Source organism: Amblyomma maculatum, chromosome 6, assembly GCF_055883805.1.
Source record: "Amblyomma maculatum isolate TAMU_Amacu chromosome 6, ASM5588380v1, whole genome shotgun sequence".
Classification (NCBI taxonomy): domain Eukaryota; kingdom Metazoa; phylum Arthropoda; class Arachnida; order Ixodida; family Ixodidae; genus Amblyomma; species Amblyomma maculatum.
The window spans coordinates 169,717,976-169,987,615 of record NC_139349.1 but is presented as its reverse complement, the minus strand read 5'-3'; the positions used below and the strand labels follow the sequence as shown (position 1 = coordinate 169,987,615).

General features: G+C 46.7%; 4 protein-coding genes and 1 pseudogene across 8 annotated transcripts; 3 read left to right on the top strand and 2 right to left on the bottom strand.

Moving 5' to 3' along the window:
- The first annotated feature begins 8,805 nt into the window (after positions 1-8,805).
- Positions 8,806-15,491, top strand: LOC146187386 (uncharacterized; annotated as a pseudogene).
- Positions 15,492-103,092: 87,601 nt separating this feature from the next.
- LOC146187385 (F-box/WD repeat-containing protein 8-like) lies at positions 103,093-189,816 on the bottom strand. The gene is made up of 11 exons (XM_084607665.1): positions 189,181-189,816; positions 185,926-186,030; positions 181,000-181,164; positions 167,378-167,466; positions 151,352-151,494; positions 148,121-148,311; positions 142,038-142,256; positions 130,832-130,959; positions 120,788-120,961; positions 118,077-118,184; positions 103,093-103,306 (listed from the first exon to the last, which is right to left on the bottom strand). Exons 1-11 carry the CDS (start codon positions 189,622-189,624, stop codon positions 103,156-103,158), a joined length of 1,917 nt encoding a protein of 638 aa, XP_084463791.1. The 5' UTR covers positions 189,625-189,816; the 3' UTR covers positions 103,093-103,155.
- Positions 189,817-203,530: 13,714 nt separating this feature from the next.
- Hibch (3-hydroxyisobutyryl-CoA hydrolase) lies at positions 203,531-231,469 on the top strand. Its single transcript, XM_084607664.1, has 11 exons — positions 203,531-203,837; positions 204,589-204,628; positions 205,024-205,158; positions 208,574-208,742; positions 209,205-209,257; positions 210,878-210,956; positions 218,513-218,658; positions 220,394-220,480; positions 228,011-228,166; positions 228,641-228,779; positions 229,618-231,469. Exons 1-11 carry the CDS (start codon positions 203,788-203,790, stop codon positions 229,734-229,736), a joined length of 1,173 nt encoding a protein of 390 aa, XP_084463790.1. The 5' UTR covers positions 203,531-203,787; the 3' UTR covers positions 229,737-231,469.
- Positions 231,470-248,315: 16,846 nt separating this feature from the next.
- LOC146187383 (transmembrane and ubiquitin-like domain-containing protein 2) lies at positions 248,316-254,386 on the bottom strand. 2 transcript variants are annotated; one of them, XM_084607659.1, is made up of 4 exons: positions 254,172-254,386; positions 253,812-253,963; positions 252,410-252,891; positions 248,316-249,275 (listed from the first exon to the last, which is right to left on the bottom strand). In XM_084607659.1, exons 2-4 carry the CDS (start codon positions 253,956-253,958, stop codon positions 248,855-248,857), a joined length of 1,050 nt encoding a protein of 349 aa, XP_084463785.1. In that variant the 5' UTR covers positions 253,959-253,963; positions 254,172-254,386; the 3' UTR covers positions 248,316-248,854. The 2 variants fall into 2 exon arrangements, with proteins under 2 accessions (XP_084463785.1, XP_084463786.1); XM_084607660.1 differs by lacking the exon at positions 254,172-254,386 and having other exon boundaries at positions 252,410-252,888; positions 253,812-253,958.
- Positions 253,917-262,862, top strand: LOC146187382 (protein NCBP2AS2 homolog). 4 transcript variants are annotated; one of them, XR_014708233.1, is made up of 6 exons: positions 253,917-254,052; positions 254,752-254,785; positions 254,889-254,961; positions 255,675-255,793; positions 256,394-256,578; positions 262,719-262,862. XR_014708233.1 is itself a non-coding variant. In XM_084607662.1 (5 exons), exons 1-5 carry the CDS (start codon positions 254,015-254,017, stop codon positions 262,755-262,757), a joined length of 303 nt encoding a protein of 100 aa, XP_084463788.1. In that variant the 5' UTR covers positions 253,917-254,014; the 3' UTR covers positions 262,758-262,862. The 4 variants fall into 4 exon arrangements, 2 of the variants coding, with proteins under 2 accessions (XP_084463788.1, XP_084463789.1); XR_014708234.1 differs by lacking the exon at positions 253,917-254,052 and adding an exon at positions 254,441-254,593; XM_084607662.1 differs by lacking the exon at positions 256,394-256,578.
- Positions 262,863-269,640: the final 6,778 nt, after the last annotated feature.

Sequence of the window (269,640 nt, the reverse complement as noted above, 5' to 3'; positions counted from 1 at the left end):
TTCACAAAAAACGGCAGCTCAAATGGAAACGAAAAAGATGCTCACAATACCCAAGCCCTGAATTAAAAACCTCCATATGTCGTATGAGCCAAGAGTTAAAGCGACTCATCAAAGAAAGTAAAAATACCTTTTACAGTCAGACTCTCACCAGATTTCTTACTGAAGCGCCCAGTAAGTTCTGGCGATATATAAATGGCGGCGGTAAATCTCACCATTCTAATGAAGAAGAGAGCCCCCAGAGGGCTGAAAGATTTAATTCATTTTTTGCATCTGTTTTAACTGAAGATGACGGCGAATCACCGCTTTTTGAGCCTCCAGGTTGCCCTCCTATACCCGATTTAGAAATAAGTGAAGAAGGAGTTCTGAAACTCCTTTTGAATATCAACACAAAAAAGAACTCAGGACCGGACGGTATCCCGAATGAATTCTTATATAGATATGCAGAGTGGAATTCTAAATTTCTTACCAAAATCTTTCAATCGTCTATCGACAGTAGTTGTGTTCCCGTTGCCTGGAAATGTGCGAAAATAGTGCCTGTGCATAAAAATGGTCCCACTTCTAACGTTGAAAATTATAGACCCATTTCCCTCATTAGCACGTGTTCCAAGTTACTCGAACATATTATGTACGCTCACTTATCAACTTTTCTTGAGAGTAACAATCACCTATTTGTAAACCAGCATGGCTTCCGCAAGGGGCTTTCTACCATCACACAACTCACGGAAACTGTACATGATCTTTCCCAGTCAATTAATTCCCGCATGCAAACGGACATCGTAATTTTGGACTTTGCAAAGGCGTTTGATAAGGTTTCGCACCCTAAACTATTACTAAAAAATCAGTGTCATATTTAAAAATGAAACTATAACTATGTGGTTCAGGTCATATCTTTCGTCTAGAGTACAGTATGTTCAGGTTCAAGAGTATAAATCCAACATCATGCCAGTCGATTCCGGTGTTCCCCAGGGCAGCGTTCTGGGCCCTCTCTTGTTTTTGATCTTCATCAACGACTTGCCTGTTGGTTTGAGCGTTCCAGTTAGACTGTATGCAGATGACTGCATCATTTATAAACAAATTAATACTCCAGAAGATCAGGCAGAACTCAATCAAAACTTGCAGAAAATGCATGAATGTGTAAGGTGTGGCAGATGGTATTAAATTCAAACAAAACAGTTTTTATGACCATTACAAGAAAGAAAACTGTCCTTGATTACAGTTACAGCATTAATGGTAGATTACTAACTAGAGTAATTTTAAATACCTTGGAGTAACACTCACATCTGACTTACGCTGGAATGCTGGAATTCACACATAGATAATGTATGTACTAAGGCTTCCAAGGCACTCTGGAGCTTGAGACGCAATATGTGCAGTGCAACTCCTGAAATAAAAAGTCTGGTTTTCAAAAGCCTAGTTAGGCCTATCCTCGAATATGCAAAAGTTGTCTGGGACCCGTACACTGCTTCCAACTGTTCTAAGCTGGAAAGCATCCAGCGTCCCGGAGCAATGTTTATATTCAATAGGTATCGTTATTCTGATTCTCCACCTTCTTTGTGTAAATCTGTTGATTTGCAAACATTAGAACCAAATGCGACAGACTCAAGTTTCTTTTCCAGATCGCTAACCACTACTTGAAAATCGATCAAACAAAATACTTTGAAATTAAAACAGGAGAAACATCACGCCATCGTCACAGTTTGTGCATCCCAATGCCGCCTGTCAGAAATGATTGCTTTAAATTTAGTTTTTTCCCGAGAGCCATTAAGGAATGGAATATGTTACCAAACTCCGTTGTCACGTCACCATCACTTAGCGAATTTTTAGATAAAGTGCACAATGTTTTATGTTCTGCTTGATTTCTATGACAATGTTTTTGTTTTTTTCAAGTGGCAAACACAATTATGTATGAAATTTAGTGTTGATCTCAGTGTTTGATGTGTTCTTTTTCTGTTTCAAGTTTGATATCCACTCCTGTGATAGCCCGCCCAGGGCTGACAGTATGAATAAATGAAACGAATGAATGAAATGTGTCACTCCGATCGTCTCCTTTGGACAATAGGCATTCCTCACTTGACAACAGCGCCTCTCGACGGGAAGGGTGAACAGTTGAACAAAAGCACTTCCGGCTATTTCTCACAGGGCGACGTTTCTTTGTATTTTTCTTGACGTTCCCTTGACAGGGCCAACTTGGCAGTTGTAGGATCACGACAAAGCAAAGCATGCTCACACAAAAAGATTCTTGTCAACACGCTCACTTAGAGGAGGAGGAGGAAAAAACTTTATTTAAAAAAATGTAAACACTTCCAGGAGGACCACTTAGTCCAGGAGCCCTCTGGCTGTTCCTTCTAGCTTAGCCCGCTCGACCAGCCGTAACTGATCTGCAGGTTGTGCGGCTAGAAGGGCAGCCTCCCAGGAGGAGGGGGTGGGGTGTTTGACGGGAGGAACGCGGATGAGATGTGGGCATTCCCATAAGTAATGGTAGAGGGTGGATGGCGTGGCGTTGCATGTGGTGCAGTATGGTGGGAAGTCCGTGGGGTGAAATATGGGGTGGGGCTCACTTAGAGCCCTTGCACCAACAGCACATATCAATACGATGCCCACAGGCGCACAATATTGTGCGCAAGCGCGGACCATGCACGGTCACAACAGCTGTCTGTATCGGTAGCATGTTGTTTTCGAGTCGCTTCCTGCATCGCTGCTTTAGAAATAAATCAATTATTTGTGTAATATCAATATTGCATGAAGAAAACTGGGCATGTTTATTCTCACGCGTTTTTGGACCACCTAGCCTTTTCAAGCATATTTGGTCTCTCATGCTTTCAGTTTTGTTATTTGGAAATTTTTTTTCTACATTACAGATATTAGGCAGCCTATAGCCTGGTAAATAGGCTATACACGTGGACAGTATTGTTGTATTGGACAGTATTCCCAATTGTTTACAGCCCCACTCCCAAGCACGGGCTGCAGTAGCAAGCAGGGAAACCTCAACAGCAGTAAGTTGCAGAACACATTGGTTGCCTCGCCATGCATGTTATGTCTTAGGTGATTAGTACAGAAGTGTTTTAATTAATACGTGAGGTATCACAGTTTTTGTTTGCCTTGTAACAAAACATATGTCTCACACAAAATAAACAATCATATTTTTGTTCGTTCTGTACTGCTGATAGTTGCTTCATGGCTCGAGGAAAATAATGCAAGTCCCAACGCTTGAATGTCCATATGTGCTGGTATTCCCCTGCTTTCCTACACATGGCTCACACATGGGATGCAATGATCAGAACATATTACGGAGTTTGCTATAGCGTTTGTAAGAAATTATGGCATTGCTTGTTCTCCGCTATTTATATTGTCAGGTATAAGTTCTCTTTGTAGGAGCTTTTCTTTGCCCTGCCTGTAAGAGGAATTCATGAGCATGCATATGAGATAACAGTAGCAGCATTAGCATATGTTGCTCTTCCTCAGTAACCCAAAACAATTCAACAGGCCATAAGCTCTCAGCTTTTAGATGACAACATCTGCTTTTCTCTAGGAGCCAGTTCGACCAAACACATGCTCTGCTGCAAGACGCACTGTGCCAATGCACACTGACCTGTTTCCTGAAGCACGTACTACACACATCAGTATGTGTCTTTGGTAAGTATGGGCAATGCAAAAGACTCGAGGAGTTAATAAAATTTAGAATTGCTATCTGGATGTGGTAATGAGTCCAGAAAATTTTGGCAGCCACGCAGGTCAACTTAAACACGAAGCTTTTGGTTGTGGTGAGGACCCAGACCGACCTACCTCCACCCCTGCCTACACCACTGTCTCCCATACCACCCAGCTTTAGGGCACAGGGTTCCTCAACACCACAGCCACTGTCTCCTACACCGGACTCTGCAGAGGACAGCTTCGATTGGGAGGCAAGTGAACAGGATCCAGCTGCAGAGTGTGACACCACGTACATGCCATCATTTGACACAACCTTTGGCAGGTTTGTGAAATGTATCATTACATATAGTGCATACATCTGAATATGCTCTTTAAGGTGACTGTGTGGTTACATGGTTTGACACTGCCCCCGATGAAATTGAACTGAATAGGGTACCGGCCTCAGTGGCTGCATTTCAGTGGAGGCATAGTGGTGAAGACATTTTTGTGCTATGCGATGTTGATGCAAGCTAAAGAACCGCAGGTCGCCAAAATTATTCTTGAGCCCTGCACTACGACACCTTTCTTTCATTGGTTTTTGCCACTCCCTTGACTCACGCTACAATTAGGCCGTCGACCGAGATTGAGACCACTCTGCCTTTCCCTTCCTCGTAACTAATTGTGACGATTATTAACGATCACAGTTGTATACTGCATGCAGCTTTGCAAAACCTACTACCACTACCTGAATATATCTTATCATGATTTGATGTTATTTATGACCTTGACTGCATCCCTCACTTTTAGATTTGCAATATATGCAAGTGACTACGAATGTTTCTATTTCAAAGATTATTAGAGTGGATTAACTGTGAAATCCTCAAAACAGAGCAAAGTAGTAACAGAGGCACGTTTTCATTTTCCAAGACAATAATTTCAGACGAGTGCATGAGAATTCGAGTGCAGTAGAATGCTATTTATTTCAGTGGGCTTGGCAGCACGGGCGCGATGACATCGCCTCACCGCACACCGATGTTTTTTGTGCAGCTACTTGCCCTGGCCTTCTAATCCTGCGGAGCAGACAACTGCTCTATTGGAGGTGATCCTGTACTCGGAGCGTACCTGCTGAACGACCTGGCTGGACCACGGTAATGCGATCAGGATTCCTTGACTTCCATGCATGGTTCAACATCCGCCCACCGGTTGCTTCTACCACAGCGATGCCCGACTGCTGACATCCCTGCGGCCCCCTCCCTACTGCGCATTCTCAGGTCATGGCCATGCACTTCCGGATTGTCGTCTCTACGTCACAAGCCCTACATAAATCACCGCGACATCGCCACCGCTTTCAGTGGGCTTGGCAGCGCAGGCGCGATGACATCGCCTCACCGCACACCGATGTTTTTTTCGCAGGTAACAAACCGTTGTTCCTTATTTCTAAGCGCACGCACTACCGCGGTCTTTTAGTGCTGCCAGGCCCACATGCAGCGTATGTCATTGTTGGTAACTGTGTACGTGTCAATCAAGCACTTCTGCAACTGTCTGGAGATGTTGAGCTAAACCCAGGACCCCCCATTACTCGTGCCTCTGCTAGCGATGACCAATCTGCTTTATTAGACGCCCTGAATGAACTGAAAACCGGGCAGGCAAAGCTATTAGATGAGGTCAGAAATATTCGTGAAAAGCAATTCGAAAATAATAAAACGCTACAAGATATAAAAGAAAGATTAACCAAAATTGAAGAATACTAATCCCTTACGTTAATTAAAGCAGATGTAGAAAGTGTTCAGACGCTCGCAGAGGCAAACGCTTGTCAGATTGAGCTTTTAACTGCCCGAGCAAACGACGCCGAAGATGGGGCGCGGAGAAACAACCTGGTGTTATACAGGGTGGACGATGAGTGCGATGAAAGTTGGTCGAGTTCTGAGGAAAAGGTAATCGCCTTCACCAAAGAACATTTGAAACTTTCTATTAAAGCGAGTGACATAGAGCGTGCCCATAGGCTTGGGCGCTTTGCCCCCCAGTAAACCCAGACCAATTGTAGTGAAGTTTGCCCATTTTAAGGACAAACAAACGCTACTTGCAACTAGCAGAGAAAACAAGCATCCTAATATTAATGTAGCCCAAGACTTTTATCCAGCCACCCGCTTAACCCGGAAAAACTTGATCGCATTCCAAAAGAAACAAAACTTTCGCTGTACTCTTCGCCACAATATACTAGATGCCGGAAAGGACACATACGTTTACGATCCGGTCAGCAAACAAGTTGTTCTTCGTTCTCCATAGCAATTGGCGCATGCCAATCATGACGACCAAATGAAATCCATCTTCTTCCTTTCCACTAACACAAGGAGCGTGCTGCCGAAACGGGATATCCTTGCTAACCTTATTGATTCATCACATTCTAATGTCATAGCACTAACTGAGACATGGCTGCATTCATCTATAGATGATTCAGAATTGTTTCTCTCACACCCTGACTTCCAAGTTTTTCGTGCCGACCACGACAGCAGACGCGGCGGCGGTGTTCTTATCGCTACTCATCATGATTTGAATTGCTACCGAATAACCATTCATAATTCTTTAGAGATCGTGTTCGTTTGCTGCAGAGCTGCACACCCCCATATCATGCTTGGCGCATGCTATGCCCACCTGATCACGACAGCTCGTTCGTGTCCCAATTCCATGACGCACTTCACTCTGTACGATCCTTGCATCCGCGTTCCCCAATCATTATATTTGGCGATTTTAACTTCCCTGGTATTAGTTGGCCTGACATCACCCTCACCATTTCGAAGGATAATACTGAAAGCGACTTTATTGACACGTGCCTAACATTTTCGCTATCTCAGATCGTTGACTCAGCAACTAGGCATTCCCGTCATTCAGCTAACATCCTGGATCTCGTGCTTACAACTCATCCCGATAGAATTCTTCCTCTGTGTGTACCTAGACGAAGTTAGCGATCATACAGTAATCCATGGAATATTCCTAACCAAACTTAACCGGGCAGCCAAAACCAACAAGAAACTCACATTATACGACAACGGTAACTATCGAGATTTCAATGAAGAACTAACAAGGTTTTGGGAATTTCTATTTGTTGATTTTTATGTGCGATCCGTAGAGCAAAACCGGTCAATGTTTAAATCTAAAATGCATGAATTAATCAATACCTATATTCCAACCATAAGCATCAGCGAGCGTAGTTCCTCCCGCTGGTTTAATTCTACACTTAGGCGTCTTAAGAACAAGAAGAATCGACAATTATGTGCAGCCAGACACACCAACAGTCCACAAGCATGGCAGAAATACCGAGATACATCCAAACTATATAACTCAGAGGTTACTAAATCTAAACGGTCTTTTTTTATGAATCCATCCTGCCTGACTTAATTCGCACTAATCCAAAGCAATTCTGGAATGTAATTAATCCCAAAGATAACGATAAGCCTTTGTCATTAATGTCTAAGGATGGACAGCTTGTCCCCAATAACAAGGTAGCGAAAATACTCAATCTAACCTTTTCCTCCGTTTTTACAAGAGAGCCAGACGATAATCTTCCACTTGTTTCCTCGTATAATCATCACATCATGCCAGATACCACATTTGCATCCCATGGAGTCTTGAAACTAATCGAATCTTTAAAATTGACGTCATCAGCTGGCATCGACGGCATCAATGCTTAAGTGCTAAAAAAAAACACAAAGAAAATCACCAGTATTATTTTGTCCCATATTTTTCAGCAGTCATTGTAATCCGGCATCGTCCCTCATGATTGGAAAGTGGGTAAGATTGTTCCAGTTCCTAAGCCAGGTTCTACTAACTACCGGCCAATATCACTAACCAGCGTCTGTTCGAAAATAATGGAACACATTATTTACTTGCATATCACAAGTTTTCTTATATCTGTCAAGTTCTTTCACCATAACCAGCACGGATTTCACAAAGGACTTTCATGCGAAACCCAACTCGCACTATTTCTTCACGATATAAGTATTAACGTAGACCTTAACATACCGGTTGACGCCCTCTTCATCGACTTCGAGAGGGCTTTTGACAAAGTCCCTCACAAACCGGTACTGCTGAAACTTTCGCAACTAAACCTTAACCCGCTCGTCTTCAACTGGATTCAGGACTTTCTCACTAACCGTCAGCAATTTGTAGAGGCCAACCATACAACTTCTACGCCATCTAACGTACTCTCTGGTGTGCCGCAAGGCACAGTCCTCAACCCTCTCCTTTGCGTAATTTGCATCAATGACTTACCTAATAATTCTTCATCAAAACTTCGGCTGACGATTGTGTGATTTACCGTTCTATTAACAGCTCTGGAGATAACGATATTCTTCCGTTCGATTTACAAATTTTGGAAGGGGGTGTCATAGATGGCTTATGGCCTTCAACACTAACAAAACTGCGCTTGTTTCTTTTCACAGACGACAGAATTACCCTACCCCAAATTATCTTCTGAACGGTTCCAGTGTCTCATCCCTCAACTGCATTAAATATCTTGGTGTTGATATCTCGGGTACCCTTAATTGATCCAGACACATTGCGTGCTTATTTAACAATGCTAATAGAACTCTCGGCTATCTTCGTCGTAATTTAACCGCTGGTGTAGCCAGGCGTAAATTACGACGAAAATAGCCGAGAGAGGCTTAAACATTAATTCGGCCAAAATTAGAGTATGCATCTGCCATCTGGGACCCCGCTCAACTTAACATAACTAAATCTATTGAACTTGCCCAAAACCGCGCTGTTCGATTCATCTACTCAAATTACTTGTACTCCACCAGTGTTACTTGTCTAAAAAATAATGCATGCTTACCTAACCTCCAGCAACGCCGTATTGTTGCAAGACTTTGTACTATAAAATGTTTCACAATTTTTCTTATAACTGTTCTATTCAGCCTGCTCATCGTTCTTCAGCCCGCACAAGCCACCATAAGGCCGTTTACCCTCCACCTGCTTGCACCGTCACCCATCTTCACTCCTTCGTTGTTCAAACAGCTCGTGACTGGAACAATCTTCCCACAAGTGCCATCCTTCATACAAGCCCGGACCATTTCAAGAAAGCCATAGTGACATTGTTTTATTAACACCAGGTTGTTTGCCCACCTCTCATGTAGAGACCAAGGGCCCTTGAGGTATCCGAAATAAATAAATAAAGAAATGTCCCTAGAAAGTGAACGGAAGTTCATTGTCTTCGAGAGGTGCTTGCGGGAGCTGGTGGGCACATGTTGCACCTGCTGCCAGCCATGCCGCAGCGAGCACACTGTCGTTGGCACGCTGCTCAGAGTGCGCATGGCATGTCCACAAGGGCATGAGCGTACGTGGAACTGCCAGCGGCTTGTGGGTGGAAATGCAGCTGGAAACCTTCTAGTAGCTGCGGGCATCCTGTTTTCGGGGTGTCCAGTGGCTGCATCACTACGCTGCTTCAGACTGATGAGAATCGAGACTATCAGCTAGCGCACCTTCTACAAATACCAGCGTGGCTGCTTGTTGCCTGCTGTAAACGAGGTATGGCTGCATGCTTCTTTATGGGCGTGCTCTAAACAGCTTTAAAGCTTTGCGTTTCTAACCAGTTTTAACAAAGAAAGACAACACATGAAACTGGTGGATCGCTCTGCAGTAATGTTTGTCTTAGTTGAGCAAATCTGAATATTTGTTGCGTTGCAGGAATGCGGCACAATTTTATTTTTCAAAATTCTTTACATTGCAACATCGCAGAAGCTAATGATTTATGGATGCACGGCTCCATTGCATAAAGCAGCAAGTGAGCCCAGAGTATAGTGGACGATTGTTTGCATCCGAAGACAATGTTGTAGTGCTGATTACAGAATTATGGTTCAGACACTGCACAATATTTTGACATTACTGCTGTGCCACTGTCACTTTTATGATGCATCAAAAACATGTCTTCAGTGTCAGCAGTCATGGAGGTAGCATTTAATTGATGTATGGAAGACTCATATACAAAGGTGTAGGAAGAGGCCTGGAGGGAGTGTGCAGCTATCATATTCCTGTCCTTTGTTGTGCTGCTATTCCATTGCATGTTTACACAAGATTCACATGGTTGCATTGGGAAGAATGGGTGATAAATATAAATTTGAGACCCATGCTTGGCGTTATTTACATCTGCCCATTCTATCTTTACTCACCAGCACACTGGATGTAGCCACGACTGTAAAGTACTAAAATATGAACCCTTACTCGATAAAATATTGTTCCCATGCATTTATAACGAGTAACCTGCTTAATAATTGAAGAAGGTTATTGAGTGTTTGTTGTCTTGCCCGCAGCTGTTTCAGGAGCGGCAGGCTACGCTGGCCGTCGAAATGAAAGGATCGCAACTCGACCTTGCTGGTGACAGTCCGTGTCATTCGTCAGGATACTGCGCTTTACCTCACTTACAGCCTGATGGCCGTGCAAGTTGGCAAGATTGTCCGCACTGAGCAAGTTGTGGTTAAAAAGGTGTGTTCTTATTACTGATGGATATAACACAATGGAATGGAATAGTCACACAGCTCTACTCGAGGGGTGAGCATCCACCTTGCGGGCAGGATGCTTGTCGGGGTAAATCCCAGGGGGGTCCAGTTTTCCACTAGCAAAGGAAAAAAGGAACGGTGCCGAGAAACAACAATATGTGAGAAAATATTGCATTTAATTCAGCTGAAACGTCAGCAGTCATACAGGTAGAGTGCAACTGTTGTATAGAAGAAGCATATAATATGAAAACATCTAAAGTAATGTTGAAAAGCCTCGGAAGCAAATAGCAGTTAACTGGAGGCAGCAAAGTAATGGAACTAGAAAGAGCAGCGTCTCAGTCCTATTGATCAGGGCTACTAGAAATTATTGAGGAAATAAAAAGTAGCTGTTATGACCCTGGGAGGCTCTCTCGTTACGTACACCACATTACTGATATCTCTTAAAAAGGTGAAATCATAAAGGGAGAATGGACATCAGTTCAGTCGTTCAGTCGTGCCCGGCTCTTCGTGGCCCTATGGACCATATCACGCCACGCTTTCCGGTCTCTCACTATCTTCCTAAAATCATATTAATTCATCTTCATGGACATGGGCAGGGCATATAATGTGGAGAACAGAGGACACTCTTAAAATAGTGAAGAGTATTCTAAAGGAAGGCAAATGCATCATGAACAAGAGAGTCAGATGAGGTTAGAAAATTTGCACAGGGATGGGTTAATTGGAGGGAGGCTATAGAGGCCATTGGGCTGCAGTGAACACTGTTAGGCTGATGACGCAATGAATAAAAAGGAGCAGCTACAACAATCAGCCCACGGTAATTTTTTTCCCTTTTGCAGTCTGAAGCAGTGCCAAACAGCGTGGCCATGGAAAAAGAAGGGTTGAGGAAGTGCCTTGAGGGACTTGAAAATGCAGGCGTCACCATACGTTCCTTGACAACAGGTAATACTCCAGGCTTCTATACTTCACCATGACATCAGTCAGTTGGAACTTAGGTGGAAACAGTGTATAGAAAAAGCAGTATATTCTATCCAATTGCACTCGTCACATCTTAAAGAACAGCACTTGGTTAAGGGTGAGATGATATCTGCTAGTATGCTGTTGTTACATGTTCATTCCAATACTAAGCATGTGGCATGGGGGTCACTTATCATCCCAATTAATTAGCCATGTCTTTGGAGTTGTAATTAAGGCATAATGGCAGCATCACACTCAGAGTAGTTAGAAATAGACCTTATAGAAAACCGGAGATGGTGTAAATTCAGGTAAACCTGGATGTAACGAAATCAAGAAAGGTTAGCGGCTTTTAGCTCACTTCGCTAACCACTTTTTATGAAACTAAAAAGGACCGTGCAGAATAGAAAGCAAGATCATGAACGAATGCAGATTAGGTAGCATATCAAATGTTTACTGCAAACTGTCGTTACATTCAGTTGTAAACATGTGAGAGCCTTTTCTCATGGAGAGTGCCTTCACCTACGCAGATCTTCAACTAAAGCATGATGCTACGTGTGGAATTAGGAGAGCGGTGGAAGCAGGGAGGTTGAAAGCCACCTTCCTGGCATTTGTGTTCTTTTAAAAAGGAAAGAGAACTCTCAGGATGGCTACAGGCTACAAGTAAATGTAAGCGTTCAAGTATTAGTTGTGGTATGTATGGAAGAAATCAATTTTTGAGCGACATGCCTTACCAAGCTGCCAAAGTTCGGCAGGGAACTCATCGCAGCCAAGGGCCGCAGCTCTCGACAAACTTAAAACTAACCCTTTCCAACCCAGTGACTCCATTTCCTATCTCCAAAACTAAAGTGTATCAGGATATATGGAAGAAACTCGAAACATGTCATGACCACATGATTCAGAAAATTTTCATTTATCTCAGCACTAGTTAATGGATAGTTAGGACGCGAGTTGATCTCACGGCAAGGTCGATCACTGCAACAGCACCATTACGAAACAGGAGAATGACTGCATGGTCCACCTTTATGCGGAAAATGGAATGAAAATAGGGGCCATGGCCAAGAAGAACCGTAGAAAAGGTTACATGGCCAAGCTCGGTTGACGAGACAATCATAGTGGGTCAGTGGACGACTGCGGCAGAAACGAGCAATTAGGCTGTAGGCGTCAGTGGGTGCTGCATTGACGGAGTTCATCTGGGACGTCAAAGGGAGCACGGCGGGAGCCTCTTGAGGAACCATAATGTCAGCAGGCACAGATAGTGGACACCATGCAGACGGCTCGAACCGCAGCAGCTCCTTGAAAAATGTTTGCCGGACCGTCGATGACAAGTCTGTGAAGCTATTTTCAATGCCAGCCACAGTTGGAACATTGACTAGGCACCGAAATTTTGGCATTATGCTACGAGTCTTCAGTGTCTCCAAAGTGCCATTCAAGCTTGTAAAATGATGAGACACTCAGGCAGGTTTGACAGGGCAGGTTAACACAGCCAGCGGGCAGCAGCACACGCACCACAAGACAAGGTCCAACGGAATGTGCACACCTCGATTTCCTGTTCTTTTTACTGGCTCTCATTGACTCATCTCAGTAACAATATAAAGGAATTCATTACATGGAGGTTCATTAGATCTATGTTTAACTGGGAGCATTTTTACAAACACAACCCCGCCGGGGTGGCGCAGTGGTTATGGTGCTCCACTACTCTCCCCAAGAATGCAGGATCGAATCCCGGCCGCAGCGGCCGCTTTTTAATGCAGGCGAAAAGCAAAGCAGTTATGTGATGTGCGATCTCAGCGCACGCTAATGAGCACCAAGCGGTCGATATTTCCTGCGTCTGCCACTATGACATCTCTCATAGCCCGAGTCGCTTTGGGATGTTAAGCCCCAGAAACCAAATCAAACCTCTTCTGCTTTGCCTTCGTGTTTAGCTGGTTCCCCCGACGAACGTCCTTCTGAGTAGTCACGGTGCCTTGCTTGTTCTTTTTTCATTTTCGACCGGTATCCCGGTGTCAGGCGCTTCTACAGAGAACAGCCAGGAATAAGCCACAGATTTGACGTATGCCATGTTGCCAAAGGTTAGTAATTAGCATCCCATCGTTTTTACTATTCCAAGAGGACTATTTCAGACTTTGCAAAAAGGACACTTTTCAAAATTTTCTAGGCCTCAGGAAAAAACTGTGGGCCTGCAGTCGGAAGAACTCCAGCATTGAACGGTGGATCGGCGACATCATCAACCACTCGTACTGGGTGGCCGTTATGGGCCTTGGGAATGGAGATTTTGTGGTGAGCATGTGTCTGAGCATGCTCAACCACATCTGCAACAAACATGCCGGTCATGAGAGACCTTACAAGGAATGTGTGCACGGCCCTCTCCAAAACCGAAACTGGATGAGATCAAGTAAGAGCTGGTATTGAACGCCGTTTCTTGAATGCTTATTCAATATTGCATCCTAGACTGCAGTAATAAAGTTTTAATTTGTCTCGAAATGATTTTTTTTCAAGACTCAAAGGCCTTCTAGCGGTTGAAGGAAATTGTAGGCTCCCCTTTGCTGCTGCGCGACATTCGTCAATTGTCTCCGGATGTCCAGACGTTTTCGACGGAATCGTTCCACAGCCTGCTGATCCAGTTTGCTCCCAAGGCTAATGCTTTCTCCCAAGAAGGGATGCAAGCAAGGTATGTTATTTTTAGCTCGTCGAATAGAACAGCAAGCTAGGCAGTTTGGCCGGTCTCCATAACATAGGCCATACAGGTCTATGTTTCAGCGTAAGGTTCCGATAACATCTGAATTCTCGGAAAAAGAAATCAAAAGAATCTCGCTGAAAACACAGTTATCTGTTCAAAAAGAGATGTTGCTTAGTCAAAATGATCCCTGCACCCGACAAGTTGCATATGTGTTGTGTTTTATGACGCTAGGCGACTAGGGCCCTCACGCGCAAAACTCAAGGTGTTTGTTTAGCAGGTTTACGTCTTTAAAAATAATCGAAAACAGAAAATATTTCGACAATGGTGTTCTCTCCTAGCAAGAGGCTTGGATGAAGTGGGATGTGTTCACTATTGAACCACATAAGATGTCTCTTCTCGATTTCCTCAAATTTCAAGCAGAATATTAAAATGTGGTTTACTGTCAGCTGTTAACCGCATGTCTCACATTGATATTTTTCTTGTCCGAAAAGTATGATGGTTTAGTTTTGGGGTTTAACGCCCCACAGCGACTCAGACTGTGAGAGACGCCGTAGGGGAGGACTCTGGAAATTTCGACCACCTGAAATTTCGTGCACTGACATCGCCCAGGATACGGGCGCCTAGCCGAAAGTGGCCGCAGAGGCCGGGATTCGATCCTGCATTCTTGGCCGCAGTAGTCGAGCGCTCTAACCACTTCGCCACCCCAGCGGGGCCAGAGTATAAGTTGCGTATGAGATTAAGATGTCTAATGCCGAGGCGATTTAGGACAATTAAAAAAGCGCTCTTTATGACCAGACGACTTCCATTCTTGAACAATAGACTTGACGAAGTGTAGTTTGTTGTTTGTTTCGCTGTCCCATGAAGCCTGCCATTCAGCTCTCAGTTTACTCTATATGAATTTCATACGGTATTTACGAGGCATGTAGATGTAATTTGTTACAGTGTTGTTACAGTAGCCGTGTTAGGCAGCCATCTATGGCCTTAGAAGCTATTTAATGCCAGACAACAATCCGCGTCAGTAATCCATGTGTGCTTTAGGCGTTTGCAACAATGAGAAGTGTGTTGGAAAGGACAATGCAAATATGGGTGTGCTTGAGTTTTGGACATACATTCATGAGTGTCTTCGTAGTGAAATGCAGCTGTAAGCTCAGTGGTGTCACTGGTCCTATGTTTTTAGTAGCACTGGCTTAAAAAATGTGGAATGCAAGCAAATGACCTGACCGCTTCTCTTGATTCAGGACTCCGCTGGCTGTAATGCACTTGAACGAAAATTCTGTGAGGGAGCAAGCGGAGACGGCGGACGGTGAGCAGCGCTGGAAAGTAAAGACCTCAAAAACAAGGAAGGGCCACTTCTTTGTCGGTCCACTAAAGAGGAGCCAACATACAGTAAGCAAACAATGCATGACTCAACAGGCACCGGTAGCATCGCAATTAAAGAAGGAATTTTTTTAATTATGTCTTCGTTACAGGGGTTACTAGGTTTGCCATTATACCAGTGGACTTGCTAGGTATGGGTTAATGCAAATTAGTGTGTTGTTGAATTGTTACCAACTTGAAGAGTATTATGCGCAATGTCGTGTTTTCAAATAGTATCTACTTTTTTGCCTTTTCCTGTAGACTACGTCGGCATCCTGTTGAAAGATGTGGTGGACAGGTGCGAAGGCTCCTCCTACAAAGTTTCAGAAAGAATACGCCGCTAAATTTGAACCACATGACCAGCCATTATGATCGGCCAACGAAGGAACAACTCATTGATATCCGACACTTGGTTTTCCAAGCCTACTCCGCCCCCTCTTCCAATGCTTGCCCTACCATCAATCGCTACTTTTCAACCCTTGCAAAACTCGACCCTTGACTCTCGAGAAACTCCACAAAAGGACTGTTCACATCAGCAAGGCGGAGCGTCACAGCAATTGTCGGCATCCATACCTGCCGATACTACTGTGACACATGCAGGCCACAGAGTCAAGCGTGTGGTTAGGCTCGACCTCTAAAAGAAGGGAGAGGATGTGACAGTGAATCAGCAGCTGTGCGCCATAACCACTGAGTCGCCACAGCCACGGGAGACCCTAAGCGACTACACTGCGTCACTGAACAAATTGGCTGATGACTGCAATTTCGCAACCTTTTAAAGCGCATGTTGTGCCAGTAGATTGCGAGCGGCGTCAACCATGTAACCATGAAAACTCTGCTGTTGAAAAAAACGAATCTGACTTTCGAAACTGTGACATGGCAGTAATCAAGCCGCATGGAATTCCCAAAGCAGAACTTTTTGAGAGGCTGACGAGTGTAAGGAGTCATTTTAGTTTTACAGTTTATTGAAATAAAATGATTGATTGAAATGATTGATCGAAAAATGCTACCAGCATGTGCCCCTTGATAAAAATGGCCAAACGTTCATCACGAACACTCTGAGAGGTTTGTGACATAGCAACCAATCACCATGACTAGCTTCTATGACCATCAAAGAGTGATAACTTGTGCCCGTTTTACATGTGTATGATACCCAACGCCACCTACATACATGTAACCTAACTCAGACTCTCGACCAGCCCATGTGTGTGTGTTAGAACGCGGCAACGGAATCAACGTCAACAACGTGCGCACATGCACCCAGCTTAAATAAAGTTCACTTTTATAATCTCAAGGCATAACATGCCGTCATAAGAGAGCCAGAAGTAACAAGAGCAGGAGCCATTAGCACCGCAACACCTGTGACTGCCATGGCAAGTCTCTTTTTACAACCGCCCCCGCTGTTCACGCCTGGCGACAACCCAATAACTGAATGGGAAGAATGGCACGAAGCCTTTTTGATCAACAAACCCGCCGTACAATATTCAGCTAACTGTGACGCCGCAAGAAAAGCACTTCTTCATGTCTTGGGACCGTCAACACGACATATCCAGAAAACGCTTCCGGACACGGCAAAATAGTTTACACTGGTTTTTGTAATATGTCTTATGGCAAGCTTGCGTAAAAAAAAAAGAAGATTCCATGAAGGTTGACATCAAGCAATTTCATAAATTATATACGCTGTGCAAGAAACAGTGCGGTAGCCGGGTCTAACTATCGACGAATTCGTCACCATGTTGAAACTACAGGCACGCAAGAGCGACTTCGCACAGCAAGAGAGCCGCATGATCGCGGACCATATCATTGTACGGATCAGGTACGATGCCCTACAGGAACGACTTTTCAGAGCCCAAACTGATTGTGGAGAAAATAATTTCAGTAGCCTGCAAAGCCGCTGATATCTCAAAACAGCATGTGCGTGATCTACGCGATAAGCAGAGAGAGGCTACTGTGGATCGTTTATCGCGCAGCTACGCTGACAACACGAGACAACAAGCACGTCCGCATTGTACCATCTCACATCGCATGCAGCAACAATCTGGAAACTCTGCACAGCCTTCTCGTCGCACATGCTCAAGATGTGCCACTAATCATCCACGAATGAACTGTCCAGCATATGGTAGCTGCTGCTACTCTTGTGGCAAGTTTGGTCACTTTGCTGCTTAATGTCGTCAGAAAGTGCGTGCGCGTGCCTCAAGAAATGCAGTGTCGTCATTGGATATCCAACCAGACTCCTCTTTGAACATTCATCCAGTGTGCCTTGGCATGTTGATTGTGCACAGACTTCATGGAGCAGCACAATGGACAGAAGCAGTCCACATCAATGGGTTGGATGTTGTTTTCAAGCTCCACACAGGAGATGATAAAAAAAAACTAAAGCTTACCTCTTCCAATGTGAAGGTCTCAACGTATGATGGCATAGAAGTGCTAATACTCAGTGAGCGCAAAATGGAATCACTTGTGAAAGGCAAGGTCCATACTCTGACATGCCATGTCACCGACAAACAAGTTTTTCAGTCCTAGGGGCATCTGCATGCCAAGTCTTACAGCTGATCGCTCGTCTGAATGGTGTGCATTTAAGCCGTAGCAAGCCGGATGCTCTTGGCAAGAAAGGCTCACCACTGTGCAGCACGCTGCTCATTTTTAGACTCATACTCTGATTTTTTTAGGGCATTGATCAACTACCAGGTGTGGCCAGCATCACCCCAACAGATTCCCCTTGCCATCCAAGACAAGGTAAAGCATGAATTTGATGACTTGGAAACAAAAGGCATTATACAAAATACCAGTACCAACAGATTGGGTGCTTCCACTCGTCATTGTCATGAAAAAGGATGGCATCTTGCGATTGTGTTTACACCCCGGGCAGTTAAATGACTCAATCAAATGCGAGCACTACCACATACCAAAGCAGGATGAGCTGCTTGTTAACCTGAGCAAATGCACTGTGCTTACAGTGCTCGACGCTAAGTCAGCCTTCTGGCAGTTAACCCTCGATATGCACAGCTCTAAGCTGTGTACATTCATGACACCTTAGGGACGGTACGGGTTTTTTCTAATTCGCTTTGTGCGCCAGAGTTATTTCCGCGAGCATATCCTCTCAGGAATTGAGAATGTGTGATCCTACTTTGATGACATACTTATTGCGTCCAGGAACATTGAAGAAGACAATGTAAGGCTTCGTGAAGTGCTAGAGGTAGCATGACAGCGTAATTTGAAGCTGAATGCATCAAATACAAAGGTTGCTCTTCCAAGCATTGCCTACCTGGGACGCTTAACGCCAAATGGCTTGAAGCCAGACCCAGCTAAATCCCAGGCTATTGCTTCTATGAAGGCACCAACTACCAAAGAACAGCTACTCAGGTTTCTAGGCATGTTTAAAACGTTTAGCAGTTTGTTCCTTCTGCATAATAGAAAACCGCACAGCTCAGAGCCCTTCTGAAGAATGCTGCAGCATAGTACTGGGACGCAAACATAGGCAGAAGTTTTGACCAACCTCAACAGAGTTATCAAAGAGGCATCCGTTCTCAAGTACTTGAATTCAAGAGAGCCAGTCATCGTCTTTGCTCATGCTAGTGCATACGGACTAGGTGTAGTGCTGCTACAAAACGAACAACCAGTTGCATATACCTCTGCATCACTGACATCAACACAAAGAAACTACGCACAGACAAAGAACTTCTTGCATTAGTGTTTGCTTGTGAACACTTTCACTTGTATACATATGGCCGAACCGCGACTGTGCACACTGACTACAAACCACTGATTGGTCTCTACAAAAGACTGATGCAATCACTCCACGACTGCAACGTCTACTTATGCGCCTTCAGAGGTACAACATTCATCTTGTGCATGTGCCAGGCAAGCACCTTACTGTCACAGGCACCCTTTCGCATGCCCCACACGCATCTCTCCACGCTGACACATCAGATTTGGAAGAGTGTAGAGTGGCGAGTTTGATCACTTCTTAAACTACAAGCGGCAAGAGCTCCATGTCGCACATGAAAAAGACCCCATTCTTCAGACAGTTGCCCAGTATGTTCAGAATGGGTGGCCAAGGTATCAGAGTGTTGAAGCATATTCTAGATTATATTCTCATTACCAAGATGAGCTCCATCTATCAGATGGTATTCTGTATTGTAGAAAACACCCTGTCATTCCGACATCCTTTCAGCAAGATACTCTGAAACGACTTCGCACAGCACACCAAGGCATTATTGAAAAGAAAACAAATCACATGCAACTTCCTACTGGCCTACAATCAACAAAGACGTTGAAAAAATGGTCGCCAGTTGCGAGCTCTGTCAACAACACCGTCATGGAGACGAACATACGAGGCCACTCTTCTCTGGCTTACAGGTCAACAAGTCTATGTTCGTCGAAACAACAAATGGGAGCCTGGAAATGTGGTCCAAGTTGGCCCACAACCACGATCGTATGTGATCAAGTCCAGAGATGAAGGACGTTTCAGGAGAAGCTGGTTCCATATTATGCCAGGCATTTGGCAGTGAAGTTGCACAACACCCGAGGACTGCTACTCCGTTCCCTCCAGTAATCTGCATCCCCAGCAGTGCCATACCAACGTGTCCCATTAAGTTGTCACAACACGGTGGGAAGGCGAATCGTTCCTCCAGCGAGTGGGCACGGTGGGCCTGGCGAGAGCATGGCGTTAATCAAGCCCTTCTTTTACTTTGATGAATGCAATAAAAAGCTGCGCTAATAAGACACGGACGAAGGAAAGGCAGGACGAACACAAACGCAGACTGACAACTTTATTTCGTGAAGAAAACCAAGGCATATATACGCGATCTCCGCTACTATCTAATCACAAAAAACAGCAAGCGAAGAAGTGACGCGCACTAAATCAACACGAAATATCAAATTCTGCTGCAGAGATGATGACCTTAACTAGGGCCGGCCCACTAAGTAAACCAAGACCAAGAAATCTTCCAGTCTAACGGATTATCAGAACAACCATCAAATGGTAATGCACGAATACAACACAGTGATGCAAGACAAAACCCATAGTACATCAGAACACCATCTTCAGGCTGGACAACGATATATGGTATAAAAACCAGGTCACACAACCAGCTTATACAAGCCTCGCCAGAAACAATAAATACAGTAAAAAAGGCACCAAGTCAGGCTAAAACCAATTGTCTAACATTAAAACCAACCACAACAAAAAAAGTCGCTAAGCTATGACATTCGACCAACACGCAACCCACAACGCAGACACATGAAAGAAGGCCAAAGCAGAGCCTATACATCACCTCCCAAATACTAAAATGCTTTTTCCGACAACGAAATAGAGGGCTTGCTGACGCAAAAGCTTGTGGTGCTGATGTAGAAGGTTTCAATTACTAGGCGCTCCCATTTGTCTTTCGACCTGGCCAGAAACTTCGTCCTCTCAAAGTAAGGCACGCATTCCCGTTTGTTTTCTTTCTTGTAGTCAGCCTAGTGCTCGGCCAAAAACCCTCTTTCATTTTTCTCCACATTCGACTTGTGCTCTCTTGCTCTTTCATTAAAGCATCTGCCGGTTTGGCCTATGTAAACTTTTCCACAACTTAGGGGAATGCGGTAAACTACTCCAGAAGCACATTCTGTGAATTTCCTTTGATGTTTGATAGTTTAGGGAGGCTTCTTATTCTCTTTCATCATCGCACAGACCTTCGAGAGTTTGCAAGGTGCGGAGAAAATGATGTTGACGCCGACTTTCTTCGCAATTCTCTTGACATTGTACGAAAATTTATGAAAATACCGGATTACGTGTATCTTCACTGACTGCTCTTCTTCATTACTTTTGCTGTCAGACTTCATTTTCTGCAGTAATTTCTCGCACACGCTCGCAATGATATCCGAAGGATATCCAGCAGCTCGCAAACGCTGACGCTGATGCTGAAAACTTTCTTCACCCATATGGACGCATGAATTTTCCAGGCGTGCGTCCTGCCTTTCCTTCGTCCGTGTCTTATTATCGCAGCTTTTTATTGCATTGAACTATGAACCAACTAGCCCGACAAATTTTACTCAAGCATCTTTTACTTTGTACAGCGTTTCTTTCTATGCCTATCTGGAACGTCGATGCAATGCTCCTGCGCCGGTGACCCATCGTGCTTATATGAACCAACTTCCTTGCACGTGCCAACAATACAGCCTGACATTTTTTTTTTTCGAAGAGTTTGCCACAAGGCATAAGGTTGGAAAGGGGAACGGGATGCAGGGGATAGAAAGTTAAAAGAAGGAGTGAAGTCCAGTTGCGCTTATGTATTCGAGAAGGTTGGTAGTATAGCGATTGTCCATTGTCCATTTCTCATAATCACTATCGCGATTCCACCGCAGGCCCACCTTCATGATTATCCGTTGCCTAATGTGAGTCGTTGATGGACACGTCCACGCACAAGTGACAAGTGATGGTGCACGTGACCCACTTTGGTCAGAGCAGATCCTGCCCAAGATATGTGCATTCTCCTCAGTTCAGCAGCCAGCATGGCCCAGGACTATGCAACTATCACACAGTGCCTGCTTAGTAGCCTGTATAAGAGCCATCAACAAATTTCGAGCTGTCAGCTGGTTGCCTGTGATTACATCACAGCTTAGCGGGAGAGCGAACTCGAAGAAACCTTATGCACCAAAGATGACGACACTGGGGGAAATGGAGAGGAAAAAAGGGGGGAAAATCCTGGTCTGTCCTTAATCAATAAAACAGGGCTTGACACCTGCAGTACATCTTATTCATACACACACGGCGGGCAACCCACTGCTGTTTGCTCATATCCTCCTGGCATAAAATTTTGATTTAATGTCAATGACGTAAGTACAGGTTGTGCTCTGTGCATGCTATGGCCTTATTTCAGAGGCCGAGTGTAAGGGACCGGCGGGCACAACGGATTAGTGCGGGCCTCGATGGAACGCTGTGGCGAACACCTAACAACGGCACTGCAGTTGTCACGACTGGCGCGTCGGGACAGGACCGCTCTGTTCTTTTCTTTCCTTTTCTTTTCTTTTTGCACCGGGTTGAGCGCGCTGTCTCGACCTCGCGGGGACAGGTGAGACGCTCATTCAATGTAAGCGTCCAATGGAAGGACGTGACTCTAGGAGTTTTGCCTTTCCTTTTTTTATGAGAGGATTTAGTCCTCTTAAAGTTGAAGAGTGCGCTGGACGTCGGAACGAAACAAATCAGGTTGATGTTGGTTGTGATTGGTCGTTGCGGAAATTAGGGCTGGACCTAAGGGGGTTAAAACCGAGCCCGAGAGCATGGTCCAGCGTTCCGGGCTAGGTTTTCATGCTCTGCATCGTCGGCTATGCCCAGGTGTGAATATTTCCCCTTTTACCGGTTTCAACCTGTATCTCTGCTGTAAATGTATGTATAGGCTCGAGGCATTGCAGATGAAGCTATGTGATGTTAAGAAGATAGTGAGAGACCGGAAAGCGTGGCGTGACATGGTCCATAGGGTCACGAAGAGTCGGACACGACTGAACGCCTGAACTGAACTGAAATATTTGCTATGTGTATAAAATTCAGTTTTCTTCTCGTCAACTCCTACACTCAAGTCTTCGCTCATAGCGTCTCTGCAGAGTGAATTACGTGAGTGAATTAAGGACTCCGCTCACAAGTTTGTGAGCGTGACGTCAAATTTACGGAGCCATGACACAGCCTTGAGACGTCAAGCGTGACGAAGTACGAAATTGTCCAATTACCAGTGACCTTTAGCATGGCTCTGCCCTGGTAGTTCCGAATCCTCGGCAAACGCTGTTGCCACAGTGTGGCACAAAACCGACCAGGCACCGTCTCCTAACTTTTTGTCACACGACGAAAATAATACGCAATAAATAAAACATGCAAATGTTTATTTTGATAAGATAATTTTTTTAATATTGAATAACATTAGGCTCAAGTTGAGCCGCTCTTAGTTTTGTAATTATACTTGCTGTTAGGTAACATTGATTGCCGTGAAGGCGCGCCGGCGGCGTCAAGGCGTGCACATGGCGGCCTGCAAGACAACAGCTGATTCCCCGACACGGTGCTGTTTTTTTTAGCATCGTCTGAAATTGAAGCACTGTGCTGGTGCCGTAAGCATGCTAAATATCTAATAGATAGTAAGCGAAGCTCAGGGCCTACTGCGATAAAATTGTATGGAGCGCTTGACACGGAAATGGACAAAGACAATTTGTGGAGGTGTTTCCGGTGGGCGCTTACTAGTGTCGATGAGAAAAGTGCTCAAAGTGCAGCGTGGAGCCATGTGATCTATGGTTCTATTAAACGCAAGACGAGCATGAAGCACGTAGCGTAGGTAAAAATGAAGTTCTGTGGCTGCAAGATCATCTGTTTGTACGTAGCTGGGTAGTTAGGAAAGAACATGACCATAGGGATGCTTCCACCCCTGCCGGGATTGAACCCGAAGCCTTTATTCACTGCAGAACCACCCTGACAGGTCTTTCGATGTAGCGTTCATTGTAATGTGCGCTGTATATTTTTTTTTCAGAGTTATCCATGACTAGGTTGCCTTGCTTTTGAGTGATACCTCCTGCCCACACACCATTTGCTTGATGCATCTGTGATGTTTTTGCACCAGTTTGTATACCTATGGGATTTTATATTTATGCTCCAATCATTGTGAGCACTAAAACTTGTGTCATGTTTCTGCACTGTAAAATGCCATACTTTTTTCCTGCTTCTAAAATGTGCCAAATTTATGAATACTGTGCAAGCCTGTTATCACTAAGCAACCATTCCTTTGTCTCTTGCCTCTGTGTTGCACTGTTTTATGCACAATACTTTCGTTTCTTGCTTCTGAAGTGTGCCAGACCTGCGATGAGTACTGTGTCTCCTCTGTGTAGTACAATTGTGCAGCACGTGTTAATAACTGCTGATGCTATTGAAGGCACTTGGTTTCTCTGCTACACGTTCAAGCGTGTGAAATGCTGCAGCAAAATAAAGGTGCGCACTGAATACACATGCTTCTAAAGAAAACACCTTCTGTGAGACTTCCCCATTCCGATAAGCATCGCAATTGCTGCCTCGTTGTGAAACACTTTATTTATGTACTCAAACACATGCACACACACCAACATGCACGGTTGCAAGTAACAGTGATACGGGGTGTACGAAGACCGATTTGGCTGTACAGATGAGGCGTTGCAACGCTTGTTTCGAGAAGATGCATCTTTACCACAACAGGTTTCTTGGCACAGACATGAAACGAGAAGAAACTGCACTTGACTGCCTGTAATGAGGTGGTCAGCTACGTGTGGTATATCACGGCCGACTGCTGTGTTAGGATTGACGCTGCAGCTGTGGCTGCACCATGTGCCAGCCTCTGGTGGCAGGTCTTGTGGAACAGGCTCACATGATTCTGTAGGGCTTTTGCCTAGAGGTATGCACGGCACCAGTGATCCCACTTCCAGTGATCCCACTTCCAAGTGACCAGTACACAGATGAGGGCCTTTCTTGTCCATGCCAGCAGCACTCTCCTCGTCTGTAGATAGGAAGACATCTAAAAAGTTATGCAACATTGCACATGCTACACGCTCTGGCTGATAGAGGAGCGTCTTGTATTTTTGCAAGCTCTGGAAGCGGCTGTTTAGCACGCCGATGCAGTCATCCATCACTAACCTTGTGGAGGTGTATGCCTAGTTGCATAACCCTTATGGAGAGGCCGGGCTGGGATTCTATGGCACTGGCAGCCATATCACTAACAGGTGCCAATCTCACCAGCCTAACTGAAAATAACACGCTATTAAGCATATTCTTCGTTGTCGACCTCAACAGCGTCATAAACTTTAACACCCTTACTGAAACAATGGAACAGTGACATCAAGTAGCGCATTGCCAGGTTTTGCTGACGACGACATTCATAGGCGTGCAGACTATGCATGATTGGACGTTTCAGCAACACTTTAAGGACCGCCTTGCACTTCATAGCGGTATAAACGATGCCCCATTCCTACTCAATATAGGCATAAAAAAACTCATTCCCATCTTCGTTTCTTACGTAGGCGTTTCAACTATGTGCTGCGTGTCTTATGTTTCAGCTTAAAGCGCAAGAACGCAATTACACGCGCGGCATGTGGAGCCTACTATAACTAATCTTGCAAAGAGCAGCGCGGCTCATTGTTGTGAATTAGAAGTCTCGCAGCAAGCCTGCCTCGAGAAGAATGCCGCCAGAAGAAAGCATCATGCCACGATCCCAGGCAGGGAGGTTCAAGGCTCAAATCACGATGGCATCTCATATCTAAAAACAGGGACACCACAAAGCTACTCGTAGACGCCCGATGTGCTGTCGACAAACCCGAATACGCCGGGTATGCTGCCGTGACGAAGGAAGCCTTTCTTCACCGCAGACCTAGCTACATGCCGCACATGCTTTTGAACTGTAGGCTGAGCGAGGCCGATGTTCGCCTCGTTGCCAGTAGCGGCTTGAAAGCCACTAGCAGTTCGGAAAAAGCGCAGTGCACACATTATCTGCCGCCGCACAGACATCGCACTGGCCGCACACATCTATCTCAGTTCATCGTCGCATCGCAGTGACTGTACTATATCGTTCTCATGTAGCAACATGCGTCGATCGCCCGGCACGTCACACAGTCTTCGTACACCGTCCTTCGCCGATGATCGCGTCGGGGCACCGCCTCTACCGCCTAACGAGAACGCCAGCCGCCGCACAGATCGTCGCAATTTTCCCTTTATGGACGCTCACAACCAAGTTGTGAGCGGCTCGCGTCGCTCACAACCCCCGCTCACAATTGGCCCGTAGCCAACGTCATCACTTCAAGTGTGTTCATGACGTAAAGGGCAGACGTCGATGACGTAAAGAAAGGCCACTCGCGCCGTGTCGCCGCTGGCCAATAGGAAGATTGTGAGTGTAATTGTGAGTGCGAGCCGTCCATAATTCCGCCCCTGGACTTTGCGTGTTGTGATGAACAGTGATTTCTAGTGCTTGTTGACGCACATGCTAAGTGGGTGGAACTGTTTGTGATAAGCTCGACGACCAGTGAAAAGACTGTGGAAAAAGTGCGTGGGGTGTTTTCCGCGAGTGGGTTACTAGAAAGGGTAGTGACCGACAACGGCCCGCAGTTTTCTTCGGCATATTTTCAGATACTCTTGACCAGCAACATAATGTTAGGCACAGTAAATCTCCTTCTTATCCTGCTTCAAATGGCAGTATGGAGGGCTGTGTGCAAACAGTGAAAAGAGACCTCTGCAAGCAGATCCTGGGCGAACACCGGAAAGGGAAGAATTTCTATGCAGCGCCGTATTGATCAGTTTTTCTTCAGATACAGGAACACCCCAACGGGGACCACGGAGGAATCACCAGCGCAGATTCCTGTCGCGGTCGCCTCGAACCCGACTGAACCTGCTGCACCCTGACATGGCGCAAAGAATAAGAAGCAAATTGGAACATATAAAGCAGTCTGCAAACCGAACCCGCGGATCCTGAAGAGAGTTCGAGGAGGGTAACCGCGTCCTGGTAAAGGGAACTCCGGCCTCGAGAAATTGACATCGAAGATGAAGAAGATAACTGCCCCCACCTATGGGCCAATCCCCCACTGTGGGTATGTGCCATTATAACGAGGGAGAAGCTGAATTTCATGTCCCGGGTTGATGGCTCCGGGCCATCAACCTTCCTTCATCTAACCCTAAAATCTGAACATGATGGGACAACCTCAGTGTAAGCGTTCCCCCTTATCTAAATTGGCCTCCCCATCACAGTAACTCAACGGAACTGCCGAGAGCTATGGTCTCGCACTAGCGGGCCGACTTTCACGCATACACCCGCCGTGATGGCCCTGCAGGAGCCAGGAAGGGGCGCCGCCATAACAAACTATACGACGTTTCAGTAGGACCCCTCGTCTTGTCTATGCATTCATAAAAATTACACAGCAAATGTGGTTGACTTAAACTTCCAACTTGGCTATTCCCATGTAATGGTGACTCTCCTCCCTTGCGCAAACAGGACCCACCGCTGCGCAATCTAAATGTCTACTGCAACACAATTTGCCGAATGTATCATTCTTGGACCTTTTCAGCCGTGCTCTAAAAGCTGCGGGCCGGGACCCCCTCTTGATTGTGGGCGATTTCAACGCCCCCAGTTGAGTCTGGAGGTACCGCCGTGAAGAGACACCCGTTCGAATGCCCCTACGACAGTGTCGAACCTTAGACTTGAAGGGAGCCTTCGACAACGTTCATGATGTAATACTCATCTTTCACAAGCCGGCTGCGGACGCAACGCGTTCTGATACATTCGGCAATTTTTGACAGATCGCGAATCCTACATTAAAATCCAGGGCACCGAACATAGCCCGTTACAACTTGGAACCACAGGACCACCACAGGGCGCAGAGTTGTCTCCTCTCTTAATCAATCTGGCTGTGATGCACCTGCCGGCCCAGTTGGATGCTGTTGCTGGTATGCAGCATACCCTGTATGCCGATGACATCACCCTGTGGGGCACGCAAAGTTCCCGTAGATATTGAAGCCAACCTGCAACAAGCGGCAACCATAGTGGACCGTTATGCTCGCCGCTGCGGCCTTCAATGCTCCTCTCAAAAATCTGAGTTTGTACACATACGCCCCTCACCAAAGTGTACGGAAAAATTGAGCTCTCTTTGGAGACAGGACCAATTCCTGAACACACAGAAGTCCGGGTACTGAGGCTCTTCATTCATATCAACATAGATGGTGTGGGGATTCTCTACGGGGCTGCGGCTCCGCTCTAAGAACTGAGGCCACACCGCTAGCTCTGACCACAGAAGTGGCCTTGAAGAACGACACACCGAGGCAAACTTAGCCAGCGGGCCAAGTTGTTTATTGGGAACGCCCAATGTTCTTCCTCGGTGTCATAGCAGCATCCGCGCGCTACGGCGTCGCGGCGTCGTCTCTCGGTGCTGCTGCTGTCCGCCCAGATGAGAGGGGAGGAGGAAGTAGGGGCCGTTCTCTCACCCCCGCCCTCTCCGCCACAGCGCCAGGGGAAGGAGGCCAAGAGGGGAAAGATGAGGGCTCCCCGAGAGAAAGAGAGGGTGTTCGCCGCGTCGTGCAGGCGATGAAAATGTTGCATTCCCACACCCTTCCTCCCTTACTCATGACCCCCACCTGGGCGCCGTTTTCCGCTTTGAAGTTTGAAGATGCACGGCTGATCCCTCAGCAGGTCCATGCCGCAGGACAGGCGGCCAAAGCAGGGATGGCCACCCCCGCGTCGGGCTGGCCCCGCCGCTGCCGTCACGGGGACGAAGTCCGCTGGCCCGCCATCCGGTCGCGGACCACCGGCACGCCCGCAGGGCGCTGATCGCCTACGACCGTGCCGACTCCCCGCAGGTCATCAATCAGGGCAGCAGGATCCATGCCTCCGCGTACAGGAACCACTCCGGCCTGCATATCTACACGGGCCGGGTTCTTCTCCAATTCGAGCTCGGATGCGAGCTGCTCCATCAACGAGCTCGAATTTGAGCTTTTTTTTTTTCGGGGACCACTGTATGCCTGCACAGCCATTGGACTGGTAGACTAAACATCACCTTCGCCGCTCCCCGCCGCCTGAATGCAGACAGCGTAGCCCATGCGCCCGGAGTGCCGGTCTCATAAATAAGGCCAGTCGGCGGGCTAGGTCCCTCTGAACGTGCTCAGCACAGGCTTCGCGTACAGGAACAGTGCCGGCTTGTGTATCAACACGTGCCGGATAACTTCACATGAGACCCCTCGTGCCCTTGCGGTTGACATTAGGCGATTGCGTCTACCTTCCGCACTGTATCAGCGCGGAAAGGACTGCCTTCCCTTAAATCCGCTCGCGCGAACTCGCTCTTCTGGCGTTTGTCCGTCGTCAGCTCAAGCTGCACAGGCAGCCGACGCCGCCGGCGCTGCTCTGCGTGCGTGACCTCTACGCTCGGAGCACTCCCCCTTCTTTTAGGGATGTCGCTGACGGAGGGTGATGTAACGATGCCCACGGAGTAGCTGTGCGCGTGATCTCACATGCGCAGCATTTGACAATCCTTCAGCGATTTCGCTGGCTGTAGGTGCTACATGGCCGCTGCTTGAGTGATTGCACTTGCGCGGCATTTTTCCCGTTGTCACAGCGACTGCGCTGGATTCGGGTTTTGCAGCGGTGCCCGTAGAGACCACTCTCGGGATCGCTTGCCTACGCGCTGTTATGCGCATGCAGGGTCCGCTTCTGCAGCTACTTTCAAGGAAGTACTGTTGGCATGAGTCCGTCGATTCCGCCCGACCTCGGGCCTTTCAGCTTGCAGCCGCGAAACAATCTCAGCAACCTGAAACGGTCCCACCCATCTGGGCGCTCGACTCGTCGCGATCTCGCGTTCACGTCGCTGAGTGCGTAAGCATAGCTAGCCATCGGACTTGCAATGTTCTTACCGCGGCTGCGGTTCGCCTTTCCATTGGCATTGGCCGTAATCTCACGCAATCACATTGCGTAGTCGTCGACATTGGTATCGACCTTTGCGTTCATGCGCAGAGCTAAGGAAATGGCGTGCCAGTGCACATTCCGGTAGTTATGCGATTGCGCATATTCACCCTAGAGCGGCTCTATATTCCGATATCGGCGCTAGCTCCTTTGCGAATAACGGCTTTTCTGCCCTCATCTGAGGCGTCACTGCCTAGCACGTATGTAGCAAAGCTTAATCATAGATCAGCAGGATGTCTCCAACTCACTCGTAGCAAACCCAGCTACACTAGAGTTAACTAACGCCAACCAAAGTACAAGTAGCTTCCCAGCGCAATTTGGCCTGAATCGTCGCGGGGTTCTGTCTCTTCAATAAGGCTAGCGACCCTCTTACGACAAAAATAAAAAAATATGAGCCTTCATACTAACCCCTGACAGCTCTTGACTGCTGAACGCAAGCTCGAGTGGGTGTCCCCACTCTTACGAGATGCGCGTGCACAGGAGGTTTCCGCAACGGCGCTCCCCGATGCAACCTCCTTCCGCAAATATGGTGTACCACGGCTCCTAGTGACATCGCACAGGCGACTAGGTAATTCACGCTCCCTTTCCGAACGGCATTTGGCTGCTCGTGAACTGACCTGCCGAATGCGAGTGACCTCACCGCATATCCATGCGATGCCGCTCCAGTCAACTTGGCTCTCGACTTTCCTGAGCCGGTGAACTTTGAACCTGTGCTCGGCGCGCTTCGGCAGCGCTCTCACCCGCATTCTCCGCCGTACAGACAGCGCGGTTTTAATCCAACGAGCAAAACGGACTTACCGCATCGGCGGTTCTGGGCGGAGGTAGGCAAATTGACACATGTCGTGAGCTGGACCAACGGGCCGGCTTTCCCGAGCGGGTGTAAGGGGATAGCGCAGGCAACTGGCAGTAGCTTGACGAGTAGCTCAGGATCTCCTTCAGAATGCCTCGTTCGGCGGACCACACCTGCGATTTCACTGGAGGCGTATCGCAATAGCGGTTACAAGCCCTTGCCATCGGGCTAGGCTTCGCATACCAGCCAGGATCGCCCAGCCGACTTCGGACGACTTACTGCGTGGAATTCCACCATTCGTCGTGAGCTAGCCTCCCCAACTGGACTGCCAGTGGGGCCCCACGTTTGTGCGCCATTTTGTGGGGATTCTCTACCGGGCTGCGGCTCCGCTCTGAGAACCGAGGCCACACCGCTAGCTCTGACCACAGCCGTGGCCGTGAAGAACGACACACCGAGGCAAACTTAGCCAGCGGGCCAAGTTGTTTATTGGGAACGCCCAATGTTCTTCCTCGGTGTCATAGCAGCATCCGCGCGCTACGGCGTCGCGACGTCGTCTCTCGGGGCTGCTGCTGTCCGCCGAGATGAGAAGGGAGGAGGAAGGAGGGGCCGTTCTCTCACCCCCGCCCTCTGCACCACAGAGCCAGGGGAAGGAGGCCAAGAGGGGAAAGATGAGGGCTCCCCGAGAGAAAGAGAGGATGTTCGCCGCGTCGTGCAGGCGAGGGAAATGTTGCATTCCCACAATGGTCGAACACTACCTTGGCGAAACTCCATAAGGTGGGGGACCAGGTGGGCTGCATGGTCCCCGGGTTTCTAACAAACGTGAGGGGTTGCAGTGCAAAGACGCCTTGCGGCTGTGCATGCATTCTTGATCAGTCGAATCCTATATTCGACTCCTTACCTCCACCTTCGGAAACAAGACGAGGATGCACTCGAAGTCAACCTGCGCAAATTTTTTAAAAGAGCCCTCGATCTCCACGTAAACACCTCCAACCAGTGCCTAAGCTGGGCCTTGGCATGGTGAATACATTCCGAGAGATCCGAGAGGCTCACTTAACCAACCAATACACACGTCTTTCTAAGACACTGTCGGGTCGCCGCCTCCTTGCCCGAGAACACATCCAACATACCACCCTTATATAAGAGCGTGTACGTCTGCCTTTCGAGTGGAGATGCGCCCTCCACGTACGCCCTCTTCCTAAAAACATGACATGTGAAGACCACAATGGCCGGCGCCTGGCGCGGGCGGAAGCCCTAGGTCGCCATTATGTGTCAAAACCCGACATTTATTACGTGAAAGCCCCCCTCAACCCCCCCCCCCCACCCTTGGGAGATGGTACACGGCCTCATTAGTCCACCAGTAAAAAATTAAAACGGAGAGTTGAGCTAGTTGGTACATGTTTAAGGAATAACACCGCGGAGACGAAGGACAAGGAAGACAACACAGCGCATGTATGGTCTTCTTCTTTGTCCTTCGTCTCCGTGCTGTTATTCCTTAAACAATCAAAAACTCTTAACGGGCTTACATTTGGCACCCGCGACTTAACTCACGCGGAAGAGGTTGCCATTGCGTGGCAGCTACCCACACTGATTCCAAAATAATTATCTCCGACTGGCGAGGAGCCTGTCGGAACGTCGAGCAAGGCTGGGCTCCATACTTAGCCTACTGACTACTTCAAAATTGCACCTATACCGAGGACCCCGCTCACCGGAAAATAGTATGGGCTCCGGCTAGGATATCCTGTAAATTTGAACTTTCCATGTGATGTCTTACTGACATTTGTTCTCAGTGTTCTGAACGCCCAAAATGAATGTTCTGGGCATCAAATATGCGTGCAGCCTGAACATCCCATCGAACTTAAGCAGTTGCTTCATGCACATATAAAAAAATGAACTGACGAGCTAAACTTCTTTTGTAATTTTTTATTTAACGCAGCTCAGTTCTTTTGCTTGGTCCCTTTGCTTGCTCCATTTGTTTCATTCACCACTTGCAGTGAGCTGCGAAAATAGAAAAAAACACAAACTCACGACAAGTAAACCATGACTTATTCTAGAAAAAGAAAAAGAGGAAAATTGCTAAATATTAATAATAATAATAATAATAATAATAATAATAAACAGCCGAAACAATCCATTCCCTTCCACCATGTTCTCCTTGCCTGAATGACTGCGCACCAGCTTTTTTAATGGAGTAAACTAAAACCAATTCACTGCAGTTGGACAAGTGTTTACTGCGTCCACCGTTGCCTACTCTCCTTTCACGCGCAAAAAAAAACGCATCGTCAGTTGCACGCAAAAAAAAATCCAACAAACATTGTATTTGGAGACAGCCGAGCCAAGCGGTCGTGGGTTCAGCCACGGAGCTGCGGCGCGTAATTCCGTCTCCTCAACGGTAGGGTTCCTCTTCCTCCTCACTGGTTCTCTCTCAGCAGGTTAAACAGCGATTGTTACCCAGAGATGTCTGTGAACGCAACCTAAAGCTAACATACACTCACTGAAGGCAGGGGATGGTTACGCTGAAGGTATTTAATTGTGTCAGCGTTGTCATGCTGTTACTTCATGGCTCTGTTCACGGCTGGTTTTGCGGCTGTTAAGAAATAAAAACCACATAATGCGACCTAAAGGGGAACACACCCCAGGCGAGTTATTAGTAGCTTATTTTAACGTTGTGATTTAAAAATAAACCAGAAAAAAAAGTTGCAGGACTTAAAAGGAGTTGCATCTACAGGACTCGAACCGATGTTTTATTCGCTCAGTGGGCAGGTAAGTAGCGTTAATCCATTGCGCCGCTGAAGCAACGAATGGTGCATGCTTTGAATGCGCATTTCTTCATTTTTACAATATTTCCGCTATCTGTCGCCAGGTAACGCAGCTCAGAGGACCCTACCGGATTCAAGATAACGAGGGAAATTGTCTTAAGGGCGACAACGCAGTGAACTACATTACATTAGTTATATCCGAGTCAGTTAAGAGCGGCGATAGGGTAATCTCCGCAAATCAAGAAGCAACACAAGATAGCAGAATACAAAGCAGCTTAGAACTGACCAATCTAAACTAGAAAAAGGCAGAAAAAAATATTCCTAAATACACATCTACAGGAATAGATGGAATTTTGATCAAGCTGATTAATGAACTTGGTCCAAGAAGTAAGGAAACGTTGTTGAAAATTTTGGAAACAGTCATAACGAATAAGAAAATTCCGGATAGCTGGCGGCAGAGTAAAATGAATTTGATTTATAAAGGGAAAGGAGAAAGGATGTACATAAAATCCTACAGGCCGATTACCATAACATCTGTTAGGTACAGGTCGGCCATGCAGGCGGGGAAATTAAAGGTGCATGCATGGGTAGAAAGTAACAAGATACTCGGAGAACTTCAGAACGGCTTTAGAAATGGTAGGCGTTTAGATGATAGCCTGTTCGTGCTTACCCAATGCATCGAAATATCTAGAGTGGAAAATAGACCTTTGTATTTGGCCTTCCCGGACATAAACGGGGCGTACGACAACATAAACAGGGAACTCCTGTGGAACATATTAAAAGACGAGGGTATCGGTTATAACAGAGTTCCTACAGGAAATATACCGGGATAACAAAGTAGAAATTACGTGGGGAGGTATAAGAAGTACGGAAGCTGTCCAGGTATTCAAAAGATTAAGGCAAGGTTGTCCTCTATCACCGCTCCTGTTCATGCTTTATATTGTTACGACGTTTATTTAAACAGATGCTAGGATGCGCTGGAGATTAGCACACCACAGCGGATAGACCCAGCTTCCTCGTCCTCTTCTGCTTACACCGCCAAAACCTCATCTTCCTTCAATAAGGACCGCGGGAAGTGCGTGACCCTGCCCCCTTTGCAGACGATGCCCGCCGGGCGAGGCAAGGTTTGTCACGTTGATAGAAGGGCTTCATGCGGGCCACGTGGACTACTTGAGTCTTCCGAGAACGACGCCCTTGGGTGGTCAGGTGAGAGACTACAAAGTTTACTGCGCTGAGGCGTTCCAGTACAACGAAAGGGCCAGTATAGTGGTGCAACAGTTTCTGACACAAGCCGCGCTTACGCAACGGCGTCCAAAGCCACACCAAGTCACCAGGGGCATAATTACATCTTGATGACGCTTGTCGTAGAGTTGCTTGTAGCGCTCCTGGGAGGCTAGTGTGAGAAGTCTAGCGAGTCGACGAGCTTCTTCAGCCAAAGAGAGAGTATGCGCAAGTGAAGTTTCAGCAGGGAGTGAGAAAGGCAGAAACGTGTCCAAAGTGCTTCGTGGAGGTCGTGCATAAAGAAGAAAAAACGGACTGTAGCCTGTCGTTTCGTGCTTAGCAGTGTTAAATGCGCATGTCATAAACGGAAGGACTTAATCCCAGTTTTTGTGGCGGCAGTCGACATACATTGCGACCATATTGCTAAACGTCCGATTGGTGCGTTCGGTAAGACCGTAAGGAGTTGAACGGCAAAAATGGGATGAGCAGAGGCGAAGAAGTTCTACAACTTCTGCCGTAAACTGCCGGCCACGATCGCTTATTAACACACGAGGAGGCCCATGTCGAAGAATTATGGACCGTAGGAGGAACGCCGAGACATCAGAAGCAGTGGCTGACGGTATAGCAGCAGTCTCACAGTACCGCGTAAGGTAGTCTACGCACAATATGACCCAGCGGTTTCCGTTGGAGGAACGGGGAAACGGTCCTAGAAGATCAATTCCCGCCTGTTCGAATGGGGTTCGTGGTGGCGTTATAGGCTGAAAATGACCCGGCGGTGAGCAGGTTGGGTGCATGAAACGCTGGCACTGTAGGGAGCTAGCCACATAACATTGAGTAGTTTGACGAATCTTCGGCCAATAAAAACGTTCCTTAGTCCTCTGCAATGTTCTCGCGAAACCCAAGTGTCCACCTGTGGCATCGTCGTGCGTTACCCGAAGAGCCTGACACCTAAGACTTGTAGGAACTACCAGAAGCCGCGCACCTGCTGACGAGTAGTTCTTCCTGTATAGTACACCGTCACGAATGCAGAATGAGGTCGTAAGGTTCCGGGAACTTGATGCATCAAAAAGCGGCGCCAACTCGTTGTCGTTCCGCTGCGCAGTCTTGAATTCACCAACATCAAGGAAACTTGTAGAGATAGCAGCTATATATTCATCCAAGACCTCAATGTCGCAATCAGTAGTTTCAAGTGGCAACCGTGACAGGCAGTCAGCATCACCGTGCTTACGACCAATCTTAAAAGACACAGTAAAATTGAATTTTTGAAGGCGCAAAGCCCGCCGCGCAAGGCGTCCACAGGGGTCACGAAGGTTTACAAGCCAATAAAGGAATGATGGTCCGTCACAATTTTAAATGCACATCCATAAAGATATGACCTAACCCGTTGAACACCGAATACAACAGCTAAGCATTCCTGTTCAGGTACTGTGTAATTACGCTCAGCCTTGCTCAAAGAACGGCTTGCATATGCAATGACATGTTCATTCTCATTGTGGCGCTGTATGGGCACAGCACCAACTCCAACTGCGCTGGCGTCAGCGTGAAGTTCTGTTGGAGCTGATGGACAGAAGTGGCGTAGTACTGGTCCGATGTCAAAATAAATTTTAACTGACTAAAGGCGGAGTCACAATCGGCAGTCCACTTGAAAGGCACATCTTATTGCAGAAGACAAGTAAGGATATATGCTAGGTCAGCAAACTTCGGAACAAAACGCCGAAAATAGGAGCAAAGCCCCAAAAAACTCCTGAGCTGTTTTAACGATTTCGGCGGTTTAAAACAAGTGACAGCTTCGATCTTTTTCGGATCAGGCATGATTCCATTCTTGTCTATGAGATGTCCAAGTACCACAGTCTGGCGTTCTCCAAGACGACATTTCTTGGAATTGAGTACCAGACCAGCTTTCTCAATACACTCCAAGACAATCTCTAATCGACTGTTGTGTTCATGAAAAATAGTCCCGAATATCACTACATCGTCCAAATAACACATACAAATGTGCCACTTCAGTCCGCGCAAAACTGTATCCATGAATCTTTCGAACGTGGCAGGAGCGTTACATAATCCAAACGGCATCACATTAAATTAATACAGCCCGTTTGGGGTGATGATACCGTCTTTTCTTTATCTTCTGGGTGCATGGGGATTTGCCAATAGCCTGATCGCAGGTCAACTGAGGAAAAATAGGAGGCGGAATGTAAGCAATCAATGGCGTCATCAATACGTGGCAGGGGATAGACGTCCCTCTTGGTAACAGTATTCAGCCGTCGATAATCAACACAAAATCGCCATGTGCCCTCTTTCTTTTTGGCTAGAATCACATGGGCAGCCCACGGACTAGACGATTCCTGAATGATGCCTGTCACAAAAGTGGCAGCATTTATATTTGATAATATTGCAATTAATCATATGCAGTATTCTAGAAGAGTTGATTGAGATATTTCAGTGTATTCAGTGCACCTCTCGCCTCCAAGCACTCCGGGCTCCCCGAACCGCCGCCGCATCGCACCACGAAGACTTCGCCCCAGTGCTTCGGAAGGACCATCGCCTTCGAGAGCTCCCCATCTGCGTCGTCTTTGTGAGTGGAGTGCCGCCGCGCTCGTCGGACAATATACCCGTTTTCTAGTTTCTTCTGAACTTTTTCTACACTCGTCTTATCTTGTTTTAAACGTCTCTGTTCAATTTGCATGTATCTTGATAGTGAGAATTCTGACTGATGTATTTGTAATTGCTAGTTTTTTCATGTATGCTTTCTTTACTGTTTTGCTTTAAATGTCTGTAAATGCTTGCGTCGTATAATCCTGTGTATAATACTGAGAATATATAGTTGTTTTTCCATCATTGACTTCGTGGCTCTGTTCTCATTCGCAACGCTGAACATAACCGGCTAACGCGGCGTGTCAAAGTTCCAACTACCTTTGCCTCGGTTCGAGAAGGTGTCTCGCACCCCTTCCGGAGCCGTGACAAATTCTGGCGTCCGCGACAGGACTTTGACGTAACAAGTAAGTGTTGTGGAAGGAGACCGAGCCTCGAATCATGAAGTGATCTCGAAGGGTGACGGTTGAGAAGTTTGCATTGCTGATAGATAGTTTTCGGTTTTTTGGTAGTTCTTATGCACTTGAGACATGGATCTAGAGAAATTAGTATCCATAGGTGGACAGTTAGGTCTCTCAGGAGTGGAACTGAGAAAATGGATAGAGGATGAGCAAGCTTGGCAGAGGGAGGAAAGGTCTCTCGCTAGACATACCGCGGAACAGGAACGCGCGGCAGCAAAAGAGGCAGGTGAACTCGAAGCCAGGCTTCTTCAGCTAAGATTAGAGCTTCGACAGGCGGGAGATGAGTCCGTACTAAGGGCTGATGGTCGCGACGTAGTAGCGTAACCCACTTTCCGACTTAATCCCAGCAGGTTGCTTGTTTCCTTTGACGAGAGCAAGGACGATCTAGATGCCTATATCACACGGTTTGAGGGCATAGCCCGTAGCCAGAAGTGGCCTGAAGATCAATGGGCGACGGCATTAAGCACATGCCTAAGCGGTGAGGCGTTGAACGTTTTCGGGCGACTCATGCCGGAAGACGCCTCCGATTACAAGAAGGTGAAGGCGGCACTCTTGAAGCGTTTCAGGTTTGCAGTCGAGGGTTTCCGTGAAAAATTCCGGGGTGGCAAACCAGCCGACGGCGAGACAGCCGCATAATACGCAGCGCGTCTAAGCCGCTGCGTATCCTTAGACCGCTGGGTGGAGCTGTCCGAAATCCCCCTAGAGTACAAGTCGCTTCGTGAGCTGTTTATTAAGGAGCAATTTCTGAGCAGTTGTCACACCAGCATGTCGTTGTACTTAAAAGAACGGAACGCAGAAAAATTGCAAGACATGATCAACCTCGCTGAGCATTTCCTGGACGCGCAAGGCGGTGTCAACTTAGCGAGGGGAAGGAAAGAAAGCCGGGAGGAAGCGAACAAAGCAGGAGGCGCCGGAAGGAAGGCCGTCGAGAGGGGAGCGTTGAGATGTTATCTCTGCGGCCGGGGGGGAGGGGGGGGACATAATGCCGCGCACTGCCGCAGCAGCGACTCTGCCAACCATATCCCCCACTGCTTTAAATGTGGCCGAAGAGGGCACAAAGCGAATTTGTGTCGGCAAGGGGCGCCTGACAAAACCCAGGCAGCCTGCGCGTATTCCCCTCCCAGGGAAACAGAAGAAAAAATTTGCGACGGCTACATTGAGCTGAAGAATGGTAGCCGTATTCAAGTTGTGCGCGGTGCGAACGGCGGGACAGAAGTCTTTGGTGGGAACGTTACCCGTAGTTGCCGGAAGTTTGGATGGGAAGACAATTACAGTGTTGCGTGACACCGGTTGCAACACCGCGATTATCCGTAGAAATTTGGTAGCTGATGACCAGCTAACAGGGACGAGTAATCCCGTATACCTCGTCGACGGAACAGTCAAGAGGCTCCCAGAAGCGCAAGTGCAGGTCCAGACCCCGTATTACAGCGGAAATCTCGCAGCACTGTGCATGCAGGATCCAATATACGACCTGGTCCTGGGTAATATAGAAGGTGCCAGGGCTCCTGATGATCCCGTTGAAGTGGTCGAAAGGACCACTTTGGAAACGGATCTGGTCGCTGAAGCCACCGCTGCCGTAGTGACTCGCACTCAGGCCGCAATGGGGCCTCAGAAGTTCCAGAGATTTTGCACTCCGGACTCTAAAAGACAGTTAGGGGACGGAGAAAGCTATGCGGCCGATCAAGAAAATGATCTATTATTGCAATCGTGTTTCACTCAAATCGGGAAGAATTTAAAGTGTCGGGATGGTGAAAGCAGCATCTTGTTCAAGAAGGAAGGTGGTCTTTTGTACCGATGCTACACGCAGAAAGATGGACGGCAGGTGCGACAGCTAGTTGCTCCCGAACGGCACCGAGAAACGGTGCTCAAGACGGCGCATGACGGCGTAATGGCAGGACACCTGAGGGCAAAGAAAACAAAAGAGCGGATTTTAGAAGAGTTTTTTCGGCCTGGCATCACGGCGGATGTTAAGAGATTTGTGGCATCATGCGATGTCTGCCAGCGTACCACACCGAAGGGGAGAGTGCCACGCGTGCTCCTGGGAAAGGCTCCAGTCATTGACATCCCCTTCAATCGGGTTTCCGTTGGCATCGTCGGTCCAATCTACCCCCCGTCTAAACCGGGCAACTCAGCTTGTTTTTTTTTTATGTGTTACTTATTGTATAGTGCATGTCCATGCGCTGTATCGGCCTGCGTGCCACGTTTTGCTTGTTTTTAGAATATTATCGCATAATATTCTGAAAGTTGGGGGCCGTGTCACAAAAGTGGCAGCATTTATATTTGATAATATTGCAATTAATCATATGCAGTATTCTAGAAGAGTTGATTGAGATATTTCAGTGTATTCAGTGCACCTCTCGCCTCCAAGCACTCCGGGCTCCCCGAACCGCCGCCGCATCGCACCACGAAGACTTCGCCCCAGGGCTCCGGAAGGACCATCGCCTTCGAGAGCTCCCCATCTGCGTCGTCTTTGTAGGTGGAGTGCCGCCGCGCTCGTCGGACAATATGCCCGTTTTCTAGTTTCTTCTGAACTTTTTCTACACTCGTCTTATCTTGTTTTAAACGTCTGTGTTCAATTTGCATGTATCTTGATAGTGAGAATTCTGACTGATGTATTTGTAATTGCTAGTTTTTTCATGTACGCTATCTTTACTGCTTTGCTTTAAATGTCTGTAAATGCTTGCGTCGTATAACCCTGTATATACTACTGAGAATATATAGTTGTTTTTCCATCATTGACTTCGTTGCTCTGTTCTCATTCGCAACGCTGAACATAACCGGCTAACGCTGGGTGTCAAAGTTCCAACTACCTTTGCCTCGGTTCGAGAAGGTATCTCGCACCCCTTCTGGAGCCGTAACAATGCCCTTATGCAGCATGTCACGAATTTGTTCTTCGATTGTTTGGCGCTCTGACGGGGATACACGATAAGGCTTCTGACGGATTAGATCAGCAGTCACAGTATTGATTCGGTGCTGAGTACGGGAAATGGGAATCCGTCGTGGCGAGTCCTTAGAAAAATCGAAAGCCACAGTATGTTTCGCCAGAACTTCCACTAAACTATGACGGTCACTTGTTGGCAGGGATTTGTTAATCATAGCAAGACATTTCGTCTCATTTTCTTCAGCCCATGCGGTAGGCTGGGACACTGCCTTAAAAGTGTCTTGGTCAAAGTTGGCAAGTTTTAAACCACATGGTAATACAACAGGTTCGTTAGAGCAGTTAGTCGTCCACAAAGAAAAATGGTCATTCCTGACTGAGATGACGCAGAGAGGAATCAGAATACTTTTCTTCGCGCAGTAGAGGGTGAGGGGTTCACCCACAGCGTGTAACACATCACTGGCAAAGCTTGAACTAACATTTTGTATAAACTCTGCTGACATCGCAGGAATAACTATGTCGTCCGAAACCGAAAGCATGCTAGGATTGGTCTGCGAATTTTCACGTAAAGCAGATTCAATTCGAGTGCTCACAGAAATGTCTCCATTGCGAAAGTCTAGAGTAGCCCCATATTGTTCCAGAAAATCGAGTCCAAGAATTACGTCATGCGCTGATCGAGCAAGTACAGCGAATTCAGTTCGGAATGTGTGGCCGGCGATAACCAGATTCACGAAACAGACTCCAAGTGGGTTAAGCGGTTCGCCACACACACCACACAATGTTGTCGCACTATCCCAAGCAAACATAATTTTACGACCAAGGCAGTTTCTAAAATCGAGACTAATAATAGAAATGGTTGCACCTGTGTCCAACAACGCCAGGGCACGTACACCGTCCGTAAACCCTTCAACTCGGTTCCTTAACATCGAAACAGGCAGAGGCATGGGTAAGCTAGAATCATTTGCGACCTAACCTCCATCGGCCGCACTCACTAGTTTCCCGGAGGTGGCGACCGTCGTCGGGGAGAAGGGAAGCGTCATAGGCACCGAGATGGTGCTGTCAGGCTACGGTCAGAATTCGGTGATTCGTTTCAGTTCAGCCCCATCCTGCGGTCTTGTCGGCTAGCTGTTGCTCTGTACTCATTCCGGCCAGGTGTTGTTCTATATGAATCATCATTGTCAGCCGGAAACCTTGTACGGGAGTTCACCCACTGTCGGCGATACTACTGGTACGGACGGCGGTTGCGGCAAAAACGCGAAATGTGGCCGATCATTCCACAGGCATAACACACTGGCGGCTCACGTTCATTCGATGAATAAGGCTCATCGTCGCTTGGATTAACCGCTTCATGCACTGGATGTTGTCGACGAGGAGGACGAGTGTGCTCGCTGTTGTAGGCGTTGATGGTGAGATGCTATGTTCGGGCGATGAGCAGCAGAGCATCGGGTGTCTGAAGGAGACGTAACAGAGGGAGCATAACAGGTAGAATATGGGCTATTGTCTGACGAAGAGGTGCCACTCTAGACGGGTCTGACGAGGCCCTCAATATCTTGATGCCTCCGAAGCTCTTCGCGGACGATCTGGCGAATTGTATCTGCCAGGCTTGTCGTTTAAGACACATCCACACTGTCGACAGTTGTCACATTAGGCAACCGACCAAACTTCGGAATGATACGGCGTCGCTTCAAACATTCAAACGTGCGGCAGTGTCGTGTTACATCAGCGGTGGCATTCAAATCGTCCTTGCAGATAAGGAAGTTGTATACGTCTTGCGCTAATCCTTTGAGGAGATGACCCACTCTGTCTTCCTCAGTCATCCGAGCATCAACAATTCTGCACAGCTTGAGGACTTCTTGTGCAGGTCTCCCCCGGTTCTTGCGCTCATTGAGCCAGAGTCTGTTCGGCGCTCTTTTTTCGAGCATCGGCATCGCCAAATGCCTCTCTAATTTCTTCTATAAAGTGATCCCAGGTGGTAAGGGATGTTTAATGATTGTGAAGCCATGTTAGCGCAGTTTCTTCAACAAAATATACCGCATTCGCCAACTTGGTATTCGCATCACAGCGGTTCTATTTGCTCACCCGATTCTAGTGGGTGAGCCAGTGGTCCACGTATGCCCCACGCTTGCCATAGAAGTGCCGGCGTTCTCGATAAGGCTGTGCGGTTGTCGGTTGAGCTGCTGACGTGAGCTGCGTTGAACCATTTACTGCGCCATCTCCGTCCGTAGAGGGGGGGGGGGGGGGGGGGTAGCCCAGCAATTCTTCTGCTTCGGCGAAGTAGGAGAGGTTCCGTGGTGATCTCTTGCCTTGTCAGATGGAAGGAAGGATGCACTGGGTGCGATCCTCCTGTGAGGGTACAGACCTCAACCTGCGACCATCATCATCCTACGGCTACCCCAGGCAAGGCCCCCCGCACCATAAGGTTTGGGGTTTTTTTTTGTTTCGGGGAGCGGGCTTTTCCCAGCCAAGGGGCTCATGCAATCCGGCCTGTTCCCACCGGGGCGGGGTCGCAGTGCATATGCACCACGTCCGCACCACCCCGGTGGGTCGAAGCCTGACGCGAGCAAGTCTTCTAATATCTCACTTCGAGTTTTCCGTTTTCTTCTTTGAAGATCACCATGGGGTGTCCCCATTCTTCAAAAAACTTCTTTCTCCCTAAGTGGCGTCTCTCTCTCTCTAGGTGGAACCATAGTTCTTTTCTGATTTTGGCCTTCACTTCATGTAGGCTCGGAGTCTTGTTCGAGTAGGCCGCTTTGCAGCGGGCCAACCACACCTGATAGTTGACCTCTGCCAGTGTCAAGACAAACTGTTTGCGCCCTTCCTTTGGAAGCGGGTTGAAGTAGCGCACGGTGGGGTATGGGATCCCGGGGAGGCCGAACATATCTCTCAGACGCTCTAGGAGTGCTGCGGGAATTAGGCAGTCAAGAAAGATGTGCTCCGCTGTCTCTCGGGCCAAGCAGAAGGGACACAGGTCAATCATTCCTGACGTCGCAGGGACGAAGGCACGCCTTCTGATAGGTAAGATGCCTCTTGCGAACCTCCACATCAGGGAGGCTCGGCGTGCATCGAGGAAGTGGGCTGTAATGTACTGCCAACTGGGTCTTTCTGCACATAGCATGTAGCTTGATAGGCGGGCAGGGAGCGGAGGGGTTATCATATTGATAATATCTTTCAGGTGCATGGTTCGTGGGTCAACGTCAGACGAGTTTTCTTTCAGGTACTCTAAGTCTGTGGCTGCGGTTCGGTAAAATGGAAGGGGCGACCCTGCATGCGGGGTGTTGTGGTGTAGGGCCTTCTCAGTGAATGTTCGCAGCCGTGTCGACAGATAGTACGAAGCCATAGTTTTTGTTAGCGGCATGTCGCATTCGACGGCTCTGAATGTCCATTTGATGTGCAGAGCCCTTGCGAGAATATCCAGATCGGGCAGCCCCAGGCCACCTTTGAATCTGGGCAGGCAGACAATGGCTCGTTTTACCTTATCGGGGGCTCCCTGCCACAAAAAGCGGTATATGTGTTTCTGGAGCTGTTTTTTCTTGTCTGGGGGGATGTCAAGAATGCTGGCCACAAAGCTGAGGGTAGAAATCAGCATTGTCTTGATGATGGTGGCCTGCGCAGTCAGGGGACATTTTAGAGCACCAAGGTTGTGGGTTTTGATGCTTAGTTGCTCTTCAACCCTATTCCAATTTCTAGGCGCTGGCCCAGCCGAATCGAAGAAATATCCGAGGATTCGTGTCTCGCGAGTAACAGAGATCGGTTGGATAGTGGTAGGGGAGGGGGTCGCGTTCAAGGCCATAACAGTGGATTTTTTGTGATTGAGGCGAGCCCCACTCGCTTGGCAGTACTCCGTAGTTAATTCAAGTAGTCTCTCCAGTGATGTTGTGTCTGGCACCACCACAGAAACGTCATCCGCGTAGGCGAACACTGGAGTGCAGGGAGGGCCAGCTGGCAAAGGTGTTTTGTGGATGCCGCCATCTCTAACAATCTTTTGCAGGAGGGGTTCAATCGCTATGACATAGAGCAACGGGGAGAGGGGGCAACCTTGACGGACACCCCTTTCCACGGGGAATGGCATTGAGATGCGCCCCTGTACAATGACTGCTGCTTGTGGTGCGGCATAAAGCGCCTTGCACATATTTATGTACTGTACAGGAATGCGCGCGAGCTCAAGTGTCCTAAACAGGTACTTGTGACTCAGGCGGTCGAATGCCTTCTCTTGGTCCAGGGAGCAAAGAAAGCCATTGATGCTGCGTGATTCCATCCATGTCAAAAGGTCTCTCAGAGCCATGCCGTGGAGTTCTACCGAACGGCCTGGGACACAGCAAGCCTGTTGCGGGCCTACTATTGACGATAGAGCAGGCGTCAGGCGTAAGGAGAGACATTTGGCAATTGCCTTGTAGTCCGTATTTAGAAGGGTTATTGGCCTCCAAGCTTTAAGGTCACTGCTCCTGGAAGTGTCCTTGCACAGGAGTGTGATGAGGCCTTCGTTCATACTTGGAGTTAGTTCCCCTCGCTCTAGGGCGTCGTTTGCTAAGTTGGTGAAAGCGGTCTTTAGCGACGGCCAAAACTTTATGTAAAAAGCTGGCGGGAGTCCATCCATACCCGGACTTCTGTTTGGCTTCATCTGTTTTAGGGCTGTGTGTAGTTCTTCAGACGACAGCCATGTGTCGTCTAGGTTAGGTGCGTCAGTTGCTACCTCCAGCTGGAACGATGTGGGGGTGCAGGGCTCAGCAGCATAAAGTTCAATGTAGAAATCGCGTGCTAAACTCAATACCTGCTCAGGGTTCGTAACAATTTGGCCGGTGAGTGGATCTTCGACTGCAGAGAGGGTTTCGTTCTTTCTGGCAAGGCGACGGCGTAGCAGATGACGCCAACACCATGCCTCGGTTTCCCATCGTTCAGCGCGTGCTGTTGCGCGAAGTCTGTCCCAGCGCCGATTTAGAAGACGATGGAACTCCTTACGCAGGGTGGCCAACGCCGCGGGGATGCTTGGTCCCTGAGAAAATGGGGTCGATAGCGCGATGATGGCATCCGAGACTATTCGGATTTCTTCTCTCTCTTCCCGCGCCATCTTCTTCCCCCACTCTTGGAGGCAAATCTTGAGGGAGGTTTTCATATTATCCCAGCTTTGAGCATCCATGTTAGGGGAGACATAACGCTTTATAACTTTGACGACTTCCTGCTGGACACGCTCGTCATCCAGAAGTCGCGTGTTTAATTTCCAGCAACCCTTTTCTCGTGGAGAAATATCAGCCGCACACAAGCGCGTGATAAGCAGCTTGTGGTCACTTAGCGCATTGGGGAATACCCACACAGAGTGCAGGGAATCAGCTACACTAGCAGAGACATAGACGCGGTCAATACGGCTTTCGAGACCACGACCAGACCAGGTCATGCCGGCGCGACCAGGTTGGAGAGCGCGCCAAGCATCGGTTAAGTCTAACTCCTCCACCAGATCACGCAAGGCCTGTGCGCCATTGTAGTCTCGTCTAAGCCGCCGCGGTGTACCCCGAAGAGAGCGGCGGTCTTCTTTGAAGAGGACACAGTTAAAATCGCCCAATATCACTATTTTGGCTGGGCCAATAAATCTCTCTTCTAGCCCCTCAAAAAATTCTCGCTGTCCAAAACGGCATGGGGCATATACATTAATGATGCGCATGCCATTGTTAAGGTCAATCGAGACAAAGCGTCCTGCGTTGTCCCTATCATGGCGTAAGACTGACAGGCCGGCGTCTCTTAGGAAGATGAGCGCAACTCCCCCTGAACCCTTCCTTCCGAAACTCCAATAGGATTTTGTGCTGAAACGGAGGTCAAAATTTTCAATTTGTTCTTGCCGGTGAATATAAGTTTCTTGAAGTGCGAGGATGTCGATCTTTTTGGCGCGGGCTATGTCTATTGTTTCAGCTTGTTTCGCTGCTTTAGTAAAGCCGCGAATGTTTAGCGTTGCGAGAACGACGGAAAAGGCCAGGATGTAGCTAAAGGAAGGAAAGGGGGGAAAGCGCGACCACCTCATGAGGAGGGAGCGGTGTCATGCGCAGTGGGAGAAGCGGAAGGTGACTCCGCTGTGGAATCGGCGTCGTAGATGTCCGAGATGTCCGAGTAGCAATCACAATTCGTTGTGTTGCAAATGTGACAGCGATGTTGGCTCGGCATTTCTGTTTCAGTGTCAGAGCTGCTCTCGCTTATTGGTGGAGAGTTTTTCAGAAACGCACGCTTCGTCAACGGCGCGTCGGCGGAAGATTCCGATGATGTTGATGGCGCTGATTTTTTGGTTTTCTTCTTTTTGGGACTCCGCTTGCGTTTGGGGCGCACTGTGGTCGTATCCATGTCCTTCTCTTCATCTTCTTCAGTTTCAACCGATCGGTCTTGTTTTGCGGCAGCGGCGCCGGCTGCACACTCTTGTTCCTCTACCGTGGCGGCCACTGAGGGCACCTGGCAGTGTCCAGTTTCAGTTTTCTTTTCGGGGATCTGTTCGGGCGCTGTAGAGGGTGCGGCAATGTCCGTAACCGCTTTCCCGGCAGCGGACGTTGGGGGCACCTCGTGGTCTTCATAGACAACTTCTGCTTGTTTTTCTTCTAAATCTTCAGATGGCGCGGCCGCAGCCGTCGCCTCCTTGCTATCTTCCTCGGTGACGGCGTTTGTAGACGCATCACCCTGCGTCTCGGTTTCTTTCGGGTTCTCAGGAGTTGCCAGCACGAGTGCTGGTGCGGGCTGCTCCCAATAATCGGCTGGCTGTTCATTCACGTCTTCATTCCCTAACACAGACGCAAATGTCCTCCTCTTACATGCCTTTACAGCGTGGTCCTCACCACACTTAGGGCACACGGCATCGCACACTTCATGCCCATACGCGCCGCAACGCTCGCACTGTGGCGTGTTGCAACTCGCGCCCATGTGGCCTTCATATCCGCACTTGCGGCATACCCTCTTGACTCCTTCATACTCGCACTGGATGGTTGTATCAATCACATCCAGGAAGTTCGGAATCTCAGACTTCATCTCTATCTTTATGCCGTGGAGCTCGGCAGTGAAAATGATAGCGTTGTACGATCACTGACGGTTTAGACGCATAATGATTGGTCAGCAACTGGATACTGTCGGTGAGGGTAACGTCACTTGGCTGTCGGGGTGCCTGTAAGCGACGAAGCAGTGAATACGTCGGCTTTCCGCATGAGCTGAGAAACACAGCACGCTTCTTGTCCTCCGGGATGCTGTTGGCGATGAAGTGCTGTTCAAGAATCTCCACGTACTCCTCCCATTCCGGTCCTTGCCGGCCCATATCTCCCTGTACCGCCTCATTTGTGATTTTGCCGTGGGCACCTAGAGCTAATTGCCCAACGGCTCTCTGATTTATTTCTAATGTCGACTGTACCTCTGATTTTAGGCACAAAACCGCATTTCCGAAAGTAAGCCCGGGCACCATAATTCCTTTCCAAATAGCCCTCAAAACCACATACCTGTTGTATCCCCACAGTGCTGTATGCTTCATTATCCCGGCATTTCTTCGCCCTTTGGCATTGCTCATGCTTTCCAACGTATGCCAATCCTTCGTTTACCCATACCCCGAGATATTTATATTCTGCTACTTTGGGTATTTCATGGCCTTGTATTTTAGGACCCTGATCATTTGAGCCGTTGAAAATCATCAGACCCGACTTAACTGCGCTAAAACGGAAACCCAGAGCTTCCCCTTCATCTTCGCAATACTTAACTAGAGTTTGCAATTCTTCCAGACTCTCAGCTAGCAGCACAATATCGTCTGCATACATCAAACCGGGGAGGTGCTGCTCCACCTACTTTCCATCTAAAGGATATGACAGGTTAAAACCTAGGTTACTTTCTTCTATCCTGCGTTCCAGGTTTATCATATTGTCACGCACTTCCCGCGGTCCTTATTGAAGGAAGATGAGGTTTTGGCGATATAAGCAGAAGAGGACGAGGAAGCTGGGTCGTTCCGCTGCGGTGTGCAAATCTCCAGCGCATCCTAACATCTGTGTAAATAAACGTCGTAACAAGTGTGGTGGTGATCTCTAGCCCGCAAACTCCACCACACTTGTTACGACGTTTATTTACACAGATGTTGGGATGCGCTGGAGATTTGCACACCGCAGCGGAACGACCCAGCTTCCTCGTCCTCTTCTGCTTATATCGCCAAAACCTCATCTTCCTTCAATAAGGACCGCGGGAAGTGCGTGACAATATGATAAACCTGGAACGCAGGATAGAAGAAAGTAACCTAGGTTTTAACCTGTCATATCCATTAGGTGGAAAGTAGGTGGAGCAGCACCTTTCCCGGTTTGATGTATGCAGACGATATTGTGCTGCTAGCTGAGAGTCTGGAAGAATTGCAAACTCTAGTTAAGTATTGCGAAGATGAAGGGGAAGCTCTGGGTTTCCGTTTTAGCGCAGTTAAGTCGGGTCTGATGATTTTCAACGGCTCAAATGATCAGGGTCCTAAAATACAAGGCCATGAAATACCCAAAGTAGCAGAATATAAATATCTCGGGGTATGGGTAAACGAAGGATTGGCATACGTTGGAAAGCATGAGCAATGCCAAAGGGCGAAGAAATGCCGGGATAATGAAGCATACAGCATTGTGGGGATACAACAGGTATGTGGTTTTGAGGGGTATTTGGAAAGGAATTATGGTGCCCGGGCTTACTTTCGGAAATGCGGTTTTGTGCCTAAAATCAGAGGTACAGTCGACATTAGAAATAAATCAGAGAGCCGTTGGGCAATTAGCTCTAGGTGCCCACGGCAAAATCACAAATGAGGCGGTACAGGGAGATATGGGCCGGCAAGGACCGGAATGGGAGGAGTACGTGGAGATTCTTGAACAGCACTTCATCGCCAACAGCATCCCGGAGGACAAGAAGCGTGCTGTGTTTCTCAGCTCATGCGGAAAGCCGACGTATTCACTGCTTCGTCGCTTACAGGCACCCCGACAGCCAAGTGACGTTACCCTCACCGACAGTATCCAGTTGCTGACCAATCATTATGCGTCTAAACCGTCAGTGATCGTACAACGCTATCATTTTCACTGCCGAGCTCCACGGGACGGAGAACCACCAAAGGAGTTCGTTGCCGAACTGCGTAAGTAGGCAGATTTGTGTGATTTTTGAGGGGAACAGGAGAACAACTTGGGGGACCGGATCATGCATGGTATTCGGGATGATGCGTTGCGACGACAACTGCTGAAGAGTCCGAGCTGACGCTGGACCGCGCGGTCAAAATCATCACTAGCATGGAAGCTGCCGTTTCGGGCGCCAAAATGATGACCGGGCAGACTGAGGAGGTGAACGCTCACCGCGTGTTGAAAGGCGGCGAGGCGGACAGTGATTTTCACTGCAGCGGCTGAAGGCACCACGAGCGTTCGTGCAGGTTCAGGAATTTACGGTGTTTTGCTTCCCAGAAGAAAGGTCACGTAGCAAAAAAAAATGCACGGGCGGACAGGAACCTGGGACAAGTCTGCAAGGCGCGGAACAGAACAGGCAGCAAGGACCAGGACCGGCCAGGTATCGACCTCGCCGCGGGTGGTGGCCGTAGACCCGGTAGATACGCCACCCGAAGACGAGAACGGAGAAACGGACGTCGGTAACCTGTGGTTACCGGAGAGCAGACCAGCAAACACCGCCGTCAGGCCACAGCCAGACAGTGGGAACGTCCTCGAGCCAAGCGTCCCACCTGTTTACGCTACGGTTAGCGCCAATGGTCCGTTGATACGCATGGAAGTCGACACAGGAGCAGTCTACTCGGTGATAGACGAGGCGGAATTCACGAGACGTTTTCCGATGATGGCTATGGAGAAGCCGGATCTCAAGTTAAGAGGCTACTTTGGGCACCAGTCAGTGGTCACGGGGAAAGCGTCAGTGCTTGCAAAGTTTGGTGTAAAGGTTGCACAACTGCCATTGTTCATCGTCAGAGGTGGTTCACGGGCCGTATTAGGCAGAAACTGGCAAATGCTTTTGGCATGCCCCTTGAGAACCTGCTCAGCGTTAACACAGTCAACGATATACAGGACTGGATAGGTCGCTTCCCTAATGTGTTCGCCGAAGGTCTCGGACAGTTTTCAGGAGTGAAAGCAAAGATAAGAGTACCCGAGGATGCGCTGCCACGGTCCTTCAGGCCATGGCTCTTTGTCCTGCAAGACATAGTGACGTTTGCAGAGAGAAGATGTTATCAAACCAGTGCGGGCATCAGAATGGGCGGCACCGCTGGTGCCCGTTTTGAAGAGGGACGGGAAAGTTAGGCTGTGAAGAGAGTCCAAGGTCACAGTGAACCGAGCAGACGATATTGAGACATATCCAGTGCCAAGGGTCGAGAAAATCTGGGCGCGGTTGTCAGGAAGCATGTAGTTTTCGAAGTTGGACCTTCAAGACGCATACCAGTAAGTGGAGCTGGACGAGGATTCTAAGAATGCGACAATAATACCCAGCAGGGACTATTTCAGTACAACCGACTGCCATTTGGAGTGGCATCAGCACCGGCAATTTTCCATCGCGAAATGGAGAATTTGCATCGCGGTTGCCTAAAGACTGTCATGTAATTCGATGACATACTAGTTGCTGGCGTGTCGGCAGGGGACCACCGTAAGAATGTGGAGAAAGTGTTGAAACGACTACGTGATGCAGGGTTAAAGCTGAAACCCCAGAAATGTGTATTCGCCGCAGCTAGCGCAGCGTACCCGGGATATCTCATCGACAAGGTTGGTCTGCATCCAGCACCAGAGAAAGTTGAAGCCATTGTTCGCTTACCGGCACCGACTGGAACGCGTGAGTTGCAGAGCTTCCTGTGTCTTCTTAATTTTACAAGAGGTTCCTACCACAGTTGTCAACAGTACTGCACCCCGTGCACCAATTGCTTAAGAACGGAGCCCCATGGCACTGGGGACCTGAACAGGAAGCAGCATTTGTACAAATCAAGCAGTTGCGGGTATCAGCAAGAGTGTTGGTTTATTACGACCCAAGGTTGCTCTTGTTGCTGTGTTGCGATGCGTCGCCGTATGACATTGGAGTTGTACTAGCACATCGGCTGCCACCCGGAGAGAAGGCTTTGTTTTTCGGAAACTAACAGCTGCTGAGAAGAATTACAGTCAGTTGGAATAAGAAGCACTGGCAGTTATTTTTGGCTTGTTAAACTTCCGTCAGTTTGTGTGGGGAAGGCCATTTGAAATTATCACCGACCACAAGCCATTATTGGGACTGTTTGGTCATGAGAACCGAATTCCACTTCAAAGCTCACCGAGAGTGTTGCGTTTGGCCCTGATGCTGAGTGGATATAACTACCGGCTGTGCTTGATACCAGGGGCGAGCTTGGAAAATGCTGATGATTTGAGTCGCCTGCCATTCGCTGAGGCGCCACCAGAGGAGCCCAGGATCCAGGACGTCTTCATGATGGAAGGTGCATACCCACATGTCCTGTCAGCTTCGGCAGTGAAGGCAGCAACTGACCGTGACCCCGTGTTGGCCCCCATGCGTAGTGTGTTGTGGTCAGGAGGGCACTTTACACCCGGACAGGATTTTGGCCATTTGCAAATCGAATAGAGTTCTCGGTGATGGAAGGCTGTGTGCTACAGGGAAATTGAATGGTAGTACGTAAGTCGCTACGGGCAGCTGTGCTGGGTCTGCTGCATAAGTGTTATCCGGGTGTTAAAAAATGAAGTTAGTGGCCCGCAGTCACGTGTGGTGGCAAGGGATTGATAAGGACATCACTGCGAAAGTGGGCCGGTGCACTGTTTGCCATGTGCATCGTAACCCTCCCAAGGCTGCAACTGCCACCATGGCCATTCCCGGAGCGGGCGTGGTCCCGGTTACACGTAGATTTTGGGGGACCTTTTCACGGCGTGTACTTGGTACTTGTGGACGAATACTCGATGTGGGTAGAAGTGGTTCGGGTACCGTCGCCATCGGCAGAGGCCACAATTGCATGCCTACGCACTATCTTCGCCAGCCATGGATTACCTGATGTCATGGCGAGCGACAATGGTCCAGCATTCGCAAGCGCGCTGTACAAGTCATTCTTGGCTAGGAATGGTGTGTCCGGCCTATCCTGCTTCCACCATACCATCCTGCGTTAAAGAGGGCCGAAGAGCGGGTTGTGCTAACCATAACGGACAAGCTAAAGGTGCAACGAGGGGATTTTGAGTGCTGAGTGGCGAGGATTTTGCTGACATAACGAACGGCACCTCATGCCCTCACCGGTCGTTCCCCTGCTGAACTGCTCGTGGGTCGGCGGCTGAAGACCCATGTGAAAATATTTGACTGGTTTTCAGCTGGTTCCAGCTGGAACCAGTTCAACTGGGTTATGGAACAAATCTCAGCTGGAGCCAGTTGCCAGAGGGTTCCAACTGGGACCACTTGACAACTGTTTTCAGCTGGCAACTGGTCCCAGCTGGAACCAGTTGCCAAGTGGTTCCAGTTGCAACAAGTTCGCTTCTAGTCCCCATTACTACAGCGACATTCCTTATCTCTCCGGTCGCCAGTTGCAGCTTTTGTTTTTAGCTTCTTATACTGGGTCTGTACGTAATGGTTAACATCACGTACAGACCCAGTAGCTACCTGATGCCGTTGAACACCTCTGGCAACGCACTCCCCTCACCAGAACAGGAGTTGGCCACCCTGGTGCAGTAATTGGCCGCAACCTCCTATGATAAGCTCCATAAAACTCCGGCCCTTAGTCACCAGCGGCTGCGGAACAACTGACCACGGCAGCGGTGAGACCGGTCACGCAGCAGGGGGTGCTAGAAGCACTAGAACCTATGAAAAGGGGGAAATCAGCTGGAGAGGATCAGATAACTACAGATTTGCTGAAGGACGAGGGGCATATCGTGCTAGAAAAACTGGCCAAACTGTATACGCAGTGCCTGGTGTCATCGACGGTACAGGAACCATGGAAGAATGCAAACATTATCCTCATTCACAAGAAAGGGGACTCTAAGGACCTTAAAAATTACAGACCAATCAGCTTACTGTCTGTTACGTATAAGGTATTTACTAAGGTAATTGCTAATAGAATCAGGACAACCTTTGACTGCAATCAAGCAAACGATCAAGCAGGGTTTCGGAAACGCTACTCTACTATCTATCTTATCCATACCATCAATCAGGTGATAGAAAAATGCTCGGAATATAACCAGCCCTTATACATAGCATTCATTGATTACGAAAAAGCATTTGACTCAGTTGAAACCTCGGCGATGATGCAGGCATTGCGAAATCAGGGGGTAGACGAGCCGTACGTGAAAGTGCTGGAAGATATATATAGTGGCTGCACAGCAACCATTGTTCTGCATAAGGAAAGTAACAAAATTCCTATAAAGAAAGGTGTTAGGCAAGGAGACACAATCTCCCCAGTACTATTCACAGCTTGTTTCGTCTACCCCCTGATTTCGCAATGCCTGCATCACCGCCGAGGTTTCAGCTGAGTCAAATGCTTTTTCGTAATCAATGAATGCTATGTATAAGGGCTGGTTATATTCCGAGCATTTTTCTATCACCTGATTGATGGTATGGATATGATCGATAGTAGAGTACCGTTTCCGAAACCCTGCTTGGTCCTTTGCTTGATTGCAGTCTAAGGTTGTCCTGATTCTATTAGCAATTACCTTAAATACCTTATACCTAACATACAGTAAGCTGATTGGTCAGTAATTTTTAAGGTCCTTAGAGTCCCCTTACTTGTGAATGAGGATAATGTTTGCATTCTTCCATGGTTCCGGTACCGTCGATGACACCAGGCACTGCGTATACAGTGTGGCCAGTTTTTCTAGCACGATATCCCCCTCGTCCTTCAGCAGATCTGTAGTTATCTGATCCTCTCCAGCTGATTTCCCCCCTTTCATAGTTTCTAGTGCTTTCTTGACCTCGTCCTTCGTCACTGGTAGAACGTCTGACTGTTTTTCCCTACCGCCAATCTCATTACTCTCAATAACTATATAGCGGGTAATATAGATGAATTCTATAGTATTAATGAGAGGGTTGCAGGCATCGTAATTAGGCTTAATAGGCGGTATAAACTGAAGGTTGTACAGGCCTATGCACCTACATGTAGTTATGATGACCAGGCAGTTGAAAGCTTCATTGAAGATGTAGAATCGGCAATGCGAAAAGTAAAGACGCAGTATACTGTACTAATGGGCGACCTCAATGCCAAGGTAGGGAAAAAACAGGCAGGAGACCAGGCAGTACGTGACTATGGCATTGGTTCTAGGAATAGCAGTGGGGAGTTACTAGTTGAGTTTTCAGAGCGCAATAACTTAAGAATCATGAATTCCTCCTTCAGCAAACGGAAGAACAGGAAATGGACATGGAAAAGTCCTAACGGGGAGACTAAAAACGAAAGCGACTTTATAATGTGTTCAACCCCCGCCATTATTCAAGATGTAGATGTAATCGGGAAAGTGTGATGCAGTGACCACAGGATGGTGAGGTGCCGAATTAGCCTAAATCTGAAGAAGGAACGCAACAGATTAGTGAGAAAGAAACCCATCAACGAATTAGCAGTGAGGGGGAGGGCAGAGGAGTTCAGGATCTCGCTACAGAATAGGTATTCAGCTCTAACTGAGGATGGCGACATTACCCTTGAGGCAAGGAACAATAATTTCAGAGATATCATTACTGAGTGCGCGGCAGAAGTAGGCGGTAGGATAGTTAGACAGGATACCCGTAGGCTGTCTAAGGAGACGAAAGATTTGATTAAGAAACGCCAGACTATGAAAGCTTCCAATCCAACAGACCAGATCGAATTGGCCGAGATATCTAAGCTAATCAATAAGCGCAAGTTGGCCGATATAAGGAAGTATAACATGGAGAAAATTGATCATGCTGTAAAGAACGAGGGAAGCCTTAAAGCGGTAAAGAAGAAATAGGGCATAGGCAAAAACCAGATGGATGCGATAAGGTACAAGGCGGGCAATGTCATCACTAATATGGAAAAGATAGTCAAAGTAGCCGAGGAGTTCTATACAGATCTCTACAGTAGCCAAAGTAGTCAGGACCGTAATGAGATTTGCTGTAGGGAAAAACAGCCAGACGTTCCACCAGTGACGAAGGACGAGGTCAAGAAAGCACTAGAAACTATGAAAATGGGGAAATCAGCTGGAGAGGATCAGATAACTACAGATTTGCTGAAGGACGAGGGGGATATCGTGCTAGAAAAACTGGCCACCCTGTATACGCAGCGCCTAGTGTCATCGACGGTACCGGAACCATGGAAGAATGCAAACATTATCCTCATTCACAAGAAAGGGGACTCTAAGGACCTTAAAAATTACAGACCAATCAGCTTACTGTATGTTAGGTATAAGGTATTTACTAAGGTAATTGCTAATATAATCAGGAGAACATTAGACTGCAATCAAGCAAAGGATCAAGCAGGGTTTTGGAAACGGTACTCTACTATCAATCATATCCATACCATCAATCAGGTGATAGAAAAATGCTCGGAATATAACCAGCCCTTATACATAGCATACATTGATTACGAAAAAGCATTTGACTCAGTTGAAACCTCTGCGGTGATGCAGGCATTGCGAAATCAGGGGGTAGACGAGCCGTACGTGAAAGTGCTGGAAGATATATATAGTGGCTGCACAGCAACCATAGTTCTGCATAAAGAAAGTAACAAAATTCCCATAAAGAAAGGTGTTAGGCAAAGAGACACAATCTCCCCAGTACTATTCACAGCTTGTTTAGAGGAAGTATTCAGAGACTTGGAATGGGAGCGGTAAGGGATAAGGGTAGATGGAGAATACCTCAGTAATCTGCGATTTGCTGATGACATTGCCTTGCTAAGCAACTCGGGGGATGAACTGCAAATAATGATTGATGACCTAGAGAGGAAAAGTAGAAAGGCAGGCTTGAAAATCAATATGCAGAAGACTAAGGTAATGTTCAACAGCCAAGGGAGGGAACAGGAGTTTACATTAGGTAGCGAAATACCGGAAATAGTAGGCGAATATGTCTACTTAGGACAGGTGGTAACCGCAGATCCGGACCATGAAAAGGAAATAACAAGAAGAATTAGATTGGGATGGAACGCGTTTGGCAAGCACTCGCAGGTTATGACTAGCAGCTTACCGGTATCGCCCAAGAGGAAAGTATACAACTGTTGCATCTTGTTGAGTGCATTCTTGTTCGAACTTCCGAGGAAGCGTGTGTGTCGTGCACGTAGGCAGCTAGCGTTTTGTGCGATGCAAGAAAGCGGCACAGCCAGAAAGCAGGGCGCGTGCGATTATCTTGCATGCTGCGGCTCGTCTGTGCCGTGCGAGCAGTCAATGCATTTGATCCCGCTGGTAAGCGCCGAGCAATGTTCACAGTCTTCACCCATTCTGCCACTGCCAGTTGTGACAGGCTTAAAGATTCCTTGTGGCTCGACCACGCGCTGGGGCAGTGATTGGGAGTGAGGGAACGTTGACTATTGATTCAAGAGACTTTGAGCACGGAGTGGACAGTCATACCTGTGCTAGACATGCGTAATGTGTGAACTTCTGCTCTTTCTGCTTGATCGTGATGTGTTTATTGCTTGATTTGCTGTTGTGTATGCCAAGCTGTGTCGCCTTATATGGGGTAGGATTTAGTTACCGTTTGCGACTGTGCACACGAAGTATTGTCGTTCAGGGCGCGTACGCCTCTGCACGGAGTGTTGCACTGTTGTTTTGCATGCTGCGTTTGTCCCTGTTTTGTTTATTGCACGCCACACCACAATGTCCCCCCCCCCTTCTCTGTTAGAGGAGTTTTATGTTGAGCGTTGTACGCGCATTATTCTCGATGGGGAGGAGTTAAGTTTGCGGGCTTCGCCCAGAATCGAAGTGTTCATCGCGGGTACACTGTCTGGGGGGGATTCTGAGGGGGCGACCAAGGTCAAGGGGCAGCTTGGCGCTGGCTGATTTATGACGGTCGCGCAGGCGGCCGCTTTTCAGAAGTGATGCCAGAACACATGGCAGCGGGCGACTCTGCCGGCTCTGTCCGTCCCGTGCCGCGAGGGAGGCAGGGCAGTGCAGTTAGAAAGCACAGCGTAAGCGCAGTGGTTGTGGGTTCGGCGCTAACTGTTATGTCTCCCGGTTGGAGTGGAGAGGGCTCGGAGGTCATAAATCCCGAAATTCGGCGTAACACGGGCCTGGGGAGAACGCGCTGCAGAGTGAGCCGCTGTTGATATGTCTTCCCGGGAAGACGCCTAAACGTCCCTTTAGATCCGCCGCCTGCGCCCAACCGCAAGGGCAGCGATCGGAATGTTTGGGCCTGAAGTTTGCGCGTGTGTGTTTTCGGAAGCATAACAGTCGACGCCGTTCGCCTTTGCGACTGCTTGGCGCCTCTTACGCGGGAGGATTTTGGAGAGGGAGTAAATCGCATATGTATCTGTTTGTGCGCGCAACCACTCGCCGCTAGTGCGTGGTTTCATCATCATCATCATCATCAGCAGCCTGACTATACCCACTGCAGGGCGAAGGCCTCTCCCATATTTCTCCACTTAGCCCGGTTCTGTGCTAGCTGCATTCCCTTGACCCCTGCGAACTTCTTAGCCTCATCCGCACACCTAACTTTCTGCCGCCCCCTGCTACGCTTTCCTTCCCTTCGAATCCAGTTTGTTACCCTAAGCGACCATCGGTTATCCCCTCTTCGCACTACATGTCCAGCCCATACCCATTTCTTCTTCTTAATTTCCACTAAAATGTCGGTAATCTGAGCTATTTCTCTGACCCACCCTGCACGCTTCCTATCTCTATCTATGTTACCCCTACCATTTTTCGCTCCATAGCCCTCTGGGTTGTCCTCAACTTAAGTAGACCTCTCTTGGTTAGCCTCCACGTTTCAGCCCCACAGGTGAGTACAGGTAAGATGCAACTGTTGCATACTTTCCTCTTGGGCGATACCGGTAAGCTGCTAGTCATAACCTGCGAGTGCTTGCCAAACGCGTTCCATCCCAATCTTATTCTTCTTGTTATTTCCTTTTCATGGTCCGGATCTGCGGTTACTACCTGTCCTAAGTAGACATATTCGCCTACTATTTCCAGTATTTCGCTACCTAATGTAAACTGCTGTTCCTTCCCTTGGCTGTTGAACATTACCTTAGTCTTCTGCGCATTGATTTTCAAGCCTACCTTTCTACTTTTCCTCTCTAGGTCATCAATCATTATTTGCAGTTCATCCCCCAAGTTGCTTAGCAAGGCAATGTCATCACCAAATCGCAGATTACTGAGGTATTCTCCATCTACCCTTATCCGTAACTGCTCCCATTCCAAGTTTCTGAATACTTCCTCTAAACAAGCTGTGAATAGTACTGGGGAGATTGTGTCTCCTTGCCTAACACCTTTCTTTATGGAAATTTTGTTACTTTCTTTATGCAGAAATATGGTTGCTGTGCAGCCACTATATATATCTTCAAGCACATTCACGTACGGCTCGTCTACCCCCTGATTTCGCAATGCCTGCATCACCGCCGAGGTTTCAACTGAGTCAAATGCTTTTTCGTAATCAATGAATGCTATGTATAAGGGCTGGTTATATTCCGAGCATTTTTCTATCACCTGATTGATGGTATGGATATGATCGATAGTAGGGTACCGTTTCCGGAACCCTGCTTGATCCTTTGCTTGATTTCAGTCTAAGGTTGTCCTGATTCTATTAGCAATTACCTTAGTAAATACCTTATACCTAACATACAGTAAGCTGATTGGTCTGTAATTTTTAAGGTCCTTAGAGTCCCCTTTCTTGTGAATCAGGATAATGTTTGCATTCTTCCATTGTTCCGGTACCGTCGATGACACCAGGCACTGCGTATACAGGGTGGCCAGTTTTTCTAGCACGATATCCCCCTCGTCCTTCAGCAGATCTGTAGTTATCTGATCCTCTCCAGCTGATTTCCCCCTTTTCATAGTTTCTAGTGCTTTCTTGACCTCGTCCTTCGTCACTGGTGGAACGTCTGACTGTTTTTCCCTACCGCCAATCTCATTACTGTCAATAACTATATAGCGGGTAATATAGATGAATTCTATAGTATTAATGAGAGGGTCGCAGGCATCGTAATTAGGCTTAATAAGCGGTATAAACTGAAGGTTGTACAGGCCTGTGCACCTACATGTAGTTATGATGACCAGGCAGTTGAAAGCTTCATTGAAGATGTAGAATCGGCAATGCGAAAAGTAAAGACGCAGTATACTGTACTAATGGGCGACCTCAATGCCAAGGTAGGGAAAAAACAGGCAGGAGACCAGGCAGTACGTGACTATGGCATTGGTTCTAGGAATAGCAGGGGGGAGTTACTAGTTGGGTTTGCAGAGCGCAATAACTTAAGAATCATGAATACCTCCTTCAGCAAACGGAGGAACCGGAAATGGACATGTAAAAGTCTTAACGGGGAGACTAAAAACGAAAGCGACTTCATAATGTGTTCAACCCCCGCCATTATTCAAGATGTAGAGGTAATCGGGAAAGTGTGATGCAGTGACCACAGGATGGTGAGGTGCCGAATTAGCCTTAATCTGAAGAAGGAACGCAACAGATTAGTGAGAAAGAAACCCATCAACGAATTAGCAGTGAGGGGGAGGGCAGAGGAGTTCAGGATCTCGCTACAGAATAGGTATTCAGCTCTAACTGAGGATGGCGCCATTACCCTAGAGGCAAGGAACAATAATTTCAGCGATATCATTAATGAGTGTGCGGTAGAAGTAGGCGGTAGGATAGTTAGAGAGGATACCAGTAGGCTGTCTAAGGAGACGAAAGATTTGATTAAGAAACGCCAGAGTATGAATGCTTCCACTCCAACAGACCACATCGAATTGGCCGAGATATCTAAGCTAATCAATAAGCACAAGGTGGCCGATATAAGGAAGTATAACATGGAGAAAATTGACCATGCTGTAAAGAACGAGGGAAGCCTTAAAGCGGTAAAGAAGAAATTGGGCATAGGCTAAAACCAGATGGATGCGATAAGGTATAAGGCGGGCAATGTCATCACTAATATGGAAAAGATAGTCAAAGTAGCTGAGGAGTTCTATACAGATCTCTACAGTAGCCAAAGTAGTCAGGACCGTAATGAGATTTGCGGTAGGGAAAAACAGCCAGACGTTCCTCCAGTGACGAAGGAAGAGGTCAAGAAAGCACTAGAAACTATGAAAAGGAGGAAATCAGCTGGAGAGGATCAGATAACTACAGATTTGCTGAAGGACGAGGGGGATATCGTGCTAGAAAAACTGGCCACCCTGTATACGCAGCGCCTAGTGTCATCGACGGTACCGGAACCATGGAAGAATGCAAACATTATCCTCATTCACAAGAAAGGGGACTCTAAGGACCTTAAAAATTACAGACCAATCAGCTTACTGTATGTTAGGTATAAGGTATTTACTAAGGTAATCGCTAATAGAATCAGGCAACCTTAGACTGCAATCAAGCAAAGGATCAAGCAGGGTTTCGGAAACGGTACTCTACTATCTATCTTATCCATACAATCAATCAGGTGATAGAAAAATGCTCGGAATATAACCAGCCCTTATACATAGCATTCATTGATTACGAAAAAGCATTTGACTCAGTTGAAACCTCGGCGATGATGCAGGCATTGCGAAATCGGGGGGTAGACGAGCCGTACGTGAAAGTGCTGGAAAATATATATGGTGGCTGCACAGCAACCATACTTCTGCATAAAGAAAGTAAGAAAATTCCCATAAAGAAAAGTGTTAGGCAAGGAGACACAATCTCCCCAGTACTATTCACAGCTTGTTTAGAGGAAGTATTCAGAGACTTGGCATGGGAGCAGCTAGGGATAAGGGTAGATGGAGAATACCTCAGTAATCTGCGATTTGCTGATGACATTGCCTTGCTAAGCAACTCGGGGGATGAACTGCAAATAATGATTGATGACCTAGAGAGGAAAAGTAGAAAGGTAGGCTTGAAAATCAATATGCAGAAGACTAAGGTAATGTTCAACAGCCAAGGGAAGGAACAGCAGTTTACATTAGGTAGCGAAATACCGGAAATAGTAGGCGAATATGTCTACTTAGGACACGTAGTAACCGCAGATCCGGACCATGAAAAGGAAATAAGAAGAATTAGATTGGGATGGAACGCGTTTGGCAAGCACTCGCAGTTTTTAACTAGCAGCTTACCGGTATCGCCCAAGAGGAAAGTATACAACAGTTGCATCTTGTTGAGTGCATTCTTGTTCGAACTTCCGAGGAAGCGTGTGTGTCGTGCACGTAGGCAGCTAGCGTTTTGTGCTATGCAAGAAAGCGGCACAGCCAGAAAGCAGGGTGCGTGCGATTATCTTGCATGCTGCGGCTCGTCTGTGCCGTGCGAGCAGTCAAGGCATTTGATCCCGGTGGTAAGCGCCGAGCAATGTTCACAGTCTTCACCCATTCTGCCACTGCCAGTTGTGACAGGCTTAAAGATTCCTTGTGGCTCGACCACGCGCTGGGGCAGTGATTGGGAGTGAGGGAACGTTGACTATTGATTCAAGAGACTTTAAGCACGGAGTGGACAGTCATACCTGTGCGGGACATGTGTATTGTGCCATCTTATGCTCTTTGTGCTTCATCATGATGTGTTTATTGCTTGATTTGGTGTTGTGTATGCCAAGCTGTGTCGCCTTATATGGGGTAGGATTTAGTTACCGTTTGCGACTGTGCACACGAAGTATTGTCGTTCAGGGCGCGTACGCCTCTGCACGGAATGTTGCACTGTTGTTTTGCATGCTGCGTTTGTTCCTGTTTTGTTTATTGCACGCCACACCACAATATCCCCCCCCCCTTCTCTGTTAGAGGAGTTTTATGTTGAGCGTTGTACGCGCAGTATTCTCGATGGGGAGGAGTTAAGTTTGCGGGCTTCGCCCAGAATCGAAGTTTTCATCGCGGGTACACTGTCTCGGGGGCGACCAAGGTCAAGGGGCAGCTTGGCGCTGGCTGATTTATGACGGTCGCGCAGGCGGCCGCTTTTCAGAAGTGATGCCAGAACACATGGCAGCGGGCGACTCTGCCGGCTCTGTCCGTCCCGTGCCGCGAGGGAGGCAGGGCAGTGCAGTTAGAAAGCACAGCGTAAGCGCAGTGGTTGTGGGTTCGGCGCTAACTGTTATGTCTCCCGGTTGGAGTGGAGAGGGCGCGGAGGTCATAAATCCCGAAATGCGGCGTAACACGGGCCTGGGGAGAACGCGCTGCAGAGGGAGCCGCTGTTGACATGTCTTCCCGCGAAGACGCCTAAACGTCCCTTTAGATCCGCCGCCTGCGCCCAACCGCAAGGGCAGCGATCGGAATGTTTGGGCCTGAAGTTTGCGCGTGTGTGTTTTCTGAAGCATAACAGTCGATGCCGTTCGCCTTTGCGACTGCTTGGCGCCTCTTACGCGGGAGGATTTTGGAGAGGGAGTAAATCGCATATGTATCTGTTTGTGCGCGCAACCACTCGCCGCTAGTGCGTGGTTCCATCATCATCATCATCATCATCATCATCATCATCAGCCTGACTATACCCACTGCAGGGCGAAGGCCTCTCCCATATTTCTCCACTTAGCCCGGTTCTGTGCTAGCTGCATCCCCTTGACCCCTGCGAACTTCTTAACCTCATCCGCACACCTAACTTTCTCCCGCCCCCTGCTACGCTTTCCTTCCCTTCGAATCCAGTTTGTTACCCTAAGCGACCATCGGTTATCCCCTCTTCGCACTACATGTCCAGCCCATACCCATTTCTTCTTCTTAATTTCCACTAAAATGTCGGTAATCTGAGCTATTTCTCTGACCACCCTGCACGCTTCCTATCTCTATCTATGTTACCCCTACCATTTTTCGCTCCATAGCCCTCTGGGTTGTCCTCAACTTAAGTAGACCTCTCTTGGTTAGCCTCCACGTTTCAGCCCCATAGGTGAGTACAGGTAAGATGCAACTGTTGCATACTTTCCTCTTGGGCGATACCGGTAAGCTGCTAGTCATAACCTGCGAGTGCTTGCCAAACGCGTTCCATCCCAATCTTATTCTTCTTGTTATTTCCTTTTCATGGTCCGGATCTGCGGTTACTACCTGTCCTAAGTAGACATATTCGCCTACTATTTCCAGTATTTCGCTACCTAATGTAAACTGCTGTTCCTTCCCTTGGCTGTTGAACATTACCTTAGTCTTCTGCCTATTGATTTTCAAGCCTACCTTTCTACTTTTCCTCTCTAGGTCAGCAACCATTCTTTGCAGTTCATCCCCCGAGTTGCTTAGCAAGGCAATGTCATCAGCAAATTGCAGATTACTGAGGTATTCTCCATCTACCCTTACCCCTAACTGCTCCCATTCCAAGTCTCTGAATACTTCCTCTAAGCAAGCTGTGAATAGTACTGGGGAGATTGTGTCTCCTTGCCTAACACCTTTCTTTATGGGAATTTTGTTACTTTCTTTATGCAGAACTATGGTTGCTGTGCAGCCACTATATATATCTTCCAGCACTTTCACGTACGGCTCGTCTACCCCCTGATTTCACAATGCCTGCATCACCGCCGAGGTTTCAACTGAGTCAAATGCTTTTTCGTAATCAATGAATGCTATGTATAAGGGCTGGTTATATTCCGAGCATTTTTCTATCACCTGATTGATGGTATGGATATGATCGATAGTAGAGTACCGTTTCCGAAACCCTGCTTGATCCTTTGCTTGATTGCAGTCTAAGGTTGTCCTGATTCTATTAGAAATTACCTTAGTAAATACCTTATACCTAACATACAGTAAGCTGATTGGTCTGTAATTTTTAAGGTCCTTAGAGTCCCCTTTCTTGTGAATGAGGATAATGTTTGCATTCTTCCATGGTTCCGGTACCGTCGATGACACCAGGCACTGCGTATACAGGGGGGCCAGTTATTCTAGCACGATATCCCCCTCGTCCTTCAGCAGATATGTAGTTATGTGATCCTCTCCAGCTTATTTCGACCTTTTCATAGTTTCTAGTGCTTTCTTGACCTCGTCCTTCGTCACTGGTGGAACGTCTGACTGTTTTTCCCTACCGCCAATCTCATTACTGTCAATAACTATATAGCGGGTAATATAGATGAATTCTATAGTATTAATGAGAGGGTCGCAGGCATCGTAATTAGGCTTAATAAGCGGTATAAACTGAAGGTTGTACAGGCCTGTGCACCTACATGTAGTTATGATGACCAGGCAGTTGAAAGCTTCATTGAAGATGTAGAATCGGCAATGCGAAAAGTAAAGACGCAGTATACTGTACTAATGGGCGACCTCAATGCCAAGGTAGGGAAAAAACAGGCAGGAGACCAGGCAGTACCTGACTATGGCATTGGTTCTAGGAATAGCAGGGGGGAGTTACTAGTTGAGTTTGCAGAGCGCAATAACTTAAGAATCATGAATACCTCCTTCAGCAAACGGAAGAACCGGAAATGGACATGGAAAAGTCCTAACGGGGAGACTAAAATCGAAAGCGACTTCATAATGTGTTCAACCCCCGCCATTATTCAAGATGTAGAGGTAATCGGGAAAGTGTGATGCAGTGACCACAAGATTGTGAGGTGCCGAATTAGCCTAAATCTGAAGAAGGAACGCAACAGATTAGTAAGAAAGAAACCCATCAACTAATTAGCGGTGAAGGGGAGGGCAGAATTGTTCAGGATCTCGCTACAGAATAGGTATTCAGCTCTAACTGAGGATGGCGACATTACCCTAGAGGCAATGAACAATAATTTCAGAGATATCATTACTGAGTGCGCGGTAGAAGTAGGCGGTAGGATAGTTAGAGAGGATACCAGTAGGCTGTCTAAGGAGACGAAAGATTTGATTAAGAAACGCCAGAGTGTGAAAGCTTCCAATCCAACAGACCAGATCGAATTGGCCGAGATCTCTAAGCTAATCAATAAGCGCAAGGTGGCCGATATAAGGAAGTATAACATGGAGAACATTGACCATGCTGTACAGAACGGGGGAAGCCTTAAAGCGGTAAAGAAGAAATTGGGCATAGGCAAAAACCAGATGGATGCGATAAGGTACAAGGCAGGCAATGTCATCACTAATATGGAAAAGATAGTCAAAGTAGCCGAGGAGTTCTATACAGATCTCTACAGTAGCCAAAGTAGTCAGGACCGTAATGAGATTCGCGGTAGGGAAAAACAGCCAGACGTTCCACCAGTGACAAAGGACGAGGTCAAGAAAGCACTAGAAACTATGAAAAGAGGGAAATCAGCTGGAGAGGATCACATAACTACAGATTTGCTGAAGGACGGGGGGGATATCGTGCTAGAAAAACTGGCCACCCTGTATACGCAGTGCCTAGTGTCATCGACTGTACCGGAACCATGGAAGAACGCAAGCATTATCTTAATTCATAAGAAAGGCGACGCTAAGGACTTGAAAAATTACAGACCAGTCAGCTTACTGTCTGTTGCGTATAAGGTACTTACTAAGGTTATCGCTAATAGAATCAGGACAACCTTAGACTGCAATCAAAGAAAGGATCAGGCAGGGTTTCGGAAACGGTACTCTGCTATCGATCTTATCCATACCATCAATCAGGTGATAGAAAAATGCTCGGAATATATCCAGCCCTTATACATAGCATTCATTGATTACGAAAAAGCATTTGACTCAGTTGAAACCTCGGCGGTGATGCAGGCATTGCGAAATCAGTGGGTAGACGAGCCGCACGTGAAAGTGCTGGAAGATATATATAGTGGCTGCACAGCAACCATAGTTCTGCATAAAGAAAGTAACAAAATTCCCATAAAGAAAGGTGTTAGGCAAGGAGACACAATCTCCCCAGTACTATTCACAGCTTGTTTAGAGGTAGTATTCAGAGACTTGGAATGGGAGCAGTTAGGGATAAGGGTAGATGGAGAATACCTCAGTAATCTGCGATTTGCTGATGACATTGTCTTGCTAAGCAACTCGGGGGATGAACTGCAAATAATGATTGATGACCTAGAGAGGAAAAGTAGACAGGTAGGCTTGAAAATCAATATGCAGAAGACTAAGGTAATGTTCAACAGCCTAGGGAAGGAACAGCAGTTTACATTAGGTAGCGAAATACTGGAAGTAGTAGGCGAATATGTCTACTTAGGACAGGTAGTAATCGATGATCCGGACCACGAAAAGAAGTAACAAGAAGAATAAGATTGGGATGGAGCACATTTGGCAAGCACTCGCAGATTATGACTAGCAGCTTACCGGTATCGCTCAAGAGGAAAGTAAACAAGATTTGCATCTTGCCTGTACTCACCTATGGGGCTGAGACGTGGAGGCTAACCAAGAGAGTTCTACATAAGTTGAGGACAACCCAGAGAGCTATGGAACGAAAAATGGTAGGGGTAACATTAAGAGATAGAAAGCGTGCAGAGTGGGTCAGAGAAATAACTCAAGTTACCGACATTCTAGTAGAAATTAAGAAGAAATGGACATGGGCAGGACATGTAGTGCGAAGAGAGGATAATCGATGGTCGCTGAGGGTAACAAACTGGATTCCAAGGGAAGGAAAGCGTAGCAGGGGGTGGCAGAAAGTTAGGTGGGCGGATGAGATTAAGAAGTACGCAGGGGTTAAGTGGATGCAGCTAGCACAGAACCGGGTTAAGTGGAGAAATATGGGAGAGGCCTTCGCCCTGCAGTGGGTATAATCAGGCTGATGATGATGATGATGAATCTCATTACGGTCCTGACTACTTTTTCTACTGTAGAGATCTGTATAGAACTCCTCGGCTACTTTGACTATCTTGTCCATATTAGTGATGACGTTGCCCGCCTTGCCCCTTATCGCATACATCTGGTTTTTGCCTATGCCCAATTTCTTCTTTACCGCTTTAAGGCTTTCCCCGTTTTTTACAGCATGCTCAATTTTCTCCATGGTATACTTCCTTATATCGGCCACCTTGCACTTATTGATTAGCTTTGATATCTCGGCCAATTCGATCTGGTCTGTTGGATTGGAAGCTTTCATACTCTGGCGTTTCTTAATCAAATCTTTCGTCTCCTTAGACAGCTTACCTGTATCCTCTCTAACTATCCTACCGCCTACTTCTATCGCGCACTCAGTAATGATATCTCTCAAATTATTGTTCCTTGCCTCTAGGGTAATGTGGCCATCATCCTCAGTAAGAGCAGAATACCTATTCTGTAGCGAGATCTTGAACTCTTCTGCCCTCCCCCTCGCCGCTAATTCGTTGAGGGTTTCTTTCTTACTAATCTGTTGCGTTCCTTCTTCAGATTTAGACTAATTCGGGACCTCACCATCCTGTGGTCACTGCATCGCACTTTCCCGATTACCTCTACATCTTGCATAATGGCGGGGGTTGAACACATCATGAAGTCGATTTCATTTTTAGTCTCTCCGTTAGGACTTTTCCATATCCATTTCCGGTTTTTCCGTTTGCTGAAGAAGGTATTCATGATTCGTAAGTTATTGCGCTCTGCAAACTCAACTAGTAACTCCCCCCCTGCTATTGCTAGAACCAATGCCATAGTCACCTACTGCCTTGTCTCCCTCTGCTTTTTCCCTACCTTGGCATTGAAATCGCCCATTAGTACAGTATACTGCGTCTTTACTTTTCGCATTGCCGATTCTACATCTTCATAGAAGCTTTCAACTGCCTGGTCATCATGACTACGTGTAGGTGTATAGGCCTGTACAACCTTCAGTTTATACCGCTTATTCAGCCTAATTACGATACCTGCAACCCTCTCATTAATACTATAGAATTCATCTATATTACCCGCTGTATACTTATTGACAAGGAAACCTACTTCTAGTTGTCGCCTCTCTGGTAAACCTCGACAACACAGTACATGTCCATCCTTCAGTATGACTCATTCGGCCTCTTAACCTCACTAAGCCCTATCACATTCCATTTCATGCCCTCTAGTTCCTCTAGAACAGCACTGCTAAACTAGCTTCACTAGCTAGGGTTCTAGCATTAAACGTTGCCAGGGTCAGTTTCCAATGGCGGCCTGTCAGCGGAGCCAGTCATGCCGTTGTCAGATAGGAAGGGGACTTGGCACCCGAGGGTGCCGCGTCCCAGGATCGCACATAATCCATCAGCCCATCATCATTCATCCGACGCCCCCGGCAAGGCCCCCTCCCCCTCCAAGAATGGGGGGGAGAGTTTTTTGTTTTGGGGCGAAGGTCCTACCCGGACAAGGGCCGCAACGCGCCAGGAAGGCGGTTACGGTCACGGGGCATCTGCCCCCTCCTCTGACGAGGAGCTCAGTTCCACGCAGTCGCATTGGCCTGGAAAGGCCCCACCACATAACACACATGGCGCAACAATCACGCCTTCGGTCGCGTACAGCGGCGACGGAGATCGTTCATTGCGCCGCTTCGCCTGAGTGGCAGCTCCCGATGTAGCCGAGCTGCTTGCGGAAGGGGTTCGGTGTCGAATGCGCGGCAGCGGTCTGCCTCGTTTCCTCCGGGTGACGGGAGTAAACTCGTCGTCATCGGACTGGACGAGGCTGCCGCTTGTCTGGCTCTCCAGTTGATCGGCTGCCTGCTGCGTAACGGCCACGTGCTCCAAACTCTCGGCCAATGGTGGCGCTTGCTGGTCGATGGAATCAGCAGGGCCGCTGTGAGCGTGGTCGCTCCGAGGAGCGAGGCGGTTCTGCACGGCCTGCGAGGACAGTTCGGACGCGGTAAGAGAAACGTCACTCACCGCGACTGGGGTGTCAGTTGTCTCCTCGTAGTCCTCGGTGCCTTCCGGCGGTTGTTCAGAGGACAACGCGTCGGTCGGCTCTTTGGCAGCAGGCTGGGTAGGTTGTGGCACAGCTGCGGCTGCAGCGGCCACTACCATGGCGTGTTTGGCCACGGACGCGAACGTCCTAGCACCACACTTGATCAGCGCGTGATCCGCGCCGCACTGGGGGCAGGGGAGGGTGCACGAAGCGTGGCCGAAGGCCCCGCAGCGCGCGCACAAGGGGACATCGCACGCAGCGCGCACGTGGCCACTAGCGCCGCAGCGCCGGCAAACACGTGCGACCCCCTCGTACTCGCACTGCAGGGTGAATTCGGCCACCTGCAGGAAGTTCGGCAGCGGTCGTCGCAAGTCCATCCTCACGCGGCGGTTGCCGCTCGGTATTCCCTCGAACTCCGGCACGAACTCGGTGGTGATGGACTCCACCGGTCCGTACCGCTCCAAGGCCTCTCGCAGCTCTCTCACGTCGAGGTCGTTGGGAAAGCCAAACACGCGCACGGTTGTGCTCAGCTTACCGCGGTACGCGAAGCGTACAGCGGTTCCCTTCACAGTGATGACTGGGTCCGCAAGAAAGGCTTGGACCACCTTCTTGTTCTTGAGACAAATCTCGAATCGTCCAGCCTGAAAGTCCTGGACGCCTCCAATTTCAGCTCTCGTAAATCGCTTTACCAACTCTTTGCAGATGTCGGTGCTGTTTACCCCCTTCGGCACGCGGCCGAAGAAGGTAAACGGACGCAACCTAGGCTGCGGCGGCGCCATCGCAACGACTTAGCTAGACAGCTAGCGCAATGCCTAACCCCTCCTAAGCCTTCACGGCTTTTCCGGACGGCTGAGGCGGCATGATGCGTTCTACGAGACCAACTGCGCCCCTGCTGCGTCACCGGTCTGACCGCTGCCGTGGTCAGTTGTTCCGCAGCCGCTGGTGACTGAGGGCCGGGGTTTTATGGAGCTTATCATAGGAGGTTGCGGCCAATTACTGCACCAGGGTGGCCAACTCCTGTTCTGGTGAGGGAGTGCGTTGCCAGAGGTGTTCACCGGCATCGGGTCGTACCCCAAACCGGTTTATGCAATTCCATCGACACGCAGTTTTTTATTTTTTTTCATCCGGTGGAGAATTGCGCGGCACCGGGATTTGAGCCCCGGTCCTCTTGCATGCGACGCGGATGTTCTACCGTTACGCCACCGCTGCACTTGCTAACTGCGTTCTAGGTTATCTTAGGCGAACACTACGACTCGCTCCCACTCACGTAAAACTGTCCGCTTATTTAGCCTTAGTCCGCCCCAAACTAGAATATGCTTGATCGATCTGGGACCCTACACCAATCTAACCTTACAAAAACACTCGAATCCGACCAATAAAGAGCAGTAAGATTTGCCTTTCCAGTCTATTCATATCACAAAAGTGTTCCATCACTAAAAGACAAAGCTAACCTTGCAAACTTAGAATCCCGCAGTAAAACCACCAGGCTCTGTCTTTTCCACAAATTTTATCACTCACCCCTGCGGAATGCCGTTATCACCCCTGCGCATCGCCACTCAGCCTGGATCAACCATTAACAAGCCGCCCAACCCCCTCATGCTTTCTACGTCATCTCATCTAAAGTCATTTTTTGTTTGGCAGCAAAAGATTGGAACTGTTTGCCTGCGGAAGCTGTGACTGAACTCGACAAGCGCGCTTCAAATCATTCATTGAAAATATAACTTGATGTAAGCACACCCTCATGTAATGTCTCTCGTGGGCCTTTGAGATACCAATAAATAAATACATAAATATGCAATTGATAAAGGTCTCGCAAGCAACCAATAATATTTTTTGTTTTGTTCGGCGACAGTCCGCTACTGGGGAAAGCAAAAAGGAATTGACCTGGAACAGACAGTGGCTGCTGTGCCCAGGATCCTGTCCGAACAAATTCAAGATTTGCGCAGAATGATGAAGCACCAATAAATGATTCGAAACAAATAATGAAGTGGCATGTATTTGCTTTAATTATTTGTCATATCCATGCAATTTCATTATGTGGCTTACCGTGATATTAACCATTAGGTACAGACCCAGCATAAGAAGCTAAAAATAAAAGCTGCAACTGGCGACCGGAGACATAAGGAATGTCGCTGTATTAATGGGGACTAGAAGCGAACTAGTTGCAACTGGTTCCAGCTGGGACCAGTTGCCAGCTGGAAACAGTTGTCAAGTGGTCCCAGTTGGAACCCGCTGCCAACTGGTTCCAGCTGGAACCAGCTGAAAACCAGTCAAATATTTTCACCTGGGTCTTCAGCCGCCGACCCACGAGCAGTTCAGCAGGGGAACGACCAGTGAGGGCATGAGGTGTCGTTCGGTATGTCAGCAAAATCCTCGCCACTCAGCACTCAAAATCCCCTCGTTGCACCTTGAGCTTGTCCGTTATGGTTAGCACAACCCGCTCTGCGGCCCTATTTAACGCAGGATGGTATGGTGGAATCAGGACAGGCCGGACACGCCATTCCTAGCCAAGAATGACTTGTACTGCGCGCTTGCGAATGCTGGACCATTGTCGCTCGCCATGACATCAGGTAATCCATGGCTGGCGAAGATAGTGCGTAGGCATGCAATTGTGGCCTCTGCCGATGGCGACGGTACCCGAACCACATCTACCCACTTCGAGTATTCGTCCACAAGTACCAAGTACGCGCCGTGAAAAGGTCCCCCAAAATCTACGTGTAACCGGGACCACGCCCGCTCCGGGAATGGCCATGGTGCCAGTTGCAGTGCCTTGGGAGGGTTACGATGCACCTGGCAAACAGTGCACCGGTCCATTTTCGCAGTGATGTCCTTATCAATCCCTGGCCACCACACGTGACTGCGGGCCACTAACTTCATTGTTTAACACCCGGATGGCACTCATGCAGCAGATCCAGCACAGCTGCCCGTAGCGACTTACGTACTACCACCCAATTTCCCTGTAGCACACAGCCTTCCATCACCGAGAACTCCATTCAATTTGCAAATGGCCAAAATCCTCTCCGGGTGGCAAGTGCCCTCCTGACCACAACACACTACGCATGGGGGCCAACATGGGGTCACGGTCAGTTGCTGCCTTCACTGCCGAAGCTGACAGGACATGTGGGTATGCACCTTCCATCATGAAGACGTCCTGGATCCTGGGCTCCTCTGGTGGCGCCTCAGCGAATGGCAGGCGACTCAAATCATCAGCATTTTCCAAGCTCGCCCCTGGTATCAAGCACAGCCGGTAGTTATATCCACTCAGCATCAGGGCCAAACGCAACACTCTCGGTGAGCTTTGAAGTGGAATTCGGTTCTCATGACCAAACAGTCCCAATAATGGCTTGTGGTCGGTGATAATTTCAAATGGCCTTCCCCACACAAACTGACGGAAGTTTAACAAGCCAAAAATAACTGCCAGTGCTTCTTATTCCAACTGACTGTAATTCTTCTCAGCAGCTGTTAGTTTCCGAAAAACAAAGGCTTCTCTCCGGGTGGCAGCCGATGTGCTAGTACAACTCCAATGTCATACGGCGACGCATCGCAACACTGCAACAAGAGCAACCTTGGGTCGTAACAAACCACCACTCTTGCTGATCAGGTTGCTTCCTGTTCAGGTCCCCAGTGCCATGGGGCTCTGTTCTTAAGCAATTGGTGCACGGGGTGCAGTACTGTTGACAACTGTGGTAGGAACCTCCTGTAAAATTAAGAAGATGCAGGAAGCTCTGCAACTCACGCGTTCCAGTCGGTGCCGGTGCGCGAACAATGGCTTCAACATTCTCCGGTGCCGGATGTAGACCAACCTTGTCGATGACATATCCCAGGTACGCTGCGCTAGCTGCGGCGAATACACATGTCTGAGTTTTCAGCTTTAACCCTGCATCACGTAGTCGTTTCAACACTTCCTCCACATTCTTACGGTGGTCCTCTGCCGACACCTCAGCAACTAGTTCAGTTCAGGCGTTCAGTCGTGTCCGACTCTTCGTGACCCTATGGACCATGTCACGCCACGCTTTCCGGTCTCTCACTATCTTCTTAACATCACATAGCTTCATCTGCAATGCCTCGAGAATGCCATCTAACCATCGCGTTCGCTGCCTACCCCTTCTCCGGCGACCCTCAACCTTTCCCAACATCAAATCTTTCTCCAGCGACTCCTCTCTTCTCATCAGATGACCAAAGTAGCTGAGCTTTAACTTTAGAATTTGACCCTCCAATGAGCAGTCAGGGTTTATGGTCGACAATATAGACTGATTTGACCTTCTGGCAGTCCAAGGAACTCTTAAGAGTCTTCGCCAGTACCACAATTCAAACGCGTCAATTCTTCGGCGGTCAGCCTTTTTCACAGTCCAACTCTCGCATCCATACATCACAACTGGAAAGACCATAGCACGGGTTATACGGATCTTGGTTGGTAGACTAATGTATCTGCTCTTTACTAGGCGGTCAAGGATTACCATTGCTCTCTTTCCCAGAAGCAGGCGTCTCCTAATTTCATGGCTGCAGTCTCCTTCCGAGGTAATCTTGGCGCCCAAGAATAGAAAATCTGTCACAGCTTCCACTGCTTGTCCATTGATGCTCCAGGACTTGATAGGGCAAGACGCCATGATCGTCGTCTTTTTAATGTTCAGTTTAAGCCCAAACTTCTCACTCTCTTCTTGTACGCGCATCAGAAGTCTCTTGAGTTCAACTTCACTTTCTGCCATTAAAGTGGTATCATCCGCATATCTAAGGTTGTTGATACGTTTTCCAGCAATCTTCACTCCAGCTGAAGACTCGTCCAGACCGGCCTTCCTCATGATGCACTCTGCATATAGGTTAAATAGGCAGGGCGACAGTATGCAGCTTTGCCTCACCCCTTTCTCAATCGGAAACCAATCAGTAAGACCATGCCCAGTTCTGACTGTGGCCTCTTGCCCATCATAAAGGTTCCTGAGGAGACAGATGAGGTGAATTGGAACTCCCATCTCTTGGAGAGCTTGCCACAATCTGCTGTGATCTACGCAGTCAAACGCTTTCGCATAATCAATAAAGCAGAAGTAAATGGGTTTCTGGAACTCTCTTGCTTTTTCCATGATCCAGCGAAGGTTGGCAATTTGGTCTCTAGTTCCTCTGCCCTTGCGAAACCCAGCTTGCACGTCCGGAAGCTCCCGATCCACATACTGCTGCAGCCTACCTTGCAGGATTTTTAACATCACCTTGCTAGCATGCGAAATAAGCGCGATCGTGCGGTAGTTGGAACAATCTTTGGCACTGCCTTTCTTTGGAATGGGGATGTAAACTGACCTCCTCCAATCCTGTGGCCACTGCAGGGTTGTCCAAATCTTTTGACATAATGTATGCAGTGTGTTAACAGCGTCGTGGTTGAGGTTTTGAAGCAACTCAGCTGGAATACCATCAATTCCGCTAGCTTTGTTCTTATCAAGGCTGGCTAAGGCCCATTCAACTTCACTCTTCAGGATGCCCGGCTCGAGATCAGAAATCACAACCGTCCTATGTTGGGTTTGCACATCCGGGTTCTTCTTGTACAGTTCTTCTGTGTATTCCTGCCACCTCTTCTTTATCTCTGAGGCTTCAGTGAGGTCCTTGCCTCGTTTGTCCTTTATCACGCCCAGCTTAGCACAGAAGCTTCCTTTGATATCGTTGAGCAACTAGTATGTCATCGAATTACACGACAGTCTTTAGGCAACCGCGAAGCAAATTCTTCATTTCGCGATGGAAAATTGCCGGTGCTGATGCCACTACAAATGGCAGTGGGTTGTACTGAAATAGTCCCTGCTGGGTATTATTGTCGCATTCTTCTTAGAATCCTCGTCCAGCTCCACTTACTGGTATGCGTCTTGAAGGTCCAACTTCGAAAACAACACGCCTCCTGCCAGCTGCGCCCAGATTTCCTCGACCCGTGGCACTGGATATGTCTCAATATCGGCTGCTCGGTTCACTGTGACCTTGGAGTCTCCACACAGCCTAACTTTCCCGTCCCTCTTCAAAACGGGCACCAGCGGTGCCGCCCATTCTGATGCCCGCACTGGTTTGATAACATCTTCTCTCTGCAAACGTCACTATGTCTTGCAGGACAAAGAGCCATGGCCTGAAGAACCGTGGCTGTGCATCCTCGGGTTCTCTTATCTTGGCTTTCACTCCTGAAAACTGTCAGAGACCTTCGGCGAACACATTAGGGAAGCGACCTATCCAGTCCTGTATATCGTTGACTGTGTTAACGCTGAGCAGGTTCTCAAGAGGCATGCCAAAAGCATTTGCCAGTTTCTGCCTAGTACGGCCCGTGAACCACCTCTGACAACGAACAATGGCAGTTGTGCAACCTTTCCAAGCACTGACCCTTTCCCCGTGACCCCTGACTGGTATCCAAAGTAGCCTCTTAACTTGAGATCAGACTTCTTCATAGCCATCATCGAAAAACGTCTCGTGAATTCCGCCTCGTCTATCACCGAGTAGACTGCTCCTGTGTCGACTTCCATGAGTATCGACTGACCATTGGCGCTAACCTTAGCGTAAACAGGTGGGACTCTCGGCTCGAGGACGTTCCCACTCTCTGGCTGTGGCCTGACGGCGGTGTTTGCTGGTCTGGTCTCCATAACCACAGGTTACCGACGACCGTTTCTCCGTTCTCGTCTTCGGGTGGCGTATCTACCGCGTCTACGGCCATCACCCCGCGGCGAGGTCGATACCTGGCCGGTCCTGGTCCTTGCTGCCTGTTCTGTTCCGCGCCTCGCAGACTTGTCCCAGGTTCCTGTCCGCCCGTGCATTTCTTTTGCTAAATAAAACTTGAAATTTCTCCAACCAACACTTTTATTTTTTAAAAAACCCGACGTTTCGGAGCCGGCTCGGCTCCTTCTTCAGGGGTTCATGACGCTGGGCTGCGTGCAGCTATAAGTAAAGGAATGGTCGGGGGGGAGAAGAAGGTGGGGGGGGGGGGGGGAATGAGGAGGGGGTGAGATGTTTGTGAAAGAAATGAGAAGGAAGGAGGGGGGTTTAGACGAGTGAGGGTGCCGCAGGTGCAGGTGTGCTCGCTGGCGACTTTTTTCTTTTCTTCTGTGAAGTGGCCAGGAGACACATTGCACCACAGAGCCCGACAAAGCAAACGAAAAACGCTTAATGTTCAAGGAACTAACCATGAACGGCTACCCAAAAAAAAAATTTATCCGGAAAATCATTCGCCGCCAAAAACGCAACGACCAGCCCCGGGAAGAAAATAACCAGCAGCAAACAACTACATCTCAAAAGTACGTCACTGTCCCCTATGTCCGAGGCACCAGCGAAACCATCGCCCGTATTCTAAGAAAAGAGGGAATTCGAGTGGCGCACAAGCCTTCAAACACTTTGGGGAGCCTGCTACCCTTCCCCAAAGATCGACCACCAAGAGAAAGAGCCCAAGGCATTGTCTACAAAATTCCCTGCGCCGACTGTGATGCTAGCTACATTGGCGAAACAAAAACCTAAAAGAAAGAATTCGGCAACACAAGAACGATGTACGAAATTTTTCAAGAGAACGCAACCCCGTAGCTGAACATTCAGAAGATTCCGACCACAGAATAAATTTCGAAGAAACGTTCATCTTGGAGACCGAGACCAATTACCGCAAAAGACGCCTCCTCGAGTCATGGCACATACAGTCTACCGCAAATAACATCAACCGGACAATAGGCAACCTCCCTGCTGTATACTTGCAAGGTCTTCGCTCTCTCCTGGCCACTTCACAGAAGAAAAGAAAAAAGTCGCCAGCGAGCACACCTGCACCTGCGGCACCCTCACTCGTCTAAACCCCCCTCCTTCCTTCTCATTTCTTTCACACACATCTCACCCCCTCCCAATTCTCCCCCCCCCCAACCTTCTTCTCCCCCCCCCCCCCGACCATTCCTTTACTTATAGCTGCACGCAGCCCAGCGTCATGCACCCCTGAAGAAGGAGCCGAGCCGGCTCCGAAACGTCGCGTTTTTTAAAAAATAAAAGTGTTGGTTGGAGAAATTTCAAGTTTTATTTAGTTATCAACCCAACCAGACAGGCAAATCTGTCGAAATGTTTAGATTTCTTTTGCTACGTGACTTTTCTTCTGGGAAGCAAAACACCGTAAATTCTTGAACCTGCACGAACGCTCGTGGTGCCTTCAGCCGCTGCGGTGACAATCACTGTCCGCCTCGCCGCCTTTCAACACGCGGTGAACGTTCACCTCCTGAGTCTGCCCGGTCATCATTTGGCGCCCGAAATGGCAGCTTCCATGCTAGTGATGATTTTGACCGCGCGGTCCAGCGTCAGCTCGGACTCTTCAGCCGTCGTCGTCGCATTGCATCATCCCGAATACCATGCACGATCCGGTCCCCCAAATTGTTCTCGTGTTCCCCTCCAAAATCACACAAATCCGCCAACTTAAGCAGTTCGGCAACGAACTCCTTGACTGGTTATCCGTCCCGTAGAGCTCAGCAGTGAAAACAATAGCGTTGTACGATCACTGACGGTTTAGACGCATAATGATTGGTCAGCAACTGGATACTCTCGGTGAGGGTAACGTTACTTAGCTGTCGGGGTTCCAGTAAGTGACGAAGCAGTGAATACATCGGCTTTCCGCATGAGCTGAGAAACACAGCACGCTTCTTGTCCTCCGGGATGCTGTTGGCAATGAAGTGCTGTTCAAGAATCTCCACGTACTCCTCCCATTCCGGTCCTTGCCAGCCCGTATCTCCCTGTACCGCCTCATTTGTGGTTTTGCCGTGGGCAGCTAGAGCTAATTGCCCAACGGCTCTCTGATTTATTTCTAATGTCGACTGTACCTCTGATTTTAGGCACAAACCCGCATTTCCGAAAGTAAGCCCGGGCACCATAATTCCTTTCCAAATACCCCTCAAAACCACATACCTGTTGTATCCCCACAATGCTGTATGCTTCATTATCCCAGCATTTCTTCGCCCTTTGGCCTTAAGCGATTGCTCATGCTTTCAAATGTATGCCAATCCTTCGTTTACCCATACCCCGAGATATTTATATTCTGCTACTTTGGGTATTTCATGGCCTTGTATTTTAAGGCCCTGATCATTTGAGCCGTTGAAAATCATCAGACCCGACTTAACTGCGCTAAAACGGAAACCTAAAGCTTCTCCTTCATCTCCGCAATACTTAACTAGAGTTTGCAATTCTTCCAGACTCTCAGCTAGCAGCACAATATCGTCTGCGTACATCAAACCGGGGAGGTGCTGCTCCACCTCCTTTCCACCTAATGTATATGACAGGTTAAAAACTAGGTTACTTTCTTGTATCCTGCGTTCCAGGTTTATCATATTGTCACGCACTTCCCGCGGTCCTTATTGAAGGAAGATTAGGTTTTGGCGATATAAGCAGAAGATGACGAGGAAGCTGGGTGCATTCGCTGTGGTGTGCTAATCTCCAGCGCATCTTAACATCTGTGTAAATAAACGTCGTAACAAGTGTGGTGGAGTTTGTGGGCTCCAGATCACCACGGAACCTCTCCTACTTCGCCGAAGCAGAAGAATTGCTGGGCTACCCCCCCCCCCCTTCCCTACGGACGGAGGTGGCGCAGCAGATGGTTCAACGCAGCCCACGTCAGCAGCTCAACCGACCACCGCACAGCCTTATCGAGAACCCCGGCACTTTTATGGCAAGCCCGGGGCATACGTGGATGACTGGCTCACCCACTAGAATCGGGTGAGCGAATACAACCGCTGGGATGCGAATACCAAGTTAGCGAATGCGGTATATTTTGTTGAAGAAAGTGCGCTAATATGGCTTGACAATCATTAAACATCCCTTACCACCTGGGATCACTTCATAGAAGAAATCAGAGAGGAATTTGGCGATGCCGATGCTCGAAAAAAGAGCGCCGAACAGACTCTGGCTCAATGAGCGCAAGAACCGGGGGAGACCTGCACAAGAAGTCCTCAAGCTGTGCAGAATTGTTGATGCTCGGATGACTGAGGAAGACAGAGTGGGTCATCTCCTCAAAGGATTAGCGCAAGACGTATACAACTTCCTTATCTACAAGGACGATCTGAATGCCACCGCTGATGTAACACGACATTGCCGCACGTTTGAATGTTTGAAACAACGCCGTATCATTCCGAAGTTTGGTCGGTTGCCTAATGTGACAACTGTCGCCAGTGTGGATGTGTCTTAAACGACAAGCCTGGCAGATACAATTCGCCAGATCGTCCGCGAAGAGCTTCGGAGGCATCAAGATATTGAGGGCCTCGTCAGACCCGTCTACAGTGGCACCTCTTCGTCAGACAATAGCCCATATTCTACCTATTATGCTCCCTCTGTTACGTCTCCTTCAGACACCCGATGCTCTGCTGCTCATCGCCCGAACATAGCATCTCACCATCAACGCCTACAACAGCGAGCACACTCGTCCTCCTCGTCGACAACATCCAGTGCATGAAGCGGTTAATCAAAGCGACGATGAGCCTTATTCATCGAATGAACGTGAGCCGCCAGTGTGTTATGCCTGTGGAATGATTGGCCACATTTCGCGTTTTTGCCGCAACCGCCGTCCGTACCAGCAGTATCGCCGACAGTGGGTGAACTCCCGTACAAGGTTTCCGACTGACAATGATGATTCATATAGAACAACACCTGGCCGGAATGAGTACGAAGCAACAGCTAGCCGACAAGAACGCAGGATGGCGCTGAACCGAAACGAATCACCGAATTCTCACCGTAGCCTGACACCACCATCTCGGCGCCTATGACGCTCCCCTTCTCCCCGACGACGGTCACCACCTCCGGGAAACTAGTGAGTGCGGCCGATGGAGGTTAGGTCGCAAATGATTCTAGCTTACCCATGCCTCTGCCTGTTTCGATGTTAAAGAACCGAATTGAAGTGTTTACGGACGGTGTACGTGCTATGGCGTTGTTGGACACAGGTGAAACCATTTCTATTATTAGTCTCGCTTTTAGAAACTGCCTTGGTCGTAAAATTATGTTTGCTTGGGATAGTGCGACAACATTGTGCGGTGTTGGTGGCGAACCGCTTAACCCACTTGGAGTCTGTTCCGTGAATCTGGTTATCGCCGGCCACACATTCCGAACTGAATTCGCTGTACTTGCTCGATCAGCGCATGACGTAATTCTTGGACTCGATTTTCTGGAACAATATGGGGCTACTCTAGACTTTCGCAATGGAGACATTTCTGTGAGCACTCGAATTGAATCTGCTTTGCGTGAAAATTCGCAGAATAATCCTAGCATGCTTTCGGTTTCGGACGACATAGTCATTCCTGCGATGTCAGCAGAGTTTAAACAAAATGTTAGTTCAAGCTGTGCCAGTGATGTGTTACACGCTGTGGGTGAACCACTCCCCCTCAACTGCGCGAAGAAAAGTATTCTGATTCCTCGCTGCGTCATCTCAGTCATGAATGACCATTCTTCTTTGTGGACGACTAACTGCTCTAATGAACCTGTTGTATTACCACGTGGTTTAAAACTTGCCAACTTTGACAAAGACACTTTTAAGGCAGTGGTCATGCTCAGCACAGACAATTCCCAGCCTACCGCATGGGCTGAAGAAGATGAGACAAAATGTCTTGCCATAATTAACAAATCCCTGCCAACAAGTGACCGTCATAGTTTAGTGGATGTTCTGGCGAAACATACTGCGGCTTTCGATTTCTCTCGGGACTCGCCCACCACGGATTCCCATTTCCCGTACTCAGCACCGAATCAATACTGGGACTGCTGATCCAATCCGTCAGAAGCCTTATCGTGTATCCCCATCAGAGCGCCAAACAATCGAAGAACAAGTTCGTGACATGCTGCATAAGGGCATCATTCAGGAATCGTCTAGTCCGTGGGCTGCCCCTGTGATTCTAGTCAAAAAGAAAGATGGCACATGGCGATTTTGTGTTGATTATCGACGGCTGAGTACTGTTACCAAGAGGGACGTCTATCCCCTGCCACGTATTGATGACGCCATTGATTGCTTACATCCCGCCTCCTATTTTTCCTCAGTTGACCTGCGATCAGGCTATTGGCAGATCCCCATGCACCCGGAAGATAAAGAAAAGACGGCATCATCACCCCAGACGGGCTGTATGAATTTAATGTGATGCCATTTGGGTTATGTAACGCTCCAGCCACGTTCGAAAGATTCATGGATACAGTTTTGCGCGGACTGAAGTGGCACATTTGTATGTGTTATTTGGACGATGTAGTGATATTCGGGACTACTTTTCATGATCACAACAGTCGATTAGAGATTGTCTTGGAGTGTATTGAGAAAGCTGGTCTGGTACTCAATTCCAAGAAATGTCGTTTTGGAGAACGCCAGACTGTGGTACTTGGACACCTCATAGACAAGAATGGAATCATGCCTGATCCGAAAAAGATCGAAACCGCCGAAATCGTTAAAACAGCTCAGGAGTTTTTTGGGGCTTTGCTCCTATTTTCGGCGTTTTGTTGCGAAGTTTGCTGACCTAGCATATCTCCTTACTTGTCTTCTGCAATAAGATGTGCCTTTCAAGTGAACTGCCGATTGTGACTCCGCCTTTAGTCCGTTAAAATTTATTTTGACATCAGGACCAGTACTACGCCACTTCTGTCCATCAGCTCCAACAGAACTTCACGCTGACGCCAGCGCAGTTGGAGTTGGTGTTGTGCTCATACAGCGCCACAATGAGAATGAACATGTCGTTGCATATGCAAGCCGTTCTTTGAACAAGGCTGAGCGTAATTACGCAGTACCTGAACAGGAATGCTTAGCTTTTGTATTCGGTGTGCAACGGTTTAGGTCATATCTTTATGGATGTGCATTTAAAATTATGACGGACCATCATTCCTTATGTTGGCTTGTAAACCTTCGTGACCCCTGTGGACGCCTTGCGCGGCGGGCTTTGCGCCTTCAAGAATTCAATTTTGCTGTGTCTTTTAAGATTGGTCGTAAGCACGGCGATGCTGACTGCCTGTCACGGTTGCCACTTGAAACTACTGATTGCGACAATGAGGTCTTGAATGAATATATAGCTGCTATCTCTACAAGTTTCCTTGATGTTGGTGAATTCAAGACTGCGCAGCGGAACGACAACGAGTTGGCGCCGCTTTTTGGTGCAGCAAGTTCCCGGAACCCTACGACCTCATTCTGCATTCGTGACGGTGTACTATACAGGAAGAACTACTCGTCAGTAGGTGCGCGGCTTCTGGTAGTTCCTACAAGTCTTAGGTGTCAGGCTCTTCGGGTAACGCACGACGATACCACAACTGGAAACTTGGGTTTCGTGAGGACATTGCAGAGGACTAAGGAACGTTTTTATTGGCCGAAGATGCGTCAAACTACTCAACGTTATGTGGCCAGCGTTTCAAGCACCCAACCTGCTCACCGCCGGGTCATTTTCAGCCTATAACGCCACCACGAACCCCATTCGAACAGGCGGGAATTGATCTTCTAGGACCGTTTCCCCGTTCCTCCAACGGAAACCGCTGGGTCATATTGTGCGTAGACTACCTTACGCGGTACTGTGAGACTGCTGCTATACCGTCAGCCACTGCTTCTGATGTCTCGGCGTTCCTCCTACGATCCATAATTCTTCGACATGGGCCTCCTCGTGTGTTAATAAGCGATCGTGGCCGACAGTTTACGGCAGAAGTTATAGAACTTCTTCGCCTCTGCTCATCCCATTTTCGCCATTCAACTCCTTACGGTCTTACCGAACGCACCAATCGGACATTTAGCAATATGGTCGCAATGTATGTCGACTGTCGCCACAAAAACTGGGATTAAGTCCTTCCGTTTATGACATGCGCATTTAACACTGCTAAGCACGAAACGACAGGCTACAGTCCGTTTTTTCTTCTTTATGCACGACCTCCACAAAGCACTTTGGACACGTTTCTGTCTTTCTCACTCCCTGCTGAAACTTCACTTGCGCATACTCTCTCTTTGGCTGAAGAAGCTCGTCGACTCGCTAGACTTCGCACACTAGCCTCCCAGGAGCGCTACAAGCAACGCTACGACAAGCGTCATCAAGATGTAATTATGCCCCTGGTGACTTGGTGTGGCTTTGGACGCCGTTGCGTAAGCGCGGCTTGTGTCAGAAACTGTTGCACCACTATACTGGCCCTTTCGTTGTACTGGAACGCCTCAGCGCTGTAAACTTTGTAGTCTCTCGCCTGACCACCCAAGTGCGTCGTTCTCGGAAGACTCAAGTAGTCCACGTGGCCCGCATGAAGCCCTTCTATCAACGTGACAAACCTTGCCTCGCCCGGCGGCCATCGTCTGCGAAGGGGGCAGTGTCACGCACTTCCCGCGATCCTTATTGAAGGAAGATGAGGTTTTGGCGGTATAAGCAGAAGAGGACGAGGAAGCTGGGTCTATCCGCTGTGGTGTGCTAATCTCCAGCGCATCCCAGCATCTGTGTAAATAAACGTCGTAACAATATAAAGCATCAACAGCAGCGGTGATAGAGGACAACCTTGTCATAATCCTTTGCATACCTGGACAGCTTCCGTACTTCTTATCCCTTCTCATGTAATTTCTACTTTGTTATCCCGGTATATTTCCTGTAGGAACTCTTTTATCTCATAACTGATACCTTCTTCTTTTAATATTGTTACGTATATGCCACCGAAGAGGACGACGATAGAAAATAGAGTGAGAGACGACGAAGCAGAAGAAACCGTTGGGCTTGCCTGAACACCTGCTGTGTTCTGCTCTGCTGTGCTGTGAACACTTGCTCATCACCTGCTGTGGTTTCCTGTGCTAGCCTTCTGCCCCGTATCATCTTGGTGGAGGTCAATCAAGGTCCCCGTACGCACCGATTAGCCCATTTACGCTGCAAAAAGCTGGATTTGCGCAGCGGCCGCCACCTACCTGGGATCCCATCGACGCCACAAACAGCTACGATGACCTCTGAAGCAGCCCCTACCACCACGGTAACATCGCCTCAGCCAGTGGTACTCACACAAATTCGCCACCCTCCCATCTTTATAGGCGACGACCACCCAGACGTTGACGACTGGCTGGACGAATACGAGCGATGCAGCAGGAACAATCACTGGGACGCGACCATCATGCTGGCCAATCTGATTTTCTATTTGGCGGGCACTGCTCGCACGTGGTTCCAAAATCACAAGCACGAGTTGGTGACCTGGGAAATTTGCAAGCAAAAGCTTCATGACTTGTTCGGGAAGCCCATTGGACGGGCCCTCGCAGCTAAAACTGAACTTTCCTCTCGCGCCCAATCTACCACACACCGGTAAAAATACAAGACATGCTCGCGTTGTGTCGCAAGGCGAACAGCTCCATGCTGGAAAGAGAAAAGGTAGGGCACATCCTAAAGGGCATCGCAGATGACGCGTTCAACATCCTCTTCTGCATGGATTGCTCTACAGTCGAGTCGGTGCTTCAAGTTTGCCGAAGATTCGAGCAGGCTAAACAACGACGCCTGGTACATCGCTTTGAGCGCCTTTCCAACACGGCAGCTACATCATCCTGCGACGATCTGGCTCCTCTGCAACAGCCTTCCCAGTCCACTACCATGACTCGGATCGTCGGGCAAGAACTCGAAGCCTTAGCTCCTGCACCACTCCCATCTCCACTGCCCGACACCGTGGCCATGATACAGGCTGTTGTCCGCCAGGAACTTGCCAACGTCGGTCTTTCCTCCAACCCCGTACCGCCCTCGTCACCATCGCATCCTGTTCCTGTAGTGGCGGCTGCAACCACTAGCCAAGCTCCCCCACGTCGCTACGTTAGTCGCAATCCTGCAGAGTGGCGCACCTCAGAGGACAGGCCAATTTGTTTTATTTGCTGTCGAGCCGACCACACTTCATGATATTGCCGCAATCGTACCTTCCCCACCCCTCGTCCTTATTACAACGCTGACCGTCGGTACTACTACGGACCTCGATGCTTCCCTGCCCAACCTGACCAACTTCGGCCCGCATATGAGGGACCTGGAAACTTCCCTTCTCACCCAGATGAACCTCACACCGAAGCCGTCTCAAGGGTCCGTCACTCCAGCCGATCTCCATCTCCGCGGTCTCGTCGATCCCGTTCACCGGTGCCTCCTCGCAACTCCTCCCCATCATACACCGGCACCTACTCGGGAAACTAGCGAGTGCAGCACCCAGGAGTGTTCGCTGCATTACCGACCCGGACTGTCAACTCGGAACTGATCCTCGCACCCAGACGTAACTCATTGACATTTTTGTGGACGGAGTCTCAGTTTCCGCTCTGATTGACACTGGCGCCCACATTTCCGTCCTCAGTGCCTCGCTCCGTCAACGCCTCAACAAAGTCCTCACACCCACTCCCTCATCTACCGTTCGTGTTGCTGATGGCAACACAGCTTCTGTGGTTGGTATGTGTACTGCGAGAATTATCATTGCCGACCACCATATCCCTGTGCTATTTACAGTCCTCACCGGTTGCCCTCACGACGTTATGTTAGGACTCGACGTTTTAACTGCCCATTCCGCGCTCATTGACTGTTCGTCTGGACTGCTTCATCTGGACCTGCCACTCTGTCCTGACAAACAGGCCTCTGATACTTCAACGCTCCGTCTCCGCTCCTCTACATTTACTCGTCTGCCACCAGAAGCTGCAGTGTATGTGCTCATGTTGCCTTTCCACTCCGTTCCTGATGGCGACTACGTTGTTTGCCCCATAACCGACGTGACACTGGAGCGTAGGATCGCTCTCCCTCATAACATCGTGCACGTAGAAAATAACGCTTATATTCCAGTCTTGAACTTCGGCCTTTTTGTGCACGTTCTTCCTGAGGGCGTTACTCTCGCCGAACTAATCCCACTGTCTGACGTCACAGTTGCCGCTCTTTTACCTGACCCTACTGCTAAAGTGTCGACACGACCTGCATCGTCCCCACCTCCGGAGGACCGCATATCAGGAATGATTGCACCTAACTTGCGCCCTGACCGAGCTACAGCACTTACGAGTCTTCTGACTTCGTACAGCGATATTTTCGATTTTGGTGACCGCCCGTTAGGACAAACGTCCCTCGTTACACATCGTATTGATACCGGAGACACCCGGCCAATTCACAGAAGACTTTATCGAGTCGCCATTTCTGAACGACGCATCATAGGCAACCTGCAATGGAGTTTGCTGAGACATGTGGCGCCACCTGGCGGCCGACGGGATCTAATACTGAGTCGGCGCAGAAGCTGACGCCGTATATGTTGCGGCCGCTGTGTTCCTTCTGAGTTCGCGTTTTGTTATCCCAGTGAGTGTGATTTACTCATTTAGTGACTTCAGTGGTCTCATGCGATGCTTCGACTACTACGGATGTGAACAAGAATAAAAATAAGCGCAAGGGCGGCGAGAAAGACTGCCACAATCACGAAGGAAACCCAAGCGTACCGCTTGCTGGGAGAATCTGGGGAGAATAATGAGAGAAGGAGGTATTGGCTGCGAGAGAGTAATATAACTGAAATTCATTTTGTTATGGGGCCATTGGTGTACAGACGGCAAGAAGCTAAAATAAGACGATTGCCTGTGAGCGGAAGAAACGGTATAAACTTCTGACTCGGGGAGTCGCACGCTGGTTGGGGCACACTACTCAGTACGCGCTCCGCGCTGTAATATTTGGCGTGTATTGGTATATGCTGTGCAAGACCGAGTGACATACGTCCAGAAAAGCAACAAAGCCGCGCAGCCGCAGCATCGTATTCCAGCTGCATTTCAACGGAGGCGAAATAAAAAAAAAATGTTCGTGGATCTGTGAACCGGATTTCTAATGCGGTGTCTAAATTCGGAACCACAAAGCCAATATATCTTCAAAACTTCCAATTACAGGTTCCAATAAGCATACTTATCTGTAAATTAGTTCTTAAGGTGCTGAAAAAGTCGAAGTGGCGGAGTGTAGAGGCCCGTGATACTGTGTACGCTGAGAATGGAACTTCGTTCTATCGTTCCGCGCCAAATATTTCTTTCACCGACTGCTCAAGCTACTCAAGAGTCTCTTGTCCCAGACGATAGACTATTTCATCATTAGTAGCAACAGTAAAAAATTCCAACTCTTAACGACCTCCTTTACGAAAGCTTTGCCGTTGAGTGCCAGCATTACCCGCCGGCTTTCCCCAAGATTGAGGTACGGAGGTACAAAATGCATGCCAGTTGTTGTTGTTAAGAGCTTTATTTTTCCAACGGTGTAGGAGGCCCCCTACTCCCCGCCCCCGGCATGCACAGTTTTCGTTGATGACGCACGCTACAACCGCACAGTGCTTGCAATCGCCACATCCGTAGCCGGTACCGTACCATGCCTCCTGTAACTTCCACGGCACTGTCGAAAGGTGCACCACGAGCAAAAGTGTTCGTCATGGTATTAAACTACAAAGCAAAACCGTGAGGAAATTATTATGCTGCTGTAATCAAACAGCAAGAACAAAAAAAGAAAAAACGGCGATCAATCTCTCCTCAGGTTCTCTCTACACTTTCAATGTTTGGGTATGAGGTGTGAACGCAATAGGTAAATGAAAAGCTACGTTTACAACATTTTTCATTTATTTAATTATTTCTTAATTCATCATCACATATCCGACTGATGCCTTGAGAGAATAAATTTCGTTAAAAAAATATTCCGTCTACTCACGCGAAATTCAAAGCTGTGCGCATAGGTGTTCCGTCGCGAGCGGCGCGCACTTCGCGGTGACGTCGACACTGTTCACGTTTTAAACATGAGCATTCTCGAACAGGCTGTGTCCTTTCGTCAGTATTGGTTTTCGGAAGTAGCTTTGAAGACATTCAATTGCCTTAAAACCGCAGAAAATGAGAGCCGAAATGCTTCCAGCTGTACAACGCGAACGCAACCCGACCGCGCCGGCCTACTCAGATTACTCGGCGCCGCCGTTGGTGGCGCTGAACGCTGCGCTCCACTAGCGCCGCCTGGCCACTGCAGGTTGCCTATACAAGGTGAAGTGGACAAGATGTTAGAAAAAAAAACATTATAGAGCCTTCGAGCAGTCCCTGGGCGTCGCCTGTCGTGCTTGTTAAAAAGGACAATACCTGGAGATTCTGCGTTGACTACCGACACCTCAACAAAATTACAAAGAAAGACGTTTACCCGCTCCCCAGGATAGATGATGCCCTTGACTGCTTGCACGGTGCCAGCTATTTCTCTTCCATTGATCTTCGTTCTGGTTATTGGCAGATCGCAGTCGACGAACGAGACCGAGAGAAGACCGCCTTCGTCACTCCCGATGGCCTGTATCAATTCAAGGTGATGCCTTTCGGCTTGTGTAATGCGCCCGCAACATTCGAGCGCATGATGGATTCTCCTGCGCGGCTTGAAATGGGCGACGTGCTTGTGCTCTCTCGATGACGTCATTGTATTTTCTTCTACATTGAGCCATCTCCATCGTCTTGATACCATTCTTGGCGTCTTCCGAAGAGCTGGCTTTCAGCTGAACTCGAAGAAATGTAGCTTCGGCCGACGTGCACTCAAGGTGCTCGGTCACGTGGTCGACGCCAGTGGCGCTCAACCCGATCCAGACAAAATACGTGCTGTAAGTGCATTTCCTACACCCCGTTGTACCAGTGACGTGCGTAGTTTTCTTGGGCTTTGCTTGTATTTTCGGCGGTTTGTACCCAAATTTGCGGAGACGGCTCGTCCACTCACCAATCTTTTGAAGAACGACGCTCCATTTTGTTGGCACCAAGAACAATCCCAAGCCTTTTCTGCGCTCATTGCAGCCCTCACCAACCCGCCCGTCCTGGCGCACTTCAATCCTTCGGCACCAAAAGAGGTACGCACCGACGCCAGTGGTCACGGTGCCATACTCGCCCAACAGCAGATGGGTCACATTCGCGTCATTGCTTATGCCAGTCGTCTCCTTTCAGCGGCTGAGCGGAATTATTCGATCACAGAACGTGAGTGTTTAGCCCTCGTGTGGGCCATTACAAAATTTCGCCCTTACTTGTTTGGCCGTGCGTTCTCCGTCATCACCGACCACCACGCCTTATGTTGGCTTTCTACGCTGAAGCACCCTACTGGTCGCCTGGGCCGTTGGGCCCTCCGACTTCAGGAATACACTTTTTCTGTCGTCCACAAGTCTGGCCGTCTGCATGCTGACGCCGATTGCCTGTCCCGCAACCCGGTAGATCCGCCACCTGATAGCGAGTGCGACGATGACATATATGGGTTGGCCGTCTATGACCTTTCAAGCATTCGCCATGAGCAGCGCTTAGATCCCAAACTTTGCAGCATTATTAATCGCCTCAGCACTGATCACCTTGATGCTACCCTTGCTATGTTTGTGTTCCACAACGGCACCTTATACCGACGGAATATGCGACCAGATGGCGCCGAGCTTCTGCTCGTAGTCCCCGAACACCTGCGTGCCAACCTGCATGACGCACCCACAGCGGGCCATCTTGGCGTGTCGTACGTACGATAGCGTCCGCCGCCGCTTCTTTTGGCCAGGCCTCTATCGCTCTGTTCGTCGTTGCGTGGCTTCTTGTGACCGGTGTCAGCGACGGAAGAAGCCCTCGGTTATGCCTGCTGGATCGCTGCAGCCAATCGACATCCCAGTAGACCCGTTTTCCCGAGTTGGCCTTGACCTCCTCGGGCCTTTCCCACTTTCTGCGTCGGGAAATAAATGGATTGCGGTTGCCACAGATTATACTACGCGCTACGCTGTCACCCGAGCGATACCCACCAGCTGTGCAACTGACGTGGCTGCGTTTCTCCATGACGTTATCCTGCTCCATGGTGCTCCACGCCAGCTGCTCACTGACCGTGGCCGTTGCTTTCTTGCTCGAGTAGTCGACGAAATTCTTCGGTACTGCTCCATTAAGCACTATTTTACCACCGCTTACCATCCACAAACGAACGGCCTCACCGAACGCCTCAACCGCACGCTCACGGACATGCTATCAATGTATGTCTCGGATGATCATCGTGACTGGGATATCACATTGCCGTTTGTAACGTTCGCGTACAATTCCTCTCGTCACGACACAATGGGCTACTCACCGTTTTATCTTCTATACGGCCGCAACCCTCCCCTTCCGTTTGACAGCGTACTGCCTCCCACCGCTAACGCCAGTTGCTACGTTCGTGACACCATCTCCCGAGCTGACGCCGCCCGTGTTATTTGCTCGCTGCCGACTGGCCTCCTCCCACAATTCTCAAAAAAGACGCCATGATTCTCGCCACCGGGATGTCCACTACTCTCCGGGCTCTCTCGTCTTGCTCTGGACTCCCGCTCGTAAAGTTGGGCTGTGTGAGAAGCTCTTGCCACGCTAAGCAGGACCCTACCGTGTTTTACGGCCAGTCACTCCTGTGACATACGAGGTCGCCCCTGTACATCCGCCGCGACAGTCCTCTATGCCACGCACCGAGATTGTTCATGTCGCCAGAATGAAGCCGTATTACCCCTGCAGTTGTTCGTCCTATTGCGCACCGGGACTGTGCTTTTCGTGGCGGGGTAATGTTACGTATATGCCACCGAAGAGGACGACGATAGAAAATAGTGAGAGACGACGAAGCAGAAGAAACCGTTGGGCTTGCCTGAACGCCTGCTGTGTTCTGCTTTGCTGTGCTGTGAGCACTTGCTCATCACCTGCTGTGGTTTCCTGTGCTAGCCTTCTGCCCCGTATCAATATGTTCCACAGGAGTTCCCTGTTTATGTTGTCGTACGCCCCGTTTATGTCCGGGAAGGCCAAATACAAAGGTCTATTTTCCACTCTAGATATTTCGATGTATTGGGTAAGCCCGAACAGGCTATCATCTCAACGCCTACCATTTCTAAAGCCGTTCTGAAGTTCTCCGAGTATCTTGTTACTTTCTACCCATGCTTGCACCTTTAATTTCCCCGCCTGCATGGCCGACCTGTACCTAACAGATGTTATGGTAATCGGCCTGTAGGATTTTATGTGCATCCTTTCTCCTTTCCCTTTATAAATCAAATTCATTTTACTCTGCCGCCAGCTGTTCGGAATTTTCTTATTCGTTAGGACTGTTTCCAAAACTTTTAACAACGTTTCCTTACTTCTTGGACCGAGTTCATTAATCAGCTTGATCAAAATTCCATCTATTCCTGTAGATGTGTTTTAGCAATATTTTTTTCTGTCTTTTTCCAGTTTAGATTGGTCAGTTCTAAGCTGCTTTGTATTCTGCTATCTTGTGTTGCTTCTTGATTTGCGGAGATTACCCTATCGCCGCTCTTAAATGACTCTGCTATAACTAATGTAATGTAGTTCACTGCGTTGTCGCCCTTTAAACAATTTCCCTCGTTATCTTGTATCCGGTAGGGTCCTCTGAGCTGCGTTACCTGGCGACAGATAGCGGAAATATTGTAAAAATGAAGAAATGCGTATTCAAAGCATGCCCCATTCGTTGCTTCAGCGGCGCAATGGATTAACACTACTTACCTGCCCACTGAGCGAATAAAACATCGGTTCGAGTTCTGTAAATGCAACTCTTTTTAAGTCCTGCAACTTTTTTTCTGGTTTATTTTTAAATCACAACGTTAAAATAAGCTACTAAGAACTCGCCTGGGGTGTGTTCCCCTTTAGGCCGCATTATGTGGTTTTTATTTCTTATTAACCGCAAAACCAGCCGTGCACAGAGCCATGAAGTAACAGCATGACAACGCTGACACAATTCAATTACCTTCACCGTAACCATTTCCTGCCTTCAGTGAGTGTATGTTAGCTTTAGGTTGCGTTCACACACATCTCTGGGTAACAATCGCTGTTTAACCTGCTGAGAGAGAACCAGTGAGGAGGAAGAGGAACCCTACCGTTGAGGAGACGGAATTACGCGCCGCAGCTCCGTGGCTGAACCCACGACCGCTTGGCTCGGCTGTCTCCAAATACAATGTTTGTTGGATTTTTTTTTTTTTTTTGCGTGCAACTGACGATGCGTTTTTTTTTTTTTTTTTTGGCGCGTGAAAGGAGAGTAGGCAACGGTGGACGCAGTAAACACTTGTCCAACTGCAGTGAATTGGTTTTAGTTTACTCCATTAAAAAAGCTGGTGCGCACATTCAGGCAAGGAGAACATGGTTAAAGTGAGCTAGAATTGGGTAGTGGGCTCACTCCTCAGCCGGCGCCATACATTGCGATGACGCCGAATATGTCAGCAGATTCTAGTTCTGCGCGCCTCCGCAGGGGCCACCACCACCGCCTTCAATGTAGCAGCGCGCGGCACCGCGCGCTGCGCGCCGTTTGCCTTTGCCTGCCTTCCCCTTCGCTGCTGTATTCTTGCCATTGCGGAGGTTTTGTTTTGCGGTGGGCGATGTGATACGAAGAAGCCACCCCGATGACAAAACCATTGTGCTAGGCTGCCGGACATGCTTACGGGAAAGGCGCCACGAATCGAAAGATATGTGGCTCTTGGAAAATAATGGGAGCGAATGTAAATCCTCCCTAATGGATACAAATACACGATGATCTGATCACATCAATGACACGTACACCGGCCTAGTTTTTCAGTTGGGAAACAATAAGCCAGGGGAAGGGCAAGCAGGGCCAGCTAGCCGGATTGTCGACATGCTGCATCAAGGAAGCACAAAGCCAGACACGAATGTGAACAAAAAGTAGGACCAGTAGTTAGGAAACAACTTTATTCAACGCATTACTAAGCGTCAAGAATACGCTGGTATATCTGTTGACCACAGCCAGCATATTATAGCTGAAGTGCGTGATTATAGGCTAATATCACAGTACTGGGTATATGTTGCTAAATAGAGTCTAATGAAATTGAATTGCGAAGCTTGTGCTAACCGCTTACTCGGCACAAACTTCCGCGACAATGGGAACTCAGCTATTGTTAGTTCAGTTTTTGCTTCTTGAGCAAGCTCGAAAATATATGACGGCCTGTGGGGCGATCATTCATGACTTGAAAACCACTGTACTATCATGAGCAATATGAGCAAGAACACACGAGCGCGTGGCAGATAGCCTCGAAACCCACTTGGGGCGACACGGTGCGGCCGCTGTGGGAAACAGTGGAAAGGGAGCCGTGGTTCCGTTAACTGTTGTCACTCCCGCCTTACTAGCATTACTGCGAAAAGGCAGCTGACTGCAAGACACCCTGTCGGAAGTGATGAGGCATTTTTACGTTCTTCGCAGATTTGAACGTTTGCGTGTGACCGGCCATATCATGGGCCATTAAAAAAACGTCGACCAGAAAAAGCTCATTGCAGCATGCTTGCCACACACCCAGAAAGAAAAAGTAAGAAACGAAAAGGTAAACAGCGGTATCTGGCGCAGAACTACAGATACCACGGTTCACGATCTGCGCTTCAAAACCGCCTTATCATCGCTAGCGGCCGGTGCCTCGCAATCAGCTGCCGTTTCGCAGTAATGCTAGTAAGGCGGGAGTATAGTGAACTAGAATACTTTCTAGTGGCGCGAACGGAAGGAAAATGGGCGCCTCTTGCACGCCGGTCGCCACTGACCGCCGCTGGTGGCGCTGCAGTTACGTTTACTAGTACCGCGTGCGCGTCCGCAAAGGGAAGTCAAGGCTTGGCGCGCCGTGCAGTCTGCACATTTTTGCAATTTTGCCCTCGACCTTTCAGTTCTGCCTTTCATCACAGCAACTAAGACATCTCAGCTCTTCAAAAGCACCATGTGCAGTTCGAAATGGCCAGGAAAAAGACCAACTCGCACTGTTTTGCTCTGAGATGCCGAAGCTCGGCTATCCGGGTGCTTTAGTCACCTTTGTTTGCTGCTCCGAGGGACAACAAACATCGCAGAAAGTGGAAACGAAGCTTGTGAAGGCAGGAAAAGCCTCTCACAGAAACATCGACAGTGTGTGAGCATCATTTCGAGCCGCATCTCATCCTGCTGCGTGACCACGCACATATATGATCAACAGCAGAAGTGAGGATATACCGCGTGAAAAGCCATCACTGGCACCTGATGCGGTGCCTATACACTCTTGCCGGGTTGTCCGGCATATATTACCGTCAAACCCGTAAAGCCAAGGCTGGATGTGGGCAATATTGATGTTGCAGAGAGTTGTGCTCATGTACAGACTCTTGCTATCAAGCCTGTGGCACCAAACGATAGCCGACATATTTTATACCACGTGTCCAAGCTAACTTCAGCCAAGGGTTAAAAATAAACCATTTGAGATGGGCCAAAGAAACCACTTGCTGACAGCCACCTGGCGCACCAGGTCTGAACAAAAGGAAGACTTCAGGAAGCTTCGACTGTTTGTGTGATCTGGAATACTACTACTGGCTCAATAAAGCAGACAGCTGATATTAAATTAAATTCAATTCCGCATATTCATAGCATGTCCTTGGCTGGTGCATTTATTTAATCATTTATTCATCCTTCATATCATACCCTACTGATGCCCTAAGACAATAAATATCGATTAAAAAAATGGTGCAGGCAATTTTGAATTTTGCAATTCTAATTTACTAAGTATTTCTATCAAATAAATGTGATTTGCAAAGTTGGGGAGGCCCTTCTGAAACCCTCATTTCATTTATTCCCGATAAAGAAAACCTCACGTGCATAGTTTTCCCACCTCTTTAGAAAGCCCGCGAAATAATAAAAAAATATCACGTGACTGACGCATTCATGCACTACGATATTGTGGTGCTCTCAACCGTGCATGGTTTCAGTGACAGAAATTAGTGGCGGCCGTGACTCAACAGCCCAGTCTCAGTACAGGCTGATAATTTTTGTATTTCGCGGGCTTTCTTTAGAGCTTGGAAAAACGATGAGGCTTTCTTTATCGGAAATAAATGAAATGGAGGTTTTAGAAGGCGCTTTCAAATTCTGCAAACCAGTTATTGTCTAAAGGCTATAGTTTGTAATTAAAACTAATTACTAATTACTTAACTTCAAAATAAAAAAATTGCCTGGGGTGAGCCAGTTGGCTGGCAGCTAGTATACAATTGTGGTCTCTCTATATCCTACCTCAAACTAACTGTGATAAAAGCTTTATTCTTTTTATTTTTGAAAAGAAAAAGATAAGTCACATGTATTAAACTTGGCTAATTTTACTAATTTTAAGGACAACAGAGGCCTTTTGTACCCTTCAAGTGATATCAGTTTGACCTTGAGAATGTGTTTACAACCTGCTTCAGTCTAAATTCAAGCAGACAGCTTGTACTCAGTATATGCTACTGGCCAAGCAAACCTGCTAAATTGGGTGCTCTGACCACTGTCAAATTGGTGCGGCTGAAATCACTGCTTAACTACCCGCATGCACTTTTTCACAAATTAACCAGCGCAATGTCAAGCTTCAAAGCACCTGAAGATGAGCAGATGGATGACTGTTTGTTTAGTCAATATAATTTCACAAAACAACTCGTTGTTGGTGGCTTTTGTTCCATGCACTCAAATAAAATAAAACAGCAGTAGAGAAGCCTTGTGAAGTACCTAAACAAAACTGCCCTGCATTCCTCATGTATGCATTTTTGGCATATATGTTATGCATATGAGATGATGAAAGGATTTTAACACCTGGCATACAGCGGTGATTTATAACAGATATTGTTTCTGTGAACAGAGAATAATGGTAACGCCACAGAATATCGCCGGCTGATTCGTTTCAAAGCGTAGGAATTTTTTTTTTTCATGACCACTTTGTCAAAAAAAAAAAACAACAATAAATGTAACAGCCTGAAGCTGCTCCTCACTTTACCAGTTGGCAAATTTCCTAACGCTAAAATGAGCACGCTAAAATGAGCATTCCTGGTTACCAGTGGATAGCAAATAGTGCAGTGTAATATAATCATCATTATTGGCTAAAGGAAAGTTACTGCGGCGTGGTTGGAGAGATGCGAGAACCCGTACTGCGTGCGCACGATGCCTGGCCACTCTGCTACCAGTCTGCTGCTGGCAGCTGAGTTGGCTCTGTAATAAAGCGGGCTCTGCAAGGCTCAGAAAAATACCTGTCCCGTACAAATTAATGTGCTGTAATGATACAGTGCGTGATAACTCGTCCCGCATGAGCTGTAGCAGACGCTAGCGAAATAAGAGCGCTTTCACCCTAGTGCAACGGCGAAAACCCGAATATTATTGAATGAAACGCCTTCTATTATGGGTGGAGGTCCACATACGTCGACATAGGAAAAACAATCACCACTTTTACTGTATAGGCGCACAAAAGCATTGGTACTATGTCGCACTATTGCAAGAAAGCATTGAAAAGTCGACTAGAAGATGTTGCAGTGGCGCCATCTGGCGGCGTCAATGAAAAGCGGCGTGCCCGAGCGCCGTCGTTCGCGCCACTAGAAAGTATTCTAGTTCACTATAACATGGTGGAAGGGGATGGATTGTTTCGGCTATTTATTATTATTATTATTATTATTATTAATATTTAGCAATTTTCCTCTATTTCTTTTTCTAGAATCAGTCATGGTTTACTTGTCGTGAGTTTGTGATTTTTTTCTATTTTCGCAGCTCACTGCAAGTGGTGAATGAAACAAATGGAGCAAGCAAAGGGACCAAGCAAAAGAACTGAGCTGCGTTAAATAAAAAATTACAAAAGAAGTTTAGCTTGTCAGTTCATTTCTTTTTTATATGTGCATGAAGCAACTGCTTAAGTTCGATGGGATGTTCAGGCTGCACGCATATTTGATGCCCAGAACATTCATTTCGGGCGTTCAGAACACTGAGAACAGATGTCAGTAAGACATCACATGGAAAGTTCAAATTGACAGGATATCCTCTTGTCATCTTAGAGGGACTTCCCAGGACATTCTGTGGATTTCCATTCTGCGACCAAACACGTGTCCAGAGGATGTCCAGTGGACATCATGTGGGCATTTCATGGACATCATACGGATATCAGATCATCATCATCAGCCTGATTATACCCACTGCAGGGCGAAGGCCTCTCCCATATTTCTCCACTTAACCCGGTTCTGTGCTAGCTACATCCACTTGACCCCTGCGAACTTAATCTTATCCGCCCACCTAACTTTCTGCCGCCCCCTGCTACGCTTTCCTTCCCTTGGAATCCAGTTTGTTACCCTCGGCGACCATCGGTTATCCTCTCTTCGCACTACATGTCCTGCCCATGTCCATTTCTTCTTAATTTCTACTAGAATGTCGGTAACTTGAGTTATTTCTCTGGCCCACTCTCACGCTTTCTATCTCTTAATGTTACCCCTAGCATTTTTCGTTCCATAGCCCTCTGGGTTGTCCTCAACTTAAGTAGAACTCTCTTGGTTAGCCTCCACGTTTCAGCCCCATAGGTGAGTACAGGCAAGATGCAACTGTTGTATACTTTCCTCTTGAGTGATACCGGTAAGCTGCTAGTCATAATCTGTGAGTGCTTGCCAAATGCGCTCCATCCCAATCGTATTCTTCTTGTTATTTCCTTTTCGTGGTCCGGATCTGCGGTTACTACCTGTCCTAAGTAGACATATTCGCCTACTACTTCCAGTATTTCGCTACCTAATGTAAACTGCTGTTCCTTCCCGAGGCTGTTGAACATTACCTTAGTCTTCTGCATATTGATTTTCAAGCCTACCTTTCTACTTTTCCTGTCTAGGTCATCAATCATTATTTGCAGTTCATCCCCCGAGTTGCTTAGCAAGGCAATGTCATCAGCAAATCGCAGATTACTGAGGTATTCTCCATCTACCCTTATCCCTAACTGCTCCCATTCCAAGGATATCAGATATCTTCATGGAAATATTAGGTGGATTTCTAGAGGATACCACCTGGTTGTGCTGCCTCATTCCCCTCGAGACCCATATGAGCAGGAGCCCATACTATTTTCCGGTGAGCGGGGTCCTCGGTATAGGTGCAATTTTGAAGTAGTCAGTAGGTTAAGTATAGAGCCCAGCCTTGCTCGACGTTCCGACAGGCTCCTCGCCAGTCGGAGATAATTATTTTGGAATCAGTGTCGGTAGCTGCCACGCAATGGCAACCTCTTCCGCGTGAGTTAAGTCGCGGGTGCCAAATGTAAGCCCGTTAAGAGTTTTTGATTGTTTAAGGAATAACAGCACGGAGACGAAGGACAAAGAAGAAAACCATACCTGCGCTGTGTTGTCTTCCTTGTCCTTCGTCTCCGCGGTGTTATTCCTTAAACATGTACCAACTAGCTCAACTCTCCGTTTTATTTTTTTTACTGGTGGACTAATGAGGCCGTGTACCATCTCCCAAGGGGGGGGGGGGGTGGAGGCGTTCACGTAATAAATGGCGGGTTTTGACCCATATGGCGACCTAGGGCTTCCGCCCGCGCCAGGCGCCGGCCATTGTGGTCTTCACATGTCATGTTTTTAGGAAGAGGGCGTACGTGGAAGGCGCATCTTCACTCGAAAGGCAGACGTACACGCTCTTATATAAGGGTGGTATGTTGGATGTGTAGCCGGGCAAGGAGGTGGCGACCCGACAGTGTCTTAGAAAGACGTGTGTATTGGTTGGTTAAGTGAGCCTCTCGGATATCTCGGAATTTATTCACCATGCCAAGGCCCAGTAGACGCTGGTTGGAGGTGTTCACGTGGAGATCGAGGGCTCTTAAAAATTTTGCGCAGGATGACTTCGAGTGCATCCTCGTCTTGCTTCCGAAGGCGGAGGTAAGGAGTCGAATATAGGATTCGACTGGTCAAGAATACATGCACAGCCGCAAGGCGTCTTTGCACTGCAACCCCTCACGTTTGTTAGAAACCCGGGGACCATGCGGCCCACCTGGTCCCCCACCTTACGGTGTTTCGCCAAGGTAGTCCGACCATATATGTTGATATGAATGAAGAGCCTCAGTACACGGACTTTGTGTGTTCAGGAATTGGTCCTGCTCCAAAGAGAGCTCAATTTTTCCGTACACTTTGGTGAGGGGCGTATGTGTACAAACTCAGATTTTTGAGAGGAGCATTGAAGGCCGCAGCGGCGAGCATAACGGTCCACTATGGTTGCCACTTGTTGCAGGTTGGCTTCAATATCTCCGGGAACTTTGTGTGCCCCACAGGGTGATGTCATCAGCATACAGGGTATGCTGCATACCAGCAACAGCATCCAACTGGGCCGGGAGGTGCATCATAGCCAGATTGATTACGAGAGGAGACAGCACTGCGCCCTGTGGTGGCACTGGTTCCAAGTTGTAACGGGCTATGTTCGGTGTCCTGGATTTTAATGTAGGATTCGCGATCTGTCAAAAATTGCCGAATGTATCAGAACGCGTTGCGTCCGCAGCCGGCTTCTGAAAGATGAGCATTACATCATGAACGTTGTCGAAGGCTCCCTTCAAGTCTAAGGTTCGACCCTGTCGTAGGGGCATTCGAACGGGTCAATAACACATCCCATTTAAGTTGCAGCAGAACATCCTGTGCAGACCTGTGCAGGGGAAACCCGAACATGGAGCCTGCGAAGATGTGTTGATTTTCCACGAACTCGAAAAACCTGCCACGCCCCATCGTCTCCATTAGTTTGCCCGCACACGAGGTTTAAGAGGTGGGCGAAGGTTGTCCGTGTTGATGGTCGCCAGCTTTTGGAATGAAAGTGACCAGAGCAGACCAGAGCGTCCCCGAGCCAAACTGAATTGATGTAATCCAATAAGGTCTGGTAGGCCGAGTCGGGTAAGTTAGCTAGTAATTTGACTAATTTTGTCCTCACCCGGAGCTGTGCCTCGTTTCATTTTCGCCGGGGCCGCCCGCAGATCGTGGGGATGAAACGGCTGATCCAGCGTTCTCCGAACCTGCATAAGAGTGCGCCGGTCCGCGGGGGTCCTGGGTAGTGCACAAGTACTGGTCCTGCAACTTCTGCGTTAGCTGAGTTGTGTTGCCTTGAAAGCTGTGTATGGCACGTTGTAGATGTTTCTGTATGTGTCTGTGTTGAGTCGATAAGAGCGCGGAAGAGCCGCCAGGTGTTCCTGCTAGAAATCTGCCGCGCCGCCGTGTTGCGACGATGCACCCGATTGGCGTCTGCGAGCTGGGCCGCATACTCGGCTGCCTGCTGGGTGAGCTCGAAAATTCGAGCCTTAAGGTTAGGGTTATGCTTTTGTCGGCGCCACCGGCGGACAAAGCAATGCCGCACTTTCCAGAGGTGGAGGAGATGGTTATCTACGTCTGATACCGCCTCGGAAAGCTGAATTTTCGTTTCGATGGAGCGAAGGCTAGAAAGCAATTGTTCGGAGCCTTGCCAGGTATGGATGTCGCTATGTTGTAATGTTTCTTAAATTTAGACCAGTCTGGGATTCGAGCCTGTGTAGTGGGTTTTGCAAATGGTCTGGTTCGAACTGTGTTCAGTATGAGGGTTCCAGTGTTGACCCAGTCAGCGTACTGAATGTTACGGGTAAAGATTACATCCGGACACGGATTCCGAGTCACGGAGTTACCTGTGTTGTGTGGAAGGGGTGTGTGAAGAGAGGCCCAATGTAGATGCAAGCTCCGCCAACTTGCGTCCCCGTCTCTCTTCACGGCGGTACCTCCAGACTCGACTGGGGGCGTTGAAATCGCCCACAATCAAGAGGGGGTCCCGGCCCGCAGCTTTTAGAGCACGGCTGAAAAGGTCCAAGAATGATACATCCGGCAAATTGGGTGTGCAGTAGACATTTAGATTGCGCAGCGGTGGGTCCTGTTTGCGGAGGGGGAGGAGAGTCACCATTACATGGGAATAGCCAAGTTGGAAGTTCAAGTCAACCACATTTGCTGTGTAATTTTTATGAATGCATAGACAAGACGAGGGGTACTACTGAAACGTCGTATAGTTTGTTATGGCGGCGCCCCTTCCTGGCTCCTGAAGGGCCATCACGGCGGGCATATGCGTGAAAGTTGAGGAAAAGCCGAAGGTCGGCCCGCTAGTGCGAGACCATAGCCCTCGGCAGTTCCGTTGAGTTACTGTGATGGGGAGGCCAATTTAGATAAGGGGACGCCTACACTGAGGTTGTCCCACCATGTTGATTTTGGGGTTAGACGAAGGAAGGTAGATATGGCCCGGAGCCATCAACCCGGGGCATGAAATTCAGCTTCTCCCTCTTTATAATGGCACATACCCACAGTGGGGCAGTTATCTTCATCATCTTCGATGTCAATTTCTCGACGCGAAAATTTTGAGGGCCGGCCGGATACGTTTTTGAGAGGAGCATGTCCAGCGAGACGTGCGCGGGGGATTTGCAACGTCTTGAGCGATCATGGTAGGAAGGGCCTTCATGACTTTAGCAATGATACGCTCCAATGTCGTCCCTATAAGGGTTTCGAATTTGTTGTTAAAGCGGGCCTCAAGAATGGCCAAGGAGGAGTCCGAGGTCACCGGCGCCGCCGTATCGCTTTCCATGACTTCTGCTTGGGGCAAATAGGGGAGGGGGGGGGAGCAGTTTTAGCTTCAAGGGCTTCAATTTTGACAAGTAGCAAGTCGTTCTGGACCCGGAGAGAAGCTACCAGGTTATGAAGCGCTGCGTCGGCCGCCAAGCGAGCGGGAAGAGAAGGGGGTGAGAGGAGCTCGCGTTTTCATTTTTTGACTGCATATGCTCAGGCAACGCTTTCGCCTTGCTTGAGTTGGGAGTGGGCTTGCTTCTCATAAATGCTGCGCTGCTTAGTTGTACACGGACAAAGGAACTGGACAAACGCTACACGGACAAAGGAACTGGACAAACGCTGAGGTTAAGTTTGTCCAGTGACTTTGTCCGTGTACTACTAAGCAGCGCAGCATTTATGAGATGTTCCAACTAGCCCAGTCCCAAGCACTTCTTAACGGGGCTTGCTTCCCCGATTCGTCGTGTGGGGCGGTGGTGGCTCTTGGTCGCCTTTGACATCACGCCCACTTGAAGGCGCCCCTTTGAACTCAAGTTCTGATGCCACCGTGTAACATACGTATGTTACACGGTGGCATCGTAACTGTCAGTTACGATGACAGAGGTGGTCAGGCAGCACCTCAACATATATGCACATTTTCTTCATCGTTCTTCACTCTGCATCCCTCATCTCCATCATCAACCTTGTCTCCTTGTTTGTAACAGTATTAAAGAGGCATACAATGGGAGTGTTGGAACATCCTCTACATAACCTTTAAATAACCTGCATGTGAACTTCACAGTGCTTCATATGCTGCCACTGTTTGTAATGAGATTTCATTTCTTGGATCGCAGTGGGATGCACCCAACACTCATCCATGGCATGATAAACTGGTTCTAAACATCGCCAGTGTTGCTATCTCAAGCTACCATCTGAGTCTTTTTCTCCGTGCAACGGGGACAGGGCCCTTGAAGACCTGAAAAGTAAAATCAATTTTTTGAAAATGACATTTTAGAAATCTACACATCATCTGCATATCTGAATTGATTCACTTCACTTTGTGAGGTGAAAACGATCTGAGTAACTCTTACCTCTGATTGTTCTTCCTTGATTTTTCAAAACAAATTTTTGACTCTGCTAGTTCTTTTACTCTTTGCTAGAGCAGATGAAGGAATAATTCTTATAAGCATGCTCATGATTAAAGCAAATGATGTTGGAAACTGATTACTCATTTTGTGCTTGTGAATTGTTTCGTGCCCTTTAATTTAAGCTGCTCATCAACCAGTCCTCCTTCATTAAACTTCAACATGTTGAAGTTTAATGAAGGAGGACTGGTTGATGAGCAAATGAAGGAGGACTGGTTGATGAGCAGCTTAAATTAAAGGGCACGAAACATGTTGAAAGCAGCTACTACTGAATTAGGTACTCCCTGCATTGCATTTCTTGTATTTGCTGTACAGGCATATGTTAATGATAGTTTTCTGATCACATTTTCTTTTCTATTATTCTTCCAAACAAATAAGTGAAAATGCCTAATATCCTGAAAACTAATTAACCTATCAGATAAGTGATTACGTATTTGAAATCTGCACAAACGCTTATTAATAGGGCTGTGCATTTTTAATGCATTTAGTAAAAAAAAATATAAAGGTCCCAAGGGCCTTGGTTTCCCTTCAGCATAGGTGGCCATGAAACCCCAGGCCAGTGCATGTCATTTTTTGTTGTGTGCAGGTTAACATACGTGAATCCTCGTCCAATGAGTGAGGCGCAGGAGAGCACTGAATGCTGTATGTGGTGGTATAGGAAAGCGAAGCAGCAGATGGGAAGTGTGTAGTGTGCAATGTCAGTGCACATTAATGTACCCTTGGTGGTCAAAATTTCTAACGCCCTCCACTACCACATGCCACATAGCCCAAGGCTCTTTGTGGCGTTAACCTCTTTCAACCAAACTAATCAAGTGGCAGCATGACTCCACAAAAGTGGTCAGACTTCTTCGGGACCAGAAGAAAAAGCAGCAGTCATTTATTTCCAGCATGGGTCATAGTGATTAAAATCACAGCTACTGTAGGAAATATGCAAACTAGTCTGATCGAAACTCGAATTAGACTTCATTTACAGAACAGATCACTATTACTCTTAAGCATCCACAATGGTTGGCCTTTATTTACACAGCGAGCAGTACAGCTCAACAGCACCTTCAATCATCCATGATGTCATCATAAGGTACAGCCAAGCGGACATTGTAGTTGTAGCCGGCTGGTTCGTCGTAAGAAGACAGGCAAATGGAAGGAATTCCACATGTCTCCTGGTTGGCCGAAAAATCATAGATTCGTATGGACCCCCTCTGCCTTTGGGTGAAAAAAAAAATTGGAAGCAGAAGGCACGACAAATTAGTAAAATGCAACTTTTAGAGCTATGCAAAAATTCCAGCACAGTAATAGCACACTGAGAACTCATGGTTCCAGCTGCACAAGTTGCATGTATACACAAGCAATTTTAGGCATGCCAAAACTGTACTTTCAGCCTCTTCAGAAAACTTGGCTCAAAACTGTGAATCTACATATCAGCTTATGCTTCACACTCGGTAAAAGTAAGTGGCAGGCACACAGCTGGCAGCATTTCCCAACACTGCTCTGTAGACAACTGTAGGATTATCTCCAATGAAAATGACAATAAAATTGCACTGCAGCCCTTGGCCCACACTATCTCATCTGAGATAGTTTCTACACGCTTTTTTTTTTCCCTCCTGGCATATACCGTATAAACGCATGTAAGGGCTACACTTTATTTTCCTGATCTGAGGGCCAATTTTCGGGGTGCGGCCCATACACGCTAATAAAAAATTAATTTTTTTTCTAGTAAAACATGCCAATCAGTGAATGTACGGCATCTATATAGCATTCAATCATCACTCGCGGAGTCTTCTGGCTTCGAGCTGGGGCTGTGCTCTGGTGCACATTCACCCCACAAGCCCTCATTTTCAGTCCTGTCTAAACTGTTTGAAATCTCGGTCACCTTGAAGCTGCGGGATACAGTGTCCATACACATGGAGTTCCACGCGGACAAAACCCAGTCAAGCACAGTTGTGAGCAGCAATTCACGAAAGGCAATTCACAAAAAATAAAGCAAAGAGCACACAAGAGCTGCAACTATGGAATGCGACCACGCCAACCACGCTACCACTACTCACATGCTTTTGAAGTAAGTCTCAAAACAGAGCCAGGGGAGCCAGGACTAGCGATACCAATGCCAATATGAATTGCGGAAGCTCGCGGCAGAAGGAAAATATGATGATGATGACCCATGACTTCGGGCATTATCCGTGGGCGGCATCTGGAAGCTCCTGTGCGCATGCATTTTGAAGGCTGTTCCCTCGGGGGTCATGAGAAGTTTGGGAGCGGCCCTTACAAGGATATTTTTGTTTTTAAATATTTGCTTCGGGAAATGGGGGTGCGGCCCATATATGGGTGCGGCCCTTACACGCGTTTATACGACTTATCACCTGCTATTCATATCTCTATGTATTTTATTTTCTGTCACCTTTTTATTCTCGGACGATGCTGCTTGAAAGCAATCTCTCTTAACCTACACTGTCATGTTTTTTGCGTGCATGTCAGATTCTTTCTAAGGAGTGTTATTTGTTTTGGCTGTGAGGTGCTGGCTATTATGTCCTTAGTTGTTGTTTGTATATTGTCCACTGTACTTGGCTACAGTATATTGTAAATAAATCAATAAAAATGCAACAAAGAAGTTGGTACAAGAGTCTGTGCAGTGTTGTGCTCTTGCATGGTTGCTTGAGAGAAAACACAAAGGACAATGAAGAAGGTGCAACCAGTGTTGTTTTCTGGCCCTACTAATCAAGTTTCACATCTTCAGTCTTTTATATCTGTAGGGTTGATGATTACATTATGTTCATTCAACTCTGATTTTACTTCGTTCGGTATCGAGATATGCAACTTTTATTTTTACCTGGTACAGTTTTGTTATTGCTTTGTTGCAAATTCTGTTGTGTTTGCAGACTTCCACGGGCCTTAAAATAATCTAGTGGAAAATAAAATTTTCCGTTTTTATTTGTTTGTCGCAACATTCGCAAATAGTTCTGCTGTTCGTCGCCGTTGCTCTTATTGTAAGAGGAGTGAGAGCCACGTCAAGCTGCTTAAATGCAGCATTTTCACTCATCCTTCGTCCCCATGAACGCATAAAATGAGATAATATTGCAGAAGAAGGTTTAATTTACACGACAAGGACGGCGTCCAGGTCGGCGAAGAAGCGGGGCGATGAAGACCAGCATGTTGTTGTTGTTGTTGTTGTTGTTGTCCAAATAACTTATGGCACATACCCACAGAGGGGGATCGGCCAAGAATTGCGGAGCAAAGAATTTTTTTATTATTTTTTTTAAGTATACTTGCATAAAAAAAATTATTTGAGGGGTAGAGGAAAGGACACAAAACGGGAAATAAGTGAAATATAAAATGAAAAGTGGTAACACTCACGGGAGACTGACACTACAATTGTAGAACAAGTGATGTTTAAATATTTAGCTAGACAAACGATTTGAGTCCAGTAAAAAATTTTGCATGGCGGTAAAAACAGACCTGTGACTGTGCCCAAGAATGGTGGCGCCAAATGATAACAATGTCGGGCTGCTTAAACTAAGGCCAAGCTGTTGCAATGGCCTTTCCATCAACCGTTTTCTCAATCTAGTAAAGCGGCGGCAAAACAATAAAAAGTGATCTAATGTTTCTTGTTCACCGCAAAATGCGCAGACGGGAGACAGTGCCAAACCAGACCTGTAAAGATAGAAATTTAAAGGTGGGATACGGCATCGCAGCCTTGTGAGGGAAATCTCAAGTTGCCGTGAATGACATAATTTTCTATTCCAAGCATAATTTAGATGCAGGTAGTCATCAGATCTTAAAAGATGTCCATTTTTTCATATTTAATAGAACGTTTCTCCGAAACCTCGCTGCGGTGATGTACGCTATCGCCGGAAGGATAGATAATACGGGGCCATTAAGGGACTCTTTTGCCAAATTGTCAGCATATTCATTTAAAGTCACATTGCTGTGGCCTGGTACCCATACCATATGTGCAATTTTCAAATGCCTAGGGATCAGGGAGACAAAGGTTTTTAATATTGCAGAATCCACCAACGAAGAGAGAGATGAGCACAAGGATAGAGAGTCGGAAATTACAGCCACTTTAGAAAAAGAGGAGTCTAATTTTCGTACAGCGAGTACCACCGCCAGAAACTCCGCTTCAAAAATTGGGGTGAAGTCCGGAAGCCGGACAGAAAAAGACCAGTCTAAATGTGGACAATATATACCTACACCCACCTTTTCATTACTTTGAGATGCGTCAGTAGCTACTACTAAACTAGCAGAAAGGCTTCTTAAATGATCTTTTAATAATCCGTTTAGAATAACGGATGATAATTTTTTAGCATTATTCGGGAATATGTCGTCAAAGACAATTTCAATAGATGAACCGATGGTTTGTATGGGTAGAATACTAGGAAGGGAAGCATTTAAAGGGTCCAGCAAATTTTTGACCATAACAACCTGCGGGGTGTGAAATTTAGGCCAACGGACACCGAAAAAGGAGGTCGGTTGACAGCAAAAAATAGACATAGTTTGGTGAAACTCTGATTCATATATCCTTAAGTACGTCTGAACGGTTAGAATTTGTAATCTATATATCAAGGGTGGAATCCGGGCTTCAAGGTAGAGCACATTGTTGGCAACAAATTTTGGAAGTCCAAGACACAACCGAAGCGCTTCTCGCTCCAAGAGAACAAGCAGTCGAATTTTATAAGCTGCTGATCCCGAGAACAAAACTGAACCGAACTCTAAAATTGGACGCACATACATAACATAAACCATTAAAAGGACATCTCTCCGCCTTCCAGACCTGGGACGACTAATTCGGCGCAACATGCCCACGGCCCGAGCCCCTTTCGTAGCAATATGGTTAATGTGGGGCTGCCAAGAAAGATTATCATCATAAGTGACCCCTAAATACTTTAATGATTTAACCTGTGGTATTATTTGCTGCTGATACATTACAGACAGACTTACAGAATCTTTTATATTGAATACGAGGACTGTGCTTTTGTTCACATTTAATGTGAGACGCAAGCCACACAACCACTTCCCAATAGAGTTTAGGTACGTTTGCAAGTGGAGATAAAGGGATTGAATATCCGATGCAGTTGCAAAAAACGCAATATCATCCGCATATACGTAAGTGCGAACATCATGATTAACAGGTATTGAGCTGAGCAGTATGTTGAAAAGGACTGGTGAAAGGACTGCTCCTTGCGGCACTCCCCTGGCTTGCTTATATTTGCCAGAATGAACGCCATTTAATGCACAGTAAAACTCTCGGTTTTGGAGGAATTCAGATATCCAGGCTACTAAATAATGTGGAAACTGAAGAGATTTTAATTTTTGCAATAGAATGCTATGCTCAACGCTATCATAGGCTTTGGCTATATCTAGCGTTATCAAGGCAGCGTGCATTTTTTGGCGCCGCGCTAAAAGAACTCGACTCTCGAGATAAGCATGCGCATTCCAGATGGAACACTTTTGACGGAAACCAATTTGGCAAGGGCTGAGGATATTTTCTTTATTCATGAATTCCGAAATATGTATAAGTATTACTCTTTCAATTAATTTTACAATGTTTGATGTTAATGCAATTGGTCTAATATTATCAATTGACAAGGCACCGCCTTTATTCTTAAGTAAAGGAATTATTTTGGCAAGTTTCCATTCTAGGTGTATCCAAGCATGTTTGATGGAAAAATTTACTAGCTCTAATAACGTCTCAGGTGACTCGTCAAAAAGAATTTTTAACATCTTTGAAGTTACGTTATCAGGACCGGGAGCAGCGGCTGGTAATCTCATAACTATAGGAGAAAGCTCAGAAACAGAAATTTGAGGATCATAAATAACTGGTTCCATTGGCATTACAGATATCGAGCACGAAGGACGTGCAGACGAGAAACGCTTCTCCAGTCCTTTGCCAATTGTTTCAATTGTGTCTATCGCTTCATGGGGAGCCAAAATTAAGGAATGTAGATTTTGAGCTTGCGGAATCTTTTTCTGCGAGCGTAAAAAACCAAACAGAGCAGTTCGGTTGCCAGATTTAGAGAGGAAATCAAAATGCTGAGCATCATACTCGTCCTTCACTTTTGCAACTGTACGTTTATAAGTAGCTGCAATGAACTTGTAATCCTGCCAGTTTTTCGGGCACTGGTTGTGGAGAAGCTTTTTCCATGACGCCTTTGTACGTCTGTAATTTCGGGAACAATCAGCATTCCACCAAATAGCTGAAGTATTCCCCTTTGAGCTCCGTACCAAGATCTCAGACTTCTTACGGCAATCCTCAATCACCGAGCATAAGCGTTTTGATTTGTGTTCTTCATCCGTGTTATTCAATGACTCAAGATTAGAGCGTAACGTTAACTGAGTTATTATAGTTGATAAACGACTTCAACTGAGAAGTCGCTGGAGTTACAGGGCGATTAACATCAAACGCAATCAGTATGTGGTCACTAGAGGTGCCACAATCAAGTGTCGACCAATTATTAACCAAAAGACTGGGAGAGGTAAAAGTTAAATCTAACACAGATTGACTGTGTTTTCTTATGAAAGTGGCAGAACCCGAATTTCTACAGGAAAAGTTATTATTTGTTATCCAATCCCAAAGACGCTTGCCACAACTATCTGTCTTGTAGCCTCATGACACATGATGCGAATTAAAATCACCAGCCAGAAGAACTGAGTTTCGACAATTAACTAGTAGCAGATCTAGAGGTTTTGTATTTTGTACACCGCTAGGGAAATAAGCATTCACTAAGGAAAACGGACAGTGCCCTGGAATTTCAAAGTCTAGGGCCAATAACTCACAATCTATAGAAGATAGCTGGAAAGAAATCCTAGCCCTGTGACAGAATTTCGTACAGACAAATATAATTAAACCTCCTCCTTTTGATTGGTGATCTTGTCGGAATTAATGATAATTTTGTAAATAGAAATGCTTTTCGGCTGTTAGCCAAGTTTCTTGCAAAATAATTATATGTGGATTATATTGAGAAGAAATGTAAACTAAATCTGTTGAAGCTGTTAGAATTGAACGACAGTTCCACAGGATAACTTTTAGTGCCCCTATGATTGCGAAATCTGGGCAGCCGCAACTGCCTGCCCCAAAATATTATCCTTTGGCTTTGATGCATGCTGATGTTTCTTTGATTTTGGTTGGGACCGCGGAGAAGAATGGTTGGACATGGGAGACCCACACCGTTTTAGAATCCGTACATCTGATTCCACCATCTCTGCGTCATTAATGTTTCCATCGTCATCTGGAGGAGTAGCCCTGTGAGGTGAAGCAACAATAGTGCTTTCAAGCAGTTGAGAGCTTTCAGAGGGCATGTTTGCTATGAAAGGGGCTGTTCCTGATTGCAGGGCTTGTGTTAGCTGAACTGCCAGAACGTTAGAAAAACACTCTGTGACAGTAGCAACTATTCAGTCGACCATTTTAGTCACTGATGCTTCCACTGCAGTTATTATTGCCTTTGAGATTGATGCATCCAGAGGCACACCTGATCGGGCTGACACACCTGCATAACCGTGTCATCGCTCCTTAACTTCTGTTACAGCGTCACGATGCGAACAGCGTTTTCTATCTATTACTTCTATAATTTGCAGCTCCTGTTTTCGAGATGTACACTCCAAAGAGTTTGCAGCGTGGGCTCCCCCGCAAAGGCAGCATTTCTCGTTTTGTTGTGAACATGATGACGAATGATGACTATCGCCACGTTTGGAACACCGCACAGAGGACTTACAACCACGAGCACTGTGACTATATCGCCAGCAATTAGTGCTCTGCAATGGCTTAGATTCAAGAGGATCCACACGGAAGATCAATGGCCATGCTTTTATCTCTGACGGGCATGAAGTTCCCGCAAATGTGGCAATCACCGACTCTGTTGGTACCCTCATATTATTAACCTCCCGGCTGCAACGATACACCGCTACCACACCAGCCGCCGAAAGAAGGTCGAGGGTTTCAGCTGGAGTTAAAGAAGAGTCTACTCCTCGGACCAATCCTTTTGTGCATGCAAGATGAGTAGGGATAAAGCTGCTCACCTGAAGCGATCCAAATGAATTGCATTTAAGCAGATCCTTAACGCATTTCAGGTCTGGAGATCGGCACAGTATCCCGCCACGCTCAAACTGCCTCACTTCTGTGATCGAGTCATACAGGGAAGAGGCTGCCTGGAGAGCAGCTCGAACAGTCCCAGGGTTATTCATTTTAATAAATCCGCCATCCTTGGGCACCAGCGCCACAGGAATGTTTGGAACGCCAGATCGTTGGAACGCTTCCAGAGGTAGATCGTGAGGCGTAATGAAAGCCGACCAGGGGGAGCGCCCCTGGCCGGGAGACTGCGTAGACATCACTTTACAGTTACAATCTCTCTGTGAGCGTTATCAACACGGTGAAAAGCGCAAATGCGCAGGGGAAAACAGAAAAAGAGGACTAGCCACCCAGTACTTAGCCAATTCACGCCTTCTGCTCGTAGCGGTGCCCTAATACGAACAAGCCACGTAGAACAGCACAGCGCATGATCTGCGCGATAGCAATTCCACAGACTGCTTCTTCTTCGTCAGCATCCAGTGAAAGAGTCCATCTTCTTCTTTACAATATGAAATTACATTTTTATTAGCATAGTTTTTCTTTACTGTTCAAGCCCCCTGTGCTGTTATGAAACTGTAATAACAGCCTAGTTTGCAGCTCACATGTGGCTGCTACAGAGAAGTCCAGTGCCACAGTCACTTAAGCAGAATAGGAATTATGTAAACTGTGACTAATCAGTTGATTTAGCAGCAAATATGTTAGTGGCCCTCACAAGATGCTTCAACTGGAGGGGGCAGCATGAAAATGAAGTGTGGTGCTGTTGTCTTGGCATATGACAGAGGAAGCTATGGGACATGTTGTTGCTACAACAACGAGCAAGCTCTAACCCAGTTGCATTGGAAAGTTAAACAAGTGGTTCTGAGTTTTAACTACTGCTTCCACATATAAATGGTAGCCTAAGTGCAATTCAGTGAGGGGTTTCACTTCTGCATTGGCTACGGAGCCAGCCTGGAAAATCCCATGCAGCATCATGAATTATTTGCGGTCAGCATTATGGTTTTGCGCTTCAGCCAAGTTTATTTTTATTTATTCAAGTTCATGTTTGTTCAAGTGCTTATCTAAGTTTATTCAAGTTTATTCACCCCAAAATAAAAGTGCAGAGATTGTAAAAAACAAAGGCGTATTTCCATTAACAGTATGGTTAATGCATAACAAACATTTTTGTTCATGAAATTTGAGCCAGTATGGTCATTTCATACATTAAACAATCAATGGTTGGCCAAGTAAAATTTTGTGTTGGTTTAGCTGTGCTCGCTTGAAAGAGGTCACAAAGTGCCACAGAAAATATGCGAGTAGCAGGACTCATCTGCAGCGAGAAATGACAGTTGGCTTTTGATGAGCCTAGCTCGTACAAGTCCACTAGGGGATTAAGTAATGGAAGCTAAAGATCAAATTTAGCTACTGCAGTTGTACACGACCCAAAAATAGCATGGTGATTGTCCTTTAATGGAGGCTATGATATCGCAGTTAATCCCCTCGCTTCAAATTACAGATGAGAGGCAAGTTCCTCCGTGCATTGGCATTAACCACAATGTCATGGCAATCAGTCGACGCCATGGGCTGGGGGACCTCCTGTTAAAGGGGCACAGTGACGTGCGTAAGACCGTTAATTCCAGCCAACATCTAGGTTCTTTGCACCGTGCTGACGTCAGTAAAAAAAGAATCACAAAAATCGGCGCACGGAAACGAGAGTTGTTCGGTTTATAAAATTCTAAACACAAGAAAAAAAGAAACAGCACGTCTGAGCTGGTGCGAGAGGGAGCGCCTCTCCCATTTCGTTCACCCAGCGCTCGACTTGGGCGAAACCTATGAGAAACGCGGCTTTCTGCTGACGTATCGGAAGCTATCCACCATGGTTGCCATTCCAACCCAACCTGCAGCCACACTTTTTGGCAGCGTCGTTATGGTAACGACGCTTCGAAGACAGCTATGAGCACCGGCTTCTTCGTCTGCTCAAAGCTAGCCTAGCCCACCAAACGCTGCTCCAAACCATCTTTGCCATCTAAGTGTAGTGTTCACATATCGTTCAATACTGACAATAAATGTTTTCCAATACAATTGCGAGGGTGTCGACAAGGTAGACACGACGGTCAGCAAATCTGCGTCACTGTTTTGGTGTTCCGCCGGCGCTCATCGCTGCTGCTGTCACGGATCACTCGAGCGCTACTAGTGCGAAAGTTCGAGAACGAGTGCGAAAGGTGAAGACGGAGGAATGGCATGCATGAGTTAAGGCGAAGCCTACCCTGTACCTGTCCGGGTAGGGAAGCGAGCACGCTTCATGAGCAATTCCGACACAACTAGTGCCATCTGTGGAGCAGCGGCAGAAACGATCAACGTGATTTTGGCCAGTCCAGCAATTTTGCCGACTGTCGAGATCCGAACGTTGTCAGCTGCCTTGGGATTTCAGGAGCCTGTGGGAGTGACCTTTGTGCTTGTGACCGTAGAGCCTGGACAGCGAATTGGTAGACTTTTTTTTTCTTTCTCTGTTCTTTTATTTTTTTTTTTCGGCTCTGCCGTGCTAGAAGGCAGCGGTGACCCACTACGAAGGGCAAAGCCACTATCACCATTATCACAGCAAGCAGACGTTCCATCGCGCTCGTTGACAACACCACATTTAGCTGAGTTTACAGTCCCCATCTTTACAAACACTCTACGAACACGCGCGGAATTAAAACACCTTTTATTTGTTTTCTGCATAGTAACTTGAAGAACATTCGAGTGTAAAATCTAAAGTGCGTGCCCAAACAATAAATGAAGCAGCGCCCAAGCGAGATAGAAACGTCATATCCGTTAACGAACTTCGCCGTCTTGTGTCACTCACATCGGTGCCAAAACGCTGATTACTGAAGCGGATTAAAATATTAGGCGCTATGTTAGAAAGCAGAACCAGGTATGAAAGACTAAAAACTCTTTACCTCATTATCAATAATTATCTAAAAATTAATAAATCAGACTACTTTGAGATCAAAACTAATGAGACATCAAGGCATCGTCATAGTAGGTTCATTCCATTGCCGGCTATAAAAAATAATTGCTTCAAGTTTGGTTATTTCCCGTGAACTTGTAAGGACTGGAACTCTCTTCCAGATTCTGCTGTTCGATCATCATCATTATCTGAATTTGTACACCATTTAGAAAATTTCATCTATGGCACTACCACAGGGTGATGAGGTTCTATTGCTGTTGTGTAGGATGGCTGTTCCGATTTCTGTGCAATTCATTTTTGTTTTGTTTGTGTGCGTATTGAGAGACAATTTTTGATTGACTATTGATTTTCATCGTGTTGTATATTGCTCATTTTTCGTTTTGTATTTTCCACTCCTGTTACAGCCCCTTATGGTGGCTGACAGTATTAATAAATGAAATGAAATGAAATGATTTCGCCATTATGATTAGGCTTTGGGGCATCGAGAAGGTGTAAAAAACTATAGAGGCCGGCTGGAATTAGTGGTCTGGCGAACGTCACGGCGCCCCTTTAAGGGGCATTCACCACTCCGTTCTTGAATTGTGTGTGCCTGTAGCCTTCTTCATCTCAACCTCAGCTACTGCTAGGTCAGGTTAGGTAGCTGACTGAGCTGGTCTGGAAAACAAAGACCATGCCATCAGTGACAGTGCTTGCTATTGATGCTGAAATGCGAGTGCGCATACTAATGCAAAAAAAGCAATTCAGTTCCTGAAACACAATGGGCTGGTAGTTACGCCACAAGGAGGCTTCCAGGGCAAAACGTGCTGCCATTCATATTTAACCAGCCAAAGGACGAGACACAGGAAAGAAGAGGACAGGACAAGGCTAGGCTAGCAACTGAGTTTATTGAACAGAAGAAAACAACGAAGACTCCTTCCGAAAAGCACGCGCACAACCCAACCGGTGGAATGGCAGGAAATTGGCAAGAAGATGAAAAAGAAAATTCAAAGCCAATTCAAAGTCAAGGCCTAACTAACAACTTTTCTAATAGATCAAATTCCTTACAATGAAGGCTAACCGACGCCTTAGCCACACACTTGTCCTCGGCTTTAGCAATGTAATATGCTTCAACCAACTCTCTACAGAATTGATTACCATTGCTGTAAACTACACCCGTATTATTGAAATCAGGTGCACGAAGGGACGGGTCATGCTCCGACTTACACTCTCGGGATTGCACATGTAGCGCCAGATTAGAACTCGCCTTCCCTCCCAGAGAATTAGAGTGCTCCGTCAGGCGCACATTTAGACATCTGTCTGTCTGCCCGTAGTAGCACCGGCCACAATTGAGCAGAATGCGATAAAACACATTCTTTCTGCAGGTGGTGAACTTTTTCTTATGTGACACTGCACAACGAAAACTATCACGAGCTACATTGTCGAGTCCCTTTCTAACTCTGGCGCACAAGCCTCCTATCTTGTTTCTCGCTGTAAATACAACGTCAACGTCGTACCTTGCCGCCAGTTTCTTGAGTCGGTGCGAAACGCCATGGAGATAAGGTATGGCAGCCACCTTCTTTCGCCGCGTTGCCACACCAACATCAACCTGCCCCGTTTTGCTCTTCCTCGAACATGTTAAAACTCATTCTGACAGACGAGCAAGATGGACAGTTGGAAAGCCTGCCGCCAACTTCGAAATTTGTTGTGAAAATGCATCTTCAACACGGTGATGGCAAGATTTACGTAATGCGGACTTGATGCATGCGACTGCCAACCCATCCTTTACCAACCTCGAGTGGTCCGATTCAAAGCTAAGCAGAGGCTTCCCTAACCTGGGGCTGTAGCTCCAACACAAGTGATTGTCTTCAAAGCACAGGTCCAAATCCAGAAAATGTATATGGTGATCTTTAGGAAACTCATATGTAAAAGACAGGCCCTGGCCTTGCTCTTTGAACATTCGTAACACATCTTGCACCAAACTATCGAAACCATCCTTATCCAAGAAAATAAGGTAGTCATCAACCTAGCGAAACGCTACTATACCGAAGGCATCCAAACCTGGCTTCAATGCGGTGTCAACTTTAGACAGAAAAATGTCGCTGAGCACAGGAGCAACCTGCGACCCAATGCATACCCCTGACTTCTGGATGTACATGCTGCCTTGCCAACAGACGAAAGCGGCTTTTATTAATGCGTGCGGTATATCGGTTGCTAGTTTCTTGGAGCTGTTATCCTTTTACCTTAGAATGAATAAATCTGTCCCATAAAAAGTTGGAAATCAAATACTGAAATACAAAACGAAAACATGTTTCTGCTGAAGCTTAGCCAGGAAGGGCCTTCAATGCGCAGGGCATGTTTGGCAGGTGGTCCCCCAGAGCAGGAAGAGAAACACAGCTGAGCAAATGAGCAATAGAAGAGAGGGCAGAAGTGGGTACAGCGAGACCTGGCTGATGATGATCCTACGAAATAAAGTTGTTTCATTCATGAACGCGCGTATGCTACGGCGGCCGCGGACGCTAAAAAACGGCAGATCTATTTTCTTTTTTTTTTTTGCAAGAGTCGTTTATTCTTGTTGTCAGGCTGAACGTATGTGATAGCGGCTGCAGAGGTTAAAAACGGCAATTTTTTTTTTCTTTCGTAAGAGTTGTTCTTGTCAGGCTGAACGTGTGGCGCTGCGTAAGCTATGGCGACTGCGGACATTAAGAAATGGCAGTATTTGTTTGTTTTTTTTGCGAGAGTCGTGCATTCTTGCATCTATGAATCAATAAAAGCACGCGGTCGGCTGCGGTCATTCCACCGCCTTTTAGCATTGTTCGCTACAAACAGCATTTGCAGCTATCACACTAGCCAATGATTTTGTAGCAGTGGACTACGCCCGCCTCACCCCAAGTGCGGCACGATAAACCGAACCAGGCTTGTGCAATCAAGCCATCAAGCGGGTACTCTGCCAAGTTCGCTCCCTGCCACTGCAGAATCTATGAAAAGTGTAGTTAAAAGATAAACACGTCGTGACGTTATCGCTGCGCAGCATCTTGGCACACTGCCAATAAATGAGCTGTGGATGCGACGGTCAAAACAGAGGAACGCGCCACCGAACACTTTTTTTTTTTTTTTTTACAAATTCTCGGGGACAAAAATGGGGAGTGGGTTCATTATGCGAGTGGGTTGACTGCGCGCCAAATACCATATCATTTTTCAAAATCGCTAGTGGCGTCTCAAGACGATTTCTGTATATCGAATTATCAATATATCGAACTATTTCGCGATCCCCTTAAGTTCGATATATCCGGGTGCGACTGTAGTGAAGGTCACTTGTCGAGAAGAGGCACTTATGATTTATGATTTATGCACAAGCACGCAGAGGAATCAGGAAACTGTTGGACAATCAACAGCGTTGACGGGTAACGCATTCCATTCAGAAATAGTGCGCAGAAAGTTTTAAATGCGTTAGTCCTGCACAAATAATCTACAACTTTTTGGCTGTGATACGAACGCGTGGAGTGGCGGTTAGCCAGTAGAATGTATAAACATTTAATAATTCCCAGCTGACTATTATAAAGTAAATAGAACAATTTCAACCTATCCCGGTAATGCCTGAATGCAAGACTTTCAAGCTTTGCAGCCTCTAGAAGGAGTGATCGGGACGTGCAGCAGCTTTACGAGTTGAAGATGAACTTAGCTTGTTTTCTTTGTACCTTCTCCAGTTTGGTGATATTGCCACGTGATGACAAGGCAATAGGCACCGAAAAAAGAAGACACTGCGCTGAAAACTCTTCATTGGGCTGACTTGCAAAGAAACTAAGCAAGTTGGCAGCGGCGATAGCAACAATCACGCGCTCTGGTCGTCGAACTATGAATGACCGTCGCACCCATCAACGCTCAATTTAAAGGCGGCCAAAAAACATCAACATAAAGCCACAAACGGTAAATTGCACAACCAAGAACATTGCAGAAACATACGCGAGTGGCCGGAATCTTCAAGGCACATCTCGACGCATTTTACGCGACAAATAATTTCATAAAGCTTCATCTCGCGACAATGAGCACGAACAAACAAAGAATGCAGAAGTGATCCGCGTGCCAGAATCAGAGCGATAAGGCCGTATGCCGGTGGTTGCCGAAAAAAAGAACAGGTACAAATTTGAATGTCTTGTGGCAATATTGCATTGTGTATGTGGATCCCAGACAATCGCAGCATACTCTAGGATGGCTCGAAAAAATGTTTTGTAGGCCAAAAGGTACACATCATAGCTGAGTCACAGGTGTGTTAGTTGTATTGCCGTCACAAAACGGATAAATCTGAACTAAGCTTTCTTGACTGCATAACAAGAAATGCAAGGTCAGTGCCAAACCTGTTAGTGTCTTTCTCTTGCTGTTTTGGGTGTTTTTGAAGATCTAATAAACATAATCTTCAATGTAGATATCATTCTCAGTGTACACACCACACACTTGAAGATATTCAATGAAGTCGCAGAAAGAGCAAATCAGAGCCAGGAGAAGACCATTACAAAAGGTGCAGACTTTTTCAGCCAGTGTTTTAGGAAGAAAGCCTGAGCCACACATTGCTTCCTAAGCACTCTGTATACTAGAAAAACAGCTTGACCATAGAAACGACAAATCATTGCAAGTTTCACACAGTCCCCTTGCACTTGCCTATCATTTTCAACTGTCAAATTCCATAAGTGTGCAGTAAGAAGAACTATGCGCAGCACAGCCAACTATAGTTAGATAAAACTGAAGAAAAAAATGACTTTTTTTGCCTGAGAGGACCCTACTGCAGCCAGTGACACTGACCAAGTCTCATGATGTCGTGGAGATCCCCGTAGACCTGCTAGCATGACAAATGCAGGGTGTGGCAGACGGGCAGCATCACGAGAATAGGCCATTTGGTTCGAGTGCACAGTTTTGAGCAGATGCACATGTGTGAGACAAAGTGGCAAAAGAACATGCACGCTTCTTTGAACACCGGGCTGCCAGAGATTTCAAGGGTCTCAACACAGTGAGCAACGTACCTGGTGTGCACCACAATGTTGCCGTCCTCCGGGTCTGGAAAGAGTTCTTGGGGAATGTGGGCTGTGACGAGTGTGGTCGGATTTGCACGCAAATACTTCACTGGGTGCCTGGAACAGAATACCACATTTTTCCAGGGGCACAGTTGCAGCCAGGTGGTCATCGAGAACATCATGCAGACCATTGCAGGACTGTTACGCCCTCCTTCATTCATAATGCCACCAACTGTGTCACACCTGTAATCCCACTTCAAAGCAACTAAAGCAGCGTGCTGACAAAGTTGTAAAGATCTTATACTAAAAGAGAAGTTACAAGTCCATCATTTGGCTGGGACAGACAGGTGAACAATTTGGCACCAGTTTGAGTAGAAAATTGACTGCTCAGTTATCTCTTACAACGCAAACTTCCATTTTCAAAAACGACAGGCACTCCGCATATCTTGCCAATAAAATGGTAGCAGCTGAGCTGTACCCAGCCATCGCCTTTTCTGATGCCACATAAAAAGCAATCCAAGTAATCTACAACTTCTGAAGCCAATAATTTCCAACCATAAGTGGGGCAGGTTGCAGCATGTGTTAATTAAAAAATGACAAAGAACAGCATCGAAAAAGAGGATGCACAACAGAAGAACACTGTACCTTCACAGTTAAAGAGCAAAAGTAAATGATGAATGAAGTACCAAGCAAGAGACAGCAGGTTGGATTGGTGTACAAGCACTCACAAGACGAGCGCGTCCCTTCCTCTCTTTTTGTCCCTTGTAGTTTGCACTGTTTATATGATATGTTTACACATCTGTTTACATGAACATGAACATCTACCAACTCACCCAATCTAACATTTCGCTAAGTACATGTTGACCGCACTTAGAATCTGCTATGTGCAGCCTTTAATTACACCCGCTCTATCAGCCTACCTCTCCCAGTTTCGCATGGCTTTTGGAGCCAGGGAAAAAAATCTGGCGGATGCTGGCATGACAACCATTCTGCCCTGGTTTTCATTCTCTGGCTATGGCCAATTTGAGCAACAGGCCACTCGTAGCCACAGGCCCAGGCCATGATGAAGTGCACGCCCTTAGCTACATATCCATTAATCTAGGTGAGCTTGGATCAGTGTTCGTGGCCTCATAAATGTCAATTATTTCTCAAACCAAGATACTGAATGATGCCTCACTCTAGTGTGACAGCAAGCACCTGCAATGTTTTTCTTGTGCCTCTCATTCATTTCATTTTTATTTCCTCTCCTTTTCAGGCCATTACTATAGGGGGGTGGGTACAAACTTTTTGGATGTGACAGTAAATAGTCATGTGTTATGATGATAATGTTACATAGCTGTATGCTTTGCACGCAAAGTTTGCGGAACAGGTTGTTACAGTATCATTGCAAAGGCCATCCCAGTCCGCGGCAGTGCGAGGGAAGTATCAAATTACAAAGGTGACGGTTCGTGCAAGTAGACGCTGATCTGGAGTTGATGGAGAGTGCGGTAAAATATGCGCACTGATAGGACTATGTAGGACCCAGTTCATAGATGGCTGTAAAAAGCTTGTGAAATAATGAAAGGCTAGTGCTGTAATTGCATGACGAATGAATAAATCTGTCCCATAAAAAGGTGGAAATCAAATATTGAAATACAAAACCAAAACATATTTCAGCTGAAGCTTAGCCAGGAAGGGCCTTCAATGCGCAAGGCATGTTTTGCAGGTGGTCCCTCAGAGCAGGAAGAGAAACACAGCTGAGCAAATGAGCAATAGAACAGCGAGACCTGGCTGATGATGACGCCAATGTGTGGTGCGAACACAGAGGGTAGACAACAGAACAGAATACACAGAGATGGAGGCAAGGCAGAGTTGCAGGTAAAAGAAAACTCTTACCACTGCAGACGTGCAAGTAGAGGCCTCCATGCTACATGCTCGGGCAAGAAGGCAGCACGTGGGCTATGGGCAGAGCACGGTGCATGCAAATGGATGACGCAGCCATACGAAAGCTGCAACACTAATGATGATCCACGTTCCGTTCGACGGATGAGCGAAACTAAAACTGAAGCCAAAGGAGTTTCTTCCCAGTGTAGGAGCACACACACTGATAAGCTCCAATAATCCCAAAAGAGAAAAACTGCTGGGGTCAAGTCAAGTCACAGCAAGGAAACAGGGATGCTCATCCGGATGTCAGAAGAGAGAGCGGAACATGGAGAACCCATGAGGAAGCGAGACCTAACACAAAGCATGAGCACATAAAACGACCCAGTGTCAGGCCACATTAGAAGAGGGAAGTTTTGAGATGCTCTCACACATAGTCCATTTGTTCTCCTTACTCTATTTAACTGGCTGAGGAATGAAAGGGTTTATGATGACTGTAATTTGAGCTGAGCAAATGCAATAGCCTTGTCCCGACAGGTATAAATAACGCGGACGCCAGACTCTGCTGCGAGATGGTTTGATGATCCACAAATTCTTCCACACAGCAGCACATGACCAGCAGCTTGCCCTATGCATTTCCTAAAGTTATTCTGAGGTCTGCAACATGGGTCAATATTGCCACAAGACTCCAATGTGCAGAGCTTTCACCCCACAGATGACTGGGTACTCCCCCCCGACATCAACGATGCTAAGTGTGGGTGAGATGGGTGTTAGGAATTGGCTTATCAGGTGGGTGCACGAACTCACTCGTGATTGCACAGGGGGGAAGTCTGGAAAAAAGGGTAGAGTTCTCCTCTTACCTGCAGAACATCTCCCACAGCTTAGCCTTGGAGCGCAGGTCCCAGACGCAGACCAGGCCGTCCTGACCTCCGGTCACCAGGCTGTGCTCATCCATCTGCACCCGGTTCACACCAAGGCCGTGGGCACTGATGCGCACCTCGCACCGCAGGGTGCGGACGTCAAATATGCGAACACTGCAGGAAAACCCCAAAGGAAAAAGAAGACTCTGCCCACAACTGGGACTGCTTCAAAAGATCACTGCACTTTAGTGGCAGAGAGGCTACTTCCACTAAAAATCATAAACCGCAGTGGAGAGGTGGCTACAACCACTGTTCTCTCACGTTATCAACGCTATCGCGTGGTAAAACCTTGGGTGCTCCACTTTGACAAGTCGTGCTATTTAGTAAAAACAAAGCCGCGGTTTGTGTACTGGAGTTCGAACTTCACAAAATGAAATGTTGAATATTTATGTTCTCAAACTATGAATACCTCGAAAATCGCTCTTCATTTTTATGACCTCAACTTGACAAGAGTTTCATCATCATCATCATCATCATCAGCCTGACTGTACCCACTGCAGGGCGAAGGCCTCTCCCATATTTCTCCAATTAACCCGGTTTTGTGCTAGCGGCATCCACTTGACCCCTGCGAACTTCTTAACCTCATCCGCCCACCTAACTTTCTGCCGCCCCCTGCTACGCCTTCCTTCCCTTGGAATTCAGTTTGTTACGCTAAGCGACCATCGGTTATCTTCTCTTCGCACTACATGTCCTGCCCACGCCCATTTCTTCTTGATTTCCACTAGGGGCATGACACCGCCAGACACAGAATGTTCACCAATGTACTCACCTTCCAGGTCCTGACGCACTGGATCCTGGCAAGTGCGTGCCCTTCGGTCTACTGCCTGCCACCTACCGGAATCCTCTGCTTGCATGAAGCAAGCCCGCCGCCATCTACAATTTTCCTGCCCCAGAGTAACACTGCCTGTCACCCGCCACTACTAGCACACTCCTGGCTATCGACCTGGCAAACCTGGCCTTCGGCGACGTCAACTGTCACGGGACCGGAGCACAGCCTATTTAATCACTAGTAAAGAGCAGAGACATTAGTCTGCCAACCAAGATCCGTATAACCCGTGCTATGGTCTTTTCAGTTGTGATGTATGGATGCGAGAGTTGGACTGTGAAAAAGGCTGACCGCCGAAGAATTGACGCGTTTGAATTGTGGTGCTGGCGAAGACTCTTAAGAGTTCCTTGGACTGCCAGAAGATCAAATCAGTCGATATTGTCGACCATAAACCCTGACTGCTCATTGGAGGGTAAAATTCTCAAGTTAAAGCTCAGCTACTTTGGTCATCTGATGAGAAGAGAGGAGTCGCTGGAGAAAGATTTGATGTTGGGAAAGGTTGAGGGTCGCCGGAGAAGGGGTAGGCAGCGAACGCGATGGTTAGATGGCATTCTCGAGGCATTGCAGATGAAGCTATGTGATGTTAAGAAGATAGTGAGAGACCGGAAAGCGTGGCGTGACATGGTCCACAGGGTCACGAAGAGTCGGACACGACTGAACGCCTGAACTGAACTGAACCCACCAGCTACTCGGGGCATGACACCGCCAGACACAGAATGTTCACCAATGTACTCACCTTCCAGGTCCTGACGCACTGGATCCTGGCAAGTGCGTGCCCTTCGGTCTACTGCCTGCCACCTACCGGAATCCTCTGCTTGCATGAAGCAAGCCCGCCGCCATCTACAATTTTCCTGCCCCAGAGTAACACTGCCTGTCACCCGCCACTACTAGCACACTCCTGGCTATCGACCTGGCAAACCTGGCCTTCGGCGACGTCAACTGTCACGGGACCGGAGCACAGCCTATTTAATCACCAGCAACCCACCAGCTACTCGGGGCATGACACCGCCAGACACAGAATGTTCACCAATGTACTCACCTTCCAGGTTCGTTACCTCCCGTTTTGTAGAGAACTAAGAAGCGATGACAGATTCCTCGTCGCGGTGTCGTGCCCCTACGACGTGAAATGCCGCGATCTTGCCAACTTCCTTCGCCTCTGTTGTGAAGTGTATGCTTTTGATTTGCTCTGTCAATTTCTGTTATTACTCTCCGGCGATGCTGAGGAAAATCCTGGACCCCCTCTTAATGCTGATGAACTCACAGAAGCCATCACGCGGTTAGAAGCTAGCCTCGCTGTCCTTCGCGAAGATATTAAACAAATTAAATCTGCCCAAAATACACAAGAGAAGTTAATATCCGATTTGTTAAACCGCACCAATAATTCTGACACAGCTGAAAAAATCTCAGGCAATGTCGCCAACACAGACATGACACAAAAATTTGAACAGGAAATCGCAGCACTGAAGGCAGCAAATATCGACACCAATAATCGCATGCGCAGAGCAAATCTTTTGTTCTTTGGAATCGAAGATTCCTTTAATGAGCAATGGAAAGATTCCGAGGACAAAGTTCTGTCGCTCTGCGAAACAAATCTTGACCTTAAGCTCGACCCTTCGTGCATAGAGCGTGCACATCGCCTTGGTAACTTCTCATCCGGGAAAAAACGCCCAATAATCGTCAAACTCGCCCATTTTAAAACCAAAGAAAGCATACTAAGCTGTGGGCGCAAGCTCAAAGATACAGATTTTGCCATTAGAGAAGACTTCGCTCCTTCCACGCGGTTTGCATGCTCAAAACTATTGGCATTCGTCCGGCCACTGAAATGCGCGTTTAAGCTCTCCTTCGATAAACTACACGTGGGAAGCAAATGCTACTTTTACGATTCCGCATCCAACAGCGTAAAAGAGCATACCATGCCTCGCTCCACTTCGCCCATTGTTTCAACATCTGATAATACTTGTGCAAATGCAAAATGACGCCCTATCCCGCAATTCACTCCGATTGCTTTAAGCACCCGCCCGTGCTGTTTTCTAGATTTCAGTATCATTTATACCAACATACGAAGTGTAATCCCGAAGCGTGAAGACCTTCATTTTTTTATCGAAGATAGTAAACCGGACATCATTCTGCTCACCGAAACGTGGCTACACCAGGATATATACGACCACGAAATTTTCCCTTCCAGTATCAACTTAACACTGTATCGTCGTGATCGGCAGGAAAAAAGAGGAGGAGGTGTACTTTTAGCCGTCAGAAGCTCCCTATCATCATCACTCATCTTCCATGACGACAACATCGAACTATCATGGGTCTGCGTGCAATGTACAGCTATAAAAGTAGTTTTTGGTGTCTGTTACCGTCCTCCAGGAAATAATCCGTCGTTTAGCAATTCCCTTCACATATCACTGACGTTAGTTCGAACGAAATTACCCAATGCCCCTATATTTCTTTTCGGAGACTTCAACTATCCGACCATCAACTGGCCCCTGCTATCAGAACTTCATAAGTCATCGTCAAACGAAGCAAACCAGTTTCTAGACTTAGTTTTAGATTTCAACTTACATCAGGTAATAACATACCCTACACGGGGCGACAATACTCTGGATCTCTTGCTTACATCTAATCCGGATGACATCAAAAGTATAAACCTAATACCCGGCTTCAGCGACCATAGCATTCTTCATGTATGCATAGCACTGCCTATCAAAAAGCGATCTCCCACTCATAAACTAATCACTGACTACAAGAGGGCGAACTTCGAAAAAATTAACCTTGAGCTCGAAGGCTTTTATGAACACTTTAAAACTTCATACTCTGCTCATTCCGTTAATACCAACTGGGAATTATATAAAAATGTAGTGTTAAATCTGCAATCCTCATACATTCCGACCATCCTCGTAAAGAGTGATTCAAACAACCAATGGTTCAATAATCGTCTAAAACGCCTGCTTAATAAGAAAAAACGCCTCTACCGAAATGCTAAACAAGCCAACAATCTAAAATCATGGGAGCGATATCGACGTAGTGCGAATTGTTATGTGAAAGAATTAAAGGCTTCTAAAAAAATTTTTTTTTCTTCTGACCTCTGGTCAATTCTGCAGTCAAATCCAAGCAAATTCTGGCGAATTCTCTCCCCAAAAAACCACATAAACCAAATAGAACTCTTAGACACAGATGAGCAACCTATTGGAATTGATAAATGTGCGTCGGCCCTAAACAATTACTTCTCATCAGTATTTTCTACCCCTAACGCCGATATCCCCTTATTTACCGACTTATCGGTGACTCCAATGCCTGAAATACAAATCAGACCTGATGGAATAGCAAATTTGATTAAATCCCTCAAACTATCATCGTCAGCTGGCTGCGACCAAATCAGCCCCAAAATGTTAAAAAATACTATCGCAATATCAAGCAAGATACTCTACGTGTTATTCACACAGTCGCTTAGCAATGGCGAAGTCCCTCACGATTGGAAAAAAGCAAAATTAATTCCCATTTTTAAATCCGGCGATAGATCAAAAGCTAATAACTACCGACCAATTTCGCTCACAAGCATTCCGTCCAAACTCCTGGAACACGTGATAGCATCAAATCTAATCACTCACCTTGAATCGCTGAAATACTTTTATCCGCTTCAACATGGCTTTCGCAAGTTTCTGTCATGTGAAACTCAACTCGCCGAATTCACACACGACATCCTTCAGTACATGGACGACCGCTTACAAATTGACGCCATATTTCTCGACTTTTCAAAGGCATTTGACCGTGTTCCCCATAATCATCTACTAGTTAAACTTGCCTCCCTTGGAATCCCGCAGACATTACTCATCTGGATTGAGCACTTCCTGAAAGGCCGTGTACAGTTTACATCCGCCAACTGTCATAACTCATCGCTAATTGACGTAACATCAGGTGTCCCTCAGGGCGCTGGATTGTCACCGTTATTATTTCTCATATACATTAACGACCTCCCAACTAACATAAAAACAAAACTTCAACTTTTCGCGGACGACTGTGTTATTTATAACGCTATCAAAGGCCCTGAGGACACCATTAGGTTGCAAAATGACATCGCCACAGTTGTATCATGGTGTGAGCAATGGCACATGCCGCTTAACTTAAGCAAATGTCAATACATGTCTTTCTCTCGTAAGCGCAGCTCTGATAACAGCACATATCGTATCAGTTCCACTCCCGTTGCTCGAACGTCATCTTATAAATACCTTGGCGTCCACCTAACATCAACATTATCTTGGGTTACTCACATTGAAACAATATGCTCGCAGGCTTCACGCACTCTTGGTTACTTACGGAGAAATTTACAGTCAGCACCACCCCAAATCCGACAGCTCGCATTCCAGACCTATGTTCGTCTAAAACTAGAATACGCTTCATCCATCTGGCACCCTTCACAAGCATATCTCGCTAATAATCTAGAGGCCATCCAAAACCGTGCCGCGCGATTTATCATGTCACAGTACTCACGTGAAACCAGCATCACAGCACTAAAACGAACCCTTTTTCTCCCAAGCCTTCAATCATGCCGCATTATATCACGTCTCTGCCTCCTTCATTCTTTTTTTTACCATCCTCACAACTGGCACCCTCTCCTGCAACCTCCCTCAAGAATGTCCCGTCGACTTAATCACAATCACCCTTTAAAACTGATTTTTGGCCGCACTGAAGCAATGAATCACTCTTTTTTTCCAGATGCAATAGCCCAATGGAATGCTCTACCGGACGTTATTGCTTCATGCAAAGATCGTGAAATTTTCCGAGCAAAACTAACGAGTCACCTTCAGTGTTCTATTTGACAATGCACACTAGTCTGCTCTTGTATATTTTGTTAATGTTTGCTGGTTTCGTTTTCTTTCTTTTTTTTTGTTTCTTGAACTGGTGTTCATATGCTGTTATATAATGTTATTGCCCCCGCCTTATGTAATGCCCTCGGGCCTTTAAGGCTTCAATAAATGAAATGAAATGAAAAATGTCAGAAACTTGAGTAATTTCTCTGACCCAATCTGCACGCTTCCTATCTCTTATACCATTTTTCGTTCCATAGCCCTCTGCGTTGTCCTCAACTTAAGTAGAACCCTCTTGGTTAGCCTCCACGTTTCAGCCCCATAGGCGAGTACAGGTAAGATGCAACTGTTGTATACTTTCCTCTTGAGCAATACCGGTAAGCTGCTAGTCATAATCTGCGAGTGCTTGCGAAATGCGCTCCATCCCAATCTTATTCTTCTTGTTATTTCCTTTTCATGGTCCGGATCTGCGGTTACTACCTGTCCTAAGTAGACATATTCACCTACTATTTCCAGTACTTCGCTACCTAATGTAAACTGCTATTCCTTCCCGAGGCTGTTGAACGTTACCTTAGTCTTCTGCATATTGATTTTTTAAGCCTACCTTTCTGATTTTCCTGTCTAGGTCATCAATCATTATTTGCAGTTCATCCCTCAAGTTACCTAGCAAGGCAATGTCATCAGCAAATCGCAGATTACTGAGGTATTCTCTACCTACCCTTATCCCTAACAGCTCCCACTCCAAGTCTCTGAATACTTCCTCTAAGCAAGCTGTGAATAGTACTGGGGAGATCGTGTCTCCTTGCCTAACACCTTTCTTTATGGGAATTTTGTTACTTTCTTTATGCAGAATTATGGTTGCTGTGCAGCCACTATATATATCTTCCAGCACTTTCACGTACGGCTCGTCTACCCCGATTTCGCAATGCTGCATCACAGCCGAGGTTTCTACTAAGTCAAATGCTTTTTCGTAATTAATGAATGCTATGTATAGGGCTGGTTATATTCCGAGCACTTTTCTATCACCTGGTTGATGGCATGGATATGATAGTAGAGTACCATTTCCGAAAACCTGCTTGATGCTTTGCTTGATTGCAGTCTAAGGTTGTCCTGATTCTATTAGCGACTACCTTAGTAAATACCTTATATGTAACAGACAGTAAGCTGATTGGTCTGTAATTTTTAAGGTCCTTAGCGTTCCCTTTTTTTATAAATGAGGATAATGTTTGCATTCTTCCATGGTTCCGGTACCGTCGATGACACCAAGCACTGCGTATACAGGATGGCCAGTTTTTCTAGCACGATATCCCTCCCCCCCCCCCCCCCCCCCCTTCCTTCAACACATCTGTAGCCCTCTCCAGCTGATTTCCCCCTTTTCATAGTTTCTAATGCTTTCTTGACCTCGTCCTTCGTCACTGGTGGAACGTCTGACTGTTTTTCCCTACCGCAAATCTCATTACGATCCTGACAACTTTGGCCACTGTGAAGATCTGTATAGAACTCCTCGGCTACTTTGACTATCTTGTCCATATTCGCGATGACGTTGTCCGCCTTGTCCCTTAGCGCATACATCTGGTTCTTGCCTATGCCCAATTTCTTCTTTACCGCTTTAAGGCTTCCCCCATTCTTTACAGCATGCTCAATTTAATACTTCCTTATATCGGCCACCTTGCGCTTATTGATTAGCTTTGATACCTCAACCAATTCTATCTGGTCTGTTGGATTGTAAGCTTTCATACTCTCGCATTTCTCAATCAAACCTTTCATCCCTTTAGACAGCTTACCGGTATCCTAACTATCCTACCGCCTACTTCTACAGTGCACACGGTAATGATATTTCTGAAATTATTGCTCATTGCTTCTAGGGTAATGTCGCCATCCTCTGTTAGAGCTGAATATCTATTCTGTAGTGAGATCCTGAACTCTTCTGCCTTCCCCCTCATTGCTAATTCGTTGATGGGTTTCTTTCTTACTAACCTGTTGCGTTACTTCTTCAGATTTAGGCTAATTCGGGACCTCACCATCCTGTGGTCACTGCATTGCACTTTCCCGATTACCTCTACATCTTGCATAATGGTGGGGGTTGAACACATTATGAAGTCATTATGAAGTCGCCCCATTAGAACTTTTCCATGTCCATTTCCGATTCTTCTGTTTGTTGAAGAAGGTATTCATGATTCGTAAGTTATTGCGCTCTGCAAACTCAACTAGTAACTCCCCCCTGCTATTCCTAGAACCAATGCCATAGTCACCTACTGCCTGGTCTCCTGCCTGCTTTTTTCCTACCTTGGCATTGAAGTCGCCCATTAGTACAGTATACTGCGTCTTTATTTTTCACATTGCCGAGATTCTACATCTTCGTAGAAGCTTTCAACTGCCTGGTCATCATAGCTACATGTAGGTGCATAGGCCTGTATAACCTTCAGTTTATACCACTTATTAGGCCTAATTACGATGCCTGCCACACTCGCATTAATACTATAGAATTCATCTATATTGCCCGCTATATACTTATTGAACAGGAAACCTACTCCTACTTCTCGCCTCTCCGGTAAACCTCGATAACACAGTACATGCCCATCCTTCAGTACAGTGTATGCCTCATCGGCCTCCTAGCCTCACTAAGCCCTATGACATCCCATTTCATACCCTCTAGTTCCTCTAACAGCACTGCTAAACTAGCTTCACTAGCTAGGGTTCTAACGTTAAACATTGCCAGGGTCAGTTTCCAATGGCGGCCTGTCCAGCGGAGCCAGGAATTCTTAGCACCCCCTGCTGCGTCACAGGTCTGACCACCGCCGTGGTAAGTTGTTTCGCAGCCGCTGGCGACTGAGGGCCAGGGTTTTATAGAGCTTATTATGAGAGGCTGCGGCCAATTACTGCACCAGGGTGGCCAACTCCTGTTCTGGTGAGGGAGTGCGTTGCCGGAGGTGTTCACCGGCATCAGGTCGCACCCCAAACCTGTTTATGCAATTCCATCGACAGGCGGATGTTTTTTTTTTTTTTATCCAGTGGAGAATTACGCGGCACCGGAATTTGAAGCCCGGTTCTCTTGCATGCGAGGCGGATGTTCTACCACTGCGCCACCGCTGCGCCACCGCTGCACTTACGAGGGTTTACCATACTTTATTCTCAGTTCATTAAGAGATAGGAAGCTCGCAAAGTGGGTCAGAGAAATAACTCAAGTTACCGACACTCTAGTGGAAATTAAGAAGAAGAAATGGGCATGGGCAGAACATGTAGGGCGAAGAGAGGATAACCAATGGTCGCTTAGGGTAACAAACTGGATTCCAAAGGAAGGAAAGCGTAGCAGGGGGCGGCAGAAAGTTAGGTAGGCGGATGAGGTTAAGAAGTTCGCAGGGGTCAAGTGGATGCAGCTAGCACAAAACCGGGTTAATTGGAGAAATATGGGAAAGGCCTTCGCCCTGCAGTGGGTACAGTCAGGCTGGTGATGATGATGATTCCCAGTTCAGCCTGATTCATTTCTGGGCAGAAGAGGTGAAGGCCAAAAACTCACGATCTCTGAAGCAATGCATGGTAGCTTTACACTGGCTGAGCATTTTTCACTATCATTGTTCTATAGACATGATCCCACACTTTCACAAAAGGATATCTACACAGTGTTCCACCATGAAGTAGTACACAGCTCACAGTGCTTTGATTACTCTAGTTGCAAAACTCGGGATTCTAAACATAGCTACTATCATTTCTTGCAATAAATTGAAGCTGGTTAGCAGATGCGGGCGCAAGGTAGGGACGGCAAATTAAAAAAGGTCCCCGTTCACTCCCATCTTCGGAGATGATGGTAACATTTTAGTTTATCTCTAGGTTTCGTATATATTATGCATTTTAATCCATCCATCCAGCCAGGTCTTAGCACATGATGGTACAATTATCAAACAGCTCAGAGTACATAACTAGCACACAATTTATTTTGCAGTCAATTGATAGGCATTGCCGCGGCAGTAAAGAGGCAAAAAAAAAAAAAAAATACCAGCGCTGTGTTTTCGTTCCCTTTCTGTGTCTGTGTTTTGAAGTGTGCTGTTTTGCTTTCCAAGATGAGTTACCAACTAGCCCATTCCTTTACTCTTAAAGAGGGTAGTTGCTCACAGCTCCCCGACTGGTCATAGGCTGATGACCAACAAGCACAATGGTACCTTTAGATATAACTTCAGAAAAAGTGGCCATGGTGCTTCTCTTAAACTGCTTCGCCCTTAAAAATTTTGGCCCAGTCAGACACAGATTTCACTGTATTGGCCCTGTGCGCAGGGTTTCTCAACCAGTACGATCAAAGTGCTCTGCATCCAGACAGACAGCCCAGAGAGCCAAGTGGTGGCAAAGAGAGAGACACACTTCTTGTCGCAGCTTCCGGTTAGCACCAGGTTGTCTGGGCACTGGGAGATGTTGACACACAGGACGGAGCTGGTGTGGCTGGTCAGGGTTCCCAGAAGCTGTCCACTTTCGGCCAAGTACAGGGGAACCTTCAAAACAGGCAAAACACTGTAAAATGACTCCCACTGGTGCACAGTGACAGGGTTACTGCAGATTGAAATGCAGACACTCTTATCTACAATAGCACAGTGTCGCTGTGAATATACAATTCATACACCACTGCCCACAACAACGTATACACTGCTATAAATACTCCCTACAGGTGGACATACAGAGAAGACAGAGCATACTTTCACCAGCAACAGGAACTCACATTTGACTCTAGACCAAAAGCATTTAAAGGCAAAGATGAGAACTACAAGCTGGGATACCAAGAATGCAAGCTCTGCAAAAGCCACTGTGCACAGCATTCAGGGTAACAAGCGGTAGCCATAAAATCAAACACTAGGCTATCTCCTCAAGGCCAAACTCTGCACTACAGCTTGTGCAAAAATACGGTATTTTTCTGCTTTTACTTGGCTCTCTGATTTCAAAAAGCACAAAAAGAGATCTTATCTAACTTTAAAGGGTGGTGACGATGCTGAGATGTATTTTATTGCGTTAAGCATTGCATGTTGCATGTTACCATCCTTGTCAGCTTCCATTTCTGCACAATGAATCCAAGCATGCTGCTGTCACAATGCCATGTTAAGGTGCGTTAAGCTATCCTAAGATTATATATATTGCCCAGCCACTAAGGTCCCCAACTACAGTTTCCAATGACCTTTGCATGAAGCCCAACCTTGAAGTTTTTGCTGGGAAATAAAACCGAAATGAAATGCAATATGATAGCCCTTGGCTAAACTGGCTGCAATTTCTTTTTATTATTACTAGTATTACTATTATGTTTGTGCACAGTATGGTCACTGTGATGCCGAGGAGATCATCAAAATTGTAATACTATTCAATGCTTCATACTGCTCCTGAAGGTCTGGTGTTATGCTAATAGTTTTGAAACGCAGCTGCTATTTTTGACAGCAGGAACAAGGGAGCAGCCAGATCGGGTGCTGCCTTTCTGAATTGTTGGGCATCGAGTTTGAACAGAGTTCATTCCTATATGGGAAGGGGATCCAAACCGTGTGTCTCTAAGTGTTGTAAGTTTTCTGCAGGGAAAAAAAAAAAGCAAAGCAAGGGTTCAACGCTGCTGAACCGAATGTGGAGCAAAAGCATTAGGTGCGGGTGACCGAGTTTCTTCGTCTTCCACGGTGTCGTGGTGCGACGCAGACGACTTGAAAATTTAGCGCGTGTAGCTTTCGGTACAAACAAAGTGTTAAAATGAACAACAGAAGCAAGCACTGGAAGTGACCGCATTCTGCTCTAATCAGTAGTGCATGTGCCCTGCCGTTCAAACAGCATGTACCACAGTAAGGAGAGAACCAAAAAGCCACACACTATAGCCAAAAATGAGGAGAAAATGAGAACAGGTGAGGGGAAAGGGGGAACCGGCGGTCACTCTCCAATCCTACCAATGCCAAAAGGGGTTACAAGGGAAACCTCAGGGAGTTGCCTTTGTTGTTACTAGTCACTTCTGCCCTGTTTGCAAAATGATGAAGCCATCAAAATGCTTGGCTGTGGGCCACCTTGGCAAGGCCCCATTTAAAGGGTATTACATGAGGGGCGGACTTGGAATACGGCGGTTACAATAAAAAATGTCTTTCGGTGGCAGTCTTGAAATGATGAATGTCTGTTAGTGAGGCGATGTGGTCGGGAAGGTCGTTCCAATCCAGGGCAGTGGGAAGAAAAAATGACTTTTGGAATGTTGTTGTATGGGCGCACTGGGGGTAGACGGCATTGGAGTGGAGATGACGAGATGACCAATGGGCTGGACGGATGAACACATTGTCAGGTGGCAAGCTGCGGTAAAACTTATGATAAAGAGAAAGGCGAGCTAGTTTCCGGCGCAAAGCTAGATTGTGAAGTTCAAGTTTGGATTTTAGTACGGTAACACTGGTGCGATAGGAGTAATCTGAAAGAACGAAACGTGAAGCTCAATTTTGAGTAGATTTCAGTAAATTGATCAGATTAGTTCGGCAAGGACCGAATATAGCGTGAGCGTACTCAAGTTTGGGTCTGAAAAGCGAAATGTAAGCAATTAGTTTGACAGAAGGGGGAGCAGCTTCTGCTCATCCTTTTATTTTGGAGCTTCAAAATGGAATAACTTGTACACTCTTGCTTCAGTAATTATTTGGGCACTGGTGTCCTCTGTAACATCTCATGAATTCTGTTACCTACAATTTAACCCAACCAGTTTATGACTACTTTTACACTGACCCGCCGGGTTAGCACAGTGGTTAGGGCACTCAACTACTGTGCCCAAGGATGCGGGATCGAATACCAACCGCGATGGATAGTTTTCGAAGGAGACTAAAAGTGAAATGCCTGTAGATATTATCAGTGCACGTTAAAGAACCCCAGGTGGTCCAAATTTCTGGTGCCCACCAGTAGAACTTTGCCACTGACTTTTTCTTTTTCTTCTTCTTTTTCTGTCTTTCTTATTTTTCATGTCACCAGTTTTTCAATTTTCCACGACTTGACTTCCGACTGTTTCACATGTGTTGTCTTTGTGCATTTCTTTTTCCACTGTTCCGATGGCAAATGCAAGGCGTGCATGGTTCAGCAGTGCGTGTTCCGAAACAAAACTTTACAAAGTTGCCAGTAGTCATCATCCGTTATGCACCTAATCTTTCATTCTTGTGTTCCATACACTATGCAACTTCACCCTGAATATGGAAGAAAAAGCTGTGTGAACACAACAGCAAGCATAAGGTAATAATACTGGAGCTCGGATAGACAAAAGACACATAGTAAGCATAGCAGCAAACTCTTGGAGTCACACGGCAGATTCCTATAGCTCTATGAGAATGGGCGCACTACGCTGTTTCCAGAGTAAATTGATCAGAACTGCCATAATAAGGGAAGACATAGCAAAGAGTCAGGAAGGAAGAAGAAAACACATGCAGACAGACTCCGCAGCTGCTGTAGGCCAGTATGCAGCATACTTGGGGACCACGGAGAGTGGATGTAACCAGGACGCTGACAATGAGATGACGACACCTCACATCGGCTGCAGCCTTCATACTGCTACAAACATTTCTAGAACAGTAGAGTAGAGTCCATTCAGACTCTACTCTACTGTTCCACTGTGGGCGGAAACATAAAGCACTTTTTTCATGAATAATTATTTATTTACTTATTTTACCATCAGGGCCCGAGGGCATTACAGAGGGAAGTGGGGATACATAAAAGCACAAAATACACAGCAATGACAAAGAGAGAAAAAAATACAAGTATATAGAAATATCCCAAATAAAGAAGACGCTTATAACGAACCTGAGCGTCAGGCGGAATTCGTTCGTTGTATCCAGAAGTTCGTGATATGTGGGCCTCTCACAAAAGATCGACATCAATGAAAAAGAAATTTTATTCAGAAAAAAGTCGGTGATCGCTGTCTGCCTTTTAAGTGCACATCCGATGACGGCGGTTTCAAGCTTGATCAAAGCGGCGATGTGTTCGACCTACAAGGCTTTAAATATGCAAAATTTTTAAGTGCCGCAATATGGTTCACTGCCGTGCTCTCGCTTACAGGTGCTGGCTCCGATGGCTCACTGTCTTCGTTGCCCGATGATACTTCGGCGTCGCTAGATGCCCGCACTTCCTGGATGACCATCTCATCGCAAAAAGACTGCGACTTCAGCAGCGTCATCCGCAGCAACAAAATCTTGCCAATCAATATCATGACCGGAAAAGGCAGCGTCAACAATGAGTCCCCATAAGTTGTCATCAGGCTGGCTTTGTTGATTGTCTTCAATGCCCGCTTCAGTTGCGTCAGCGAAGCCGGCCTTGCAATAGCAATTCCGGATGGAGTCGGGAGTGACTTCCATCCATACTGCTTTGATCATTTCCATCGCCGAGTACAGCGACATCTGGAGAGGCACATTGGTAGCGGGACGATCAACTGCAATCAGCATCAGCTGCACAACACGGCGCCGGTAGGCCGCTTTAAATGACTGTATTTAAACAACTGCGCACTGCGCCACTGTTAGCCATGTGAGACATGGGTATAGAGGAAAGGAGTGAAGGGGAAGGGAAGGCGGGTTCAACAGCACATGATTGCATGCTATGTTGTCGATTGGTAGCAAACTTGACCGTTGCTCTGACGTTGACGGTGTCGAATAGGGTTCCGTGGCGAATGAAATGTTACTCTCGGTCCTTTTCTTCAACCTGCATGTTCACGTGGCTAGTGTGTGCTGGGCTCGGCTAGTTTTTTTTTTCTTTCCTTTTTTTCGTTTTGCCGCTTTCCTTGCCATGTCGCCACTCCTCCGTGCCTCTAGTTACACAGCTGACTTAACCATGGGTACGCTTAACCGAGGTTACCGAACTTAACCATGGTAAACCGCCAATCACGGTTCGCTGCTCTTCACAGCACGCAGCTGTTCTTGGTTAAGGTGGCCATTTCCAATTGAGCACTGCAACCGAAGCGACGCGGTGATCAGCGGAACGAAGCTGCATTTACAAATCGGAGTGTCGTCCGACGAGGCGTCAACAGCGCGGTCAAGCACCGCATGATGGCAGCACCTCCTCGACCGCCGTAAACATCTGCATTTACAAATCGGAGTGTCGTCCGACGAGGCGTCAACAGCGCGGTCAAGCACCGCATGATGGCAGCACCTCCTCGACCGCCGTAAACATCACCACGGTGGCCCCTCCTCCCACAAACCGTACGTGAATGACAGGGCGTATCGCTAGCGTCGACTGTCAGAAATAAAGCGAGTTAAAATTTGTTGTCTGAAATACTGAGCAGTATATATCAAGAATGAATCCCTCTTGAGAATCGCTGACCAGCGACAAATTGCTGGTAAGAGCAATAATCACGACACAAGCAAGTTTCTGCTCAAGCCAGCTGCCGCCGGTACATTGGGCTGAACCGCTCTGCTTGTACTAGAGCTCTGCAATTAATGCTTCGCCATAGTTAATCATATCATTCTTTTAATATGGCAGAATAGGATTCACAATAAGGTAGCTTCATGAGCAGACCGTTTACAAAAGCGTCAATCAGTTCCAAAGCGCCGACAGCGACGGCATCGAAGCGAAACTATTTAGGCCAAACAACGACTAGGGGCGCCGTCGTTAGCAGCACTAGCGTGCTCCATCGCCGCGGTAAGTGTAACGAAGCTCGGCCTGCTCGCAGCATCCAGTGTTGCAAGCGTTGCGAACTTGTGTACTTACAGGATGAAGCTAAGGCCGCGCATATATTTTTTTTTTATGTTCCGCTCAGCGACAAGCCTCGCAAATGATTCTACAGAGACAGGACGGAGCTTCAGTACGCAGTCGCTGCGCTGTCGGCCGTAACCGAAGACGTCGGGTGACACAGTAGGCAACGGCTATTCTATACGTCGGTCTTTAAACGTGATATACATAGTAGGCAAATGAGTACATTGTTGAAGCAGACCCGCTCGTACGATTCGTGCAGTCGGGCGCCGACAAGCAGCCTCCGTCAACAGACACAGCCATAACCTTGGTTAAAGGCTGAGTTACATGTACGCGAAAACTCACGCGAACGCGACAGCGGCACGCGTCGCGCGAAGCCTTTGCGCGAACAGAAATGTATGCGTCGCTTGGCTCATTGCTCGGATCTGCCGAAATAGAAAATTTCGCTCGTTCACCCAGAAGTAAACGAACGTCACTGCTGCTCATTTCGCATGCTTTCTTTATTTCGCAGTGTTGCATTGTGATTGTGCATTACCGCAGGGGTGTGCGCTTGGAAGAGGCTGCGCACACTCCTGTGAGAGCCGGGCGCCAGGCCGGGGGATGCTTGTACCCATTTTTACCTTACCTTAGATATGCGGATGATACCACTTTAATGGCAGAAAGTGAAGTGGAACTCAAGAGACTTCTGATGCGCGTACAAGAAGAGAGTGAGAAGTTTGGGCTTAAACTGAACATTAAAAAGACAAAGATCATGGCGTCTTGCCCTATCAAGTCCTGGAGCATCAATGGACAAGTGGAAACTGTGACAAATTTTCTCTTCTTGGGCTCCAAGATTACCTCGGAAGGAGACTGCAGCCATGAAATTAGGAGACGCCTGCTTCTGGGAAAGAGAGCAATGGTTAGCCTTGACCGCCTAGTAAAGAGCAGAGACATTCGTCTGCCAACCAAGATCCGTATAATTTGTGCTATGGTCTTTCCAGTTGTGATGTATGGATGCGAGAGTTGGACTGTGAAAAAGGCTGACCGCCGAAGAATTGACGCGTTTGAATTGTGGTGCTGGCGAAGACTTTTGAGAGTTCCTTGGACTGCCAGAAGATCAAATCAGTCGATATTGTCGACCATAAACCCTGACTGCTCATTGGAGGGTAAAATTCTCAAGTTAAAGCTCAGCTACTTTGGTCATCTGATGAGAAGAGAGGAGTCGCTGGAGAAAGATTTGATGTTGGGAAAGGTTGAGGGTCGCCGGAGAAGGGGTAGGCAACGAACGCAATGGTTAGATGGCATCCTCGAGGCACTGCAGATGAAGTTATGTGATGTTAGGAAGATAGTGAGAGACCGGAAAGCGTGGCGTGACATGGTCCATAGGGTCACGAAGAGTTGGACATGACTGAACGACTGAACTGAACTGATTACCGCATAAATTTTTCGCTTTGTACGAACAATGGTGAATAGCCCAGGATTCAAAGAATGTCTAATCGCAACCGAAACAAAAGAAACAAGGGGTCACGTGACTACTCGTACAGTGCAAGTTAACACACATTCAATGCAGTTTGCTGTAAATACATTTTACTTTGCCATGTTGTCACAAAATAACTTTAATTCTTGCAATCGTTATGCTGTTGTTGCATTTGGCAGTAGTTTTGCAATGTACTAAGCCCAAGGAGGTTATATATATAACCTCCTTGACCAAGCCACTATGCCAGCCGCGCAACCTACACAGAGCATCGTCGCCGTTTCGCTCGGTTCGCGCTGTCGCGTGCATGCATCTTCCCCAGTAGGCGACGGAGCAAACCATGATCACTTTTGTCGCGCCGCCTTGTCACATCCCTCACTTTTTCGCTCGCATGCGATTCCCGCTTAACGACGGAAACCGAGGTCGCCAAGCTGGGCTTGCGATTACCGCGGTTAGGTGTGTAACCACGGTTTGGTTCGCCGTGTAATGTGGGCGAACCACGGTTTCGTGTAACCGCGGTTACACTAACCGCAGTTAACCCTGTCCGTGTAACAGATAACTCGGTAAGTCGCTTGCTGCATTTGGGACGCTCCTCGTTCCTCCGGTGAGATGCCGCGAGAGATAAACTGGGAAGCCGATTGCTGCGTCTGCGCCGCCCCTCATGCCTCGGGCGAGATGCCGCGGGGGAATCGGGAATGCCGATTGCAGGGGCTTGCAGAGCACAGGATCGACAGATCTCAGCATGTGGAAAGTGGTCCGCGGCACCAAGGCGTTCGCTGTAACCGATCGGCTAGTCTCACAGATGTTTGTTATAGCCAAGACAGAGCGCCATAGCCCTAATGTATATTTTGACGGTCGCACCGGACTTGTTCGTGATAAGCGAGCGTTCGTCTTAAGTGGGACTGTAATAAGTGGGCTCGACTGTATGTTCAAAATGCAGCAGGGATACGTACAACATATTTTTAGGGAATAAAAGGCAAATATTTACATAGTTACAAACATAATAACATTCGAAGGGAGACAATAGCACACAAGACAAATCGCTTATGCTTTCCTTGGTGTCAATGCCTGTTGGTTCCCTTCATGTGCACACAAAGGGAGCCTGCAGTCACTGGCACAAAAGAAAGCAAAGGAAATTCTTTTTTTTTTTGCACAGTCGAACCCGGATATATCGAATTTCGGTTATATCGAACTCACAGAATATCCCCTTGAAAATCTCATGTAAAAGTATATAGGAAAGCCGCGTCATATATTGAACTCAATTTCACCGGTCGTTCGATATATCAAACTCCGCACCACGCACTGGAAAGTGTGCCTTTCCCAAAGACGATCGCATCACCCTCGGCCGTTTGCCGCGTGACGTTTTCAAGCTGCGCGCGGAAGTAATGAGAGGGGACAGTTCGGCTAGGGCAGCGCCGCGCCCATTCCCCAAAGGCGCGCGCATCTGCGGTTATCGTTTCCCGTGCGCCAGCACGTGACGTTTGCAAGCCATGTGCGTGAATGAACCAGAGAGAACCGGTGGGAACGAGTGGGGAAAAACACGACAGAGCAAAGCGCAAGGGTGTGCCCATTTTTTTGCCGAGCTATCTCTCTCCTTTCTCTTTCCCGTCCTTCGTTCGCAGTAGCACGCACTACGCATGCGCCAAGCCAGCTCAGCCCGTTTTCAGACAGAACGTCAGACGCTTTCCCCAGCAAGTGTTGCGAACCCTCTGCGCGCAGTGGTTGACGTGGCTATGGCGCCTGCGAAAGTTAACAAGCGGCAGATCCATCTTTTTTTTTTTTTTCCGAGAGTCGTTTATTTTTATCGTTGTGCTGTACGAGCGGCATAGCGTAAGATATGGCGTTACGAAGCGGCTTTCTTTCTTTTTTGCGGGAGTCGTTTATTCTTGCATGTATGAATTAACGAAAGCACGCGGTCAGCTGTGATCATGACACCAGCTTTTAGCATTTTTCACTTCAAACAGCATTTGCAGCTACTGTATCACGCTTTCCAATATTTTATGGCAGTGGACTACGCCCGCCCCCCAAGCGCGGCGTGATAAATCGAACCAGGCTTGCGCAATCAAGCCATCACAGGCAGCCTGCCAAGTTCGCTCCCCGCCGCCGCAGGAGCTATCAAAAGATAAACACGCCCTGAAGTTATCGTGGTGCAGCATCTTGGCATGCTGCCAATGAGCTGTGGATGAAACGACCGAAACGGACTGACGCGCGCCATCGACATGAAAGCGAAAATGCTTGCGATTTCTGCCGCCGCGGCGACACAGAAACCTTGTTTTGAGCTGCCGCGGTGGCTCGAGCGGGGAGAGGGACGCAGTGAAGCCACGCTTGGGGCGGGCGTCATGATCGCAGCAGCTGACCGCGTGCTTTTGCTGATTCATACATGCAAGAATAAACGATTAAAAAAAATAAATAAAATAAACAACCCCGCAAAAAAAAAAAAAAAAAAAACCTGCCGCTTCCTAACATCCGCAGTCACCATATCTTACGGCTACGCCGGCGTACAGCACAACTATAAGAAAGAATGACTCTCACAAAAAAAAAAAAAAAAGAAGAAGAAAAAAAAAAACAGAGCTGCCACTTTTTAACATCCGCAGGCGTGCCGCCCCACGCAGAGGGTTTGCAACACACACTAGAGAAAGCGTCCGACGTCTGTCTGAAAACGGGTTGAGCTGGCTTGGCGCATGCGTAGCGCGTGCTGAAGGAGATAGCTTGGCAAAAGAATGGGCACACCCAAGCACATGGCTTGCAAACTTCATGTGTTGGCGCGCGGGAAACGACAACTGCAGATGCGCGCGCCTTTGGGGAATGGGTGCGCCGCTGCCCAGACCAGCCGTCGCCGAGCCGTCGCCGAGCTGTCCCCTCTCATTCCTTCCGCGCGTGGCTTGAAAACATCACACGGCAAACGGTCAAGGGTGATGCGATCGTCTTTAGGAAAGGCACACTTTCCAGTGCGCGGTGCGGAGTTCGATATATCGAACAACCGGTGAAATTGAGTTCGATATATGACGTGGCTTTCCTATACTTTTACATGGGATTTTCAAGGGGATATTTCGTGAGTTCGGCATAACCAAAATTCGATATATCCGGGTTCAATATAACCGGGTTCGACTGTAAATATATATATTTACGATCCTGGCACGAAGCATATACTTTGAACTGGGCAGAAGCAATATAAGAGAAAGTCTGGTCTGAATACAACCACAGGTGGCCTGATACTGAACTCCTCAATTGTTAAGGTTGGCACTCTGCCTTGCTCCTTGTTCCGAATATGTCAGAAAAGGACTCAAGAATTCAAAGCCAAAATCGCAGGAGGTGGGGGGGAGGCATTCCACATTTCCCAAACAGCGACTAGAGTGATCATGAATCCATTTAGGCTAACAACAGCATTGCAAACGACAATTCTTCACATGATCTGCGTACATGCCAATCGTAAGCATATATTTTATTTGTGTGACAGCTGAATGAACGCTTTGTATCTGTTATAGATAGGTCCTCATCTTTTTTTGTAACTCGGGTTCACAAATGTGAGACGGAAAATAGGACACACGTTTCTCTTCCTATTTTGTGGATCTTTTCATGTTTTTTAAGTGTTGGCAGTGATACGCGATGGGCAACGTGAGCCTACATGTTATTAAAAGAAATACTGAAGCAGCCATGCAATTGGTTTCCTATGCAACAAGTACATCATATTTGCATTAAAGAAAGCAATAGGTTATGCGTAATATCATTGTAGTTATAACCATCATAAATACATTTAATGATCCATTATGAATAAAATACAAGTAGTGGTTGCAGAAACTAAAGGCAAAAGTTTCTGCACAGCAAGTGCAGAACTAGGTTCGCATTCTTAGCACTAGGAGGAGAAAGAGCAGACGTGGAAAGAGTTTAAAGCAAGAACTAACAGCGGTTAGTTATCCAAGATAAAAGCATCTAAAGCATGCACACAATGCTAGCTATTTGTACATACTATATGTGGCGAAAACTGCACAGAATTTCTTTCCAATGTTTTCAAGTGTCGTTACTGGTGATGAGAACCCCATTTCGACGAGGTGTTACCACTACACAAAACCTACAGGTAGTTGTAGTGTTATAACCTCCTGTCCATCACTACAGGGCCCGCTGATAAGTTTTATCCAAAGCAGAACAGGCAAATTCACGCTAGAGTCATAAAATAATGCTGGAAGGGCAAAACAAAACACTGAAAGCAGCATGGTGCAAAACCTGCTCAAGTGGAGTGGGTCTCTTTCCACAACCAATACCAATGCCTTTATACAAACTGATCATCTGCTAAGAGGCAGCGGAAAACAACATCGTGACTGCCAGAAATAACACAATGAAGCATAACCGTGGAGAGCAGAGACAACAGAAACTCAGAAACTGCTGCGTACAAGTACATGTGAGCCCCTTCTCTCCCTATAATGAACAGCCTCACCTAAACCAAGTGAACTGGCCGCTCCAGCTACGTACCTGGAAGACGTTGACAGCCGACCGGTCTGTGAGCCCCAGGGCAACAACCATCTCACAGGCATCCAGGCAAGTGACAGTCGCACCAATCAGATGGTGCAGGGGGAGGCCATCCGCCTGGAACTGCTCGCCCGCATGTAGGCGCACGGCATCTTCAGCTGCCGACACCACAGGTGGCCACCGTCGGCTGTGCACAGCTGGAAGCAGCACCACGTCAGACACCTGCAAGGACCAACTGTGGCTATCAGGGCGATTTCAACTCGTTAGTGCATCATCCCGTGAGTAATAGTATATGTCTACTCTTTTACTCATGAAGTTAGTGATGAGAATTTGAGCACTCCGATACTGTAAACACACCGACAATTCTGCAAGACATCTTCAATCCGTGAAGGCTGAGGAGTCACTGATGCGAGGGGAGAGATGCCGAAGTTGAAGACACGCGAGCAACACATGACTGCTCACTCCGGAGTAACACACACTTGGGAGACGTGCACAGAGACAGCAGCCACGTCTGTAACTGACACGCCCCTCTCTCACTGTCTTACTCTCTCACTGGTTGCATCTATGCGGCCACTCCGCCCTCTCAGTGTTAAGTCGCGTGATGTGGGCGTCGCCACTTTCCCTTCCTCCGAGACAGATGGAGAGAGAGAGCGGCTTCGGCTGCAGCTATGCGGCCGCTCCGCCTCCTCAACGCTGAGCCGCGTGACGCGCGCGTTGTCACCTTCTCTTTTTCCACGTCTAGTTCACGAAGAGAGTGAGCGGCTTCGGACAGACATCGGCGAAATCCGTGATTGCGGCTAGTAGTGCTACGCACTAAAAATTAATAAACCTTGTCTCCACTGGGAATCGAACCTCCATCTCGTGGATCCCCAGCCCAGCGCTTTACCAACTGCGCCATGCACCAGATCGTGTAATGCTCTTCATAATTCCCCTTGTCTACCGTGAGGATGATAGCGGGATTTCACGAGTGACAGATACTAAGCCTTTCCTTTCCTGTAAATGAATTATAGAACGCCGGTGAACTTTGATGCGTTTAATGAAATGCTGGTTGTGCTCGACAAGGGGCGTGCGTTGTATTGTCATGACAGGTCATGACATTACCAAGCGATTCATGCATATAGGAAGCTGACCCAGCCGGGCGTCCGATCTAGGCGTCCGTGCAGTGCCTTTCATTTTCCGCTTCCTCAAACGCTATACCACACAGCAAACAGAAGCAGACCCAAATGTCTAGGAGGCATTAGTACAGCAGACATCAGCGGCGTTTGAAATTGATTTACAGGATAGAAAAGGCGCAGTATCTGTCACAATTCTCCGCGGACACATGTACCACCTACCCTGTAAAAGAAGAGAGGGAGATAGAGGTGCCGTAGTGGAGAGCTACGATCGACCGCGCTATGATGGCTTTTGCATCATTGCACTTTAGTGCTCCAATGTGCCATCTAGAATTTTTTTGGATAGGGATACTGAAGTGGTGCTTATGTAACGGTCATTTTCTTTTTTTATGCTATAGGCTTCAAAAATTTCCCTGCTAAGCTGGGTCGGCAATTTTTTCAGGACAATTATGTCACGGAACATGGGCATGCAGTTACTGCAATGACAACAATGTTTTGCCAGTTCACCGGTCCCCGCCAATGATTCCACGACTGCGCGGTGCTCCTGAAGTCTAACCTTCAAGCAACGTTCACTTTGCCCTAAGTAACAATTCCAACATGTGAGGGGTATTTGATACACCACCCCTGTATTGCAGGGAACAAACCTGTTTATGCGCTTAATGCGGCACTCGTTTTTTTTTTTCCACTTCAGGGAAATTTTTGAAACCTACAGCATAAAAAAGAGAATGACCATTGCATAAGCACCAGTTCAGTATCCCCTATCCATGAAAGAATTCAACTATCAAAATGCTAACAGATAGTATGCTGATTGGTCTGTAATTTTTCAAGTCCTTAGCATCCCCTTTTTCGTATGAATTAAGATAATGTTTGCATTCTTTCATGGTTCCGGTACTATCGATGACACCAGGCATTGCGTATACAGGGTGGCCAGTTTTTCTAGGACGATATCTCCCCTGACCTTGCAAGAAATTTGCACTTATCTCATCCTCTGCAGCTGCTTTTTCCCTTTTCATAATTTCTAAAGCTTTCAACAAGAGTTGTTGTCGGACTAAATGGCTAGGATCATGTAAAGCCGTCATGGCTATGCGCAAAAAGAAAAAAACAAAAAACAGAGGCAACGACAAGACGAGCTCAAACTACTAGCAACTGGCAGTTGACCGTTCGCATGGGCAACTACTACTAGCAACTACTGCTTTGGAACATTTCCTTCCAATGCCCTTCATTTTTTTTTGCAGTGTCTTGGGCCTGTTATGCGTTACCAGCTGGCCTGCAGCCATGGTGTGTTCCTGTGTGCCAGTGATTCCTCCCAGAGTGAGCTCAGTGGATTTGCACCGGGGTGGTTTTTGTTTGAGCAAGTTGCTTGTAGGGCGCGGTGCACAACTCTGGAATTTACCAGGCTCGCTGCAATTTTGCAGAGTTCATGCTCCTATAAGATATAGGGCTCGTGCATTACTGCAGTCTATGCACATGGGTCATTCAGCTCACCGCTGTGATAAATTACCCAAGTCTGCATGACAAATGTGCATTTTTGCTGAAGCAACTTGAATGAATTTAAACTGATCCTCACAGAATTTTATTCCATTTCAAGTTAACTATATAGAGATATGTGTAAGTTCAGCAGAGGATAATTCTTTTTTCATAACTTCTCAGGTTTCATGTCTTTTCCCTCTCACTATTTTATATGTTTGTTTCTACCCTTGGCTCTAACTGGCAAGTGAAAGGAGAAATGGCAAAATATTTATGTTGTTGTTGTGCAGGGCTTTATGGCACACAGGTGGCTAAAGTCACCATATGCCAAATGCAAGAAACATTTACATAATCCACAATTAAGTGAACACAGACCCCGCTAACTGTAGCCACCAAGAACAGTAACACAGTTCTGTCAGAAAGCGGAATCTTCAAATGAACAAAAAAAATGACAGAAAGGAAACTTCTGGCCTCTCTTTAAGATATGTGGCTTTTACGCCTTCTTTTTTTCCCAGCAATGATTTTCTTCATGAAGCATGGTTTCTACTCGTGGCTAGTGTTAGCTCTACCATTTATGCTGCAACTACATGCAAGGGAGCAGGCAACATCCACGGGGTTACGCAGCTTGTTTGAGCTTGCAAGGCGCCTCTTTGCATTGGGACACGTGTTTGCGCAACAATGGACAAACTCCAATTGGAACAAGGTGGAGGATCGGTCACCCATTCCTTCCCTCTGTCACGCACAAATCTCTTCACTGCATGCCTCTGCGTGGCTTGTCAGTGGTTAGGTTACTCAAATGCTGAGCCCAAGGATGTGCGATCAATCCCCGGCCACAGCAGCCTAGTTTTGTTGGAAGTGAAATGCCCTTGCACCGTGTGATGTCAGTGCATGTTAAAAAACCCGGGGTGGTTAAAATTACCAGGAACCATTATGGCACCCCAAATAGTGAATGTTGGTTTTGGACGCTCATTCCTATGAAGCCATGCCAAGACTTCAATGTATGGGTGAGTCAATGAAAGACTGAAAGAGCGTCGATGTAATGTTCTTCCAAGTAGGCCAGGTCACCTTGTTAGGCATTGCAGACTATGTGGTTGTGGGCTGTTTTCTGAATGTTGCTTGGGTTGTGCTTAATTAAAAGCGGCAATGCTCACATGTGATCCAGTGTTGAATGCACACTGCACTAGGAAGAAATAAACGCGTCAGCACCAATACACCTTCTGGAAAAAAAAAAAGAACTCTCCTGCCTGGCAGATGAGTGGGCATGTCACTTGGACTCGCCTGTTTGCCCGCAGAAAATAAGATGGCAGCCTGCGCTCATGTTTGATCCATTTATGCTCTCATGAGTCTCACAGTCTAGTTATGCTCGTTTAGAAACTCTGAATTCATCTATACACATGAAATGCTTTAAATTTTGTGCAACACATTCTCTTCAAAGTGACGCGGCCACGTAAAGATACAGTAAACTGTAGTTGATTCCACCTTCAAGGGACCCAAAAAAACTGACGAAAAACATTTGCATCACAGTAATTTTGTCTTGTCAACCCCTACGTGATGGTTGTTTGCATTTGAGTTAGAATGACGTTTGTTCCCAAGAAGACATCTGAGTCGGCCTGGTTTGTTCATGTTGGAAAGGGGCAATGAAAACAGTGGTGATAGACGAGACAGAAAGAAGGGGCAAACAAATGCGGTGATCAGCAACCAAATGGTTTATTGCAAAAAGATGCAAGCAAAATAAAGCGGCAGGGTGAGCAAAAGACATTTGCAATTTTTTTTCTTTTCTCTCTCTTTTGTGCGTCATTGTCTGTTCAGCTGTTTTTCTTCACGTGTGCAGACCAACTAGCTCAACATTCCACCGTACAAAGATCAGACCTCACACCTGATATCAGAGGCTTTTCACATTCACGAATTTGGGAACGTGTGTCAGCTGACCATCGGTGGCATCATTCCCACAAGAGTTTGCATATCTTAATCAATGACGATCTATTTATGTAAAGATTATAATTGCATCGCAAATGTTTTTCTGTGCTTCGGCTTGCCCTGCCACTTTCATCATCATCATCAGCCTGATTATACCCACTGCAGGGCAAAGGCCTCTCCCATATTTCTCCACTTAACCCGGTTCTGTGCTAGCTGCATCCACTTGACCCCTGCGAACCCCTGCCACTTGACCCCTACTCTAATCTTTTCGCAACAAACCATGTGATTGCTAGAAAGCGCACGTGTCTGTCTCATTTATCATCGCTGTATTTGTGGTCCAACATTTATCCCTGGTGTCGTCAAGTGCTTTACTTTTTTGCACACACTGTTGTGAAAGTTGAAGAAATCTCAAAGGCCATCCTTTTCGCAGCGCAACGCAGTAACAATGCTGAGGATGCTTCATCCCAGTGCACTAGAAGCATTCTGGTGGCGCACACGAGAGACATGCACATAGGCTTTAGAACAGTGTGGTGCCACCCTAAAATAAAATAGAAGAACAGTGATGTGACAAGCAGCGTCTGAAACAACATGACTGGTCGATCAACGTGCATGATCGCAACCACGGGAAGGGTAAGGAAAGCAAAACCGAAGCTATACAACTTGCCTACAATGCAGAAATGCACAACTTCTGATTGCTGTCATGCCTGCCACAATACACACAACATATGCGAGCACCACTGCTCCATGCAATTCAAGTTTGGGCAGGACTATTCAGCAATCACTGGCTGTGTGGTCATATACCTTGATGCGAGCCCTCGTTCGAATTAATTCGTGTGAGCCCGCCCATCTCCAAATTAACGAGTGTGCGACGCCATAGACTAGAAAGTGTTGCCTGGATCTGCACTCAGAATTAATGAGGATCGAATTAAGGAGATTACATTGCAGTGCAGGTTATTTCCATATAAATGCTCGGTAAATGCAGTCAAGTAAACCTGCCATTACTTAAAAACGGAGACACTTATGCGCCTGCCCTGGATGCTGGAAAGCATTTTAACGCCCTTAATCCATCCATCGAAGCAAAGCATCGAAATTCTTGCATGTGCCCCTCCATCTGAAATACCTCCTTTCAATCATTCAGCATTTTCTTCCCGTTACCACCTGTCTCCCCAATTCCCTTCACATGCACAACCAGGACGAAAGAAGCAATTTCAGCCCTGCAATGCACAAAACCTGGGGAAAGAAAGCCATGGATTCTTAGTATTTCATCACTCAATTATAGTCCCTGCATTGCAAAAATGGAAAAAAAAAAAAAAAACTTTTGCAGGCTTAAGAGAAACATGACTGCAATTAGTGAATTATAATAATTCCTTGAATGTCTATGAACAGCAAAACTGCACATAAGTACTGAGGTGTATGAATTTCATGCTGTAACGGTCAGTTTTACCTCTCTTTGATGAAAATACATTGGAAATGGCTGGCAACGCAACAATGTAAATGAAAAGTATTGACATTTCTCAACTCTATACTGTAGATTATATGCCAGAAATTACAGGGCCAAGCCCATCAGCAAAGATAAAGAAGAAAAGTTACCTTGGTGGGCAACTGCACCGCCTGCACTTGGCCAGCGGGGTCCACCAGGGCAATGCTGGTGCCTCCCAAGGCTGCAAAGTGGTCGTCCTGCCTGGAGGCTGCCACCTTGGCTGGCCCAGGCAGCGTCATCGCCGGGCGGAAGGTGGCGGCCGACAACCACTGGCTGCCAATGCCCGCCACACACACATCACCTGAAAGAAGACATCAGCTTTTACCTAGCCTGCGTGAACCTTTTGATCCATCAGTTTTTGCACCACCACCTCATCATTAGCCGGACTATACCCACTGCAGAGCGAAGGCCTCTCCAATATTCCTTTAATTATCCCAGCCCTGTGCTAGCTGCATCCACTTGACCCCTGCGAACTTCCTAACCTCATCCGTCCACCTAACTTTCTGCCGCCCCCTGTTACGCTTTCCTTCCCATGGAATCCAGTTTGTTACCCTAAGCGACCGTCGGTTATCCTCTCTTCGCACTACATGTCCTGCCCATGCCCATTTCTTCTTCTTGATTTCCACTAGAATGTCAATAACTTGAGTTACTTCCCTGGCCCACTCAATTTTTCCTGTCTCTTAACGTTACACCTACCAGTTTTCATTTGTAGCCCTCTGCGTTGTCCTCAAATGCTTGCCCTCAGGGTTCTCCTTATGTTGAGGACGCCTTCCTGTGGACCTTGCCTCTATTTAAGATGCACTCATATGTAAGCTGTGGAGGTTGTGTAAATGACTGCACTGGTTGAAAAGCAGCAGTTGTAAGACGGCTGCACATAACTCAAGTTTCCAGCCTTGTGATCCCAAGTTGGACTGTTACGAGAACATGCTGCACTCAAGTTGGAAAAATACCCCAGCGAATCATTCTTGAAAACAATTGTATTTATTATGTACAGTACTCACGGATTGAAATAGGACACTCGGAGCGCAAGCCTTGCAGAGCCACGCAGGCAGTGTGGTAAACAACAGGCCGGCTTATTGGCGACCGGAAGGAGCAGTTCTGCTCTTTAGATGTTCTCCCCCTCGCGCTATACCACAATGCAGCACCTTGGTTCCATGAGCATCCACGGGCGGCGCTGCATGCAGCGACGGCCACGCGCTCCGAGTGTCCTATTTCAATCTGTGAGTACTGTACACCCTTGCGCAAAAGTGGAGAGACCACGCGTTTTGACAAACCTGCACATCAGCTTTTTCTGAAGGTGTACCAGTGATTTTTAGGTTAAGCATAGTGTGGCCTAACTTATATGCTTGCCATCTTGTTCAAGCATATTTGTCAGGTACATCTTTTTATACCGAAAAATAATAACTCCAGAGGGTGGCGTGGTCTCTCCACTTTTGCGCAGGGGTGTACATTTTCCCTGTGGCTAAAATCTTCTCGGAGGTACCGAAAGACTGGACTGTAAGTTGGACCGGTCAACCCCCTCATCAATTTAGCAGTTATAACATCTAAAGAACACTGCCGAATAACAAAAGTACTCAAAAACGCTGTCAGCACAATTTGTTGATGTGGCTGCAAATGAGAACATAATTCGCCTTCATTTCAAATTAAATACTGCTTTTAGATACATAACCTATCAGAAGGCACAAAGTGCACCACTGTTACTCAGAGTCATGTTAACTCAAGTCTGATGATAATTACTTCTTGTTGCCTATGTCCGATAGTAATCTTCTTTTGTACCATCCAGCTGACTCCTGATGCGGCATTTGTGAAAATGTTTGTACACCACCTCTTCTGGGAGAGATTTCTATGCCAACGACACCACAAACAGCTGGCAGTGGTGCACGGCGCATGCATTCATTGGAAAGTTTGCACACTCAACTTTTACATGAGCCACTTATTTAGCACCTTCACAATTTCACCATGTCGCAGTGCTGGTGATGGTGGAAGCTACTGATTTCAGCCACTTACTGTCCTCAGACAGTTTTTTCCACAGATGGCCAATATGTAAGACGGAAGTAGACGCTTAGATGCCATGTTTTGAAACAAAAGCTGGACCTATACCCCCGTTTTCACACTAGTCTAAAAATTGCTGCACAACCCGCATTGGCATCACATATGAGGAAAACGATTCAAATATCTTCTGAGTAGTCAATCACCTTAAGAAGCAGATTTCTTGTCAACTTATTCGTCTATTTTCATCCTGTTTATTTTGTTGTACTCCAGGAGCAAGCACATTATTTGCTTTTTTAAATTCTGAATTTATTGCATGCCATTTCCTTCCCAATCTAGACATGTCTATGGCAACTGCAATGCAAAAATTCAAAATTGAAAATTAGTATACGGAGGGGAAAAAAAAAAAAGGCTTGTTCTGCAGCATGCCAATAAAAACTGGAAGAATGTTGAAACCGGCCATCTGCCACCCTTTGTTAACTCTGCAGGCTTTCCACAAGATTCAAGAAAGAAATATATTCTAGAAAAAAAATGTTCTTGAGACAAAGTGATATTTAGTAACAGTAGTAATATGATGTATTTTGTAGAGCCTCAAATATTATCAGCACACTGAACAAGAAATAAAAAATTTTTGCTGAAAGTTGCATCCTCCCTTTAAAAAAAACAGCAACACCTCAGAAGTGGTGAACAGATCCTTGTTCCACATCCAGCAATTCAACCCCGTGCAACATTCCAGACCGACAGCCCTCTTTCTGAATTGAACCATATGGGAAAGGCATATGCTCCCTCTCTGTACATGTGTATGTGTGTGATAAAATAAATTATGGAAAAAATCACTGCTACGGCTAGGTCACCTTTCTTGCATTTGCCACCACAAACAATATGGAAAACAAGCAGTGCAGAACCAGCCTGCATTGTACTAATGGTATGCATGGCACATCATGCAGCCTGTGTGCCACCACATTTCATGGCATAAGTTTTCATAACGGCTGGGACACTCAGGCAAACACTAGCGGGGTGCTAATCATCCAGCTAGTACCTTCTTTTTTTTTTTTCCTTTGGCCAACCATGATCCAAAGCACGTCAGAAACTAAAAAAAAAGTGTTTTTAGCTGAGCAGCGCATGTTTTAAAAAAGGGGGCTAATAACTGACGCATGGAGCAGCTGAGCACCCAAGTGGCCACAAAGGAAAGCTAAGCTGCTTCCCTCTTTTAGCTGTTTGATACGCACAGGTGGGTGACTGCACTAATTAATTAGTCCCTAAATGAAATCTGCTCCACCCCAAGTATTTCCCCTTAAATTCACTTGTCAGTCACTGCATGACAATGAAACGTGGTCAAGTGAAATCCTCACCACAGGCATATCCGACTATGGCACAGCTCTTGGCCACAGCCACTGAACTGACATGGCTGTTGGAGCACACGTCCACCAATGCATCCACCAGCTGCACTCCTGAGCTGTTACGTTGCCAGAGGCGCACATCACCACTCGAGTACCTGCACAGCACACATGAGTCCTCCACTGCGGAACTGCAGTGGTTAAGGCACTTGACTACAGTGCCCAAGGATGCAGGATAGCATCCCGGCCACGGCAGCTGCTTTTCGATGGAGGTGTAAAGCAAGGCACCCGTGTGCTGTGCGATGTCAGTGCACGTTAAAGAACCCCAGGTGGTCGAAATTTCCAAAGCCCTCCACTGTGGCATCTCTCAAAGTCTGAGTCGCTTTGGGATGTTAAAACCCCCCAAGCCAAACCTCTCTCCATGTGACCGCTCAGGCTTTATAAGTGCATTCAGGTACATGCATCTAGAGTCTGTGCCCCCCTTGAATGGGTTGAGTAATGCTAACCGTCTAATAAAATCAGACATTAGAAACCAATACACTATAGCGCAGCAAAAGACGAGGACACAAGAGCGAGAGACGAACACCACGAGCGCTCGTTGTTGGAAGATAGCGCTCGTGGTGTTCGTCTCTCGCTCTTGTGTCCTCGTCTTTTGCTGCGCTATAGTGTATTGGAATCATGTACCAACAAGCCCAAAAAACCACGTTAGAAACCAGCTCATGAGCTCCAGGCAGCGCTGCTCGCAGGGCTGTGCGGCTTACGCTTCTAATTCTATGCCCATATTGGGTGTAGAAGACATGGCAATGTGTCTGTGGTAAAGTGCGCCCCTCAAGCATAGGGGTCACACAGACTGTACCTGCACTTGCTTTCTCAGGCTCTTGGGACTCGTGGGTTGCCCTTATACTCTTCCCGCATGCTTTGTTTTAATTTCGCTTTGGGAAAACTTGGGTTTGAATCAAAATTCAGCCGCCAAGAAGGGTGCATCTTGCATGCTTGTTTTGCTTGTCTGTCTGTCAGTCCATTAAGAACCAATGGAGAAACCCTTACTGGACAAAGTACACTTCTGTTCCAACCTGGACACCTCTCCCAGTATTCGCCATGAGACTGAGCAGTGTCCCGACTTGTTGACGGGGTGAGACATTGTGCTCAGTGTGGTTTGCGCGCATTTCAGCACACAAATCTGGGACAGTGTAGGCAGTACATACGGGCAGCCAAACATGTGCGGTAAAGGTTTATGTGAGGCAATCATGTGAAAAAACAAAAAATGCAAAGCAGCTCAGTGAAAAGCATAGAAGCAAGAGGAGACTTAACTGGCCCATCAGCTCGAATGAATGCCATGCAACTGGCTATCGAGACAGCAGTGATATATAAATGATTTTACACAAAACTGCATCCTGTAAACCTCTGTCCATGAATTTACCAAGCAGAGATGAGAGCGGACAATATGTACACTACGCCGCCACCACTGCCATCGCAAACGTTCGCACCAGAGGCAACGTCGGTGCCTACAACAAGGCAGTCACCAGCGCAGTCTCCTTCAGTGGAGCAGTTACCAGAGCTGCCACAAACACAGCCATCAACAGTAGTGTCAGCAACAGCAGACCCACTGCACCACTACATGCTTCTCTATGCTGAACTCAAGTGTGAGGTGGCTGAGAAGGACAACAAGCTCCGGGCACTGCGGAAGTGCAGTGACAGTATTGTAGACAGTGTGGCTCGCCTGGTGAAGACATTGCCACAAGAGAAACAGCAGGAGCTGGCTAGCTCTGTTACTTCTTTCGTGCAGCTCCGGGGCTATGGACGTAAGTAGTACTACTTTCAAGTGCTATTGTATTCTTTTACTTAGCTTAGCATTAACAAAAGTGGTTCAACATATGGATGCAAACATAGCAGGCCAAACTGCTTTGGCACTGTCCAGTCAAGTCAAGAGAAAATGCTGAGCATCCTGAGTACATATGTTTCCAAGCACCACTCGCTCTTACAGAGGTCCGCATGCCTTAATTTTACAGGAGCGAATAATTTGATCCTTCCTTGATTGGCTACAGGTCGCACTTTTGCATACTCTGGCAATGATGGTGCATTCACATTTATACAACCCATCTCGTTTGCGCCATGAAAAGAAGGCCTTTTTTGAGGTCGAGTGCGGCGGTGGCGTAGCGGTAGAACATCCACCTCGCATGCAAGAGGACCGGGGTTCAAATCCCGGTGCCACGCAATTCTCCACTGGATTAAAAAAAAAATCCGCGTGTTGATGGAATAAAATAAACAAGTTTGGGGTGCGACCTGATGCCGGTGACACCTCCGGCAATGCACTCCCTCACCAGAACAGGAGTTGGCCACCCTGGTGCAGTAATTGGCCGCAACCTCTCATGATAAGCTCCATAAAACCCCGGCCCTCAGTCACCAGCGGCTGCGGAACAACTGACCACGGCGGCGGTCAGACGTGTGACGCAGCAGGGGGTGCTTAGAACTTCTGGCTCCGCTGGACAGGCCGCCATTGGAAACTGGCCCTGGCAACGTTTAACGCTAGAACCCTAGCTAGTGAAGCTAGTTTAGCAGTGCTGTTAGAGGAACTAGAGGGTATGAAATGGGATGTCATAGGGCTTAGTGAGGTTAGGAGGCCGAATGAAGCATATACTGTACTGAAGGATGGGCATGTACTGTGTTATCGAGGCTTACCAGAGAGGCAACAACTAGGAGTAGGTTTCCTTGTCAATAAGTATATAACGGGTAATATAGATGAATTCTATAGTATTACTGAGAGGGTGGCAGTCACCGTAATTAGGCTTAATAAGCGGTATAAACTGAAGGTTGTACAGGCCTATGCACCTACATGTAGTTATGATAACCAGGCAGTTGAAAGCTTCTACGAAGATGTAGAATCGGCAATGCGAAAAGTAAAGACTCAGTATACTGCACTAATGGGCGACTTCAATGCCAAGGTAGGGAAAAGGCAGGCAGGAGACCAGGCTGTAGGTGACTATAGGATTGGTTCTAGGAATAGCAGGGGGGAGTTACTAGTTGAGTTTACAGAGCGCAATAACTTAAGAATCATGAATACCTTCTTCAGCAAACCGAAGAACCAGAAATGGACATGGAAAAGTGCTAACAGGGAGACTAAAAATGAAATTGACTTCATAATGTGTTCAAACCCCGCCATTGTGCACGATGTAGAGGTAATCGGGAAAGTGCGATGCAGTGACCACAGGATGGTGAGGTCCCAAATTAGCCTAAATCTGAAGAAGGAACGCAACAAATTAGTAAGAAAGAATCCCATCAACGAATTAGCGGTGAGGGGGAGGGCAGAAGAATTCAGGATCTCGCTACAGAATAGATATTCAGCTCTAACCGAGGATGGCGACATTACCCTAGAAGCAATGAACAATAATTTCAGAGATATCATTACTGAGTGTGCGGTAGAAATAGGCGGTAGGATAGTTAGAGAGGATACGGTAAGCTGTCTAAGGAGACGAAAGATTTGATTAAGAAACGCCAGAGTATGAAAGCTTCCAATCCAACAGACCAGATCGAATTGGCCAAGATATCAAAGCTAATCAATAAGCGCAAGGTGGCCGATATAAGAAAGTATAACATGGAGAAAATTGCGCATGCTGTAAAGAACGGGGGAATCCTTAAAACGGTAAAGAAGAAATTGGGCATAGGCAAAAACCAGATGTATGCGATGAGGGACAAGGCGGGCAACGTCATCACGAATATGGACAAGATAGTTAAAGCAGCCGAGGAGTTCTATACAGATCTGTACAGTAGCCAAAGTAGTCAGGACCATAACGAGATTAGCGGCACGGAAAAACAGTCAGACGTTCTACAAGTGACAAAGGACGAGGTCAAGAAAGCATTAGAGACTATGAAAAGGGGGAAATCGGCTGGAGAGGATCCGATAACTACAGATTTGCTAAAGGATGGGGAGGATATCGTGCTAGAAAAACTGGCCACCCTGTATACGCAGTGCCTGGTGTCATCGACGGTATTGGAACCATGGAAGAATGCAAACATTATCCTCATTCATAAAAAAGGGGACTCTAAGGACCTTAAAAATTACAGACCAATCAGCCTACTGTCTGTTACGTATAAGGTATTTACTAAGGTAATTGCTAATAGAATCAGGACAACCTTAGACTGCAATCAAGCAAAGGATCAAGCAGGGTTTCGGAAACGGTACTCTACTATCGATCATATCCATACGATCAATCAGGTGATAGAAAAATGCTCGGAATATAACCAGCCCTTATACATAGCATTCATTGATTACGAAAAAGCATTTGACTCAGTTGAAACCTCGGCGGTGATGCAGGCATTGCGAAATCAGGGGGTAGACGAGCCGTACGTGAAAGTGCTGGAAGATATATATAGTGGCTGCACAGCAACCATAGTTCTGCATAAAGAAAGTAACAAAATTCCCATAAAGAAAGGTGTTAGGCAAGGAGACACAATACACAATCTCCTCAGTACTATTCACAGCTTGCTTAGAGGAAGTATTCAGAAACTTGGAATGGGAGCAGTTAGGGATAAGGGTAGATGGAGAATACCTCAGTAATCTGCGATTTGCTGATGACATTGCCTTGCTAAGCAACTCGGGGGATGAACTGCAAATAATGATTGATGACCTAGACAGGAAAAGTAGAAAGGTAGGCTTGAAAATCAATACAGAGAAGACTAAGGTAATGTTCAACAGCCTCGGAAAGGAACAGCAGTTTACATTAGGTAGCGAAGTACTAGAAGTAGTAGGCGAATATGTCTACTTAGGACAGGTAGTAACCGCAGATCCGGACCATGAAAAGGAAATAACAAGAAGAATAAGATTGGGATGGAGCGCATTTGGCAAGCACTCACAGATTATGACTAGCAGCTTACCGGAATCGCTCAAGAGGAAAGTATACAACAGTTGCATATTACCTGTACTCACCTATGGGGCTGAAACGTGGAGGCTAACCAAGAGAGTTCTACTTAAGTTGAGGACAACCCAGAGGGCTATGGAACAAAAAATGGTAGGGGTAGCATTAAGAGATAGGATGCGTGCAGAGCGGGTCAGAGAAATAACTCAAGTTACCGACATTCTAGTGGAAATTAAGAAGAAATGGGCATGGGCAGGACATGTAGGGCGAATAGAGGATAACCAATGGTCGCTTAGGGTAACAAACTGGATTCCAAGGGAAGGAAAGCGTAGCAGGGGGCGGCAGAAAGTTAGGTGGGCGGATGAGGTTAAGAAGTTCGCAGGTGTCAAGTGGATGCAGCTAGCACAGAACCGGGTTAAGTGGAGAAATATGGGAGAGGCCTTCGCCCTGCAGTGGGTATAGTCAGGCTGATGATGATGATGATAATGATGATACCTGTGACGTTTTCTTCATCGATGGCTCATGCAAAGCAGCAGTCCTTCCAACACTGTAAGACAGGGACACAGCTCACGAGTGACAAAAAGATTTACTATTGTAGCCATTCCACTGAAAAAGATTGCATGCTATTATGGTTGCGACATGCACAACTGCATACGCTGTGCGTTTTGACAAAAATGTGACAACTCTTGCACAGAGCAAATGGTTCACATGCTCCTTTGTGGCAATTCTAGAGCACAGTACAGTTTCATGGTGTATGGATAAATTTAACTCATGATTTACCTTGGCACGACAGAGGGTTTTGAAAAAAAATCAAAAAGTGCTCATTTCACTTCACTGTCAATGTAAGGGTGTAGAATATTTACATGCTATAAATGATCTGCAGTGACAGAGACAGAATTACACCAGTTTTATAAATGACAAAAAACAACAAAGAAAGCCTCTAATTCTGGCACTAATAAATTTTAAATGTCTGCCATTTCATGGCCTAAGTTCAGGCAATTTGCATGGGCAACACTGAATTTTTCATGCCACAAACATTCCTCACATGTTGACATCTGCTCCCCACTTACAAGAATTTTGAGGTCTAAATAACAATGTCTGAGGCATATTATCAAAACACACTCATCATTTTCAGACCCTACTTCACCTATGCAAAGTGCACACAAGTGTCCTTCTAGTAATGTGTGCGACAACATGCTACTATATCATGCAAAGCTTGGACCTGGGCCAAGTTAAGGCTTTGGTTTTTCACAGCCTTAAAGAAGTTCCAAAAAATTATTTTGTTACCGCACAGAGAGGGGACTTGAAAGAATGTGATGAGACAGTTAATACAAAATGTTTGAAACACTCCTAGAACTGCCCTTTAAAACACTCCTCAAAAAGGTTTGGAAATGGTTACCAAGGTGAGTAAAGAAAGCCAGTATATTGACCGATAATGAACCGCCCATCGTTCTACTATACATAAACACTTCCGATGTAGCTTGTGCAACAACAGAGACGGTTGTGATTAAACATGGCCTTTCATCTTAACTCATGCATCAAAGCAAACCACACAAAAAAATGAGGATTACAAGCTAGGCTGACACTCTGGCCAAAAATCAAACACTCTGCGTACATTCAATCAGTAGTTTCCTTGTTCCCCAGTGTTTGCCTAGTCATGCGTCAGTCACATCTCTTTTCCATCTTATGAGCTTTGCCATTGCCGTCGCATCACTAAGCCCAAGCTCCAGCAGCAAATGTTTACAGATGCCTGCCAATAGGCTTCATGCCTGACAAGAATGTGCCATTGAAGCCTCAATCCCGACAACAATTCCAAAACAGCAAAGACTGGAACAACTTACATGCATCACCTACTATCATAACCAGCACTGACAATATTAAAACAGCCATCCAAGGTTTTAGGCTTCTATAACCTTATCATAATAACTATGTTTGTTTTGCATTAAACTGTTTGCTCTTCATTCTGCTCACGTTACCATGCGGTACTCGGGACAGTTATTTTTTTGTATGCATTATTTCTGCGCTTGCATTTTACTGATGTTTAAGAATATTGTTACCGGGAAATGCGGGACCAAAGTGATGTGCTCATTGACAAAGACAACGATCGAGGAACGCGGGCACGACGAAGCGTTGAGAAAGAGGACGACGCTGAGAGAGTGGATTCTGCACGGCTACCGAAGTCTTAGCGTCGAGTTCAGCCCATCGCAGTACCGTCACATTAAGTACATCCCCGTAACATCTTGGTGGAGGTCGCGGGTTCGACACAATCTGACGCTGGATCTCCGCAGTGGCCGTCACCTCGGAACCGTCATGATGACAACCGACGCGGCTCCATCAACCTCTGCAACACCAACTCTGCAACACCAACGCGTGTGGTTCGAAACACACAAAGCAGATATACCCTCTTGGGATGTTTGTAAACAAAAACTCCGTGACCTCTTCGGAAAACCGGTTGGCCGTCAACTCGCCGCCAAGAGGGACCTCGCCACACGTGCCCAGACATCTACCGAGCCTTATATTACCAATATACAAGACGTACTGGCCCTCTGCCGAAAAGTCGACAAAGACATGACAGAACCTGGTAAGGTGGGGCACATCCTCAAAGGCATAGCCGACGATGCCTTCAATCTTCTACTCTGTCGGGACTGCTCTACGGTTGACTCCGGTATGTAGATTTGTCGACATTTCGAGCAGGCCAAACACAAACGCATTGCACATCGCTTCAATCGGCTCCCCAACACTGCCCCTAGCTCCACGTGCAAGGATCTGCCGACCCTAAGGCAGCTGCCTTCCAACACTGAAAATGTGACCCGCATCGTGCGTCGTGAACTGGAAGCACTTGCTCCTGCTGCATCCAACCGCCCTCCTCGGACAGTAACCTAGCGACGATATCCCTCATTCAAGCCGTCGTTCGTCAAGAGGTTGCTAACTTGGGCGTCCCCTATAGCCACACCGTGGAACACCACAGTTCAAGCCCCATCCCTCCCGTGGTCGCCACCGCTACGCCCCGCAACACCTACACGCCAAGCTACCGATACCGCAATCCTGATGAGTGGCGCACGCCTGACGACAGGCCGATCTGTTTCACGTGCTCGCGTGTTGGCCACATCTCTCGCCACTGCCGCAGCCACTGGACATCACCACCTCGACGTTTTCCTTACGTTGACCGCTACTCTGATTACGGTCACCGCCGTTTCACGCCTCGTTATGAGCCACCCCGCACCGATACCACTCCGCCTCCTCCTGTGTCCAGTCGCTCTCCTTCCCCGCCAGCCCGCCGTTCCTGTTCACCTCTTCTTAGCCGCAGTTCCTCGCCGTCCTCTGCCGGCCGCTTCACGGGAAACTAGCCAATGCAGCTCCCGGAGGTGACGCTGCATTGGTACCCCGACCTGGAAATCCTCTACTGCCCATTTCTTCGCCCTGTAACCTCCTCTCCCTGCTCGTGGATGGTGTTCCCGTCTCTGCCCTCATTGACACTGGTGCCCAAGTCTCGATCATGAGCTCATCGTTTTGCCGCCGCCTCAAGAAAGTACAGACCCCCGCCGCTTCGCCCACCGTTCGTGTTGCCGATGGCAGTACTGCTGCCGTCACTGGGCTGTGCACTGCCCGAGTCACCCTTGCCGGTCATCACATCCCTGTTTTGTTCACTGTCCTCAACCAGTGCCCTCACAATGTGATCCTCGGCCTTGACTTTTTAACGGCCTACTCTGCCCTTACCGACTGCTCCAGCGGCCTTCTTCGTTTGGACCTACCTGTCTGCTCAGAACATCCTCCATCTACACCCCGCCTTCGCTCCACCGAGTTCGCTCGCCTGCCCCCTGACTCTGCTGTTTACCTACCTCTGTCACCTTTCCCGCCTGTGCCTGACGGTGACTATGTTGCTTGCCCTATCACCGAGGTCTTTCTTGACCGCAACGTCGTTCTTCCTCATCTCATCGTACGCGTCACACAGAACAGCACCTACCTTCCTATCCTGAACTTCAGTGTGTCACCCCAAGTTCTCCCCGAAGGAATATCCCTTGCTACCTTGTCCCCTCTCACAGACTGCACCATTTGTGCACTCACTCCTGGACCACATTCCAGCGTCCTTCCAACACCCGTACTCCCCACCACAATTACCGACCCTATTTCCACAATGATTGCCTCTGACCTCAGCCCCGAACACGCTCAGGACCTGCACAACCTTTTGTTATCCTTCTCCGACATTTTTGACTTTGCTGCCGGTTCTCTGGGCCAAACATCAGTTGTGACTCACCACATTGACACCGGCGATGCAAAACCTGTACATCAGAGGCCTTATCGTGTGTCCATTTCTGAGCGCCAAGTCATCCAGCAGGAGGTCGACAAGATGTTGGCCAACGATATCATCGAACCTTCGAACAGCCCTTGGGAATCTCCTGTCGTGCTCGTTAAAAAAAAAAAAGACAACAGTTGGCGCTTTTGCGTCGACTATCGACATCTGAACAAGATTACAAGGAAACATGTTTACCCGCTGCCGCGAATAGACGATGCCTTGGACTTTTTACATGGAGCCCGCTACTTTTCCTCTATCGACCTTCGTAGCGGCTACTGGCAGAGTTCTGCTGATGAACAAGACCGCGAGAAGACAGCTTTTGTCACACCCGATGGTCTTTACCAATTTAAGGTTTTGCCTTTTGGACTTTGCAACGCCCCTGCTACGTTTGAACGAATGATGGACTCTTTACTCCGCGGCTTCAAATGGACGACTTGTCTATGTTACTTGGATGACGTGATTGTCTTCTCGCCCTCGTTCGAAAGCCATCTTTGTCGCCTTTCTTCCATCTTCGCACTTTTCCACCGTGCCGGACTTCAACTGAACTCAAAGAAGTGCAGTTTTGGTCGCCGCGAACTTAAAGTGCTTGGCCATTTGGTGAATGCCACCGGCGTGCAACCCGATCCCGACAAAGTTCGCGCTGTCAGTGCTTTTCCATCTCCCCGTTCACCCCGTGATGTCCGCAGCTTTATAAGACTGTGCTCTTATTTTCGCCGGTTCGTTCCAAACTTTGCCGCTGTTGCTCGTCCTCTCACCAATCTCCTGAAGAAAGGCGTTCCTTTCTCATGGGGACCAGAGCAGGCTAACGCATTCTCCACCCTCATCGCTGTTCTCACCAATCCTAATGTGTTGGCCCATTTCAACCCGTCTGCCCCGATGGAACTTCGCACCGACGCCAGTGGCCACAGGATTGATGCCATTCTTGCACAGCGACAACACGGCCAACACTGCGTGATTGCCTATGCCAGTCGTCTCCTGTCATCAGCGGAACAGAACTATTCAATTACGGAACGGGAGTGCCTGGCTCTCGTCTGGGCCGTTGGAAAATTCAGACCCTACTTGTTTGGCCGACCATTCACTGTAATTACCGATCACCACGCCTTATGTTGGCTCTCTTCCCTCAAGGATCCTACTGGCCGCCTCGGCCGCTGGGCACTGCGCTTGCAGGAGATACCTTTTCCGTTCTATACAAATCAGGTCGGCTCCACCAGGATGCAGACTGTCTGTCCCGTTATCCCGTCGACCCCCTTTCCTCTACTGACCACGAGTCGGACCCCTGTGTCTTCTCTATATCGGACTTTTCCCACATAGCCGACGAACAGCGCTTGAACCCAACCCTCAGTTCTCTTATCGACCGCCTCCGCACACACAGCCGTGACTCTTCCCTCGCCCTGTTCTTCCTTCATGGGAATACGCTATACCGCCGCAACATGCGACCTGATGGCGCTGAGCACTTGCTGGTCATTCCCCAACACCTACGCTCTGCCGTTCTAGAACAAATGCACGACGCCCCTACAGCTGGTCATCTTGGCCTCTCACGCACATAGACCGCGTGCGCCGGCGTTTCTTCTGGCCTGGACTCTACCGCTCTGTCCAACGTTATGTAGTCGCTTGCGACCTCTGTCAACGCCAGAAGAAACCCCCTGTGCTACCACCTGGACACCTGCAGCCGATTGCTATCCCGACTGAGCCCTTTTCTCGTGTTGGCCTTGACCTCCTAGGGCCCTTCTCCGAGTCCTTGTCAAGAAACAAATGGATTGCTGTGGCCACCGATTATGCCACACGGTACGTGATCACTCGCGCCATTCCAACCAGCTGCGCCACAGACGTTGCTGACTTCCTTTTATACGATGTCATACTTCACCATGGTGCTCCCCGTCAACTACTTGCCGACCATGGCCGCTGTTTCCTTTCCCGAGTTGTTGAGGATATACTTCGTTCTTGCTCCGTTCGGCACAAGTTCACCACTGCGTGCCACCCTCAGACGAATTGCCTTACGAAGCGTATTAACCGCACACTCACCGACATGCTCGCAATGTACGTATCCGACAGTCATCGCAACTGGGATATTAGTCTGCCATTTGTCACCTTTGCATATAACTCTTCGCGTCATGACACTGCTGGGTACTCTCCATTCTATCTTCTCTTTGGAAGAGACCCCTTACTGCCCTTCGACACTTTGCTTCCTGCCGCTGGCCCCGTCACAACCTATGCCCGCGATACCATCGCTCGAGCCGACGCTGCTCGCCAGATTGCTCGTCACAATCTCACCGTCTCTCAAGAAGCTCAAAAACGCCGCTATGACGCTCACCACCATGATGTGCACTATCCTCCCGGATCTCTGGTGCTGCTCTGGCTTCCGTGCCGTCGTGTGGGGTTGTGTCAAAAACTTCTGCCCCACTACACGGGTCCTTACCGTGTACTACGCCCAGTGACTGACGTGACCTATGAGATTGCACCACTCCACCCAAAGTCACCGACTGCTACACCCACTTCCGAAATCGTACATGTCGCCCGCCTCAAGCCATATTACTCCCCTTCCACACCGCACGCCTAATAGGCACCGGGACGTTGCCTTTTGCCGAGGGGGGGTAGTGTTACCGGGAAACGCGGGACCAAAGTGATGTGCTCACTGACAAAGACAACGATAGAGGAACGCGGGCATGACGAAGCGCCGAGAAAGAGGACGACGCTGAGAGAGTGGATTCTGCACGGCTACCGAAGTCTTAGCGTCGAGTTCAGCCCATCGCAGTACCGTCACATTAAGTACATCCCCGTAACAATATTTTGTATTTTAACATCTTATATTTGTACTAACGTTCTATTGCGCGTAATTTGCCTTTGTTCTTTGCCCCTACCATCTCTTGGCTCCTGACACTAACTACAGTCGAACCCGGTTATATCGAACCCGGATATATCGAATTTTGGTTATATCGAACTCACGGAATATCCCCTTGAAAATCCCATGTAAAAGTAAAGGAAAGCCGCGTCATATATCGAACTCAATTTCGCCGGTCGTTCGATATATCGAACTCCGCACTACGCACTGGAAAGTGTGCCTTCTCCAAAGACGATCGCATCACTCTTGGCCGTTTGCCGCGTGACATTTTCAAGCCACGCGCGGAAGTAATGAGAGGGGACAGTTCTGGACAGCGCCGCGCCCATTCCCCAAAGGCGCGCGCATCTGCAGTTAATCGTTTTCCGCGCGCCAACACATGTCGTTTGCAAGCCATGTGCGTGGGTGTGCCCATTCTTTTGCCAAGCTCTCTCCTTAAGCACGCGCTACGCATGCGCCAAGCCAGCTCAGCCCGTTTTCAGACAGACGTGGGACGCTTTCTCCAGCGTGTGTGTTGCGAACCCTCTGCGCGAGCCGGCTGACGTGGTTATGGCGCCTGGGGACGTTAAGAAGCGGCAGCTCTGTTTTTTTTTCTTTTCTTTTTTTTCTTTTTTTGCGAGTCATTCTTTCTTATCGTTGTGCTGTACGCGCGACGTAGCGTAAGATATGGCGGCTACGGACGTTAAAAAGCGGCAGGCTTTTTTTTTTTTTTTTTTTGGCGGGAGCCGTTTATCTTTGCATGTATGAATCAACGGAAGCACGCCGTCATCTGCTGCGATGATGACGCCCGCCCCAAGCCCGGCGTGATAAATCGAACCAGGCTTGTGCAATCAATCCATCACGGGCACTCTGCCAAGTTCGCTCCCCGCCACCAAAGGAGCTATAAAAAGATAAACGCCCCCGACGTTGCGCAACATCTTGGCACGCTGCCAAGAAATGAGCTGTGGATGCGACGGAAATGGAGTGGCGCGCGCCATCTGCATGCAAGCGAAAACGCTCGCGATTTTCTGCCGCAGCGACACAGAAACCTTGTTTTGAGCTGCCGCGGTGGCTCGAGCGGCGAGCGGGACGCAGTTCCAACAAGTTGGAAATTTTTCGCTCTGTCGCTGCCGCTCGCCGCTGAGATCGCTCAATCGCTTGCATGTGAGCGAGCTGGCCTTAAAGCATTCTTTTTTTTTTTTTTCAAATTCTCGGGCGCAAAAGTGGAGAGAGGGTTCATTATGCGAGTGGGTTGACTACTCGGCAAATACGGTATCGTTTTTTCGCATCGTAAGTGCCGTCACAAGCCAATTTCTGTATATCGAATTATCGATATATCGAACTTTTTCACGATCCCCTTCGAGTTCGATATATCCGGGTTCGACTGTACTAACAAAGGAAGGCTGCGCATGTTTCACACCGGTCTACCAATGTGAATCTTAGTCTATACCAAGTTTCAGGCTCTGTACTCGCACAAGCAACCACATATATAAATATTTAGGCATTCATATAACTGCTAACGTTTTATGGCAGATGCATGTCAATTATATTCTGCTAACGTTTTATGGCAGATGCATGTCAATTATATTGTTAACAACACTAACTGCATGCTTGGTTATTCGCATTGTAATTTTTCTATGGCTCCATCTTCTCTAAAGCTACTACTGCACAAAGCTCTAAAGCGATCAAAATTAGAATATGCAAGCTCTGTGTGGGATCTGGGAATCGAAACTCTTACTAATCAATTAAAATCACTACAGCATCGTACCACCCGTTTCATACTCCCGCACGCACCGTTAGCGTAACTGTAATGAAAAATGCTTTGAACCTTCCTAACTGTCCTGTTACGTTCACAAAAAACTCCCGCGATAGCTAATTTTTCCCAAGATTTAATACTACAATCAATAGTTAAAAAGGGGCCTTCTTTCAGAGCCATCTTTCATGTCATCTTGCACATATCATTGCTATAAGGTATCCTAACTGTTACGTTCGCAGAAAACTCCCACGACAGCTCATTTTTCACAAGATTTAATACCACAAATAGTAGTTAAAAGGGGACCTTCCTTCAGAGCCATCTTTCATGTCATCTCGCACATATCATCGCTATAAGGTATCCTAACTTTCGCAGAAAACTCCCGCGACTGCTCATTTTTCACAAGATTTAATACCGCAAATAGTAGTTAAAAGGGGACCTTCTTTCAGAGCCATCTTTCATGTCATCTCACACGTATAATTTCTATAAAGTATCCTAACTGTTACGTTTGCAGAAAACACCCGCGATTGCTTATTTTTCACAAGATTTAACACCATAATCAGTAGTTAAAAGGGGACCTTCTTTCAGAGACATCTTTCATGCCATCTCGCACATATCATTGCTATAAGGTATCCTAACTGTTACGTTCGCAGAAAACACCCGCGATTGCTTATTTTTCACAAGATTTAATACCACAATCAGTAGTTAAAAGGGGACCTTCTTTCAGAGCCATCTTTCATGTCATCTCGCATATATCATTGCTATAAAGTATCCTAACTGCTACGTTCGTAGAAAACACCCGCGATTGCTTATTTTTCACAAGATTTAATACCATAATCAGTAGTTAAAAGAAACCTTCTTTCAGAGCCATCTTTCATGTCACCTCACACATATCATTGCTATAAGGTATCCTAACTTACGTTCACAGAAAACTCCCACGACTGCTCATTTTTCACAAGATTTAATACCACAAATAGTAGTTAAAAGGGGACCTTCTTTCAGAGCCATCTTTCATGTCATCTCGCACATATCATTGCTATAAAGTATGCTAAATGCTACGTTCGTAGAAAACACCCGCGATTGCTTATTTTTCACAAGATTTAATACCACAATCAGTAGTTAAAAGGGGACCTTCTTTCAGAGCCATCTTTCATGTCATCTCGCACATATCATTGCTATAAGGTATCCTAATTGTTACGTTCGCAGAAAACACCCGCGATTGCTTATTTTTCACAAGATTTAATACCACAATCAGTAGTTAAAACGGGACCTTCTTTCAGAGCCATCTTTCATGTCATCTCGCATATATCATTGCTATAAAATATCCTAACTGTTACGTTCGTAGAAAACACCCACGATTGCTTATTTTTCGCACAATTTAATACCACAATCAGTAGTTACAAGGGGACCTTCTTTCAGAGCCATCTTTCATGTCACCTCACACAAATCATTGCCATAAAGTATGTATTTGATAGTGCCGGACAAATACTTAGTGCACTTATAGCTAGGATAGCCAGCAATCGAAACCCACCTTAGTTGCCGATATATCTGACATGTGCTTATTTAAAACTGCCGCTGAAAACTGTGTCTTTGACTAATCTGCATTGTTATTTAATATGGTCATGTATATTTTGCAAGCCTATGCTTATTTTGTTAGTGTATATATTTTTTCTTTTGTTTTCGTACGTTACGAGTGCTTTTTATTTCACTACCTTCTGTAATGAGCCCGTGGGCCTTGAAGGTATTGTAATAAATAAATAATATATAATGTGCTGTGCACCTTGAGGGTATAATAAATAAATAAAAATAATAAAAGTGATTGGTCGGCGGGTGCACCAGGCTCTCCAGGTGGCAAAGGTGACAAGTCAGTGATAGTCCTTTGTTCTGATGTCACATGCACTGCAAGATGTCATGCACGGAGATTCGAGTCAGGTGAAAGCCCCGCACCACAGGTTGCCATGAGGCGCGAGAGTGGGAATGTTTAAAATGTTCCATAAATTATCAGCTCGCATTTAAGGTGTTTAATGCAAGCATCTTATAGTAACCAACCTGAAATGCCATTTCCAAAGCTCTCTAAATCCAAGGAATATGTGAACTGTGCAGTTGTGAATCAAAAAGTGCTGAAAAATCTAGAGATCGTGAACTGTTCTTAAAAACTGTTTCAATCTGTCTGAGCTGATCTCAGAAGCCCCAAGTTTTGACTGACTGTGTGCCACTGAACGAACTCACACCTGACTCCTCACGCGCAAAAAAGGGTTGGTTGCAGTAACCTGTTTCTCTTGTAAGTAAACCAAATGGCTGAGGCATTGCCAACACGCACACACACCCTGCAAGAATGAAGTCATCCGACGAGTCGACTGCTGCCAGCACGCCAGCTCTTGCATACTCGAGATCATAAAGCCGCCCAATGCGATTCTGAAATGGAAATGGCAAGAGAGCAGTGTGAGACATAAAATGTGAATCCACGGGGGGAAAACAGCCAATATATATTGAGCACATTTGTCACCATTCCATCGTGCTGGTGTGCACTGAATGTCACATGTGGTTTCCTTAAAACTCAAGCAGTGCTTCGGTCATGAGCCAACACTCTGAACAGTGCTTATGTAACTCAGGGGGCCAATGCCTCCTGAGCTGTCCATGTTTGCTCGTTTGCTGTACTGCATGCTACTCGTAATATTTCTACACAAAATAGGAACTACAGGAATTGACAGCACACTGACATGAATTCACAATCCATTCCATCTGGTGATTTCGAATTGTGTGTTTTCTTCCTCTGCAAACTAGAGTTCGGTCTCCGAAAATCCTCTGCTCCAACCGTGGATCAGTGACCTGGTCTGCACGGGGTTCATCCCACCTTGCCCTGTGCAGCCTGGAGAACATCTTGTGTTGGTAGCACCTACATGGTCTTGTCAACAATACATCACACTTTGTGTTCCTTCCTGTATTCTAAAGAACCACCAAGAGTGGCAATGCCTGAGTAAAGGACCTGCGGGGCATCATACCTGAGCAGGACATGTTGAAAGATGAGACTCCCCATAATGTTTCTGACAGTGCATTGCAACTTGCCTTGGAAGAGCCTTAATAACAGGCACCCACTCTGCAAAGACTGGTGGCCAGACATGGGCATCCTCACGAGGGTGAACCCTCATGAGGGCGTCCTCACCCTCACCTCGTGAGGATTTGATTCAGTGAGGTGAGGGCGAGGGAGGATCGGCGCTGAAAAAATTGTGAGGACGAGGGTGAGGGAGGGCAAAGGCGGTGAGGTGCGGGTGAGGGAGGAAAAGATACAGAGTTTGAGGGAAGAGGGCGAACCTTCCACGAAAGGCATAGTTTCTGTATAGTTAGAAAAAGCATGCGGCAACACGAAATGCACGAGTGACCACACACTTTCTCCTCCACTAGGGCTGTGTTGTATTGAAAACCAATGGAATGGGACACAGGCACTGCGCCAAAAAGAAGCAGGAATGAAAGCCACAAAGTTGCCCCGGTGCTCGTGGTGAAGAAAAGTCTAAAAACGACCCTAGGAAGCTGCAGGGAGTCACTGAGAGCGATGTCGCTGTTACCAGCCTCACGGAACACGACGGGACCGGGGAAATACACAAGAGAACCGTTTCTAACTGCTAACGTTTCTTTGCCATTCAGGCAAAAGCAGGTCCAGGAAAAAATAAGCACTTCAAAAGAGCTGGGACGCACAGTAGAAACGTTTAGCCTAAAAGGCCGAGGTGGGGTGATCTTATCTGCTGCGACCCTGCCACAGGCTTTTTTTTCCACTCCTGCAGAGTAGCTTGCAGAGTAGTCGACGAATGAGAAGTATTTCTTGACAGTGTTTCGTGACTGTCTAGTTAGCAAGATTTTACATAAAACTTTCATAGAAAGTGTAAATTACAATTTGCAACAAAACCAACTGAAAATAAACAGCAGTGAATTCATGCTGATAAGAGCTGCAATAAAATAAACTGCAGTTCAATATCCGATGCAATCTTTGTCGTGTTTGCAGAAACAGGCAGACTTTTCTTATTTCTTTTACCATTTTTTGCTTTGTGGTGAATTAGCAAAATCATCATATCGTGCATTAATATGGGCGGCACGTAATTACAATGCATTGTTTTTTCTGTAATTTCTATAACATTAGGTTTTAGTTTATCTATGTTCCTAAGATAGTTTTTTTCAGATCGGTTTTAATATCGTTGGTGAAGTAATAGCCTCTGAGCATTGAGCACAATTTTACGAAAGAGTTGATTCATTTCCAGTATCCAAAGAGTGTGTTCGCATTTCGTGTTAACCTGTTGAAGTCCTGTACCGGAGTAAGGTTCTCTTATTTTTTATTTGATTTTAACATCCGTTCTGTAGTCATAATAAGTTTAATGCATCGTAATACTCGACGATTGTGAAGCCTTATGTTATGACAGACTCACGCATTACATGGGTATGACAATGCCGAACCGAGTTCTATGAATCTTTGCCGAATGCGCTTTCGGGTTGGCTTCAGCTATGAGGTGCCAGCGCAAGGGTGCTTGCAGTTCTTAGATACATTTGTTGCTGTTCGCAAAATCAAAGCGTGCTGGTCATATGAGCCTCGCTAAAAAAGAAGGTATTTTAAACCACCAGTCAGCTTATTTTAGGTTTCCAAGTGTATTGCTAAAAAACTACCTGCATGCCGCTCTTTACAAATCGTGCCTACATGAAATAACACATAGCATAGATGTTTGGCTGCAAACACTGATCAGTGCAGGATTTCCCTGTGAGGTGGTTACCCTGTTTTAAAGGGCCTTGCTAATGGTGCTAGGGATGTAGAGGAGCACAGCTGAGCTGAAGAAGCGCAAAGTACAAGACCCGTTGCCATTCCATATTACTATCAATTCTCCCACCGCTTAAAAAACGGCTCAGAAATGTGATGTCCTTGTAGTCATCACTGCACCAAAAATATTGCCTGGTGTGCAATTTGATGCAGGGAAAACACAAGCAGGGACCCAAGCAACCACCGACGTCCGTTGTACGTCCGAGCTAGAGCCGAACGTCCTTTTCCGAAATTGTACGTTCGTCGGACATACGTACAACCTCCGGTTTCGGACATCCGTATTCATACGTCCGTCGGAGGTACAGACTACGTCCGTTTTTGTATATCCGCATGAGAGACGAGGTGTACGTCCGATGTACGTACGGACGAGTATGTTTCCAGGACATATTTCCTCGCTGACAAAATTATGTTTCAACATTCACACTTGTCTTCAATGCTCGAGGTGTGTCCTGCCTGGTCAAAAAAAAAGAAAAACATTGGGGCCAATTGGGACCTGCAAATGGTTACATCTGGACCCAATATTGGACACCACCTCTCCAATGGAGCCGTGGCCTAGTGGTTAGAGCGCCCGTCTCGGCTGCGGGAGGTGGTCAGTTCGAAACCCACCGCCGGACACCCACCGGTAAAAATGGGTACAAGCGTCCCCCGGCCTGGTGCTCGGCTTTTACAGGGGTGTGCGTTTGGGAGAAGCTCCGTAAACCCCGCTGCGCGCCCCTCCTCCGCAGTGGGCCCAAACCCAGTTAATCCAACTGGTTCCACGGAACCAGTTGGATTAACCAAATGGTTCTGCAAATACCAATTGGGCATTCCAAATAGTTGCAATTGCGTGTAAAATTCCATTCGGATTTTCCAAATGGTACTCAAAATTCCAATAGAAAATCCAATTAGGTTTGCAACTTCCATTCGGCCCCTGAGATAGCGAATTGTATTATATACCAAATGATTAGCTGGTTGGCCTAAAAAACTCTGGTACATACAGTATGGGGCGATGTCATTAATTTCTCAGCTTTCATGCCGCAATTCGTTGTATCCGTTGGTAGCGGCGGTCGTGATCTTCAATTGTTACTCTAGTTGAGCCTTAACGTATGTACTACATGTACCACCTGCGCGGCTTCGCCATCCACGATGGTCCACGACCACGTCTTGGCGAACAAAAGCGCCGGATTACCTTGCACTGTGGGTCTTTACAAAAATAGTTTTTTTGCTGTTTGAAATCCCCGCCAGTCCCCGCCGGCCGGCGGCCGTACTGTTTGATTGAAAGTTGCGTATTCCATTGCAGTGTGTGCGTGTGTGTGGGAGGGGAGGGGGGATGGTAGGTTTCGCTTGAATATCCTCACAAGAAAGGGTACCTATTTAAATAAACTAACAATATTCAGTAAAAATATAGTGTTAACTTATTACGGCCAATTTATTTCTGCGCATGAATGTTTCTGCCGTAGTTTCGTACCACGTGTTTCTGTGCCGCCATTGCCGGCTGTCGTCCTGCTATAGTCCTGCCGCCGCGGCTCGCGGCAGCAGTTTTTTAGTTCTGTGCAGGTGCACGCAACTATGCTCTAATGCCTTCACCCATCTGTGTGCGCTGCAAGGACAACGATTGCGCAGTTGTGCCAGTTCCTAGTGTGAAAGGATTACCCCCTTGGAGCAACAGTGGTTCACGACGACAACACATCAGGACGGACGACTCCGGCGAAAGCGACCGCGTTTGAAAGTGAGTACTGCGATCGAGCTTTGTGAAAATCTGCGCAGCGAAAATTGTATGAATATGTAACAGCGCAGTGAACCTACTGACACATTTCAACGCGATAGCATTAAGGAACTAGTTACACCGAAAACCAGGAGTAATCGGCGCGGTGGCGTCCGTGTATGTCTATTGAGTTGGCTCTCCCTCTCCTCTAAGCAAACTAGGAAATTGCTGGAGGTGCTATCGCGTTCCACTCTTACAATCTTGCGAAGCTTATAACCAACCTCCTTGTTTTCGTCAACCAAGGCGCTGGGTAAACAGTCGGTCTTCAAAGATTTTTTTTTTAATATGCTTGCCTTCGCAAGTGGCATGCTCTGCATTTTTCAATGCAAGTTGCAGGTTGCGAGGGCACAGTCTGCGCTGCAGTGCATTACAGTGATAAAATGCATAACTGCTCCTGTACAATGCGATAAGCGATAATCGCCGAAGCTCGCGAGCTTGAAAGTTGTGCACCACTACAAAAAAAAATCATTTCAGATAGCGAGTGGCCTTTTCTGTGCTTGAAATTATTCAAGCGCGTTATCAGCTTATTTTAATTTAGGTATGGCCTGTATGATACTGCCTTCTGAACTGTTTAGCTTATTTAGCTTTATCCTTGAAGCATTGCAGATGAATCTATGTGATATTCGAAAGATAGCGGGTGCGATATAACTGGCGTGAACTAAGGGAAAGGAGGGCAGAACTTCGCTATTTGAGACTGCTTGTAACAAGTGTTGTAGGGCAGGTACAATATGAGAAATACCCAATTTTCTTGTTATTGGCCTCCAGAAAACCTCGAGTCAAGGACTATGCTGTGCATGAGCTACAGGCGATTTACTAACCTGTTTTTTTTCTCTCTCTTTTTGCAGAAAGCTGGTTGCTTCCACTTCATCACGGAAGATGGATGTGCGCTTCAAGTTTTACGTCATATTGATGAATTAGATATTTTACAATAAAATATGCCTGTTGTACTTTAAGCTGCTTTTCTATTTTATTGCCTCGTGGGAGCGAAAAAAGCATGCATGCAGCATATATGCGAATATGCGAGAAAGATCCGGGAACGGACGTCCATTGGCCAGACAAACATGTCCATTTGGACGCCCATCGGACGGCCGACGGACGTCCACTGGCTGTTCGCGGACGTCCATCGGCCATCCGGAACATCCGAAACGGATGGCCATTGGCCGTCCGATGGATGTCGGTGGTTGCTTGGGGATGTAGCATCAAGCGCGTAGGCAGGTTCGTCCCGCGGAAGAGTGCGTTCGTTTACCGTACACGGCTGCCATATGTCAAAAGCTACATAGAACAAATTAGATGTTGCAACAAAGGCCCACTTTAGGAGCTGCACGCACGAGTAGGTGCATTGGCGGGAGGAAAAGAAAGAGGGGGGGGGGCAACTTTACGTCCATTGCCGCCACTGCATCAGAACCGAGGCGTGCGACTCTATTCCTTGAAACGACAATCTTGAAGAAGTGCAGAAAAGTATACGAAACATACTGCATTAGATGGAATTACCACTTGTGTTAGCACCTCGGTCACCTTATCTGATAACTTGAGGAGTTTAAATATCCCACACATGACAGCTTGCCAGTCTTCTTAGTTTGCCTATACTTTGCCAAGATCAGCTTCACTGTAGGGGTGGACCATGTTTATGTCGGCTTTCAACGGCTTCTTATCCAAAGCATGGTTTCCTGTGCTTGGTACGTCACGATATAAAGCAAAAAAGTGATGCTGGTTCACTGCTGCAGAAATAACGCAACCACTTAAATTAAATTTTTAACTGACACATAGTAGGGTTTATATCGAGGAAAGTTACAAAGCGTCTCTTCACACTTGGTGATAGAGATTCGCACGGGCTGGGCCCGACCCGCCATGGAGTGTTTTTTACCTATTGAGATGAACGGATGACATCGAAGTCCAGCCCTCCAGGACGCTTGGATCTTGAGTACAGGCTGTAATTTTAGCTCATGACTTTATGAGATTGTTTTAATAAGTATCCCAACAAGATAGCAAGCTGAGATGAAGTACCTGTATGCATGCTGCCAAGGCTAGAGTCGCACCAGAGAGCACCTGTCTCGCATACTGTTCAAACGTCTGCCAGGTCTGAACAAAAGGAAGGCTTCGGGGAAGAAAGCTTCGAGGGTTTGCGTGATAGGTACCTGCTCTCAAACGCTACCCTTCAGCGCCTCGCACTCACTCTAAGACTGACTCAATAAAGCAGACAGTCAGATTAAATGAAATCCAATTCTGTGCAGTCATGATATGTCCTTAGATCTCTAGCTGGCAGGTTGAAATTATGACAGCACTGCTTTTTGTACCCCTGATTCTGCTTAGCCATTTCTGTGGAGGGAAAGAGGCCTCCTCTCTTCCGCGGATTCTCCGTGTTGTTGTGCGAGCAGTTGTCGCTCCTCGTGTGACTGAGATGCCTGCTTTCAGATAGCGTCTTGTCCCTTTTTTTGCCTAATTGTGCCAAACACATGCATGCACCATGTGTGTGTAGCTAAGCAAACTAAAAACGAAGCAACGAAAGCAATGAAACTCGTACTAGGCCAGGAAGATGTTCCATTCGGCGGGCTACAGTGTTCTAGAAGGCTGTGGCCGGAACGTTGTTAGCCGGGGCGCACCTCAGCCTGCGCACACGAGAGCTTTGCGTGGCGCCGCTTCGTTTGAAGACTGACTCGGCGCTGCTGGGAGGCGACAGATGAAGCACGAAGCAAGCAAGTGTGCGTCGGGCATCGCCCCCTGTGGTAATGCGCCAACGACAGACTATACTCCCTTCACAGCGAGGCCCTGTCAATAGGAAAAGCTCTTCTGCAGGGCGGGCCCACCACGTACGCTGGTCCACAGCTGGGCTCAAGCAGCGCCTGTGGCTGGCCTTATCAGATCTCCCTGAGGCACCGGGTAGAGACATGGCTGCATGTGGCAGCAGTGCTCTTAGACAGAAGGGTACACATGCGTCCACCACCGTTCGTTCCTTTCCCACTCTCTCCGTCCAAAGGGTCTTCCTTCAGTTCAATCTCCCCCCCCCCCAAAAAAAAAACAGAAAAAAAAAAACAGCGAACGGCAGGAACGGCTGGAGAAGCTCTTCAGTTTGTGTTGCTGTGTGCTTTCGATCAGACCACTCAAGTTGTTGATGCTTATGCTAAAAACAACATTTTGGTGCGCTGTTGCAAATTATATATGCGCAAGGACGTCTGTGTACAATGTGGGCGAATAAGTTTCCATTGCGGCAGTGCCCTCGGATATTTTCAGCAAATGCGCGGTCCAAGTGAAAAGTTTGTTCACGCAGGTTCGAGGTAAGTTTCATTCTTTTGCGGCTCTTTCCTTCTCAGTGTGGGCAATCCGGTTCTCGGCTTTTGCATATGCGGGCACGTATTGTCCGAAATAAGAAGATCAGCTAGGAGATGTGGGCTTAGGCGAACCGATACAGAGTGCCGATTCCGGCAAGTTGGCGGCGCGTATGTTTTGCTTTTTTGTCCCCGTTCTAAGTGCTGTTTTTTTTTTTCATAGCGAATCTACATTTAAGCACAAAATCCAGGAAGCATAATCAAACATTACGCACGAAATGCTGGCCTGTTCACATTGCACGTCGTACTGCTCTAGTTAGCTGCTGTCTCATTCTGTTCTCGTAAAACTTCAATAGAAATAAAACAAAAACAAGTTTTGGCACTACTGAAGCGGCATTCGCAAAAATCAGAACAGAGTTACGTGTTTCACTTTGCTTTTTCTGTTTGTACCTGGAGGAAGTCTGGATGCGATCGGGGCACATTATCGATGACACCTGCGGCGCCGTGTCCAAACAACAGCATTTTTACGCGACGTCTCCCAAAGTACACTACATGCATATGTCGATCTTAACCTGTCGCGCATGGCCCCAGACTTGAATGTTATATGTCCCCCATCCCACCCCCCTCGGTGAAGCGAATAAGGGTCAGGACCCACTGACGCCCTCAAAATTTATGCTTCAGTGTGGCAGCGTTTTCCTGTTACTTGAATTAATTTTTCTGTTGCCAATATGCCATATATGTCTCATGCTTTCTCCGTCTGTGACTGGCTAAAAGTTTGTATCTCCTCGATCATGCGGTGTAGAGTATTTCGTCTACCTCCTTCAAAAATATCGAGTGTGAAATGGTGGACAGGTTTGCCCGTTAAACTATGCTAGTTGTTATTTTCCTTCCTCCTCGAAGTTTCGCCTTTGACTGACATGCCTAGGGCACTGTCCGAATTTTTCTTTGCACTTTTCACAGCTCCTGGCTTCCTCGTGCAGTGCATATCTCATTCTCAGCAGCTGTCGGAACAAGTACCAGATGGCTCTTGCCAGTGATTCGCTACAGGATGAACACAGCCACGTAACTTATTTAAATTCATTATTAGCTCCGAGAAATACGGATTGCTAAATGATCAACTCGACTTGACACCGCCGAAAACAGACGCAGAGAATAGTTTGCGCCTACTTCGACTCAGTATAATGTTGGCATAGATCGAAAATAATGAAAGAACTAGAATATTAAAACTGCTAAACATGAGGTTGAGGGTGAGGGAGGGCAAGTGAAATGAGGGTGAGGGTGAGTGAGGACCAGCAATATGTTTTAGGTGAGGGTGAGGGCGAGGGAGGGCCAGAAAAATTTTTGAACTGAGGATGAGGGCGAGGGAGGAAAGGCCAAAATGAGGGCATTCGCCCATCTCTGCTGGTGGCAGTGGTCATCTTTGACAAAACATAGCATAAGCAGCAGTTTTTGTCAAAGAGACACTTAGGACAAAGAGAAGTTGACCTGTACTGATGGAGTAAAGTGTCAATATATGAAAGTGAGTAAAATGCATGTGTTGACATAGATTTCTCGCCGCAGATCCCGCTGTACGCTGTACCTTTTAATAAGATGGTCACCTGTCCTTTTTGATGATAGCATAAAGAGTTTGGGTTGACAAGTGAAAAGGTTTCCAAACCAGATTTTCTCACCGATAAATGCTTCTCATTTGCAGCCAAAAAACCATTAGCCTTGTCAGAAAGGACCACAGAATAAATGTTCACTGGAAACAGCTCCATCCAATCTATTTTCAATTCCCCCCGAGCCCACGGAAAAATTACCCCTCAAAACACCCGACTGCATGAAAGTTTTCTTCATACAGCCATCAAACAAAGCATGGTTTGGGGAGTCTTCAAAAACTAGCAGAGTCCTTTGTATGAATGAACTCTACACTAGAATCACTAATATTTACAATGACTCCTGCATAGCATGCCGTCCCCCCCACCTGTTTCCCCCCAAAATCAAGAAAACAAAGTGTGAGATTTTCAATTATTTGTTACATAATCTGCGTATGTGGCACAGAAACCTTCACTGATTGCCAAATTACTTTCATGGAAGTTGTCATATGAATTACCACATGCGCTAACCTATATTAAAGTACACCTTCAGGGATATTTCAAAGTTATGATATTCAATAAAACCCACACTGCAGTTTCTTCCATTGTTCCTGATTACTTCTACCATGTTCGGTACCCACGTGAAATTTCATTTTGTTGCAAATAGATTTTAAAAGTCAGCTGTTTTCATCACTTAAACTGATATGCTTTCTACAAGAAACAGTGCATTTTATGTCACAAACTTTTCCTGCATGTAAATATTAATTCCAAGCTGCGGTAAAAAACAAGGAATTGAGATCTGCATCAAATAATCTCAGGCACTTCATAAAAGGACTCACATTTTCAGTGGCTGCATCAAGCAATTCAATGTGTGTACAAGTTTTTTTGTTTTTGTTTTTATAAGATTTGTGATGTCATTGCTTAGCTTAGCACCCTTCCTGGCCACAAAGTGCTTTTTGGTTTCAGTGTACTGTTCTGGTTGTTCTAAAATGGTTTAAAAGAACTTGTAGATGGGCTAGATGGTTTTCAGCTAGGAAACTTCACACAGAAAAGGGCCCTGAGATGCAGACAAATGATCTAAAATGGTTCCACCCAGCACTCTGAACAGTGTTTCACTGTGGAGGAGAGAGGTGACACTAGGGAACGTAATCCACCAGCTCAAGATGTTCAAAAACAACTCTGTAGTTGCCCCTTGAAAAGATACCAAGGATAATTACAAGTTGACCTACTGAAAGACCACCACACTCTAATCAAAACTCTTGCAAAAATGGAGCTCTTAACGGTAGTGTTGTAATCAGCGGCCGACTTTTGGGCGCTCATCCTGCACTGCCATTCACTTGTCCTTTTCAGTGCAGACATCATAAGACTGAATCGCAAATATAACGAAGAGAATGCGCTGTTGGTTCCTTCCTTGTCCTTTAGCACAGTTGTAATCTAGAGCACATCACTTACACTAATTTATTTAGACACCTCCAGGATAACAACCCTTTTTTGTCTAATGCAACATGGCACCAGGAAGGAATTTTCTTAAGATATGCAACTGATAGAGTTTGCTCATGATGTCGCTTTCTCAATTAACAATGGTAACCAGGTTGACTGCATACTTTTGGATTTTCAAAAAGTTTTTGATTCTGTCGCACATAATTTATTATTACTGAAACTGTCTACCCTCAAAGTCCCACCCTGCTCTCGTCGGTAGAAAGCAAAGCGTGGCGCAAGTTCATCAGACATTGCAGTCTATCGGGTGTTCCCCAGGGATCAGTTGTGGGCCCCTTTTTTTTTTTTTTTAATATTTATCAATGATATAGTTGATCGGGTTTCCAGTCAGGTCAGATTGTATGCTGACTACTGTTGCATTTACCATGACGTATTTGTGTAAGCGACTCCTATGAATTGCAAAGTGACCTTGACTCTGTCTTAGTATGGTTCAAAACATGAAACATGACATTAAATTTTTCAAAATGTAAATTTCTGCAATTTACAGATGAACAGCAACCTTTACCTAACCAGTACTGTCTAGATACCATTTGTTAAGAATTACAAATATTTGGGTGTTATCTTCGCAAACAACTTTTCATGGAATGACCACATAAGAAATATTGCTGCCAAAGCTAGCCGTGTGTTAATTTTTTTAAAGTGCAATTTCAAGCAGGCATCTGCTGATTTGAAGGAGACATTCTACTTGACAAACATGCGTCCCATCTTAGAATATGGCTGTGCGACTTAGGATCCGGAAACAAAAACAGTTTTTAGCAAACTTGAACAAATTCAAAAACGAGCAACAAGGTTTGTGTCCGCAAACTATAATTTCACTAAAAACTCCTCTCAGATGTGCAAAAATTTGGGGTGGCCTCTATTGCAATAGAGACGCAAATTTACCTAAGTTATTTAACAATATTTTTAGAGGCGCAACAAGTTTGTCTAAAGATTCATACATGAAAGCTCCCAGCTATATATACTCCCGGTTAGGTCATCCTTTAACGTTTCAAGAATACTAGTGCCGTATAAACGACTTTAAGAACTCATTTTTTCCTAAAACAGGAATAAATTGCCAAATAAGTTGTCTTAACCGTTTGATCTTCTTTTGAATATGGTCTTTTGTGCCTTTTGTTGAATTAATCGTTTTTGTTTTTGTGTGCTTTGTTGCTGTGCGTTTTTCGATATTTTGTATATGATTGTTTCATATTACGATATGCCATGTTCTTTAAGTCTTTCTTGCTTTCATAATTCTTTTGCTATTATTTTGCTCAGTATTGAAATGTGTTGTATTTCTTTTTTTGTAGATCTGCATGACTATGTATGCTTTGGAACTGTATCCCCCCCTGCAAAAATGCCGTCAAGGATGCTGCACGTACCTGAATAAATAAATAAATAATATGCCTTTTTAAGACTGAATCGAATGGTGAAAAGATTTTTATATCCAGTTTTATTGCCGATAAATGAGCCTTTTACTCCTGGACAAATGCCAGCACGAACAGTCACAATGTTAGCTGTGTGGAGCTGTGCTCCTTGAAGAAGGGTGCCTTTGTTTCGTTTGCTGATTGGGAAGCAGTGCCACCATTCAACACAAACTTGTTTGCATGCAAAACGTTTTTAAGACGGAAATTTAATCAAAAAAGCAACAAACATTTGGGCCTTTAGGGTATCCCATGAGTGGCTCTCGTGTGCAACTTCCCTTGCAGATGCCTGTTTGTGTACACCCCATCTCTCAGTTAAACATTATCTCACAGGTAAAATAAGCATACAGTCGTAAGCTAGCAGAATATGTGAAAGGCCACCCAATGAGTGGATGGAGCAGACTGAGATCTCAATTCCCATCAGAAAGAAGCAGTTGGCAGCTCCTGCCAACTTGCTGTCCCATGTGGTCTTCACAACCAACCAATGAGTGCCCAGCTGTGACACCTACCAACAACCACCTGCCAGGGGCATGCACCACCAATTTTCACTAAAAACGACAATGCTGGATTTTCTGTAGAATGGAGCCATCAAAATTTTCATTTTATATGCACAATGGATGAAGCATTTGACAAGAGTCCAGCCATACGCACTTAGAGGGCCACCGGAATCAGAGGGACATCGTAAGTAAAAGTAGAACCAGCGCACAAAACAGGGACAGAGGAAGAAGACAGCACTGTGGTTTGTGTCTTTCTCTTCTGTCTCTCTTTTTTGCGCTGCTTTACTTAAAATGAAGCACCAACTAAACCACACCAGGATTTTGATCAAAGGGACGTTGGCCAATATTGAGTAATGTGCTTTAATGAGAAAGAGTGGACTTTCACACTACAAATGAGGCTTTTTCCTAAAGCAGAAAAGGCCAGAAAACTTAGGCCATTCTGAAAAGCAAACTGCAATTATGTTAGGTGATCTTTCAATTGTGGACATCTGATACTGGGCCATCCTAATCCCAGAAACCATAGAGCTCTCAACATCATCACCGTCACGAGCCCGAAATGAGCGACACAAATAAAAATATCTTGCTAGGGACTCCCTATTCCTCAGCAACACGTACCTTTTTTCCATCAGGTGAACACCAGCAGTGCCCCAAAACGCCAGCCAATAAAATTTTACTATTAACGAAAATAGGATGGAGGGAATTAAACTGGTCCTGCCAGGCAGGTCTTCATATGACTAAGTTTGTCAGTCTTGCATAGCTTTATGTCGCCAGCACATATAAACATGCTGACAAAGTATCACCGTCATGCACTGCCTCTGCTACATTTATACAAAATGTTGAGCTAATTAGAAGCTGGAAACATAAGGCAGCCATGCAGACTTTTAAAACTGCAAATGTTCCACTCCGACCAAATTTACACGCCAAACACTTGTCAAGCCTTTCAATGCCTCTTTTCCACAAGCTTGCTGAACACATATCAAGTACCCTCTATGAATAACACAAGACATTGACCAAATTTCCATGAGCAATACCTGTGAAAAGTATCAACACCTGGAGCAGCCCACATACTTGGTGCAGACTGCAATTTTTCGTCTTTACCGATACTTGCACAGGGTGCATGGAGGGATTATGTGTTTGCCGGCGGTTGAACACAGGAAACAGACACACACACCCACCTTCCAGTTGTGCCTGAGGCGCGACTCCCACTGCACTTGCTCTTGCAGGTAGTGCTTCCAGTTGGTCTTCTCCACTGTGACCATCTCCTCTGCGAACCCCAGCCGGCAGCTGTGTCGGTGCCACAGCAGCTCGTCGTCTGCTATGCTCCTCCAACTGCGACTCACCTGCAGGGGGGACTCGGTGAGGGACACTGACAAATATCGCTTCTCTCATACAAGCCTATTATGCGCCTATCACATCGGTCATCTCAACCATTCGGTTTATGATTAAGCTGGCTGCCAGATTTCATTTACCATTCCATAAGGCAGCGAAATAGCGAATGAAGGCTTAGCAATGTCTCTTGTGCACAAGAGCTGCAATAGCTCTGAAAAGATAGCCCATAGGTACGCGCCTTGCTGCGTAACCACAAAGCAATTACAATTGGAAGCACACTATAATGCTTAGAGAATAAAAACCAGCCAAGGGACGAGGACGAAGGAAGACGATGTGTACATCATCTTCCTTCGTCCTCGTCCCTTGGCTGGTTTTTATTCTCTAAGACTATATACCAACTGACCCAGATTTCAACCCTCCTACTATAATGCTTACACGGGTACTAGAAGCCTGGTGACATCCAAAACACCCAACCAAGTCTCAATCGACGAGATATTCAGTGTACTCCCCAGCCACTTCATTCTGAAGCCTTCCGTGGTGGTGTGCCGCTTCAAGTTCAACAGTCGCCATGCCGGATGAATCCGTCAACAATTACACAGCATCACTGAAAAAGCTGTCCGCAAACTGTGAGTACGGCACCTCTCCGACTGAAATGCTGCTGGACATTCTTGTTTGCGACAGTAATGACGTGCCAATGCAACGGCGCCTGCTTGAAGAGCTGAATCTGACATTCAAGTTAGCAGTCAAATCCTTGTTGCGATAGAGACAGCCAGAGCAGACTCAAGCATGTTGATGCAAACCCAGGGCATGGCTGAAGCACAGCCAGTTCACACTGCAATACGAATGTAGATGAGATGATTGATAAGCTGTTGTCACTGCAAAGAGCTGCACTAGGCAACAGTATGCCAGCATGCCAAATCATGCTGCAAAGCATGCAGCAAGAGAGGACAATTAGCAGGAGTATGCCGCTCTATAAAAAATACAGACATGAAGCAAAAGAATGTGTCGAATAGGCACAACAAGCAAAGGCAACAAAAGCAGCCTAGCCTTGAAAACAGTGAGAATGTTTCTGCAACCACAGGCCTACGAGATGTGGCAAATGAACAGCGAGTAAACAGTCCCACTGTTCATAGCAGTCTTAAAAGTTGCAAGCAGATCTCTATGAACACGGGAGCCAGCATCTCTATAATGGGGGAAACCGCATTCCTAGAGCAATTTCCCATTCTCCCAGTAGAGCCTTCAGATGTAATTCTGAAAAGTTACTGCAGAAGACTTACACTCGTTAGGGGCAAAGTCACCGTGCCAGTCCAGTTAAGAAGAGAGGCTAAACTGCAATTGTTTATAGCTCCTGACGACTGTCCAACCCTTCTCGGGAGAAACTGGATCAGCGTGCTGCAACTTGATTTAAATGATGTCAGAGCTGTCGGATCCCTAACGAGTGTTGATGAACTCCTTACTCGATACAAAGATGTATTTTCAGATGAACTTTGAACAACGAAAGGCGTGTTGTCGAAGCAGATGCAGCCCTTAGGTTTTTCAAACCACGAACAATTAATTCTTTCACGCTTCAAGATAAAGTTGCAGAAGAGTTGCAAAGAATGCAATGAGAGGGAGTCATTACGCCCGTCAAGACGTCAGATTTGGCAGCCCCTACTGTTCCTGTGCTCAAGCAAGACGGCTGCATGCGCATAAGTAGCAATATCAAAGTCAACTAATTCTGCAACAGTACTGAAAAAGTACTATGTGCCAAGAGGGCAAAGCTTTCAGGAGGCCAAAAGTTCACAAGGCTATATTTGAAAGACGCTTGACGTCGACTCACAGAGGCTGGTGACAATCAACATACCTCAAGGACTTTTTCAGTACACTAGACTTCCTTTCAGAGTAGCTTCAGCGCCAGCCATTTTCCAGACAGAAATGGAAAATTTGCTTTAAGGCATGCGGCACGTCAAAGTGTACTTTGACAATATCTTAGTAACGAAACTAGAAAATGCAGATCCCTTCAAGAGCGTAGCCATGTGCTATAGCGCCTACAAGAAGCATGTCTCAAGCTCAAGCTAGAGAAATGTTCATTCTTTGCTCAAGAAGTAGAGCATCTTGGCCATGTCATAGATGCAAATGGACCGAGGCCGACATCAAAGAAGGGACAAACTGTCGTAAATGCTCTGAGCCAGAAGAACATCAAGCAATTTCAAAGCTACCTTAGACTCGTTAATTTTTACAGACGCTTTCTGCCTAACCTCTCGGCCAGCATGCTCTCTCAACAGTACTTCACCCTTTGAATGTCCTACTTACAAAAGAAAACTGCATGGAAGGGGACAAGCATAGAGAAACAAGTGTTCAGAAGAAGTAAGGACCTGTGCCTGTACTAGAACACTTCGATTCTTCCAAATTGTTCTCAGTTGCGACGCCTCACCGTACGGGATTGGAACAGTGCTTGCACATCCGAGATGAAACTGGGGCACATCCCATTGCATTGCATCGAGAATTATTAGGGTCAACTGGAAAAAGAAGCCCTTGCCATAATTTTCGGTGTCACAAAATTTCATCAGTAGCGTATTTTCCGGTTTATAAGACGCACCTTTGTATAAGATGACCCCTAATATTTAGAAACTTTTAACAAAAAAATCAGTATATAAGATGCACCTCAATGTATTCAGGTTAGGGCAACAGGACTTGACTTTATGTGCTTACTCAGTCATCGTGTGCTGTGTGCCTGAAATAAAATTTTGTTACGTGCGCGTGCGAATGATAAAAAAAAAAAAGGCAACACATGCACGAAAAAACTCTCACTGAGTGAGAGCAGAAACACTTTATTATTACTTAAAGCCTTGAAAGGCTTCATTTTGGTACGCGGTCGCCAATTTCTCAAGACAGCGCTCAGGCGTCCTATTTGTGCTCATAATCACGGCATTGATCGTCGCTGCATGCGGGCACTCTGATGTATGCAATAGCTACCAACAGTAACACATGCAATAGCCATCAAACAGTAAATCATAACTGGAAAAGAGGGTAGCTTAATCTGGCTCGTCTAGGCAACGTGGAAAGGGTGAGGAGCATGGACGTCGCCACCTTTTGGCATTCTGCCAGCGAGACGGCTATACAATTCTAGAACACTGTACATAATGACTGCAAATATTGTAACCACAGGCGTCACTACCGTTACTGTTTCATGATAAAGTTCGCCTATGAACACTGCGCAAAACAATAAAAAAATGCACATAAGATGCCCCGTTGTATAGGGTGCACTACCGAAAATTTTGTAAAAAAAAGTGCGTCTTAAACACAAGAAAATATAGTACCTATGGGGTCAAGATTTCAAAGTGATAACTGATGACAAGTCTCTTCTGGGGCTCCTCGGGCAAGACAAGCCTATTCCTGATAAATCACCCAGAATGATACTCTGGGCAATTGCCATTTGTGTACCAACCAGGCACCTGCATCAACAACGCCGACGCGCTGAGCAGTTTACCACTTCCTACGGAGCCCGTCACAGTGCCCAAGCCCGCCAATATTTTCATGATTGCAAGTGCATGTCCCCGACTTCTTTCGTATGTTATCACATCTATGTCGTGTGCTACTTACTGGTGACGAGCTGCCAAAAGGAAGCGATTGGGCGATATTCCAGAGCCAAACAAAGCTTAGCGTTCGTGAAAACTGCATTCTACGAGGAACACGCGTTGTCGTTCCCAAGCAACTGCAAGCAGAAGTTCTCGACCTACTTCATGAAACTCACCCAAGCATGGAGAAAATGAAAGCAGTTGCAAGAAGCCACGTTTGGTGGGATGAACTCAACAGTAGCCTTACAAAGAAAGTGCAACTCTGCAAAAACTGTCAAGAACATCAGAGATTAGGACGGAAAGCACAGTCAAATCTATAGCCATTTCCAAAGAAACCATGGTCGCGATTACATGTGGATTTCGGTGGTCCATTTCAAGGCCACTACATCTTTGTCTTAGTTGACGCCTAATCAAAAGGGTAGAGGTGGTTCCCGTTTGTGCACCTTCAGCGGACGCCACAATATGATGTCTGAGAAGCATTTTGCGACTCATGAAATTCCAGACATCGTTGTCTCTGACAACGGCACCGCATTCACCAGCGAGAAATATGCTGACTTCTTAAGCAAGAACGGCATTCGGCATATCCTGATCCCACCATACCATCCAGCATCCAACGGAGCAGCGAAACATGTCATGCAAACAATAAGGGGAAATTAAAAAAAAGCAGTGCCTGGAGACTTCCAGACAACTCCGACTCCTCAAAGCAGCGTCCCATGTGTTTCCCGTTACCATGAGCGTCTTCTCTACGGCACTAGAACCGGTCTGCGTAGGGAAGAAACGTGAAAAGAAAGAGCGGAATAAATGCTCTCCCCGTGTACAGCAAGGAGGGCCAGTCTGTCTCCCTCTAGCGCTGTGCGTGGCCGCTTTCTGGGCGCCTTTACCCACGCCCTTCTCAGGGCACGTTAGTGACCCACGCGTAGGTCAGCTCATACAACACCTGCAATAATTATGCCCTGAGAAGGGCGCAAGTAAAGGAGCCCAGAAAGCAGACCACACACAGTGCTAGCAGAAGACAGACTGGCCCTCCTCGCTGTACACAGGTAGAGCGTTTACTCCGCTTTTTCTCTTCCCGCTCCTTCCCCTTGCAGACCGGTTCAGGTGCTGTAAAAAAGACGCTCATAGCAACGAGAAACACATGGGACGCTATACTTGAATCATCACAGCCATCATGCATCAGACACAAATGCTTCCACCATCAGCACATAGCCACCTCACCTGTGCACATCTGCAGAGGTCCACTATGTCCAAATGTTTGAATATGTTGATGGCCACTTCACGAGGAAGACAAATGTCGAAAAATGGAATCTCATCGATCTCGTTCTGGAAAAAAAAAAAGAAAAAAGGAGAGTGAGCACGTTCACATCCACACGATTTCCTTCACCTCACGAAAGCCTGCAGGGTGGGCATGTTCACATGGAAATAGCATTAATTTGGGTTCCTGTGCCTTGGGTTTCTATGCCACCCGATAAACAGCACTAGGAGCATTACAGCAGAGCTTGAAAGGCAGTCAACAGGGTATGCTAAGGCCACTAAGTTGGGGCAGTACACGAAAGAGAGAGAGATATATAAAAAATACCTACGCTGGCCTCAAAAATGGTTCACATTAAAGGTGCAGTGGCAAATCCGGAAGAGGTCACAGTGGGATATCGAACAAATGCAAGTGAACGACACCTAGCTAGCCGAGATAATGAATAGGTAACAGACATGGAAGTAGAGCATGCAATGCAAAGAAAGCTGAGCAATGGCTGTTTAGGTAGAACTTGTCAAGCTAGTTGGTTCAAACCTTAATGCAAGGAAAGAGCTGAGCTAGAGAGCCATGGGGAAGAAGAGTCAAGACACACACAAATGCAGTCTCACTAGTGCCGCTCTGTCCTTACATCAAAGGCAAATGGAAAATGTCACGGTGAGTGTGACATTTTCCCCTTGGCAAAGAAGAGGGAGATGAGAAGAAGAAGAAGTTGAGACGTGCCTGAGTGTAGAAGAGGAAGTGTTTTCCGGTTCTTCTTACAGTTGGTAGTGTGCGCGTGTGTTGTGGATCTTCTCCTGTGTTTGTCTTTGTTTGCGCCACATATCTGAATACGATGATGCACCAACTAGCCTCTCAAGCCGTTATAGTGAGGCTGCAGCTGACACAGGACAGCGTTGGCTGGAAAATCATGGGAAAAGCTTTTTTCCAGCGGTGGGCACAGTCATACTGATGATGATTGGGAATCTCTCCTGCACGGCCAGATCATCAACTGCTGAGAACCGACAGCTACATAACCAAATCATCCCACTGGATGTTTCATACAGAGGTTGGGCCATAAAGTCAGCAGTGGGGCCCCAGATCTTCAGAAAACAGGCTATGGTGGAGCAGCCGCAGGAATAATCATAAAATGTCCTAACCCTTTGTCACTACAGTACAAAAGAGCTCATTTCCTCAATGTGGCAGTGCAAAAGTACTCTTGTGATAATGTTGGCACCAGAACAAAGCACTTCACTGATCTGCAGTTCTCTGCCATTTCTTTCTGTGCGCTATTGCTATTGGCACACTGCAGAACATATCAAGACAACATCAAGAGAAGGCATGATACAGGATGAGAACTGCTTTCCCTATTCCTCACCTGCACGGTTTTATCTCCATAATCTAGGCTGCGCAGCAACCAACCCCTGTCACAACTCTCGCATGCATGGAAATAAAACAAAGACTGGAGCAAGAAGGCAACAAAGTGAGAATCATCCTCACATTTTATACTACTGCTGTCTTTTTCTTATTCTCCAAATAAACATGGTGCAATCGAGACAGTTAGTGAAGACAGCAGGAAACAGTAAACAGAGATAAAAAGGGGACACCCCACTTCTATAAGCTGTTTTTTGCCATTGTTGTGCCATTGAATAATGGCACATATCCACAAGGGGGAGTGGCCACACACATATCTTGCAGAAATATGTAAATATGTAATAAGCTACCTGACAAGAGATTAAAATATATATATATATATATCATCATCATCATCATCAGCCTGACTATACCCACCGCAGGGCGAAGGCCTCTCCCATACTTCTCCAATCAACCAGGTTCTGTGCTAGCTGCATCCACTTGACCCCTGCGAACTTCTTAATCTCATCCGCCCACCTAACTTTCTGCCCCCCCCCCCCCCCCCCTGCATATATATATATATATATATATTTGAAAGAAAATAGACGAGGTGAAGAACACTATGCTTCTCTTGACATATATATATATATATATATATATATTGAATATTGACAGGACAAAGACCTTACTGGTCAGGAAAAAAAATACAATTCATTTCGACTCATCACAAAACTGAAGGGGAGAGATAGCAGAATCGGTACACCTAGCAGGGAATCCTACCAGAAGTGTTAATAAATTTGCACACTGCAGAGAAAACCATCCCGCTGCTAAAGCCCAGCTGAGTAGCACCAAACGAGAGTAAATTTGGAACAGTCAAAGATATACACAAATTTTTGCAAGGAATTTCAAAGAGTTTTCAGAGGGAGGCGAAACGGCAACAGGACAGGAAAAAATGATCCAGTCTCGAGTTCACTGCAGTATGAACACATGGATGAGGGAGAACAGCCACACCTGTGAACATAAAAGTTGAGGAGAGGAATCCTACATCTGGAATTTGTCAGACACACCACAAAAATAAAACTTCGTTTTCTCCACATTCCCTTTCGCTTCTTCATACTGCTGTGTATTCCAATCATGCACCATACATTTGAAGGCAGAACAATTGCATACAATCTCTAAGCTTGACAGAGTCTCTCCAAGCAGCCTGTTGTTAGTGCAACAAAATCTTAATCCTGCCGCCTTCTTTTATTTCAGTAATCCTTAACTGTTCCTGGCTGCTACATTAACTACTTGCAACTTGTTGACAGTAAAGTAAAAAACACAGGTGTGTCCATACTCCGAGTTCTTGTCATTATTGAAACCATCGCTATCTCTCTGGCCTCGAGTCATCCAATTGGTGAAAGCACCGGAACCAGATACCAGTTTTGTTGCCGCCACTTTCAGTTCTGGCGACTCCACCAGTTCTGGCGACTCCACCAAGGGAGATAACGACACTTTTGTTAATGACGCAAACTTGGAATATGGACTCTGATTTGTGCAACTGTGAAACTGTCCTTTGTACAGTCTGTCTCACCATTGTGAAAAGTATTTCCAAGACACTTTATGCTAGTCAGTATCAACAGATTCTATGGCTGGCAATGGTTTCAAAATAAAGTGCTTGTTACAACCTGGCTCGTATGTGTCCGTAGTTCTATTTCGTACAAGAGTTGCCTTTACGACTTTGCAAGGCATATCTTTGATTGCACGGCAGTGAGCCACTAGGCAAGTGTGATGCAGACTGTTCTGGCTGGCTGGCGCATAAATTCTGTGAATATCAATTTTTAAAGAAGCCCCATTGAAGTATACGACTTTGAAACTATAGTGAAGATTTGCACTTTACAAAAACCCATTACCAAATCGTTGATGAAAGTATCCACCAACGACGCACAGTCTGCAAGTGGACGCGTACAAGGCAACGCCGGCTCATTTGAGCGCTCAAGTGACAAGTCACTACTTATTGAAGCACGTTTTTTGCTTTCGAACAGGTCGTCATCAGTCAGTATTTCACCCTGAAGCAGGCGGTCAGCGATGTCGAAGGCTCTAGGCTGCTCCTGGCAGTGCAAGTTGGATTTTAACTGGACGAGACGCCGCTTTCCTGCTTGCTTCGGCCCGTGGACATCGTCCCGGGCAAGGTTCCCGGTTTCCCCACACGTGTTCCCGCGAAGCGCTTGGTCAGTTTCGCTCGCGTGAGACTTCCCGACGACGTGCCGTCTACTCTCGGTCGGGTTTTGCGCAATGTGCTGCTCGTGTTTCAGTTCGTGCAGCCAGTCCGACCTGAAGCGATCGAGTTCTGACATTGTGAGCTTAAGCTCTCAAGTGTCGTGTCCTGGAGAAGCACTTGGACCAACCGCGACAGGCCGCCACATGAATCACTTCGGCCACCGGATTAGCAGAAAAATTCTGTGATCTCAGTGTCTTTTACATGCACCGAGCTCCGCTTGCAGCAGGACAGCAATAACAAACGTAACACATCCGCACAGCTTCAAGCGCACAGCGTCGTTGGTTCGCTCGATAGTGAACTAGAATACTTTCTAGTGGCGCGAACGACGACGCTCGGGCACGCCGATTTTCATTGACGCCGCCAGATGGCGCCACTGCAACATCTACTAGTCGACTTTTCAATGCTTTCTTGCAATAGTGCGACATAGCACCGACAAGGTCAATGGCACCGATGCTTTTGTGCGCCTATTCAGTAAAAGTACTGATTTTTTCCCTATGCCGACTTATGTGGACCTCCACCCATGATAGAAGGCGTTTCAATCGACATTATTCGGGTATTCGCCGTTGCACTAGAGTGAAAGCGCTCTTATTTCGCTGGCGTCTGCTACAGCTCATGCGGGACGAGTTATCGCGCACTGTAAATCGTTACGGCACATTTATTTGTACGGGACGGGTATTTTTCTTAACCCTGCAGAACCCACTTTATTACAGATCCAACTCAACTGTCAGCAGCAGACTGCAGGTAGCAGAGTGGCCAGGCATCGTGCGGTGCACGTGGTTCTCGCATCTCTCCAACCGCGCGCCGCAGTAACTCTCCTTTGAAGGTTTGAAGGTTTATTAAAACGAAATACAAGTCAATTATAAGTGCATAAAAAAAGTTTGTACAGTAGGAGGTCCCGAAGTAAGACTGTCTGGGGGACCATCCATGAGTATAAATACACATGTGTGGCAGAGGATCTAGAAAAAGATATAATCAAATTGAAACCTATTAAAATATCGGCAATGAATAAGTTACACAATAGTAAACGGGCGTAAGTTTTCAAACAAGAAAAAAGAAAAAGAAAAAAAAAAGCAAATCAAAGGCATACATCAGGCAAAGCGCAAGAACATTATCAAAACACAAAAAATATCAGACATGGATTGGGCAATGGATGGATGCAAAGATAATAAGAACGGAAGCAGAGACAGATAAGAAGGTTCACAATGACAAACACTTTGACCGTTTGCTGTCGGAGTGGGGAACAGAAAATGTGTCCCAATGATTATATTACACTGCGCTATTCGGTATCCACTGGTAACCAGGAATGGTCATTTTAGCTTGATATCTGCTTAGCGTTAGGAAATTTGCCAACTGGTAAAGTGAGAGCTTAATTAAGGCTGTTACTTTTTTTTTTTTTTTTGCCAAAGTGGTCATGAAAAAAAAAAGAAATCCTACGCTTTGAAACGAATCATCCAGCGATATTCTGTGGCATCACCATTATTCTCTGTTCACAGCAACAATATCTGTTATAAATCATCGCTGTAAGCCAGGTGCTAATTAAAATCCTTTCATCATCTCATATGCATAACATATATATGCCAAAAATACATACATGAGGAGGGCAGAGCAATTTTGTTTCGGTACTTCACAAGGCTTCTCCACTGCTGTTTTATTTTATTTGAGTGCATGGGACAAAAGCCATCAACAATGAGTTGTTTTGTGAAATTATTGACTACACAAACAGTCCTAAGAGCATCCATCTGCTCATCTTCAGGTGCTTTGAAGCTTGACATTGCGCTGGTTAATGCATTTTGCGAAAAAGTGCATGCGGGTACTTAAGCAGTGATTTCAGCTGCACCAATTTGACAGTGGTCAGAGCACCCAAGTTAGCAGGTTTGCTTGGCCAGTAGCATATACTGAGTACAAGCTGTCTGCTTGAATTTAGACTGAAGCAGGTTGTAAACACATTCTCAAGGTCAGCCACAATCTGGTATCATTTGAAGGGTACAAAAGGCCTCTGTTGTCCTTAAATTAGTAAATTAGCCAAGTTTAATACATGTGACATCTTTTTCTTTTAAGAAAAAGATTAAAGCCTTTCTCACAGTTAGTTTGAGGTAGGATTTGAGGTAGGATAGAGAGACCACAATTGCATACAGCTGCCAGCCAACTGGCTCACCCCAGGCAAAGTTTTATTTTGAAGTTAAGTCATTAGTAATTTTTTTTTTTTAAATGACTAACTATTGTCTTTAGACAATAACTGGGTCTGCAGAATTTGAGAGCGCCTTCTAAAACCTCCATTCCATTTATTTCCGATAAAGAAAGCCTCATCGTTTTTCCAAGCTCTAAAGAAAGCCCGCGAAGTACAAAAATTATCAGCCTGTATAGCGCTGAGACTGGGCTGTTGAGTCACGGCCGCAGCTAATATTTCTGTCACTCAAACCATGCACGGTTGGAAGCACAACAATATCGTAGCGCATGAATGCGTCAGTCACGTGATTTTTTTTTTTTATTTCGCGGGCTTTCTATAGAGGTGGGAAAAACATGTGAGGTTTTCTTTATCGGGAATAAATGAAATGGGGGTTTCAGAAGGTCCTCCCCAACTTTGCAAATCACATTTATTTGAACGCAATACTTAGTAAATTAGAATTGCAAAATGAAAAATTGCCTGCACCGTTTTTTTTTTATCGATATTTATTGTCTTAGGGCATCAGTAGGTTATGATATGAAGGATATGAATAAATGATTAAATAAATGTGCCAGCTAGAGATCCAAGGATATACCATGACTACGCGGAATTGAATTTAATTTAATCTGAGCTGTCTGCTTTATTGAGCCAGTGGTAGTATTCGAGATCACGCAAACAGTCGAAGCTTTCTTCTTCCGAAGTCTTCCTTTTGTTAAGACCTGGTGCGCCAGGTGGCTGTCAGCAAGTGGTTTCTCTGGCCTTACTGAAATGGTTTATTTTTAACTCTTGGCTGAAGTTAGCTTGGACACGCGGTATAAAATATGTCGGCTATCGTTTGGTGTCACAGGATTAATGGCAAGAATCTGCACTGAGCACAACTCTCTGCAACATCAATATTGCCCACTTCCAGCCTTGGCTTCACGGGTTTGACGGTAATATATGCCGGACAACCCGGCAAGAGTGTATAGGCACCGCATCAGGTGCCAGTGATGGCTTAATTTTCATGCGGTATATCCTCACTTCTGTCGTTGATCATATATATGCGTAGTCACGCAGCAGGATGAGATGTGGCTTGAAATGATGCTCACACACTGCCAATGTTTCTGTGAGAGGCTTTTCCTGCCTTCACAAGCTTCGTTTCCACTTTGTGCGATGTTTATATTGTCCCTCGGAGCAGCAAACAAAGGTGACTGGAGCATCCGGATAGCCTTGCCTCGGCATCTCGGAGCAAAACAGTGCGAGTTGGTCTTTTTCCTGGCCATTTCGAACATCGCATGGTGCTTAGTTGCTGTGATGGAAGGCAGAACTGAAAGTTCGAGGGCAAAATCGCAAGAATGTGCAGACTGCACGGCGCGCCAAGCCTTGACTTCCCTTTGCGCATAGAGTTAATACAAAGACTCTAGCCCGCAGGGGGCACCTGTTAAAGCAGGTGTTTGTGTGTACTGTGCGACACCACGGACCCCAGCACCCATGCTTAGCCGTGCATGGCATCGCCGTGTCTAGGGAAAGGGGGATCCTGGTGGTTGAGCTGATACCGAGTGTTTGGACCTTTAAGGCCCCTCAACGGAGGCAACACACCACTTCCCACGCTTCCCATAGACGGCACCTCCAGGCTGACCCACCTGGGGGAAATCGGCAGTCGCCTTTACCTATCCCCCCCCCCCCCCCCCCCCATCTTTCGCTTTCCTATCGTCTGTCCTAAAGCTCTCCTGTCCTCTACTCTCTTCTTAGTTTTTCCTTACTTCCCGGCGGCGAGGGTTAACCTTGTGTGGAGTATACCACCCTGTGTTGCACCATATTAGGTTATAGTTAAGATGTACAGCTGGCGTGGGCAGGGTTTTCTTGCTCAAGCTCCTGTCTCGTCCCCTTGATGGACTCCATGGTGGGTGGCTGGCATCATAACCGAACAAAAATTGAATTACATGGCCTCTTTTATTTCTAAAACTGATCGCCCTCCCAGTAAGAGAGGGCGCACCGATGTGACAAACAAGTTCTTTACGAAACATGTCAACAGCTTTCGCCGCTTCCATGTCGTGCACTCGGAACACCCAGAAAAAACTGCCCGTCAGATCTCGCCATTCCTAGTGACAAAGACGCTCACAGGTGCCATAGGTCAGGGCTACAAAATTAAGAAACTACCAAATGGTGACCTCCTCCTAGAAATGCTGTATAAACATATCAGAGTGAAAAGCTAACAACCGTTACGTCGTTCGGGGACATCCCTGTCTCAATCAGCCCCCACAGGTCACTCAATACAGTTCGTGGAGTCATTTCAGATAATGATCTCAAATGACTGAGGAGGAATTACTAGAAGGACTAAGAGACCAAAATGTAACCAGTGTCTATCGAATCAAAATTAGGAGAGACAATAACGAGATTCAAACTAAACACATTGTGCTAACATTTGCACTGGGCACCCTTCCTGACTCAGTTGAAGTAGGCTACCAAAAACTCAAGCTCAGACCGTACATTCCCAACCCACGCGCCGCTGCTACAATTGCCAAAGATATGGCCACAGCTCCCAGAGCTGCCGAGGCCGCCTCACCTGCGCAAAATGTGCCCCCAACGAACATGGCACAGCTGTCACACCGAAGCAAACGTTTGCGTAAACTGTGAAGGCAATCATCCAGCCTACTCACGATCTTGCCCTACATGGAAAAAGGAAAAAGAGATTGTAACCTTGAAAGTCACGGAGAATATTACTTTCGGAGAGGCAAGAAAGCGGCTTTCGTTGGTGCAGAATCCAACTTACTCTGTGATGACGCAACAGGGCGCAGCGTCATCGCAGACCTCGGCATCTGCCCAGGTCACGTCTAGTGACCGTGGTGCAGGGCCATCCGCGCCCCCTGTGGATGTAGCTAGTGCTACTCCACTACCCCCAAAACAGGTCACGCCGACCCCCAGGTCAGCAGGCCAGGCCTTGCCCCAAGGGGCGAGGTCAAAAACAAGTGTATCCGTGCCTTCTGCACGAAGGTCCAGCACATCTGAAGATGTGATGGACACATCGCCCCCCCTCGCCTCCGCAGCAGCGGCGGCAAAGCTCTCTTGAGCGTATAAAGAAGGGACAAAGTCCCAATAACGGGTCCAAAAGACCCAACAACATAGATTTTCAACCCTATCCCCAACTAATCCGCCACCATGGCATTTCTAGTTCACTGGAATTGTCGCGGGCTTTTACACAACTGTAGTCGACACAGTCGTCAAAAACAAAACAACGGAACAGATTTATTGTCCCTTCGTATATATAACACTCGCTCGCACGGCGTACAGAACACACACTGCCCGAAAAGGGTCCGTTTCGGGGGCGGCACGGTCCACTCGGTCCCTCTCAGCACACCCTCTCCCACCAGATGTCCGGGGTCGGAAAGGCCGTAACCTGAGAGCTACTTCACAGCGCGCGCAGAGCACCAACCGTCGAGTCCGAGGCGGGACCCCGGAGAGGGTCTGCGCGAATTCCGTCCGTGGGCCGAAAGTGCGTGGCGTCTGGTCGACAACATTCGGCCATCCTTTTCTTTTCAACCGCCCTCGGTTGGAATGGGGTCTTGCGTTTTCTTTCTTTTTTTTTTTTTCTTACTCGTAGGCCGCTGGCCCTCGTCGCTTTCGGTGTCTTCTGAAGAGGAATTTCGTCGCTGGCCGCGGTTCCCAATGTGAAGCGCTTCATCCAGTCCGCCGCCACGACGCCTTCGTAGAATCGCCGGGTACGCTGTACTTCGGGGAAGTCTTGCACTTTGTATCGGTCGTTGGGAAGCGTTTCCACGACCACGTACGGTCCCCTGTACTTTGGGCACAGCTTGCGCGACTCTCCCGTTGAAACTGGCTCCCTCTCGATCAACACCATGTCGCCTGGTTGGTAGCTGGGCGCTGTCTTTCGTCGTTTGTTGAAACTCTCTCTCTCTCTGTTTCTTCTGGTCCTCAAGCTCCAGTGTGATGGCGTCATCAACTGGGTCTCCTGTCACGTTTCGTGGGTGAAAGTTGAAAAGCAGACTGAATGGCGTCGCTTTCGTAGCTCGATTTACGGTGTTGTTGATTCCCCATTGCACCTGCGTTAGGGTTTCGTCCCAGTCCTTTCCGTCGCCTCGTTTTGATAGACTGGCAATGGCGGGCGTTATCATTCGGTTGTACCTCTCGACTTGCCCGTTGGCTCTAGGCGTGCACGTTGCGTTCTTCACGTGAATTATGTCGAGCGACTTGCAGTACTTCTCGAACTGTCGGCTGGTGTAAGCGGTTCCCTGGTCGGTGATCAGTCTTCGTGCAGCCCCGAAAGTGGCAACAAGGTCCTTTGGCCTTAAGTGATTGCTCGTGCTTTCCAATGTATGCCAATCCTTCGTTTACCCATACCCCCAGATATTTATATTCTGGTAAACGTAACTGCAGCGCCACCAGCGGCGGTCAGTGGCCTTTATTCTCTTGATATTTGCGCTCAATTTGCTGGGAATGTGGTGTTGTGCTCGGCTTTCAACTACGGCAACTCGAGTAGAATTCGATGCAAGATGTTCCGAGTGCCGTCGAGTAGTGAACGGCGTAAACAGTTGGCCGTTGCGATCCGCTGGATGCCCGTCGACGGCGAGCTGCAACGAGCAATTCTCGAGTATTTTGTCGATTGCAAGGGTTGGATAGCGCTATGGAAGCTAGGAAATTTTGTGAAGTAGGTTGTTTGTTCTCGCTCGGGCGACTTTGGATATGCGCTATTTTCGCTAGCAGCGCGCGGTCATTCACACGTCTTCAAAAGGTTCGCAAATTGTGTTGTTTGGCCTCCGTCAGTACAGCGTGATATAATATTATAAGTACTGAACAATTTTCTCCCCGGCCATTTCTGCTACATGCAAGTTTCTAGAACTACGGTCAGTGCGCTATACCAATCAGCTGTCGATGGTCTCGTTGCCTGGCTATCAGCGTGTCACCGTTAGTAGCAGTAAGATTTATACAATTGTTGTGTAACATTGTTGTGCAAGCAATTATGTTATGATTTAACTCCAGATAACGAAACATGCTTTCACTAGTGAAGCAATCAGCGTGAGCTCGCAAAAATTGCGGAGAAATACAAGCATATTTTGAAAGCAACGCTTGTGCAGGCCTATGTTTATTCTTGTCTCGTGTAGAAAGAAAGACAGTTAAAGGCTGTTGCAGGGATTCAAGTTAACAGCATCTATACTCTTGGTCACAGTCATGAAATATTCACTTCAGCAGCTATTTTTCATCTTTCAGTATATATATGCCACATAGAAAAGCTGACAGCTGAGATACATGGTGCAAAACCAAATTTTTCTGTTCAGCAAAGCAGTTTCATAATGGCCTGTGATGCTAGACGTGTTCACTTGAAAATTAAATGAATACATCTACATGAGCTACTTGTGATGCAATTAAAGGTGCTGCATACACGAAGTTAATTATAGCAGCTTTTATGTCTAAGGGTAAGAAGTAAGAACCTTGCCGAGGCAATTGATTTCTATATTATGCATTTTTTTTTACAGCTTGCTATTACAGTACTTGGTCTAATTGAAGCTCATTTCTACAGCCTGTACTAGGAATTTTGTCACAATTTACTATTCCTCACTCCCAACCTTGCTTGGAGGTCATTAAATCACATGCTGTAAAAGATTTGCTGCAAGAGTTCTGCTGAAGAAAGTAATATGAAGTGTAATTAGTACGAGAACGGTTTCCCATTTCCAAGACCCCAAGCATAAAGTACACAACAGCAAAATAGTTACAGGCTCTTCCCTGCAGCTTTGATTGGAAGAATTTGGTTTCCTGATGAAATTTCTGGAGGTTTCAAAACAAAGCTTTTGTTTTAGTAATTCCCTTTTTTGAACAACATATAATGCAGCAATCAGTATTGGGAATTAAGCATATGGGAATTTCTAGCTTCCAACTTGTACGTGAATGGTGTAAAATGTCCCACACACTATATGCTTGGTTAATTTTGCTTATGAGTGGGGTTTTCTCACATGCAATGCTGCCTCGACAAGTGGGTCTCTCTGACTGCCGGAACTAGCCGACCCAGGCCCTCAACAAGCATTAGTTACAGTGGCTAGAATACATTAGTAGAGGTTTTTGGCCATATAGTCTTGGCTACATGCATGTTGGGGTATGATGCATGCAGAATGAATATAGCAGTGCTAAAAATGTAACTCATATGCATATCATGCAGTTGCATATTTTCGTAATACAAATCAAGAAATTAAATGCTTGAGAGAGATTTTTATTTCGTGATCCTCCTAATGTTTTCATTGATTGACAGCATGATGTTAACCGATACAGCGGCATTCTACCTCATACAGTTTCCAGAAGAAAAAAAAAACAAACACACATATAGGGAGCTTGCATGAAGCGATGCATGCTGGGTAATCCGCCATGATGATGTCGATGGCAGCAGGCGACGCAGCACGTCACTCAAACTAGCCTCGTCTGCATGGTCGCGTAGTGCGCGCAGACGATGCTGGCGCGATCGGACAGGCCGACTGCGGGTTCTTCACAATTCCAAAAATACGTATGCACGAGTGCGCGAAGGCAAAGGATCCCACTATCGTCGCCGACGCAAATGGCTCGCACGGGCCGGAGATCGACGCCAATCCGGGAAAGTATCAAACTACTCGCCAGAACTAGAAGTCATGAGTGTCGGCGGTGCCGGCGATGGCGACGGGCGGCCACAGGTCCAGGCACATAGTACAGCCAGTCGTCTGCGCCTAGCGGTCCGCGCCGCACGGCTTTTGTCTTTCTTCATAAGCACAGCGTCGACGCGTACGTTTCTCGCTGCTATTTTGCAAGATCTTGCTCGCACGTACGGACAGCGCACGAAAAGCCGCTTGTTTGCTCAGTGGACCGTCTAAAATGACAAGGCATTCGCTCCATTCAGCCTGGCTGCGCTTCCCGCCGTCTGCTGCCAGTGACATCATCATGGCGGATTACCCAGCATGCATCGCTTCATGCAAGTGAACAAAATCAGTTGAGCTGTCAAGAGCATATGTAGCTTAAAATAGCGAAGATTGTGCACACTTCTATGTTTTCAAAGCACTGTAAATCTAGATCTTCTGAATGAATAGCACAACACACTGTTAGAATCGCATATCACAATTTTAGCTGAGCAACTACGCGTTGTACCAGCCGTGCTTGCAGGCATGCAGTACACCGCAAGCCAAGAAACCCTATAGCTGCTCTGACTCGGGCAGTGCAGCATAAACCGATAAATCTTTATAAAGGCTGCAAAAAAAGTGCATAAATTTGCATGCTTTCAGATCTTAGCAGTCGCAGCTACAACTTGCGCGACAGTCCGCTAGCTCCTACGCGCTAAACATGCGACTCGTCATCATCATCATTTATTATTCCCTTGAAGATCCCTATCAGGGACATTACATAAGGGGGGGGGGGGAGAGACAACGGTGAGAAAGTGTCATACATTGGCATAAAAACAGAGGAAAAGAATACAAAAATGCACAACATAATTGACAAATTTGAAAAAAGAAACGTTAAGGGATAGATGGATGGACTAAACTTTAATGTCCAACAGATAAGGTGATCTACCCACCCCCCGACACGCAGGTCAAGGGGCGGGTGCCGCCGCCTCAGCCTTGGGTCCCAGCAGCCTCTTCAGCCAGTTGGACGAGTAGGAGCTGGAGCTCAGGGTCCGAGCTGCGCAGCAGGGTCTCCCAGGTGTCTCTACAGCCTATATTGTTCGTCCTCCTGGGAGAATACGGGCATTCCCATATTATGTGGTCGAGGGTCCCTCTCGCCCCACAAAGATTGCACTTGTCACTCCTAGCCTCAGGGAACATGCGGTTCGCCATAACCGGGTGCGGATATGTATAAGTTTGCAGTCGCCTCCACGCCACTGCTTGTCTGCTGTTTAATTTCGGGTCTTGTGGGGGTACCAGTCTACGATCCAATCTGTAGTGCTGCGTGATCTCCCCATATTTTAGCAAGCGCTCTCCGCTTCCTCGGTCATCAAGTGGCCCTGTAGCGGCTCGGCGGTAGAGATCTCGAGCCAGCTTGTGGGCCACGTCGTTGCCGGGGACGGCTTCGTGCGCAGGAGTCCAAATTATTTGAATTTTCCTATCCAACTTTTTCTGGCCTAGGATTCTGGCTGTTAAGGGCGAGATCCTGCCCTTGCTAAAATTTTGTATGGCAGTTTTGCTGTCACTGATGACAAACTTCGCTTCCGTTTCGACGCAAGCTAACGCGATCGCAGTTTCCTCGGCTATTTCTGTGCTCCGCCCGCGCAAAGTGGCAGCTGTCACGGGATTGCCCCGGCCGCTGACGACCGTTGCTACCGTGAAACTGCCACCACCTCCCGCCGCGTCTACATAGGCCACTTCATGTTCCGAAATTTCGCCGAATCTAATTTCTAATTGCTTCAGCTCGTTTTTTCCTCCTGTCTTTGTTATATTCCGGGTGCATGTTTTTTGGCAGCGGGGAATCACCAAATTTTGTCTGACTTCTCTAGCTACCTCCACCTTGACCGTGGGACCCCTATCCGGATTTATTCCAACTTTCGTCAAAATGACTCTTCCTGTCTTCGTGGTGCTAAGTCTCTCAATTTGAGAGGTTCGCACCGCTTCCGCCAGTTCTGCCCATGTGTTGTGTACCCCTAGAGCCATATCACTCTCTCTGTGGATGTGCATGGGCAGTCCCAGCGCTCTTTTTACGCATTTTCTCATTAGAGACTCAATTTTTTCTTTTTCCACCGCTTTCAAATCTAGATACGGCGTTGCACGTAGCTCACTCGGCTGAAGATGTAGGCCTGTATCAGTTTCATCAAATTTTTTTCCTTTAACCCTCGGCCTCTGTTGGCCACCCGCCTAATTAGGCTCAGGGTCTGCATCGCGTGATTCTCCAGCCTCTTGATGGTCTCGCCATTATGTCCGTGTGACCAAGATTCTGATTTGCTCGACTATTGGTACCTCGTTACCCGCCACTTTAATTTTGATCTCCGACGGTGCCTTACACCTTAAGTGCTTCGGATTGTATATAAACAATTCTGATTTCTGCAGCGAGCAGATAGGCCTCTCTCTGCCGCGTAATCGACTATAATGTCGGTGGCGGCTTGGAGCAGGTTTTCGACGCACGAATCACTTCCCCGGTTGACCCGAAGGGTGATATCATCCGCATATATATACTAAATTTTAATCCTTCGAGCTCTGCCAATTGCTCGGGGAGTTCCCTCATAGCCACGTTGAAGAGTAGGGGGGACAGCACTGATCCCTGGGGCGTACCCTTACTCCCTAGCTCTATTGCAGGGGATTTCAGCGTCTGGAACTTCATGCAGGCCGTTCTACCCGTCAGAAAGTCCCTGATGTACCGATATGTCCTGGTACCTACATTAATCTTGTTCAGCCCTTCCAGGACCGCCTCATGTTTTACGTTGTCGAAAGCCTTCGTGAGGTCGAGCCCCAAAATTGCTTTCGCAACGTTAAGGGAAGAAGAAAAGTCAGGTAATCTGCCGGTAATCTAATTAACCGGCCTCTGCTAGCGCGAAATACCTCTAAAGAATGTTTACTCTAATATATTTTAGAGTTATATGTAGCGACTGCATGATAACATCAACGAAAAACGAACTTTGGCCGAATGAACGATGCATATGTTAAACCAGCGCGAAGAGACGACACACGTTGTAATGATTGCACTTGCAATGATTTTTCACCCGTTTTCTTCAAATACGAAACGTTAAATAGGGTCATAACATGTGTGCAGATCACTACGACTTTTTCTACGACTTCATTCGCGCTTATAAACACGTGAAGAGTCAAATTTAAGCTTGTCGGTGCCGAGTAGCGCGGCAGACGCCCGTCTCACGGCCGTCTCGCAAAATGACCCGAAATGCCCGGAAGTCGGAATTACCCAGCATTCTTTGCGGCTCGTTCAGATTGGACACCACCTGCTTTGGGCTCTGTCATACAAAATTATTTCAGGTCGAGACAAAAGTATCAAAAACCAAATAGGCAAGCGCATTCCTTCTACGTATTTAAGAATAATAATTACAATCCGAAACTACGGTGGCTAGATGGGTAGGTGTGCCGACCGGCAGGGCACAAAGCGTAGTTCCGCGTGCCTCCGCTTCATGACGACGAAACTGGCGCTGCTGTTCTCCGCCCGGTGCTCACCGGCGGATCGTCTGCTACTTGTCGCAATCGCATCGCACGTTTTGTTAACCTCGTTTTTGTTTAAAAACATTACTTATTATTTGCGTTATCAGTCAAAATAGTAGCTGAAACTGAGAATTTTGCGGTCTGGCATTAAAACAATAAACAATAGCTGCCTTTTTTTCTCGTCTGTTTGCTGTCTGTCATCGTCCACATGCAAGCGCCGTAGCGGAGCAGGCGCTGCGCTTTTTGTGAGAAGTGATCGGTATGAAGACCAAAAAGGACACAACTTGTTTCGCACCCTTCTGCAAATCCGGCTACAAGTCATCGAGAAAAGGACTGAAAGTCTCGCTGTTTTCGGAGCCGCGGGATCCCGAACTGTTCAAAAGGTGGAAGCTTGCGCTCTTCATCGTGCCGACGAGGTTGCAGCCACACTCCGTTGTGTGTGAGCGGCATTTGACCAAGAGTGTATCGAACGGGATTACAAATATATGATAGAAGGCAACGTTGTTAGCCTCCCACGTTCTCACTCACGATTGACGAAAGATGCCGTGCCTTCTGCCCTGCCCGATGCTCCTGCTTACCTGTCAAGAAAGGTGACCGCGAAACGAAAGACGAAGAATGAACACGAAATGCTCAGTGCTTCCCAGCTTGACAACGACCACAGCAGCCTGGCGGTAGGAAAAAGTGATTCGAGGCTGATTTTCTATTTGGCAGGATACGTGGCGCGAAAGTTTCTTTCAAAGACTAAATGTGCCGATTGTGCCACTGTTTTGCTGGCATCGCCAGAAGCTCCCCTTCCGCCTGTGGCCGCTCTCACAGCCCACGTAAGCATGGGGAACTTAATATTCCCATCTGATGCTTTGAACAGTCTCGTGACATCTCTCGAGGAGACCTTCAATCACTGCCTCACAGTCACTGAACTGAGGCGAGAAAGTCTCGCAGACTTCGCCTCTTTTCTGCAGCTCAAACCTCCGCCTATGATCGGTTGTGAGGAGCATAAGATTGAGATCACTAACAGCGTCGTCAAGTTTTACTCTATCATGCGCCTCCACAATTCTTGGTCAAGAGCAAGAACCTGGCCCGTGAAAACGCGCGAAAAAAAAGAAAACACCCGAAATTGAGACGCGTGCTTTGAACGCATAGGCATCAATTTGGGGTGTGTTACTTCACTGACTTAAAAACACTAATGTGTGCATGTCATTTATTGCACTTTCAAAAGTTCAGCTAGAAGATACCGTTTTGCAATACAAGCTTATGCACTCGTTTTATTTTATTTATTCGCAAGGTCTGCTTACGCCCATGCACACGCATAAATCACAACTGAGCACTGTGTTAATACATATTCGCGTTGCCTTGTGATGGCGTGGAACATTTAATGAAAAAAAAATTAAGAACGAGGATGTGACATAACAGTGTTTGGAGTTGCTTGCCTGAAAAATCGGGAACGCAGCAAACGCGCTGTACGTAAAAAGAAAACAGCCTCAAACTCGGCTCCCCTGCCTTTGTAATATGTTCACATCCCTTCCCTATTCCCGTAAGACAGCTTGTTTGCAATAAACTCATTTGCACTTGGAAAAAAGTAAAGCGAGTCGCTTTCTGTCATGCGTGGCGACGGCCGGAGGAAACGGTCATGAACCGGGCTTTCGCTGGTGGCGCCACTGCGGCGTCATGAAGAAAAGGCACGCGTTACCCCCGCCGGTCGGCACACCTACCCATCTAGACACCGTACCGAAACTGCACGACAGTACTTCCCGCACTAGCCTCGCTAGCAGCGTCCCGCAAATTGAACTGGCGAATGGTGCTGGAAAGGTTATGTAGTTTGTATGTCGTTTTATTTGTAAATAATACTCATATGGGCGTGATTGTAGCTGGCGCAAGACAATAGTGGGCTAGTTCACTTAAAAGGGGCCGACACGACGATTTCTTTGCAACGTGAAGTCTTCCGAAAGCTTCGGTTCACTCCTGCACAAGAGAGAAAGCCGTGAAAGAGACTTGCAAGATGACGATCCCGAAGGTGATGCGGACGACTGTTTTGGGTTTCGCTAGAAGGTAAACACGAGCTTTTGCACTTCTCATCCGGTCGCCACGGGTCGGCAGTTAGAAATACGTGGCGTGTCAATGCACCCGAGCAGTTAATGCGGCTTTGGCAACTTAGTTTCACGTGCTTGCTTCCAGCTGCACTTCGTCCCACAGAAGTGTCGGCTCTCGCTGCGCACCGGAGTTTAAGCCTTCGAGGCCCGGTAGAAGGGCTCAGAAAAAACGTTGCTAGTGGTCGAGTTACTGTCAGCCTCCTGATAAGTAATAGGCACAGAGTAAATGCGTGAGTACGCCCTTAAGAAAGGTAGGGGCGATTGACCTCTGCTGCGCACAGTACGACCTAGCTGGCGCATATACCCCCATCTGTGTGTCAAGATTCAGCAGAAAGTATACATTTTGTCACAGAATACCGCGATTTCTCAACTAGTTCCCGCTGCTGTTTCTTTGGAGGTGCGTGCATAGAATGTGTGCAAGAGTGAGGTCGGTTGAATACATCGAGACGTGGAATATGATACTCAGTGAACCGGAGCCTCTATCACGTAGGCACAGTTTCAGCCGGCTACAAAGCAACGGAATCTTCGCGAATCTCGCCGTTGTCTACATTAATTATCCGCTTGATTTCTTCCTAGTGCGCATCGTGGTACCGGGGCGGAAGCGTTTGCAGAATATTTTGCACTTCATTTGCAATCTCATTTAACGCTGTGACGTCAGCTGTTTCTCCCACTCACGTGTTGAACAGTTACCAATACAGGACTTGTTTCAGGTGCCTCAAGGGTCCAGTGAGCTTACAGGCGCATCTTGTGGTACGTGCACGCTCTCATTTTTTCAGTTCTTTTAATTCTGCGTTGCCTTTTAATTTACAACTCGTATAACAGCACGTCCAGCTTTTTTCAGGTATTTATTTTGATGTCTCTGCCTACAGTTAGCTAAGCACTTTCTGTTTAGGCACATCACCTTTCAGCAGTATTGTTTATTCCATTCCTAAAGAAATGTAACTGAATTTCTCAACTTTAGGTTTCAGAATGGCCGGGTAATTGTTTCCTGATTATCGAGAGTGGTCTCTGCATCATTTAGCATGCAGGCACACCTTGGGAATGGCCTCATTATAGTGCTGCTGTAATTATTAGTGCATGCATGCTTATGTTGCATTAGTCTTCCTGCCTGTGAGACACCTAAATTGGTTTTCTCTGTCATTTAGAGGGCAATGTCCACAGAGACGAGTGATGTGCTGCTGGAGAAAGTTGGCAACAAGGGTGTCATCACCTTGAACCGGCCCAAGGCTCTCAATGCACTCTCCCTCGAAATGATTCGCCAGATCTATCCCATTCTGAAGGTAATATTTATTTTTTTTTTGCTTCTTCGGGTCATTCTCAAAGCTTCTGCTTATGCAGGTGTCTACAGAGGCACAATTATGCCAAGGTAGAGAAGAAACAACTTTCCGGTATAGCTGTATATAATTGGGTGATGGTGTCCAGAGATGCACAAATTTCACGTTCATTTAATGGTAAAAGCAAAATTTATAATCAGATAAGGCCGGAAGTCTTTGTTAAGAGAAGAGAAGGTCTTCATTCCTTGTGTGCAGATCCTCGTAGCGAAGCATCATGCATCTACTTGCTCCGTGCTTGTGATAAACTGTCAAAACCTTAAAAATAAAATTGATGCATTTCAAAACCTATTGAAGTCTTTAAACCCAAATATTATTTTTGCAACTGTGATGTGGCTGGATGACTCGATGAATGATTATGAAATATTTCCTTTAGACTACCAAGTATTTCGGAAAGATAGGAGGTCTCGTGGTGGTGGCGTACTGATTGGAGTAAAAGGCAACATGAGGTGTACGCAAATTGAAATCCAGGAAAAGGTGTCAGAGACCGTGTGGTGCAGACTACATACTCTCGATGGTGGAACGCTGGCTTCGGGTGCATTTTACCGGTCACCAAGGTCAGGCGTGGATGTAATTAAATCCTTACATTTTATTTTAGCCTGCCTCTCTGATGAGCGTATCAGGCTTGCCGGGGATTTGAACTTTCCTGACCTTACCTGGGCAGAAAATTCTTGACCTGCAGGAATCTCCTTAACATTCTATGACATGATTGCTGCATATGGCTTTGAACAGTATGTCAGTAGCGCAGCTCGCGGGACTAATATTCTAGATTTATTACTGTGCAATGACTCAAGCATGGTCGCGCATGTATGTAAACAAACAACGCGTGCATACAAACAATACAAAATGGCACCAAATAGAGACTCAGAACTCTGTTTGCATCAGTTGAACATCGTCTACGCCGAAGCTGTAAGCTCTGCTAAGGAGGATTTTTCCGGGCTTGAAAAGTCTATCTTAACAAATCCGAAAGCCTTCCGCGGGTACATAAGAAAATCGCGTAAAGAAAGGACAGGAGTTCCAAATATTATTCATAATAACATAGAATTTAGTGGAGATAAAGAGAAAGCTAGGATCTTCAATGAATACTTTAAATCAGCTTTTCATGCTAAGATTGCTCATCCTGTGCTGCCTACTTACATGACAGTATTGAATCTGAAATGACTCCCCTTACAATTACACTTGAGGGTGTCAGGAAAGGCCTAAATTCGTTAGATGAAGGTAAACCTGCTGGTCCCGATGAAATACCTCCCAAAGTATTAAAAGCCTGTTATGGTATCCCGATGCTTATATATATAGTATTCAATAAAGCCCTTGATTCGCGAGTTCTTCCTAGAGAATGAAAACAAACCTTTGTTATCAGGGTGCATAAAAACGGCTCTAAAACATCTGTAAAAAAACAGGCAAATCTCTTTGTGCTCTGCTTCCTGTAAAATATTTGAACATATTCTTTACAGTATATAGCCAAGCACTTAGAATCAAATCATTTCTTTTTTCAGAATCAGCATGGCTTTAGAAACGGTGTGTCTTATTCTACCCAGCTTCTAGAAATTTTCCACGATATAGGCACGGCTTTAGAGAACGGATATGAAACAGATGCCATTTTTCTAGATTTCCGGAAAGTATTCGACTCTGTTTCGCCTAACCTTTTAAAATTCAAAATGCGGAACCTGCTAATTGACAACAAAGTTCTCAAAGTACTTGAAGACTGTCTTACTGAAAGAAAACAGTGTGTGATCATGAGTGGCAGTGAGTCCTAATACATAGACATGACATCTGGAGTGCCACAGGGATCTGTTCTTGGACCCTTGATGTTTTTTGATATATATCAGTGACATCGCAACCAATATATCTTCTCACATTAGATTATTTGCCGACGATTGTGTAATATACAGGGCAATTTTCACTGGCCGCGATAAAGAAATTCTGCAGGAAGATACACCGTAGCCGCATGGACCCAGTCTTGTGAGCTGCAGTTGAATACTGAAAAATGTTATCATGTAACATTTTCTAGAAAAAGGTTGTTAGTTTTTGTTCATATGAAATGGGAAATAATAGACTGAAAAAAAAAAAAACGTCTGAAATAAAATATTTAGGTGTTACTCTCACTAGTGATCTCGCATTCAATCAACACATTAATGGGGTAATAAATAAAACAAGTGGAATACTTAACATACTAAACCGTAATGCTCCCCAAAAATTAAAACATACAGCCTATTAGACACTGGTAAAGTACGCTAGCAATACCACATACACGTATTTCTTTCTTCTGTGTCTTTCTTTTGTGGTCATCTTTATTGCGTTACCTTTCTATTCCAAGTATGTGTCACCAACTAGCCCAGCAACAAATTTTAGTGTGTACATAACTCCCCTTTTTGCTATACAGTTTTCTGCACTAGTAAGGAATACTTTAGCTGTCCTATTTGCATCATTCCATGCCGCTTGAATGAGTGTTGTTAGCAACCTCCACTTTTGGGGTGCTGAATTTTGTCTGTTCTGTTGTCTGGGCTGGTTTGAGCTGTGTTAGGGAGCCATGTGCACCTTCGTTTTGTTTAAGCTCCATTCATACCGTCTGTAAGCAGCTCGGCCTTAAGTGCAGTCATGATGTGCCCTCAAGGAGGATATTGGCATCCTGCAAGGTTGGCTTTGGTTGGGTACAGCCATCTGTTGTGTATGTAACCTTAAATTTGGCTTTGTTTGCATATATGTCCAGGGGGAAAGTTCGCATGCAAACACTACATAGAACACACTTCCGGTTGTGATGCTTTTTGTGTTAATTTCTGTGGCAGATGACTACATTTATCCCTTGCACGGCTTGATAGGAGAAAAAAATAATGAGTGAAATAGAAGGATTGTCTATGAGGTGTTTGATGACGTGACAAGAGGAGCCATGCCTAGCATATCCTTATGGAAGTTGCACACATTGAAACAGTCCACTGACGAAGTAGGGGGTGCTTGTCATTGGGGTGCATGAAGTTTCTGTGACATATTCTCCTCACATGCAAGTCAGAAGGGCTTGGGGAATTGTGTGCAGCACTGTAGACATCGGTGCCTTTTTTACAGCCTCCACAATAAAGCTGATTTTACAAGTTGTTGATGCATTTGCAAGGTTTAATAAGGATGTCATGACCCGCTTGTCTTTGTTGCAGTGGCCATAGGCCCTCAGTAATTTTTGAAAAGGCTTTGTTTTCCCTGTTTGTCTGGCAGTGTCTTCAGTATGTGACACTTGTGAATTCGGAGATGATTTATTGCTAAGTGGATAAGTGATGATCTGTGCTAGTATTTTGACCTTGTTGAAAGGGTGCTCGCAGCATATGTCACATATTTTGAGTTGTTCACTCATCCACTTTCTTCGTGTGCGTTACAGAAATGGGACACAGATCCAGAGATGAAGATGGTGATCATCAAAGCTGCACCGGGATCCAAGGCCTTTTGTTCGGGCGGGGATGTCAAGTCCATCGCCCTGACGCAGGGCCAGGAGTCTACACTCAGGGACGCTTTCTTCCGTGAGGAGTACCGGCTCAACAATCTTATTGGTGAGGGAGGGTGCACCTCAGTGATCCGTGTGTAAGAGATGTCCATCGAAATCGTGGCACATAAAATTGTGGGAAGAACTGGATCCCCCTGTGCACACGAGGCTTCAGGAAGGCCGACACATGAGTGTTTCAGCTGTGATGCCACAAATGTTTCCCGCTGTGTAAGGTAAAATCTGAGGCGGCTGCCCTTTTGAAATGTGCATCTGCCTCACCTTTGTGTGCGAGGGACAGATGGTCGGAAATGCGTGACAGTGTTTGAAATTGGTGCAGCTATCCTATGTGCCTAGCCATTCGTGCCTGTCACCTAGAACACGTTTGTTAAGCAGTGGGACATGGGTGCATTATTAATTCTGCATTGTTGGCAGGCACTGGGTTGGCAGCTGGAGGTGCACTCCAGAAGAATTTGTGCATCTGGCTGCTGCCGGGAGTGCTCCTAAGCCGCATCCTTTTTGGTCTTTGCAGCTAGCTTGACGGTCCCCTATGTTGCTCTTCTGGATGGCATCACAATGGGCGGAGTGAGTGTTCTTCCCATTTTGCCTGCGATTTTGCTGTCCTGTGAGACAGAACCACTTATGAGACAAGTTACTGGGCAAAAGTCACTTCGTTTCTTTGTTTTTGAGTTAGTGTATTTGTGATTGTACAGTGATGGGAGCCTTGGAACGCTTGCATCAAAGTGCACTGGTATATAATCGTGTATACTGAATTGCAACTGTACTATTCAGGAGGCACGTGGGAAATCACAGCTGTGGCAGTTGTTCGCTTCACAAATTAGACAAGGAATTAACAAGAACCCAGGTGTTTCACCATTGACCCCGATGTCATGGCAAGGAGGCAAATAAAAAAAAACGCGTGTGGAAAAAATTGTACTTAATGCCTTTCGTGCAAAAAATTACGCCTCTCCAGATGCAGGAAATGCCCAAGGGCAAAGCTGTGTGCTTCCTCATGCAAGAGTGCCGAAATCCCCTCAGCTGTAGGCCTGAGGTCAGTTGTGCTGATATAGGATGCAACAGGGAACCATTACAACTTCTTAATTACAAGAAAATACGTAACTAATATAATTAGAACACAAATTGTCAGGTGTTAGACATCATGCCAATTGACACGTGTTTTCTGGAACCCGTGCCCATGATTGCAAAGGAGCGATAACTGTTATCCAGGAGCCCCTGGTGATGAAAACTAGACTGTCCATTATACAAACTGATACAGGACCGTTAGGAGCCTTTCCAATACACCTGGTGCTTACAGGATGAAACCGTTGGTTGGAATTGGCATGTGCTCAGACAAGGGGTTTTCCCAATCATCTAATCAAGGTTATGGCCATGCAGGTAAGGTATCTTGGCGATGCTGGCTACTGAGGATCCATGAAATTGTGTTCCAAAAACTATTTAGTTGCCACCTCTGAAAGCCGGGGACAGGCTGTTGTGCGAAGCATGTCATTTTCACTTCTGCTTCCACAGTGAAACTTAGGTTGCATTCTCTGTGTGTGAGGGTGCAGTTATGCATTTCCTCTATCACTTTAAAGGGAGTTTTTCCAGGCTCTTTTTTTTTTTTTACAGTTGGCAAAAGGCAAATGTGTCGTATATTGACTGTGGTTTCGAGAGAGCAGAAATTGCTTCGAAAGCATTTTGTTACACTAATGCCTTAGCAGCAGTAAGACTACCTTCCTTTGCTGATGTTAATCAGGAAATCAAAAGCTGCTACTCAATAATGTTTTGTATACATTGCAATTCCATTGCATTGACATAAATGTTTTATAGGCATCACTGATCTCTGCACTGTTTTGAAGATAGAGGCCAAGATGGGAGAAGGTTGTAAGGGCCCATAAAGGAGAACCCTGCACGTGCCTTTGGAACTGTGGAATATAAACAAGTTCAGGTTAATACGAACCCACTCTATGTGTACATTATGCATGCATGCACACATTTTATGCACGCACGCACCAACAGCTCGTTTTTGTGCCCCAAATAGCGCTCCAAAGTGGCTGGGCCCAATCAATGATTATCACTGTTATTGTTATGCTTCCACTGTTCAGAGGGGTCAAAATGACTGCAGCCAGCCAGGAAAATAGTTAAGCTTGTGCCATGATATGTTTTCATTTGCTTTTACCCCTTTTTTTTTTTTCTTTTTTTGTGCAGGGTGTAGGGCTTTCAGTTCATGGAACCTTCCGTGTGGCGACAGAAAGGACGGTGTTTGCCATGCCAGAGACGGCCATTGGTGAGCCGACTGGCTTGCCATTTTCGTTTGGACAGTGCCCCTCTGTCACCGCCAGGCTGGGTGGGGTTAGAGAGAGCCTCCTTTTATTCTCCACCTGCTAACTTAATATATTTAAAGCTTCAGGATGTGGTTGTAAGCTATCTTCACCTTGAACGCATTCGATTAGGAAGGCCCTTCCTTTTTAATAGGTAGGCTGGAAATCTCAAACAAAGCTCGTGAGTACTCAAAGGGAGTGTGTGCTGACTTTATGGAAAAGCCAGGCCCACCACCACCACTACTATGCATCATTTTTGGGCAGTGACGTGTAGTCATGGGAAATGCATAGTTTTACTTTTTATGCCTGGCCTTATTTCACTCTGAAGATTGAGGAAAAAATGATCAAGACAAGCAGCACAGACTTTTGTCATAAATAATGGAGATAAATAAGTGTGAAGAAGCGTAACATTTGTTTCTTTAGTGTTGAGGTTGCCTCATATTTTATTGTGCAAACCTTTTATGATAAAACCTTCTATCCCAGGGAATTTACATCATTGCCCAGGTAGTGCAACAGTCCTCAAAGGGGTTTCGAAAGTAAAAGCATTTATTTCGCAGCAGGAGCAGGACCGTGTCATATTTGTAGGTCACTCATCTTTTGCCTATTTGTCACCAAAAGAACATAGTTTTCCAATGGAATTGGGACAGTTGCACACCCCATCACCCCCATGGAAAGGTCACTTTCAAATGAACTTTCCCAGTTATTTTTTCAGCCCATAAATCTGTTTCACTTTTTTAACCATTGATGAACTTTTGCGTCAGCAGCATCAATTTTTTTTCTTTTCCTAACCACGATGGGCACTCACACAGCGATGGAAGTGCTGCTCCATCCTGCTCCAAAAATAATGCTTCAAAACTGCTCCAAACTGGCTGTTTTGATGTTCTGCCATCCAATTTAGCAGAACACGGGAACAGTGTCATTACACCCGTGGCAAAGATATTGCTACGAAGCGGCAAGCCGAGGAAAACGAGAGAACAGAAGACAGAGAGAAGATGCTCAATGGTCGTGAGATGACATTTAATAAGTTATGTGAGTGGGCCTAGCGCGCACGCTCCTGCCCGTGCCACTGCCCTCTTTTTTTCTCCTTCGTCCATAACATGACCCAGGGTCACCGAGCGATCGTCTCGATCGTAGACGAGGAAGTTTACCGATGATGATTCCATGGCGTGATGATGGGCGTGTCTGGATGCTTGAAGAAGAGGAAGTGGCATTATGATTCCTGATGAACCTTGGCCCAGGACACTCTTGGGCCACACGTTGCCACGACTCGATGGTGAAGGCCAAGGCACGCACCGCATGGCATAGGCAGGGGAGTATGTGTAGTGGTGTCTTGGGTCGTGGGGTCGTTGGTCGGCACATCAGGGCAGTGGGGTCAAATATGGTCGTTCGGGTCTCTTCTTGTGTCTTGTGGTCATGTGTGGCGTCTCTGGTCAGTCTCTCCTTCGTCGTGTCTTGTGGTCGGGACGGGGGGGGAGGAATGGCAAGGTCGTGCTGGGTTCAGCAGGCTGGGGAACAGCCATGCGATGCCGTTTAGCCTTCAGCCGACGGCACAAGAAGTCGCAGGGTGCCGAATCTCTGGACCAGGATGAGGAGGTGATGATGAAGTACCTTGCACCTCCAACCAAATGTTACGAAGCGGCAAGCTGATGAAAACAGGAGAGCAGAGGACAGAGAGAAGATGCTCGATGGTCGGGAGATGACGTTTAATGAATATGTGAGCGGGCCTAGCGTGTGCACTCCTGCCCGTGCCACTGCCCTCTTCTTTCTCCTTCGTCCGTAACAATAAGGTTAGCTCGAGAACGCAACGGCTGATGACTTACGTGAATGTTCGGGTAGGCGCCAACCTTCTCGTAGCACCAGCTACCGTTGCTACAGCTTCGTCTTCCTTCCGTATCACTACTGTTGATCGTCGTCTTCTTCAACGTCCAGCGACGCAGGGCATATATGTAACATTATCCCCCCCCACGAAAAGCACAGTCTCGGTGCGCATTATGTCAAACTACTGCAGGTGTAGTACGGCTTCATTCGGGCGACATGAACGATCTCGGTACATGGCATAGCGGACTGTTGCGGCGGATGCACAGGGGTGATCTCATATGTCACGGAAGTGACTGGCCGTAAAACTTGGTAGGGTCCTGCGTAGCGTGGCAAGAACTTCTCACACAGCCCAACTCTACGAGCGGGAGTCCAGAGCAAGACGAGAGAGCACGGAGAGTAGTGGAGGTCCCGGTGACGAGAATCATGGCCATGGCGGCGTTTCTGGGAATTTTGGGAGGAAGCTTGTCGGCGGCGAGCAATAACACTGCGGCATCAGCTTGAGATATGGCGTCACGAACATAGGAGCTGGCATTTACGGTGGGAGGCAGTATGCTATCAAACGGAAGGGGAGGGTCACTGCCGTATAGAAGATAGAAGGGTGAGTAGCCCATTATGTCGTGACGGGAGGAATTATATTCGAACGTTACAAACGGCAAAGTAACATCCCAGTCACGGTGATCATCCGATACATACATTGACAACATGTCCGTGAGCGTGCGGTTGAGGCGTTTGGTGAGGCCGTTCGTTTGTGGATGGTAAGCGGTGGTGAAATAGTGCTTAATGGAGCAGTACCGGAGAATTTCGTCGACTACTCGAGCAAGAAAGCAATGGCCACGGTCAATGAGCAGCTGGCATGGAGCACCATGGAGCAGGATGATGTCGTGGAGAAGGAACGCAGCAACGTGAGTTGCACAGCTAGTGGGTATCGCTCGGGGGACAACGTAGTGCGTAGTATAATCCGTGGCCGCCACAATCCATTTATTCCCCGACGCAGAGAGTGGGAAAGGCCCGAGGAGATCAAGGCCAACTCGGGAAAACGGGTCTACTGGAATGTTGATCGGCTGCAGGTATCCAGCAGGCACCACCGATGGCTTCTTCCGTCACTGACACCGGTCACAAGAAGCCACGTAACGACGAACAGAGTGGTAGAGGCCTGGCCAAAAGAAGCAGCGGCGGACGCTGTCGTACGTACGGGATAGACCAAGATGACCCGCAGTGGGCGCATCGTGCAGGTTGGCACGCAGGTGTTCGGGGACTACGAGCAGAAGCTCGGCGCCATCTGGTCACATATTCCGCCGGTATAAGGTGCCGTTGTGGAGCACAAACAAAGCAAGGGTAGCATCAAGGTGATTAGTGCTGATGCGATTGATAATGCTGCAAAGCTTGGGATCTAAGCGCTGTTCATGGCGAATGTTTAAAAGGTCAGTGATGGCCAACACACATGTGTCATCGTCACACTCGCTTGTTAGTGGTGGATCTACCGGGTTGCGGGACAGGCAGTCCACGTCAGCGTGCAGCCGGCCGGACTTGTGGACGACAGAAAAAGTGTATTCCTGAAGGCGGAGGGCCCAACGCCCCAGGCGACCAGTAGAGTTCTTCAACGTAGAAAGCCAACATAAGGTGTGGTGGTCAGGGATGACGGAGAACGGGTGGCCAAACGAGTAAGGGTGAAACTTTGTAATGGCCCACACGAGGGCTAAGCACTCACGTTCTATGATCGAGTAATTCCGCTCAGCCGCAGAAAGGAGGCGACTGGCATAAGCAATGACGCGAGTGCGACCCATCTGCTGTTAGGCGAGAATGGCACCAATACCGTGACCACTGGCGTCGGTGCGTACCTCCGTTGGTGCCAAGGAATTGAAGTGTTCCAGGATGGGTGGGTTGGTGAGGGCCGCAATGAGCGCAGAAAAGGCTCGAGATTGTTCTTGGTCCCAGCAAAATGGAGCGCCATTCTTCAGAAGATTGGTGAGTGGACGAGCCGTCTCCGCAAAGTTGGGGACAAACTGCCGAAAATAGGAGCATAGGCCTAGAAATCTATGCACAATATAATGCATCTTGCACTGGTCTTAATACAAATGAAATTTTTGTAAGGGAAGGAAGCATGGAGAATAATAAATATTCGTTCTGAGCCACCAGCAATTGGAGATAATTGAGAAAGAAACTGACTGTGCGTGTGACATGGCACCTCCTCTCAGCCGTTTGAATCGCCGGCGGAGAGAGAGGCGAGATCAGCAAGCGAAGCAGGTAGCGCGAACTACTGTGAACCGTTACAAAGGAAACTTGTCAGACTGCAAAAACTGCTCTGCTGTGAAAACAAGCAGGTACTTCATCATTGAGCCCCCGTTGTCAGTGACAAGCTTGCCAGGCCTACGGCGGACAAAACCATACTCAGGGGTTTTTTACGCCAAGGCTATCTATCACTAGGAAGCTTCTCAAGAGTGTTGGAAAAACATACTGGACCTATCGTCAAAGTATTAAAATGAGCTCCAGCATTGCTCAAGCAATTGGCAGGAGGCAGTGAAGTAAAAAAGCTGCTCCAAAATGCTCGAGCCTGCTTGCACCCTTGTAGACCTCCGCCTTATTTACAAACGGACAATACGATCAAGGTCATCCCATGGTAGGCAAAAAGCACAGGAGTGGCACTAGCGCCAAGCTTGTCAATGCATGTTATTGTGACCTGAAGGCGCCTTTTTGGCAGACGAAATATCCATGTGCTCAGGAATTTATCACCCCAAGTATAGATCAAAAAGGATCATGTAATACCCCATATCTGGGTGCTTTGAGGTGCATTCAAAATAATAAAATAAAATAGATATGCACAAGATAGGGAGCAGAAAGGTCATGCTCAATAATCCGAACTCCAATTTAATGTTGCTGCTAGAGCGCATCGAAGTGGTAAACTCAACATTTGAATCTATCAAGTCAAAATAGGTAAACACATTAGGTCAGACTAGATGTTCAGTTATTAAGCGAGCCAGCAAGTGTTACATTTGCTGCTAGTAGTCTGTTCCAAGTTTTTGCTAAAGTCTACTTGTGTTATATATATTTACATGCTTTTTCCATTTGTCTTGTCAGAGATGAGTGCGAAGTTGAAAAAGCATAAAAAGGAATCAACCAGACTGGAGATTTTGTATTTCAGAAAAAGAAAGCTGTAATTACCAAAGGCGTTTGACCTTAGAAACGTGCTCCAAAGCATAATTCAAATGCTCCAAAACTCTTGTTTCGTTGCTCCAAAGCTGCTCCAAAATGCTCGAGCCTGCTTCCACTCCTGCTCACAGCATCTGCTAGGTGCCAGTATCTTGACACCTGGCCAGTATATGAACACCTGGCCAAATGTAGGTAAGACTAGGCCTTTTGCTTCTGTCCTTGCACATAGTCATGTGCTCAAATTTTTCTCTTCTTTAGTTTTCCTTTTCTAAGAGGAACGTTACTGTGTTTGCAGGTCCCAAAATGTTGCCTCTTTCGGCTTCAAACCTGTCGGGTGGCCACCTCCACAGCGAAGTTGCAACACTCGCAGTGTACAGTCAAACCTAAATATATCCAACTAGGGGATCGCTAAATCGTTACATATATCGATAATTCGATGTTCAGAAATCTGCTTGAAGCACCGCTTGCGATTGTGAAAAATGATACCGTACTTGTGGCGTAATCAACCCACTTTCATAATGAACCCACCCTCCATTTTTGCCCCCGAGAATTTGAAAAAAAAAAAAAAAGTGTTAAGGGTGGTTCACATGAAAGCGGTTGAGTGAACTCAGCGACGAGTGGCAGCGACAGAGTTAAAAATTTCCAACTTGTGGGAACTATGTTGCTCTTGCTGCTCGAGCCGTTACAACAGCCCAAAAAAGGATTTTTGTGTCGCCACAGCAGATATCGCGAGTGTTTTCGCTTGAATGTGAAACAGCCTTTAGTCAAGGGTACGTCCCTCCGTCTCGGCCATCGCATCCACAGGTCATTTATTGGCAGCGTGCCAAGATGCTGCGCAGTAGTAATGTCACGGTGTGTCTATCTTTTGAATATGCTTTTGATCTTTTGATAGCTCCTGTGGTGGCGGCGAGGGAACCAGGCAGAGTGCCCATGATGGCTTGATTGCGCAAGCCTGGTTGGATTTATCACACCGCGCTTGGGGTGGGTGTAGTCCACTGCCACAAAATCATACGAAACCGCAATAGCTGCAAACGCCGTTTGAAGCGAGCAATGCTAAAAGTCAATGTCATGATTGCAGCTTACCGCATGCTTTCATTGATTCATAGATGCAAGGATGGATGACTCTCGCAAAAAAAAATATATATATATATATATATATATATATATATATATATATATATCTACTGCTTCTTAATGTATGCAGCCGCCATATCTTATGCAATGCTGCTCATTCAGCACGACAACAAGGATGGAATACGCTCGGGAAAAAAAAAAATGTCTGCTGCTTCTTAGCATCCGCAGCTGCCATAGCTTACGCATGTTCAGCATGATGACACGAGACGCGCATCGCACATCAGCCGCCGCACGCAGAGGGTTCACAGCACACACTGAAGAAAGCATCCGACGTTCTGTCTGCCACGAGCTGAGCTGGCTTGTCGGCGCATGCGTAGTGCGTGCTGCTGGGTACGAAGACCGGAAAAGAGAGAGGAAAAAGAGAGAAAGCTCAGTAGAAAAATGGGAACACCCTTGCACTTCGCTCTATCACGTTTTTCCCCTCTCCCGAACACCACGGCTGCTTTGGCTGTGTCTGCTTCGTACCAGCCGTAACCAAACCGCTTCCCTCTTGTTCCTGCCCGCACATGGCTTGCAAACGTCACGTGCTGGCGTGCGGCAAACGATCACCACAGATGTGCAAGCTGGTAAGATCACCAAAGATGCTGTAGACCAGCCATCGTCGAACTGTTCCCTCTCATTCTCTCCGCACGGGGCTTGGAAACTTCTCGTGGCAAACGGCCAAAGGTGATGCGATCGTCTTTAGGGGGAAGGCACACCTTCCAGCGCGTGGTGCCGAATTCGACATGTCGAACAACCGGTGAAATTGAATTCAATATACAACACAGCTTTTCTATACTTTTACATGGGGTTTTTGAGGGGACATTCTGCAAGTTCGACATAACCAAAATTCAAATTGTCCAGGTTCGACTGTATATAGATGCAGGCCATTTCCTCTTAACCTTTTAACCAACACCATTCCCACTTCGAGTTATTGATCAATTCACTCTTGCCCTACTACCTCATTCGCTGGCCGTCCTGGTTAGCTCAGTTGCCCCGGAAAAAAGGCGGTCCTGGGTTCAAACCCAAGACTAATAACTTCGAAGTTTCTGAGAAAGCTATTAGCTTTTCTTTGTAGCCGTGTAGTTGTGTTCGGATGGATGGCAATAAGTTCCCTTATTACAAGCAATTTGCCTTTGAACAAAGGTCCTGATTTTTTGAAACCCTTTGAGGTGACCTTGTCAGAAGTCTAAAACACTGCTACTTCGGAGTAGGTTAGATTTTGCTGGTTTTTCTTGGTGGACTGAACACTGTAGAACGTTTTGTTGGGCTAGTTGGTGCATGTTATAAAATGAAGAAGCATCAGCAACGAACACAAGGAAATGACATGGACTGAACTCTGCCGAGTCTGAAGTCCTCCCACCTCATGGCAAGCCACATCTGAAAACCGGCACTGCACTTGTTGCTTTGCGCCACCCGCAGACTGGTGTACTTTTGTCTGCAGGTTTTTTCCCTGACGTCGGAGGGAGCTACGTGCTGCCCCGGCTACCGGGAAGGCTGGGCATCTACCTTGGACTGACAGGGCAGCGTCTCATTGGCTGGGACGTCCTCAAGGGTCGCATTGCTACACATTTCGCTTCGTCACAGAGGGTGAGGGCGCAGTGTTTCAAGCTCTTCCAGTCCGTTTGCACTTCGTCTCGAGTTCTTTGGCACAAATACGACCCACTTTAATGTGTGCTCCATCAGCTTGAGGACACGTGAGATAGCAGTGCACTTTTTGCCACGTCAGTAGTGTGGCATTGCTTTTCTTATGACTTTCACTTTGAGCAACACTGGCATGTAATCACAAGCCAAGAAACCAAGAACCCTGTTTTCAAATCTACATGTTGTATTTGGTTGTGGATTTCAAAAAAAGGCAGCACGCAAAACAGACACGGAAGGAAGAAAGATGAACGTGTGCGCATTCTTCCTTCCGTGTTGTCTGTTTTGCGCACTGTCTGTTTTTGAAATCATGCACCAACTAGCCCCCCCCCCCCGGAGTGTATTATTTGGTTGAGGATACACAGCATGTGCTCTGCTTAACTCTGCCATTTGAAAATAACACGCTCACGAAAAAGGGAAAACTTCAAAAATGCCTATCCGTGTATATCTTTCTTCCATCCTTGTCCATGTCACGCTGTTCTTCTTCAAAATACAACTGGGGCCAGTTACGAAATGATTACATCACACATGTCTGTCCATCAAAACTTGTGAATAGGAGTGGGACCAGTTGTTTGGTTTGTGAAAGATCTGTGGTAGTTTTTGTGACATGATTGTTGTGCATTTGTCCCCTTGTTTATGTGAGGCCATGCTTCATTATGCATGTCCACAAATGCTGACAGGATTGTTAAGAAGAAAAAAAAGAATAGAGGCAACCGTAGTGCTTTCCATGCACCTTCTGCTCTCCATGTTACTGATAACTTGTGACACAAAAGGGAAAACTTACCGATACCAAGGATGAGCTGTTTGAGGTGAGAAAACTAAATGAGCAATGGTGCCAGCGAGCCGTTTCTTTTTCACGCGGATCAATCAATCGCATCAATAAATCAACTTTTATTTTGCCGGAAAGGAAAGCTGAGGATGCCCGAAGAAAAAGCTCCAACGAGCTTGACAAGCTGCTGGGTCCTAAATGATAAAGTAGTATGCTTTGGCGGGTCAGGCTCTCTACTTGACTGCAGTGTGTGGCACACATTGCATTTTGGCTTTTGATTGTGGTGCCCACGTGGCCCTGTCGTTGCAGAAATAGCACTAGCTGTTTTTTCATGGTGTAAATTGACAACGCATGCTACACACAAACAGAAGACAAGAAAAAAGCGTCCTGTCTGTGTGCAGCATGTGCTGTTGAATTACACCACTTTTCAGAAGTGTGTCAAGGCATAAGGTTAGTTGTTCATCCTGCGCTGTCTCTATTTCATGTCTGCTGTGGTGCTCTCTCGTGCCTCCTTGCTGGTGCTTCCCATAAGCGCGGCTGGTCACCCAGCCTTTCACATACTTCCAGTCATGCTGTGAACCAAATGGAGCCAGACAGGTTGCTGCCATCACAGTGAAATAGTAGCACCATGTTTATGTCATGGCTGACCTTTGAGGTGCTTTTTAGGGAGTTGGAAATTTGTTGCACATTAAAGGTTTTCTGTCTCCAAAGCACATCAGTGTGCTCGAAACACAGTAGCATCAGATGGGGGCACCTCTGTCTTTTTAGCATCTTTTAGGGCCTAGCAGTGCAGAGGGGGGTGGTAACCTTTATGCCTTGTGGGATACTTTGTGATGGAACATGTGTCAATCACTGCCTGTGCACACCAAGAGGGAATTGAGACTGAAAGGTATGTTTTCATTGATTCCCACACAGATTGAGGCCATCGAAGGTGACCTCATGCGGCTGACTACGCCATCCATCTCGGACATTGACAAGATTCTCGTCAAGCATCAAGACCAGGTGAGTGTTGGTCGACAGCTGTGAACCATCTTGGGTTCATGGTCACCCTTCGAGGATACTGAATGTGTAGATTTAATTCAATGGGGCTACGGAGAGAGAGGATAGCAATGATTTCGGGTACCCTTGGCAACTTGAGATCAGTATGTGGCTGACCGAATTTTCAGACTCCAGTAATTACGACTTCATTCAGAAACCGTCACACGCCCCATAGGAATGTGTACATTTTCACAACCAATATTTCGGACTCTATGGTGTCCAGAAATTCGATTTTTAGGACAAATTTTGGTGCCATCAATACTGGTGGAGATCGTTTTTTGGCTGAGGGCTCATTTTTTCAGCATAACATAGGCGTGAGCGGGCATCATTGTCACAATCGGCTTTGTGGCTGCGAAAGCAGAGTCATTCGGATGGACTAGCTTAGCTCTGTGTTCATCATTGTTATTGTGGCAGTGGCAGTAAGGGAACGGTTATCGGCATCGAGGTAGCGTGCAAATAGCACCCATTCGAACTGAAAATGGAACGTGAGCACTGTCCGCTGCGGCTCACTCTGATGGCGCCGCCGCCCACGGAGAAAAGTGGGCAAGGGTAGGGTTGCGTTCAGGAGGCTCTGCTTGTTTTTTTTCCCATGAGTCCCATCTCGCGGTCTTTGCTACTGTGGTTAATCATGGAAATTAAATGCTGTTGCTTCGCGCGACGCTTGCATTTGTTTGCGGCATGAGCATGACAGAAGCTTGACTGGTATTCTGACTGGAGGGTTACAGCTTAGCACGTTCTGCTTCCACGGGCCGCACTGCTCATGCGGTGAACACCTTGAGCGAGTTGCATGCTTCCCTGTGGCACATATGCCTGCCACGTCTGCACCAATCAGCGCACGCTGGCAGCCGCGCCCGCCATATCAGATCATGCTGGGACGTCCGCATGGGCGGCGCACGGAAGCAAATGATAGGAACCGATCACGCTATGCAATAACTCCCTATTATCGACATATAAGTGAAACATGGGGAGTGGCAAAGTTCCTGATTTGTAAAGCTGATTTTTCGCAGAAAAATGACTTTTTCATGTTCACGAATTTTTTGGACTGTTCGATTACAATTGAACCCGGCTGTATCGAACTCGAAGGGGATCGCGAAATAGTTTCATATATCGATACTTCGATATAGAGAAATCGGCTTGAGACGTCTCTTGCGATCGTGAAAAATGATACTGTATTTGTCGCGTAATCAACCCAGTAGCATAATGAACCAACCTCCCACTTTTGCTCCCCCCAGAAAATTTGAAAAAAAAAAGGAGCATTCAGAGGCACATCCCTGTGTTTCGACCATCACATCCATAGCTCATTTATTGGCAGCATGCCAAGATGCTTTGCAGCGATATTATCAGGGCATGTTTATCTTTTGACTATACTTTTGATAGATCCTGCGGTGGCAGGGAGCGAACTTGGCAGAGTGCCCCTGATGGCTTGATTGCACAAGCCTGGTTCGATTTATCACGCCGCGCTTGGGACGGGTGTAGTCCACTGCCACAAAGTCATTGGAAGCGTGATAGCTGCAAATGCCGCTTGAAGAAAACAATGCCAAAAGTCTGTGTCATTATCGCAGCTGACCACGTGGTTTCATTGATTCATAGATGTAAAAATGGACGACTCTCGCAAAAAAAAAAAAACGCTGCCGCTTCCTAATATCCACAGCCGCCATGGCTTACGCTGCGCCGCACATTCAGCACAAGGACGACTCACAAAAGAAGAAAAAAAAAACAAAGATTGCAACTTCTTAACGTCTGCAGCCGTTACAGCATACGCTACACCGCACGACAGCAAGGCAGAACGACTCCTGAAAAAAAAAGACAGAAAAAAATATACCTGTCGCTTCTGCGTCTGCAGTCCAGACCAGACATTCAGCTGGACGACACGAAGACGCGCATCACACGTCAGCCACCACGGGCAGAGCTGGCTTGTTCACGCATGCGTAATGCGTGCTGCAGCGAACGAAGACCGGGAAAGAGTGAGGAAGGGAAGAGATAAAGCTCAGCAGAAGAATGGGCACACTCTTGTTGCACTTTGCTCTATCGCGTTTTTTCCCTCTCCCAAACACTACGGCTGCATTGGTTCTCTCTCGATCCTTCACGCACATGGCTTGCAAACGTCGCGTGCTGGCGGGCGCCTTTGGGGAAAGGGCGCGGCGCTGCCCTAGACCAGCCGTCGCCGGACTGTGTCCTCTCATTCCTTCCGCACGTAGCTTAAAAACGTCATGCGGCAAACGGCCGAGGGTGGTGCGATCGTCTTTGTGGAAGGCGCACCGTCCAATGCGTAGTGCGGAGTTCGATTAGTCGAACGACCGGTGAAATTGAGTTCGATATACGACGCAGCTTTCTTATACTTTTACATGGGATTTTCAAGGGGATATTCCGTCAGTTAGATATAATCGAAATTCGAATTATCCGAGTTCGACTGTATTAGGACTGTTTCCTGGGCCCCGCCGAGTCCGAAAAAAGTTGGAAACTAGTCTCATTGGCTGTGCCGTGTGGAGTTTTTTTTTTTTTTAATTAACAACTCTGAGTGCATGGCCTAATAAGCTTATCCATGTCCTGGAGCAATCTTTATTTAAAGTGGTTTATGATCGTAAAGGAGATGGGTCGTCATAATGGCCAGGAAATGACACGGGGTTGTCATGTCACTCATAGCCAACCTGATCATGGCACATAGCTTTGTGACATCAGACATGCCATTGTTGTTGCAAGAAATATGAAACAACCGTTCAGTTCAGAATTTTTCAGCTAAAAAACTGCTTTGTTCACCAGTGAAACATGCAAGCAACCATATGCAACTGCGTCATATGAGTGCGCTAATGGTTTTGAATTAATGGCCCTTTAAAGCTTGCTGTGAAGCTAGCATAGTCAATTAGGGGAATTTTCGTGCGGTGATGACGGTGGTGCGAACATGGTCAGTAAACTGAACTTTTCTTTCCACGAGTGCAGTTGTTCCTTCACCATGCCAGAGTGGCTCAGTGTTTGGGGTGCTCGGTTTCTGTGGCTGACGATGTGAGTTCGATCCTGGCTGCGGACAATGCATCCCAGGAAGGGGGGGAATGCATTGTGTGATGTCAGCACATAGTAAAGAATGGTCAAAATTATCCAGAGCCTTCCATTGCACATACAGTGTCCCTTACAGCCTGTGTCGCATTGGAGTGTGAAGCTGCATAAAAACAGTTGTCGCTTCATTGTTCAGTAAATTACTGAACTAAGGCGTTACACTGGCAACACTGTTGTATCCTTATTTCTTGCTTCAGTTTCGTTTCTTTCAGTGTACATATCGTCATCGTCATTCAATATGATTCCCTATATAAGTGGCTTCACTGTGACGAATAAAGGGGGGTTTCTGCATACTGCGCTTGTGTGGTCCCGTGTCATGCATCTGGTCTGAATCAGACACCACATATTGGCGACGAGGATCAGTATCGGAGCCATGTCACTCGGGTGTTTCCCAGCACCGCCCCCTTTCTTGCCTGCACCCGGTGACCCGGCTGTGCCTTGGTAGCAGTGGAAACTCGTATTTCTGAATTCCCTGGAGGCCATTGGCGGCGATGAACTGAAGCCGAAGCGTTGCAAGGCAATTCTGCTAAACTCGCTCGGGGTTGAAGGCCAGCGAATATTCTACAGCATCCTTGCACAAGGAGCAGACGCGACTGCGGACGCCACGGCCGAGGACAAGGTGGCTGCGGACGCCAAGGCTGAGGAAAAGGTGGACCAGTTCAAGGACGCGCTTGCTGCTCTGGATACGCATTTCGCGAGCGCTATGAATGATTTGGTGGAGCGGCGCCGGTTTCATCAAAGACGACAACTGCCTGGTGAGACATTTCAAGCATTTACAAACAGTCTTCGGGACCTTGCGTCTACTTGCAATTTTGGCAGTGCTACCGATAGCATGATTCGAGACCAATTACTGGAAGGCACTTCGTCACAAACAACCCGTGAACGCATGCTTTATGAAGGGTCTTCGCTTACATTGCAGCGTGCTGTTGACATCGGGAAGCAAATTGAGCAAACAAAACAAGAGCTCAGGGAATTCGCACATAGCACTGTGAACAAGATTCAAGATGTGCGAAAAAGGTCAGACTCTGAGCAAGAAGTTGCTACAGGTGCGGCTCGTCATCGCATATGGCTAACTCGACTGCATGTCCGGCGAGGAACAAGCGTTGCCACTCTTGTGGAAAAATTGGTCACTTTTCAAGCATGTGCAGATCGAAGAAAATGAAATATGCCGTTCGAAAGCCCGAGAAGGCCAACGCCGTCACGGTACTTCAAATCGGTGACCGTAATGCGTCGGCGAAAGATATTCGAGCCAACATTTCCATCGGGAAGATAAGATTGTCGTTGATTGTCGACACAGGCGCTACGGTTTCTTTGCTATCTAGCCGACACATACTCATTACGGCCGCCAACTGCCAATTTGTGTGACTATTCCGGAGAACAAATCAAGTTAAGCGGTTGCTTTCTTGCTGACGTATCTTACAAGGGAAACAGAGCCAGTGTGCTTTTTCATGTCACAACCAAGGGCACTTCGCTGCTGGGGCTTGATGCCGTTCGGAACCTAGGAATCACTATCAACGGCTCAACCTTGAATTGCTGCCAGGTGACATGCCCTGATTCACTGCCTTCAGAATTTACGCACCAGTTTGCGCACTTGTTCACGGAACAGTTAGGGCATGTGAAAGGCTTTGTTCACCATGTTAAATGCCGTTCATCTGTGAAACCAGTCGTTGCGAAACTCAGACGCCTGCCGCTCACGCTACGGCAACAGGTATCGGTAGAGATACAACGCCTGCTGGCCGAAGATATAATTGAACCTGTCGACGCATCGGAGTGGATTTCACCGATCGTCGTCGTGAGGAAGAAGGACGGTTCAATTAGGTTGTGTGCGGACCTACGTGAAGTGAACAATGCAGTAATTGCCGATGCTTTTCCTCTTCCGCATACAGAGGAATTACTTCATGAACTAGCTGGAGGAACGTGCTTCTCAAAGCTCGACTTAGCGTCGGCATACCACCAGCTAGAACTGGCTCCGGAAAGTTGGGGACTAACCACCTTTATCACACACGAAGGATTGTTTCGTTTTAAGGGAGTGTGTTTTGGCCTTGCATCTGCCCCTTCAGCCTTTCAGAGAATGATGCAGCATATTTTGAAAGATTGTAAAGGCGTACTTTGTTACATTGATGATGCGATTGTGTGGGGCAAGACACGTGAGGAGCACCACAAGAATCTACACCAGGTGCTAAAACGCATTGGTGATTCAGGTTTGAAGCTCAACCAGAAATGCACATTTGCTGTTTCAGAACTATCCTTTTTAGGGCATACGGTGAGCTCAAAAGGGCTCACACCATTGCAGTCTAAGGTTGACGCTATTGTCAAAGTGCCTGCTCCTCACGATGTTGCCACTTTGAGGTCATTTTTGGGTCTCGCTGGTTACTATGCTCGGTCTGTGCCACGATTTGCTGATCTCGTCGAGCCGCTTAGAAGGCTCCTGCGGTCTGGTCAACAGTTCACGTGGGATAATGATGCTGAGCGTAGCTTCCAGCTTGTTAAGACAGCTTTGTCTTCAAGCCCAGTCATACAAATTTTTAACCCAGACCTTGATGTAATTGTTACGACAGATGCTTCTGATAAGGGTCTGGGAGCCGTTCTTCAGCAATGCGATGGTGACAGCGTACGCACGGTGGCCTTCGCATCACGTGCCCTGACTCCTGCTGAGCGGAAGTACTCCGTTGGTTTTGCGCACGAAGGTCACCCAGGAATTGTGAGGACGAAGCAGAGACTACGTGATCTTTAGTGGTGGCCGCGTTTGAATAAACAGGTAGAACAAGCAATCTATTTTTGCCATATCTGCCAGGCCGCGGACAAGTCCGCTAAACCGTCGTTTGCACCGCTGCAGCCGGTGACGTTTACAGCGCTACCATGGCAGAAGTTAGCAATGGATATAGTGGGACCGATTGGCTGGGCCCCTTTAGACTGTAGGTGCATGATATCGCTGATCGATTATCATTCCAAGTGGCCTGAGGTTGCCTTTTCATCTACAGTGACGTCACAGAGTGTAGTCGATTTTTTGCAGACTGTGTTCAGCCGAGAAGGCTATCCGGAAGAAATTGTCACAGATAATGGGCCTCAGTTTAGTTCGCAAATGTTTGAAACATTCTTGAGAGAGAAGGGTATTGCGCATCGTTGTTCTTCTCTGTACTATCCACAGGGAAACGGCACGATTGAACGTTTTAATCACGTGCTGAAAGATTTCATGCAGGTTGCCCGATTGGAGCAACGGCCCCTCCAGGCTGCTGTGGTTGACTATCTCGGCATATATAGGTCGACGCCGCATGCGACAACGGGTGTGTCACTAGCTAAGTTGCTCCACGGGCGCCAGCCAAGGACAAGACTCAATACAGTGGGTTTGCCGACAAGAGAGGGTCGGTTCGAATAAAAATGTTCCTGCTAGGGTTAGGACGAAGCAGATGTATGCAAAACAGTATACGGACAGGAGGCGAGGTGCGAAAAGACCAGTCTTTAGAGTACGGGACTTGTTCGTGTACGCAAGACAGCAGACGGTGGGAAAGCGTCTGTAAACTACACAGGGCCTTTGAAGATTGTCGGCAGAAAAGGCAAAAATAGCTTTTTGATGAGCGACGGTCGTTGCTGGAACGCGTCTAAACTAGTTCGGGTTCCCTGCAATAAATCGCAGACAATAGAACAATGGGCATGGGAATCGCCTCATCACTGCTCGGGTACCGCTGGGCCTGAAAGGTGCGCAGACGCTGAACAGGGTGAATTGTTGCGATTGCCGGAAACAAGGGCTGAAGTTAATGAAGAAATGGTTGCTCCTTTAGAGGATTCGGTGGAACAACCTTTGCGTCGCAGCACTAGGGTGCGCCGACCTGTAGAAAGATTTGGGTTTTCTTTACCTAAACAATAAGTGTTTAGTTCGTGTTATTTTGGTTGTTGCAAATTACTATGTTGTATTTTTCAAGTGGGAGGCGATGTTGTATCCTTATTTCTTGTTTCAGTTTCGTTACTTTCAGTGTACGTATCGTCATCTTCATTCAGTATGATTCCCTATATAAGTGGCTTCACTGTGATGAATAAAGGGGGGTTTTTGCATACTGCGCTTGTGTGGTCCCGTGTCATGCGTCTGATCTGAATCAGACACCACAAACACTGCGATGACCGTCTTCTGAACTTAAAATTGTGCATTGCGTCGTGTTTCGCATGCTTCCCGGAAACAGTCATCTATGCATTTGGCATGTAAGTGTGCTGTCTCTGGTGAAGTCTCTCACTGCACTGTGGCAGTCATCTAATTACACGTTGGCATCTCAAGACTCTTTGTGCAGCTAACATGGCAATGTGCAACCTTTTGGTGGAAATGCCTATTTTGTTCACAGGGTCTCTGTGTTCAGTAGTGTGGGCAGAAAGTAAAAGTTTGCAACAGTGTAGTGGAATGCAGCAAAGCCTTTGCCATTGCTTTTCAGCTGTGCATTGTGTTTTATGTTGCAGTGTGAAGCTGACTTCCGGAAGGAGTTTGTCCTCAAGAAGTACATGGGGCGCATCAACGCAGCCTTTGACGCACCCAGCGTGGAGAAGATCATTGAGAATCTCAAGAAGGACAACTCTGACTGGGCCAAGGAGCAGCTCACCATCCTGAGCCAGATGGTAGGCACCCTTTTTTTTTGCCGGTTGCTTCTCCTGGCTCCATCTGGTCACGTTGGTGCAGGGATGGAGAACGATTGCTGCTGGCTTACTGAAGCAATTTTGCATGCTCATCGTTGGACTTGCACACACTTTTGACTCATTGAAGATAAGTTGGAGGCTATGGAAAGGAACATAAAAGGTGTAATTTAAAAAGACGGAAAAGCAGCAGACTTGGTAAGGGAACAAATGTGAGTTAATGGCACTTTAGATGAAATCAAGAAGACAGAACTACAGGAGAAAGGGGTGTGATTGTGACAGAAATTTTTTTTTTTTTTTTTAGCATTTAGGTTTTGTGCAAAGCAGTTAGATTCAAAATGTGGCGATGCAACGTCATTCTCAAAATCACTGCTGCTTGATGCATCAAAAAATACTATGTGCATGCCTGCCATCTGGCGAACTTTCTTGTTGTATCTTGCGACCTTGTTTCCACCACAGTCACCACTGTCTCTAAAAATCACTTTCCGTGAGCTGGAGGAAGGCATCCGGCTGACCCTGCAAGACTCCCTGAAGATGGAGTTCCGCCTCTCGCAGCGCTTCATGCAGGACTCTGACTTTTATGAGGGTGTCCGATCAGGTGCGTGACAGTCTTTCCTGTTCCAAGCACATTTGGCCTTGTTAAAACGAAGCCATCAGGAAAGAGAGTTGATGCTGGTGTACAAAAGCTAGGTAGTGAATTTTCTTTTAAACCATCTGCACTGATGAGAGTATTGTGGTTATTCTTGCCATGAGCCTGAAGCATTTTAAACAATGTGTAGGAGTCCGTGTTCCACAAAAACTTTTATTGCAATAGTGTTAGAGTTGCTACCATACCAAAATCCCAGACCAAATTGCCTGATTGGTCAAGACAGTTGTGGTGTCCTTCCAATAGTCGTGTGACAAAAAAAGACTAATCACAGCACACCCATGGGAGTCAAATTTAAAAAAATAGCCTCCTAGTTTCCTGATTGGGCTAGCCAGTGGTGACCTCATGAAGGTCATGTGGCCATGAAGGACGAATCAGTGTACTACCCACAGGACTGAGCTCATAAATGGCCCCTTTGGCCCATCCCAAAAATTTTGGTGTCCTGTCTACCTGTCACACTAAAACCTTGCTACTGTCACAGACGAAATTTTCTGATTGGTTAACACAGTGATGACATCATGGCGATCAAAGTCCAATTGCAGAGCATCGCCCACAGGAGTCAACTTAAAAAATAGCCTCTTGTCTCTCCTGCTCCATGTTCTTTTTGTGCTAAGAGCTTTGCCAAAATGAGCAATCAGAAATGCTGTTTTCTTTGTTTCTTGAGTTGCCAACACGGAATTAAACTGTAATTTACTGTGACCACTCCACGACACAGACAAATGGGAGTTATCTTGTTTCTTGAGTCTGTTACTGTGATAGACACGGAGACCTCTGCGTCTGGCCTTTGCAGTGCTAATTGACCGCACGGGGAGCCCAAAGTGGAATCCGGCCACCTTGGAGGAAGTTACCGAAGAGAGAGTCAGCGCCTACTTTGAGCCTCTGCCTTCTGACAAGGAGCTGAGGCTCTGAGCCCTCCCTTGGCCTCCTCTGTCCTGTTCCTCGTCTCTCTGTTGACCAGCTTTGCTGCTTTCAAGCTGGAAGGGGGGTCGAGGCCCACGGCTTTGAGAACTGCGTGGGCAAAATTCGTAAGAGGAGCCAATGTCGCGTAGAGTCCCGTCGAGGAGAGCCTCATGCAGTGTGCCGACCTTGGCATTGGTATTTTTTAGCTTTGGTGGTCGACAGTCGGGAGAAGCACAGTGCACGTTTTGGTACCCTTTTCATTTTGTTATTGAGCAGCAGAAGGAGCAGCGTCACACAGTTGGGCTAAAGGGGGCAAGGTGTTGGTCGGAGAGAAAGGAGGGTTCGCCCCTGTCTTAAGCGCTGCACTTGCTGCAGTCCTTTTTTGACCCCCTTTCATCTGAGCAGGCAGAAATCATGTATCGGCTGGTTTCGTGCAGTGCTCAAAGGGGCAGCACACAGATTCCTCCTTCCTCGCTGGCAGATCTTAGAGGATCCATGAGCTAACTTCTACTGAGGGACTGTTTTATTATTTAAAATGTGAAAGCATTTTTATTCTGTCCTTGGTTTCACGGGGGATCATTATGGATGTTGCAGGGCGCTGTGACCTACAGTTGTGCGCGGTGCCGACGTCACAAATTCCAGCTAGCAAAGCCATTCCTCGTATATTTTGATGGCAGCAAGGCATTGTTGGTTTGGTTTGGTTGAAAGTTCTCTAATCTGTGTCATATTTTTTCCCCCGTTGTTTCTCATTGCTTCACCAGTTTCAGGTGACACGCAGCGTGATGTTACTTGGAAACGTGCACAGCTAGTCACTTGGCTTTTCCACGGGAACTTGATCTCCACAAATACATCCAGTAAAAAACCCGAGCCTCTGCCTTGTACGCCCTGCATAAGACAATCCAGTACAGTTTCTTTCCAGCCGGCACCCTGCACAAAGCCTTCAAGCAGCTCCTCCAGAATGGAAATTTTTTTGTACGGGAGTTGCGCGCTAGCTTCGCCGCATCCCGCAGTGATTTAAAAACTTGGCAAGCTTACTTAGAGCAACTGAAGAATAAACTATCAAGGTGCGTTTTCCTCTGTAAGTGTAGCGCTTCAGGGGAGGCATACACACATGCAGCGAAATGTTTTCCTCTGCCTTTTTTGGGCACTTTTGGAGTGCATTTTGGCTCCTGAATTATCGCTTTCTTCTGTAAGCTGGGAAGAAGGGTGACCCGTTTAATTTCGAAGATACGCGACATAGTGTACTCCGAGAAGCAGGGTAGCTCGTATGGTTCTTTGAAAGCAAAACGCTGCGCTCAGTAGGCCAGAACCAGCTTGTCAAAGTGACACGTGGGCTCGAACAAATGCGTTCCACCTGATGTCTTACGGTGCTGAGATTCAAAGGAGAGTCTCGTCGGTTTATATCTTGAGTGGCAGCTCTTGGCTGCCAGTTTTTTTTTTTTCTTCTTGCCCACGTGAAATTATGAATGCTCGTACATTGCTCGCCCAACCGGCGGTTTGTGCACTTTTGCCCTTGTTTCAGCAGACCCGATGTTGTCCACATTATTAAGCGCCCACTTTTGGCCAGTTCTATTCGAGGAGAGTTCACTGATGGAGTGCTAGATTATCGGAGAGAATGGGGAAGCAGCACACGCTGCTACACCCACCCCCTCCCCTTCTCGCCATGGGGCTCTTCAGGAGAGCGAGCAGCAGCGATGTTATGTTTAGAAATTAAATGCTTGAAAGTGCACTTAAGCAACCACTGTCTGGATTGTCCATTATTTGCCTCAAGCTCTGCAGGGGCCGTTGCCAACGGCAACTGTTACAAAACACCTCGTAGGAGCAGCGACGGCACCAAGGTGTTTGTGTTAGAGTGGCACAGAAAGAGACAGATTTGACTCCAGTATTACATCACTTGACTTAAAATTAAGTGAAAAAAAATAGCAGCAGTTAGAGATTCATGCACCAGCTGAAAGTGGGCCAGTAAGTGCTGCTCAATGACCACGTGAAACATATTTCTCATCAGGGACAAAACAAAGTGCTCAAAAGATTCTTCTGTGGCCACCACCCTCACCTTTCCAAGATACATAGGAGAAGTACTACATAGGGGGGTATTGATAAAGGTTTGCTTACTATTTTGTTGTAACCTTTTGTGTCATGATGAGTGGACATATCTACTAATCCCCTATAGTCTCAGTTCATAAGCCAAGCACTCGGCTTGAGAACTGAGGCTCCCCCTGAACCCTTGTTGAGTGTTCTTTCATACCGTGTAGCCATCTTCTACCCTGGCCTTCCATGAGTTGCACTCAAGTGCCTGCAGGCAAACATGGAGCACATTTTCGCCCAATTCGTGCTGGCATCTGATGAATGGGCGGGTAATCTTTGTTCATAGTCTTGAGAGTTGTCACCTGATGGCTTGTTTAGGCCGGTTTGAGTAGCTGATTTCAGCAGTCGCTGTGCCATCAGCTCTGCTTGTTCTCAGCACTGCCTGGTAAAATTTCTGAATTTCCACTTTTGAAATTTGTTCATCGTCAACAAAGCAACGCAAAAGCCACAATAGACAAAGAGGGGACAGGACAAGCGCTACTTTCAACAAATGTTTCGTGCGGTTCTGGAGCATACATATATATATATATATACCTACACTTACTCACACTTCAGTATCACAAGGGAAACAAGGAAAGACATGTACACGTGCCGCCTAAGCTAAGAAATCCAGCTCTGTTTTTGATAGAGCCACGGACAGTTTAATAATGCATCCATCCCCTGACCGTGCTATCTGCGATGCTTCCACAGTCTCCCTAGTCAGGCTGGTGTGGTGGCGATACAAAAGCAATTGTTTGACCGAACACAGAATAGCAAGGTGTCTCACTGTCACACTTTTTACAATGCGCAGCTAACTGTCCGTCTATGGTAATATTGCCGATCTTTTTGGAGTGTTCTTGCAGCCGGACGTTCAGACATCTTCCAGTTTGGCTGATGTAGTGTCTACCACACGAAAGCGGGATTTTGTGCACAACATCCTTCTGGCAAGGTACCAAGGGATCCCTGTGTTTGATATTACACGCTGGTTTTTGCGTACGTGTGGGACAGCTTAGCCTACATAGGCTCATAAGCTTCTTTGGTGCGGAAAACAAAACTTTTACTCCAGATCGTTGCCCGACTTTCTTCAGATTGTGCGAGAAACCATGCACGTACTGGAGGACAGCTATCTTCTCTTTGTCTTGTCTTTCTCTTCTATTTTCTGCTGTCTACTCATCACTCAGGCTCGCCTTTGATTTCCGTTTACGACTCAGGGCCTCCGCAACAGAAACTATCACGTGCCTAGGGTAACCTGCCGCCTCCAATCGAGCCACCTTTGAACAAATACTCTCATCAACGGTGTGTTGGCAGCACTCGACAAGAAGGACAGCACGATATTCTTCTTAACCAGCTTAGAATGCGATGAACTATTTGGTAGGGGAGGTTTGTTGGCCCTTTGCTCATACACCCAACACGCATAATCTTTAAAATACAGCTGCAAATCCAAAAACCTAATGCAATTCTGCTCGGGCAGTTCGGTGGTGAATGTGAGTGGCTTAAAAAAATGCTTAAAAAGAGGCTAAAATTAGCAAGACAATAGGGTCTCCGAGAGCAAAAAAACTCTTCCGAATGACTGCCGACAAACGGGTCAATAAAAACAGAAATATGTTAGAAAATTAAAAAATCATCAACATAACGAAACACTTTTAAAATCCTAAGGTCATCCAGCTGCTCACAAAGAGCCTTGTCACAACGAGCGAGCCAGAAACAATTCATAAAAAATCATCAACATAACGAAACACTTTTAAAATCCTAAGGTCATCCAGCTGCTCACAAAGAGCCTTGTCACAACGAGCGAGCCAGAAACAATTCACTTAAAATCGGTGCGATGCAAGAACCAATGCAAACACCCTGCTTTTGCAGGTAAATGCTATTGTCGAAGGTAACAAAAGTAGACGTCCAGTAGCAAGATAAAAGCTCTAAAAAACCACTCACACTTACACCACATTCGTTTTGAAGGTCTACCGCGCCGTACTCGTCGATTGCTGCCTCGACACAGGACAACAGACCGTCGTGTGGCATTGAATAAAACAAATCTTTTATATCTACTGCAAATGCAGTTAGGACGTTGTCACATGACCTAAGGAAATCAATAACTGCAGCAGAATTCCTCGTCGCAAACAGGTCGTCCACGTCAAGCCTTTTAAGACTCAATTGCAAGAAGTCGGCAACGCACTTCTGCTACGTACCTGATTCTGACACGATCACGTGAAAAGGGCATTCCACTTTGAGTCTTAGCTGAGAAAAGCATTTGAAAGGTGTCATAAATTGCTGCTCTCAATCTTCTTAATGACACTCAACAAGTTGAGCTGTTCGCACAGCTTCTTAGCTCGCGACTTTACTCTCTTCAAAGAAATATTTCGGTGTGGCTTAAAAACAGATTATACTGCTTCCGACGCTTTACTACAGAACAGCTCTCGCCTGAGCACAGTAAACTCGCCCTCCTTGCCAGCAGGCAAAACACAGAGACAAAGTTCTTTGAGAGACGTAGCCGCGCGCTCCATTCGCATATCAGGACGCTCCTGTCTACACCTTGCAACCACCTTCAACCCTTGGGATACACAGGATGCACTCTCGTCCAACGCCACCCTCCTTGCCACTTCCCAGACACTGGTGAGAAGTCCTGCAGCGTCTTGCCTCGGTGGTACGGCGAGGGGCCGAGCACCAGAGTCTTGGAGACGTCATCCGGGACGTCGACGCCACCGATTGTGTGAATGCCTTGACCACTTGCCGATACCTGACGAGGCATCAGAAGGCGGAAGCCCTTCAAAACATGGAGCCAGCAGGTTTCCGTGCCAGGTCGAGCAACCTTGACACCTGGCGCCATTCCCATCGGGCTCGTCCAAGATTACCGTCACTAAAGGTACTTGACAACAAGCAGTCACGGTGGAACCGAGCTTGCCTCCGCCATTCAGCCCGGAAAATCTTGCACAACCGACCACCATGGTTAACCGACGGAGGAAAGCCACCAAGCAGGGCTCTAATGGCGAGAGGGAGGATCCTGGATCGGATACAGAAGGAAAAGGCATGAGCTTGGACCTCAGCATTGGTGGCAAGTCACTTCACGTCACAGCTGCTGCAAAGAATGCAAACTCCTGGCCACTATGGGCAGAAACATATTGTCACGCTACTGACGAGGATGAAGGATTATGATGGTGTGGCAGAAGAGGAGGAAGGGGTGTTGGTTTCTGGGGGCTAGTAGGCCTCACCGTGTCCCACTGCCACAGCACTGTAAATAAACACCCCCTTTCTTATTTCACCGTAGCAATATAACCAAAAATTGTGAAATATTCAGTTGTCCAAAAGCAAAAGTCCTTGCTTGTGACTGTTCATTTCCTGGAGTTTCTACGGTGAAATCAAACAGGCTAAAAAAGATTGTTTTATCGATCATGGGGTTCCTGCAGAAAAAGCCAAGAAATTGGCCCCCTTTTTAACCTCTTTGTGGCATCATGATAGAGCCGGCAGTTTCAATTTTTTCCCACCCGCAAATGTGGCACCCCAGCTCAATTTCACTTGCGAAGATGCCGCCATTTGAATGCCACCCGTCAGCCATGGCATTGGCAGTGGTTCCCTTAAGCACCGTCTGCTCCTGCGTGCAGTTACTGCTTGCCTCTCATTGCATTTTTCTGTATTCAGGCAAGCAGAAGTTGTCAGCAGCGTAGAAGGGTATGCAAACCACTGCAGATGAAATCATCACAGAGGGCATCATGGACGCGCATCGGTGCGATGTGGTAGGACACCTGCAGAAGGTGTTCAGTGGCGCATCCGAGCACTTCGTATGCAGTCTAGCGCGCAACCAGCAGCTAAAGCAGTGCTAGCACAGAAAGAAAGAGCAGAGACACTGCATTCAAAAAAAGACACCAAGGACTACTGTACAACTTTGGTGTCTTCTACAAAAGTAAATGCGATGCTCAACTCTGAATGCCTTTTCTTTCTGTTGAAAAACCACATTTGTGTTGCTTACCCTCCTAGAGCTATGTTTACTGAAGGTAGGGACATTCTTCGTTTCTCACTTTTGTTGTCAATTCTTTGTAAGAGATTTTATCCTGGGAGTCTCCTCCCAGCCGGTGCAAAGATCAGACGTGTTCTATGACCGTTCCGAGGCATTGCCAAACCCATCATCAGCCACGCATCTGCAAGGCTGCCCTGGCTGCCGCTCTACTGACTCCACCAACCAAGCTCTAGCTGTGATGCTGCGAGCGTCTCGAAGGAAGGTTACCCCCCATGCTGACGGTTTCTCGTTGATAACGAGATGCGATTAGACCATGAATCGAAAAACAGTGGACGAAGATCCTACCAAGATGATACCTGCTGCAGAGTATAGTGCATAACCCTAGATAAAAATTGTCCAACACTTTTCAGGAGCCTCAAGAAAGCCGTGAGGAAATCCAAGCTACCAGGAACATATCTCGCTTTTTAACACAATGTGTTACTCGGCTGCATGCCCAGTGATCAGCTACAGTCATTGACTTAGGTCGGCAAGCCATCGTGTCAGCATACGTGACCGCTCTCGATGACTCCTGTCGAGACATGGTACACGGTATCGTAAGCATGCCCGCACAGGAACTCCTTGCCAACCTACAAACACCTCCGCATCCTTACCGCTCGCATGATGGGCAAAACAGAGACTGCACTGGTCACCTTCCAAGATACCGTAATCCGAACCATGGTGCAGTAGTAACATGCTGTATACCGCTGCAGGGCTTATTTCCCTAAAGCCCAGCAGTGTTCTAGTCATTGCGCGCACAGACGTCTGTTCAACTTCAGACCAGGTTCGCTGCCCGATTTGTGGCACTGTGATTGGCTCTTGACACACCTGTGCTTGTGCCAACTGTGACGGCCCCCACGCTGCCACCGACCCTATGTGCCCGGAGCAAGAGGTGAACAAGAAGACTGCTGAAGCCACCAAAGCTCTGCGCCTCTCAAGCCTGCACATAGCCGGACAGTAACACGCTCCATTGCAAAAGGCCTCCATCAACCAAGGACCGCACTCAAAAACCAGCCATGTCCCTGCCAGGGGTAAGTTGGTCAGCTCTGCCTTCCGAATTGTCCCCATCTTGCACCTACTCTCAGGTGCCCAAAAGCACCTGTCTAGATCACTTCTCACTTTCTCAACCTCCTACCACCTTGCACCCCCACCACCACCTCTTGGATCTATGGACATCGGGGAGGCTAAAAATGAAATTGACTTCATACTGTGTTCTAACCCCGCCCTTATGCAGGATGTAGATGTAATCGGGAAAGTGTGATGCAGTGACCACAGGATGATAAGGTCTCAAATTAATCTAAATCTGAAGAGGGAATGAAACAGGTTAGCAAAAAGTCCATCAATGAATCAGCGGTGAGAGGGAGGGCAGAAGAGTTCAGGATCTCTCTACAGATATTCAGCTCTAACAGAGGTTGACGACATTAACCTATAAGCAGTAAACAATAATTTCGAAGATATCACTTAGTGCGCTGTAGAAGTAGGGTGGGATAACTAGAGCTGTGCAAGGAGACGAAAGATTTGATAAAGATATGAAAGCTTCCAACTCAATAGACAAGATAACTGGCAGCGATAAAGCTAATCAAGCGTAAAGTGGCCGATATAAGGAAGTATAACATGGAGAAAATTGAGCATGCTTTAAAGAATGGGGGAAGCCTTAAAGCTATAGAGAATAAATTGGGCATAGGCAAAATGTGTGCGCTAAGGGACAAGGCGGGGAACGTCATCACAAATATGGACAAGATAGTCAAAGTAGCCGAGGAGTTCTAGACTAATCTGTACAGTAACCAAAGTAGTCGGGACAGTAATGAGATCGGCAGTAGAGAAAAGCAGTCGGACGTTCTGCCAGTGACAAAGGACGAGGTTAAGAAAGCTTAAACTATAAAAAGGGAGAAAGCAGCGCGAGGGGATCAGGTAACTGCAGATTTGTTGAAGGACAAGGGGAATATCGTGCTAGGAAAACTGGCCACCCTGTATACGCAATGCCTGGTGGCATCGACGGTACCGCAACCATGGAAGAACACAAACATTATCTTATTTCTCAAGAAAGGACCGCTAAGGACTTGAAAAATTAGACTAATCAGCTTACTATCTGTTACGTATAAGCTATTTACTAAGGTAACCACTAATTAATAGAATCAAGCAAAAGATCAGGCACGTTTTCGGAAAGGGTACTCTACTATCGATCATACTCATACCATCAACCCAGAGCCGTATATCCCCTTTCGGCTCTGCCAGGTGAAAGAAAAATGCTCGAAATATAACAGCCCCTTATACATAGCATTCAATGATTATGAAAAGGCATTTGACTCAGTAGAAACCTCGGCGATGATGCAGGCATTGTGAAATCGGTGTAGACGAGCTGTTTATGAAAATACTGGAAGACATACCGGGTGCCCCAGCTAACTTGGACCAGGGTTTTAAATAACACTGCTTGCCTTAGCACAGTGAAACAAATTAGGAGATGTTCAGAGTCGCCTATGCCAACCTCCAGTATTTTTTTGTTCACTACAGTTGATTAATTAGTAATGACTAATTAGCTATTTTTAATTATTGGCATGAGAGAAGTGCCAGTGCAAAAGTTGTAGATCTCGAAAAACAACAAGCTATGTTGTTTCCCTCAAACAGCCTTTGCATAAAGTGACATTTTTACCAGCCAAAACCGACGCCCAGTGCAATAAAAAAAACTTCCTTATGTCTGCGGCGTCACTTTAAAAGGACTATAGACACCTAATTTTTGGGTTCGCGTTTTATCATATGTAATGATGCCTAGGACATTACACGGATCACCACGTCGCATTTGCCTACGACTGCTGAATAATTTATAATCGAACTTCGTTTCTCACCTGTTTCGGTTTCAATCGCTGAGTGATGGCAGTGACGTCACAGTCAAGTCTAGGTCACACGAGGGATGACAATACAGCGATATAATCATTGCTGTGTCATATGAATTCACTGCAATGATAAAGCCAGCCTGCCTTAAGTACAGGAATAATTACAAGTGAAGAATGAGCTATGTAAGTGTACGTAATGTAAACAACATAGCTATCCATTTTTCAAGAAGATCTGCAACACTTGAATTTACACATTTTCTTTCAAGCTGATAATTAAAAATAGCTAATTTTACTAATTAAAAATCTCCCTTTTTAGTCTTTAATTTAGTTGTTTAATTAGTCTTTACTAATTAAACAACTTTAATGAATAAAAAAATACTGGAGGTTAGCATGGGCGACTGAGCATCTCTGAATTTGCTTCACTGTGTTGGGGCAACCATATTTTTAAAAACATTGACCCAAGTTAGCTGGGACACCTGGGAGTATATAGTAGCTGCACAGCAACCATAGTTATGAATAAAAAAAGTAAGATTCCCATGAAGAAAGAGATGTGTTAAGCAAGGAGACACAACCTCCCCAGTACTATTCACGGTTTGCATAGAGGAAGTATTTAGACTTGGAATGGGAGCAGTTAGGGATAAGGGTAGATGGAATACCTCAGTAATCTGTGATTTGCTGATGACATTGCCTTGCTAAGTAACTCAGGGGATGAACTACAAAGAATGATTGATGACCTAGACAGGAAAAGCAGAAAGGTAGGCTTGAAAATCAGTATGCAGAAGACTTAGGTAATGTTCAACAGCCTCGGGAAGGAACAACAGTTTACATTAGCCAAGCACTGGAAGTAGTAGGCGAATATGTCTACTTAGGACAGGTAGTAACCGCAGATTCAGACCATGAGAGGGTAATAACTAGGAGAATAAGATTGGGATGGAGCGCATTTGGCAAGTATTCGCAGATTATGACTAGCAGCTTACCAGTATCGCTCAAGAGGAAAGTATACAATAGTTGCGTCTTACCAGTACTTGCGTATAGGGCTGAAACATGGAGGCTAACCAGAAGGGTTCTACTTAAGTTGAGGGCAATACAGAGGGCTATGGAACGAAGTATGATTGGTGTAACGTTAAGAAATAGGAAGCGCCAAGAATAGGTCAGAGAAATGACTCAAATTAATGACATTCTAGTGGAAATCAAGAACAAATGGGCATGGGCAGGGCATGTAGTGTGAAGAAAGGATAACTGATGGTCGCTTAGGGTAACAAATTGGATTCCAGGGGAAGGAAAGCGTAGCAGGGGCTAGCAGAAAGTTAGGTGGGCAGAAGAGCGTGCAGTGAATTTAGTCCGATTGATCATGATGAACCAAAGCTCCAGCTCCACTCCATCTGCTCCCTCTTGGCTGCCAGTGTGGCAATAGAATTGTCGTAGTTTGCGGCAAAAGTATTCCTCCCTCATTCAATATATAAGTTTGGTCAGACTCCTGTTCCAGACGGTGATCCTTTTGCAAGAACCTTTTGTTGTGCCAAATATTCCTGGCTATATAACTCACACTGTGACTAAAGATAACATATATCTAGTAGCAACTCTAGTACAAAATATGATGGTCACTATTACACACACACTCGATGACCAGCTTGTTCCTCACATCTTACTGAAGCAATCTCCTCGACAGAAAGGCCATACTGCTATTCTGAATATTTATAGTCGACCACAGGACAGTACACTTCAGCTATCGTTTTAGCACAGCTATGTCTAAGTTGGCTCATACGTGGGAAGCGGGGGATTTCAACACTCCGCATCCAGCGTGGGGCTACTTTCATCAAAGGGACGAAATTCACATCCTACTTCAGCAACATGGACTCGCGGTTCTCACTGACTCTCACACCCCTAATTGTCTTGGCAGTAGTGTCGTACGGGATACATGCCTTGACCTTATTCTTTATTGCAATTCTCTGGCTGCCCCCTGATTGTACATCGAACTTTGCTGAGCACCTCGGCAGTGATCACTATTATTCTGTCGGCCACTCTCAACGCTCGCGACTTCCATGTTGAAGCTCATTCGGTAAGGCTGACTAACTGATCCTCTTTCCGCAAAGCAACCCCTGTCGACTCCTCAAATATGTCGCAGCACTCCAGATGTTGGCATTCACTTGTTACACCTGTGGGAAACACGCTGAGCATTGGTACGCAGGTGGTGTCATAATGAGAAGCTCAAAAAACGAATAGCACAGATTACACTGAAGGCTTCCTAGTGTGCGCGACTAAACTAACCAGTGACAATTGGCACACCCTATGCAAAAGCTCCGCGGCACCCTCGGCACTGGACGAGCTTGGGGCCCTCTCCGCCGTCTTATTGAACCAGGAAAAGCGCGCTCATATCACTCTAGAGACGTTCGCCACATATTACACCAAGTGGGCATGACTGATCAAGAATACCTGGAGCACCTACAGTGGCACTACTTCCCTGCTCCCGACAACCCACTGTATGGGAATGTGCTGTTGAACCCAATAATCTCAACTATTAATTATTTTATCTGAATGCTTCCATCAGTGAGGCTGAGGTGAAAGCTGCATTAATGTCTATCAGATGCAGCACAGTCTGACCAAGTACAATACACCCTTCTGTACACTCTTGCAGAACTGGATATAGCATCTCCCACATCCTACCTAAATGGAGTCTAGGAAACTGGGGATCTTCTGTCCACTTGGAAAAAGGTCACAGTGGTCCTAATTCCGAAACTCGGCAGACCCCTAGCCCTTGGCAATCCAAGACCTATATCAGTGGCTTCGTGTATAGGGAAAACCTTCGAAAAGTTATTAAACTGTGCCTTTCTAAATTTCTCTCGGACACCACTGCTCTCTTGGACACCTCGTACAGATATAGATCTGGGATTTCCACTTGGGACATTCTCCCTTAGCTCAAAGAAACCGTCCTTGACGATCCTAGCTCATCTCGGTTTCGTGCAGTGCTTGCTGTCAATTTGAAAGGAGCTTTCAACAATGTCTCACATGACTAATTCTTGACAACTTGGCCGCCACCAACTGTGCTGCTCGGGTTTACAACTATATTCATAACTTTCTTCGATATCACGCTGCTGGAATAACCCTCAGTCCCTTGCACGCACCTCCTGTTCCTGTAGCCACTTGGGGCACATCACAAGGCTCAATGTTTTCATCTCTGCTCTTTAACCTCGCCATGAATAGACTTCCTCTTTTTCCCGACCACATACCAGGTGCTCACCATGCTATATACATGGACAAGATCGCTGTCTGGGTCGGCACTCGCTCCCTCGGAAAATGTTAACAAGCAGCTAGCCGACACCATTTTGCAGTACGCCTGTCGTGGAGATTTAACTTTCTTCCCTTCCAACTCTGAACTGCTAGTGGTTACGAGACAAGTCAAGGGGCAGCACAAACTCTCTTTCTAATCAATGACAACCCACACCCCATCATTCCGCTGTGTTGAGTGTTAGGGTTCACTCTACAGGCTAATGCCAAGGCTACTACAACACTATAAGCTCTTACCAACCAATGCAACCAGATTCTTAATATGATGCGCACGGTTAGCAGATGTTCTCCGTCTTGTGCAAACCCTTATCCACTCCAGATTCCTTAATCACCTACCATATCACAATTTCACAAGCACCGAGATGGCATGCATGTCTACTCTCCTGAGCAGGACCCAAAAACTAGCCCTTGGACTTCCCTTTCGCATGGCAACAACACAGTTAGGGATGACCAACTCTCTGGAAGAGCTGCTGGAAGCCCACCATATGCGTCATCATCATCATCAGCCTGACTATACCCACTGCAGGGCGAAGGCCTCTCCCATATTTCTCCACTTAACCCGGTTCTGTGCTAGCTGCATCCACTTGAACCCCGCGAATATCTTAATCTCATCCGCCCACCTAACTTTCTGCCGCCCCCTTGTACGCTTTCCTTCTCTTGGAATCCAGTTTGTTACCCTAAGCGACCATCGGTTATCCTCTCTTCGCACTACATGTCCTGCCCATTCCCATTTCTTCTTAATTTCCACTAGAATGTCGGTAACTTATTTCTCTGATCCACTCTGCATGCTTCCTATCTCTTAATGTTACCCCTACCATTTTTCGTTCCATAGCCCTCTGGGTTGTCCTCAACTTAAGTAGAACTCTCTTGGATAGCCTCCACGTTTCAGCCCCATAGGTGAGTACAGGTAAGATGCAACTGTTGTATACTTTCCTCTTGAGCGATACCAGTAAGCTGCTAGTCATAATCTGCGAAAGCTTGCCAAATGCGCTCCATCCCAATCTTATTCTTCTTCTTATTTCCTGTTCATGGTCCGGATCTGCGCGGTTACTACCTGTTCTAAGTAGACATAATCGCCTACTTCCAGTACTTCGCTACCTAATGTAAACTGATGTTCCTTCCCAAGACAATTGCACATTACCATAGTCTTCTGCATATTGATTTTCAAGCCTACCTTTCTACTTTTCCTGTCTAGGTCATCAATCATTATTTGCAGTTCATCCCCCGAGTTGCTTAGCAAGGCAATGTCATCAGCAAATCGCAGATTACTGAGGTATTCTCCATCTACCCTTATCCCTAACTGCTCCCATTCCAAGTCTCTGAATACTTCCTCTTAGCAAGCTGTGAATAGTACTGGAGAGATTGTGTCTCCTTGCCTAACACCTTTCTTTATGGGAATTTTGTTACTTTCTTTATGCAGAACAATGGTTGCTGTGCAGCCACTATATATATCTTCCAGCAGTTTCACGTACGGCTTATCTACCCCATGATTTCGTAATGCCTGCATCACCGCCGATGTTTCAACTGAGTCAAATGCTTTTTTATAATCAATGAATGCTATGTATAAGGGCTGGTTATATTCAAAGCATTTTTCTATCACCTGAGTGATGGTATGGATATGATTGATACTGTTTCCGAAAACCTGCTTGATCCTTTGCTTGGTTGCAGTCTAAGGTTGTCCTGATTCTATTAGCGATTACCTTAGTAAATACCTTATACGTAACAGACAGTAAGCTGATTGGTCTGTAATTTTTAAGGTCCTTAGAGTCCCCTTCCTTGCGAATGAGAATAATGTTTGCATTCTTCCATGGTTCCGGTACCGTCGATGACACCAGGCACTGCGTATACAGGGTGGCCAGTTTTTCTAGCACGATATCCCCCCCCGTCCTTCAGCAAATCTGTAGTTATCTGATCCTCTCCAGCTGATTTCCCCCTTTTCATAGTTTCTAGTGCTTTCTCGACCTCGTCATTCGTCACTGGTGGAACGTCTGACTGTTTTTCCCTGCCGCCAATCTCGTTACTGTCCTGACTACTTTGGCTGCTGTAGAGATCTGTATAGAACTCCTCGGCTACTTTGACTATCTTTTCCATATTAGTGATGACGTTGCCCGCCTTGTCCCTTATCGCATACATCTGGTTTTTGCCTATGTCCAATTTCTTCTTTACCGCTTTAAGGCTTCCCCCGTTCTTTACAGCATGCTCAATTTTCTCCATGTTATACTTCCTTATATCAGCCACCTTGCGCTTATTGATTAGCTTTGATATGTCGGCCAATTCGATCTGGTCTGTTGGATTGGAAGCATTCATACTCTGGCGTTTCTTAATCAAACCCTTCGTCTCCCTAGACAGCTTACCGGTATCCTCTCTAACTATCCCACCGCCCACTTCTACCGCACAGTCAGTAATGATATCTCTGAAATTATTGTTCATTGCTTTTAGGGTAATGTCGCCATCCTCGGTTAGAGCTGAATATCTATTCTGTAGCGAGATCCTGAATTCTTCTGCCCTCCCCCTCACCGCTAATTCGTTGATGGGTTTCTTTCTTACTAATCTGTGGCGTTCCGTCTTCAGATTTAGGCTACTTCGGGACCTCACCATCTTGTGGTCACTGCATCGCACTTTCCCGATTACTTCTACATGTTGCACAATGGTGGCGGTTGAACACATTATGAAGTCAATTTCATTTTTAGTCACCCCATTAGGACTTTTCCATGTCCATTTCCGGTTCTTCCGTTTGCTGAAGAAAGTATTCATGATTCTTAAGTTATTACGCTCTGCTAACTCAACTATTAACTCCCCCCTGCTATTCCTAGAACCAATGCCATAGTCACCTACTGCCTGATCTCCTGCCTGCTTTTTCCCTACCTTGGCATTGAAGTCACCCATTACTACAGTATACTGAGTCTTTACTTTTCGCATTGCCGATTCTACATCTTCTTAGAAGCTTTCAACTGCCTGGTCATCATAACTACATGTAGGTGCATAGGCCTGTACAACCTTCAGTTTATACCGCTTATTAAGCCTAATTACGATGACTGCCACCCTCTCATTAATACTATAGAATTCATCTATATTACCCGCTATATACTTATTGACAAGGAAACTTACTCCTAGTTGTCGCCTGTCTGGTAAGCCTCAATAACATGTCACCCGTCTGGTAAGCCTCGATGCCCATCCTTCAGTACAGTATATGCCTCATTCGGCCTCCTAACCTCACTAAGCCCTATGACATCCCATTTCATACCTTCTAGTTCTCTAACAGCACTGCTAAACTAGCTTCACTAGCTAGGGTTCTAACGTTAAACGTTGCCAGGGTCAGTTTCCAATGGCGGCCTATCCAGCGGAGCCAGAAGTTCTTAGCACCCCTTGCTGCGTCGCAGGTCTGACCGCCGCCGTGGTCAGTTCCGCAGCCGCTGGTGACAGACGGCCGGGGTTTTATGGAGCTTATCATGAGAGGTTGCGGCCAATTACTGCGCCAGGGTGGCCAACTCCTGTTCTGGTAAGGGAGTGTGTTGCCGGGGGTGTTCACCGGCATCAGGTCGCATCCCAAACCTGTTTATGCAATTCCATCGACACGCGGATTTTTTTATATATATATATATATATATATCCGGTGGAGAATTGCGCGGCACCGGGATTTGAACCCCGGTCCTCTTGCATGCGAGGCGGATGTGCTAGCGCTACGCCACCGCTGCATAAACCATATGAGTGAAATGGCTCAAATATCCAGTCTTCGGTCCAAGCCCATTTTATGGAAGCTCAGGTACTCAACGACATCGACGCCATCCACCAAATCCGGATGTCTTTCACCGCTCATCTGCAGGTGTTTAGTGATTGCGTCAATTCCAAAAAAAGAATGGAACCCACTCACCACCAAGAGCGCCGAGATCACTGGGTCTGTTACCTGTGTCGCACCTATTTTACCATCTCTGAGAATGTACAGCTGTTATACATGGATGCAAGTCTGGCCATGGAGAGGGTGGTATGGTTATGGGAATAAGCCCCTACCTGAACCCCCTTCACTACTCCTTTCAACTTGGACTTTACGATGCTACCCATTTAGAAAAAAAGGGCGATAGTCCATGCTATTTTAGCCACACAGCTCTTCGACCACTCTCATCCAAACCATATACTCAGACTCACAGTCGGCTTGTCGCAACGACGCTCTCCGCACCTTACATTTTGATACTGCAACAATCATTGATCCTACCCTCCTCGACACTAGAAACACTTAAACTTATTTGGATGCCTGGTCATGAATGCATCCTCCGTAATGAGCACGCTCATGCGTTGGCCTGAGAACTTTCTGACCGGGTTTCCGGGGGCGACTCGGACAGCATGCCCTCCACGACCTCCAATTTCGCTTACCTTGCGGACATAAGACTTGCAAGGCAACACTCTCACTCACCCCACCCATCCCTTTCTCAGCTGTCTTTAGGCAGTTACAAACCGACACTTTCCCAACTCTTTTACTCGTATCTGCACCCCTGTCATGCTTTCCCTGCATGGACATGTGCACCCTATTCCACATAGTATGGCAATGTCAGCTCATGCCCTCCCCTATTCCTAACCCTTCTCAAACCTCGTGCAGCTAACTGACCCCACGGCTGCTGGTCAGAAATGGTTGGTGGCACGGACGCAGATGGTGGCTGGCACTGAAGGGGCCCCGGACTAGGGGCTCTACCTGCTAAGCACATAAGCAATAAATTTGTTTATTCCTCCTCCTCCTCCCCTTCACCACATAAGATGTTTTGCTTACGCATTTTCAAACCATAAGCACCACAGTCGGCCGTGAAACCTAGCAGAAAATATTTCTAAAAATGGGGTAAAAAGCACAATTAGCACTGCTAAGTGGTGTCGCTTTTCTGGCACAATATTTTGGCACTGCTTTTGAACACTTACAGGACAGCAGTTCAAAATTACTTAGTGGTTTAATTCGTATATTTCTCTACGTATCAACACCAAGCAAACCATCTGCCATTTTATTATGTTTATGAGCAAAAATTGCTCTTTAAACGAATTTGTACAACGCAATGTTTTCCTTTTATATGAAAACACAGCTGCAATATGTTATTATCCCTTGGGATGTGGTTACCCCTTAGGTTGCTGCATCCTGGTGCAGTCCGAACCGAAAATTATCTGGTATAATTTTTCAGTGAGTCAGGAGACCGCATTGATGCAACGTGCATTTGACAGAACAGGAATGAGTGTCTTGCTCCATAGCATGGGTCTAAGTATGCAATAAATGTTAATATGATATGGAGGCTAACCAAGAGAGTTCTACTTAAGTTGAGGACAACCCAGAGGGCTATGGAAAGAAAAATTGTAGGGATACCGTTAAGAGATGGGAAACGGTCAGAGTGGGCCAGAGAAATAACTCAAGTCACTGACATTCTAATGGAAATCAAGAAAAAAAAATGGGGCAGAACATGTAGAGTGAAGAAAGGATAACTGATGGTCGCTTAGGGCAACAAACTGGATTCCAAGGGAAGGAAAGCGTAGCAGGGGGCGGCAGAAAGTTAGATGGGCGGATGAGGTTAAGAAGTTTGCAGGGGTCAAGTGGATGCAGCTCGCACAGGACTGGGTTAATTGGAGGAATATGGGAGAGGCCTTCGCCCTCCAGTGGGTATAGTCAGGCCGAGGATGATGATGATGATTCACCTTGTTCAGCCTGCAGACTCTGAAGGTTTAGAGTTAAAAAAATAAGTAGAAAAATATCCCTCAGATTATAATCTCTTGAAAATTATCAGTCGTTATTATCATTCAAAATAATTCATTTTTGCTGAAAACTTTGCTGATGCATGCTTCACCCCTTTCTACTTTGGCATTGCAGGAAAGCAACTATGGTGACCAAGCACTGCTGACCAGGTTTTCATGTTGCAAGTGCTTGTTAGCACATGTCCGGTTTATCGGAAAACATATATGACCACAATTTGAACTTTGGAACATTGTAAACGGGAAACAGTGTTATCTGAAAACATATTAAGTATGGGAGATTTTTACTGCCCGTGACTTTGAGCGTATGAAGCGAGAGCATATCAACAAGGTCTATATAAACCACAGGATCACCTGTGTTAGCACTACATCAAGCATGAGGCAGCAAGCCGATAGAACTACTGCCACCATGGCTGCTGCACAAACGCCTCTGTACGCACAGCAACAACTCCTGCCAGAAGCTATCCGCACAAAGGTTTAAAATTAGCGCGACAATCTCGACTACATGCTCTCAATTCTTGAATGTGGCTCCAAACGAACACAGAAGACTCAATTCCCCCAGTGCGTTTATGTACAAGGAAAAAAAAAATCGGTGCATATCAACACAGCTGACTTGCAGAGGCTCGAATGATTAAACAACCTGCATAACTGCACGTGTGCAGTGATTTGAATCTTACTAACAGTAGGTTAGCATGCAGGAGCACACAATGAATGCAATGCACACATTTATGTTGAAGCACCTTCAGCTCTAGCAAAGTTCCTTCTCAATGCCCTTGTCTTAGCATTTGCACAGGAGTCCTTGCACCTAACTGTTGCAGCCCATTCAAGTATGTGCCCTTCTGATCCTCCAGTTCAAAGCCACGAAAAAAAAAAAACTTTCATCGAGTCTGTAACAATGCCACGTGCACATTCTTTCTTCAGAGCACCACTGCACGCGCACTCGCTCACATTGGGCTTGATGACTCACTGAAAATATTGTGCTTCTCACTATTCGGTCCTCTTCTGACAATCACACACGCACATACATACATTTGGAGCGCTAGATGTAAATCAAATGTGCCACCTTCCACGAACCAATCAGGCTTGGATTTTCACTTCTAAGGCCTGTTCTTTTGCAGATCTTTCTCCTTAAAGCACTCACTCCACACAGTCATGACCACCAGTGATCAAAAAACCAGAAATGCACAAAGGTGAAACTTCGCTCCATCGCCTCACAAATCTTTTCTTTTGCCACTCTGTGCGCATGGCTACCTTCTTGATAATGGAGTGGTTCGCACGTCTTCCGCCACTGCCTGCTGCGTGGTTGGAGAGTGTGGGTAGTGCTGTCCGTACAGGCCAACGCAGAACAGTCCCGATATTCCCACCAGCACCACAGTGGAAGGCGTGTTAAACAGCTCCCGGTACTGGAAGTGGAGCACCCATAGAATGCCAAGGGTTGCCGCAAATAGCGGCCACATGAGGGCGCCAAGGTTCAGGTCTCCCTCCCCGCTAGAGTTCGACGATGCGGCATCACTGGGTATGACTGGCGCAGTTGACACATGCACGTGCACGACGCAGCCCTCGCTAAGACCACAGGCTGACAAGCGGGCGGAGTCGTCGCGGAGCTGGCCTCCGTTGAAGATGAGCCTCACTAGCCTCTGGCTCGCCAGCTCAGCTGCAAAATGGCGCCTGTGAAAAAGAAAAAAATACTAAGCCTAAACTACTACGCTTGCAGTGCCACGCTCAACGATGTGAAAGTTCACACCTTTGGGAAGAACATGAACAAATTAAACATAGTAAAAATCCTGATTGAGCTCCCATAGATGCTCTTGAATTCTGTCATGAACTGAACTGAGCAGGAAATTGCTTTCCCATCAGCAAATTACAAAATAAAACTGGCAAATAATTTAAAGTCTGCACATGTAATATTTTGCTGGTTGATATAAGCTATGCGGAAAGTGGGGTGGCCTTACATCTACCTGGAGCACACTGCACCCTCGAAGCACAGCAAATTTATAAAGTTAAAAGCCCCATTCTCCAGAAAATCTGGCGTTGGCAATATGAGCAAAAAATGGCAGACCGAGCACTGATTTCTCGATGTTTATGTAATGATCACACGATATCACAAAGTTGGATCTGTCAATTCTGGCTCATTTCAGGTGGGACAGGAATCGACCTTGCAAGACTCTTGGATTCTGCTGTATAGCTTCATTAAAGCGGTGCTCTATGTCGGATGGTCATTTACAACCAGTAGCTTAGGACTGCAAGCTACTAATATGTTTGGTTTGGTTGATAGGTTTCACGTCTGAAAGCAACTCTGGCTATCAGAGAGGACTCTGAAATGTGCAAGATATGGAAGGTACAAATTAAAGGATTGGTAATTAAGCGAGCAAAAACTACATGTTAACGTAGAAAGATGGGCTGGCTGGTCTCTAAGTAGAATGCATATTTTCTCAGTGCAAATCGTAACACTTAAAGGCAGAACTCAAATGTTTCTTTTTTCTTTCTTTCTTTTTGCTGGCACTGCGCAGTGAAGATCCATCTTGAAACAACACTGGGCACATGTGATTAGAAAGCAACTGCGACAGAGAAAACTAAAATCCATAATGATGATGCGTCACAGGTGCTATCAGGGATTTCTCCAAGTGCTTATCATTCAGGCAGCTTAAAAAATACTTCCTTGAAATCTCTCCCTCTATGCCTCCTAATTATTTCTAAAATTTCTATTGCGGCTGAACGGAAGAAAGAACTAGGCCCACAACGCTTGTTTAAAATGGTGTCTGTTGTTTTTTGCAACTTCTGCTCATGGCTACTGAGGGTTTGTTGATAGAGAAAAATCTAGTCAAAAAAGTTGTCACTACCAGTGGAAGCAAATTAAACCCGATGAACAAGGCAGAGTTGAATGCTTCTTTCTGCCACAGCCACTAGAATGGAAAGATACCATCCCTCATTTCTGAATCGCCAGTACTACTCCATATACTGGCTGGTGTTTCAAATGACTCTGATTATTTTTTATGAGCCATGGAAGTTATGCCTGTACAATGAGTGCAGGTAGATATTTAAATGATAGGGGGCAAATGAAAGGTGGTTAATTTAAGACAATGGATTAATTTTATTACCAATTTTTACCTCATGAACAAAACATTACATCATGATATTGAATACTACCTACCTCAAAACATTACCTTGATTTTTAATATGTCGAAATGGCATTTTGGTCCGAGTATGTATAAAGAGAACATGGTTTTAAAAACTCAAATGATCAAATGGCATCACATGAATATTTAATGTAACAAATATGTGTTCAGCTCATGTCTTTTAAGGCAAAAAAGCCTCGTGCATGACATGATCAGGATCACTTAACTGATTATGGAATAAGGGTAAGAAAACTGTGGTCTATGTGGGAATCGAACTCGGGCCACCAGCAGGCTAGATGGGGATGCTGCCTTGACACATTGAATGCACAAGTGTCTTAAAAAAACGCAGTTGGTGGTTTAAAAAATGGCACAGTTGAACGAGACTTGGGGGCCAAGCTCCATGCACAAACGTACACATCAACACAAGTAACAACCAAACTCGGCCACAAATGCCTTCACAATTATCACGTAAGGAGACAATGCCGCCCCGGAATTTTTTATGACACAGCAAATGATGACATTTTCATGACAGCACCAGGTATGGATGAGCTAAGTAAGGAAGCCAACTAAAGTATTTGAAGACATCTTTTTCACATGCCACATCCCGAACTACGTTGCTGAGTAGGAAATTTTAAAACCTGAGCTCAATTTCAAAGTGGACAAATTTCAATTTTGCAATGTAATCTTTGCCCTAAAACCACGCTTGGAGTGTCTTTCACTGCTTGCAAAATATAATTATGCGTTGAATCACTTGAAACACCTGCTTGCACACAGGTACAATGCAGAGATAGATTCAACATCATAACAGAGCTACACCACACTGCTCGTGCTGTCACAGTTGTTTTGGTATAGATCCATACCGTCACCTGGGTACAAGATATGCACAGCCAATGCCCTAGACTGCGCAGTACCAGCTGCTGGTCACTATGAGGAAAACAATTCCCTCGGCCTGATCAAATTAAAATTTCAAGTTCAAACTCAACATTTGCATTTAGTGGTAATATTTGTTTAATGCTATGTTTAAGCACCAACCTGATTTGATCAGGGTTAATTCTCAAATCCTCATCTGCAGTGATGGACCAAAACAGGAAAATTTTGTTGCAGTAGTACTTGTAGCGCCTCTCGTGCCCATCCAAAGAATGATTTCTAGAGTATGGGCTTTGGAAGTGAGCATTTGTTCCTCTGATGGGCAGAAGAGGATGCAGCTGATGCAAAACTTTGCTGTTTTGGTCAGCCATTGTTGTAGACAATGAAGATTAATGGGTTAACTGTCACCGAATAAGGCAAGTACCTGAACTAAACATAGTATTTAAAAAGATTAGCTTTAGATATCAATTCTGTAGAAAACTTGAGCCCGAACAAGAAACGATTAGAACAACGGAATTATTTTTTGGCGTGCTCCAAGTGAAGCAATAGTTGGTATACTTCAACTCAAATGCTGCATTGCAAGTATACTGCAGCAATTTTACCACCTAAAAGCACCACTTGACACAGTTAGGTGGGCAGCACAAGGAGCTTCATAGTCACTGAGCCAGAGAACAATAAATGAAAGGATATAACCACCCAGAATATGGCAAATATATTGAGTACAGCCAAAAAAAAAAAAAAAAACTGACAAAATATGCACTGCGCTGTGCAGTCGACAGCTGTAGCGAGAAGAGTGGTACGTCTTGATAACAGTCTCACCTCTTGAACGACCCGACCGTCTCATCGGGTCTGCCCCTGACGAGTCGTTCCGTTTCATTCAGGTACTTCAAACGGACAGAAAAGCCTTCCTCCTGCTCCTCCTCGTCCTCTGCTCCCTCATTGGCACTGTCAGCGGTCTGATGCAATGCTTCGGGGCTTGGCTCCACACCTGCAGTGGCAATGCTCAGGCTCTCAACACAGGAGTTCCGCTCCATGAACTCGAGCCGTCTCCGACGGACTATGTTGGGATCCATCCCTTCCACAGCAGTTCCAGTCCCATTCCCTTCAGCCTGCTGCTGTTGGGTGTTTTCATTTGCATCCAGAAGGGTAGAATCTGGTGGTGTCTCATCTGCATCGCCTGCCTCGTTGCGTGGAAGCTGTGTGTGTGCATGTGAAGCATGGCTGCTCCCTTCAACTGCTGTGTCGCCTGCCGCACGGTTCCTTTCACTGGACGTGGCATTACTCGCCTGTCGGTCGCGCTGCTGGAAATGAGACAAAGCAGTCAACATGGGTTCCAGAAAAAATGGAATGCTAGGGAAGCAGCAGAGATTGCAAAAGATTACTAGGGGCCCAAAAGTAAACCTACAGCACAAAATTTCAAGGCCAATAAACAGTGCATTACTCCTCTAGTGCATACCAATAGACTGAAAAAAGAAAAAAAAAAAAAAAAAAAACGGCGCAGATGTCCCCTAAACTCTAGATGTGGTGTCATGGTCTATACATTGTTTTTCATGCACCGCAGACATGTCCACACACGGAAGTGGAAAGCTACGTACATTTTAGCGATTTTAGTTCTTTCCCTGAGCAGTCATTACTCGGTACGTACCACAATTGAGGCCTCGCTTTGGAATTTAGGAATGTTCAGACTGACTGAAAAGAACATCATTTATTTCTCCTATATCAAACTTTTTCCCTTTGCTGTATCAACGCACGTAACAGCTTAGAAGTTTACCGTAGTTTCTCTTGGTACGAGTCGTCTAGGCTCTTCCTGTAGAAAATATACGAATGTTCTTTTCGCATGATGTCGATGGCGAACGAAAAAGATGAGCCGCGGGGTTGAAAAGTGACTTCTATTCACTGACGTGTACACTGTGACCACAAATGCAATGGAGAGGTGGCTCACTCGTTTCTACAGCGCTCTTCTACATTACATTTTTTTTTTGTGTGTGTGTATGTGTGTATTTTAGTCGGCACCGACAACTGTTTCCGATATCAGTTTCGCGCACACGCTTATGTACTACGGATCTCATCCCACAATGCAGTAAACTTGGCCAAACAGTGCAGGAAAATCGCATCTAAAGCACAGCAGAAGCAACGCAGTATCGTGCCCGAGCTAGCATTTTCTAGAGCACTGGGGCATACGAGCATCTTGGTCCCGCGAAGGAAGAGCTTTGCCACTTGCCTGTGTCTGTGAGCTGCTTCGTGGTCGCAGGCCTGTCGGGACGTAGAACGCCACAAGGGCGGCAACAACTAGTGACAAGGACACGGACGCGAACAGGAGCACCTCGTCGCCGATTCCTTCGATCAGAGTAGTGCCCGCTTCAGACATTTTCGCTGCGGTAGACGGACAGCTGATGAAGAGAAGAGTATTCGGAAATCGCGGTTATGCAATTCACCACAGCACGTCAGGACAGTTGCATGCAGTGAGTGATCTGCATCCTACTATTATATTAAAATGCGAATCTGTGAGTGACAGAGGGACGTGGCACTCGGAGCCTGGTACTAAAAGATCGGCAAGACCAATGGGACAGAACTTGCTTACGGGCGCTTCTAAACCAATAACAGGCTCCAGTGTAGCATTGCTGAGAAGATGGACAATAGCTATGCCGAGTGGTCGCTGTGTAGCGCCGTGCGGTTTGCCAAGTCGGCGATTATTGCATTCGTTGAGAGAAGTGTTCGATCTAAACACTGCACTGGGCGGCTCGGGTTTGAGGGTTGCTTTGAGGTCTGTCGGCGGCGCTGGTTGGCGTTGTCGGCGTTTTCGGGTTGCCAACGGCGTTACGTCGGTTGCGTACCGTACCATATCGCATCGCCTCCTCTAGCTGTACTACTACTACCCTCGACGTAGGAGATGCTTGCGCTCGTGACGAAAAATCAGGCGTGAACGGTGTAAACAGCCGCACATGGAATCCGGCTGTGGTCAATCTGCAATTTAATCAGGATGGTTTTACGTGTGTTGCTGCGGTAAGGTTCGCTCTTTCCGGCTGCGTAGGATCTATTTTGTAGCATGCCACATCCTGTCGCCTACGCGACAGTACACTGCGTTAGGTCATTGATTCTCGAAGTGCCAGATAACTACGTTTGCTTACTGGTTTTACAGTCTTGTTTATTTTTCTTTTCAGATATCTCCTTCATAATGAGCAGCTTATTCAGAGGGTAAAGTTCTTTATTTGATTCCTTGGATTAAATACGTGCTTCATTTTTTTTTTTTTTTTTTTTCCTGTCAGCTGATTCTGTGCACTGTTTTGGTCCCTCGCAGTTAGCAGACTCGTATCCATTTAGGCGGGCAGCTCAGATTACTGCTCACGTAATGCTGCGTGGAAAGTCGTTAGGTGAGTAGGCTCGACGCAGGGAATTTCATTACTTTCGCTGTCCGGCCGTAAAAAGCGAAGATTGCGAAAATACTTCAGCTTTCCAAGCTTGAAGTGTCGTTTTCCTTACGAAAAATTTCGTGTAGTGGTAGATATATCACTGCATGTGCATGCGTACTTGCCCTGGCACTAAATCATGTTGCGCAAAATGCCGGAAAAATTTAACATTACGTAAGAAACGTAAATCATAACATACATTTGTAGAGCTCATTGCATCATAACATACGCAAATAAAAACTAATGCCAGAAACGTGATCATTTCTGTGCCGTTGCAAATTAGAACGTCTACCTATTTCTTTTTCATTACCTTAAGTATTTCTAACCACACTAGCCAAAGTTCTCCTTCAGGATTCCACAGTATTGCTGTGAAGCAGTGTGCATAACGTCTTTTCTGTCAGTATGAGTATCTGGAGAATATTTCTTTATGGATACATGCAGTTGTTTCCCAGCTTAATGCGGGCTTGCTCTTCACAGAACATTTAATATTGTGCATATAATTTTGGCCTACTTCTCGGTTTGTCTGGAGTGAAATGTTTGGAGTCTATGACACACTTTGTATAAAAAAAGATAACGTGTGTGTCTGAGCTCTTTGGAAAGTTGGCCTTGCATATAAAAATCCATCATCATCATAATCTACTCTTCGTGAATGATTTCCTGACTGCTTTATTGTACAGGGCAAGAAAGCCTTGAGCTGATGTCGACTTCCAACCTACTGAGAACACTGATTGAAAGAGTTGGTCGGACAACACAGCAGGTCAAAGATAGTTCCTCAGACAAAGTGAAGAAATTAGAGGTAAGTGTAGAGGTAGAGGCGTTCCAAGAATACTGATATGTGTTTTGATTGTGTTTTCTTTCTTTGAACTGGTACGCAAGATGTTTGCGTGAAGTTCAAAGCATAGCAGGGTGCACCAGAAATGTTAGGTGGGATTAGGAAGTTTTCAGCGGACACAGCATGCTTGGGACTAGATTAACTGGAGGGATATGGGAGAGAATCTCTAGAGGGATGTGCTTCTGCAAGCACGAAGGACGAACGACACACTATGCCGCTCAGTGCGCAGATGACCCCCAGGCTTTATTGAACAGAAATATACGGTCAAAACTCGATTTAATGGAAGTCTCAATTTAACGAAGATATTCCTATCCCCCATCAGATGCCCATATGGTCCAATGCTGTGAGTAACTGGAAATAACAAAACCAATTTTACTATCTGTCCCGATTTAACAAACTTTTTTTTTTTTAAATATAGGTCAAAAATTATATTTATGATCTATTTTGTTTAAAACACCGAAAAACCTATTGACTGCAAGCCAATAATAACAGTTTAGAAAAACTTCGTCCCGCTTTTGCCAAACTGCGTGACAGAAAACGGGAGATTTATTGATCTGAATTCAGGGGATTCTGCAAATGATAAAAAGCCTGCCTGTCGACCCGCTGTCGGCATGCGGCACCGCTGTCGGCACCAGGTCAAGTTTTGGATGCCCTTGATCTGTTGCGACAGCCTACCGGAGGAAGACACGAAAAAAGTATGCAGTTCTTGTTTACAAACTACAACTAAGCAAAGATCAGCGACTTCTTGGGTAAGAAAGAAGTTTGTAGTCCATTGGCTCCATTCTTGCTGACATACATTTTTCGTTGCTTCTTTTCCTTTGTGCTAGCTATCAGTGTTGGTCATCTACGCAGGCCGCCATTTCAGTGTAGCAACATAGCATAGTGGATAATTTGCTATTATTACATTTCATAATACGTAACAGTACAACTTCCTTGGTTTTGCATATAAGTTGTGCCGTTGTGTCCTTTCAAAACTCCATTTTCATCAAGTTTACGCTTCACAGTTATGGTGCCGTGTATACTTCTTTGACGCCACTACACCGTATAACAATAAATTTTATTAGATTAAATGACCAATGAATGTCTCCCTCAATTTAGCAAAGTAATATGCGGCTCTCCTCAACTTTGCTAAATCAAGTTTTAACTCTATAGCCAGAGAAGCAGTAGTGCCACCTAGTGGCACATGCACACACTACATCCCCCTTTGTTTAGGAAGGAACAGTATGCACAGCACTACACATCACAAGTCCAGTCTTTTCGGCCTCCTGATCGGTCTTCCATACCTGGACACGAATGGGTGAACTTGAAAGTTGGGACCTAGGTGAAGCCGATGAAGTCGAGGTGGGAACAACTTCCTCCGGCCCTGCAGTAGTAGACTCGCTACTGGGGGGCTTCATTTCGGGCTGCTAGGTACATGCACACACTACTAACCTTTGTCCTGCAGGGTGTTTAGTCCTGCTGGTGGTGACGATAAGTTTGCCTATGCTAAGCACACAGTTTAGAGTTCAGTCTTATCACGCTCTTGCATTTTCAATCCCAATAACTGAATCATGGCATTGGCACCAAAATTTGGCCCAAGTCGCACAAAACAAATTGTGGCATTGTAGGTGCTTCTTTTACTGAGATTCCAGCTCTCGGGGCACGCTCACATAAGCGTTGCAGTGAGTTCTTTCATCATCATCATCATCAGCCTGATTATACCCACTGCAGGGCGAAGGCCTCTCCCATATTTCTCCACTTAACCCGGTTCTGTGCTAGCTGCATCCACTTGACCCCTGCGGACTTCTTAATCTCATCCGCCCACCTCACCTAACTTTCTGCCGCCCCCTGCTACGCTTTCCTTCCCTTGGAATCCAGTTTGTTACCCTAAGCGACCATCGGTTATCCTCTCTTCACACTACATGTCCTGCCCATTCCCATTTCTTCTTCTTAATTTCCACTAGAATGTCGGTAACTTGAGTTATTTCTCTGAACCACTCTGCACGCTTCCTATCTCTTAATGTTACCCCTACCATTTTTCGTTCCATAGCCCTCTGGGTTGTCCTCAACTTAAGTAGAACTCTCTTGGTTAGCCTCCATGTTTCAGCCCCATAGGTGAGTACAGGCAAGATGCAACTGTTGTATACTTTCCTCTTGAGCGATACCGGCAAGCTGCTAGTCATAATCTGCGAGTGCTTGCCAAATGCACTCCATCCCAATCTTATTCTTCTTGTTATTTCCTTTTCATGGTCCGGATCTGCGGTTACTACCTGTTCTAAGTAGACATATTCGCCTACTACTTCCAGTATTTCGCTACCTAATGTAAACTGCTGTTCCTTCCCGAGGCTGTTGAACATTACCTTAGTCTTCTGCATATTGATTTTCAAGCCTACCTTTTTACTTTTCCTGTCTAGGTCATCAATCATTATTTGCAGTTCATCCCCCGAGTTGCTTAGCAAGGCAATGTCATCAGCAAATCGCAGATTACTGAGGTATTCTCCGTCTACCCTTATCCCTAACTGCTCCCATTCCAAGTCTCTGAATGCTTCCTCTAAACAAGCTGTGAATAGTACTGGGGAGATTGTAACACCTTTCTTTATGGGAATTTTGTTACTTTCTTTATGCAGAACAATGGTTGCTGTGCAGCCACTATATATATCTTCCAGCACTTTCACGTACGGCTCGTCAACCCCCTGATTTCGCAATGCCTGCATCACCGCCCAGGTTTCAACTGAGTCAAACGCTTTTTCGTAATCAGTGAACGCTATATATAAGGGCTGGTTATATTCCGAGCATTTTTCTATCACCTGATTGATGGTATGCATATGATTGATAGTAGAGTACCGTTTCCGAAAACCTGCTTGATCCTTTGCTTGATTGCAGTCCAAGGTTGTCCTGATTCTATTAGCGATTACCTTAGTAAATACCTTATACGTAACAGACAGTAAGCTGATTGGTCTGTAATTTTTAAGGTCCTTAGAGTCCCCTTCCTTGTGAATGAGCGTAATGTTTGCATTCTTCCATGGTTCCGGTACCGTCGATGACACCAGGCACTGCATATACAGGGTGGCCAGTTTTTCTAGCACGATATCCCCCCCGTCCTTCAGCAAATCTGTAGTTATCTGATCCTCTCCAGCTGATTTCCCCCCTTTTCATAGTTTCTAGTGCTTTCTTGACCTCGTTCTTCGTCACTGGTGGAACGTCTGACTGTTTTTCCCTACCGCCAATCTCATTATGGTCCTGACTACTTTGGCTACTGTAGAGATCTGTATAGAACTCCTCGGCTGCTTTGACTATCTTTTCCATATTAGTGATGACGTTGCCCGCCTTGTCCCTTATCGTATACATCTGGTTTTTGCCTATGCCCAATTTCTTCTTTACCGCTTTAAGGCTTCCCCCGTTCTTTACAGCATGCTCAATTTTCTCCATGTTATACTTCCTTATATCGGCCACCTTGCGCTTATTGATTAGCTTTGATATCTCGGCCAATTCGATCTGGTCTGCATCTCTCGCCTCTCTGGTAAACCTCGATAACACAGTACATGCCCATCCTTCAGTACAGTATATGCCTCATTCGGCCTCCTAACCTCACTAAGCCCTATGACATCCCATTTCATGCCCTTTAGTTCCTCTAACAGCACTGCTAAACTAGCTTCAGTAGCTAGGGTTCTAGCATTTCTTTATACAAAAGTAAAGAGTGTGAGGCGGCAACATGAATGACTTCCATCTTCGGCTCCTTTTGCAGATCCTGATTAGCCTACATGTGCTTTGCTATACTCAACCACTAGTTCCTTAATCTGTACATCTGTTATCTCACACATCCTCATTAGCACACAGTTGTAGGCTACCGCATTATGTGGTAGACCACACAACATAAAGCACCACTCTAACAAAGTCGTTCAAACATGGCCACATAGCCTAAGAGTCGTGTGTCTGGCTTATGATAAATTGGTTCTATTCCCGTTTCAAAGGAGCGACCAAAGTTGGAGCAGCTCCTGCCATGTTATGCGGTCTTGTGATGTAAGATACACTACCAGTCAGTGCCATTTCACCTGCCAGCTACCACTTTACTACACGTGCCAGATTCATGCTCGTGATTTTTTGCTGAGAATGCCAACAACCCCGGAATGTCTGGAGAATGGGGCCTTTAAAGTTATTGCATTAATAGAGGAGCAATTACTCATTAGAATTTATTTATACAGGTAGCTCACAGGTTCCAAACATGGAACATTGTGTGAGGGGGAGGGGTTACCGTATATTGAAGGAAAAAATGCTACATAGCTTAAATATTCAAAAGTAAGCAGTAATATACAATTTCAATTGCAAACAATTATTAAGGCATGCATGGAAAATAACAAGCAAATGATTATAACATTATACAATAGTGTATGGCATTCAGCGAAATCAACTTGCACACAGTGAACACAATGTAAAAAAAACTGTTGAGACTGCAAAAAGGTACTCAATTCTTTTTGAATCTTAGTGGGTCCTATATTGTTAAGTGGCGACAAGCAAGAGAACGGCACGACATGGTGAAGAATGGTTTAATGGCTAGCCTAGCGCGAGGCCTCCTCTCAAGCCACTGCCGATCTTCTTCATCGCAACACTTCCCGGGGCCACCGAGCGATCGTCTCGATAAGTTGAAGTCGATGGGGACGTGACGGTGTAAATGTTCAAGAAAAGTTGGTTGGTTGGTTTGTGGGGTTTAACGTCCCAAAACGACTCAGGCTATGAGAGACGCCGTAGTGGAGGACTCCGGAAATTTCGACCTCCTGGGGTTCTTAAACTTGCACTGACATTGCACAGCACACGAGCGCCTTACTTTTCGCCTCCATCGAAAAGCGGCCGCCGGGGCCGGGATTCGATCCCACGTCCTTGGGAACAGTAGTCGAGCACCGTAACCACTGCGCCACCCCGGCGGGGTAAGATAGAAGAGAATGATGCGCTTGCCACCACGATGACGATCACCACGATGACGATCACCACGATGATGCTTGGGTGATCCGCCTCCCCTGGAGCTCTTCAGCCATACACCACCGAAGCATCCATGGGACCAATGGCTTGAGGTCGCGTCGGGCGACGGGGGTTGCGTGTTCTTGTCTTTCAGTTCTTCGGGTGGTCTGGTCTCTGGTCAGTACTACATATTTGTGCTCCTTGTCTTCAGATCCGGGCTGGGCGACGGTAGTTGGTTGGGTCTGGGCAGGAAGGGCTGGGGCGAAGCTGCGCTGCGTTAACCCAGGGCACCCAGGGCTCTAGGTCGATGGTCCCGGCAGAAGGATGGCGTCGATGCTCAAAGGCGAGGATGGGGATGACGTACGCTGCAGCTCCAACCAAATCGTAACAATATGTTAGCTATGCATTCTGGAAGACCATTCCAACCCCTTATAGCCTGTGACAATGCAGAAAAGTAAATGCATATATTCGGCCGAATAGACGTTGAAAACTTAGATTGTTATTAAGGTGATGGGACGTGTATGAGGCACTCTTGATGTCTGATGACTGTGGATTCGTTTGTGCAGGAAGCAAATAAGCACGATACCCCTACCTTATTGTAAACTTGTGAGCGATAAGCATGCGTGATGTTAGTCTCGCTAGGATGACTGCTGTAGTCATAGAAAATAAAATGTGCTGCACGGTTTTGAACAGCTTCTAGGGATTTGATTAGATACTCCTAATGTGGTGACCAGATGGCAGATACAGTTGAGGGCGAACGAAAGGTAAATATGCGAGCTTGTAAGTAGAAACGGGTGCCCATTGTAGATGCTTTGGTCGTTATGTTTTCAATATGCATCAGTGGTGAGGTGCTCCATAGGGGAGGATCCGCTCGGCATTGGAACAGGATGTGGGCGGGGGTAAAGGGTGCACGCGGGATCGGTGCGCGGGAATCTCGGTGGAGATGTCACGTCCGCTGGTATGCGCTATTAATATGCCAGGGTATGTACATTCTCTTGCCTCGGCGCTTGGTGCAAGGTTTAAATGCAGTCATTGCCTGTTATGCGGTCATTATTCTTCAGATCTCAAAAGAAAGTTCGTGAGATGGTATGGTAGAGTACGTAGTTCAAATTTGGCGCCATACAGACATCATCATCATAGCACGAGCCGTCCAGTTTCGTTTTTGTCCGGAAAAAAATACGTCGGATTTTCTCGCGCCGCAGCCTTTTGAAAATGGGTTTTCAAAACCTGACATGGCATGGTCTCCATCGGAGATGTATCTGAATTCCTCACTGGCACTAACCGCTCAACTGTGTTAATTAAATGATTAGCTTAGCTAGCAAATTTTAGTTGTTAGCTAAGTAATTAGAAGAGCTTTTGCAAATGAATTACGTCCGCTGCGGCAAAGAGTTTCCTACTGAAAACATTTTTTTTTTTGTTTCGCTTCAAAAACCTCTTTCATTGCAAGAAAGTCCGCTAAAACACCTCTTATATACTGACGTCAATGATGAACTGAAATATTAGATAAACACGCTGCTTCGAAAGGACTGATGCACCATATTTTTCATAGCGTGGGTCACCTCGGATGATTTTTCCGCGCTCGATAAATGATTTCGAACGTGTATCCTCTGCAGTTAGTTCTCAGCTGCTCAACAATATGTGGCGTAAGGGAACTCCGCCGCAATTGCGTAATTGCACGGTAGAGGTTGTATATAAACATATGCTGGAAATGATGAGTTTCCATAACTACACTCAGTTGAGCACAGCACAGCTGCGAAAAGACAAACATTCAAACGTGAGCACACCAACCAGCAGGCTCATTGCCGCTGTACACATCTCCAAACTAAAATCAGGGGCGAAAATTTTGGTGTCTCTGTTTCGTTGCTCCATGTGTGTGTGCCATTTCTGTGCATTATCAAAATGCATGCGATACTTGTAAACATTCATTGGTATTTGCTTTCTTTTCTCTCTCTTTCAGCGAGCCATACAGGAAATGAAAAGAAAGCAAGGTCTTTGATGTCAAGTATGATGGATAAAAGAAAATTATTGTACCACTCTACTTAGTAGATGTAAATATTTTATGAAAAAAAAGCAGAATAAAGAAGGTAAAATACGAGCCTAATAGCATAGCTTTAATGCTTTGAGATGCGCACTAATAGCACTAACACATAGTTGGTATTCACTACCATGGCGGTTCCGCTAACACATTTCGCTGCCTGCGCAGTGAATTTTTTTTTTTTTTTTTTAAGCGAGAACCTTACCTCCTCTGTAAATGGTGTGAACAGGAAGCGATACGTGCCAAAAATATGGGTGGTGTCCCACAACCCTGCGCACCAGTTTTGGTGCCGACCCGTTTCAAAGGGTATGGCCCTGAGCATCATCATCATCATCATCAGCCGACGCCCCGAGCAGCGCAAAGCAAATCGCGTAGTTTGCCTTAACATTGTGACATGCATTGCGTTGCGCATATTTTTGCTACTCATTAGGGCTCTATTCAGACATTGGGGAGAGGCTATAATTGAGCGAATGAACTTGAGAAAGCACGAGCGGCGAAACAAACTTTCACTGCCGCTCTTTGCGTGCAGTAACTGCTGAAAACAAGAAATAAGCAAAGGAAACTGCTTCTCTGCGTGGTGTAAGCGCATCTATTTTGAGGCACAAAGAACGCACAAGCATATTTCACTTGGTCAACACCCCTTTACAACAGACGCGCTTTCTTACTCGTGATGGCGACTTTCACACATGCACGGTTTCTAGGCGATGGTTCACATCCCTCGCATAAAAGTGAATGCGCGTTACGATAAAAAAAAAAAATACAAGAGTTAGCACGTGTACTTGTGCTGATCGCAACCCAGCCGCGTTAGACGACAGTGATCCAGGACCTTCCAAAATAGGTCGCCACAGAGACCTTCCTCATCGAGTGAAAGCGAAATTGACTCATTTGCAACTCTTGCAGCATCTTCCTGCTGGGTTGCCTCAGGCTTCCTTCTTTAAAGCGCCGATATGTGGTGAAATATATGCATCGGTACCTACTACTGGAGCTTCTGAACTTATGTCCTGCTGCCAAAACTGGCAATCTGCGCGCTTGCCGACTTTATATACTACATATCTAGCTGAGCAGTATACAACACTGTCCTCTACAGAACCTCTGTGGTAGCTGTGTTCATCACTCGTTTGTTCAGGAAGGAACAATGGAAACGAAGTAATTTCTAACAACCTAGCCTCAATTTCACTTTGCAATTGTAAAGCCCGCTGAAAAGGCACATATAGCTAGCTTAAGCTAGCTCTGTTCGAGCGATGTGCCTTTCCAGCGGTCTTCACTATTTCTTCCACACCTACACGCACAGTCACGCAGTGCTGTTTTGATAGGTGTGTACAAGCTCAGCAGGCGAAATATCTGCGATAAATTCACGACAGTAGGATGGGATCCATCACCTCCAAATGAACGTGCCAGCTCAAAATGCCGCTGAAAACGAAAACAAGCATATTATATATAGTAACGTGCGCATCTGTAACTTTAAAGGCAAACTGAAACAAAACAATTCTGTTAACCCAACGAGTCGTGGTTAAGCTGGACGGTCAATATGTATATTGCGCCCTTGTCGAATAGGTAACTGATAATGTCTAGCGTCGATGACAATGTGACACGTATGGACTCCGATGTCATTTGCGAGGCAAACAGCTTCGTGCCCTCGTTTTTCTCAGTCGTGTTCGAAAGGTACTTCGGATAATTTGGGGAGAGGCTAGGTATGGCATCGTCTTTCAGTGCCCATTTTTCACGTGGTATCGTCATCAAATTCCCACAAATTTTGTGCTCGAACACTTCCGAAATATCCTCATCGCGGAAATGGAGGTCGCAAATTGAACACGAGCTCGAAAGCTTTTTGTCCTGCCTTGGTACTGCGCGCTCCCATAGCTGCAGGCGTTCAGCATTGCGGGGCGGCCTGAAAAAATTTCTCTTCTCCCCAACAGATTGCACAGAGCAGTAGCCGTTTTTACAACCCGGCACGAAACAGCGTGGCACGATTCACTGTTACACGCTGCGCGACAACCGCGCATACAAAAGCAAACGTTTCCAGACGTGCACGCTGCCGCAGGACAAGCCCCACACGTTCGCTGCGCCACGTGTCAAAAACAACGTTGTGCTGCAGGCACGTACGCGCGCTTTGAAAATGGCGCGCGCCGCTGCGTTCAGTCCGGCCGTGTCCGAGCAGACGACGCTCGCAAGCATGTGATACAACGTCACTTCTGCGAGTAGCAGCGACTTGTGACGAGACTACTCATGGTTTCAGTTTCGTTTCACGCAGGGCTCGCATTTACGTTTTTTTTTCGCTGATGTTTGTCAAAGGTACTCATGTTTCGGTGTCGTTTTCGCGCAGCGCCCGTATTTTCGCACGGCTGTCGGCTGAAGTTCACGTAAAAATAATGCGAATTGCCGTCGGCTAAACGTTCGGGCAAGATCAATGTTCGGGCGCGCCTTATGACGAGACTCCTTATGGTTTCAGTTTCGTTTCGCGCAGGGCTCGTATTTACGTTTTTTTCCCCACTGGTGTTAATACGCAGTTAGGTACGCATGCTTCGGTGTCGTTTTCGCGCAGGGCTCGTATTTCCGCACGGCTGTCAGCTGAAGTTCACGTAAAAGCCGCGCAAATTGCCGTCGGCTAAAAGTTCGGTCACGCGATCACGTTAATTTCGGTCCATTGACCACTGCGCGCGCTTTTTGCTCTGGTGTTCTGTAAACGTCGGTCGGACGTGTCACGTAAATTTCAGTCCAGTGGTCACTTGCGCGGCTGTTCTTGTTCTGGTATTTTCTGGAATCGTCGTTCGGCTCGGCTACACCCCGAAGTTTGCACTTCTCCCCATCCGCATAGCTCCGCGCGGTTCGTCCGGTGCTTCTGGGTTGTACGTCCGTGCACTTGGCTCATCCGTTGCGCGCTGCGCTAACCAGGGTGCTTTTGTGCTTGGCGAACTTGTGTGTCAATTGCGGATAACTAGAGATGATGGACAAGCTCCCAGAGCCGCTCGAGCTCGTAAAAGATGAGCTCGCGTCAAAATGGCACGAATCAGTGTATCGCGAGAACCTGGCAAACGAGGCAGCCGTCAAAGAATGGCCGGAAGCCTACGGCGTCGAAACCAACACGTATTGGATCGTGCAAAAGGTTCAAAAGGATGGAGAAAGGTACGTACATTGCCGATCAGCCCGTATTGCTCTTAGCAATATATTCCAATCATTGCCAAATAATTTATACTCGGCTAGTGCTATATGTGGGTTGGATTTATGTCAATTTAATAAAAAGCGAAGCTACACTATATATATCTTCCAGCACTTTCACGTACGGCTCGTCTACCCCCTGATTTCGCAATGCGTGCATCACCGCCGAGGTTTCAACTGAGTCAAATGCTTTTTCGTAATCAATGAATGCTATGTATAAGGGCTGGTTATATTCCGCGCATTTTTCTATCACCTGATTGATGGTATGGATATGATCGATAGTAGAGTACCGTTTCCGAAACCCTGCTTGATCCTTTGCTTGATTGCAGTCTAAGGTTGTCCTGATTCTATTAGTGATTACCTTAGTAAATACCTTATACGTAACAGACAGTAAGCTGATTGGTCTGTAATTTTTAAGGTCCTTAGAGTCCCCTTTCTTGTGAATGAGGATAATGTTTGCATTCTTCCATGCTTCCGGTACCGTCGATGACACCAGGCACTGCGTGTACAGGGTGGCCAGTTTTTCTAGCACGATTTCCCCCCCGTCCTTCAGCAAATCTGTAGTTATCTGATCCTCTCCAGCTGATATCCCCCTTTTCATAGTTTCTAGTGCTTTCTTGACCTCGTCCTTCGTCACTGGTGGAACGTCTGACTGTTTTTCCCTACCGCCAATCTCATTACTGTCATGACTACTTTGGCTACTGTAGAGATCTGTATAGAACTCCTCGGCTACTTTGACTATCTTGTCCATATTAGTGATGACGTTGCCCGCCTTGTCCCTTATCGCATACATCTGGTTTTTGCCTATGCCCAATTTCTTCTTTACCGCTTTAAGGCTTCCCCCGTTCTTTACAGCATGCTCAATTTTCTCCATGTTATACTTCCTTATATCGGCCACCTTGCGCTTATTGATTAGCTTTGATATCTCGGCCAATTCGATCTGGTCTGTTGGATTGGAAGCTTTCATACTCTGCCGTTTCTTAATCAAATCTTTCGTCTCCTTAGACAGCTTACCGGTATTCTCTCTAACTATCCTACCGCCTACTTCTACCGCGCACTCAGTAATGATATCTCTGAAATTATTGTTCCTTGCCTCTAGGGTAATGTCGCCAACCTCAGTTAGAGTTGAATACCTATTCTGTAGCGAGATCCTGAACTCTTCTGTCCTCCCCCTCACCGCTAATTCGTTGATGGGTTTCTTTCTTACTAATCTATTGCGTTCCTTCTTCAGATTTAGGCTAATTCGGGACCTCACCATCCTGTGGTCACTACATCGAACTTTCCCGATTACCTCTACATCCTGCACAATGGCGGGGGTTGAACACATTATGAAGTCGATTTCATTTTTAGTCTCTCCGTTTGGACTTTTCCATGTCCATTTTCGGTTCTTCCGTTTGCTGAAGAAGGTATTCATGATTCGTAAGTTATTGCGCTCTGCAAACTCAACTAGTAACTCCCCCCTGCTATTCCTAGAACCAATGCCATAGTCACCTACTGCCTTGCCTCCTGCCTGTTTTTTCCCTACCTTGGCATTGAAGTCGCCCATTAGTACAGTATACTGCGTCTTTACTTTTCGCATTGCCGATTCTACATCTTCATAGAAGCTTTCAACTGCCTGGTCATCATGACTACATGTAGGTGCATAGGCCTGTACAACCTTCAGTTTATACCGCTTATTAAGCCTAATTACGATGCCTGCAACCCTCTCATTAATACTATAGAATTCATCTATATTACCCGCTATATACTTATTGACAAGGAAACCTACTCCTAGTTGTCGCCTCTCTGGTAAACCTCGATAACACAGTACATGCCCATCCTTCAGTACAGTATATGCCTCATTCGGCCTCCTAACCTCACTAAGCCCTATGACATCCCATTTCATGCCCTCTAGTTCCTCTAACAGCACTGCTAAACTAGCTTCACTAGCTAGGGTTCTAGCATTAAACGTTGCCAGGGTCAGTTTCCAATGGCGGCCTGTCCAGCGGAGCCAGGCTTTCTTAGCACCCCCTGCTGCGTCACAGGTCTGACCGCCGCCGTGGTCAGTTGTTCCGCAGCCGCTGGTGACTGAGGGCCGGGGTTTTATGGAGCTTATCATAGGAGGTTGTGGCCAATTACTGCACCAGGGTGGCCAACTCCTGTTCTGGTGAGGGAGTGCGTTGCCGGAGGTGTTCACCGGCATCAGGTCGCACCCCAAACCTATATATGCACAGCAACCATAGTTCTGCATAAAGAAAGTAACAAAATTCCCATAAAGAAAGGTGTTAGGCAAGGAGACACAATCTCCCCAGTACTATTCACAGCTTGTTTAGAGGAAGTATTCAGAGACTTGGAATGGGAGCTGTTAGGGATAAGGCTAGATGGAGAATACCTCAGTAATCTGCGATTTGCTGATGACATTGCCTTGCTAAGCAACTCGGGAGATGAACTGCAAATAATGATTGATGACCTAGACAGGAAAAGTAGAAAGGTAGGCTTGAAAATGAATATGCAGAAGACTAAGGTAATGTTCAACAGCCTCGGGAAGGAACAGGAGTTTACATTAGGTAGCGAAATACTGGAAGTAGTAGGCGAATATATCTACTTAGGACAGGTAGTAACCGCAGATCCGGACCATGAAAAGGAAATAACAAGAAGAATAAGATTGGGATGGAGCGCATTTGGCAAGCACTCGCAGATTATGACTAGCAGCTTACCGGTATCGCTCAAGAGGAAAGTATACAACAGTTGCATCTTGCCTGCACTCACCTATGGGGCTGAAACGTGGAGGCTAACCAAGAGAGTTCTACTTAAGTTGAGGACAACCCAGAGGGCTATGGAACGAAAAATGGTAGGGGTAACATTAAGAGATAGAAAGCGTGCAGAGTGGGTCAGAGAAATAACTCAAGTTAACGACATTCTAGTGGAAATTAAGAAGAAGAAATGGACATGGGCAGGACATGTAGTGCGAAGAGAGGATAACCGATGGTCGCTGAGGGTAACAAACTGGATTCCAAGGGAAGGAAAACGTAGCAGGGGGCGACAGAAAGTTAGGTGGGCGGATGAGATTAAGAAGTTCGCAGGGGTCAAGTGGATGCAGCTAGCACAGAACCGGGTTAAGTGGAGAGATATGGGAGAGGCCTTCGCCCTGCAGTGGGTATAATCAGGCTGATGATGATGATGATGATGAAGCTACACTTCTCCCTTATACTGGAGTCGAAAGTAAACGAGCGCAATATATTAGGCGATAGTTTCCATGCAGACCTATGCAGTTAGCTGCAAGCGCGAGAGAAGAGACTTTTGAAGGAAGTAATCACCTCGAAGCTAAATGACTAATTGTAGAAATGATGACACAAAGTGCTAGTTACATGTCGTCAATCTGATAACTTTCCCTTGTAAACGTTCGTAAAATCAGTTTACAAAAAAAAAAAAAATCTTAGCCAAAGAACTTATACTCAGTGAACATCCAGTGAATATTTGCCGCAAATGTTAATAATATATCATTATGATATACATTATAATGTCCACGTTGAAGAGAGTATAAAGTGGACATGTACCGATATCCACATATGCCCACACATCTCTTGATGAGATATTAAATGATATTCTATAGATATGTAGCCAACATCTTTTTAGGGGTTGTGAGCAGTGTAGTAAGAGTACAGCACTTTATAATAAGAGCAATCAGAGCAATTGCTGAAAAATGCAA

Coding starts and splice junctions, on each gene's coding strand:
- LOC146187385 (XM_084607665.1), bottom strand. CDS start 189,624: ATGTCAGAACTCGATCGCTTCAGGTCGGACTGGCTGCACGAACTGAAA. Junction 118,185..120,787: donor CTGTGGGAGATGTTCTGCAG/GTAAGAGGAGAA, acceptor ATTCTGTTCCAG/GCACCCAGTGAAGTATTTGC. Junction 103,307..118,076: donor AACATTGTGGTGCACACCAG/GTACGTTGCTCA, acceptor TTTCACCCAAAG/GCAGAGGGGGTCCATACGAA.
- Hibch (XM_084607664.1), top strand. CDS start 203,788: ATGACGATCCCGAAGGTGATGCGGACGACTGTTTTGGGTTTCGCTAGA. Junction 205,159..208,573: donor AGATCTATCCCATTCTGAAG/GTAATATTTATT, acceptor TGTGCGTTACAG/AAATGGGACACAGATCCAGA. Junction 210,957..218,512: donor CATGCCAGAGACGGCCATTG/GTGAGCCGACTG, acceptor TTTTGTCTGCAG/GTTTTTTCCCTGACGTCGGA.
- LOC146187383 (XM_084607659.1), bottom strand. CDS start 253,958: ATGTCTGAAGCGGGCACTACTCTGATCGAAGGAATCGGCGACGAGGTG. Junction 252,892..253,811: donor GAAGCAGCTCACAGACACAG/GCAAGTGGCAAA, acceptor TCTCATTTCCAG/CAGCGCGACCGACAGGCGAG. Junction 249,276..252,409: donor ACGGTCGGGTCGTTCAAGAG/GTGAGACTGTTA, acceptor TCTTTTTCACAG/GCGCCATTTTGCAGCTGAGC.
- LOC146187382 (XM_084607662.1), top strand. CDS start 254,015: ATGCAATTCACCACAGCACGTCAGGACAGTTGCATGCA. Junction 254,786..254,888: donor ATGAGCAGCTTATTCAGAGG/GTAAAGTTCTTT, acceptor GGTCCCTCGCAG/TTAGCAGACTCGTATCCATT. Junction 254,962..255,674: donor GCTGCGTGGAAAGTCGTTAG/GTGAGTAGGCTC, acceptor TTTATTGTACAG/GGCAAGAAAGCCTTGAGCTG.